Raw genomic sequence first — 272,710 nt, 5'->3', positions numbered from 1 at the left:
ATACAACTGTAAATAGTATTCTAGTATGTCTTATAACAGCCATTCTCAAGCTGGGAGTCATGATACTTCAATATTACATGGGGTACCGCAAGCTGTCAGCCACCACCCCAAATCTTGCTTTGCCTCCAACATTTATAATAGTGTTTATAAGTTAAAAAAAAATTACATTTAAAGGCATCACACTCAGACTTGCTGTGTAAAGGGGTCATCAATACAAAAGTTTGAAAAACACTGCTTTATAGGATGATGGTATTTTGAGATGGCTTTTGTACAGGTACTCCTTTAGTTTTATTAACTTTAGTATAATTAGTAAGTCCTTTTTATATAGTTGTTTAATTGTGAGTTTTCATAAATCCTAATGTCCGTATAGTTAATCTGTGTACTATAGTTCATATACAGTTTCTCACAGGTTTAGATAATCCCATGATAAATGTTAACTCTAACATTTTAGTTAGAACCCCAGTGTTGGAAACTACTGGGTTCTATATTTCATAATTAAATTTAGAATCTTGCTTTTCCACCAATTGAAAATTAACCTCATAAACTGAACCTGTTAGTTGTGCAGGTAGTGATTCCTTTAAAGCTACAAAGCTGCTTTCTCTCTACCCACTCCCATCCCACCATTCATCTGACATTACTCATTGATATATTTTCAGCTAAAATTTTACCTCTCTGGTTTCTGCCAGAAATTGGGTGTTTTTGGAAAGTTTGAGTAAAATCCTTTCACCAGCTAGAACAGTCTCATACAAGTGAGAAGCAAAAAAATAAAATAAAATAAATAAAAGCCCGTCCCTGGCTTGCCCATCAAATGAGAATCAGAAAAGACACACCTCAATCATGCAATTCTGGATGCCAGGGTTCCCCTTGCCCTCCTGCCCCACAGACGGGGAGCTGCCAAGTTTCAGGATTTCCCATCAGGGTCTGGGGAGGGGCTCTGGATGGGAGGTAGGTTGCAAGAATGGGTGGGAGATAGGGTGCAGGAGTGGGCTGGGCAGGAGGAAGGAAACAGGTGCGTGGGCTGGTCAGGAAGGAGGGTTCAGGAGTAGAGTGGGGGGTGGGAAGAGAGGGAGGGGACAAGGGATTGGAAAACTTACTTGACATACTTGGGGTGGGGGGAGGACAGATAAATAGCTCCATCTGGCCCTGCACTTTCAGGCTCCACCACCCCTTGCCATTCCCATTGACTGTGGTTCCCAACCAATACGAGTACAAGGGTGGAGCCTACAGGCTCCTCTGCTGGCTTCCTTGCGCTGCCATTCTCCCAGCCAGGGTGGGGGGAATGGCAGTGCGCAGAGCCAGACACACGGGCTTTAGTGCCAGCTCCCCACTGCTTCCCTCCTGCAGCAGGGGGAGGAGCCCTAGCAAATCAAGGGAAGCCAGGGTCAGACCCTGCCCATGGGCCATAGGTTCCCTATCCCTGAGCTAGAAGTTTTGAATGAAGTACGTCTCATATCTTTAAAAAAAAAAATTGTGTGCGCTAAGCTAGAGAGCGAAGGGAGATAATACCTGAACTTCTAAAATGTAAATAAGGCCTTAAATGATCTAGAAGTGCTTTGCTAAGCTGGGGGAGGGAGGGAAGATATGAATATTTGAAACTTCACAACTAAATATTTGCAGAAGAAATATGTATAAAGATGCTAACATGGCATTTAATGATTGAATCACTGCATTTGTATGTAGCTTAAGGGTTCAGTTACTGGTCACAAAATACATATGCTTTGCCGTCAGTCTTTAGTGTTGTAAGCTGCACAAGGAGATTCCTTCCCCCCCCCCCTGGAAAAAGAAACCAGTATTTGTGGGCCATTGAGTTTGGAGCGTCAGACACTCAGTTGCAAAAATCTGTTGCTATTGTTAGTTGTACAAATGTTTAACACAGTTCTATTTTCTATTTGTTCCCTTGTACGTTGCAACCCCGTAGAGATATTATTTTAAGGCATGCCCCCTTTCTACCCATCCCCTTTAATTAACTGGTAAAACAATATATTTAACCAGTTAGTCAATTAAATGATATTTTACATCCCAAATATAAATTCCCTGTAGGGGCCTGAGGAGCTCATGTGGTCCACTACTGTGTGCATATGGGGCCACAAGCAGCTGCTGGGCTGAGTACCACTGCATTAATGGGATTTTTCAATCAAAAAGGAAGCAGGTGAAGTATGTGCATGGATATTGTATGAGGATTTGACTTTTTGGAGGCGGTCTGACCATATGTGCCTGTGTGAAGATTATTTAGCAAGTCTGGGTAGAGAGGTTAAGCACTTAGTCATCTGTGTTCTAATGTGCAGTCCAACTTGTGGGATTGTTACTGTTGTACACTGTGAACATTAATATAGTTGAGGAGACAAGGTGTGAAGTATTTCTGTGTACCTTGGCAGTATGTAGTTGTAGAAAGTGCATATAAATGTGGCATCTGTATACTTGTGACTAGGTGTGAGTTTCTGTGGTGCTTTGTGTGTTTGTGTGGGTTTCCTCTGAGCAGCAGATGCCAGTCCTTTGCTTACTATTGATGAGGGTGTAGAATCCTTTACCCAGTGTTGGCTTCAATGGCAAGACATATCAATTATCTTCTTGGATTTTTCCATATACAGTTGAATATTCAAATGCTTATAACTTCACATTGTATAAACTTAAAAATGATGACTGGTCCAATTAGGAGTCGTCATACATTTGAAAACTGAAATTTAAACTGGATTGTGCCTGAAAAAAATGGTGGGCTTGAATAACTCCACTAGCCAAGCTCATTCTTGAACTTCCCCAATATACACTTTGTATCTAAAAAAGTAACCTTTCTGAAGTGTTTGAGAGTTGCAAACCGGAGGAAATAGGGGTTTACATTGACTCATTCTTAGCCTCATTCCTAGCTGTGCCACAAAACAGTGAAATCATTAGATGTTTGTACTAGTTAAGTCTAAATGTATATCCCAGAAAGATAGCTTATGTGAATACAGTTTTGTCTTCAGATTAGTAGCTTACTTGAAACACAACTGAGTCATTTTCACTTTAACTTAATTGTGCACAATTTGTTCAACTATTGTATGTGCTTAGAATGTCACTTTCAACACTCATAATTGAAAGATTTTTTTTTTTAATTTAACAAAGGTCCAGTCCCTCATTTAAGAACCAAGTTTAATTGGCTTAGGTTTTTGGAGACGGTAGAAAATGAATGGGAAATTGGCATATTTGTTGTACAAGGGTTTTTGCAACAAAAAATTATCTTTGGGCAGAGGTGGAGCATAAAATGTTTTTCCTAAATGGGAATCATAAATAAAAGTTTTGAACATCTAAAAATAGGTCTATAATGGGAGCTCCTGCAAACTTTATATAGCTTCCACTGGCAGTGAAAGCAGCAGTCCAAGATTTAAAAAATAGCATGGCTGTAAAAACGAAAGCTGGTAAATTAAACAATTGAAATTTTAGTTCTTATTTAATGGTGGAAAGGGTCTCCAACCTTCTGCTGAAAAGATACCCTGCCATACTGAGGGAAAGGAGTAACTTAAAACTCACTTTCTTCATTCCCTCTTTCTTGTCACTGTCCTACTCCTTCACTGTCTGAATATTGGAATTTTTTATTTGTGATGGAATCTCAACTGTGCACTCTTGAAAGCTGATGCAGGGGATGACACCATTAAAATAACCCTAACTAATCAAAATGTGACTTTGTATGTTCATTGTCCTTAGCCAGATCTAATGTGCAGATCTCTTGAAACTCACTTATAAGATGCCATTTTAGACTCTTCCCTCGTCACATGATTCACTGAACCTGCTTATTATCACTGGCTAACATCAGCTGAAAGATTTAGCAATGATACACTTCTGGTGCACTTGGAAGTCCAGCTAAAGCTTCAGTTGCAGTTCCACAGGAGATTGTGGCTCTTAACAATGGAGTAAGTTACATTGGCTTTTCAGTAGCCCAGAAATGTAATAAAGGTTTAGACCAATTTTTGTTCCTTACGGTGAATTGTGTGTTTACGGTCCAGTATTTGATACCTCTCCAGGATTTCACTTTCCTTTTTCACCAGTGTTCTGGAGCATTCACTTGAAAGAGAGCTTGTCTGTGGAGGGTATGTCTCTTCTGCTGAAACTGCTTGGTCAGCCAGCATTCTAAAGTATAGATGCACTCTTAGGGTACATCTACACAGCAAGACAAAAGTTGAATTAAGATATGCGACTTCAGCTACGTTAATTGCGTAGCTGAAGTCGAAATAGCTTAACATGGCTTTTAGTGCTATCTACAGAGCAGGAAGTCGAAGGAAGAACGCTCTTTCCTTGGACTTCTGTAACCCTCATTTCACGAGGAGTCTGAGTAAGAAATCCTCCATCTTGACATTATTTCAAAATAATGGCTTGCTGTGTAGATGCACATTTTGTTGTTCTGAAATGTCAGTTATTCAGAAATAACACTGCTGTGTAGACGTACCCTTACATAATAAAGAGAGAGAGAGAATGGTGTAGCCCAAGCTCCTTGAAAACTCCTATTAAGGAATAAGCTGGTATGGGACAATGGTACACTCCTGATTGTTAGGGAGAAAGTGTGCAACAAGTGTGGAAATCTCACTGTCGCCTTCCAGTGAATTGTGGGAATGAGGTTTTTTGCTTTGCTGCAGAAAGCTGAGTTCAAAAGGAAAACGTTGCCTAAAGCAATTGTGGAGTGGTGGGGGAGAGGCTGCCAGAAGTACTTAAGCATTTAGCCCTTTCGATACCTGTCATCTTCTGCTATCCTTGCATATACTTAAAATAGATTGAATAGCTCTGAGTTGGAGAGAGAACTGTCTTATCTCTGTAAAAAATGCTCCAAAAGCAGAACTTGCATAAGGAAGAAAACAGTGTACCTTGTCCAGCAGATGTTACATGAGTATGGAGGATTATCTGAGATCATTCAGTTGAGAGAAGTGAAACCCTGAATATCCAAAGCTCTGTCAGCTTTGTTAGCTGCACAGATTTGTTATGAAATGTTTATTGTTCCATGCTAAGCTAACTCCTTCTTTTTGTTGGATGGCATTTTCTTTGCTTAAACTAATATTTAAGGGTTTAATTCAGGGTTGGGGAACTTCAGGACTGGATGTGGCCCCTGGCTTGCCTGGATCTGACCCTTGAGGCTCAGGGCTCCGTTGGGGACCCTGTTGCCCCACTGTGGGGCTGGAGCACACAAAATGTACTAGCTTGGGTTAACATAGGCTCTGGTGTGTGAGGTAAATGTAGGGAATGTCTTTCTCCTTCTCAGTTGGGGACCATGTGAGTGACAAGGTTTCCTTCTTGCTTGTGTGCAGGCCCTGACTGATTTTTCTTTGAGTCAGCAGCCTCCAACCCAAAAAGGGTTCTCCACCCTGGTTTAATGCTTATTGTGATTGAAGTAGAGCTGCTGTGTAATTTAACAAATGAAGTATGTCGACCTGGTTATTGGGATGTTTACTGTAGAAGATTGTAAGAATAAACAAGTGGAAAGAGGAATGGCTCAGGATGGAAGTTGCTTCTCAGCAAACATTTAAGGGTATGGAAAGACCTAGGAACGGGAATAGTAAAACACCAGAGTTTAAAGAAGGGACTCTGTCAGGAGACAAAGATAGGTTTTTTTGGGTAGTTGTCCTGGAGAACTAAAATAAGATGCAGACACTTTCAGGGGTCTTTGAAGTAGGTGGTCACATGCCCAGGTCAGCATCAGGAGATGAGAGGCCTTTGGGTAAAACAAACACAAGTGCAGGCTGTTTGTTTTAAAATCCATTTTTCTGTAAATGCTTTGTTCCTACTGTTAAAATAAACAATCCTCTAGTTTTAATAAGGTCACTATACACAACACTGGTCAGACTCTGGAAGGAAAGAACCATGAGTGCCAAACTCATACAGTCCTGCTTGGTAAACATGTTTGATACACAGGATGCTGTAGTTTAGGATAAGTGAATCTCAAAGCAGAGAAGGCGCACCAGGTGGAGTTGTAATGTCTGCAGCATCTCTAGAGGAAAGATAATAGCCACTTCTAATGTCTTGAGTTGTGTAAGTTAGACAAGAATACAACAATGGCAGAAGGTGCTGCTTTTTCTGTAAGAGTGTTCTCAGATCTATAGACAGATTTATTGCAGAGTTGTAATTATTAGGGATGCATGAATACTGATTTGGAAAAGTTAGCTTCTTCAAAAGAACCACTCTCGTCTACAGAAATGGTTTAGCACTGTGGGGAGAAAAGGTTTAATCCAACAGCATTTCATTGGAATCTCCTCTTTAGGACTGATGAATTGCAGTGAACATCAATGAGTTCACCTGTTAGTAAGCCTGATTGTTTATTGCAGCTGTATCTTGTATGATACAGCTGTGACTTTCACACACATGACTTAGGGTAGTGATTTATGGGGTTTGTAATGGTTTTAAACTGATAGATGCACATAAGTTCAAACAGCTTTGAATGTAAAACAGAATGTTTAACTCAATTTCTTGGTATTCATGAAATATTTGTTTGGACTGTACAGAAGTCAGCTTAACATGGAAAGAACAACACAATTTGCGAGACAAAGATATTAAAGTAGAGTAAACTTTGGAAATGAAAAAAATCAGGAAATGGTTTATTAAATGTTTTACTTTTTAAAAGTGCCATGAAATTGTCACATGTGGTATGTTGGATGTACTTTTTCAAGAGCAGTGGTAAAAGGGTTAATATTTGTGTAGAGGTGGCACTTGATAGAGGAATCTCAAATTATTCCATAATATAGTCAAATGAAGGGACTGATCTGGAAATCAATCAAAATAAGATTATTTTGAATTGAGGCAGAGATAAAGCTGAATAGGGCTACAAACTTTAACATAAACTGTGCAGCAGAGAAATGGGATAGGTCTTGTTCTGAAATTAAAGTTTGCTCAATATATGTAAAACCATAGAAAAATCTTGTTCATTGCTTCACAGTAAGTTATCAGTTCTTCGTACAAACCATCCACACTTTGTACAAACCATCAGGTCTAAGCCCTAGTCCTAACCGCTGACAACAGGGCTTGAAAAATCCACTTGTCGGGGAGAGAGAAACTTTGCCTCATCAGTGGTAGACGTGCTGAGTCATGATTTCTGCAGAATCCAAGTCTTCATCTTTCTAGGAAAACTTTTATTTCTCGTCCATATGTTTGGCGAGGTGGGGATTTTTGAATATAACTCTCTGCAGCTTAGATACAGTCCCACAGAGGGAACCATAGCATTGCTGCTTAAATTCTGAATTCCAGCAGAGTGAAACTACTAACTCTTGTCTGTTTTGCAGTTGCTAGTCCCTACTTCTGGACAGCAGTGAAATGGTCAAGAATCATGTCAGTTTCACAATACTGTTGTTGGCAAGAAAACCTTCAGTAACAGGAGAGGCAAGCACTTGAGCTATTCACTGTGGAGTAGGGATGTTAACAAACGTTTATTTTTGTAACTGCTTAGTGAAATCTGTTTGTTTCATTGCTTTATAATTATAGGAGCGTGAAGGTTAGTTGGGGACAAAGGGCAACAAAGATGACGAAAGATATGGTATGACTTCCATTCAAGAGGAAACTAAAAAGATTAGGACTGTTCAGTTTGAGACCCAACTAATGGCGCATATATTGAGTTAAATATTAAAAGTCTCTAACATCATGAAAAAGTGAATAGAGAGGTGTCTTTTACCCTTTCAGTGTAAAAAAACCACACATCACCCAATGAAATTAATAGGCAGTGGTTTTAATATAACAGGAGGAGGCACTTTTCATACAATGCAGTCTACCTCTAAAACTCATTACGAAAGGGTGTTGTGATGGCCAAAAGTAGAACTAGTTTAAAAAAAGAACTAGATAAGTTCATGGAGAATAGGTCAATCAATAGCTGTTATCCAAAATAGTAAGATACACAAGTGCATGCTTTGTTTGACCCTAAACTTCTGACTGCTGGGAGTGGAAGACAGGTAGCAAAATTTCCCTGAAGGATGACTTCTGTGACCCAGTGGGGCAGTTTATGTTGAGTCCTTTGCATGTGAGCCTTAGCTTGAGAAACGTAATTTCTAAAAACATCAGATTATCTATCTTCTGAGGTACAAGGACCTGGCTTCCAGAGAAAATACATGGGTGAAAAGTGTGATGAAAACTTTGGCAGTTCTGTTTATATGCTGTACCAAGAGTCCTCCTCTTGTGAGGTGAAAGATCTGGCAATGTTATAGTCCGGATTCACGTTCCTCTACCCATTACTGTACATGGGGGTGTAAAGATCTTCATTATTGAATAAGCAATAAACTTGTGGCATTGTGGCCAGCAAAGCGTAGAGCTGAGTTTGTTCATTGTTAACCTAGAGATTGCTTTGGGTGTTTCCTTCATAGATCCCAAAGAAGAGAGGGAGGAGGAAGAGGTTTCCACTGTCCTCACCCAGGGGTCTCCTGTCAGTACAGCCAGGTCCGGCCGAGGCTGGCGCAGCAGCAGGACAGCTGCTGCTGCTCGCCAACGTGACACAGAAAATTCACGCAGCTCCAGGTCCAAGACTGGATCCCTGCAGCTCATTTGCAAGTCAGAACCAAACACGGATCAGCTTGAGTATGGTATGTAGCAATTAGGGCAGTGGGAAATATTGGGATTAAAGTGTAAACAATACCAGCAAGACAGTTTGAGGCTGACAGTTTAGATATAGAAATTTGGTGCCAAAATGCAAACAATGAGCTAAAAACGACTGGCAAAAAACATGCTGGTGCCTCACTATCCTGAATGTATTCTCATCAGCTGCCACACAACCTGGTGGTAAACATTGGCAGAGATACTTCCAGACAAACATGCACATTGCAGTCTGGTCTGTGTCCCTAGCGAACAGTGATTAAAAGCTTAACGGTGGCTTTCCTTTACAGAGGTCACAGAAGAGCATCAGTCTCCAACTGCAATCAGGTAGGAAGCTCTGGTTTGAATTTTTCTCTTTGCTTAGGGCCATGGGAAGAGTTAGTAGCCATTTGAATACTAAGTTAACTCTTCAACTGAAAGGATCCTGAACTTGCCATGGTAAGACCAGTTCAGTTTGCATTGAGGAGATGTCTTATTATGCAGAGGACAAGGCAGTGATGTGAACATGTAAAAAGTACAGGGTGGATTTAATCCAGACTGATTACATAGTAGTGGGGCTCCTTCAGTAGGTCCTGTAACCATGTCGCTTGCTGACTTGTTGACAACACACAGTAAATCTTAAAAATGTAAATCAAGGTCATGTTCCCATCAGGTTATTAGGCAGAGGCTGTTCTGCTGTGCTTAGAGGGTTTCACAGTTCAAGGCAACTGCGTCTGTAGTCCCTCCATGGTCCAGCAAGGGTACCCACTCAGGCTTCTGGTGACCTGCATCTATCTCCCTCCAAACTCTGGGCTATTCCCAGGCTTACAGGCTCCCTGCCTATACTAAATTCCCTAAAAGGCACACTGCCTTAGCAAGCCTGCTTGGCTTTCTCAGACTCTAAACACTGTCATGACCACAAGTAAGCTAACACACCACTCTAAGCAACCACATGCATTCTTCAGATAAAAGTATTACCTAGAACAGTCGTTGGCAACCTGTGGCCCGCCACATGCAGCCCTTTGGGGTTCCGTGTGACCCACAAGACTTTTTTTTACTATTGCCCAGTCACAGGGTTGCCAGATTCTGCTGGTTTTCACCTGCATAGTTTTTTTTCTACCAGTATTCTAAAAGTGACGTGCACTTAAAGCAAAGGCACGTGAATTGAGGTGCATGCTGATTGCACACAACATTGACTGAGAGCTGTGTGCTCCCTCTGCATCCAGTCAAAGCGCTGCTACAGTTCATTGGGCACAGCCTGCAAGTTTTAGGTGGGCAAGGATGGTTTTTCTAAATGCACTATCCTGGAAAACAGTCCTGGTTATGACAATCTTGCAGCCCACTGAAATGAAGTTGGGCCACTCATGCAACCCATTCGTTAGCCTAGATTGCCCCTCACTAACTTAGAGCATTAAAAAATTAAGAGAACCTACATGTATGCTAACAAGCTTACCAGAGATTCTCTCCCCTCCTTCCCTGCCAACCCAAACCCCAACAAGGGGTCTGGCAGGTGAACAGTTCTTCAAACGACACCATGGTTACAAGTTCATAACCACATTGACCCAGAACTAGGGATGTAAAATCCCATTGAATTAGTTAACCGGCTAAATGGTTGCGGGGGCCTGCTCCAGCTGGGCTGGCTCAGCCCCTTCCCACAACAGGCAAGGTGATGCTCCAGCAGGTTAACCTAACTGGTAAGCTTCGCCCAGTAAGAGGTGATGAGTCATTCTCTTATCCACTTGAGGCCTTTATCTGTCCTCAATTAATAACTAGTCGGCAGACAAAAGGCTTCCTCCTCCTCAAGAAGTTTCATAGGCTGAGTTTGTTGCATCCCCAGAGGAGTTTACACTTGCACACACCTTCCCTAGAGACTTCCTGGGAACCCCAGTTTTAAAAATTCATTGTTTCAGATAGTCCTTTGAAGCTCAGAGCCCCTCCCAGACTTTACATTAGCTGGGCTCCTGCCTAGAGATATTCTATACAAGGTGTGCTGGGTTCCACATTTCAGGAAAGATGTGGAGAAATTGGAAAGGGTCCAGAGAAGAGCAACAAAAATAATGAAAGGTCTAGAAAACATGCACTATGAGGGAAGACTAAAATAATTGACCCTATTTAGTTTGGAAAAGAGAAGACTGAGAGGGGACATGATAGCAGTTTTCAAGTACCTAAAAGGGTGTTACAAGGAGGATAGAGAAAAAATGTTCTCCTTGGCCTCTGATAATAGGACAAGCAGCAGTAGGCTTAAACTGCAGCAAGGGAGTTTTAGGTTGGACATTAGGAGAAACTTTCTAAGTGTCAAGGTGGTTAAACACTGGAATAAATTGCCTAGGGAGGTTTGTGGAATCTCCATTATTGGAGATATTTAAGAGCAGTTTAGATAGATGCCATCTAGATCAGTGATGATCTAGATGGGACTTGGTACTGCCATGAGGGCAGGGGGCTGGACCTCTCAAGGGACTGGACCAGTTCTAGTATTCTGTGATTCCGCAATAATGTAGAAACAGATGCATTTTCAATACAGTGAACTTCTAAAATACTTATACTTAATTCCGTAAGGTTTGTCAAGGAGGAAATTGTCATATCTATCATGCATCACTTTCCTCATTTTATATAGGCTGTTCATATTCCCTGAATAGTCTTGGCTGAAGGATATCCTCTGCTATTCTAAGGAGTGTCCTGCTATGATTTATTTCATATGTAAGCAGCCCTACTACCTCTTCTGTTTTGCCTTTCCTCATAGCTGTGATGAAGAGGAGGAGATGCTGATCAGTGAAGAAGAGATTCCCTTCAAAGATGACCCAAGAGATGAAACCTACAAACCCCACTTAGAAAGGTATACTGGATTTATATACATACATAGCTCGCAAGACCAGAGGGGATTATTGTCAGAGTAGATGATCACCTCCCACCAAAACCAAGCTAAAGAATCTCAACCTCTAATACAGTGGCAGGCAACCTGAGGCCCACATCTGCCATCCCCTCTGGAACCATGCACTTAGTGCTCCTCTCCCTCCTTTCCAGAGCTGGAACGCCACAAATCGCTGTTGTAAATAGATCAGCTGATTTGTATGTGCCAAATGTGCTGTCAGGGAAAGGGCGGAGCAGGTAAGTACATGGGGACTGCAGGTGGAATGCCAGTGGGCTGCGGGGCTTCTGTGGCCCACCGAAGTGAAGGAGGGCCACTTGTGGCCCCCCCATTCCTGCCCTAATATCTGCATCAAACCAAGAACTTTATTCAAGCCTAGCATCACTTTTTGAAAGACAGATGGTTCTCTTAGTCCAGATTGGTGAGTCCCATAAGCTGTGCCAGGGTTTCCACTGATTAAAACTAATAGAAAAATTATCTTATCTAAATAGATCAGGTGACTTGGGTTTGAGTGCCAATGACTACCAGCTTATCCCTGAACCTTGGTTTGATGTAAGGATATCCCTGCTTCTGCAGGGAGGTGTATGTAATGGTTGTGTAGGCGTCCAAAGTTGCCTATTGAACGCCCTCCCTTCATCATCCTTAATAAAAAGCATGGGCCAGAAGGAATATGATAGGGGAGATGCGAGGGATGGATCCTAGAGTCCTCAGTTCCCAGGGTTTGCCCCTGTGGGGTGAAATGGAGCGCAGTGGTGTTGCAGTGTAAATGCAGAGGGCGCTGTGACGGCACTACTCCTGCTGAGTGCTTGAGTGTTAGAGTGTATCATATTTGTATCTGTTTAGGGACGCTCCAAAGCCAAGGAGGAAAGTAAGCAAGGGGAAGGAAGAAAAAGAGAAACAGAAGGAGATTAAAGTGGAGGTGGAGGTGAAAGAAGAAAGTGAGTTTCGGGAAGATGAGGAGCCACCCAGGAAGTGAGTAAAAGATTCCAGGGACAGCTGTTCCTGCATGTATGTTTGCATAGGCATTTTGGCCAGTGTTTTATGCTTTCCTTTTAGAGCAGTGGTTCTCGGTGGTCCATGACCATCTTGCAAGTGGGCTTTTCTAAACCCTGCCTTTGTGGGCTCCCTGATATATTCAGTCACTCCAGATCAAACCACCTTAGTTTAAGGAATTACAATTATGCCAATCCTGTGAGCTCATTGTGGATTCTTACTCGCTCACCTATCGTCAACCATCAAGAGTCAGCAAACAGAATGCTAACTAGGAAAGAATCCATTTCTCTCCTATAAATGTGATTGCTGCAGTGTTAACAAAAGTAACAAGTTAATTTAGGCAGATCTGTTATATGAGCAGGTGCCATTTTTAAAGTTAGTTGTGCTCTGAAAAACACACTGTAACCTTTTTGTGTCTGGATGAGCACATGAGCTACAGTGTTTGATATTGGAAGCTAGAGAATCCTGAGAGAAAAGCCACAAATACCATTAGAGTTGAAAAGATTCTTATGACTTGCATTACACCAATCCTTTAATAGCTCTTTGTAAAGAAAGAGCTGTCTTAATCCAAATCTTCTTCTGTCCAAGTTACATCTACTTGCTTTTCTGACACTAGAGGATTTTACTATTTGTCATGCCTGTTAGCTGCACAGAGCAGATAGATAGTGGTAGAATGAGCTGGCTTCTGTTAGCTTGACTCTAAACACTGACTGAGCCCTGACACTCCTCTGCTTATCTGAGCCAAAAGGGACCTAACTGAACTTTTAGATCCCAGCTTGTTTTCTGGACACGGAAAAACACCTCCTATAAACTGAGCACATTTGAGTGTTATTGAGAAGCTTCACTGTCGCATCAGAGAGACCTCTCCTATTAGGTCTTGTAAGCCCCATCCCTCATCTTTTAGTGCAGACTCTGATGTCTGTGATGCCTGTGTTAACAGCTTTCATTTCTTTCACTATATACAATTGCTTTGTGACTACTGGTATGCATTTTAAACATTCACTGGGTGCTCTTTGGTACAGGTACATTCTTCTGTATGTGTTTGTATAATATCCAGTATCCTGATGGACTCTGAGTGCTATGCACAGAATAATTGATCTGTGTGATACGAATACTTTAGCTGCTGGAAAAAACAGTAGATGTAAAAGCACAATTTCCTGAGGGCCATTTTTGATCTTTCAGTTCCTAATTCTGCTTGAGATCCACAGCTGTGGGTACCGGGGCTAGTTATACATGGATTGAGCATGGCTGGATTGGTGGGTTTGGCACCCTCTTGTGGCCTAAGAATACAAAAACCAAAATTACTAGTTTTTAGTGGAAAGAACATCCCTATGAGAATGGCATATTGCCACTGGGGGGAAAACCTGCTATCGCTTGGCAATCCTCTAGTGTTCGGGGGGATGCAACATGTATCTTAGTTTGGATGGCTGCTGATTTTTCTGAAGCCATATATGTTAAATGGCCCTGATATAAAAGCCATGGAGGCAAGTCAAAAGTCTTTCATTGTCATCCATGGGCTTTATATCAGAGCTGTGGGAGCTGTTTCCTGCTCCACTAACTGACTCTCTCAGGCTTTGAAATGGTGGATTTCTCCCATCACACAGAGCCATGCTCTGGATTACTTATGTGCAGAAGGCTTCCCAGTTGTGTCCTTGTGCCTCCCAAAGGAGCATCATTTTAATTCTGTCTCTCTAATCCTATCTCAGAAGGGGAAGGAGGAGAAAAGATGACAAAAGCCCACGGCTGCCTAAAAGAAGGTGAGTGACTTGCCTTTTCTCCACTTCCCTTAGTGTGTGTTTTGTCCTTTCCGTTTCTTGTGTAGAGAGGTTAACCACCTCAATCAGCTATTTCATACATGTTTGTATGGAGCATAGTTCAGAAATAATTGTAGCTCACCCTAAAACCACCATGCGACTTGCTATGAATTCTTGAAAATGACCTGACTTCATTTTGAGTTGGTGGGTAGCATGGCAGAGGCAAGTTAGAGGTGCGCTTTCACTGTCACCTCTTGGGTGATGACCACACGTGAATGGAAACCCACAATCAGTCCGATTGGTGCAGAGCTACAGGGGAGAGCACAAGTTGAAATGAGCTGACTCTCACAAGACAGTTGAACCAGTCAGCTTGTCCCTTGCATATTTTTGGTGAGCTGAACTGGCTTTATCTGATCAAATCCCGCATCTTCATATTTCCCAACTAACCTCCCTGTGCATTCCTGTCCCATGTACTTCGCAGGAAGAAGCCTCCGATACAGTATGTACGCTGTGAGATGGAAGGCTGTGGCACAGTCCTGGCCCACCCTCGTTATTTGCAGGTCAGTCAGGCTCTTTCGTTCACTTGGATCTGAGGTCAGGAAGCTGCTGCTCTTTTGCCTTTCCCTGCTGTGTTCCTTTCTGGTATTGCTTGGTAGAGGAGGTGCTGGGTTAGTGGGTGGTGCACTGGGCTGGGACTCAGGAGTTCTGGGTTCTGTACTCAGCTCTGGCAGAGGCCCACTGGGTAATCTGGAGTGAGTTGTTGTCCTGTGCCTGTTTCCCCATCTGTAATATGGGCATAATGCTGCTCTGCACCTTTTGTAATTCATTGTCAGATCAACTGATGAAAAGTGCTATAGAAAAACCAGATGTTACTAGCTAGTGCCCAGCAATGAAGTTAAGCCCAGCCCTGGTATAACTTCCATGTGTGTTTCTTCACCCATATTTCTGCTTTTTCTCACCAGATCTCAGAGCCTGGTTACTTGTATCCTATTAGTTCTCCTGCAGTGCGCAAGGAGTTTGTAATGTGATTGCTCATGTTATCTTATCACCTCGGATCTGATTTTCAGCAGTTCCTTTAGTCAGTCAGGGAGAAGCTTTGTAACCTTTTTGTTACCTTTCCTAGCATCACATCAAATATCAACATCTGCTGAAGAAGAAATATGTGTGTCCCCATCCCTCTTGTGGACGGCTCTTCCGGCTGCAGAAGCAGCTGCTACGGCATGCCAAACATCACACAGGTACTGGGGGAGGTGGGGAGGCTTGAATCCAACCTATCATCCGGATGGAGGAGGAGAACATAAGCTCTTCTGAGGCAAAGCAAGGAGGAGGCTGACCCAGGTAGCACAGATGACTGGGTGGTGTTCCCTTCCTGCTGCGACTGCTGTCTAACTGCTCACGCATACCCATTAGATGATGCAGAGGTAGAAATAAACCTCTGTACTGCACCATTCTTTTATTTGGCATACAGGTTGCTTTTGGCAACAGTGTCCTCCTGTTTTCTCCATACTTAAGATGCTCTTGTCAAGCATTTGGGATTGGTCAGTGATTCCCTCCTAAACCTATCAGCTCTACCTTTAATCATCCACCAGGCTTGCTGTTGAGCAATCTGAGTTGCTTTCTCTATCATTAGTCCTGGGAGGATCAGGCAGTTCTTAATGCTCAAATTGCTGCTTCACTTTCAAGTAGCTCCACCCGAGAACCTTTGAAATTAAAAGTGGGGACATGGGGCAGTTTTCAGATGAGTGGACTTGCATCTGGGCTAGGCATGTTAAAATGCATTTAAATGTGTAACCACTGAAAATTTCAGCAATTACATATGGCGTGGGAGGCAGCTTCCTGGGAGCTGATAGAGGTAACAGCAGGAGAGGGAGCTACATATAACTGTGCATGTTAGTTACATTTTCACATCCCTAATCTGGATCAGAACCATATTCTTGGGTTGAAAGGACACGTCTGCTGCTTTACAGATCAAAGGGATTATATCTGTGAATACTGTGCCCGGGCATTTAAGAGTTCCCACAACTTGGCAGTGCACCGGATGATCCACACAGGCGAGAAGCCTTTACAGTGAGTATTCCAGCATTGTCTTGCCTCGCCTTTTTGAAACATGCTTCTGCCTCAGTGGTCTTCAGGATTTTTTATACACACAATCTTTCTGAATGTAAGGGCAATTCAAGATCTGCCCCACCCTTTCCCCCAGAGCCCTGCCCTGCTCACTCCATTTGCACCACATACACGTGCATGCATACATTCTATCTCTCATTGGGCTGGGGCAGGGGCTTGGGGTGCAGGAAGCGGTATGGAGTGCTGGCTCTGGGAGGAGACTCAGGGCTTCAGTACAAGGTGCAGGAGGAGGTCTGGATGCTGGTTAAAGGAGGGGCCTGTGAGGGTTGGAGTGCAGCCTCTCATCAGGCGGCACTTTCTGCGGGCAGCTCCCAGTTGGCAGTGCAGCAAGGCTGAGGCAGACTCCCTGCCTGACCTGGCCCCCTGTTGCTCATAGAAAGAGCCAACACACTCCTCTGTTCCCAGAGGTAGAGGGACAGGGACATGTGGCTGCCATATGCCCCCTCAGTTCCATTGGCCGCAGTTCCCTGTTCCTGGGCAGTGCTTGTAAACAGGAGCAATGTGCCAAGAATCCTGTCCTCTCTTAATCCCCCACCTCTTCTCCACACATACGGGCCCATGCTGGCTGCTCCTGGCAACAGGCCAGCAGTGTGGGGCCAGTACAGACAGGGAGCCCATCTTAGTTGCAGCCTTGCTCCATCACCAGAAATTGCAATCGCCTGGGAGACCACCCCCACCCCCCTGGATCGGTCAGTCGATCATGATCCAACATTTGGTGACCACTGCTCTACCTCCTTCAACAGGCCACATTCCCCCAGCCACAGCTGCCTGCCTCCCACACCTGCCTGCAATTCTGCAGCTGTCTTCTGGTCTGGGCTTTGGATGTCTGCATTTGCTTGCATCCCCTCGTGTCCATGTTCCTACACAAACCTCTTTTTCCTTCTTACTGCCCAGGTGTGAGATCTGCGGTTTCACCTGCCGGCAGAAGGCCTCCCTGAACTGGCACATGAAAAAGCATGATGCAGACTCTTTCTACCAGTTCTCCTGCAACATTTGTGGCAAGAAGTTTGAGAAGAAGGACAGCGTGGTAGCACATAAGGCCAAGAGCCACCCAGAGGTGCTTATCGCCGAAGCACTAGCTGCCAATGCAGGTGCCCTAATCACCAGCACCGACATCCTGGGCACTAGTCCAGAGGCCATTGCCCCAACTACCGATGGCCAGGGCCTGCCCCTCCTTCCTGACCCCTTGGGAAGCACTGCCCCTGGTGAGTGCCTACTGCTGAACCCCGATGGGATGCCAAAGGCATACTGCAGTGGGGCTGAGCGCATGAGCCTGATGGCTGACGGCAAGATCTTCGTTGGCAGCGGGAGCAGCGGGAGCACAGAAGGGCTGGTCATGAACACGGAGATTCTGGGAGCCACCACAGAGGTTCTGATAGAAGATTCTGACTCTACCGGGCCTTAGCAGGCAGGACGCACGCGGTAGCTGGGACAGCTCGGACTTTGTATTTAAAAGAAAAACGGAGAAACTTGTTAAAGAAGTAAAACAAAGTTAAAATACCAGTAAATAAGCGAAGGGCCTGCTCCCCTCCAGTGTGGATCACAGCACCCCCCGCTTCCTATCCCCTTCTCTGTCCTCCTATCCCTTCTCAGGAAAGGGCTGCCGCCATTACTGGAGCAGGACAGAGCAAAGGAATGTGCTGAGTGAAGGGAAGCAGTCAGAGGCCCTCGCTCACCCCACGCCCAGGCACCTTCCCTGCTCCTCAACAAATCTGTTTGCAAACTTGAAGGAGTTTGGGCTCCGGACCAGCTTCTCGTTCCTCGGACTCCCTCTGCCCAACTTCTATGCATTGCTGCATTCTGGTCCTTGCAGTCTTGTCTTCTTCCTCCTGGGGCTGGGAGTTTGGCTTGGCACTTTAGGGCCCCTCAGCTGGGTGAGCTGTAAAACAGCACCTGTCCCCCCTCTGGTACCCCTCCTCTCTGGCTCTGACGTGAAGCAGAGAGAACACCCTGGCACTCAGATGGTGCTCGCTTGCTGAGATGCTGGGGCTTGGCTCTGGACGAGAGCCCTGTGCGGGAGAGGCAGTGAGAAGTCTCCAATTGGTGACAGTCATTTGCACTTTGAACATGTTTCGTTTTTGTGTGGTGGTAACAAAAGTCCTTATTTATTGATCAGAGGGTCTGGTATTTTTAATTACATTGGGGCGGATTGGCCTATTCCAAGGTGGGCTCCTTTTCATCAGTGGAACTCGTGGGGTAAGCCATGTTGGAGCAGCAGCTGCTAGGGCACAAAGAATCAGGGTGGTGAAAGCACTACGAAGGGAAGTCCAGTAGCTGTTTGTTCACAGGGCAGTGTGAGACCCCAAGGGAGGAACTCCACTTGCATTGTAGAGTTTTGGGGCAATTGTTTGCTTGGGGGTGGGGTAGGCAGTGGGGATGAATAGCTTAGTATAGGGCTCTGAACTGCAGAAATAACTTATATTGTGGTCTCTTGCCCTCCCCAATTTATTGCAAGCTCCCTGCATTAACCCTTTTTTCTCACTGATTTATCCTCACTCCTGCTGTTGGAAGGGTTAGCACTATTAGCCAAGGAACTTGTTCTGGTCTTGTGACAGATGTGTAACTAAGTAGTGCAGGATCTCACATTTCCCATGCAATTCTGCCTCTCCTTTCCTGAAAGACATGGCTATGGGGAAGATATTGGGCATAGCTTGCACTTGATTTCAATAGAGGCAGACCCCATCTCATTATGGGAATGATAACTTCTCTCCCTGCATGGACACCCTTAGGGGAGAGAGCATGGGGTGGGTTCCCCCTACCCATGCTCCTTACAAGGCCGGTTTTTGCACTTGGATGCAGATGTTCCTCTTTTCTGTGAAACAGGATTCCATTTTGCCTAAGAGCAGGAGATGGGAATGCATAGCCTGGCAGTTAAGACAGCTGTTGTCCCTCAAAAAGGTTTAAGACATCATGTGTATTGAATGTGAATCTTTTGCTCTGTCCCTTGTCAGAAACATCATGCGGTGACTTTGCCACTGTTTGCTTTTTTGGAAGAAGTGAGGAATATGTCAGTGTGGCTCAGAAGAAAGTTATAATGCCCTGTTCAAACACTGAGCCAGCAAAACATGCTTATAGTAGAGTTGGTTGGAAAATGTAGTTTTGCTGCAGAAAATTTTGACAAACCAGAAAAACGTTTAATTGGAATTGTGTAAACACTGACAACAGGCTGACAACCAAACATTTCTGGGAAAATCCTAGCAAAATGTCTTGTTGCCAGTCAGGTCAACCTACATTGAAATATGCTGGTCCGACATTGTGGAACATTTCACTTCACTTCCGTTTGGGTCAGTTAAACATTAAATTATGTTTACCTGAGCAGCTGCAAGTCACCCCATGTGCAGGGCTCTGTGTTCAAACTGCATCTCCCTTGATTCTGAAATGAGAGAGAACTAATGTCATTTGGAGGGTTGAAATTTTCATTTTAGTCAAAAAAAAAAACACAACCCAGTGGTGTTTGAACACTTGACAATTGAAGATTTTGGTTTTTGGGTGGGAAGCTTAACATTTTCTGCAGACAATTAAATACAATTCACTCAAAACTCAGTTTTGATGGAAAGCTTTCAGCTAGCCCTAAACATGTTTCGCTGACTAGAATGGCTGTGGCTAACTCGTGAACCCACGTGTTAGATCCTGAATTTGCTTGGTTTGCATTCTGATGCGGTGCAGATTACCTTTAGCAGCCAGACACTGCCACCAACAAGCTCTGCAGAAGCTGTGTGAAACCCTTGGTTTGAAGTCTGGTGTAGCCCAAGCCTTCCATGGAACGCTAAAAGGAGAACTTAGCCTTATCAATTTCCTTTTCTTTCTAAGGATGGCCCAAAAATGCCATATTGGGCGGAAAACGCACTTGGGTGGTGCAACAGCCAGCAGCCTGCTGTGGAGATTGCCCCGTGACTTACCCGTAGAGTGACGCAGCCCACTCACTCTCAATGGGGAAATAAGATGGGTATTTTTCCAGAATAGGGGAAGTGTCTCCTGTTTCCAGGAGGCAGCAATAAGTGGGTGATTTGGCTCTGAAGTCCTTCATGCTTGTCACTTCCTTGCCCCCTTGTCTCCCACACTTTTTCTAGTTCTAGCCTTCCTCCCTCCCTCGCCTTTGGTCTCATCCTATTGTTTCTATCTTTAAACATCCTTCTCACCTCAGGGCAGGAGAGACCTGTGTCCCTTCCAGCCCCGGGTTTAAAAAACAAAAACTGACACTCACTGCCTTCCTACTGCTTCTCCCCCACTGGGTCTCTCCCACCACTCGCATGCAGTTGGCTTCAATAAATTATTGTAGTAGTTTGCAATAAACATTTTTGTATTTTTTCCCATGTATTTATTTTTTTTTTCCAGCGGCGGGAGCACACTGGGGAGCTGTGCGTAGGCTGCTTCCTTTTCCCCTTTCATGTAGGCTGGTTTGTGGTGACTGACTTAACATCCCTCCCCCCACCCCTTAATGTTCAGTGGGGGTGCTCCCCATGTAAGCTGTACCCTGCACAGTGGGGGTTGCCTCTTTCCTGTGAGCTTCACCTTCATGGCAGGGTGCTGAATTTTGCAGAGGGGCTGTTGCTTTGTGCATGGGGCATTGGCCACCCGCTGTTTGTCACTGCTGCCGCTCTACGTGGCATTGATGCTTTCTGAAAGAGCTGGCTGGGCATCCTTCAACTCCTGGGACAGGGTGGGGAGACAGGGGACGCAACCTGGATTAGCATGAAACCTACCTTGGGGATGGGGGTTAAGCTTTATACTGCTTAGCAGCACTACCTGCAGTAGCCACCAGGTGGCAACACAGCTGTTGCATTGGCACACCCCTCTAGTATGGAACGAAAGCTGGGGAGAGGAAATGCATAAGCTGACAAACCTTTGCTAGAAGTCTTGTCCCACAGCGAGAGGGGGAGCCCAGGTAGCTACCTGAACCCAAGTTGGCCTTGGGGAAAGGGTAATGTAAAATGTAATAAAGGGATACTCTGCTTTTCAACTTGTTTTCTCTGAATCTGGGTAAGACATAACCAAAATAAATGTATAAAGGAAAACGCAATAAAAGTTGTTTGTCTTGGTGCATGCAGCTTGTCTGCAGTGGTTTTAGTGGATTATGCTGGGATCAGAGGGGTGTAGGGCATGGATTTGTAAGCAGTGTCGGCGCCATTAGTTTTTCAGTTACATTTGAGCAGAGTAAATACCCCCAGGAAATTCCCAGGGGACTGTGGGTAAGCAGGAATGTGGGTGGTAAGGATGTGGGGTCCACTTGTTCCATGCCAGCTGGGTGGGGCTTTCTCCTTTGCCTCACCCGTTTGAATCCTGGTCAAGAATATCTGGAAATGAAGCTGAGCTGTATGCAGGGGCTGTTTTCTGGCTAGGATGATGCCCTACCATCACCAAAAGCATCAGGCTCCAGCAAGGCTCAGGGCAGGTGTGCAGAAATGGGGAAGGCTGCATATGCCCTCAGCAATGGGCTACAGGCCTGCGGTGCCCAGGAGTGGTGCTGTCCTGTCCCAGCACAAGAGAAAGGGGAGAGTAGTGGCCCATGAGCATAGAAAACATCCTCTGACTCTTTGCCAAGATTTTAAAATCAACGTAAAAGAGGGTGACTTGATTTTTCAGCACCAGTGAGCTGCCACTAGCTCCTGGGGACCACAGTGGGGAGCAGCAAAGGGCTCAACATCTTGGAAAATCAAGCCACTTATTTTTAGACACCTATTTTTAATACCCTTGACCCCTGTGTAATGCTTTGCAGGCTCTGGCTTCTGATCAGACCACTTTTGCTGGACAAGAAATATCAAGTGGAGGTGGGGAATGCACTCTTATTTTCTCTTACATTCATTTATCTGGCTGAGATTTGTCTGTCTTTGATTAACAGCTAGAAATGCCTGCAGGTCTAGAAAGAGGGTTATGGGTGCTAGACATGGGTCAGTATAATGGGAAAGACAACTTCCCAGGCGGGACAGAGTGGATGGGGGAAATAATGAATTGTCAACTGTTGTCTCTAATCGCAGGCTATGTCTAGACTGCAGAGTTTCGTCCAGAGAACGCATCCACTTTTTCAGAACAGTTTCTGAAAAAGCCGGCACGTTCTTTTGGCATCCCCGTATTCCTCGTTTTATGAGGAATAAGGGATCTTCAGAAAGAGGAGGTTTTTTCCCCCGACAGCTGGCCCCATGTAGATGGGCAGAAGTGGAAAAATTTACGCAAATTGCTGTTTGAAAGCCACAGTGTAGATATAGCTGCAATGGGGGATTAGCAGGAGACTCATTTGACAACCATGTATGACAGTTAGTGACTGGGCAGACAACAGGCCGAATCCAGACTGCCCAATGCTTTTGAACAGACCTCAGAATCTTACTGACTTACAATTGCTTTTTGTTTTCTCTGGAGTCTGGACCTTGACTCTACCTTGACCAGAAATGTGGATGTTGACAAAATGAAATAGACTACCCTGGTATACAAGTTGAGGGACAGATGCAGAGTTGTGGAGAGGAGGGAGCTGTAGGGGAGGCTGGACGGACAGATGGAATGGGGGACTGATTCTGGGCCAGGCAGCTTGACACAGCATGGAAGAGAGACATGGTAAGAAATGAAAAATCCGCCTTTGTTGACCTTTAGCGCAGACACATTCGTGCTCTCCCCAGGCCATGGAGGCAGAAAGGGTGGGGGTGGGGAGAGGCACGTGAGTGGCTAATGCTCTCAAGAGCTGGAATGTGCGAGCTAAACAAGGGATTTTTCTGGCTTGGCCGTGGTGCAAACAGCCCTATATGATCCCTTCAGCTCAGCTGCTGTCAACATCTAGGACGGCTGGCTGGTGTTATGGCTTCAGCTGAGCAAAACCCTGTGACCCTCCACCACCACAAACTCTACAACCGCACCATCCTCCTGGCCAGGAAGATCCACGGTGACGTGGCCAGCCTCCTGGAGTCCTACGTGAGTCTCCCCCTCTTGCGCCAATCCCTTGGCTGCTAGAACTGACATTTCGCCTGGCGGCCATGTAAGGTGGCACCTTTTGCACCAACGCTGCCTTTGATGAGCAGGAAGGAGTGGGAGGGAATCTGGTCAGCCAGCAGACTGAACCCCGGGGGTGAGTAAAGGGGCTGGAGCCTCTAGAATGCAGGGTATAGACCGAATTCGTCCTGTGTTTTCCCCCTCTCCCTGCTGCTAGGGAGATGAGTAATTAACGCCCCCTCCATCCGCTTCGGGCGATCCAGGGTCCTCTCCTTCCTTCTGCCCCTTTAGGGCAGGTTCTGTTCTATCCCTTTGAAGCAGAAACCGAGCACCTCCTAAGGTAGAACATGGCTGGTGCTTAAGAGCATGTGTCTCGTGCCCCCTTGCGGGGATCGAACTAACAAGCTGAAAGCTGCTCTGGCCTCACCTGGATCAGGGTCCGAGGACATGGACCATGCTCCCTGTGCTCAGCATTTGAGAGGGCCTCCGTTGGCCTATGGCCACAGGCTGTTGTGTGCAGTGTGGAAATTGAGGCAGGGTCTGGGTCTAAGCTCCAGGGAAGGACCTCGGGTTTGTCTCAACCAAGCTTGGCTGGGGAAGATGAATATTAATATTCAAGGTACCTCTGGTATGGGGCCACCTTGTGGGTCCTGCTAGAAGGAAGCAGCCCGGATGGCTCATGAGTCTGAATCCCTTTCTCCCCGGTGCTGTAGGCTGGGGCTATCACACAAGCCCGGGGCCACTGGGTGCTGAGTCTGGCAAAGCCTTGGGGTACATTCCCCCCAGTCCTCACACCTTCCTTGAATACTCCTGACTGGTTTTCTAGCCAGCTCTAGGGCAACTCCTGCAGGATCTTTGCCGTTTTGCTTTTGCATTGATTTGATGCTTGCTCAGGCAAGGAGTAAATTCAATTCATAAGATTCCAACCGGTGAAGGAACCACTGTGAACTAGTCTGCAAAACACAGGCCAGGGACCTGCCCCAAACTATTCTTAGAGCAGAGCTTGGAACAAAGCATCTGTCAGTGCTTGGAGCATCCACTGCACCCTAAATTGTTCCAGTGGCTGATCGTACAGGATTCTAGCCTCACCTTGCAGCTCTTGGAGGGGGTTAGAACTTTCTCGGTTAGCCCATAATAAATATCTGTTCCCAGTCCAAAGACTTGTGGACCCAAATAAATTCTCTTCTCCTTCTCTGCTCAGCTAAATGATTTTTCCTCCTGGAGACTGGTCACATGAAGCCAGGTTTTCCAAACCCTTAATTATTCTCCCAGCTCTTCTGTGACCCCTCTCCAATGGATCAGCATCCTTCTGGAGTTGTGGGCTATCGATCCAGACCCTGTGATTCTACCAGTGCCAAATAGAGGCAATGTTACCTCTCCTTGAAATTCCCATCCAGGCATCCTGGGATGGCCTGACCAGCCAAGGGTGATGCTGTGGCCAGGGGAGATGTGCAAAAATTATCCAGTTCCACCTCCCCAAATGTGTGCGTCTCCCCTGTCCAGGATGTTTGACCAGTACCACTATGGGCAGCTCCTAGAGCAGTGCTGGGCACCCTCTGGTCCGCAGGCTGCTGAGTGTGGCCCATGAGATGTTTGGTTTTCCGTTGCCCATGAGTAAGGTTGCCCGATTCCCCTGGCTTCCATCAATGTAGCTTTTTCCACCAGTGTGATTACTAAAGTGACACCCAGTTAAAGCAAGGTTGTGTGAAGTGCCTGCTGATTGTTCACGACACGGACTGTAAGAGCCATGCGCGCTCTCTGCATCCAATCACAGCACTGCTGGGCTTTGTCTACACTGGCGCGATCTTGCGCCAGAAATAGGCAACTGAGGCTAAGCATGGAATACCGCTGAGCCTCATTTGCATATCTAATGAGCCGCCATTTTTGCGGAAGAGGCTCTTGTGCAAGGAGTGTCTACACTGCCCCTTCTTGCGCAAGAAAAACCCTCTTGCACAATGCCGTTATTCCTGAAAATAATCAGCGTGGCGGCATTGCGCAAGAGGGGGCAGTGCAGATCCTCCTTCTTGTGCAAGAGCCTCTTCTGCAAAAATGGTGGCTCATTAGCTATGCAAATGAGGCTTGGCGATATTCCACGCTTAGCCTCATTTGCATATTTGTGGCGCAAGATCGCACCAGTGTAGACATAGCCCGGGGTCAATCAGCACTGCCCATAAGTTCTAGGCACACAAGCACAGTGAACAAAACTGCCCTGTCCCAGGAGCCCATCTTGGTTATGACAATCTTGCAGTCTGGTGAGAGGAAGGGCCGCTCATGTGCCCCCCAGTCATCAGCCTAGGTTGGGCATCAACCTAGGGGCTGGCTGCTGTTTTGACAGACCAGGGCTTGAATCAGCGACTTCTAGGGCTAAAAGCAGGGCCTGCTCCATCTTAAGCTAAAGAACCAGCCTCTGTCAGAGGATACTAAAGCAGATCCAGCTCGTGGCTCAGGGACACAGGTTGGCCAGTGGCTACCCACTAGTGGTCCCAGCTAAGGGCTATCTGGGGCAAACTGGAGAGAACAGGGCTGGGTGAGGGGCAGGCTGCTTTGTCTTTTGTAAACTGTCTCCTTCCTCATGTCTCTATTCTCCAGTGTGGAGCAGCCAAGGCCCAGGGCTTTGATTGTAGCAACCAAGTTCTGGTTCCTAATAAAGTTCCCCCTTCCTTCCTAAGCCCTGCCCTGCTCTGGCACAGGGCATGAGGGATGGGTTATTGACCTGCCCCAGGGTACAATCTGGACAGCTGCGTCCTCTCACTGCGCCAACTTGGAGTGCCTTGTGTACTGCTCTGTTGTGCAAACAATCGCTCCTGGTCCGTTCACATGCAGCCTCTAGCTTGCTTAGCGCCATCCCCCCACTGTGTTACACCAGCGCTCTGGCCAGTCACGTGTGAAGTACATACAGGAGCACACCAGCCTAGTCCCTGTCCTTACCCAGAAATGAATGTCTTGGACTGCCCACGGCGTGGGACCAGCTCCTAGGTGGCCATTCCATCAATGGGAAATGACATGCACTGGCCCTGTCCTCTCAAAGGGTGGTTCCCAACACTTCAGTCCAAACACTGGTTTACATAAAGCTAGTGTATTAACTGCAGAGAGATTTCCAGTGATTACAAGTAATGAGGCATAAAAGTCCGAACTGGTTACAAGGGAAACAACAGTGAAACACCAATTACCGTATTTTAGCGAATATACCCCGCACCCAAATATACCCTGCGGTTTTTACAAATTGAGTAAAAAAAAAAAAATCTGGTATCCCCTGTGTATGAGTATAACCTACAGGGTATACAAGACTTTTCTTTCAAACTGTGCCAGGGTATATTAGCTAATTTACAGTGCCGGGGTGGGGGGCAGCGGGAATTAGCCAGCCTAAACGCCCTGGTTCCTGCGGGTACTCACCACCCAGTGCCTGCGTAGCCTCCGGGTGGGGGAATGCTCATCCCCCTGGTTCCTGCGGCTGTGCGGGAACCGGGGGATGAGCGCTCCGCTGCCCGGAGGCTGGCGGCTGCACAGGAACTCACCAGGTGAGTAAAACAAAATTGTATACCCCGCAGGGGGAGGGGTTTGTAAAAATGCATATAACCTGTGGGTTATATGTGCTAAAATACGGTAATACTTCATTTAACAAGCTGGGGCAACTTAAAACCAAAAGATTATTTTTCTCACTCTAAGCTTCCAGCTGAAAAGCCTCCCAGCCAGGACCCATCCCCCAGTTCAAAGATGTTTCCTGTGTCTTCCAAGTGTTGTAGCTGTCCTGAGTAGAGATAGGGAGAGAGTGGTGATTTGTGTTGTGTGCAATGTGCCCTTTAATCTTTTCTATCCAGGTGCAGAATAATGTTTTCGATGTGCACTGAGGCATGTGCAAATGTGCACCACCCGTAGAAACCAAAACCTAGCAGCGGATGCTCTGCTCAGCGGGTGGGCAGCAGTTGAACCTCTCCTGAGCACCTGCACAAGTGCACAGCTTAGAGGGAACACTGGTTGTGTGTCCCCTCCCTTCTCCCCTCTTTGAGAACGACCTCTGGCTGGCATTGAGGCAGGAGGCAATCTAGTTACACAGAAGCTCCCAGTTTTCCTATTGTCCCTCTTTCTCCCCTCTGTCTCCCTGCCACAGAAGGGTTGTTTCACTAGCTGGGCTCCACGTTTCAGGAAAGATGTGGAGAAACTGGACAGGCTCCAGAGAAGAGCAACAAAAATAATGAAAGGTCTAGAAAACATGCACTATGAAGGAAGACTAAAATAATTGGAATAAGAGAAGACTGAGAGGGACACAATAGAAGTTTTCAAGTACCTAAAAGGGTGTTACAAGGAGGAGGGAGAAAAATTGTTTTCCTTGGCCTCTGCGGATAGGACAAGAAGCAATGGGCTTAAACTGCAGCAAGGGAGGTTTAGGTTGGACATTAGGAAAAACTTGAACTGTCAGGGTGGTGAAACACTGGAATAAATTGCCCAGGGAGGTTGTGGAATCTCCATCTCTGGAGATATTTAAGAGCAGGTTAGATAAATGCCTATCAGGAATGGTCTAGACAGTGCTGGGTCCTGCCATGAGGGCAGGGGACTGGACTTGATGACCTCACAAGATCCCTGTTGCCACACTTCTTACCCAGACAATAAATGGGCAGCAAAGGGAGTTTTTAAGTGATGCCACACCAGGCGTATTTTGTACAAGATACATCAGAGCCTTGTGAAAACGCTGACCAAGAGGTGCCTAAAAAGTCTGTTGCCGCGCCGCTGGGATTTCCCTTTGCCCTGAGATGGATTCTGGTTAACTGGAGAGGAGCGAGAGGGTGGGGTGGGAAGGGGAAGTGACCGTGTTGGGCCGGGGAAGGGCGATAGGGTGTACAGGGCAGGTGGGGCTGACGGGGGAAAGTGGGGGACTGATTGTTCTCTAACTGAACCTCCCCCCCAGGTGGAGAAGCAGGGGCTGGACAGGAGCATCTGCCTGGACTCGGTGGACGGGGTGCCGAGTGCTGCCACGCAGCCAGAGGGCGAGATGACAGCAGCGGAGCGGCTGGGTGCCGGCCTGCAGGCCTACCGGGCATTCCAGGCGCTGCTGGGCGAGGTCCTGGAGGAACAGAGGACTCACCTGACCCCCCTGGACACAGACTTCCACGCTTCCATCCACTCCGTCCTGCTGCAGGTGCAGGCCCTGGCCCGCCAGCTGGAGGAGCTGCTGGGGTGCGACAGGTTGGCCTGGGAGGCGGCCGGCCCGCCGGCCCTGGGTGGTCTCAGCTTGTTCCAGATGAAGCTGCGGGGGCTGAAGGTGCTGCAGGAGCTGGCCCACTGGGCGGTGCGGACCGTGCGGGACCTGCACCAGGTGGCCACGCGCAGCCCAGGGTCTGGCCCTGCCCGTGGGTGCCAGGCCCAGGCAGAATGAAGAACCTGCCCTGAGGCAGATGGGGCCTTCCCCTTCCCTTTACAAAGCCCAGGAGTGGGGTGGGGGGCTGTGCCCTTGGCTCTGGCACAGATGGGGAGTCTGGGCAGGATACCCCAGATACGGCAGCCAGGGGCTGTAGGAGGAACCTATTCCCAGCCACCCCTGTTGGCTCTGTCAGGGGAGGGAGGGGCAGTCACTGTCCAAGATAGGGCTAGGGGGGACTCAAACCTCTGAGCTCCCTGCCCCCTCCCCTTTCCTTTGGCTCGGAAGATGGGGAGGGTCAGCAAAGTGTTCAGAGAAGTGGGGGGAGGGGAGACGGGAGGTGCTCCCCGTCTGGCAGCCTGGGAGGCCATGGCCCCGTTTGCTTGCCGTTGGGAGGGGGCAAGATGCAGTTGAGCTGTGGAGCAGCTTCTGGGGAGGAGAGGCCCAGATGCTACAGTGAGGGGCAGCAGGCTAAACCCCAGGGGTGGATGCTGCCAGGGTGTGAAGGTCAAGTGAGCGGCAGATCCATGCTGCAGGGCAGGTGGCTGGAGGAGCTGCCCCTTGCGAACCATCTGGCTAGGACCTTACGCCCTTTCCCCACCCGATCCCCATCGCCCAGGTGCTGAGCCCAAGGCCTGGCAGTGGGACCGGCCCCATGAGACGCTTGCATCAGTCACAGGAGAATGGAGATCCCCCTGGTCCCAGCTGTGAGACCCCCCCCCCCAAGTCTGTACTGATTGTTGTGGCTGTTTTGGGGTGACTCTCCCTCCCCGGAGCTCTGAACAGGGAGGAGCAGTTGCCAGGAGAGCCCTGCTGTGGCTGTTCTGTGCAGCCTCAGTTAGTTCCACCAGTTCCCAGGAAGAGTGTTCTCAGCCTCCCCCTCACCTCCTTCTGCAGCCGCCCCAGAGACGAGGCAAGAGCAGCATCCCAAAGGCTCGAAAAGCGTATTCTGTTTCATGTGCGCTGCTTTTCCTGGCTGTCTCCCTGAATGGATGGAGAGCAGGGGTGGGGTCTGATGTGTGAGATCCAGATTAGTCATGGAAAGAAGTGTGTGTGTGGGTTTTGGTTTGGCTTTTTAAAAAGCATGTATTTAACTCAAGCACTTTGCAAACAAGTAGGAGAGAAGAGCTCTGAGTTAAAATAAATAAATCCATCTGAGAGCTGCAAATCCAGACCTGGACCTTTCTTCCAGCTGTTCTGCACAACCAGGCCCCCAACTTTGAGCCTGATATTTTTAAGGTAAAGCGCAAGCAGAAAAAAAATAGCCCTCTGAGGCTGGAACTTTTCAGCTTAGAAAAGAGGAGCCTAAGGGGGAAATATGATGGAAATCTATAAAATCATGAGTGGTGTGGAGAAAGTGAATAAGGAAAAGTTATGTACTTGTTTCCATAACATAAGAACTAGGGGTCACCAAATGAAATTAACAGGCAGCAGGTTTAAAACAAACAAAAAGGTGCTTCTTCGTGCTGTGCAGTCAACCTGTGGAACTCCTTGCCACAGGATGTTGTGAAGACCAGGGTTTTAACAGGGTTCCAAAAAAACTAGATAGATTCATGGAGGATAGGTCCGTCAATGGCTATTAGCCAGGATGGGCAGGAAGGGTGTCTCTAGCCTCTGTTAGAAGAGGGGAATGGGTGATGGGGGGAGGGCGGATCACTTGAGGATTTCCTGTTCTGTTCATTCCCTTTAGGGCACCTGGCATCAGCCACTGTGGGAAGACAGGACACTGGGCTAGATGGACCTTTGGTCTCACCATTCTTATGTCCTTAAACAGGTGCTATCCATGTGTGTTTCTATAAAGAGGTAAGACGGCCCCAGCCACACACGGGCCTTGTCTCCCCTTTAGACTCTATTCGTCTCCCCGGGCTGGTGTTGCGCTGTGTGGTCCACCTGTTCTAGTGCCTATTTTGGCGCACGTGAGGTGGCAGGCGACTGATTTTTTTTTTCCTTTTTGAAAAAAAAAAAGTGGCCGGAATTATGTAATCTCTGTGCTGACGGAATGACCAATGGAGCTATTTTAATAGTGACCTGAAAAGCTTGGGGGTCTGCAGGGGAGCTGCCAGCTGTGCCAGTCCTCTTGGCAAGATGGGTGGGGCCCGGCTCCATGCTCCTGGAAGGGGCAGGGCACAGCCAGCCCTCAGTGCTGCGCAGAGTAACTGGCAATCTCATCCCATCTCTGCTTCTTAGAGGGGAACCTTGGAGTGATTTGCCTTGGCCAGGAGGAGGTTTTCTCATTTTTGTCCCTGACTGTAACGCCACTTTTCAAAACACTTTACGAGCCTCAGGAGTGAATCGCCCTCCCAGCCCTGCCCAAGTGTCAGTCCATGGGTAATGGGGGAAACTGAGGCACGGGAATGGGCGTCGAGGCTACTGGGTAGCTCAGCGCTGGGAGTAGTGGCAAACGCCTGCTTCCCAGCTCTCTCCACCCTAACCACTAGCCCATGCTGCCTGCTGGAGGGACACACACCATTTATTAGTTTAGTGAAAACCCAACCGGGCCTGACCAGGGGGTGGGTGGAGACAGGCCCATGCTCAGCTCTGTTGGGAAGAGATGTAAGGGCAGCTGTGTGGCAATGCAATTGGCTCTGAGCTGGGCCCTCCCTGCCCCAAATTACAGCCCGTTGGTCCCGGCCGCCCACACATCAGAAAGACCCAGCGAACCGAAAAGGAAGCGAGAAAAAATCGAACTGAAAGTCCCTAAGCTGCTGGGTTGGGTTTTGTTAACCCAAAAGTCTGGAATGTTAACCCTTCGCACACTGCCGTCCGGGCTAATTCTACCCCCCCCCCCCCCCCCCCCCGCCAGCCTGTGCCTCCCATTATCCCCTTTCAAACTCCGGCCCCTCGCCGTTTCCCCACCAGCCCCCACAGCTGGCTCCCACCTCCCCAAACTGATGTCAACTGAAAGTCCATCTGATCCTCAACATCCCCTTCCCCCCTCCCCCAGACCCCTCCACTCCCCAGCACTGCCCCGACCTTCCTGCAAACTGACAAGTAACCTGGGCCCTGCCCCGAACCTACCACAATCTCCCCCCACTCCCCCACTGTCAGATCCCCCGGTTTTACTCTGTCTGGAAGAGCAGCATTGCTGGAAAGGGGCTCCCACCTCAGGCCTGCCCCCCCCCCCCCCCCAGCAATGGCTTGTGGGTGGCTGCAGGGCAGGAGGACAGGCCCCAAGAGAGAGGTGGGACTGTTTTGAGTTGGGGAGGGCTCTGGCTAGGCTCAGAATCTGCTTGAGGCTGCTCGGGGCGGGTGGGGCAGGGGGATCCCTGCATGGCCGAACCTGGCTGGTTTCGTTGCACTGGTGAGTGCGTTCCTCAAGACCCAGCTCTTGGGGTCCCAAGAGTCCCCAGATTCTCAGCTTTCCTTCTTTTCATAAAGCTGCCAGCCCTGGGGGCTGGGGAAACGCTCAGAGCCTTGACCCCACCACACCCAGGAAGCTGAAACACACACAACTTCCCCCACACACTATTTTAATCACTCTCAGGCTTTTTGTACCTGGGGTCCTTACGTACCCAGAGCCCCCTCCCCTTTAAGAGGTTGATTTTTTTTTTTTTCCTACTGCCTGGCACCTACTTTCCTTTGTCCCGGTTGGTGGGGGAACGGTGCCCCCTGCTGGCCAAACATAGGAGCCCCCTTCCAATGGCTAGTGGAGTCCCGGTTCTGGTCCAGCGCCAGGGGGCTCCTTCCCTAGAAAGGTGCCTGAACCAGCCTGCAACGCTAATGCACTCGTGATTGAAAGCCACTACCTTGCTACCCCCCGCGGGGTGCAGGCCACTCAGCTATGGCCCAGTCCAGGGGTCCTCAGGCTGAGCCGGGCCCCAGAGACGTCGCGGTGGTGCCGTAGCTCCCTTGCTCTTCTGCTAGGCAGCCATGCTGCACCTCCTGGTACCCCCTGTTCTTGTACCGCCGGGCGCCATAGACAGCCACCGCGATAGCCACTGCCAACACAAGCGTCACGGCCACGGAGATGCCAGCCACGGCGCCCCCTGTGGGCCCCCTGCGGGGCTGAGCCTGGAAGAGCTGGGCCATCTCTTGCTCATCGGTGGCGTTGGCTGGCCGCCAATGCTCGCTGCCCTGCAGCTTCACCCAGGCCTGGCTGCCCTCCCCTCGCACCAGGATGGTCTCGGCTGCACTGGCGTTGGGGGCAGGCCGGCGGCAGAAAGGGGGGAGCTTGATGGGAGCCAGCTGCTGGGCGAAGAGGGTCCCCGCCTGGAGGCAGTAGAGGACCTGGCAGCCGTCGCTCAGATAGGCCTTGTGCTGGCTGTACCCCTGGGGGCACTTCATGGGGTAGGCAGTGGCAGAGTCCTGGTAGAAGAAATCCTGCAGGAGCCCGGGGCTCTGTCCCTTCAGCGGCCCGGCCAAAGGGTTGCCGGCCTGGCAGCTGAAGAAGCCGCCGAAGGGGAGGCCGAAGCGGGCGCCCATCTCGTAGTCATCGCTCACGCACACCTTCAGCCCGTCGAAGAGCGAGAGCGGGTAGAAGTAGGAGGGGCAGGCGTGGGCCTGGGTGAGCGGGTTCTCCTCCCCGGCGCTGTACAGCCCCCCGAAGAGGAAGCCGGAGCCCTGGGGCACAGAGCCGGGGGCAGCGCACCAGTAGGCCGTGAAGTGCACTGTGGTGGAGTAGTAGCGGACGCCGCACTCCTGATGGCAGCAGCTGAAGAAGAGCCAGCAGGAGTGGCATTGGTTGTGGCACTCGGCGCGGGGCTTGCTGGCCGTGCGCTCCTCGCCGTGCAGGGGGACGGGCGTGTAGCCGGTCGGGCAGGAGAAGTCGCCCGTCAGCGGGTTCCGGGTGCGGTACGGCTGGCACATCTCCTCCCCGTCCGCGCCCGACACGATGCCGCACTCCTGGAAGACGCCCCCGAAGGTGAAGTTGGTGTTGGCCGCCTGGCACGAGCCGTCGTCCACGTTGGCCTGGAAGTTGAAGTTGCTGGCGTCGGCCTTGACGCAGCCCGGGTGGGTGTTGATGGCGTAGTAAAGGTGGATGGCCTTGTCCACCAGGCCGGCCACTCTCTTGGCCGTGGGTGCCGGCAGCTCCGGCAGGGCCTCCGGGGTGATGAAGAAGGGCAGGGGCAGGCCGGCCTTGCCGATGGCCACGAGGTGGTTGGGGATCCCTTCCTGCCACTTCTGGAGCGTGATGCCTGGGTAGAAGGGCACACTGCCCCGGCTCTCGATGCGTGAGGACACTGTGTTCTCCAGATAGCTCTTGGTCAGCTCGTCCTGCACCTGCGTGGCAGCCCCAATCCCCACATTGACCTTGCTGAAGAAGGTGACGGAGGCCGAGGCGGTGATGCCAGCCTTCTCGGCCAACTTGTCCAGCAGGAAGGTCTGTTTGACCTGGTCCTCCTGGATCAGGCTGGCTCCGGCCTCCAGGCTGGTCAGGACGTGGGTGCCATAGTTCAGCACCAGCACCTCAGCCAGGAACCTGGCTGCCCGGCTCTGGTTGTTCTCCAGCTGGTTGCCGATGGCCAGGAGCTGGTGCCGGAAGTTGGGGTGGAGGGTGAAGGCCGGCTGGGCCTTCACCGAGTAGATGTGGTGCCGGACTTGCACCCGGGTAGTGACCGTCTGGTCGTAGACGTTGTGGGTCTTGGTCTCCTGGCATGCCCAAGAGAACTTGCCGTTGAGGACGCCCAGGAAGGAGGCCTCGGCGTTGACGGAGCGGGCAAAGGCGTCGGTGTAGGAGAGCCAGTCCTCGATCAGCTCGGCGTGCACCTGCACCCGGCTCTCCCGGAGCGGCACCACCTCCACCTCGTCCGGCAGCAGGTACTCGCCGTCCTCCGTGGTGCGGCACTGCGAGTAGTTGAGGCTCATGACGCGCCCCACCTCCACGTTGCGCAGGTTGTCCCAGCCGCCGCCGGGCAGCACTTCCAGCACGCTCACGTTCAGGGCCTGTTTGCAGGCTTGGAACCCAGGGTCCGCAGCGCCCGCGCCCGCGGCCATCAGCAGCGCCCAGACCCACAGCCCCATGGCTGTGCCACGCCGGAGCTGGGCTCCCTGCGGGGGAATGCGGCGGCTGCTGGGCTTTGTGTCCGCGCCCGGCGCCTCTCTCTCCCCCACGCCGCCTGGGCTTGTTCCCCAGCCAGGTTCCTCGTACAGGAAGCCTCTGATTTTTAAATGTGCAGATAAATAAATAGAGAGAGAGAGAGAGAGAGGAACTCTTCGATTGACCAATGGCCATCGTGGAGGTGAGGCCTCGGGGCGGACCCTGAACTAAGTCACTGGAGTTGTCATCTGATTTACCCTCCCTGCAAAAAAGGAAGAGAAACCGACCAGTGAAAAGTTCCTCAGCCAAACCACACCCACATCTGCACCCCCCAAGCACCCCCGCACGCATACCCACGCCCCCCTGTCTGTCCAGCCCCACCCCCGCTCCTTTTGGAAAGTTCCCCGGGAAACCCCCCCCCCAGGGAGCAGATGCAAACAGGCTGGGTCAGCCCTGGGAATTTCCAGTCCCGTGCACCGCCCACTCACAACCTGCCTGCTGCACTCTTCCAGCCACGGCATTTCCCTAGGCGGATGGGCCCCGGGCCAGGGCACAAGGGGAAGAGTGACGCAGTGTGGAGCAGCCAAGCAGGGGAAGCCCTGGACCTGGGGGGCTGCGGAGGGGAAGATGGGGGGGAGGGAGGGAGGAGGAAGCTCCTAGGGGAGGCGGGAGGCAGGTGGGAACCTGAGCTGTGGTATTTGTCTCTGTTCTCCATGGCCTTGCTCTGAGCCACCGAGTCACCCACCTGGTGCGTCCTGCGCCCTGCCTGGGGAGGGGTACAGCCCCCAGGGGGCAGGGGTAGCAACATTCTACCCTTCTTCTGCGCTGAGCGGTGGGAGGAGCTGCCCCCCGCTCGGTAACGTGCCCCAGGGCTGCCCGAAGTGAGGCCCACACCCCTTTCCATCCTCTCCTCCCCCCACCTGCTGCCTTGTGTTGGCAGCCGACCAAGGCCTGGCCTGGAGGAGGCCCTGGAGTGAAACAGCAGCTGGGCTTCCTGGTGCAGGGCTGCACGGGGCCACGAGGGAGAGGCGCTGGGCCAGAGAGGGGACCACAGGGCAGAGGATGACTGGGGAGGTGGGCAAGGTGGAAGGGGCGCTTTGCAGGCCACGCTCAGAGCAACCACTGGTAGGGGATTTCCCCTGCCTCACTGCTCCACCTGAGGGGCTGCGTGTGCCTGTGAGCCTGGGACGGAAACCCCCAAGCGCTAGGGCAGGGGGAGGGGGGACCTTTTCTGTGTCAGGGCCTTTGACCCACAGAAAAATCATTTGGGGACTGCACACAAGCGAGATTTTGTGTGCTCCACCTCTGTGGTGGCATGGCGGTGGGGAGAGCCCTGAGCCTCAGGGGCAATATCTGGCCCCCGGGCCTGAGCTGCCTCACCCCTGCACTAGGGGAAGGACCAGCAGCTGCAGAGACATGGGAGCGGGTGGAGGGAGGGGGCTAAGGACGGTGGTGCTGAGTGTCCCCCAGAATTTGAGAGAGCTGCCCTCAGCCCTCCATGGGTACAGGCACAGCTGGCTGAAAACCCAACACAACCCAGCGAGGCGTTTTTAAAACTGCAAGAGGAGGCCAGGCAGCCACCTGTTGGCAGTTTTGCTCTCAGAATGGAAACTTGGGACAGGAAGTGACAGGCCCATAAAGCCAGAAGAGCTGTTCCATGGGCGGCCGTGCCGTGCCTCGGACAAGCGCGTTTTATTATTGGTATGACTGAAGGATACCGCATTCGTGGCTGTTGCTAGGGCCGTTGCTAGTTTCTCGGGGCGTTTACCGGTGATGTGCTCTGTCTGAAAACAAACACGTCTCGAGTTTAATTCAGCTTTTGCTGGGAGCAGGCTGAGCGCGCTGGCTTTGGGCAGCCCTTACGTGCCCCAGCAGCCCCACGGAAGGAGAGGGCCCCTGGGAGTCTGGCTGTTCCTTCCTCAAAACCGCTTCAGACTTTGACAAAAACTTTAAGTGATTAAAGTACCCCCACCCTGCTGCTACAGGGGGTGGGCGCTTACGTGGTGTTAAGTACAGGAACGCTGGCGTGTGCTGATCACTCAGCAGGTGGAAAAGCCAGGCCCCCTTTAAATTACTCTTGGCATCTCCTGGAGAAAAAGAGTAAAGGTACCACTGCTTTGGCTCTGAAAACGGGGAGCGGTGGGGAGTAACAGCCCCTCCTGCAGGAGCAGCTGGCTGCATTTGGGCAGGGCTAGTGGGGTCATGGGGAATCAGGGTGGGGTCACTGAGTCGCTGCCAGTACTCCGTGGGGCTGCAGCGCTCAGATGCAGAATGGGGCTCTTTCTGGCTCTGGCAGCCCTGAGCTCCCTTGTCCCCAGCTCTGCCCTCTCCCCGCAATCCCAACCACGCAGCCCCTTGCTATACCAGCCCTGAACGCCTCCCACCACCTGCTCTGCTGGTGGCCCCTAATCCAGCCCTGCAGACCCCTGCTGTCCCAGCCCCGGGGTCCCTGCCCCCAGCAGTGTCAGTGCCTCCTCCATCCCAGCCCACGCTGCCTGCGGGTCCAGCCCTTGGCCTTCTCCCTCCCCTCCCCCAGCAGTGTGGGTGCCCCTCAGTGCATCCCACGGCCATTCTCCCCTCTTGCATAGTCAGGGAGACAGCCCCAAAACAACCCCTGCTAGCTCCCAGCCAGCTCTTTGCTGTAATGTCTCAGCCCAGCCAACAATGTGTGTTCCACAGTGACCTGAACAGAGCGGGGTCTCATCCTGCAGCCTTCCCCCAACCCAGTCCTGCGGGCACATCATCAGCTCCGAGGACAGTAGCCTGGGCCGTCGGCTTTGCCAGCCCTGCTCTGGCTCCGCCTGCCTGCAGAGTCTCATGGGAGGGAGCAGGAAGAAGTTGTCGGGGGGTGCAGCCCTGAACCCCCGGGCTGATAAAACCCTTTGGAGCCCCTTGTGTTAGCCACATCCGCAGCCGGAGCTGAGCAGTGGGCTGCATGGCCCAGACCTGCTACAAGAATGTCCAAACACTAACGAGCAACTAGAGTCTCTGAGCCGTGTCGCTGGACCCGACCCCTTGCAGCTTTGGGTAAAAGACACCAGAGGGAAAATCAGCAGAGTCCCACTGCATGAATCCAACCGACTGACACCAGCTGGAACCTGGTCTACTGACCCAGTTGAGATCTGGTCCATTGACCCAGCTGGGACCTGGCCCATTGACTCCAGTGGAGCCACGGCTCATTGACCCAGCTGGGACCTGGCCCATTGACACCAGTGGAGCTACGGCTCATTGACCCTGCTGGGACCTGGTCCATTGACACCAGTGGAGCTACGGCTCATTGACCCAGCTGGGACTTGGCCCATTGACACCAGTGGAGCTACGGCTCATTGACCCAGCTGGGACCTGGCCCATTGATACCAGCTAGAGATCACTTATAACTATCCAATTGACCAATTTGTGACAGCAAATTTTGACTGGGGGGGGGGGTGAAAGTTCTTTCAGTGTCCCAGCCCAGCCGGAGCCTGAAGGTGGCTGGGGGTTGATCATTGTGGCATGGCTAACTCAGATCTGCTCAGAGCCCCCCCCCACACACACACACCGTGGGGACTTGCCCACCCTCCCTCCTTCCTGCCCGTGTTCCTTCTCTTCAAGGCCTCCCTGACCTCACTACATTTCAAGGGCTTCCCACGAGCCTGCAGAACAATCAAGCTACTGTCCGTGATGCAGCTGGAAGAAAACAATCCCCCCCCCATACACACACACACACTTTGATTCAGAGCCGTGTGTGTATGTGTGCAGCTGGGAATCGCTGCTCTGCACAGAGGGAGCCATCCCCCAGTGCAAAGAGCACAGCAGCCTGATCAGCCACCGCCACTGGGGCTTTCCTGCATGGTCAGATCATAGATCCCCCTCCTTCGGTGGGGTTGGATGGAGCGGGGCGAGCTCCAGGCACAGCCCGTTATGCAGCCCTGGAAAGGGGTTTCCTGCTGGGTCCGGGTGCCAGAGGGGTGCTGTACTGACCCGCAGGGAGCTGGCGTGGCAGCCCTTGGCAGCACTACCCGGCAAGACCACAGCGTCGCTTCGCCGGCAACGGCCCTTGTCCACGTTCATGGCCGATGGAGCACGGTGTTAGTGCCCCACAGACTCTGTATCCGTGGCCTCCAGCCTTTTTAAGCACAAGATCCATTGTTTAGAATTTAAGTCACTCTAGCTAATACCTCACACCCCAATACCCTGGCCCCGCCTCCTGCCCCACCCTTTCCCCCAGGCCCCTGCTCACTCTATGGGGATGGGGCACGGGGAGAGGGACACCTTAACATCAGCACCCCCTTTTTATGCCCCCACACCTTGCACAGCAGGCAGGAGGCTCCCGGGGGCAGCCCGGCAGTGGGGGCAGCTGAAGCACCAGCCTTTGATGGCCTTGTGGTCAGTGCAATCAGGCTCACCTGTCAGAGGCTCCAGGATCTACTGGGTGGTGACCACAGCTCTCCATGTAGGCTCAGGACCATGGACTCAGCTGTCAGCAATGGGACTCTCTGCTGCTCCCTAGATCCAGCCAAGGTCCACCCCCCCAATGTCTCTTTTATACGTGGAGACAAGTTCTGTATTGGCATATTACCAACCCTACGGCTGGATCCAACCAAACATCTCTCATGACTTACGAGGAGAGGCTGAGGGATTTGGGCTTATTTAGTTTACAGAAGAGAAGAGTGAGGGGGGATTTGAGAGCAGCCCTCAACTTCCTGAAGGGAGGTTCCAAAGAGGATGGAGAGAGGCTGTTCTCAGTGGTGACAGATGATGGAACGAGGAGCAATGGGCTCAAGTTGCAGTGGGAGAAGTCTAGGTTGGATATTAGAAAAAACTATTTCCCTAGGAGGGTGGGGAAGCACTGGGATGGGTTCTCTAGGGAGGGGGTGGAGTCTCCATCCCTAGAGGTTTTTAAGTCTTGGCTTGACAAAGCCCTGGCTGGGTTGATTGAGTTGGGGTTGGTCCTGCTTTGGGCAGGGGGTTGGACTCAGTGACTCCTGAGGTCTCTTCCAGCCCTCGGATTCTGTGATTCTATCTCCATGATCCATCATTCTGTGCCCCCACCTTGGTCATTACCCAGCATTGGTATGTTCTGTACCCTCTCCCAGTGGTTGATGCCGTAACTCTGTGTTGGGCTGTACTGAGCCTTCTGGAAGGTGTTCACCGGAATACCCAGGACAGGAGTACCTGTGTTTTAGCGATGCTCGCTGTGCCTTTGCCACATTAGAATAGCCAGAGCCACTCCCATCTGATAGAGGGACTTAATTTCTACTTGAACCATAACCCCAGCTCCAGGCAGAGAGCTGTGGGGAAAAGTCTTGCCATAAGGAAGGAATCCATCAGGACACTTGGGATGAGCAGTTGGGTAGCAAACTTGTAAGCGAGCGTCTGCCTGCTGACAGGGCCTGACTTCTCCTCCTAGCCTGGCTTTTTGCAGCCTTTGGTTCAGACCTCAGATCTTGCCCCAGGGCCTGTGCGCCGGACTGTCGCGCTCTGTGGCAGCTGGAGGGTGTGGGATTTCCTGGGAAGCCCATCCTGTGTGGCTCACCGGCCCCCATCCTGTGTGGCCCAAAGAGACTTGGAGGAACCTGTGCTATTGAGGACTGTGCCTTTAAGGGCCGAGCGTCCCAGGCGGAACGTCTGGGCAGGGTGTCAGGAAGCGATTGTTCCGCAGCCGGTTGGAACGGGACAGCGTGAAATCGAGCTCTGTAGCCTGGATCCTCAAATACACGTAGGTACCTAACTCCCAGCCAGAATAAGGGGCCTATATCAGAATACTAGGTCCAGTCCCCTGCCCCCATATACCGCATTGAGGCGCTGCACCTAAATGAACAGCACAGGACTGACCCCGGAGCCTTCCCCATGGCTCCTTCTGCCAGCCGTGGGCAAGGCTGGGATATTTAGTCCAGGGGCTGAGTCTCTCTGTGGAGGCGGTGGAGGTTCCTGTTCCAGTTCCTGCTCTGACAGCTTCCCCTTTTCCCGGGGGAGTGGAGGCTCCCCCATGCCTAGCAGGACCCAGGGGAACATCCCAGACCACTTTTCATCCCCCTGGGTGCTCCCCATCTTTGTTACAGCTCCTGGGGTGTCCTGCTCCAGAAATGCTATTGCTCCACGGGGGCTTCCCTGTCTCAGGGGGAGCCTTCTTCAGGTTTCACCCTGCCCCCAAATCACTGAGTTATTTGTACGCGTTTGTTATCAGAGAGGTTCTCACAAGTGCTGGCTTGCACATAGTGACTTGCACAGCTCACTGGAGCGAGGGGGCATGGTTTCCTGCCCTGCCGGACAGGGAGAGAGCTGAGATTGCCTCCTGCTGGGTAGATCCAGGATACCCACGAGCACCCAGCCAGAAGCAGAGGAGTGGGGTAGGAACGGGAGCTATAAAAAGCTGGCCTTTTTGCTCAGCAGGAGCAGAGCTGCTGGAAGAGCAGGGTGTCTCTTTCCCGTTGCTGGAGGCCAGACCAGATGGGAAGGCTGGCGCTCGGTAGGGAATGCAGGAGTCCCTCCACATCACAGAACTATAGGAGATGAAGGTTGGAAGAGACCTCAGGAGGCCACGGAGCCCCCTTCAGACCCCATGGTGCTGCCGCACAAGATGTGTCTCAGGCTTCCGCTGCTGGTGAAGCTCTTGAACCCAAAACTGATCTGACCTGGAATGAAATGATCAACTCCCATAGAACAGGGTAACTATTGCAGTGACTGTTCCCGCCATCTACAAAAACAAGTGGTCATTGCTAATACCCTAGAGCAGTTTCCCAAATAGTGAAAGTACGAGTTCTGCAAGAACCCAATCACTCCCCCGATACCCCAGAGCCGGTCTTAGGGCAGGTGAGCTGGGTGGTCGCCCGGGGCCGCCATGGTCTTAGCAGTGGGCTGGATTTTTTTTGGTAGACCAGTTTCCCTGGGCCATTTTTTAAAAGGGTTCTCTGGCTAAATAAAATTGGGAAAAACTGTCCTAGAGGCTGGGTTGATTCAGTTATTTTATATATCCACTATGGCTGTGTCTAGACTGGCAAGTTTTTCCGCTGCCTACACTGGCCGCTTTGAATTTGCGCAAGAACAGTGACGATCTAATGTAAGATTGTCAGTGTTCTTCTGCAAATACAATGATTCTCCTGTTCAGGAAAAAGCCCTCTTGCGCAAAAGCATTTGCGCAAGAGGGCCAGTGTAGACAACTGAGAACCATTTTGCGCAAAAAAGCCCCGATGGCGAAAATGGCGATCGGGGCTTTCTTGTGCAAAAGCGCGTCTAGCTTGGCACGGACGCTTTTCCGCAAAAAGTGCTTTTGCGCAAAAGCGTCCGTGCCAATCTAGATGCTCTTTTCCACAAATGCTTTTAACGGAAAAACTTTTCTGTCAAAAGCATTTGCGGAAAATCATGCCAGTCTAGACGTAGCCTATCAGATGTGCCTGGCGTTGCTCGGGTCCTTAGCTCAATTCTTTTTTAAAATTAAATGAAAATATCCATGCTTCATTTAACTCATTGCTCTAGGATGGGGCTGAGGATGAGGGGGTTCAGGATGCAGACTGTGCTAGGGAGAGAGGACAACCCCAAACCTCTCTCATCACAGTAGCCTGGGGCCAAGAGAAGCGCCCCACCATGGCGGCTGTAGCTTCAGTGGGCACAGCCAGGAGTACGTGTCCCCCCAGCTTGGGCAGGTTCAAGTTCATCTGTCCCCTGTGCTCCCCAGACAGAGTGAGGAATGCAGCAAGCTGGGCACTTTCCCCTTGCAGCATGACACCAGCATGTGGGATTTAATTACAATCATCCTTGTTTCATTTTGATTATGATGGTCCACATTGATTTAGCCACCTCTTCCATAACACCAGGAGCAACTGCATTGTGGCCAGCCTGTCAGATTTCCCTGGAAGGAGCTTTGATCTCTGCAACCCTTAAATGAAACATTGATGGATATTAGAGGCCTGCTCTGGGCAGGATACTGGTGATACACTCCAGTGTCCAAAGGTTTCTGTAGCGATGGAGTTCTTCTGGGAGATATTCTGCTTTGATTTCATGCCCTATCTTTTTCCAGAATAACTTTCAGGTGTACAATAAGATCTTATTTGCACTAATCAGGAAAAAAGATCACGTGATCAACTTTCTGCCAGTACCCATCAGCAAGGACATGGAAAATCACAGTTGACTCACAGCTGGGGAAAGCTAGCTTAGTCACATGGTTTCTGGGAAGGGGAAGTGCAGGTTGGGACAGCTGCTGTATTGACAGAGCAGCGTGTGTGGGGGTGGGGAGGCCAGGGCTAAGCTAGCAGGAGGCTGCAGGGCAAAACTGAGGGGCACTGGCAGAGCTGGGCCATGGGAAGCCCAGGGCTGGGCTAGTAGGGGCTGTGGGTTGGGATTGAGGGGCGCTGGCAGAGCTGTGTGAGTGGGGAGCTCATGGCTGGGCTAGCTGGGCAGTGAGTCGGGACTGAGGGGCACCACCCCACGCTCTCCCCCCAGACAACGTCAAGGCCTATTTCAAGCGGGGGAAGGCGCATGCATCCGTGTGGAATATAGCGGAGGCCCAGGCCGATTTCGCCAAGGTGCTGGTGCTGGACCCGTCGCTGGGCCCCATGGTGGCCAAGGAGCTGCACAACCTGGAGGCAAGGGCATCTTCTCCCAATAGTGGCCGTGCCAGGGAGCAGCTGGGGGCTGCCAGAGGGGGCTGTGCAGGTTGAGGGGCTCTGCTGATCCCCAGCACCATCGTGCCCCCCAGCAGAGCCCAGGCTACAGCAAGCAAGCAGCTCTGTCCCTCCCTCTGTGCTTGGCCTGACTCCCGCTCAGTAGCCAGAAAAGTGATATTTATTCCTGGACTCTCTACATGAGGCCTCCTCAGAACCATGAGCAACCCAGCGGCCCCCTCCGCGTCTCTCGCGCAGGGGGGCCATGCCCCGCTTCATAGCTGGAACAGCTGTTCGCAGCATTCCAGCTCCAGGAGGCAGCGCAGGCACTGGGGCTCCATTGCTCCGCCCCCTCCTGTGACGCACGCCGAGCTCCGCCCTTTTCCTCTCTTCCCGCGCGCTCTCTCCTTCGCCAACGAGAACAGCCGCGGCCTCGCGCCCCCCAGCCAATCAGCGCCCGCACTCGCCTGACACTCATAGACTCATAGACTCATAGACTTTAAGGTCAGAAGGGACCATTATGATCATCTAGTCTGACCCCCTGCACCGTGCAGGCCACAGAATCTCGCCCACCCCTCTTAGAATAATCCTCTCACCTATGTCTCAGATATTGAAGCCTTCCAATACTTTGAAGGCCCCAACATGCAGAGAGTCCTTCAGCTGTGATCTGTGCCCAATGCTACAGAGGAAGGCGAAAAACCTCCAGGGCCTCTGCCAATCTACCCTGGAGGAAAATTCCTTCCTGACCCCAAATATGGCGATCAGCTAAACCCTGAGCATGTGGGCAAGACTCACCAGCCAGACACCCAGAAAGTTCCCTATAGCAACTCCTATCATCCCTCCATTGACCTATTTCCAACTGGAAATGAATGGTCAATTAGTTACCAAGATCATGTTATTTCATCCAACCATCCCCTTATCATAGAATCAGAACTGGAAGAGACCTCAGAAGGTCGTCAAGTCCAGCCCTCCGCTCTAGGCAGGACCAATCCCATCTAAATCAACCCGGCCAGGGCTTTGTCAAGCCGAGACTTAAACACCTCTAGGGATGGAGACTCCACTACTTCCCTAGGTAACCCATTCCAATGCTTCACTACCCTCCTAGTAAAATAGTTTTTCCTAATATCCAATCTGGACCTCTCCCACCACAACTTGAGACCATTGCTCCTTGTTCTGCCATCTGTCACTACTGAGAACAGCCTCTCTCCATCCTCTTTGGAACCTCCCTTCAGGAAGTTGAAGGCTGCTATCAAGTCCCCCCTCACTCTTCGCTTCTGCAGACTAAACAGACCCAAGTCCCTCAGCCTCTCCTCGTAGGTCATATGCTCCAGACCCCTAATCATTTTGGTTGCCCTCCGCTGGACCCTCTCCAATGCGTCCGCATCCTTTTTGTAGTGGGGGGCCCAGAACTGGACACAGTACTCCAGATGTGGCCTCACCAAAGCCGAATAAAGGGGAATAATGACATCTCTGGATCTGCTGGCAATGCTCCTCTTAATGCATCCTAATATGCCATTAGCTTTCTTGTCTACAAGGGCCCACTGTTGACTCATATCTAGCTTCTCATCCACTGTAACCCCCAGGTCCTTTTCTGCAGAACTACTACTTAACTGGTTGGTCCCCAGCCTGTAACTATGCTTGGGATTCTTCCGTCCCAAGTGCAGGACTCTACACTTGTCTTTGTTGAATCTCATGAGATTTCTAGTGGCCCAATCCTCCAATTTGTCCAAGTCACTCTGGACCCTATCTCTGCCCTTAAGCGTATCTACCTCTCCCCCTAGCTTAGTGTCACTCCCGCCCCCCCCATTGGCGGGTAAAAGCGCGGGAGGTTTGAGTTCGATTCGAATCGAGCCACGCGCCGCTCTCTGAGGGGACTTGGCCGCTTCAGAGCGAGAGACACATAAACACGCTCCGCCCCCTCCGCCCCCCCCATCCAAGCGGGCTGGGGGACGGAGCAGAGAGGAGATGGAGCCGTTGAGGATGGGGGAGGGGAGAAGAGCCGTTAGGAGGGGGGGGCGTGGGACTGTCTATGTAGCGTGACGGTTTGTCATGCTGACCACAAGCTGGGCGGGGTGGGGGGGAGCAGGCGATGCCAGGTTGCCTGCCCCTGTGTGAGGGGACGCTGGAGCCTGGCCTGGTTACCTGTGCCTGGAGGGTGCAGAAGATCCCTCTCCAGCCCTGAAACATCAAGGGGTGTGGGTTTGTGTTTTTCATAGGCAAAATGAATGCTATATTTTATGGAGCCAACTGCTCTAAATGAAAGAAACAAGCTTCCGAGCTTGCACACAGCTCTTCAAGTCTTTTTTTAAAATTATATATATTTAATACGCTTTGCAAGCCGCTTCAGCATCCCTTCCCCTTCTTTACCTAGGCTGTGTCTAGACTGGCATGATTTTCCGCAAATGCTTTTAACGGAAAAGTTGTCCGTTAAAAGCATTTGCGGAAAAGAACGTCTAGATTGGCATGGACGCTTTTCCGCAAAAACACATTTTGCGGAAAAGCGTCTGTGGCCAATCTAGATGCGCTTTTGCGCAAAAAAGCCCCAATCTTGAGGCTCCCAAATCTTGAGAGTGGCTTGAAAATCAAGAAGTTAAAAACTTCCCAATTTTTTTAGTTTTCTTTTTAAGGGTTATGAGCCTTTGGGGTTATTTTCATGCTTTCAGTATCAAAAAAGTAAAGGCTAGTCTACGCTGGCAGCTTCTTGCGGAAGAACAGCCGTACTTCCACATAAAGTTGCCGGCTGTCTACACTGCATGAGCCTTCTTCCAGAAGTAAATTTACAGTATAGCATTGTAAAACAGGGTTTCTTCCAGAAGAGTTATTCCTCTCCTCGCGAGGAATAAGCCCACTTGCGCAAGACCTCTTCCAGAAGAGGGCAGTATAGACAGGCAACATGAATTTCTTGTGCAAGAAGCCCCAATGGTCAAAATGGCCGTTAGAGCTTTCTTGCGGAAGAGATTGTCTACACTGTCACCGATGCTCTTGTGCAAAAGCACATCTCTTGTGCAAAAGCACATGGCAGAGTGGATGCTCTCTTGTGGAACTCTTCTGCAAAAGTTCTTGTGCAAGAAGCTGCCAGTGTAGACATAGCCAGATAGTGTGAGTTGCCAACACAAGAGAGAGACTTGTTGCTTTGAGAAGATGAGTGTAAGTAGGTATGGGATGGGTAATGTAATCTGCTTCCTTTTATAGTGTGCCTTCTCACTCTGCTGTCTCCAGACCCTGAAAACTGCCTTTTACGTGTTCTCAATTACATCTGCTTTGAGTCAACATGGGACCCAAGAAGCAATCTTGTGGGAAGAAGTTCTCGCAGGTTGAGAAATCGGGCAGAGATGGAAATATCAAGGATTATTTTATGGTATGTTAATGTTGGTTTATATTCTCAGCAGTGTTGCCCCATCTCAATCTCCAGTAACTATACGCAGCGGTGGCAGGTTTGTATAATTTTTGGTGGTGCCCCATTAGCCACACACCCTAGCCCCCGTTAACCAGGCCTCTGGAGGTAACACGCTCAGGGCAAGATGGACACATGACCAGAAGTAAAAGGTGTCATGTCACCCCTCTCGAGGGACTTTTCCCACCATCCTCCTACCAACAGGGATTAGTTTGGCCCTCACCAAACCCCCCCTCATGCAACTATCCTGCAATTGCATTAACCCAACGTGTGTGACATTAACTCGGGGGCAGAGAGACTGGGGGAAGTGTTCCCTCTAAGGCTATGTCTATACTCATGGTTTCTTGCGCAAGTATAGCTGTTCTTGCACAAGAACCCACAGAGTATCCACACTGCCCACCTGCTCTTGCGCAAGGAAATTTACAGTATGGCGTGGTAAGAGAGGGTGTCTTCCATAAGACCTATGCTCTTTTCTAACAAGTGTAAGCTCTCTTGCTCAAGAGTGCAGTGTGAATGCTCGGCAGGGATTTCTTGCACAAGAAACCCCTATGGCTAAAATGGCCATCGGAGCTTTCTTGTGCAAGAGAGTGTCCACACTGCCATGGATGCTCTTGCACAAAAGCACAGCTTGCACATGACAGTGTGGATGTGTTCTTGTGCAAGACTTCTTGCACAAGAACCTTTGCGCAAGATGTTCTTGTGCAAGAAGCCACCATGGTTGCATGTCATTTTGCTTGCTGGCCCTATCCACTAAACAATGCTCTTATTTTACTTGGGGTAAGATAGTCCTGGGCATGGTTTAGTTAATGGGTACAACACAGGTTTACTGGATTTGCAGCATAACTATATTAGTAAATTCTCCCAGAGGAACCATGCCAGATTTTAAATGTTCTTCTTATGTGGCAAAACATGGGTGTCGTGTGTGAACATGCACACTGTGCGAACGTGACCAGTAAAGCCTGCCTCCATACTGAGTCTTGGTTTAACATAACAGAGCTACAAAAGGGAAACTGCAACTGATAATCACACTGTGGATTATTTGTTATTTTTCAGCCGAAGAATGGGCAAGATTCAAACCCCCCACCACCAAAAAGGAGGAGATCCAGCTCCAGGGCCAATGCTCTGAAGGATATTAGTAAGACCTCAATGTCTATTGAGAATCCTGGAATCAAGACCCTCAATCTAACGACAGTGAGGATAAAGTATTCACTATTAGCTTAGATAAAAATGGAGGGAAGCATGTTGTGAAAGGCAAAGCCAGTGACACTATTTATACTGCCCTGATGCGTCTGAAAGATGTCCAGATGGACGTCAACAAGCAAAAGGGCAAGAAACTGTATCTGCAAGAGAAAAAGAAGATGAAGGCATTTGTGAACTTAGGAATGCCCATCAAGTGTCTGCCTAAGAAGTCTCACTTTGAAATGAAGTTTTATAAAGTGGAGAGAGACCAGGAAGGTAGTGAGCTGGGATACCGTCAGCTTGACATCAGAGAAACTCCATGCGTTGTATTTTATATTTTACCCATTGGCAAGAAAGGGCCTGGCGGGAAACGGCTTCAAAGAATAATGTGGTGCCAGGAGCTTGAAGAACAGCGCTGCAGGATATGTGTCTTTGCCCTGAAAGGAGAAACCATCAAGGAAGCTGTGTGCAAGGATGGACGGTTTCATTCCATTTTGGGGGAAAAGGAGTGGAAAATAGTGGAGAACTGTGAAACAATACACAATAGTCACTATTCTGTTGATGATTTGGACAATCGAATATTTGAGGTGGAGGTCGAAATTGAGCATGCCGGTAGGGCAAAGAAAGAGCAGCATGATGCAGCCACTCGGGCAGAACAGGGGGAAGCATTCTATCAGTTTAAACCAGCAGTTCTGGATCAGTATCCTGAATTAAAGAATCAAGGTGAATTGATCAAAGAGTTCTTTAAAGAGGAAATTTCACGGTCACGGAAGGGCATCAAGGCTCTGCTGGAACTGCATAGAAAAAATTTTAGTAAGGAGACGAAGAATTCTACTGCAGTTTGGGTGCATAAACTGCTTGCTGGACTGAGCAACTCAGTAGGGTATCTAGAATGGGACTACAATGGAAACAGTGGCAGTGCCACTTGCTTTATGTTATGTGATGGGTACATTCTCACCTGTCGTCATGTGGTGAGCAATGCAACAGGGGCAGGAGTTGAGGAGCAGCACTGGGCAGAAATTAGTCAGTCTGTCAAGGTTACCTTCTCTTATGAATTCAAACACCCTAAGGAAGATGATTGGTTCTACTTAGAGCCATGGTTAGAAATATCAGACCAGGCTCTTGATTATGTCGTCTTGAAACTGAAGGGAAGGAGCACTAAGTTCCCAGATGGATTGGCAAAACATATATCTTCGCCACCATTTAGTGGCCTGATTTATATCATTGGCCACCCTGATGGAAAGGAGAAGTCCACAGATGGCTGCTCTATAGTAACCCGATATGAGTGTGGTTGGAGGTGCTCTGAACGCATCCAGAGAGGGAAGGTGGAAGACCACAGCTTCACCAATTGCGGTACCATCCCTGAGAACAGAACCAGCGGGTGCATTCACATGTTCACTCAGAGGAGTTTCCAGGAAGTGAATTATAATCCTCACATAGTCACCTATGACACCAACTTCTTCGGTGGCTCCTCTGGCTCACCTGTGTTTGATGCATCTGGCCACCTGATTGCCATGCACACCGCTGGCTTCTTGTACAAGTACCGGAACCAGGACCGCAGCATTATTGAGTGGGGCTACTCCATAGAGGCCATTTTATTTGATATCAAAAGAAAGAATCCAGAATGGTATGAATCTGTGCTAGGTGAGCTTGTGAAGGGTACTGAGGATTCCTTTGGTCACTCTGAGGACATTTCAAAGGTTCCTTATAATAATTGTGAAGGAGCCACCAGAGTGGAGACCAATGATGTAACAATGGAAAGTGACCATGAGTAGGAAAGTGGCAGAGACTTGGAAAGGGATGATTTAGTGGAGGATTTAATTCCTTCTCGAAGACCCACTGTCTGAATTCTTACAATGCTTTTCTGATGTCACTTCCCAGTCGCCTGTTTGTTGGAACAATTTTATCTATGGACTCCACAACCTTTGCCATTCAACAAGTGATCCAACCCTAGCTTCTGATAAACAGAGGCTAGAGATGCCATTCCCACCCATCCTGACTAATAGCCATTGATGAACCTATACTCTCTGGCTGCGTCTACACCAGCATGTGCTTTTGCGCAAAAGAAGTGCTTTTGTGCAAAAGCATCCGTGCCAGAGTAGACGCTCTCTTGCTCAAGAAAGCTCCGATGGCCATTTTAGCCATTGGGCTTTCTTGAGCAAGAAATTGATGTTAGCTGTCTACACTGGCCGCTTGCGCAAGAGGACTTATCCCTGAGCGGGAGGGTGAGAATATTTGCGCAAGAAGCACGGATTTCAGACAGTAAAATGTCAGTGTTCTTGCGCAAATACTCGCAGCCAGTGTAGACAGGCGGCAAGATTTTGCACAAAATCTTGCCAATGTAGACACAGCCTCTAAGTTTATCTAGCTCTTTTTAAAATCCTGTTAAAGTTCTGGCTTTCACAACATCCTCTGGCAATGAGTTCCACAGCTTAACCATGTGTTCATCCATATGAATGATCACTTGGTAGTAATGAGATCCATATTTTTAGGGATCCTGTTCCCTCATTTGGCTGTGTAACATGCATCTTCACTGCCAAGAGTGGCAACTAATTAGAGAGTTCTAAAAGGGATTCTGTAATTTAGCAACCTGTTAAAATCCCATGTTCTATGTCCAACAGGAAGAACCTCACTCTGAAGCCTTTGTTTCTGATGCTAAAGCAACAGGGTCAGAGTTTCAAATTAGGAAAGTGTTAAATTTGAAATCTAATCCAAAAATAGAACATTTTTAAAAATTCTGGCCCCTTTTTTTTTTAACTGTCATGAAAATAAATCTTATTCAATTAATTTTGTAAAGCCATAACCGAATCCATAGCCTCTCAGGGAGGGATTAAATCCTATGCTATGGGTATTTTTTGTTTCATGCAGAGGTCTTGTTTACACGACATATTTGCTCTAGTTTAAAGGTGTGAAATTAAACTGATTAGTTAACGCAAAAATCTGCACCAGTTAAACTAAATCATGTTCATTTAATATCTTTATTTAAACTGATCTAACTCTCTCACGTAGACAAGGCCTCAAAATCAGCTGAGTCCTTTTGTAGAGCTGTTCCATCTGACGTACAAGTTTTATGGAGGGTAGAAACTTTGGGGTAAAAGGATGCAACTAATAAAATGGGTGATGGTATTTTAATGGTAGGCAAGTGATCCCTATATTTACAATATATATATATTTGGAATCCTTTGTTTGAGGGGAGAGGGGGAAGCATATAGCTAGGGGCTTTATAGTTATGTCACTTTAACCTTTTCTCCTGCCTGAGGTGCTCACTACTAATGGATCTCAGGAATAAGGGGGTAATTCCACTTTGCTTTCTTTTATAATCTATCATTTGGCTAATGGCATTTTCACTTTCCCACTCTATTGGAAATAAGAATTAGGCATCATGAGAGAGGAAGTCACTGCACTTTTTACTAATACCACCAGCACATATCTGACTCCACTTCTGATCACGAATCTGGAATCATCTAGTTCACCCTCCATAAGCTCAGAGGCATAACGCAGGCATCAGCAGCATTATTTCCACACTTACACTACAATGTCATCAGTGTAAGCAATAATTTGTGATGTCATTAGCATATTTTCTGCTGATACTTTTTGCACAAGGGGTTTCGCGACTCATGCTAATGAGTCCATCATTAGCATACTCTCTACTGCAAAAACTTGTAGTATAGACATAGCCAAAGTGTAGAGCACACATTTATAACTGAAATATTGTCTTTAAACTGGGCCAGATCCTTCTTTGGTTTAACCTGACATTCCTTTTTATAGCACTGCCTAGGGACAGTGGGAAAAGGGGGAAGTTTCCTGCTCTTTTTTATCTTGCTAATATGAATAGATTCAAAGTTAAACAGCGCCCAAACTGCAGGGCACCCACAAGTTGCAGGCTTATATGAACTACATTGTGAAATTAATTAGTTTCACTGAGGGTATGTCTACACTACTACCCTAGTTTGAACTAGGGTGGTAAGGTTGGCAACCGGAGTTGCAAATGAAGCCCGGGATTTGAATTTCCCGGGCTTCATTTGCATAAAGCCAGGCGCCGCCATTTTTAATGTCTGCTAGTGCGGACTCCGTGCCGCGCGGCTACACGCGGCACGGAGTCCGCACTAGCGGACATTTAAAAATAGCGGCGCCCGGCTTTATGCAAATGAAGCCCGGGAAATTCAAATCCCGGGCTTCATTTGCAACTCCGGTTGCCTACATTACCACCTTAGTTCGAACTAGGGTGGTAGTGTAGACATACCCTGAGCAAATTGAGGCTAGCACAGAGTACATTAAGGTCATAAGTAAATTAGATGAATGATTTGGGTTTTTTAAAATCTAAAACAAAGTTAGTCACCAGATAAAGAGAATAAATGCTATTGAATCTGAAAATATTTCTCAAATGGGATAAAATGTATTCATATCTGCATTGATACTCATGTTGATTATAAGCATACTTATTTGACATGTATCTTCTTTAAGTCCTTATGTATCAAATAGCCGTGCAATCTATGAATCTTTAAATACATTTTTAAAATATTTCTCATTTTGATGCATTCATTGAATTTTTATCAAGCCAGTAAGAAACCTTTCCCATTTTGTATGTATAGTGAGAGCGGCAAGCAGGCAGTAGTGGAGTTCAGTGGATTGTCAGAAGTTGCAGAGTCAAAAAAGCCTCCAATGGTATCACTGTGGGCTGGGAGCAGCTCAGATCCAACACAGCCAGCAGCTCCCATGCTGCCAGCCCACTGCATGAATAGGTAGTCTCCAGAGAAAATCACTGTGCTGTAGGAAACGTCACATCGGTAGGTGGTGCTCTTCCCTCTCTGTACTCAACCACTCTTGAAAGTAACACAACTGGAGGGAGCTGTAAAACATAGCCTTGCCCCTTAGAGCCTAAGACACTGTAGCCCTGCAGGGCAGTCTCCCTTTGAAGCCTGGGTCTGTAAAGCTCTGGATGAAAAGCCTTTGCCAGTGAAAACTCACCTATGAACACACTGAATCTTCCTTGCTGGCTGGAGAGCTCATAGCTCCACAAGTTCCCTTCAGTGATTGTTGATATTCCACCGTGCTGTGCTGGGTATTACTGTCATAGCCAGTGCCAGGAGCTCTCTAGCATAACGACTAGGACACTGTTGGCTAGTCCTTAGTCACACAAACCCTCCATACAAAGTGTGATGGGATTCTCAGGTGCAGTTTGGGATTACAGAACTGTTGTGCCTATTTAACTCTCCAGCCTGCTCTCTCTCTCAGTGCTCTGCTAGTGCCAAACAGCACACCCCTCCAAACACTGTGATCACTCTGCACAAGCACATGTGGAGCTCTAGCCAACTAGATTGCATGAATGTGTCCAGCACCACTCATGAGTTGCGCAGAGAATGGCATCAGCCAAATCCCCACCCAAATCCTAGCCTTGGACCTCAGGATTAGAGTGACTTGCACTTCTCAAGGTGAGCAGTGTGAATTTATTAATTGGTTCACCATTTTAACAGTGTAAAATGGATCTATACCAGCCTTTGCAAACGTGAGCAGATTAACCCCATCTTTCAGGCAAACTCACTGGCAAAGATAAACAGGAAAACAAATGTATTGACTACGAAGGAGATTTCAAGTGATTATAAATGATAAGGAAAAGAAAATAGAAGCATGCAGTCTAAACTTTCAATCCTATTACACTGAGGAACAGCTAGATTATTCAGTTTTTCTCACCCTATGGGGTATTGTCATTCATGATGATACTCCTATAAGCAGATTTCCATAAAGCACATGGAATATTGTGTCACAGCCAGGTCTCCGCACTCAACCTTGGGGGGAGCAGGCAGCTGTTCTCCTATCACTGTCGTTTTGGGGGCTTGCCTTTGCCAGGAGTGCAGGGAGAGATTGACCAGAAGAGGGAGATCCCAGCTCACTCCTGAAACTTCAAGGCACTTGGGCATCATAAGAACAGCCACACTGGGTCAGACCAAAGGTCCATCTAGGCCAGTGTCCTGTCTTCCGACAGTAGCCAATGCCAGGTGCCCCAGAGAGAGTGAACAGAACAGACAATCATCCAGTGGTCCATCCCGTCACCCATTCCCAGCCTCTGACAGAGGCTAGGGACACCATTCCTGCTCATCCAAGCTAATAAGTATTGATGGACCTAACTTCCATGAATTTATCTAGTTCTTTTTTAAACCCTGTGAAATTCTGATCTTCACCACATCCTCTGGCAAAGAGTTCCACAGGTTGACTGTATGTTGTGTGAAGAAATACTTCCTTTTGCTTGCTTTAAACCCACAACCTATTAATTTCATTTGGTGACTCCTTAGTACTTATATTATGGGAACAAGTACATAACTTTTCCTTATTCACTTTCTCCACACCAGTCATGATTTTATAGATCTCTGTCATATCCCCTCTAAGTATGCAGTATTCAAGATGTGGGCATCCCATGCATTTATAGACTTTTCACTGGGTGACTTACTTGTGTCCCCTTCAACTTGGGCACCGGGCTGGATTCCTTGTGTTTGAAACCAGAATCGACCTGACAGCTCAACATAAGAGGTCTCCATTGCTATGCTGGGGTAGGGATGATGCTAACCTTGCAGTCCTGGCCAAACTATAGAACAGAGTGGGTCGTAAACCCCATCCCCTGTAGCTTCTGTTCACTATGGGGCCACTTCTTGATTCCTGTGCTAAACACCATGCATTTGCCATGTTCGTCCCCAGAAGTGGCTGCATCTTGGCACTAGACTGTCATTTATATCAGTCTGGGTCATTCAGGAAACATAAGGTCTTTGCTATGAGACTGGCTTTCCCGCCACAGAGCTCTGGTTTGGGTCTGGGAAGGGCTGTGCAGCACTGGAACGACCACTCAAGGGAGCTGAATGAAGCTTGGGTGGTAGCCGTGTGGAACCACCTGGCAGCTCGTCACCCTGATCATGAGCCCCCGAACCCTGCAGAAACCATTCCACAAATGCATTCCACAAACCCATCACATCCACCCACAGGCCCTGGGCAGAGGGCCCCAAGCCATGCAGGGGCCTGGCCCACTGTGTTCCTCACAAGTCAGCACTTCCCTGCTATCAATCCCTACTCTAAAAAGGTGTCTAGTGTCCCCTGTCAGCCATGCTAAGGCTGTTGCTCCCTGCTAGACATAGCATTTCCAGCTCCCTTAGCCAATCGCCCCCACCCCTGGCTCCTCTCCACAGGGCAACCTCCCCCCGCCCCCCGAGCCTAGCCCATCTCCTTCCTCAGCTTCCTTATCCAATCCTCCACACTTGGCATGTCCCATTCCCTTCAGCTTTCCTTCCCCAGAGCTCCCCCCTAGCTCTCTTCCCCAGAGCTCCCCAACCTGGCCTGCTCCCTTCCTACCTCAGCTCCCCTTCCCATGGTCCCTCACACCTGGTCTAACCCATCTCCCCAGCTCTCTTAGCCAATCTTCCCTACCTAACATGTCCCTTTCCATTAAGCTCCCAGACCTCTTCCCCCCATCAGCTTTCTGTCTGAGGGTTTCCCCCAGCATGACTGCCCCTATGTCCACCCCCAGAGGCAGATGATGTGTGCATGGATCTCATGGGCTCTCCTCTCCTAGCTGTTGGACGGGGTGCTCTTCACAGCACAGCTGGCCATGAAGGGTTCTCCTGAGCTCCCCTAGAGAAGGAAGAAGGCTGCCAATAGCTCAATTATCTAGCCACAGCTCAGCTGGACTGAGATTCCGTGCTAGACGGACCGGTGCTCTGAGCTCTACAGGAAATCTGTCCCTTGTTGCTGTTTGTGCTTTCTCCCAAAACCACAAGTGATCATGGCTTATCCAGCAGAACCTCAGCGTTACAAACACCATTGGAATGAGGGCTGTTCATAACTCTGAAATGTTCCCAGCTCTGATTAAAACACTTTGGCTGTTCCTTCAAATGTTTACAGCTGAACATTGACTTAATAGCGCTTTGAAATTTTACTGTGCAGAAGAAAAATGCTGCTTTCCTGGGGGGGGGCGGGGGGTTAGCGGTTTACAGGGCGGTACTGTATTTGCTTTTGGTTGGTTGGTTTTTTGTTCTTTGCTGCTGCCTGGTTACATATTTCTGGGTTCAAATGAGGTGTGTGGTTCATCGGTCAGTTTGTAATTCTGGTGTCTGTAACTCTGAGGTTCTGCTGTAATTGGATTTAATTTTAGATCTTAATGACCCGTTGTGGCGGGGGGCGAGGGGGAGCAGCTAAGGAAGACATATTTCTGGTCCATAGCCAGGTAGTTTCTGCACCAATTAAAATTTCATGCAAAGGGCGCAACACTCACATGTATAACTGGAAAGTTGTCTTTAAGATGGGCCACCGAATGAGGCATCCTTCTTCAGTTTAACCCAACAGATTCCTTTTGATCTCTGTTCCTGGGGGATAGTGGGAGAAGGAGGCAGTTTCCTAATCTTTTGTTCTTGGCCAGTGAATTTTTTAAAAGTAAACAGTGCCCTACACTCCAGGCAATGCAGAGGTTGTAGCCAAGGTAGCCAGCAGACTTGCCAGGACTCTGGGGGAAAGTGTGTGGGAGTGGGAGGTGTCAGCTCTGGGTTCCCCTGGAAGGGGGTCTCAGGTGGAAGGGATGGGGTAGGGAGCTAGCTTCCCACAGGGAGCCTTTCAGCACCCCCCAGTGTGGGGCTCGGGTGGTGATTTAAAGAGCCCAGGATTCAACTGCTGTTGCGGAAGCAGCTGGAAGCCCTGGGCCCTTTTAAATTGCCAGACCCCAGGGTAGCTGCTCCCTTTGTTCCTCTCCCGCCATCCTGGGCCCTGGTTGCAGCCTTACCTTACTGCATGGGAACCTCAAAGTGAAACCAACTCATTGGTTTCACTGAGCGAGTTGAGACGAACAGATAGAGTACATAAGTAAACTAGAAGGCTGATTTGTTTGTTTAAATCTTTCAGATGAAATTAGTCACCAGATAAAGGAAATAAAGGCTGTTGAATCTGACGCTGTCCCTTAAACATTCTGAATGCGAGAAAATAAACATGTTCATATTAGGGATGTGAAGGTGTAGCTGGTTAACTGATGAGGATTACTAGTTAAGGTTGACTAGTGGGGCTGGAGTGGGCTGCTCCTGCCCCACGGGAGGCCTGCTGCAGACAGGTTACATTTAACCGGTTAGCCAATTTAATGGGATTTTACATCCCTAGTTCATATATGTATGGATGCTCATGTGCGGATTCTGTACATATTTAGTCATGTATCTGTCCTGTTAACTCCTTAGGGATCAAACAGCTGTGCACCCTGTCAATATTTACATGTGTTTTTAAAAAACCTCTCATTTAGATGCATTCGTGGAGTTTTCATGAAGCTAGGAAGACACCTCTGCCATTTCGTAGGTGTAGGGGGCGAGGTGCGGTCGAGAGTACAGTACTATGTCAGAAGCTGCAGAGTTCAGAAGCCTCCAGCTGCCCCCATCCCACCCCCAGCCAGCCCAGCGCCAGGCTCAAAAGTCTCCAGAAAAAATCACTTCAGTAGGCGGTGCTCTTCCCCCTCCGTACGCAGCCAGCCGAGCGCCTATGGCACACTAACCCTGTTGTCCCAGCCAGATCCCCCATCCCGCTTGGATCATTGGTCTGTAACAATGGCGTAGCCACAGGTGGGCCTGAGTAGGCTATGGCCCACTCAAAATCAGGGCCCACCCAAATGGTCCTTCTGGTTACACCACTGGTCTGTAAAGCTCTGGATGAGAAGGCTTGGCCAGTGGAATCTCACCCCACAGTGCTGAATTTTCCCTGGTCCTTGCTGGCTGGAGATCTCATTGCTGCACCAGTCCCCAGCAGTGACTAGGATCACACCCAGTGCGGTGTTGGGTGTTACTGGGCTGGACCATGCCAGGAGCTGCCTAGCATGATGGCCAGGACACTGCTGGCTAGTCCTTATCCACCTGTGACCTTCTGGGGAAAGATTGACATCAAAGAGTCCAAGGTCAGCCCTAGTTCTCCTCTCCCTGCTCTGTCCTGACTCCCAGGCCTGGCCTCTGCCTCAGCCTCCTTGCTGGTATCCTGTGACTTCTCAGCACACAGCTGCAATGTGTCACTCAGGGTCAGTCCAGAGTAATGGGCCAGGTAGCTGGGAACTTTTTCAGCTCCCCTTGCCCGCTGGCTTCCTCTGCTCCTGCCCACCTGCCTATCTGGGGTGAGGTCTCGGGTCCTCTGTCACTCCACGCTGCCCTAACCACGCCCCAGCTGTCCTTACCTTGCTGACCTCTGCCAGCTGCTCTCCATTCACCTCTCTGCCCTGTTATTTTTTAATCACAGAATCGAATCATAGAATTGAATCATAGAATCAATCACTGAATCATAGAACACTAGAACTAGATGGGGCCTTCAGTGGTCACTGAGTACAGTCCCTTGTCCTCATGGCAGCACCAGGCACCATCTAGATCAGGAACAGAAGAGAATTAAGGGATCTTTTTTTAAAATCGGCCTGTCCTTTAGTTACTTTTTGCCTAGTCTGGAAAGCCCTGGCAGCAGTGAGCTAAGCACACGCTCCCTGACAGTGGGCTTGCTGCAAGAGCACACAAGCACCCTTCCTATTTCTGCAGGACACAGTTTTCTGGCTCCTGGCCCATTGGGAACAAACGGAGCTGTGGTGTGTCCATTGGAAGCCCACGGGTTTGACAAAGCGAAGGAGCCTTGGGATATCTGCTCATTTTCAGCCATTTTCCATTCCTTCCTCTCTGCTGGCTTCTCCCAGCATGGAGGAGTAATTCAAGGGTTGTGTCTGTACGAGAGCTTTTAACTGAGTTCGTAGCTAGCTGCTCTGAGTGTAGTTTGTGCCCACCCGACTCTCCCAGCTGTGCCCCAGTCTGCGAATCTGCTAAGCTAGTGGTTCTGCAGTGTGTCCCAGCATGCATTGCTTGCCAGTGCTCCATCTGCGTATCCTGTGCAAACTCTATCCCCTCCCAAAGCAGGCTGGGAAAATGGCCTAGGTATTCCCCACACTGCAGTGGTTCAAAACGCAGTGTGGACGATGCTGGTACCCAATGCAGTTGGTGGCACGGTGTGCCTCGGGGCAAGCTTTGCTGTGCAGCTGCAGGCTGGTTGTGTTGACAGGCAGGGCAAAGGAGGGCGTCCCAAACTACTTACAAAACGGAGCTGGGTCTGGTAGGCTAAAAAGTGAGTGACAAGTCATTTTTTTTGGGGGGGGGGGACAGGCTTAATCTCAGGGATGCCCAGGAAGAGAGGCGGCCCACAAAGGCCTGACTTCTAGCGAGCTAGTATCCCCAACTGACAATTCTACCCCCCCCCCCAGGAAACTGAAACCTCCCCCCAAATTGCTAGTGTAGATGGAGGTGGAACCAGCTGGTGAGCCCTATACAACATGCACTAGCTCAGAGCCTCGAGAGTGCCTAACTCCTCTTGAAACCAGTAGGAATTAGATCCTTAAATCCTTTTGAGGCTCAGGGTCATGCTCTTCACTCTCAGGCTTCTCATTGCTTCCAGTGGGCTTTGGATCAGGCTCCGGCAGGGGAGCCCTGCAGGCTGGAGTGTTAGCCATGGGCTATGTCTCCCCTTCAGAGCTACAGGGCTTGCTTGCCTGCAGACTTGTGTCTTGGACACAGCAGAGTCATGGTTCTAGGCGTTTCCTTACAACTAGAAGAGCCAACGACCGAACCCCCAGTGTAGACGCAGCAAAGTTGACGGAGGATTCATCTTCCCCATTAATTCTTGGTGACGCAGATTAACGACACTGATGGGGAAATCCCTTCTGTCCATGATGGACAAGTCTACACCGTGAGTGGCACTGGCACAGCTGCGGTGCTCGCTTGGCTGCCGCCACAGCTGTCGAGTAGACCAGTGTTTCTCAACCAGTGGTACGAGTACCCTTGGGGTACTTGAAAAGTCTGGGGGGTATGTCAACACAACTGAAATTTGGAGAAAACTGAGTTTTTGTTTTAAGTTTTACAGTGTTTTATTATTTTTGCACTTTTTATAGCCAAAAATTTCATCCCCCACCTGGCTATGATTAAGTTGTTTAAACAAATGTGTTGCAATGGTAGAAAAAATTTTGTGTGTCTGAAAACTGTAGGTACTTTATATATACATATAAATAAATAAAGGGGTACTTTATAAAAAAAAAACCAGGACTATGTAGCACTTTAAAGACTAACAAGATGGTTTATTAGATGATGAGCTTTCGTGGGCCAGACCCACTTCCTCCTATAGACAACCACCTAACCTCAAGATGATTCTTACCAACAACCACAGGACATACCACACTAATACCAACCCTGGTACTTTCCCTTGCAACAAACCCCGCTGCCAGCTTTGTCCACATATTCACTCTGCTGACACCATTATTGGGCCTAACCAAGTGAGTTATAAGATCAAGAACACATATTCCTGCGCATCTAGAAATATAATCTATGCTATCATGTGCCGAAAGTGTCTGTCTGCTTTGTACATTGGACAAACGTCTCAGACACTTCGCCAAAGAATCAATGCCCACAAAACAGACATTAGACAGGATCACAAAGAAAAAAGTTTCTTGCCATTTCAACCAGAAAGGACACTGTCTCAATGACCTAATCACATGCATCCTACTTCAGAAGACAGTCAAATCTGCACTTGAAAGGGAATCCTCTGAACTGGCATTCATGCTAAAATTCGACACTCTCCGCAGGGGGCTGAACAAAGACCCCAACTACCTTACCCATTACAAAGATAGCTTCCCCAATTATCACCTCTAATACCATTAACTCACAGACATCTCCCCTTCCCCACCTCTAATATCATTAACTCACAGGCATTTACCTTCCTCCCCCCCCCCCCCCCCCGCATCCTCCCTCTGTTCTGAAATGTGATTTGTCCTTTTCATATGTGTTCATTTTCTTTAATTGTATCCTTTGGTATATATAGTTGTGACTATTTTCTTCCACTATTTGATCTGAGGAAGTGGGTCTGGCCCACGAAAGCTCATCATCTAATAAACCATCTTGTTAGTCTTTAAAGTGCTACATAGTCCTGTATTTTATTTCAGCTACACCAGACTAACACGGCTACAGTTAAATGGTAACTGGTGGGGGCAGGAACAGCTCCCTCTTGCCATAGGCAGAAGGTTGTTTTCATCCTGGTGTCCCATAGGCAGGGGCTGCTCCGATACTCAGAACAGCTTCTGTCCAGAGGGAGCCTGTAGACTGGGGCTGGGAGCCAACATCCAGCCCCAGCACGGGACTGGGGGTAGGAGCCCTGTGGGCTAAGGGCCACTCTAGCCCAGCTCAGATCCCATTTTAGTCAGTTAACCGTTAGGGACACCTAATGTTTAACCGGTTAACTGATTAACTGGGATATTACATCCCTGGTACATATCTGGTACAGGAGCCTGACCTATTAGTGACAGCCTGGCAACCGGCTATGAACAGTAAGAAGTCCTGTGGCACCTTATAGACTCACAGATGTATTGGAGCATGAGCTTTCGTGGACAAAGACCCACTTCGTCAGATGCATGTGGGGAGAATATCTCCCTGAGAGCTATAAAGAACATGGAACTAGCATGCATCTGATGAAGTGGGTCTTTGCCCACGAAAGCTTATGCTCCAATACATCCGTGAGTCTATAAGGTGCCATAGGACTCCTCGTTGTTCTTGCAGATTCAGACCAACACGGCTACCGCTCTGATACTTGTCACTATGAACAATGCGTGCATGACTGGCCCAGCTCCTCCGAGGTATTTAGCTTCCTGCTCTGACTCACTCTAAAGTCCCTGGATCTGGGCCTGAGTCACCCAAAGCCAGGAAACGCTCATTGCACAGCTGGGAAGCACACCCAACTCTGGCTCCCAGGCATGGAGCCTTCTGGAAGGGTGCTGTGTCTTAGCACTACAGCTATGGTACTCACTCACGTCATGTTTGGGGCACCACAGAGCAAGTGCACAGGCTAGTTGGTTTGTCAACAGGGGTGCCATTTCAGATGGGGGGGAAGCCTGTGCATGCCATGGTGGAGGGGGGGGAGGAGTGAAAGCATGGGGGGGCAAACTGAGGACAGAGGCTTCAGCAGTGTTACTGACCATGCTCAATGCAAGCCAAGCACCAAATGTGGAGGGGGAAACCAACCCGATCCGCCCTCCCCTCCACACAAATCAGTTCTATCCAGGGCCTAATGAGGCACTGGAGAACTCTTTTTTGGCAGACAGCTTAGCAGTTCGCTGGCAGGAGCACTGCATCTAAATCCTATAGAAAAAAAAGAAAATTAAATAAATATTGGACCCACTCAGTTCTAACACTAACATATTCTGACATCTTGCGGCAAGTCACTTAAGGGACACTGGTCAGCCTTGAAATTCTAATATCTATTCTTACTGTGTTATCAACTCTGTGGAGAGAGACAGACTCCATCAGGACTCCTGCAGGGCTATGTCTACACTGGCAGCTTCTTGCGCAAGAACATCTTGGGCAAGGGTTCTTGTGCAAGAGCACGTCCACACTGCCATGTGCGAGCTGTGCTTTTGTGCAAGAGCGCCCATGGCAGTGTGGATGCTCTCTTGCGCAAGAAAGCTCTGATGGCCATTTTAGCCATAGGGCTTTCTTGCGCAAGAAATCCCTGCCGAGCGTCCACACTGCCCCCTTGCGCAAGAGCTGTTGCGAAAGAGAGTTTACACCTGTTAGAAAAGAGCATAGGTCTTGCACAAGAAGCCCTCTCTTACCACACTTTACCGTAAATCTTCTTGCGCAAGAGCAGGTGGGCAGCATGGACGCTCTACAGAAAAACGGCCGTTCTTGCGCAATAACCGGCCAGTGTAGACATAGCCCTGGGCTCTATCTCAGTTTGGAAGGGGATTGAAGTCTAACAGGTTACAGCAGGGGTCAGATACGTTTCAGCTCTATATAAGAACATCAGAATGACATAGTGGGTCAGACCAAAGGTCTTTCTAGCCCAGTTGTCCTCTGACAGTGGCCAATGCCAGGTGCTTCAGAAGGAATAAACAGAAGAGGCAATCATCATGCTCCATTCCCTGTCACCCATTCCCAGTTTCTGGCAAACTTCTGCCCATTCGGGCTAGTAGCCATTGATGGATCCATCCTCTTGAACTTATTTTGTTCTTATTGGAACCCTGTTGCAGTTTGGGCCTTTTCACCATCTCTTGGCAAAGAGTTCCACAAGTTGTGAAAACATAATTGGCTGCGTCTAGACTGGCAAGATTTTCTGCAAAAGCAGCTGCCTACACTGGCCGCTTGAATTTGCGCAAGAACACTGACGATCTCATGTAAGATTGTCAGTGTTCTTGCGGAAATGCTATGCTGCTCCCATTTGGGCAAAAGCCCTCTTGCGCAAATGCTTTTGCGCAAGAGGGCCAGTGTAGACAACGTGGTATTGTTTTGCGCAAAAAAGCCCCGATGGCGAAAATGGTGATTGGCGCTTTCTTGTACAAAACCATGTCTAGATTGGCATGGACGCTTTTCTGCAAAAAGTGCTTTTACGGAAAAGCATCCATGCCAATCTAGACACTCTTTTCCGCAAATGCTTTTAACGGAAAAACTTTTCCGTTAAAAGCATTTGCAGAAAATCATGCCAGTCTAGACGTAGCCAATTTAGTTTGTTTGTTTGTTTTAAATCTGCTGCCCATATATTTAATTGGGTCAGCTCCTTGCGTTATGTTGGTGAAGGAATAAATAACATTTCCTTCTTCTATTTTTCACACCATTTGTGATTTTCTAGACATCTAATATATCTTCCCTCCACACTTTAGTCATTTATTTTCCAAGCTGTAAAGTCCCAGTCTTATTAGTCCCTGTTCCTTACCCCTAATCCTTTCTGTTGTCCTTTCTGTGCCTTTTCCAAATACAATACATCTTTTTTTAGAGGGGATGACCATATCTACATACGGTATTCAAGATGTGGATGTACAATGACTTTATATAGAGGCAATATGGTATTTTGTTTTATCTATTCCTTTCCTAATGATTCCCAATATTCTGTTAGCTTTTTAGTTTTTAGACTCTACTGCACACTGAACAGATGTTTTCAGGGAACTATCCATAGTGGTTCCAAGATCTCTTTCTGGAATGGTAACAGCTATTTTAGACCCTGTCATTTTTGTATGCTAGGGTTGTATTTTTCCATATGCATTACTTTGAACTTATCAACACTGAATTCCATCTGCCTTTGTGTTGCCCAATCACCCAGTTTTGTGAGATCCCTTTGTAGCTCTTTGCAGTCGTGGTTGGATTAGTCACTGTTTACCCCTTTTCCAAGAACATTTGTAAGTTTAACCACAGTGATCCAAATGCAAATCCCAGCAGCACAACACTCATTCTTACTCCTCCTCCCTCCCCCCATCTTTTAAGTGGAGTACCCAGCAATGTTTTCATGATGATCTAATGATCCTTCAGTTACTGGGAATGCCCAGCCTGTTGTTATTCTTAATCACCTCCCTCCCTCTTTTTATAACAAACTCCCTGCCCCCAAAGGTAAAGCTGCAAGCAGCTCAAACTCTGTTGCATTTAAGAACTGCCTCTGGATCCAGGGCATAGGCTTAAAGCAGACCTCAAGTATGAAATTCAGGGGTGCCAATTTCAGCTACTGCCCCCCTAGTTCCCCATAAATGGCACCCTTCTAAGGGTGAAGCTGAGATCTCAGCTGACTCCAGACTACTTTTTCAGACCTTGTGGCTAGTGTCACAATAACAGTTTCTTTTTCTAGGTGAAAGTGCTGTGGTTCAATCCCAGCAGAGGTGCCAACTCAGATGTCACTGCAATGGATGCTGCAAGGGAGAGGTGCTGGCATCGTGGCTTTTACCAGGTGTGACAGGCCAAGGGGAGAGATATGGGTGATTGCTGGTGGGTGACTGCTGCATTTGAGCCTACTTCCAAATTTTTAGGAAACCAGCTCCCACAGGATGACTTAGTAACACACTGGGTTGATACTCAAGTCACTGCTCAGTAAAAGCCAGTCTCAAAAGCTCTGGCTATGAGGATCCTATTCCTTTGAAAGGCTTTGCAGCTTGGCTAAGCTCAGGTCATATAGACCCAGGCACCTGGCTAGGAACTGCCTGTTTATCAGGGTTTGCAGCTGTTCAAACAGGTTCTGGCTGCAAACACCATCAGATTTTATTGACGAACCCTGCGGGATGACTAGGAAAGGGTGTGCTGGCTGTCAGGAGGCCAACCAGCCCCTAGAGCTCCTCCAAGGGAGATTCTGAAAGGGATACCTCAAGGCGGCAAAAGCCACAGGTCTGATTTCAGAAGGAGGTGGGTGCAGCGCTGCCTGGGGAAGGCTGGGGTTGGGATAGCAGGGGGTTGCAACTTGTGAGTCAGGATCAAGGGGCACTAGCCAAGCTGGGGTGGGGGGAGGGCTGCAGATTGAGGGGCAGAGCTGGAGGTGCAGGGCCAGGACAGTAGGGGATTGCAATTTGCAAGTCAGGATCAAGGGGTGCCAGCAGAACAGGGGGTGCTGGGCTGGGACATTGGGGGACTGCAGGTGGGGGGCATGAGCAGCCTCTGGGGCAGGGCTTGATTAGTGGGAGGGCTGCAAGTTGGGGTTGGGGGCAGGACTGGGGGCACAGGGCTGGAATAGCAGAGGGCGAGGGGAGGGGGGCACTGACCTAGCTGGGGGGGAGACTTTTCTAGATGGAATCACACACCCCCTCCTTACACTAAAGTGCTGCTGATAAATGGTTTAACACCCCCCCACCCCTCCCAGGTGAAAGTCCCCCTGTTCTGGGGTGAGATGGTTCAGCCCAATCCTGCAGCTGCGGCTACGTGGCCAGCAGGCGGCGCCCTGGCGCGGGCATGAGGTAATGTGGAGAGAGAGGGAGGGGGCAGGAGCGAGGGTGCTCGAGACGCGGCGCTCCTGGGAGCTCGCGCTGCTGCGGTGGCTTCTGCTCCACGGCTGCAAACCCCGAGGCCACGCAGGGAAGTTGTTGGGGGAGACGGTGCAATAGGCAGGAGAGAAGCGGCCGGACCGTGCACTGGGGCGTTGCTTCCCGGCGTTGGAAAGGGGGCCTCGCGCTGGGTGACGGCTTGCATTGCCCTGCCTGCGTGCGGGGAAGCCCGGCCACCCGCATTCCTCTCTCAAAGCAGGAGAGCAACAGGGAGGTGGAGCTGCTCATCCCGTGCAAAGGGGGGAGAAGGGGGGAGGGGAAAAAAACTAGAGCATGAAATTTCGAGAAGGGCTGGTTGCAGAGAGGCGCAGCAGCAGGGGAGCGGGGAGCTGCAAGTGGTGTAACTAAGCCCTCCCCTCAAATAACTCCCCCCCCCCCTCCCCCCAGCTGCTGATCGCCCTCCCGGGCGCCCCATTGCAGAGCAGCGCCCCGGGAGTGCAATGGCTGGGCGCTGCACGGGGCAGCCGGGGGGGCCCGTGGCAGGGAGGGGCAAGTGAAGAGGAGCTGCAGCCCCCCCCCCCTAAAAAAAAAAAGCAGCCCGGAGATTGCAGCCCCCCTCGATTTATTGCAAAGGTCGCGGGCCGATGCGGCGCTGAGCCGGCCGGCGGAGCCATGCTGCTGGCCTCGGCCGTGGTGGTCTGGGAATGGCTGAACGAGCACGGCCGCTGGAGACCCTACAGCCCGGCCGTCAGCCACCACATCGAGGCGGTGATCCGGGCCGGGCCGCGGGCGGGCAGCGTGGTGCTGGGCCAGGCGGACCGGCGGCTGGCGCCCTACCTGCTGGACCTGCACTCCATGCACCAGTTCCGCCAGGACACCGGTGAGTGCGCCGGGCCGGGCCTAACCTGGGTCGCCCTGGGCTGGAGGAGCCCGGCCCGGATTGTCCTGCCCCGTCGCGGGGCGTTCTGCTGCCCTGTAGCGCCCTGGGCCGTATCCGGCTGTATTGCCCGGAGCGAGGGGCACTGGGAGAGCTGCCAGGAGGGGAGGGAGCCCAGGGCTGGGATAGCAGGGACTGGGGGGTTAGGGTTGAGGGGTATGGGCAGAGCTGGGATAGTAGGATTGGGGGGACTGAGGCTGGGGGACAGAGCTGAGGGGAGTTCTGGGCTGGGATAGCAGGGACTGGGGGGGGTGGGATTATGGGGTACTGATAGAGCTGGGGGGATTCCTGAAGTATGGCAGGTGGGTTAGTGTCACTTTCAGGCCTTGGGGGCTGGTGTTCCCAGCCCAGCTGCACTTGGGCTCCCTGCGGGGAGACAGTCCCTGTCTGGCAAGGGGAAGGATGGGGGTGCGTGGGTGTCTGAGAACAGGAATATACCCAAGGGCTTGCCTGGGAATCCCTGGGCATCTGTGAGCTCACAGGGAGCTGGGGAATACCTAGTGCATCCCTAAAGGAGCAGTGGGGAAGAGGTTGCAGGTGGGGCAGTTACCCCAGGATGCAGGGTGTGGGGCAGTGTGAGCCTAGCCTGGCACACTTCTGTGGGTGGCCAGTGCACCTGGGGAGGATGTGGTGGAGCCTGGGTCAGAAGGGACTAGAACTGGAAGGGGGGGAGATGGCAGCATGGGGGGAGTTGGGAGCCCAGGATGGGGAATAGCTGGGGGAAGTTGGGGTGCCAGTAGACCCGAGCTGGGGTCGGGAGACTCTGGCCAGCAGAGGGGCTCCCCGCTTTGTAATGAAGGGGGGGGGGGTGCTGCCTCTTGGCTGAAGCTGCTGCAAGGAGAGGGTGGTGCAGAATGAGGCTGTTAGCATGTGGGGAGGGCATACGCAGCCCCAGCTGGCGACTGTGGGGCTGAGATGGTCCCCTTCCCAGCTAGCCACTCTGCTTGGTGCAGTGCCGGAGACCTCAGTGGCCCTGGCCATGCGTGGCCGGACATGATGCTGGGGAAGATGGGCACTGTGCCCCCAGCGCTGGGTGTTCCCATGTGGGATCGATTGTGGTCTGTGGCCGCTCCCGCTCTGGGTTCCTCTTCCCTGATGGTGCGACCCTCCCTGTCCCCCAGCCTTCCCACTGGCCCTGCTTGGTCTGGGCCTTCTCTGAAATAACCCACTCAGTGGGCTAGTCGCCATGGAGACCAGGGCAAGTTGTTGGTCCAGGTTCATTGGGGCCAGATTGCCCTGTGGAGACCGGCTAGAATACCCCCCCCCCGCGCGCGCACACACACACACTCTCCCCCCCCCCTCCAATGGTATAACAGCCAGGGATCCGTTGTCCCCACCTGACCAGAAAGGTGACAGAGGAGCTGAGAGGGGAGTGATCCCGAGGGGGATGCCTGGGGCTCTGGAGGGTGTGTGACCCAGCATTTCTGGATAGGCGGGCTGGTTTTGCTCTTAGCGTGATGCCCCTCCAGAAGCTACAGGTGCCCAGTGCTGGGGCCCGATGGCGGTTGTGCCTGTCCTTGGATCCATTTTCATTTCCCTTGTGGCTAGGGAGGGGGCCGCAGCCCTCCCGGTGAACCGCCCCAGAGAGTTACACCCACCCCAGTCTCAGCTCTGAGATTTCTCCCCCCCCCCCCCCCCCGTGATGGGGGAGGGGCTCGCCATTTTTGTACAGGCCTGAGATTTGCAGCTTCTATGAAACGGGGAGTCGGTCTCCAATGGAGGGGGCCCTATGTACACGGTGCTCCCAGTGGGGACCCCCAGTTTCCTGAGGAAGCTGAGAGGACGGTGGGGAGAAATGGTGAGACAGGCTCTGATGAGGGGTGGGGTGGCTAGCCCCCTTCTCCCCCCAGCCCTGCTCCTGGGCTGAATGGGCAATTGTTCTGCCTCTGGCTGGCTTGCTCTGTGAATGTTGTTGTTTTGGGTCATTAAGGGGCTCTGATGTGGGGGGGGTCACGACCCCAGCTGGGCCTTGAATAGCTATTGTCCCTTTTCTTCCCTTCTTGAATGGGAAGCCAGCCGCACGGCTCTGGGGAGGGGAGGGGAGGGCGGGTACTTTCCCACAGGAGTGCTGCAAGGCGCTGGACCAGCCAGATGCTGAATGCCAGCACTGGCTCCGTCCCCGTCTCATCTGGGATTATAATAAATTACGGAGCTGGGGGTTGTACCTCACTTTCTGCCATTCGGAGCCTGGTTTCTCTTCCCCACACAGAGCCCCCTCAGCAAACCTCCTTTGTCCCCCACGCATCTCATTGGGTGGCCTTTCCCCGTGGGGGAGAGTTGAGCTTAATTTTTTTTACTGAAAACTCAAGAGTAATTGGCTGAGGAATTCTGTCACGATGGGATTTTGCTATCAGGTGAGAGCAGTGGAACTCCCCTCCTCCGCCTCGTTAATGTGCACAATTAATAATCCTAGCATGACCTCTCCTGGAGATTAATAAAGTGCTGGAGCTGACAAAATGTGGGGAGGGCTATACCCCCCCCCCCCCCAAATCACAGCACTTTAACTGTAAACCAGTGCTTGTACTGTGATAGCTGTTCCATTTGAGAAGAGGCAAAAGCTATACCGATATGTATAAACCATGCAAGGGTTTGTACTGGTTTAAACGTGTAGCTAGAATAACTACAGTGGTATCAAAGTGGTGTGTGGACCAGCCCTGAGACATCTGTGTGCTTTACAGCACACTTACGTGCGTGTTATGAAGTTCGGTAGGTAATTCAACTCCAGTTGTCAGAATAAACAGTCCGGTTTTATCCTTTCTTTGCTCACATACTGAGATGCAGAATTCAGTCTTTTATTATATTCCACTACAGCAATGTCTAAGCGCTTCACAATCTCTAATATTTATCCACGCACACTCATGTATCTCTCCTCTTTGCTGATGCAAAGCTGAGGCCCATGGAGACTAATGGACATGCCCAAGAACACACGGGCAATCAGTGCCATAGCAGGGAATTGATCTTGGTCATCCTAAATCCCAGGTTAAATCCTAACCACTTGGCTGTCTTTCCAGAATAGGATTTCTAATGAGCATCTGCCATTAGTACTGATGGGTGAGGGTCCACGCTGGGTTGTTTGATGTGGTTGGTTTTTTGTTGTTGTTGTTTTTTGGCGTGTTTTTGAGTGTCTAGAAACTTTTATGTTGTGGAATGCTATATCTCACAAAGAGCTAGGTCTGGAACACTCCCCTTCTCCCCCCCTGCCCCTCCATTGTTGGGCACAATAGTCACTGGACACGGTGCAGCCCTTAGGGGTAAAGGTTAGCTTTTTCATGAGCCGTTTGATCCTGCCATGTCGAAGTCAATGGGAATTGTGCTGCTGACCTTGGTAGCAGCAGGACTGGGCCCAAGAGGGGAAACACAATGGAGTTATTTATGTGCTGTGGAAATGTCTCTCCCTGAGATTTCATGCTATCAGAATAAGCCCAGTAGGGCTTTAAAACTTGGCGCTGTCAGAGTTTGTGATATCCATCAAGCTGGGACGGAGATGGTCCAGACAGCACCCATAAAGTATTGGATCTGCACAGTGTCATCTTGTATTCCGTTGCCTGTTGTGGTCTGGTTTTGCAGGTCTGTTGTCGCAGGTCTGCGGTCTCTTTTGTTGCCTGTAACCCACTTTTTTAAGGGCTGTCAAACAATTAAAAAAAAAAATTGCACTGGTAAACAATAACAGGGCAGCCGCATCTTCCAAAAAAAGTAAACAAGCGTGTTTCTCTGAGGGTCCATCTACACAGCAGAGCAAAACTCGACTTAAGTTACACCACTTCAGCTACATTCATTGTGTAGCTGAAGTCAAAGTCGCTTAATTTGGCTTTTGGCGCTGTCTACCTTGCAGGAAGTCGAAGGAAGAACACTCTTCCTTCGACTTCCCTTCCCCTCGTGAAATGAGGGTTACAGGAGCTGGAGTGTAAACTCCTCCAGCGCGACATTATTTCGAAATAACGGCTTGGAGTGTAGACGCGCACTGTAACACTGCTGTGTAGACGTACCCTAAGGCAGTGGTTCCCAACCGCCGGGTCACGGCCCACTGCCGCGTCACGGACTTCGGGCTGCGGCGGCTCTGAGGGCTGGGGTTGGGGTACACCATTCTCGCCATGGCTCTTGTTCCCACTCAGGGAAGTGCTTTTCCATGGCTGGAGAAGATTCCGCCCCAGCCCAGCGCTGGCTGGCTGAGAGGCGGGACAGGATGTGCCTCTCCCAGCAGCCATAGCAGGAGGAGAGGCGTGGGGCAGCGTACTCCAGCCCTGGCCCCCAGAGTCGTGGCAACGTGGGCAGCAGAGCAGGGCTAGGTGAGGGGGTGGGGCAGGCACTGGGGGGGCTTCAAGGGCAGGGCTAGTGCTGGGGAGCTTGGGATGGGGCTAATATTGGGGGAGGCTCTGGGAGGGTGGGTGCAGTGGGGCTCTGGAAACAGGAAGCTGGTACTGGGGGGGTCTGGTGGTGAGGAGCTGCAGGCGGCTGGCAGTGGGGTGGGCTTAGGGCAGGAGGCTGGCACGGGGATTGGATACAGGGGACTCGGGTCAGTGGTTGGCACTGGGGAAGTGGCGGGGGGCTCTAGTGGTTCTGGCTGGCACTGGGGGCTCTGAGGACTGGGCTTTTGGTGGACCGGTAATGTTTTATTTGCATGTTCATTTGCATAATGAATATGCAAATAATATGTTACTGGGCCACCAAAAGTTTGCAAATGGGTTTGCCAGTCCCTGATATCAAAAAGGTTGGGAACCGCTGCCCTACGTGATTGCCTGAACAAGAAATAGGACTGAGTGGACTTGTAGGCTCTTGAATTGTTTTGATTTTTTTGAGGACAGTTATATAACCAACAAAAATCTACATTGGTGCTTTCATGGTAAAAAAGATTGCACTACACTATTTGTGTGAGTTGACTTGAAAAATACCATTTTTGGTTTGTCACTTTTACAGTGCCAATATTTGTAATGAGCACTGTACACTTTGTATTCCGTTGTAACTGAAATCAACAGATTTGAAAATGTAGAAAAATATCTAAAAATATTTAACACATTTCATTTGATAGTCTATTTTTAACAGAGAGATTAAAACGGCAATTAATCACATGACTTAGCAGCGCTTAATCAACACTTTCATTTTTTTTTTTGTATGAGTGGTGTGAAATGTTTCCTTGAAACGCTAAGGAAATTCCCTTGTGCACAATTGTGTAGTAGCTGTAACTGGGGGTTGGGTTATTAAAATAGGAAGAGAAATTTTGTGGGAATTTTAACATAATGTCTGAATTTCAGACAGCTCATAAATAAGGCTCCACAAACTAGCTGGCGTCTGTGCTTTAACCAAAGCCTGTCCTATACCCGTCCCCAGCTCTTACACCCCCCACACTTCATGCACGTTCTTTATTGGCACTGCAAATCTTGAATTATCAAAAATACACAATACAGCATGGCACTGGGATTAAACTAGTTGGGGGGGGGTGTCAGAGCCCACTTCTGGGGTGTGTGTACCCACAAACCTGGAGCCCTGAACCTTTTAGGACTCCCCTCAAGACTGCAGCCACATTAATTTTGGGCTCTGGATCATGGTAGGGATACTAGCAGCTATTTTAATTTGGATACACTTCTCTTTCTCCAGCAGTTCACACAGAGGCTCCTTCCATTCAGCCACCTGTCCACAGAGTGCATCTCTGTCCTTACCCCTCCAATGCTGCTGCTCTGGATACGTGTGGCTTGACTCTGCTGCAAAATGTAGCCACTCCTGCCTGCAGGCTGCTTAACTGGGCTGGGGCAGAGAGTGCTGTTGACAGTCAAGCTGCATTCAAATCCGATTCAACCTACGTTGTTGCTGCAAACAGTATTTGGAGATGTTTTATGTTTGAGAAAAGTAAAACCAAGAGTACAGGAAGATCAGACTGCACTTTCTACCCTGTTGATTGCGATATGCCTTGTATCTGTAACCGCCGCAGCAGCAGTGGGGTCAGAGTTAAGGCTGTTTGTGGAACCATGAGTGTAAACTTCCTGACTTTGGCAGAGTTTATGGGCTACCAATAATGATTTTTTTAAAGGCCTCGGCTCCAGTTGGGCCCCATGGTGGTGTGTGCTGCAGAAGCTCTCAGCTTGCCTGCACTTCTGTGTTCCATCCGTCTAATTTAAATCGGTTTAGTCCAACGAGGACTACATTTGAGTGGACTCGTGCACCAGCTTAGCACTGACTGTATCTGATTAGTTTGCGAATCTGAGGGAGAAACGTTGCTACTAGCTGGATGAAGACTTGGTGTACACTTAAAATATTTGCAGGCCTGTTAGTGAGCAGTGTGTGCGTTTGGGAAAGGGGACTTGCACCTTGAATCAACAGAACTGTGCTGGTAAAAGCCCCAATGTAGATTGTTACACTGGCAAAAAAAGTCTTTTTTGCTGTGTGTGGTTTGTGTTTTGTTGTTTGTTTTTAGTTGGCTTTTTGCTTGCTTGCTTGCTTTGCTCAAAGCACAGGTGTAAACTACACCTGCAGACCCTTTCCTTTCGACCAGTGAGGATAACAAACCATTGAAACAGTTGAGCGAGACGCAGGAGGGATTCTCCAACACTGGTCCATTTTTTAAATGGAGATGGGATGTGTTTATTAAAAGTTCTGCTCTGGGAATTGTTTCCGGGCAGGTCTCTGGCCTGTGAGACAGGAGGTCAGACGAGATGATTGCAGCAGGTCCCGTCTGGCCTTGGCGTGTGTGAATCTAGCGTGGATGAGGCCTGACAGACAAGAGGCCCCATGCGCCGTTGTGCTGATCAGTAAAGTGGTGTCAATTCAGCCCTTTTCCTTAAGCTGATGTGACTTTATCTAGCTCCTTGATCTTAGCTCTGCATTGCTCTCACCCCTTGGCGCACACGGTGTGAGAAATGCGACCATACGTGTCCCAGTTCTTACGGGTGGATTATAGCTCTGATTGCACTGAACTTCACCCCACACACTGGTTAGCTCTAAAAGCTCTGCATTGCTCCAAGCAGGGAAGCATTTGGCTCTAGAACTGCCACCCCTGGTTCCTTGAGAAGATGCCATGAGGACCATCACCCAGTACGCCAGGCACACAGGAAATGGGTTTAAATTTCCTGGGGTTTGCGAGTGGGAAGGGAGCATCTCTACCTGTAAACCTTACATGTCTGAAGGGCAGCCAAGTTCAAGTTGATGTCTAGAGTGGCTAAACAGGGCATTGTGGGATACATGCCGGAGCCCCACACACTCGCCTGGTACGTACTGCGTGATTGTCGAGGGCGTACTGGCAAAAGTCCCTTGCGGAGGTGAACATCTGTCATGAAAAACGGCCGCGTGTCGCGACATTTGCCGCGTTGGAATGAGGGTGCTCAGAAGTTTGTGTCGTCCAAAGGCAGGTTTTTCTCGACAGAATGTGCCAGAGGAGACAGAGCCTTTGTTTGTAGTGCAAGTAACAGTCTTTGCCCGTAAGAGCTAAAGCCCAGTTCTAGATGGTGCTTGGTCCTGCCGTGAGGGCAGGGGACTGGACTTGATGTCCTCTCGAGGTCCCTTCTGTTCCAGTGCTCTGAGTCTATGAAAGGTATTTAGCTGCTTCGTTCCCATCGATTTCTACTGCAGACTAAGTGTCTGGCGTCTTGCTTAGGGTTGGGTGTGTCTGGTATCCGCCGGTTTGTACGTTCCATCCCATGGAGGCTGTGGGTGCCCAGTTTGTACCCCTGCCCCGTCCCATGGAGGCTCATGAGGAGTGTTTGGAGGCGGGGAGGTGTTGTACGTAGCCTGGTCTGCACAGACTTACCATCTCTGTTTCTCCAGGCACCATCCGCCCGGTGCGGCGCAGTTACTATGACCCTTCCTCGGCGCCGGGCCAGGGCGTGGTGTGGGAGTGGGAGAACGACAGCGGCTCGTGGACGCCCTACGACATGGAGGTGGGGATCACCATCCAGCACGCCTACGAGAAGCAGCACCCCTGGATCGACCTCACCTCCATCGGCTTCTGCTACGTCATCGACTTCAGCACCATGGGCCAGATCAACCGGCAGACCCAGCGCAAGCGCCGTATCCGCCGCCGTCTCGACCTGGTCTACCCGCTGGTCACCGGCACCCTGCCCAAGTCCCAGTCGTGGCCGGCCAGCCCGGGCGTGGCCAGCTCCCCGCCTGCCCCGCCCTGCACCTGCCCCCAGTGCCTTCTGGTCATGAGCGTCAAGGCAGCGGTGGCGGCAGGGGCCAACAGTGGGACCACCGCCACGCCCCAGCCGCAGCAGCAGCGTAAAGCCTCCGCCCCATCTGGCGGCCCCAAGCCTCCCATCCCAGCGCCGGGGCTCAAGCCCCCAGATGGCTCGGCCACCACACGCGGTTCGCTGAAGACCCTGGCCTCCCAGGTGAGCCGGAGGCAGGCAGCCAGCACACCGGCCCTGAGCTCGGCCACTAGCCCGCCAGCCGCCAACGGGAAGGTCACGCGCGCCAGCCTCGGCACCCTCAACCGCACCCACCTGCAGCGCCTGGCCATCGCCCAGTCCCGCGTGCTGATCGCCTCCGGGTGAGTGAGCGCACGAGCGATTCTTAATGAATCTGGGGAGGGAGGGGAGCTTGGGTCCCCGGGGGCCCACCAGTGTTCCCTGTAAGCTGAGTGCTTGGGCAGCCATCCAGGATTAAAGTTCCGCCCAGCTGATTAGCAAAGCACCCACAGCTGGCAGCATGTGGTGCACATCCGTGGTGCACAGAACAATGTTTATTCTGCACATAGATGGAGGGGGAAAAAATGACTGGAACACTGGTACCCACGTCACGCAGTGCCAGGCTTCCAGTAGCTCGTGCTAAGCGTCCTCATTAGCCAAGGATCAGTCAAGTAGGCTACGGAGCCAAACTCCCTGTCAGCAGGACTGAGGGGAGGAACTTGCCCTGAAGTAACCTACCTTGCACCCATTCTGGGGACAGGCTCAAAGGGCATCCTAGCCAATCCTTTCAGCTGGGTTCAATTAACAGCCACTGAAACAAGAGGTTGCATCAGAGATCTGCTGTTTGCTTTCCACCCTCAGCCTTGTCCCCAGGCCTGCGTGCTGCCACTGTAACACGGGTCCGTCCCTCCTGGCTGGCCATCTGGGACAGTGCATCCGCTGCTTTGATCTCACGCAGTGTCTGGCTTTCGTTTTGGTTTTGCTGCTGTTTTGCATTAAAAGCTTTCGGCAATCTCTGCAGAAGAGGCCAGGCTGTCATGGGATTGGATTGTGGATCAAAATCCTGTGTAGGAGTCGGCAGGCTAATAGCAAGAACCCATGGTCCATTCTCATCACGACAGGAGGTGAACAGAGGGGTGTAGTTTCCCTATTAGATCTATGGTGTGTGTTGGATTTATTAGTAGTCTGGAAGGAAGGGTGAGCAGCAAAATGTGCAGAAGACCCAAAGATAGTTTGGTTAGTTAGGACCAGAGAGTGCTCCCAGGAAACTGAGACCCGGACAAGCCAGGGGAAAGGGCAACATAAATGAAAAGTTTCAGAGGGGTAGCTGTTAGTCTAACTGGAAAAAAAAAAAAAAAAGTTTAAAAAACCAGCAAATAGTCCTGCAGCACCTTAGAGACGAACAAGAAATGTAGATGGTACCATGAGCTTTCGTGGGCACAGCCTACTACTTTCTAATGAAGTGGGTTGTGCCCACAAAAGCTCATGGTACCATCTACATTTCTTGTTTGTCTCTAAAGTGCTGCACGACCATTTGCAGGGTTGTAAAAGTTTTTTCATGATAAATGAATTTGAGTGCGCATTAAGTTGCTTTTATTGACACGGGGGGGGGGGGATATAAACCACTCCTGCTGATGCAGTAGCCTTGACTGCATCAGCTCAGGAATAGGTTGACATTGTAGCTAGCTCAGTGGAGACCTGTGCAGCTGTGGGCAGAGAAGCACACAGGGTGCTAGGAGGCATAGGGAATGGGATGGAGAATAACACAATACCTTGGTCAGTGGAGATGACCTTAGATGCCAGGACAGCACAGATCACCCCTTCTCCGGAGCAATGCTGTAAGCTTGAAGGAGTTCGGAGAAGGGTGGTGAGACTGGCTAGGGTCTGGAAAAACTCTCCTTTGAAGAGAGATTGGAAAAGATTGGGATTGTTACCTTAAAGAGGAGATGGGTGAGAGGGCGTGTGATGGAAATCTGTAAAATCCCGATTAGTCTAGAGACAAGTTGCAGTTCTCACTGTCTCATAACCAAAGAACAAGGGAGAGTCAGTGAAATGGAGGGGAGGGAGGGAATTAAAAAATAATGGCAGGAAATACTTTTTCCATTCACGTTGCCATTAGCCGGCGGAACTCCCTGCCACAGGATGTTGTGGAGGCCAGTGACCTAGCAGGGTTCAAAAAGGGACTGGACATTTCCACTGTTAGCTCTGGATATTCTTGCTATAACAGTCAGTGCTAACAAAGGTAGCAGGGCTATTAAACCTGCCGCTCCGCTGCAGGGGTTAGGTCAGTCGTCAGTAGAGACCAGGGTAAGATCTGGTGCCAACCGCTGTTGGAGACAGGAGACTGGGCTAGGTGGACCTGGGTCTGATCCAGGTTGGTAGGTCCCTTGTGAAGGAGTCCCTGCCTAGGGGTCAGGGTGCATTTGCACCACGTCAGTCACAGCGTCCAGCCCTTCAGACCTGGGAGTTCCATTAATGACCGGCCTGGGGATTCCACGAGGGAGGTAAATACCCGTCAAAATGGTGAACGGGCTAAATGACCACCGTTGTATCGGTTAACGGTTGGTGGGCAGCCAGGGCTGGGATCATAACCAGGGCTGTGGTCCTGCTGGGTCTGTGGGATAGGTGTGGTGGGAGTCGGCTTACCCGGCTATCCAGTAAGCATTCTGGCACGCCTGCTGCTAACCGGGTAATCGTTTATCTCCCTAGACGCCACGGTGTCTGTGTTCTAGCTTCCATCAGCGAAGGAAACACCAAGGTCCAGACCCCAGCTGGTGTAAATCCACTCTCGGCTCCAGGGGAGTCAGTCAGATTCCCCAACTGGGCTGAGCAGCCTGTGACCCCACTGACTTCTGATTTATACCTATTGAGGGTCAGACCCAGAGTCTGTGGGGTGGCTGTTTGTCATCTCCAACTCGGTGTGGCACAGGATGGAGGAGAGGCCCTAGGGAAGAAAGAAAGCCCCCTTGTGACTGTAGCCCCCTCTTCCCGCCATGGTCCCTCTCTTTTCCCCCCTCAGCAAATACCAGAGAGCCCTTTAACCGTAAAATTGGGGAGGCCTGCGATCCCCTTTTGAATCTTAATGAGGCTGTGGGACATTCTTTCACTCAGCCCTGCAGTAGGGTGAGGGGGCCTCTATCAAAAGGCCTATAGAAAATTTTTCATGCTCCTGACGGAGGAGGAAAACATCTCGCCTCCTCCCCAGAAATCCCTTTCTTGGCCATTTAATTAGCGTGGCTCCCTCCTTTGTCTGGCTTTGCCATCGGCCTTCTGTCGCCGTTCGCCCGTGCCTGTGACCCCGCCAGGAAACTTTCCCATGGAAGAGAGCGGGAGGAAAGGGCCGCGGGAACAAAAGGGGCTGTGAATAGTTCAGAGACTCGGGCAGGGTTTCTAAAGATCGAGAGAAAAGAGGAGGGGGGCACGTCTCTAGATTAGAGGATTTTCTGGCTAGGCCTCGGTCTGTCACTACGGCAACTGTTGTCCGTCGAGGAAGGTGCCCGGTTCTGGCTAGCCGTCCTCTGTTGCTGTGGTGCTGCCCCCAGGAATGAAATGGATCCCCCCCCCCGCCCTAAACCACGTTAAAAGTCCAGCCGAGGAATGGCACGTTCTGACTCGGCATGGTGCCCCGGTGTCCTGGCATTTGGCCACCCGACCCCTGTCTCACCCGGGGACTGTCTCTTCCGCAGCCCCACACGACCGTTCGTCCCTTCCAGGGCCACCGAATGGGGCACAGGCACCCCAGTGCAAAATACTAGCACCCCCATCTCTTCCCCGGCCCCCAACCCTGCGTAGCCCTTCAGAGGCATAAGTATTGATAAAGTGGACAAAGTAAGAATGGATGAGACAGACACTAGTAAGAAGCTGGGTGTGGGGGGGGGGGGACACCCACTGAGGGCTTTGCTCTCCCCCCCGCCCCATCAAGGAGAGGTCCATGCCTAGCCAGCGGGCTGCGATGGCCCCAAATCTGCAATCGCGTGGGCTCAGCATGGTTGGCAGAAAACAGCAGACCCCAAAATGGGATGTATAGTGCCGCCTCTGCCTCCCGGGCTCTACCAGCCCTAGAAACGAGCTCTCGGAGGAGCAGTTGATGGGCGTATAAAAATCCCATTGTCCTAATTACTGTTGTTCTCCTGAGGCGTCAGTCCTTGCTCGGCTGCCGCCGCCACGGCCAGCCCCAGTAAACAGGGCTGTGCACCCTCTGGGCGTACCTAGAGCTTTCCGCTGCTGTCAGAAGCAGGTGGGTAGGGGGAGCAGTGACCGGTGGGGTCTTTTAGGCCAGGCACACAGGTTAGAAATAAGCTGGAAGGTCAGGGCATTTGTCAGCAACTCCTTGGGGCAAAGCCTTCTGGGAAAGAGATCTCCTTCCTGTTCCTTTTGGCCTGTTGTTGTTTCTGGTGGCCATAGTTCCCTGTCAGCAGAGCGCCCACAGCCAGCACCATGTGTTCTTACTAGTGGTGCACATGCCTTGGTGCACGTAACAAAATGTATTCCACACATGGATGGAAAAATGATTAGAGGGAACATTGCTGATGGCTGTATTTCCAGGTCATGTAACAAGTGTCTCCTCTACCCATCCTCACCCCTCCCGCTCTGTGTTCCCACCTAGGCCCCTGGGTGTATGCCAGCCCCTCCTTGACTGGGTTGTCCCAGGGGGTGCGTGAACTGCAGGATGTTAGCCGGAGGTAAAACCTGCTGGTCTGGTTGGGTCAGGGAGGAGCAGCCTGGAGAGGAGAGGACAGGTAGCTGGGGCCACCTGGTGGGGGCTGTGTGCAAGGCATCCTGAGACGAGGAACGTGCCCTCCTGTACCCCTGCTGTTCCAGCCCCCTTCTCAAGCTGGGGATCTCGTGTGAACTTGCTACCCAGCTGCATTCGCTCCCTGGTGTGCCGAGCCCCTTGTGCAGAGCTGTCCTGGCCGGCGGCTGCTGGATCGCTCTGCCTGCCCCAGCCCTGGATCGTGTCCCCTGCCTTTGGGGTCCATTGACGTTTCTGCACCCTCTCTGTTTTGGGGGCTCCTCTCCAGCCCCCTGCACTCTAGCCAGGAATCAGCTAGGGTATGGTGGCGCCTTGGACTTGGTGGGTCCATGCATTGGGTTAATCAGTGGGGCAGGGGCTGGATTCTGACCTTCCTCCTCCCTTTCCCTCAGGGTCCCTACTGTCCCGGTGAAGAACCTCAATGGCTCGAGCCCCGTCAACCCCGCACTGGCAGGTGAGGGAGCCGACCGGTGGGCCAGCCTAGCATGACTGAGCAATAATCCCATGGGGCGGGGAGGGGGGAGACCTCTGGGGCTGGTGTAGGGAAGGGCTGTGGCAGCACCTGTCGTAGGAGAATGGGGAGGCTTCTGGAGGAGCCGGTCTCCCAAGGAATGGGGACAGAGTGAGATATTGGCCCCTCTGCTGTAAGGGATCTTGGGGGAGGTCCCTGTTATAGGTGGGGGTGGAAGGCAGGACGGGGGTTCACATTGCTTCACGTGGCGGCAGGGGAGGGGATTCGTAGGCAGTGTTTTAGGGACAGGTAAGATTGGGGTGTCCCTTCTGTAAGGGTGGTGAGTTGGGGGCACAGCTGGCTTTTATGGGGGATCCAGAGCTGGGACAAGGGATTCACAGGCTGAGTGTGGGTCTGTTACAGGCGGAGGGGGGCTTGTGATGGCTGGCCAGCAGGGTTTGTGGGGGGCGGTGCCTGGCTTTCCTCAGAACTCACTTTTCAGCGCCGTTCCCCATCTCTCTCCACCAGGGATCACAGGGATCCTCATGAGCGCAGCGGGGCTGCCTGTCTGCCTCACCCGCCCCCCCAAGCTGGTGCTGCACCCTCCGCCTGTCAGCAAGAGCGAGATCAAATCCATCCCGGGCGTGGCCAACACCTGCCGCAAGACCACTAAAAAGCAGGCCAAGAAAGGTGAGCACAAGGCCTTACCACGCCCCTCTGGACATGCTGTGTCCCCCCTGCGGGCTGCTAGGGGAGCCCCTCACAATCCCCTTGTCCTGCCAGTCTCCTCTGTGGGGGAAGCCCCTTCCCATTTGGTGCCCCAGCTTCACCTCCTCACTTCCCTTCCCCGTGGTGCCTCGTATCTCCCCAGGCACCTGCAGGGCAGGGTAACTCTTGCTGGTCTCTTCCTCCCTGCCCCAGGTAAAACCCCTGAGGAAGTGCTGAAGAAATACTTGCAGAAGGTGCGTCATCCTCCGGACGAGGTGAGAACCAGGGTGCAGTAGGGTGGGTCTGTCTGTGTCTGTCTTGGGCCATGTCTTTGCTGCCGGAAACTGTATTTCTGCAGCGCGTTAGGTTGCACAATCTTGGAGGAGACATGGTGCAGGTAGATCGGACCTGGGTGCAGGTGCCCCAGGTCAGCGGTCTACTGCGCACCCCCATCCCTTCCACCTGGGTGCCCTCCACTAGCTACAGTGAGGTCAGAGCCATGTCGTCACCAGGATTGCACAGTGATTACTGTGCTGTGCAAACACCCCCTTTCGGGGGACTGGCGAGGAGCGGTTGCTCGTGCTGTCTGGGTGGGTGTCTGCACATGGTGGGGTTGTGGGTGGGGTGTTGCGAAGCTGCTTCTGGCTGTCCACGTATCTTTGGGAAGGGCTGGCAAATGGCACTCGGGCCGATGCCACTGGTGCTCGCATCTGCTTGACCTTCTGCACAGCAGGATCAGCTCTGGCTTCTCCATGCTGAGGAGCCCTGACCCTGGCCTGGTGGCAGGGCTGTGATCCTTGGTTAGCCTTGCTTCCCAGGCCCCACTGAACCTGCCACCGGGGGGCGCGGGCGGCAGCCGTTCCTGCCTGGTGGGACCGGGGCAGAGGCATGACTCCACCCTCTACACCTTGGCTCGTTCCCGTTGGCCTGCTGGGGTCTGACTCTTACCTTCTCCCCAAGGACTGCACCATCTGCATGGAGCGCCTCTCCACCCCGTCTGGCTACAAGGGGCCCCAGCCAGCCATCAAGCCCGACCTAGTGGGGAAGCTGTCCAAGTGCGGCCACGTCTACCACCTCCACTGCCTGGTCGCCATGTACAACAACGGCAACAAGGTGCATGGAGTCGGGGGTGTGCTCGGCCAGCTGCCACGAGGGGCCCTGGCAAGATCTAGGCCTGGCGTAGATCGTTCCCTGGCGTGGGGCGCTGAGCCAGTCATTCCGCTGGCCTGGGGCTGAACCCTCCTCTTGATGGGCTGTAAGATCCCAGCGTTCTCTCCGCCCTTTCTCCTGCCGTCTCCTATTGGCTCTGTGGGACGCAGAGGGGCTTTGCGTCCTCACTGCAGCGAGCAGCCTCCCCGGATGCTTGGCTGTCCCTGTAAACATCAGCGAGTCAAGTTGAAACCATTCTCCGATTGGCTCTTCCTCATGTCAGGCCGTCCCTGCTCCAGAAGGCCCCTCTCCCATTGCAGACGTGTCCTCTCTCTGTCTTTCTAAAAACAATCCGTGCAGCTGAGCGTTAATCAGTGCACGTTGGGAAGACGGTGCAGTTAATATATGCTAGGGAAAGTTGAAGTTTCTCCGATGGAAAAAGAGCTCTTCCAACCAAACACACACTTTTTTTTTTTGTTTGGAATTTTCTGAGGAACCCAACACTTTTGCTTTGTTTCGCTTTTCGGTTTTGAGGTTTGCCCCCCCCCCCCCCCCCCCCCGATAAAAAGTACGGGAAAGGCATGAGAGGAGATCACAAAATTTAAACTGAAACTTTTCTGACTTCCTTTAAATAGGGGCAGGGAGGAGGGGCAAAATTGCTTTGTCAAAAAACTGAGACGATTTTTAGAAGAAGCAAAGAACATTTCATTTTAGGAGGGGTGTATTTTTTTTCTTTCATATTATTTCCCAGTCATGGTGTGCGGGGAAGTCTGTCTGTTGAGTTGCGGGGTGTGTTGGGTGGTTGGAGGAATGTCAGTCTGCCAACAGTACAAGTGGAGGGGGGAGGGGAAGCTCTCTTCATCTGATTTGATTTCCTTCTCTCCTTTTTTCCTTCCTTGCTGTCAGGACGGGAGCTTGCAGTGCCCGACCTGCAAAACCATCTATGGGGTGAAGACTGGGACCCAGCCCCCCGGGAAGATGGAATATCACCTCATCCCCCACTCGCTGCCTGGGCACCCAGACTGTAAAACCATTCGGATCATCTACAACATCCCACCAGGAGTCCAGGTGTGACCCTAGCGCTGTGGGAGGCAAGGGCGTGTGTGACGTTTCCCAGGGTTACCCGGGGTTGGGAGGCATCTCGCTACCACTGGCCCTTAGTGTGAGGGACTTGTGCCCATCAGGGAGCTGACCCCTGCCTCCACTGGCAACACTGGGCCTTGCTGGTCCCTGTCTCTCACCAGTGTCGTGATAGGCACACTCCAGCCCTCGGAGCATCCATCTGGAACATCTGGCCTGTGCTCAGTGGGACACACACAGTTTAGTTTGGCTGCTCCCAGAGAAGCAGTACGGCCCAGCCTGTAAGTCACAGCTCGGTGAAACTCACAGCACTGAGACAAGGGTGTAATGAAAATAAGCCAAGGTTTATTTAACAAGGCAAAAGAACAGCCATACTGGGTGAGACCAAAGGTCTCTCTAACCTTTAGTCCAGTGTCCTGTCTTCCCGGTGCCAGATGCCCCAGAGGAAACGAACAGAACAGGGGCTCAAGTGAAACCTCCTCTGCCACCCATTCCCAGCTTCTGATGAACAGAAGCTAGGGACACCATTCCTGCCCGCCCCGGCTAACAGCCATGGATGGAGCTATCTTCCATGAATGTATGTAGTTCTTGAATCCTGTTGTTGTCCTGGCCTTCTCCGCATCCACTGGAAAGGAGTTCCACAGGTTGACTGGTTGTGTAAAACAAGAGTACTTCCTCTTGTGGTGGTTTTTTTTTAAAAATCTGCTGCCTATTAATTTCATTTGGTGACTCCCTAGTTCTTGAGTTGTGGGAAGAGGTAAATGATGATTTCTTGTTTGTTCTCTCCCCAGTCATGATTTTATAGACCTCTAACATATCCCTCCCCCCATAGTCATCTCTTTTTTCCAAGCTGAAAAGTCCCAGCCTTATTAAACTCTCCTCATGTGGCAGCTGTTCCATGCCCTTACTCATATTTGTTGCCTCTTTCTGTTCCAGTTCCCATATAGGCACAGAGATTCAAATGATAGCAAGTAGGAATTTTTGGAGACGAGAGGTTACATAGAAAGTAAAGTCATAACACAGGTTCACAAGCCTTGGCTCACTCAGCCACCCCTCAAAGCCCTTCCAGTGTTTGTCACCCAAGCCTAGCCATGACTCTTTTTTCCATGAGGTAAGTCATGCTTTTGGAAAGAACACAGGGGCTAGGTCTGCTCCCACAGCTATACCCTGACAGTCTGCCCTCAGTGCTTGCAAACAGGATCCCTGCTCAGGGATGATAAAATTGTGTGTAACCAGCTAATCGAGTAATCGATGGAATTTCCATCGACTGCTTGATTAGTGGATAAGGGTGGAAATGATAGAGCCGCAGCAGGGTTAGCTCCCAGCACCGGGAGCTAACCCCGTTGCAGTTCTGCCTTTTACATGTATTAAGAGCCGCCCGGTGTGTAGCCCTGCTGCCGGGGGCTCTGCGATGACTCAGGATTAGACCGACCTTACGCACCTGCTCAAGATCTCAAACGATGCCATTTCCCTCTGTGCAGGGCCCAGAGCACCCAAACCCCGGGAAAAGCTTCACGGCCCGCGGCTTCCCTCGGCACTGTTACCTCCCGGACAGCGAGAAGGGCCGAAAGGTGAGAGGCGTCCTGGCCCGGGCCAGACTCCCAAACCCAGGACACATGGGCGGGGGGGGTGGGTTCTGCCTCCAGTCGATGGTTTGTTAGGGCAGCGTAGGGTGAGGGGAGCTCTACCCAAGGGAGTGGCTGCCTCTGGCAACAGCGGTAGCCAAAGGAAGAGCCAGGCACCCCTCATGTCCCAAATGGGAAGTGTTCTCCAGACCCCCTGAGGAGTGGGTTGAGAGGCGGGGCTGTCGGAGGGCAGGCTGCAGCCTCCTTGCTGAAGGTACCGGTGAGGGAGGGCAGTCAGAGATACAGGACTGCTGCTGGTCTAGTCTGGGTGTCTTTGGATGATGATGGGGATTCCAAGAGGAGCTGACAAGATTGCTGGGCCCCAGGCAATGGGGAGGAGGGATGGGAAGAGAACACAAGTGGAAGGGGTGGGGCTGGAGCCATGGGCCCTTTAGAATCGCCAGGCCATGGGACAACTGCCCCCTTTGCTCAGCTCCTGTCAGCGGGCCTGGGGGTTCATGTGGGATCTTCGGCTGACACGGCCTCCTCTTAGGGGTGAGCTTTAGCCATGGGATGCATCAGCTTCATTCATTTGGCCTCCTGCAAAAGGCCTGAGATGGCAGGAGCCTCCCATCTCGGTGGCTCTAATAGCCTCTGAAAAGGCGTCAGGTTTATGCCAAAGTCCCTGTATCCTCACCAGGGAGCAAGGCCTAATTCAGCAGCGCTCTGTGTGTGAGACCACATGCGGCGACCGCTCCAGAACACGCTTTTAAAAAAAACCCAAAATCGAATCATGGTGAGGTTATTGAATTCTGATATGAAAACACGCTGATGATTGTGTTCTGCTGGTCATAACATTGCAGCATTTTGTCTGTCTGAAATTCTTGCTGCCTGGCAGAAGCTGTCCTGGGAGACAGCTGGATGATTTAGTTAAGAAGCTAGGTTGGTCATGCTAGAGAAGAGCATATCAGCTGGGTGATTGGCCATGAAATAGTGAACAGCATTTTAATTTCATCTGCCATCATTAAGTTTCAGAGTTAACACCACACTTAGGGTGATCTGTGCCACTGATGTTTGTTTGGGAGAGGCTATGTGCAGGCTCCTGAGCAGCTTACGTTTTAACTCTTTCCCTCCTGTGCTGCTCCAGGTGCTGAAGCTGCTGCTGGTGGCCTGGGACCGGCGCCTGATTTTTGCCATCGGTACCTCCAGCACCACAGGCGAGTCGGACACAGTGATCTGGAATGAGATCCACCACAAGACGGAGTTCGGCTCTAACCTCACAGGCCACGGCTACCCCGACACCAACTACCTGGACAATGTGCTGGCCGAGCTGGCGGTGCAGGGCATCACGGAGGAGAGCGCGGCCCAGGAGAAGGACTGAGAGTTGGGGGGGAGGGGAGGAGATGGCATTCCATTGTGGTAGGAGCAGAGCTTTGCTATGGGGCGATGCCCCCACACTCGCCTCCTCCCTGCCCCAGTGCCTGCATCCTCCCCCACCTCCTCCTGCCACTGTGCTGCTCCAAGGGGGCCAGTCACCCCACTGAGATGTGTGGCTTGGGGCTAGAGTGGAGAGAGGGGCCCACGGTGCCGCCTCATTGGGCATTTCTGTGGGGCTGGTCAGCCGGCAACGGGGCCACCCCTCACCCACGGTTACATTCATCTCGTTGCACTTGGCTGGGAAGTGGGGGATTGAACCGCTAAACGCTGTGAACATGAACTGCCTCTTCGGGCCCTGCCCAGTGGGGAGCGCCCCATCCCACAAGGCAGCTCCGGGACCACGTGGGAGCCGTGGCACAGGCCTGTGGGAATGCCAAGGATTCAGACCAGTCCGAGTTGTCTTGCCCGGGTAGGAGACTGGTTGTGTGTTGTCATGTCACTGCTGCTTTCATGTCGTGGGCTCCATGTGAGTTGGAAATGTGGTGTGTGCAGGTCTGGTACCCCTTCCTCCCTCATCCCACCTCCACATCTGGTCAGAACCAGGCCTGCTGCCTGCTCAGATCTGAGCCATGGGGAAATGAGAGAAATCCCCTCTCCTTGATACCTTGGGTCAGGACCACAATGAGCTGGGGGCACGTTTCCATCCTGGGCTACAGCAGAATTGGTTCCTTAACGATCCAGTCTGAACAGTAGTGAACGGGCTGGGAATGCTTGGCTGGATGGCTTGTTCTTCTCCTGGTCCCTTTCCCTCCTCCCACTCTTCCCAATCCGGTCCCACCTGGGTCAGCACTAGTTCAGCTGGCTCAGTTTTCTTCTAGCAGGGTGGGGAAGAGCAATCCCTCGCTCCCTGATGCAGCTGCATTGTCCTGGCTCGAAGCCACGTCCGGTGCGCCCTGTTTCAGTAAGCGCAGTTCACTCCGGCCTGCTCCAGATCTGTGTGCTGGTCCCGTATCTATGAAGAAACCATGCCCCAGGGCAGTGTCCAGTCAGAACTGGGATGGGAGGGGGGGAGGCAAGGTCTGATTCCTCTGCCCCACCCCTCCCAAAAATGGGTTCATTGAACTGTTTGTATGGGGGAGTTCCCCAGGATACGGCTCTGAATTTATATACCTCATGTTTGGGGGCTTTGTCGTATATATGTATGTATATCTACCACGTCACCCTTGAAGACAGCGTTGGCGCGGGGATGCTGAAGGGAAAATGGTACTTAAGTTAGAACTGGAGGCCAAGTCAGCTGGTGTTCGCTGGTTACCATGACGCAAGCTGGACAGCCATCTTGAAATGATGGCGCCACGTCAGGCTTGGCCACGTTTCAAAATGGCTACTGTGCACCCCTAGGGCAGTGGGAAAAGGCCCGCGCACGGGGCCTCCGTGCCACTCCGGGCTGTTCCAGGGGGGTATGGATCTCGGGAGGAAACAGTCACCTGCTGCCACATTAGAACTTGGGGAAACTTTTCAGCCAAATCATTTTTCAGTGAAAAATGCAGCAATAGAAATGTTTTGTGTCCATTTGCGGTGGCTTGTTTCTGGCAAAAGAAGAAAAGGAATGATTTTCCCCCCCCAAGGTAAACAAGGCTTTTCCCATCAAAATTGCTTGGTGTGTTTTTTTTTTTTAAATGTTCAAAACTTGAAACAATCTTTCTTTTTGGTTTGCCAAATTTTTTGGCTTCTAATTTTTTTTTAAAACCACCAGCAAACTGAAAAACTCGTTTAATTACATGACCCTGCTCCTGCCCTTGAAATTCCCTGCTCTGGGTATTAGTTTCCTGTCCTAACCCTGCCCATCCTCAAACATCACAACTGTAGATCTGCTCCCCAGCCCCATATTCCACTGCCTAGCCAGGGAGAGTCTCCCATGTTACCCACCCCTTAGGAGAAGCAACATTCTCTTGGGAACCCCTATTCCACTCATGCCTCCTACCCCTGCTGTGCTGGCAACAAGCGGCCTCCAGTCTGACTTGGCTTCCAGGGTAGGGGAAGAGGGTTGGAAGGGGTCTCCTACAGGTCCCTCTGACTGTTCCTCCCAGGGAGGGGCAGGGTGTTAATTCCCCACCCCCGAGTTGCTTTAGTTTTAATTTCTAACAGTGGTTTTATACTTTCTCCAGAAGGACCCGGGTGGGGTGAGGTGGCCAGGTCGTGGAAAGGGTCACCCCTCTCATTGTGTGTCTTCATGGTGTTGGATGCAGGTGTGCGGTGGCGGCTGGGGGTGGGGCAGTCCTGCTGTATATTGTGTTCTGTTTGTGAACGGTGCACTGTGCCCGTCTCTCTGGTGTGTGGCCATGTGATGGTGCCGCCCGCCAGGGGGGGCTGTATGTGCCAGTTTAATAAATGGAGAGCTCTCCCGCCAGGCTGGGGGGGCGTTTGCTGTCTGCGTCTCTCAGGCCTGTCCGTGTGTCTTTTGTTATCTGTTTGTGGCAAGTGGGTAGGCCAGAACCCCTCCTCTCTAGGGGATTGGGGACGGACGGATGGACAGTCAACCCAGCGCGTTGTAAGCGCCAAAGATTCTCTCATTCACCAGCAGAAGTCAGTTGGGTAAGAGAGACTCCCTCGCCTGCCTGGTCTCGCTAATGACCTGGAACCAGCACGGCTGCAACAGCTCCACCGGCAATCTGTGGGTATCAGTGAGCTGAGTTGAAACAGTTCTCTGTATTGGTCTGTCCAGCTGGGTTCTGCCTCCTCCTGCGATGACTTCTGAGTTCCCTCTCATTCAAAGCATCTGCCTTTCTCCCCTCCCCATCTGTCTTAATGCCCATTTTGTGCACCCTCAGCCAATCCTCACACCGTGCCCCATACAAACCTGGGCCTGGTTCAAGTCCAAGCTATGCAAAACTCTCTCGCTCTCGGCATCTGCCCTCCTCCCCAATCACATGTTGGATTTCATCAGCCGCAGCACCTTGTCCATATAAATACATTTCTTTCTTGGACAATTTTTTTAATGCATTGTTGCCTATGCAGTGAACGGCAGCTGAAATAAAAGAGAGACGCTGCATCTTTCTCTGGTGTGTTCTCATCCCCGGCCAGAAGTTACGGAGAGAAGTGGCCACCTCAAAATACCGGGCTCTGTTGCTGGAGGCTGCGTGTCCTCAATAGCTTAGAAGCTGGCCCTGAGCACTCAGGGCTGTTGTGGGGGAGGCCTGGGCTCTTTTCAATAGAATATAGGCTACAACCATTTCTATTTTTGTGGATGTCTCTGGGGAGCTTGCTGGAAAACTTCCTGTGGCTGACAGGGCGGCTCCCTCTTGACTTATGATTATTGCACAAGAGGGAGGCTCTGCTAGTGAGGTCTGTCCCATCTGCTAGCACCACCTCCCCTCTCCACCCCTCTGTGGGGTGAATGCTGCCCTGGCTTCCAGCTGGGGGAACTGACACACAGCTGTGGCCGAGCTCTGGCTTCTGCCAGTCTGCTGCTGTATCCCAACCAGTGCTGTGGCGGGCAGCTCTGCCCCGGGGCAGGCTAGGGGCGGTCCTGGGCTGTAGCCTGTGAGGAGGGGGGAGTAGATACGAGCTACTGAGGAGTTCCCTTGCTGAGGGGCATTGAGCCGGTGGGGCTGGGCAGTGGGTTTCAGGGCTTAGAGAGGCAGGACACAGCCTGCGGGTTCCCCGGAGGAGCTGGGGGCTCTATTCTCTCTCCCTCCCCCCTTCCATCCCTCCATGCTGGCTCCTGCTACTGCTGCAGAGGGTGGGTATCTCTGTGGCTACCAGCCAAGGTGGCATTGAGCTGCCTTCTCCCCTCTGGATCCACGACACCCTCTGTTCAGACATCTCTGCTGGCTTAAAACCTGCCCTGCCAGCGAGGCCCACGGAGACTGGCTCCTTACCCCAGGAGATGGGGGGGGTCTTGTGATTTGGGGGGGCCCAAAGTGACCCCAAAAGAACTGGGTGCCAGGATAATCTCATTTCAGTGGGGAGCATTGGTAGGAGATGTGGGGGGAAGGGGGGGTCTCAGTTGGCCGGGGGGCCATTTAGAACTGGCCCCCTCCCACAGCGCTGTACGGGAGCCCCAGCCTGATGACAACTGACCCCATGTCACCTGTTTCTTGTTCCCCTCACCCTGCTGGCTTCATCCCACCCCCACATTGGCTCGGGGGGGCTGGCGGGGAGTGACCCCACACCAGCCTCTGCGGGGCAGCCGGGTCCCATGTGCACAGCTGCAGCTCCAGGGGGCTGGCCGGGGCAGGGTGCCTTGCAGCAGCTAGAGCTAATAAAACCAGGGAGGGGGCGGTTAGCTACAGCCTTGTGGGAAGGGAGGGTAGCTCATGTGGCAGCCCAGCAAAGCGGGGCAGCATGTGGCTGGGGGGGTAAAATGGGGAGGGGGGCAGAGGGGAGCGCACCGCTCTGCCCAGCGGGAAGCTGGCTGCTGTGCCCAGGGATGGAAGGGGCTTTTCCCAGTAGCAACTGGGGCAGAGGGTTTACCTGCCTGGCTCTTGGGAATGGGGGGGTTAACCTATCTGGCTCTCTGGGTCTGGCTGGCAGCTCTCCCCCAGCTCAGCCGCAGTGCCGTACGCAGCACTGCCCGGAATCAGGCTCTGCCCCTCCTCCACCCTGCGGTACCCCCTGGCCTTGAGCCGCCGGGAGCTGTAGATAGCCAGGGCAATGAGGAAGGCCAGGCCCGTGGTGACTCCTACCGTCACACCGGCCGTCTCCCCGCCCGACAGGCCGCCTCCACCGCCCAGCCCCGCCGCCCGGCGCGTCTCAGCCGGCCCCCCCAGCCGCCACAGCTGGGTCTGGGCGTCTTTGACCCAGGAGCGCGCTCCGTCGACGCTGGTCACCAGGACGGTGTCGGTGCCCACCGAGGCGATGGCAGGTGGGCGGGTGTAGGGGGGGAGCCGTGCCGGGGGCAAGGCCCCTCCGGTGAAGATGCCGGACTGGACACAGTAATCCACTTGGCAGCCGTCGCTGATCAGAGCCAGGTGCTGGCTGAATCCTGCCGGGCAGCGCTTCAGGTAGGGGTCGTTCGCAGTCCCCTGGTGGGCCCCTGCCAGGGGGTTCCCCATCTCGCAGCTAAAGAGCCCCCCAAAGGGCACTGAGTGCCTGAACCCCGTCTCGTAGTCCCTGCTGACGCACAGCTGGAGCTGGTCGAAGAGCTTCAGCTGAAAGAAACTGGAGGGGCAGGACTGGGCGTTGGTCATGGGGTTGACACTCCGAGAGCTGAAGAGGCCCCCGAAGAGGTACCCCGAGTTCTCGGGGACCTGGCTCCTGGCCATGCACCAGAAGGCGCTGAACTGGACCTTGGACAGCCAGAACACGTCCTTGCAGACTCTCTTGCAGAACAACCCCAGCACGCAGGAGTTTCTGCATTCCAGATGGCTGTACCCTTCCTCCCGCTCCTGGGTGCTCAGCCGCACCGGGATGTAGCCCGCAGGGCAGGAGAAGGCCCCGGTGAGTGGGTTCCTCTGTTCTAGCCCTTGGCAGAGAACCGGGGCGTCCGGGCCCATCAGCGGGGCACACTCCTGGTAGGCGCCCCCGAAAGTGAAGTTGGTCCCGGCCCCGGTGCAGGAGCCGTCGTCGGTGTTGGCGTGGAAGTTGAAGTTGGGCGAGGCGGCGTCGGTGCAGCCGGGGTAGGTGTTGAAGATGTAGTAGCGGCGGGTGGCCAGCTCCACCCGCCGGGCGAGCTTCCTCACCGTGGGGCTGGGGAGCTCCGGCAGGCTGCTGGGCGTGATGAAGAAATGCAAGGGCAAGCCGGAGCGGTCAATCGCCACCAGCTGGTTGGCGGTGCCCTCTTGCCAGGCCTTGAGGGTGATCCCCGGGTAGAAGGGCACCCCGCCGATGCTCTCCACCCGGGAGTTGGTGCGGTTGGCCAGGTACTGCTTGGTGAAGGCGTCCTGTGTGCTGAGTGAGCCGCCGATGTTGAAGTCGATGATGCTGTGGAAGGAGGCCCCGGCCGAGGCGGTGATGGCGCTCCGCGTGGACATGCTGTCCTGCACGAAGGCCGATTTGATCTGATCCTCTTGCACCAGGCTGGCCCCAGCGTCCACCGAGGTGACAACGTGGGTGCCGTAGTTCAGCACCAGCATCTCCGCCAGGTAGTCCGCCATGCGGCTCTGGTTGTTCTCCAGGTGCCCAGCGATGGCCACCAGCTGCTGATGGAAGCCTTTGTCCAGGGCTGCCGCGGGGTCGAACTTGGCCGTGTAGACCAGGTTCCGCACCTGGACCCGGGTGGTCACCGCCTGGTCCTTCACCTGGTGGGTCTTCATCTTGTGGAAGTCACTGGAGAACTTGCCGTTGAGCGAGGAGAAGAGGGAGACCTCCCCGTTGACGGAGGCGGCGGTGGCGCTCTGGTAGTCCCTCCAAGACTCAATGAGCTCCGAGTTGATCTCTATGTTGCTCTGCTTGCGGGGGATGGTGAAGACCTCGTCCGGGATGAGGTAGGACCCGTCCTCAGTGGTTTTGCACTGCGAATAGCCCAGGCTGATCACTCTCCCCATATCCAGGTTCCTGAGATTGTCCCAGCCGCCGCCGGGCAGCACCTCCAGTCCCGAGAGCTTCAGGGCTTTCTTACACTCCTGCAACCCCATCACAGCGGGTGGCCCTGGCGGCTTCTCGGCTCCTTTCACCCAGGCCACCAGGCCCCAGGACAGAAGAGCCCCCAGCAACATCTTCATGGCTGGGGCGCCGCGCGGGAGGTGCAGCCGTCGGCGCGAAAAGGAGGGAGCTGCCGATACGTGCCGGTGGCTTAGCAGCTCCGAGCTCAGCTGTCTGCAAGTTCCTCCTTTCCATGCTCCAATTAACGTTCAGAAAGAGGGAAGTGATGGTGGATCCCAGTGCAAACTAGATAGTGGGCGGGGGGTAGTCAGAGGGAGGGCTGAGCCCTCTTCCTCATTCCTCGTCGGGCCAGGAGATGGCTTTATCCAGTGTGGCGCACTGGGCACCGTTACCAGGGCTGCCCAGCTGCTGAGGCCTTCCACGGCCCGGAGACATGGGAATCCACCCAGCCTCGGCGGGGAGTGTCACTTGCTTTCGTTTACAGACTAGGAGGTTTCTCTGGCGTTGCTCGGGTCCTTCACTCCGTTGTTTTTCTTCCTTTAAGTCGCTGCTCTGGGGCTGGGCTGGGGAGGGGGGCTCAGGACGCAGGCTGGCCGAGGGAACGAGGACGTCCCCAGCCCTCTCTTACCAGCATTTTGGGGCCAGGTGAGAAGCGCCTCTCCCTGGCCGCTGCAGCTCCAGCGGGCACAGTCGGGGGAGGGGTGCATGTCCCCTGGCTGGGGCAGGTCCAAGTTTGTCTGCCCCCTGCGCTCCCCAGCCAGAGCGAGGAACGCAGCAAACTGGGCACTTTCCTCTCGCTGCCTAATGGATGGGAACAGCCAGCAGTGTCCCCCTACAAATTGTGGGGGGGAGCTTCAGCCCCTCCTGTCCTGGGTGCCTGGGGGGTGGGAGGCTCGGGGCTGAGGTAGTCGTAGGTGGAACGGGCTGCGGGGGGTGACCCCAGCCAGCCCCTTTCACCTGCCTGGTGCTTGTCTCTTTTCTGTGTGTTTTACAAGCAGCAACCCCATTCCAGGCACACCCCCTTGTCCTGGCACAGTCAAGCCCTGCCCTTGCTTGGCGTTACGCTGAGGAGACGCTGCCTTCCCAGGTGCGTGGTTCCAGCTCTGACTGTTTCAGAGCAGACAGTTTCACAATTACACACCAGACAGGCACGGGGCCTGGAAGTGGGGGCAGGTCATAAACACCCCTGGGCCCGGCCGCTGTGCGGCACCCGCTCCTCGCCGCCGGCTGCGCTCAGCACGTTGGTGCAGTCACATGCCGGGAGGTTGTTCCCTGCCCGTGTGTCAGCTGCAGTTTCGTTTCAGCAGCCAGCTCGACGCACGTGAGGGCAGAGAGGCCGTGGCAGGCAGAGCCGGCTCGTGGGAGCAGCAGGAAGCCTGGGTGGGTGCCGGGGGTCTGCCCTGGCGGTGCCGGCTGGTTCCGGTTGCCCAACTATTTAGCCAACCAGGGTGGTTCCCCCTCCTTCCAAGAGATACTAATTCTACGGCCACCAATGGGAGGAGCAGGCGCGCGGCCCCATCAGCCAAGCAGGCCCCACTAATCAAATTGCTGGCAGGGCCTCGCTCTGAGCCTTGCAACACGGCACACGGGCCCCTGCGGTGCTGTGAGCGTGGCTGCTGTGACAACGCCGGCCACTCAGCTTTGCCCCGCTCCCTCCTGCCCCCTGACAGCGGGCCAGCGCCCTGCAGCACTGCCAGCCTCTGCCCTCCGCTGCAATGCCCAGAGGGAGACCCCAGACTCTAATCTCAGCCCAGTGCAGCCCTCCCCATCAGGCCCACCCCTTCGCATTGGGCTGGGGTGCTGTGATGCTGGGACAGGGTGGGCAGCAGGTGCGCTACGGGGGGCTCACGCACAAGCACCCTAAGTCCAATTTTAGCCAAGCACTTGGGCGGCTGCCCAGGAGAAATTCAGATGCCACCCAGCTGATTAGCAGAGCGCCCACAACCCAGCAGCCGGTGTTCCTATTGGTGGTGCACATCCACACGTGTCTTGGTGCGCAGAACAAAATGTATTCTGCACAGGGATGGAAAAAAGAGCGGGACCATTAGTAGTAATGTGAAAAGAGCCAGCCATGGGTCTAACTGGAGGTGGCACCCCCCACACAGGCAGGGGCATGCAGCAAAGACTCCAAAGTGCTCAGATATTGCATGGGGGGGGGGGGGCTGTGAACAATGACAGACCTCACTTCCTCAGAACCCCCCCTCCCCACCCCCACCCCAAACCCACCTGCAGGGAAGCAGAGCAGCGCTCGCCCCGGATCCGGACCCCCAATGGTTAACGCTGCCTCGTGCTGCTCCAGAGTATGTTTAAACAGGAATAAATCTCTCCCCTGCTGCCCCGTTACTTCCTCTTTCCCAGCCAGTGGCTTCCCCTTGCAGGACGGTTTCAGCAGAAGAGGTGCCTGGGCTGGGTTTCTAAAGGGGATGGGGGTGCAGGGGTATCCACTCCCAGCAGCCCTGCTTCCCGGGGAAAGTCCTGGCCACAGACAGGTTGGCAGGACTGCAACCGGGGGAGGAGGCGCTGGGGCATGCTGAGCCCAGGAGGTGGGGGCTGGGTGTCTGCATGGGCCTTCTCCCTGCACGCCCTGTGCTGTGTCCTGCAGGCGGGCACCAGGAGAAGGTGAAGAGTTGACTGGATCAGGCTCTATAGGTGCCTATATGGGAAGATGATTTCTTTTGTGTGATTTTTTTTTTTTTAAGTCCTAAAGAAGCAAACCCCCTATGACATGCAGAATGTCGCATGACGTCCAGCTCGGAGAGGCTACAAGCCCCCCCCTCCTTTCACAGGGGAGCCAATCAAAGTGATGCAGACCGGACAATGCGCACCTGGACGATGAGCCGCAGGCGCGATAAGCCCCATCAGTACGTCAGTCACGGAATTGGATTCAGTTCGCCGGTGTGCGCAGCGCGGCCCTGCCAAAGGGGAAGGAAACTTGGCATCCAACGTAAGAGTGAAAGTTCGCCGGGCCTTCTGCTTCCCACGACTTTCGGAACAGGTGCGCTTCCTCATCTGCATCAACATGCAACTTGGCTCAAGCCCTGGTGCAGGATTGGAGCTCTCGCTGCTTGGATGGTCTGGAGGCTGAGCTGGGTTCGACCACATCTCGTGCACAGTCTAGCTCATCCTGTGCCCTCCCCAGCCGCAGCGCTCCTCCCCCCTACAGGAACAAGCTGCGCTGGTTTTTGTCTTTTGCAATAAAGCTGATAAATACGACCGTCCGTCCCACCTCAGCGCAGGGGCCTGGACCCAATGGCTTCCCTCCCATTCTCCATTTCTGCAAGGCTGTAGCTTGGAAGCATTTGACAGTCCTGAGTCTATAGCCTGCCACTATCCAGCAAAACAAGTAAGCGCACACTTACATTGGAGGGGCACCCTTACTAGCAAGATTAACCATAGAATCCTACAACAGTAGCCCAGGAAAGGACCTCGAATGGTCACCCAGTCCTGTCCCTGGGGTGTTTGCAGCATCTCTGGGCTGTCCGTCACTCACCTGTCTGTATGCCTTACAATTGGTTTAGGAATTGTTTTAATAAAATATTCACGTAAAAGAAACTGTCTTCCCAATTCGGCACCTACAGAGCCTGACTGAGTCAACGCTTACCCTTCTCCGGCATAAACAAGCTTGACTGTGCTACTTGTCTACACAGCCCCCGACAGTGAACCCTTCGAGCCCAGGCTGATGGACTTAGGTTTGCAGGACTCACGTGATGGTGCTGAAAACAGCTGGGTGGATGTCACTTCGACTGGAGCTTGGACTCAGAAAGGTAGGGATTGGAGTGAGCTGCCCCTGCAACAGCTGAAGGCTGCTGTCTGCAGAGATTTTTATCACACCATCATGCAATTCTGGTGGGCTCGGGGGCTCACTGCTGGCTGGGTGGACACAAGCACATGCAAAGTGATGGAAACCACCACAAACAGGGCGGAAGGGTTGTGTTTCGTGGGGAGGGCTCTAGAATCCCTGGGGTTTGCAGCTGTTCTCCAGTGTGACGTTCTCAGCCACTTTCAGCTTTTTTTTTTTTTTTTTTTACCCGCATCTTTACAAATCAAACCCACAAGCAGAGCACAGGCCTGCAGCTAGTTTGAAAGAGTTTCACAATATCTTGGGCAATGTATTTTGCTTTACAACTTAATCCCAGGGAGAGAGAGAAAGCCCCTGAATTTTCCCAGCTACTTCCGCGAGTGACTCGTTTAACCAGTTCTGCGGCGGGTCTGGATCAGACTTCAGGCCCTGCTCAAACTCTGCAAAAAACCAAATCCAAACCCAGCCCACGTTGGTGTAATTATGTTAGTCAAAACCCCAGGCTTTTTAAATAGAGCCTTGCAGAGAAGTCTAGGGTCCAGTCATGCTAGCTGGGCGGGCAGGCAGACAGAGTAGAGTTGGTGAAAAGAAACTCATGACTGGGACACCCAAAATCTTGCAGCAAACCTGTTTAGAGGGCTCATTCCTTTAACCTCCCACTTCCCTGGTCCTTCTCATGTGAACAGAGACCAGCAACACCCGAAGTCTGGAGACGCAAACAATTCAATGTGTACTGGGGTTAGCTCCAGCCAGCATGAATCCAGATCCCTTGTTTTTTCCCTTGCTTTCCCACCCCCTTCCAGTTTGTTTGTAATACCGACAGTAATTTGTTAGGTCTACTTTATACTGCAATTTAATTAATCAATCCTACATGGTTAGCTAACCACTTCTATCCCACCCACTTCAATTGGTTTACATCCAGCAAAAGTAGATAGACAGGAGACAAACACAGCCCCAACTTTTGAGAAATGGGTCCTTGCCAGACAGAAAGCTCCCAATCTTTACATTTTCTAGAAATCTCCTAAACGCTTCCCTTTAGCTGGAGGTGTTAGATTGGATCCCTTTTCCATCAGCCACAAATTGCCTTATTTTGGTGTGGCTGGGTTGGAATGGGCCTCATTTCAATGTGACTGGTTTGGAATGGGCCGTATGACAATGTGACTGCAAAGAATAGATCAGGCAAATGCACCAAACTCACCGGGGTCCTTGAGGACTAAATTTGTAGAAGGCCCTTTAATCTTGCTGATACTGAATTTCAGAAGCTGCCAGTAGCTTTTAGAGCTCCCCCCGCTGAGGGTATGTCTATTCTGCAGTTTTTCTGGTAAAACGGCCATTTGCCCAGAAAATCTACACTTACGTCCACACTGCTATTGCGTTCTTTCGACAGAAAGTCGAAAGAACAGAGGGGGTTTTCCGACAGCAGTGAACTTCTTTCTACAAGGAAGAAGCCTTTTTCTGAAAAAGCTTTTTCGGAAAAAGGCGTGTGTGGACGTGGAAGAGCTTGTTTTTTTCGAAAGAAGAGGCCTCCAGGAAAAACCACAGGTGCGCCCTGGTGGCCACTCCATGCACAGTAATCACAACTGAAATGCGAGATAGCGCCCAATCAATGTGGACGTTATCTTTCGAAAAAGCAGATCGCTTTTTTGTAGTGTAGACGCTCTGTTTCGAAAAAAGATTTTCCAGAAGATCCGGAAAAGCGACTTCCGAAAGAAGCCTGCAGTCTAGACGTAGCCTTAGATCGTTCCACAGACAAGTTCTGCCATCTTCTTTTCTAGAGGCCCGTGTCAAGCGGCGGCCTGTTCCTCGCCTGCTCTTTACAACATCCCGAAGGGGAGGCCAATGGTAGTAGAGCTCACCTGACTGGGGACAGGCTGGGAGCTGGGCCTCTGTGTGTTGCCGAGGGAGTGACGTTTGGCTAAGCGATGCTTCTCTGAGCTCTTCAGGCAGGCTCGGTCACAGGCACAGAAAGGAGAGAGAGCAGCACAGTCACGCTTGACTCACCACGCAGTCCCCAACTGGGCCTTTTTTTAGGGCAGGTTTTACGTACAGCGCCTGTCTGGCCTTTCCCTGGATAGTTCAATGTGGTTACCTCAGAAATGGCCTCACTTTGGCCCTTCACGTGACTCCTTAGCCCGCTTGGGGGGCAGCAGGTAGACAAATGTCACGTGTTGACAGAAGCTGCCTCATGTCCATCTGCCCCCTCCAAGTTGTTCTCCTTGTTAGAAGCAGGCTGGGGAGGAGCTCGTCCCAAGGAGCATGCAACCCTGGCACTTTAAGACCGGAATTTTCCATTGCCGTCTTCCTGAGGTTTTCTCTTCTTCCCAGCTGTGCGGCCATACTGCCCTCCGCTCATGGCAAAGAAAGGGACGGCAGGGCATGGCTTGGCCGTTCCTCGGGTCCCAGGGAGATTTCCTTCTGCCTTCTCCCCCAACTCCCTGTCTGAAGACAGCCAGTACATTTGGCCAAGCACCATAAAGTGAGCAGCTCAAGGGCTTCCTTCACTGGTCTCTGTGAGGATGTGGGGAGTGGAGGGGAGGTTCAAAGGGGTCGCATGCAGAGGGGAGGCGCTTAGTGTCCCTGAGTGTCCCAGGTTTAACGAGGGGAGAGAGGGAGTTTGTGGTTACAGGGAAAGCCCAGGACTGGAGACTCCAGCGACTGGGGACCCGATGACCCGGAGACCCAACTCGGATGCCACAACTCGGTCTGGCCAGCGGACAACAGGCTGTGGAGAGAGGCCCTAGTGACCTGCCCAGCTGGTTCCAGACAGGGACGACCAAAGGACGGAGGAGAGGGGAGGCGGAGAAGAGAGGGGCCCAGCCGACCCTGTTACCTCGGCAGAAGACAAAGGACAGGGGAGGGGATATTGGAGGCTCAGGGGGCTTCTGAACTGGACAGGGAGAGTAGGCAGAGCCCACCCGGACTCCCCAAGGGGGCCCACAGCAGAGACAAGTGTGCTGAAGGCCCTGAGAGGCGCTGGCCTGGACCCCCAGAAGAGAGCAGCCTCCCCGGGGAAGGGGCTGCGGCAGAGGAGGGGATTCTGCCTGGGGACCGATGGGGAGTGTGGGCCGGACCTGGGAGCCGTGCCGGCCGCCCTGCAGAGAAGGGGTTAAGGCAGGGCTGCTGGAGCCAGCAGGGGGGCTGAGCTGAGCACAACACACCTCTCAGTCCGGGCAGCGGTGGGATGAGTCACTCAGGTGCTATATAAAGGTCTGACCCAAGACGTTCCTGCATCCGCCTGTGCCAGGTGTTAGGAGTCCAGCCCCAGAGCCTGCCCTGCAAGGTGCCTCTGCTCAGCAGCGGTGCTGCCGGTCTGTTCTCGCTGGCCCCGTCGTCCCCAGCGATGGATCCCAGGACAGCCCTCTGCCTCCTGCTCATGTGCATTGCCCCGGGTGAGTCGGCTGGAGCGTCCCTGCTGCTGATCCCCGTGTTCCCTGGGCGCCGACAGAGGGGCCTCCGGGAACCAGCGGGGAGGCTGGCCCTGGAGAGGCGTCTTCACCCTCGTCGTCGCTGCCCTGGCCTGGGGGGTGCCCAAGAGCCCGGGAACCCAGAGGCTGAGCTCTGCTCGCCCCAAGCTTGAGAGGTGGGAGGTGAAGCAGAGAGTGGTCGGCTCTCGTCTTCGCCCTTCCTCCCGCCCCAGCCTTGCGCCGGAGGGGAGACCTGGGGGGTGCGTCTGGGGCCACACACTGCCCCCAAGGTGGGAGGGGCCAGCCAACACCTTCCTCACCACTGCTGCCTGTGAGTGCGGGGTGGGGGGGTGGCCTCCTACTGTTGGCACACCCCACTGATCCCCCCGGCCGCCTGGGCTGGGGAAAGGGGCCGGGAAGGGCGGGGGTGGAGCAAGGGCATGGAGAGCTCGAATTGTTCTGGCTCTTCCTCAGGCTGAGGGGAGGGGGGACACATGGCCCCCCGCCCCCATTCCCCTGTCTCCAGTCACCTTTGCTTGCTGCTTCCTTTGTCACATGATCCCACTTGTGCCCTTTTCCGGGCATCCCTGCCTGGAATGATCTCCCTCTCCTGCACTAGGGATGTAAGAGTGTCGTCGATTAACCAATTCACCGGTAAGCAAAAGCATTTGCGGAAAACCATGCCAGTCTAGACGTAGCCACGCAGTTCCAATGCTATTACCCTTACGATTGTCAGACTGTCAGAGGTCTTGTCAGGGCCTCTTGCTTTCCCCACAGACAGGCGTTTACAATGCATCGGGTAGTAGGAACAGGTTGACCCCTTACTCAATCCGTCCCACGGATTAGATCTTCTACCCCCATATTTATACGAGACTTGGTCATTCTAATAATCTCTACCAATTAATTACATCTTGCGTAAGATACCTGTTATGCCAATATCTAGGATACATTTTGCTATGCCAAAAAATTGCAAACGCGCTTAATTAATAGCTTTTCGACTGTCTCTGGAATTTTTCTCTTATCAAAAATGGGATGTACTAGTACCAGGTTGTTTCTGGTCGTCTTGGCCTGATCTCGCTGTCCTGTACAAGTTAGGCATATTTGGGCAAGCACTCCTGACTCTCCCCCACCCTTTTTGGCCCCATCTGTGTGCGTGCACCAGACATGTATCGGGCCTAAGGTGGCTTTGTTAGAGATCCATACTTTGGACAAGGCCAGGACGAGGCCTAGCACAGCAGACGTTGTTGTTCTGGTCAAGGGAGGGCCGTCCAGGCTCCCCTACAGCCCCAGCTGGGGGGATAGACACCCAAAGAGACAAGCTTTCTGAAATAGATAGCGGAGAGCTTTTCCTTTCTTCACCCTTCTCCCCGCTGGCCCAATAGGATTATAGATCTACTGGTCCCCATCTCTGGCCCCTAGCTGCCCCCTGTGGTCATTCTGCAGTATAACTGTCCTTCCTGCAAGACCCTCCCTTTCCATTTTATGAGAAACAGTCAAATTCCAGGCACATCCCATTTTCCTGACACAACCAACCACAGACCTTGCTTTAAGTTAGGATAAGAAGACGCCGCCTACAAAACTGGTGTTCCTGGCACTTACCATGTAGGTGGAGCTCTGGAACAAGTAGACTCAGAGACAGATGGACAGACAGACAGAAGCACATTGCTAAAATATTTAGTAAGATGAAAAAAAAAACAAGTGGCAAACGAAGCAACCAGTGAAAATCATTAACAATCCCAGCGTCCACTCGCTCTTCTCCCCGCGTCAGGGTATTGATCCTGGTATGGTGGAGTCACCAGGTGATGCTGTTCCACATGGTCTTAGCGTATGAGCCAATGTACAGTCTTGGCAAATATGCCTTGTTCGATTTGTGATGCAATTACTTTTTTGGGGGGACAGGGGAAGGGGCTGTTGCAAAGGGCAGGAGGTTTTGTTGCTCCCTGGGAACCTAGCACTGGGAGGAGCAGGGGGATGAGCTGAGCACCCTGACAGAGGGACTTAGAAGTGTGCTGTTTGTGACCACCTCTGTTCCAAGACTGGTGCACAAAATGTAAACAAACAAGGTGTGTGTACTAAGAAACTGCTCAGATTAGGAGTCACTGATTTCTCCTGCAATGAGCAATTGGTGTAACACTTCCCTGCTTGTGGGATCAATGGGTGGGATAGGCTGCACGGATGTTTTATGCTCTTGCACACTCATTTCACTTTCCTTTTCTTGATGCTAGGTGCGTACTCTCAGGGGAACTGTCTCTGCGCTCGTGGCTTTTGTGACGAAGGCTGGGTGCAGTATAAAGACTCCTGCTATAAAGCTGTGATGACACCGAGAAAATGGGCCGAAGCTGAGGCAAGTCTGACAGCAGGGCCTAGCGGAAAGAGCTTGGGAGACAGGAGAGCTGGCTTCTATTCCCAGCACTGGTTTGCTGGGTGAGCTAGGGCCAGCCACTCCTCCTTTCTGGGCCTCAGTTTTCCCATCTGTAAAATGGGGATAAAGCTATTGATTTCCTTTGCAAAGTGCTGGGAGATGTTTAAGAGCACTCCGCCTCTGCTCCCACCTTTCTCCTAGTGCACAGAGTGCTTGGAGTCCCCTGGCTTGGGATCATCATGGATAGTTTGATTTACAGTGGCCTCTCACACATCTTTTCAGCATCACGAAGCACCTTATCTGCGCTAGCACATAATCCTCAGCCCCTCAGAGTGAGGCCTGGAGAGGGAGCAGCCCTCTCTCACAGAGATGCCCCCTAGGACTGATGCTGAGGGTGTGTCTACACTGCGGTTAATAGACACCTCCCACCCCAGCTCTGACTCTCTAAGCTGGGCTCAGCAGACATGGGCTCGCAAGATTAAAAATAGCTTTGTGTCTGTTGGGGCTTGGGCTGGCATCTGGGCTCTGAAACTTGGGATGCCACGCCGTGGACGCTGATTGATGTCTAAGTGCTTTGGTGATAGAAATGTAGCCGTGTTAGTCTGGGGTAGCTGAAGCAAAATGCAGGACAATGTAGCACTTTAAAGACTAACAAGATGGTTTATTAGATGATGAGCTTTCGTGGGCCAGACCCACTTCCTCAGATCTACTTGATCTGAGGAAGTGGGTCTGGCCCACGAAAGCTCATCATCTAATAAACCATCTTGTTAGTCTTTAAAGTGCTACATTGTCCTGCATTTTGCTTCTTCTAAGTACTTTGGGGCAGGGGTGCCGGTTGCAGCCACATGTGAGTTTTTTCCCTTGTGGTGCCTTTTCAGGTGGCATGTCAGAACCAGGGCAAGCACGCCCACCTGGCCTCCATCCACAGCGCGGAGGAGAATGACTTCATCTTTCATCTGATGGGCAAGCTGCAGGATTACACCAAAGGGCAGGCGTACTGGATCGGCGGACATGACACGTTCAAGGTACCTGCCTGTCTCCTGCATCGGGCACAGCCCCGAGAGTAGCCTCAGAGCAACCGCCAGAGAAGGGGGGGATCTGACTGGCATTGCTGCTTACACTGGGGTCACAGCTGTGGGGCTGAGGGTCTTCTTATGTGGGGGGCTTGTGATTGCAATCTGAAGAAGATTAGCCACAGAGGGCCCCCATTCTATTCCTGACTCTGCTGCTGGGATGGAAAGAACATAAGAGCGGCCACACTGGGTCAAACCAAAGATCCATCTACCCCAGTGTCCTGTCTGCCGACAGTGGCCAATGCCAGATGCCCCAAAGGGAGGGAACACAACAGGAAATCCTTATGATCCCTCCCCTGTCATCCGTTTCCAGCGAAACAGAGGCTAAGGACACCACTCCTACCCATCCTGGCTAATAGCCATTGATGGACCTAACCTCCATGAATCTAGCTAGCTCTTTTTTGAATCCTATTAAAGCCTGGTCTTCACCATAGCCTCTGGCAAGGAGTTCCACAGGTTAACTGTGCGCTGAGTGAAGAAAAACTTCCGTTTGTTTGTTTTAAACCTGCTGCCTATTCATTTCATTTGGTGACCCCTAGTTCTTACATTGTGGGAATAAATAAATAACTTTTCCTTATTCATTTTTTCCACACCAGTCATGATTTTATAGACCTCTATCAGATCCCTCCTTCATCTTCTTTTTTCTAAGCTGAAAAATTCTCTTCAATTCTCTTTAATTTCTCTTCTTATGGGAACCGTTCCAAACCCCTAATCACAAGCCTCTCTTTGGGCCTCAGTTTCCCCATGTGTAAAATTAGGGCCACTGACCTGCCTTGTAGAGTGTTCTGAGCTCTCATAACAAAAAGCTTAGAGAAAAGGTGTTACTCTCCCTGAGCTGCAAAGCATGCTGGGATACAGGTGGTAGAACAGTGTATTTCCACCTTCGCACGTCTGGCAGAGGGTACTTCCTGCTCTAAGTATCAGGCCCCACCTGCTGAGCTTGTGGGAGAGCTAGGGCTGGGCTGCATGCGGGGAAGGCGTGTTCGGATCAGGTGGAGGTGACACTGGCTATCAGAGCTGGTTCCAAGCCAGGTTGGCACTGCTCCTTCTGCCAGCCCGACAGTCCGAAGGAAGGCCCGGCACCTAGAGCCCTGCAGTGGGAATGGAGCATCCTGGGTCCTGGTCCTGTATCTGCCACTGCTCCCATGTCACCTTGGTGCAGTCACTTAATCTAGCCTGTGCTTAGTTTTCCTATCTGTAAAATGGGGAGGGCTCTTCCCCACAGCCTAGGGGTGGTGTGCGGCTGACTCTGGCGTTGCTGGAGGGGCTGCAATGAGGAAGGACATAGAGAATCGTACAGAAGAGCCTCTGCAGCTGGAGTCGTAGGGGCAGCTGAGGCGCTAGAGACAATGCTGATGCCTTAGCTGTGGCTGCTGCTCCATCTCCTCTCCCCCCAGCGCTCCTGGCCATTGGGTCCGTCACTAACCCCTTGCTCTCTCCCCAGGAGGGATCCTTCATGTGGACAGATGGTTCCGAATATGATTTCCAGAACTATGGTTCAGGCCAGCCCGATGGCCTCCCGGGAGAAAACTACCTGGGATCCTGGAGAGTGCAAAACGGTGCGAGTGTCGTCCTGGGGCGGGGCTGGTGCTTGGGGGCTCTATGTGGGCAGGGCTGGCTCCGTAGATCAACCCCCAGACTCTCGCCAGAAGGTCCTGTCCAGATTCAGTGCCCGCGAATGGCTGGAACAGTCGATCCAACCATTGGCTGTCTGGCCCCCAAGCCGAGCATAAGCCCTTGCTGATGGCTGGCCAGTTACTGGAGCCCTCCCCAATATGCCAGGATCAGAGATCGGCACATGCACATAGGCTGGAGGAGCGACAACCCTCAAGCACTGCGACCCACTTACAAAGCAAAGGTCACAAATGGAGCAGTGAGTGGTCCCCTCGGTCTCTACCTGGCCCTGTGTGTGATCGGGGACACGTGAGCTATAAGGGCGCTAGGGGAGCGTTACACCCAGTCTGCACCAGAGAAACTGGCAGTGTGAGAAGCCCGGCTGTCCTTAAGAGCCCTACTCAGTGCTATTAAGCTGGTGCCTCTCTGCCCAGATGCAGACTGGAGAGGGGGGAGTGACCATTTTTAGGGAAACTTCAAAAACAACAAATAGTCTGGTAGCTCTCTCATGCCAAGGACTTTCCAGTGCCCATTCCTGCCACTGGTTGCTTTGTTCCTGGGCTGATTGCTCCTGGCCGTGTCTCTTTCAGGCCTCGTCACCTGGAATGACTATGGCACCTCGTGGTCCTTCCCGTTCGTTTGCAAATACCCCCTGCGGCACAGGTACCCTCCAGCCCCACCCCTGGGCGGGCAATTCCTCCCACAGGGGAACTCTAGCAGTGGTTGAAGGTGTCCCGGGGATGGTTCAGCCCCCACCCTCCCGGGCCCTGTTGCTATTTACATGGCAGCTGTGCTCCGACTGTGCCAGGCGCTGTACAAACGCGTAGGAAGACACAGTCTCTGTCCCAGCCTGCTCCACATCCTGCCTGCCCGCCCTAGAGAGCTGCATCTCCAGGCTCCTTTTCCCATGGGTGGGTAACTCCTGCAAGTCGGGCATCTTCTTCCCAGGCTGAGATCCACCCGCTCAGGTGGGAGCCGTTACTGAAACTGGCCACACCGCAACTGGGAAAGACCCCGTAGCCAATGCCCAGCCCCCCTAAACCAGCCAGGGCGGCTGCCCTGGGGCCAGGTTGGGGTAGCACCTACCCCCTGAGCCAACCAGATCAGACCCTGGGGCCAGATCAGAACTGGAGCATCCTAGAGGGGAAAAGTCTCATGGGACCTGCTGGCACCAGAGCAGAGCCAGCCCCACCCCCTCCCCGCGAGGGGAAACATCTCCTCCACATCTGGGCACCACAACCAACAGCTGTTTCTCTTCCTCTTTTGCACGCAGCTGCCGGGAGTTCTGATAACAGGAAGTGGGGGACGACGCAGCCTGTATCGTGTGGCGGAGGCTGCGTCCCCTTCCTGCCCTGGAGCTGCACATCTGGAACCATTTACTGCTGTGCCCGGATCCCAGCTGGTGTCCTGGACAAAGAACGGGGCTCGGGGCTTGCTGGGAGTTTGGAACAACTGGGGGAAATGATTCATTTGCGAGTGAGCAGAAACAAGGGTTTAGAAAAGGGTCCCCTGCTCACGGAGTCACAATGGGCCCAGGGAACGTTCTGCTTTGCTTTTGGCCGTTTGCGAAGTCGGCCGGTCGGCTTGTTTTCCGTCCCAGGAAGGGCCCTTTCGGCAGGGCAGGTGGGGCCAGGCCAAACATTCCACCCCTTCCTGTTCCTTTCTTCCCTGGATTTGCTGAGTGTTGTGACCGATGCGATGTAGTGAGGCCAAACCAACGTGCCGCATGTTGTGGCTTCCCCACGCTTGCATTTAGGGCTGGCCTGAAAACTGTCCCCCAAATGCATTTCCCCCCTCCGGCCCAGCAGGCGGGCACCTGGAGGAGCCGCTGTCCACGGGGAGCCCACAGGGGAAAAAAGGAGGCCACGGCCCCTTTGGACTCGACAGCCTCCCAGCTGCATATGGTGGCATGTGTCCGTAGGGCAGCTGAGTGGATGTAAACCCGCTTAGAGGCGCATGGCTCTGAACCCGGCTAGTCTTTCTCCCTCCCCTTCTCCCCCCCACATCCTCCCTGGCAGCAGTGGGGGGAGGCAGAAAGAGGTGGCCCCTGCTCGCTGTGCTCCCCCAGCTGTGTCACTCTGTTCCTGCCAGGGAGTGCGGGGCCCAGTGCAACAGCGTTCGGGCGAGCAGAGCGAGCTGCCGCCATGTTGCTCTACTTCCCCCACCGCTGCCGAGGAGTACGGGGGAGGGAGGGCAGACTCCTGCTGCAGGCGCCAGGGCCCTCCCCTCTCTTGCTCCCGCCTGTGGCATTTGGGGCACATAGCCCCGGTGTCCCCCGCCCCGTGTCTCCCCCGTGGATCAGTAAGAAAGCTGCGCGCCCAGAGAGGGGATGTAGCTGTCACTGCCTGGCACCTGGCACGTGGGGGACCGGTCCGTGTCCCGGGTGCTACCGTAATACACCTAAGAAATAATAAGTTCCGTGGCAACGTGGCACCGTTCCACTGCCGAACAGTTGATGTTTGTAACCCCCCAAGTGAGGGGCCCCCCCGACTCCCCCTCATCGCCAGTGACCTTTGGCTAAACAGCAGGGACAGTTGGGGAACATCCCATCACCTGCTCACCCGGCCCAACCCGGCCGTATCCACATCAGGCAGGTCGGGGCGGGTGGAAAGGGGGAGCCAGGCCATCGCCCCTGGTAACAGGAAAAGCCTTGACTGTTTAAAGACTTCGGCGGAGCGCTCTCCGTCTGGCAAGGCCCCACTGACCAATGGCTGGGGTTGTGAAAGCCTCGTTTCTGCATTCGTTCATCTTTACGGCCCCTACTGCTCTGTGGCGCATCTGTCTGGTCTCTGGTTCCTGGATTCTTTCTTTCTGCTGGCTAATTAATGTTGCTGGGTGTAAACCAACAAAGGTGGCGGGGTATAATTGGTTAGCTAATCTTGTTACAGTACGTTAGGGCTGGTTAATTAAATGGCAGTAAATGATGGTTAAGGGGTAGCTGGGCATGTTACTATATAAACAAGAAGGAGGTTGGGGGGAAAAGGAAAAAGAAAATTGGATCCATGCTGGCTGGAGCTGACCCCAATACACACTGAATTGTTTGCATCTCCGGTGTGGCTGGTCTCTGTTCGCAGGAGAAGGAGCAGGGCGGTGGGAGGGGAAGGATAAACCCTCTAACATCTCTGCGCCCCGGCTCTGTCCCGGGGTTGGGGCACCAGGGCGGCTGTTTTCTTTCTCTTTACCAGCTGTTAGAAGCCCCGGGGGTCTCAGCCGCCACTAGAAGGTGCTTTTGTGCCTGCCGGGTGCTGCTAATGCCAGACCCGTTTCCTTGCGCAGCCGGAGGGTAGAGGAAGGGCTGAAGCTGGGCCGGGGAGGGGAGCTGAGTGCGCTCTGGCTGGGCAGCTCTTGACAACCAGGACGTGGTTCCTGCTGCCTCGTTGCCTGGCCGGGCCCCGCTTCCTGTGTCCCTCGCTTCCAGGCCCTGCCCAAGGCAGCCGCAGTTTGCCCTGGCCCAGCCAGGAGCCCTGGAGGGACGCGCTGTCTGTACAGGCGCCAGCTGGGAATTCCCTCCCAGGACTGCAAGGAACTTTCAGGCTCTAGCGGCTGAAGCGCCACGGAGCCAGGTCCAAAGAGATTTCGGTGCCCAACTCCCATGGGTTGCAATGTGAGTTAGGTGCCCACGCACCTCTGACAATCTAGGCCTTAGAACAGCCGCCCCATAGGCCTGGAAGTAGCGGGGATCTTTGCTGAGGGGCTCCAGAGGGTTTTCTTGTTGCATTTGACCTGGTTGCAGCCAGGAGAGCCGACAGCCACGCTGGGACCCTGGGCCAGGTGGAGGGGGCCCATCTTTATGTTCTTGAAAGGGGTGGGACCTCAGGCAGAAGGGGCAGAGCCTCAGGCAGAAGGGGCGGGGTCCAGGTAGAGGGGGTGGGGCTGAGGGTACCTGTCCTCCCCCTCATACAGTCTGCAGCATGCCACAAAGCAACCTCGTCTCCACAGGCAGCCCTAAGAGCAGTCTGGGAACAGAGATGCTAACGCTGCAGCCTTCAGGCCTGGTTTTCAATGGCTGGTGGAGTCTGCTACTGCCCACCCCTCTTCTCCGCCACCTCGCCTCTCAGAGGTACTTTCCCCGTGGAGAGCGAGGGGGGAGCGTGGCCTAGGAGTCGGAGCATGAGACAGGTCTGGAGAGACCTGCACCTCTGCCACTGGCTTCCTGGCCTGGGGCACCTCACCCCACTGATTGTACCTCCATTGTCCTCGTACAGAGCGGGCCGGGGTGCCTTAGGGCTGCTGCTTCAGGGACCCTGGCCTGTGCCACCACCATGTGGCCACTGCCTGTACTGCCCTGACCCCTCAGGCCACCTGCACCCTGGGTTCCTTGGGGAGCCCCAGGCCTGCGGTTTGGGGCCTGGTGTCTCCTCACGGCAATGGGGTGGCTGCCCAACCCCTCCCCCTGCCTCACACTTCTCAGAGGGGGGTTAGTTCCCCCTTGATCCCGAACAGGCTGGGCCGGGGCGACAGGCGAGATGTGACACTGCCGTGTCTCTCCAAGATCTGTGGGCCTGCCCTCCCCAGCCCAGGGGCCACATTTCAGCCGTGCGCGGAGCAGTGAAGGTCAGCGGGGAGCAACCCCCGCCCGAAACTCACAGAGCGATGATGTCACTCTGTTGTCCCACAGGACAATTTTTGTACATATATAAAGAGAGAGAGAAAACAAGAACACGGATCACAAATCACATTTTAAGAAAAAGCAAATGATTCTATTTTGTATTCGATTATAATATTGATTTTAAAACGAAAAGCAAAATTATAACCCTAACATTGACCTTCCGAGGTCTCTTCCAGTTCTATGATTCTATTTTTATAATAGTTTTAAATGAAACAATTTAAATTATTTTATAATAATAACGATAAACATTTACATCGATTTTGATCTCTCTCTTTATATATATAAAAAAATTGTCCTCTGGGCCGACAGAGTGACATCATCACGTCACTCTGCATCCACAGGAGCCACGTCCCACCCACTCCCAGCATGGCCCTTCCCAAGGCCCACTTGAAGGGCAGGGGCTGCCTACAGCCCGGCCTGCCCCTCCCCTTCCCAGTGGCGGAGGGAGATCCAAGCCTGGCAGGGCTTGAGTCCAGCCCGTCCTGGCCCCACCCTGCAAGTGGGATGGCAAAGAGCCAGGACTGAGGGAGGACAGGGCAAGAGGTGGGGCGGCTGTGAGGCCAGGCCCTCGCTGGCCAAAAGGGGGGTTGGTGAATGTAGCAAACAGGGGGTGCAGCCCCCTAGGGTATGTCTACACTACAAAGTTAATTCGAACTAACAGCCATTAGTTCGAATTAACTTTGATAGGCGCTACACAGGCAAACCGCTAGTTTGAACTTAATTCAAACTAGCGGAGCGCTTAATTCGAACTAGGTAAACCTCATTCCACGAGGACTAACGCCTAGTTCGAATTAACTAGTTCGAATTAAGGGCTGTGTGGCCACTTAATTCGAACTAGTGGGAGGCTAGCCCTCCCCAGCTTGCCCTGGTGGCCACTCTGGCCAACACCAGGGAAACCTGTCTGCTACCCTCCTGGCCCCGGAGCCCTTAAAGGGGCACGGGCTGGCTACGGTGCCCGTGCCGGGTGCAAGCCTGCCAGCACCCAGCCAGCAGACCCTGCACCTGGCACGGCACGAGCCAGCCACCCGCTGCCACCCAGCCCTCCCCCTCTTCCCGGGACCAGGCTGGCGGCTCCCAGGAGCCTGCCCTGGGCTGCAAGAGGCGGGTGCCTGCCTGGTCTAGTGCAGAGATCCCGGACCTCATCTAGGTTTGGGGGGAGGCCTCCAACGTCCATGACCTCTGTGGCAAGGAGTTCCACAGGTTGACTATTTGCTTTGTGAAGAAGAACTTTCTGTTATTCGTTTGAAGCCTGCTACCCGTTCATTTCATTTGGTGTCCTCTAGTCCTTCTATTATGGGAACTAATGACGAACTTTTCTTGATGCACCCTCTCCACCCCACTCATGCTTTTATAGACCTCTATCATATCCCCCTACAGTCTCCTCTTTTCCAAACTGAAAAGTCCCAGTCGCTTTAGCCTCTCCTTATATGGGACCCGTTCCAAACCCCTAATCATTTTAGTTTCCCTTTTCAGAACCCTTTCCAAGGCCAAAATATCTTTTCTGGGGTGAGGAGCTCACATCTGTACACAGTACTGAAGATATGGTACTGTAAGTACTGTAGTGCATAGTTTTACACTTCCCCTCCTCCTCCTTCCCCTGGCTTACCCCTTCCAGCTCCCTCCTCCTAGGTTTCCCCCTCCCCTCTCCCACCCTCTCTCTTCCCCTCTCCCACCTCCTTTTCCCAGTCTCCCCAGAGATTAATCCCCTCCCCAACCCCAGTTTTGTTAAATAAAGAGAGTTTCTATTTTTGAACACACATGCCCTTTATTTTGTACATCAGCAAGGGGAGCTAGGGAGGGGTAAGTGGAAGGAGGTGAGGGAGGAATGGGGTACGAGCCCCCGATGGGGAGGACTGGGGTGGCTCTGCGGGCTCCTTGGGGTGGAAGCCCCAAACCCCCGAATTCCCCTCCTGCACCCCCTACTCCCGCCACCCCTCCTGCGCCCACCCGGGGAAACTGACCCGCATGCAAGGAGCATCTGGGGTGGCTCATTCCCCAGCCCCTTGGGGGACCCAGAGGAGTGTTTGGGGGGCAGCACTGCCAGGCGCTTTGGGCTTCGCTGCTCCTCCCCCCAATGGCCTTCCCCATGGGGAGGAGCAGGGAAAATTCTGGGTGTTGCCCCCAGGCGTCGCCCCTGTGAGTTTTGGGTGGAGGTCGCTCCCCGCTGTCCCTCACTGCTCCGGACATGGCCGAAATGTGGCCCCTGGGCTGGGGCGGGCAGGCCCACAGATCTTGGAGAGACACGTCAGTGTCACATCTCGCCTGTCGGCCTGGCCCAGCCTGTTCGGGATCAAGGGGGAACTAACCCCTCTCTGAGAAGTGTGAGGCTGGAGGAGGGGTTGGGCAGCCACCCCATGGCCGTGAGGCGGAGAGGATACGCCAGGCCCCAAACCACAGGCCTGGGGCTCCCCAAGGAACCCAGGGTGCAGGTGGCCTGAGGGGTCAGGGCAGGACAGGCAGTGGCCACATGGTGGCGGCACAGGCCAGGGTCCCTGAAGCAGCAGCCCTAAGGCACCTTGCAGAGCAGGCCAGCCTCGCCCGGCCGGCTCTGTACAGGGGATGCAGACAAACAAAGTGGTGGCGTGAGGTGCCCCAGGCCAGGAAGCCAATGGCCCAGTCTCGTGCTCCGACTCTTAGGCCACGCTCCCCCCTCGCTCTCCACAGGAAATGTGCCTGCAAGAGGCGAGATGGCGGAGAAGAGGGGTGGGCGGCAGCAGGCTCCCCCAGCCATTGAAAACCAGGCCTGAAGGCTGCAGCGTTAGTGTCTCAGCTCCGGCCTGAGGGCTCTGCTGGTCCCATGGGGCTGGGACCCAGGCCCCTCTGTTCGTACAAACGGCTGCACGTCCGGACGGCTTTTAGGGCTGCCTCTGGAGGTGAGGTTGCCGTGCAGCATGCTCCAGACATTGCCCGTGGGGTGGAGGGGAAACAGCTGCCGTCAGCCCCACCCCCTTTGCCTGGGCCCCTCCCCTTTTACCTGAGGCCCCGCCCCTTCCAAGAACGCAAAGACGGGCCCCCTCCACCTGGCCCAGGGACCTGGCGTGGCTGTTGGCTCCCCTGGCTGCAGCCGGGTCAAATGCCACAAGAAAACCCTCTGCTAGAGTTGCCAGGTGTCTGGTTTTCTACCGGGCAGTCCAGTTTTTGCACCCTCTGTCTGGTAAAAAAATTCAGAAAATACTGGACATATGTGCAGTGTCTGGTATTTTCTATTTTTCAGGCTGGGCACTGGACGGAAGCCAGGCGGGAGCTGGGGGAGTGCCTGGGAGGAGGGCCACGATCGGCGCTGGGAGCCTGTGGTTGCATGCAGAAGCTGGGCGAGGGCGGGGGGAGTGGAGTGGCTGGGAGGCAGGGCGCGATCCGTGCTGGGAGCCCTCAGCTGATTGCATCCAAGGAGGAGAGTCGCCGTGGGGAGGGGGAGAAGCCCCGTCCCTGCTCCTGAGCGCTGTTCCAGCGCGCTGTGGCGCCGTAGTCCAGGAGAGTCGCCGTGGGGAGGGGGAGAAGCCCCGTCCCTGCTCCTGAGCGCTGTTCCAGCGCGCTGTGGCGCCGTAGTCCAGGAGAGAAGCCCGCAGGTGCTGGTGCGTTGCGTTTAGGCGCCTTCCATGGGCGCTCAGCCAAAACCGACAGGGGTGGAATTTCTGCTTCTTCCCACGGGGACACCCAAAGACCTGACTAGGGGGGAGTCATAGTGCAGACGTGGCCCCGTGTGAGCCAATGGCCGTCCAGAGGCAAGGACACAAATTTCGACACCGGGCTGAAGGCGACAGCCGCTTGGCCCTCAGTTGGCAGCAGCTGCGCCTGTCCCACCGGTCGGGCCCGGCTCCGAGCCTTGCAACACGGCGCACGGGCCCCTGCGGTGCTGTGAGCGTGGCTGCTGGGACAACGCCGGCCACTCAGCTTTGCCCCGCTCCCTCCTGTCCCCTGACAGCGGGCCAGCGCCCTGCAGCACTGCCAGCCTCTGCCCTCCGCTGCAATGCCCAGAGGGAGACCCCAGACTCTAATCTCAGCCCGGCGCAGCCCCCCCCCCATCAGGCCCACCCCTTCGCACTGGGCTGGGGTTAGAGTTGTGATGCTGGGACAGGGTGGGCCGCAGGCGCGCTACCGGGATCCAGGCACAAGCCTCCTAAGTCCAATTTCAGCCAAGCACTTGGGCAGCTGCCCAGGAGAGATTCAAAGGCCACCCAGCTGATTAGCAGAGCACCCACTGCCCAGCAGCCTGTGTTCCTACTGGTGGTGCACATCCACACGTGTCTTGGTGCGCAGAACAAAATGTATTCTGCACAGGGATGGAAAAATGAGAGGGACCAGGAGAAGGTGAAGAGCTGACTCGATCAGACTCTATAGGTGCTCCATCAGGCTCTATACGTGCCTATATGGGAAGGAGATTTCTTTTCCGTGATGTTTTCTTTTTAATTCATAAAGAAGCAAACTCTCTGACGTGCCGAATGTCGAATGACGTCCAGCTCAGAGAAGCTACCAAACCCCCCCCTCATTTCACAGGGGAGCCAATCAAAATGATGCAACTCCTCCTCTTGGAACTGAAGACTGGGCAAGGCGCACACGCACGATGAGCCACAGAAGCAATAAGCCCCATCAGTACGTCAATCACAGAATCGGATTCAGTTCGCCGGTGCATGCAATGTGGCCCCGCCAAAGGGGAAGGAAACTTGGCATCCAACGGAAGAGTGAAAGTTCACCAGGCCTTCTGCTTCCCACGACTTTCGGAACAGGTGCGCTTCCTCATCGGCGTCAACGTGCATTTCGGCTCAAGCCCGTGTGCAGTATCGGAGCTCTCGCTGCTTGGATGGTCTGGAGGCTGAGCTGGGTTCGACCACATCTCGTGCACAATCTAGCTTACTCTGTGTCTTCCCCAACCACAGCGCTCCTTCCCCCCTCCCCCCCCCCCCCCCCCCCCCCCCCCCCCCCCCCGGAACAAGCTGCACTGGTTTTTGAATTTTGCAGTAATGCTGAGAAATACGATCGTCAGTCCCACCTCAGCACAGGGGTCTGGACCCAATGGCGTCCCTCCCAGTTCTCCATTTCTACAAGGCTGTAGCTTGGAAGCATTTGACGGCCCTGAGTCAATAGCCTGCCCCTGTCCGGCAAACTAGTAAGCGCACACTTACATTGGAGGGGCTCCCTTAGTAGAAAGATTAACCATAGAATCCTATGTCAAAGTCAGACACACGACTCACAGATTTGTCAGACCACTCTGTTTATTAGCAACGCCGCTCTGCTAATACACCCAGAAAATGTGAGCCCCATGCAAGGCTCAAACCCCTTGATTTATACAGACAAAAGCAAGCCAACTTAACAAGATTAAATGGGGCAAAACTTCACATGATCAGTATGAGTCTAGTCAAGTATCTTCATTTCCACATGAAGCACACAGCAATCTCCTGTCCATATCTCTCTGGCTACCTCAATTACTTTCTACCTAACACCTAATATTCCTTTTCCTGTTATCCCAGGCACACCTGGCTTCATTCTAATCTGCATACCTACAAACATAATCATCTCGTTCCTGTTCAGAGACAAACAGTATTCCTTCAACTTATGCAGTTATTACAGTATATTTCATCTTTCTTTTACAGTATAATTCTTTCTACTTTCACGCCTAGAACACTAGCACTGGAAAGGACCTCGAGAGGCCACCAAGTCGAATCACTGTGGTGTTCGGAGCATCTCTGTGCCATACGTCACTCAACTGTCTCTATGCCTCAGAATTGGTTTATGAATTGTTTTAATAAAATATTCACGTAAAAGAAATTGTCTTCCCATGTAGGCACCTACAGAGCAGGGGGCAGGAGAATGGGGGTGTCAGGGCCTGGGAGGGGGGAGAAGCCAGGGCCAGGACCTGAGTGTTTGTAGTGTTGCCAGGTGTCGGGTATTTTCACCTCCTGCCAGGGAAAAAACCCCAGAAAATACTGGACATTTTACGTGTCCTGTATTTTCTGATTTTTTTTACCGGACTGTCCGGGTCAATACCGGACACCTGGCAACCCTGTCTATCAGGGTTTGGGTGCAGAAGGTCACTGGCGTCGAGGTCTGGGGTGCAAGGGAGGGCGTGGGGTCTGAGAGGGAGTATGAGTGGAAGAGGAAGTTGTGATCTGGGCAGTGGGTTGGGTGCAGGAGCGGGGAGGGGGTGTGGGTGCAGGAGAGGATTCTGACCTGGGGGAGGAGTGTAGCAGAGGGTACAGAGTCTGGGAGGGAATTGTGACCGGGGGCAGGGGGTGCAGAGGGTTTGGGTGGTGCCCTGGGACAGGAGAGGCTGGTGACCTGAGGCAGGGAGCTGGGGTGTGGGAGGTGGGATGCCAGATGCAGGCTCTGGCTGGGAGGTCTTTATGGAGGTAGCTCCCAGCCAGCAGCCCCAGCACTCAAAGCAGCTGGCTGCTCCATGTGGCTCTCTGCGCTGTGTGCAGGGTGGGGTGAGGTGGAGGCTTTGCACACTGCCCCTGCCCCAGCACAACCTCTCAACCCTACCTGGTGTCTCCTCTCTGCCTCACAGCCATGGGATGGCTGCCCAACCCCTCCCCCTGCCTCACACTTCTCAGAGAGGGGTTAGTTCCCCCTTTATCCCCACCTGGGGCCGACAGGCGAGATGTGACACTGACGTGTCTCTCCAAGATCTGTGGTCCTGCCCTCCCCAGCCCAGGGGCCACATTTCAGCCATGCCCGGAGCAGTGAGGGACAGCGGGGAGCGACCCCTGCCCGAAACTCACAGAGGCGACGCCTGGGGGCGACACTCAGAATATTCCCTGCTCCTCCCTGTCGGGGGCCTTTGTGGGGAGGAGCAGTGATGCCCGGAGCACCTGGCATAGGTACCCCCCAAACACTCCTCCGGGCCCCCCAAGGGGCTGGGGAATGAGCCACCCCAGGTGCTCCTTGCATGCAAATCAGTTTCCCCATGTGGGTGCAGGAAGGGAATTCAGGGGTTGAGGGCGTAGTGATTTGTATAGGGCAAAAGGCAACACGCCGCGTTCATTGGGAATACATTGGCAAAGCAGTTAGCAGACGCTTACCCAGACAGACAGACAGACACGCTGTTCCGCTAACCGATGGTCTATTGGCCAGTTTACGGTCTGGGGATTGATTATGGGCAGAGGAGCGGGGGTTTCTCAATCTGGGACGATGCTTTAGTTTGGGCAGGACATTTTTAAAGTTGTATGGTAGATTTTTTATTGGGATTAGCAAGATTTGTATTATTATGGTGTTTATTTGATGGATGTTTGTTGGTTTTACTTGGTTTGGTTTGGTTTTGGTTTTGGTTTGTTTTGCTATGCAAAGTTGTTTTTTATTATCAATATTTTATTTTAATTGATAAATGCTTGGGGGTTTTTACTGTTTGGGGTTGTTAATTTGCTCTTTTGGTTATGCTTTTTATTTTTCTGGTGCTTAGTATTGTTGGTTTAATGGTGCTTTTTATTTATAATTTTATATATTTCATATTTATATATAATAATTACGGGGCTGCACCCCCTGCTTGCTACACTCACCAACCTCCCTCCCGGCCGGGTAGGGCCTGGCACCCGAGGCCGCCCCACCTCTTGCCCCGCCCCTCCTCGATCCTGGATCTTTGGCAGCCCAGTCGCTGGGTGGGGCTCGCAGCTCTCCGCCTCCCAGGGAAGGGGAGGGGTGGGCCAGAGGTAGCCCCACCCCTTCATGTGGGCCTGGGAAGTGCCATGTTGGGAGTGAGTGGGACTTGGCTCCTGTAGACGCAGCGTGACGTGAAAATGTCACTCTGGCATCCCACAGGAATATTTTTTTATAAATAAATATATATATACAGAGAGAGAGAGAGAACAAGAACAAGGATTACAAATAAAATGATTATAATTTGTATTCTATTATAATATTTATTTTAAAACTAAAAACAAAATAATAAACATCACGTTAACATTTATTTTTATAATAATTGTAACTGAAATTATTTAAATTATTGGTCATAATAACGATAAACAGTTACATCTATTTTTATTTTTAAATACTTTGGTAAAGAATACAACATCACATCTTACTAAAACAGGAAACAGGACTAGTTTTATTACCACAGGATGGGCTGGGGAGTAAGGCCTGCAGTAGAGAGCAGGCGTTAAGGGTGAAAGGAGCCCAGAGGAGGAGTAGGGGTGCAGAGGGGTTGGGGGACACTGGAGGGGTGCAGGGGCAAGGGGAGTAGGGCACAGAGGAAGGGTTGGGGGACCCCACCCATTGCAGGGGATGGAGAAGACCTTGTCCGGGATGAAGTAGGACCCGTCCTCGGTGGTTTTGCACTGCGAATAGCCCAGGCTGATCACTCTCCCCATATCCCAGTTCCTGGGGCTGTCCCAGCCCCCACCGGGCAGCACCTCCAGCCCCAAAAGCTTCAGGTCTTTCTTACACTCCTGCAGCCCCGCCACAGTGGGTGGCCCTGGCAGCTTCTCGGCTCCTTTCACCCAGGCTACCCCCAGCCCCGGCCCTCAGGGCTGCCCAGGGCACGCTGTGTGGTGCTCCAGCAGTGACTGCAAAGGCCTGGGGTCCAGGCGCAGCTGGGAGCCCCTTGTGTTGCCACGGGCCCCTGGCATCCCCTGTCAGCAGGCCTGGGTGCTGCGGTGAGGTCAGGGACCCCGTGTGGCAAGAACCCGCCGGCTGGTTGCCAGGCGCTGAGCTCGTGCCAGTCGGACGGCAGCCAGAGGACGGCTCCAGGGCGGCGCTAGTGGGGGCAGAGGGCGGCTGTTTAGTGCAGACGTGGCCCCGTGTGAGCCAATGGCCGTCCAGAGGCAAGGACACAAATTTCGACACCGGGCTGAAGGCGACAGCCGCTCGGCCCTCAGTTGGCAGCAGCTGCGCCTGTCCCACCGGCCGGGCCCGGCTCCGAGCCTTGCAACACGGTGCACGGGCCCCTGCGGTGCTGTGAGCGTGGCTGCTGTCGCAACGCCGGCCACTCAGCTTTGCCCCGCTCCCTCCTGCCCCCTGACAGCGGGCCAGCTGGGCCAGCGCCCTGCAGCACTGCCAGCCCCTGCCCTCCGCTGCAATGCCCAGAGGGAGACCCCAGACTCTAATCTCAGCCCGGTGCAGCTCCCCCCCCATCAGGCCCACCCCTTTGCACTGGGATGGGGTTAGAGTTGTGATGCTTGGACAGGGTGGGCAGCAGGTGCGGATCCATGCACAAGCCTCCTAAGTCCAATTTCAGCCGAGCACTTGGGCGGCTGCCCAGGAGAGATTCAAAGGCCACAAGCTGCACTGGAAAGGACCTCGAGTGGTCACCCAGTCCTGTCCCTGGGGTGTTTGGAGCATCTCTGAGCCGTACGTCACTCAACCATCTCTATGCCTCAGAATTGGTTTATTAAGCGTTTTAATAAAATAGTCACGTAAAAGAAATCGTCGTCCCATGTAGGGAGTGTTGCCAGGTGTCCGGTATTCCCCACAGCTGCCTGCACAGAATGGCTTCCGGACAAAAGACGTAGGCTGGGGAAGCAATGCTTCCCCTGGGTCTTAGTGCTCAACGCCTCCCCTGTTCCTATCCCTGCACTCACTCTTAAAGGGGACGTGCTGTTTTAATAACTTTTTTTTTTTTACTTAAGTCCTTGGAGTCTTTTTTGTTGTTGTTGTTGTTGCTCAAAAACTTTGGTCTCCCCATCCCTTTTTTTCCCCTTCAACAGAATTTTTTCCCTTTTTTTTTTTTTTTTGCGGGGGAGGGTGTTATTCAGTATTTTTGTTTCAGCCATCTGGCAACCCTACATGTAGGTACCTTCAGAGCCTCACTGAGTCAACTCTTACCCTTCTCCGGCATAAACAAGCTCGACTGTGCTACTTGTCTACACAGCCCCTGACAGTGAACCCTTCAAGGCCAGGCTCACAGACTTAGGTTTGCAGGGCTTGTGTTATAGCGCTGAAAACAGCTGGGTGGATGTCACTGCGACTGGAGCTTGGACTCGGAAAGGTAGGGATTGGGGACTGTGCTGGGCTGCCCCCACTACAACTGAAGGCTGCTGTCTGCAGAGATTTATCACACCCGTCGTGCATGTCTGATGGGCTTGGGGGCTCACTACTGGCTGGATAGACACAAGCCCGTGCACAGCAATGGAAACCAACACAAACAGGGCGGAGGAGTTGTGTTTTGTGGGGAGGGCTTCAGAATCCCTGGGGTTTGCAGCTGTTCCCCAGTGTGAAGTTCACAGCCATTTTCAGCTTTTTTTTCCCCATCAGCTCCAAGTTGCTTTATTTCACTGTGACTGGTTCAGAATGGGCCTGATTTCAATTTCGCTGGTTTGGAATAGGCCTTATTTCACTGTGACTGGTTGGGAATGAGCCTTATTTCATTGTGACTATTTTGGAATGGGTCTTATTTTGGTGTGGCTAGTTTGGAATAGGCCTTATTTCGGTGTGAGTGGTTTGGACAATGGGCCTTATATTGTTGTGACAATTTTGGAATGGGCCTTATTTTTGTGTGACTGGTTTGCAATGGGCCTTTTTTCAATGTGACTGGTTTGGAATGGGCCTTTTTTCAATGTGACTGGTTTGCAATGGGCCTTTTTTCAATGTGACTGGTTTGGAATGGGCCAGCATGACTGTGCTGCTGGCAATTACCAGCCTAACGCAATTAAGGTGCAAATAGCTCTAAGTGTAGATTCATATGTTAGTACCCCCCTATCTATTGACCTTGAACCTTCTCTGCTTCGTTTTAACTACCCCATCTTCAGGTACTTACTGATTGCCTAGTCTGCCTTCCTGTTTTTCCCTTGGATTTTTTCCATAACCTCTGCTTCTTGTTTCCCGACCCCCACTCCCTTCTTTTTTTTCCCTTCCCCCTTCTCCCCTATTTATTTTGGGTCTGCACATCCCAAACTCAAAACTCCAGATATCTGAAGCAGTGGGCTGTGCCACAGAAGCTCATGATCCCATCTGCATATTTTGTTCGTCTATAAAGTGCAACCAGACCAGTTTGGAGGGGGGGGGGGTTAACTTCATCCTGTACAGCAGGCATGTCAAACTGGCATTTGGGGGGGCCGCTTGGGGCCTGGCTGAAATTTTTTGCAACCTTCCAGAACATTTTTATAAAAGAATGAAACGAGACCCGTTGGCCACTTGCAGCACGTGGCCAAGCGCTTGCTCACGGCCAGCCAGGCTGCTGCGTGCACTTGCTCACGGTCGGCTGGGTGTGACTCCGGGACCCAGGTATTAGGTTGGAAATGGGAGAGCCTGGCTCTGGGGCAGGGGAGAGGCATTAGGTTGGGCAGGCTGGGAGTGCCTGGCTCTGGGGGAGGAGGGGAGGCATTAGGTTGGGGGGGCTGGCTCTGGTGGAGAAGGGGAGGCATTAGGTTGGGGGGCCTGGCTCTGAGGAAACAGAGGGGGATTGGGTGAGAACGGGGGTATGGGAATACCTGGCCCTGTGGGAGAGGATTATTAATATTTTGGTTTTTATTTATTTAGTCCCAAATAAAATCTGTTCTACATTGTGGATTCCGTCATTTCCACTCCAGCCTATCTGAGGAAGTGGACTTTCCCCACGGATGCTCGCAATTCTCTCTGGGTATGTCTACACTACAAAGTTAATTCAAACTAACAGCCGTTAGTTCGAATTAACTTTGATAGGCGCTACACAGGCAAACCGCTAGTTCAAACTTAATTCGAACTAGGTAAACCTCACTGCACGAGGACTAAGCCTAGTTCGAACTAACTAGTTCGAATTAAGGGCTGTGTAGCCACTTAATTCGAACTAGTGGGAGGCTAGCCCTCCCCAGCTTGCCCTGGTGGCCACTCTGGGCACCACCAGGGAAACTCTTCTGACCCCCTTCCGGCCCCGGAGCCCTTAAAGGGGCACGGGCTGGCTACGGTGCCCGTGCCAGGTGCAAGCCTGCCAGCACCCAGCCAGCAGACCCTGCACCTGGGACGGCTCAAGCCAGCCACCCGCTGCCACCCAGCCCTCCGCCTCTTCCCGGGACCAGGCTGGCGGCTCCCAGGAGCCTGCCGGGGACCGCAAGAGGCGGGTGCCTGCCTGGTCTAGTGCAGACATCGTGGACCTCATCCACGACCTCCGCACTAGACACAGGAAAGTGGCCATCTAGGGCAGGAGAGCTGCCAGCCTGGCCACCCAGAAGCAGGTGTGCATGAAAATCAAGGTGGTCCAGTGAGACCCCCGACCCTGAGCCCTGAGCTTAGAACGGCCGTACTGGGTCAGACCAAAGGTCCATCTAGCCCAGTAGCCTGTTTGCCGACAGCAGCCAATGCTAGGTACCCAGGAGGGGATGGACCGAAGACAATGACCAAGCCATTTGTCTCGTGCCATCCATCTCCAGCCTACCACAAACAGAGGCAAGGGACACCATTTCTACCCCCTGGCTAATAGCACTCCATGGACCCAACCTCCATGACTTTATCTAACTTCTCTTTAAACTCTGTTGTAGTTCTAGCCTTCACAGCCTCCTGCAGCAAGGAGTTCCACAGGTTGACTATTTGCTTTGTGAAGAAGAACTTTCTGTTATTATTTGAAGCCTGCTACCCGTTCATTTAATTTGGTGTCCTCTAGTCCTTCTATTATGGGAACTAATGAAGAACTTTTCTTTATGCACCCTCTCCACACCACTCATGCTTTTATAGACCTCTATCATATCCCCCTACAGTCTCCTCTTTTCTAAGCTGAGAAGTCCCAGTCTCTTTAGCCTCTCTTCATGTGGGACCTGTTCCAAACCCCTGATCATTTTAGTTGCCCTCCCCTCTCCCACCCTCTCTCTTCCCCTCTCCCACCTCCTTTTCCCAGTCTCCCCGAGTTTTGTTCAGTAAAGAGAGTTTCTATTTTTGAACACACATGTCCTTTATTTTGTACATCAGGAAGGGGGGCTAGGGAGGGATAAGTAGAAGGAGGTGAGGGAGGAATGAGGTACGAGCCCCCGATGGGGAGGACTGGGGTGGCTCTGCGGGCTCCTCGGGGTGGAGACTCTCCTGCAGCCCCCCAATTGACCCTCCCCCCCCAGATGGCAGCCTGTGGCAAGTGCAGCCGGTCTGATGGCCGAGTGCTGTGATGTGCCGAGTGTGGGCACTCAGGGCACTCCAAGCCAGGACTGCTTTGCAAGTGGGGAACCCCTGAGAACTGTCTGTCCGGGGTGGGGGTCGGGTCCCTTTAAGCACAGCCCTTGGCTAGCCTGAGACAGCAGCTCCACGCTCTAAGTCCTAACCTGATGCCCTGCCGGCGCTGCTTCTGGCCATCCTTAACCCCGGTACAGGGTCCACTCTGTGTGGACATGCTAGTTCGAATTAGCAAAATGCTAATTCAAACTAGTTTTTAGGTCTAGATGCACTAGTTCGAATTAGCTTAGTTCGAATTAACTAATTCGAATTAAGTTAGTTCGAATTAGTGCTGTAGTGTAGACAAACCCTCTCTCTCTCTCTCTCTCTCTCTCTATTTTCCTGTTAGTCTCTGAGGTGCCGTGGGACTACTCGTTTTTCAAGTTATAGGCTAACATGGCACCCCCTCTGAGACCGCTCTGTTTACGCAGCTGTTCAAGTCAGGTGTTTGCCCATCAGAAACGATGGGGAGAAACTAGTGGGGGCAGAAAAGAGTACCAAGAATGAGTCAAAGTTTGGAAAGTCTGCCTAAGCTGACCCAGTGACCTGCCCAGCTGGTTCCAGACAGGGGTGACCAAAGGACGGTGGAGAGGGGAGGCGGAGAAGAGAGGGGCCCAGCCGACCCTGTTACTTGGGCAGAAGACAAAGGACAGGGGACGGGATATTGGAGCTTCAGGGGGCTTCTGAACCGGACAGAGAGAGCAGGCAGAGCCCAACCTGCTGCAGGGGAGACTCAGAGGGCCTGGGCTGGGCTGGGCTGGGCTGGTTGAGCTGCGTTCAACACTCAGCAAACCCTCCTGTTTGGTGCAGGCCCAGACCCCCAGGAGAGAGCGGCCTCCCCTGGGAAGGGGCTGCGGCAGGGGAGGGGATTCTGCCTGGGGACCGACAGAGGGAGTGTGGGCCTGACCTGGGAGCCGTGCCAGCCGCCCTGCGGAGAAGGGGTTAAGGCAGCGCTGCTGGAGCCAGCAGCGGGGCCGTGTAGAACACACGGCTCAGTCCGGGCGGCGCGATGAGTCACTCAGGTGCTATATAAAGGTCTGACTCAAGAAGTTCTTTGCATCCGCCTGTGCCAGGTGTTTGGAGTCCAGCCCCAGAGCCCGCCCTGCAAGGTGCCTCTGCTCATCAGCGGTGCTGCCGGTCTGTTCTCGCTGGCCCCGTCGTCCCCAGCGATGGATCCCAGGACAGCCCTCTGCCTCCTGCTCATGTGCATTGCCCCGGGTGAGTCGGCCGGAGCGTCCCTGTTGCTGATCCCCATGTTCCCTGGGCGCTGACAGAGGGGGCCTCCGGGAACCAGCGGGGAGGCTGGCCCTGGGAGAGGTGTCTTCACCCTCGTCATCGCTGCCCTGGCCTGGGGGGTGCCCAGGAGCCTGGGGACCCAGAGGCTGAGCTCTGCTTGAGAGGTGGGAGGTGAAGTAGAGAGTGGTCGGCTCTCGCCTTCGCCCTTCCTCCCGCCCCAGCCTTGCGCCGGAGGGGAGACCTGGGGGGTGCGTCTGGGGCTACACGCTGCCCCCAAGGTGGGAGGAGCCAGCCAACACCTTCCTCACCACTGCTGCCTGTGAGTGCGGGGTGGGGGGCGGCCTCCTGCTGTTGGCACACCCCACTGATCCCCCCAGCTGCCTACAGTCCCAGCTGGGGGACAGACACACAAACTCTCTGAAATAGACAGTAGAGAGCTGTTCCTTTCTCCTCCCTGCTGGCCCAATGGGGTTATAGCTGTCCCAGTCCCCATCTCTGGCCCCTTGCTGCCCCCTGTGGTCATTCTGCAGTATAACTGTCCTTCCTGCAAGACCCTCCCTTTCCATTTTATGAGAAACAGTCAAATTCCAGGCCCATCCCATTTCCCTGGAGCAACCAACCCCTGACCTTGCTTTAAGTGAGGATAAGAACAAGCTGTCTACCAAACTGGTGTTCCTGGCACTTACCATGTAGGTGGAGCTCTGGAACTAGTAGACTCAAAGACAGATGGACAGACAGACAGAAGCACATTTCTAAAATATTTAGCAAGATGAAAAAATACAAGTGGCAAACGAAGCAATCAGTGAAAATCATTAACAATCCCAGCGTCCACTCGCTCTTCTCCCCGCGTCAGGGAGTTGATCCTGCTATGGTGGAGTCATCAGGTGACGCTGTTCCACACTGTCTTAGCATATGAGCCAGTGTACAGTCTTGGCAGATATGCCTTGTTCGATTTGTGATGCAATTACTTTTATTGGGGGGGGGGGCAGAGGCTGTTGCAAAGGGCAGGAAGTTTTGTCGCTCTCTGGGAAGTGGCACAAGGGAGAGGGTGAACCTGAGCACCCTGACAGAGGGGCTTAGAAGTGTGCTGTTTGTGACCACCTCTGTTCCCAGACTGCTGCACAAAATGTAGCCAAACAAGGTGTGGGTAGTAAGATTTCACTGATTTCTCTTGCAATGAGCAATTGGTGTAACACTTCCCTGCCTGTGGGATCAATGGGTGGGATAGGCTGCACTGATGTTTTATGCTCTTGCACACTCATTTCTCTTTCCTTTTCTTGATGCTAGGTGCGTACTCCCAGGGGAACTGTCTCTGCGCTCGTGGCTTTTGTGACGAAGGCTGGGTGCAGTATAAAGACTCCTGCTATAAGGCTGTGATGAAAGGGGCAAAATGGACAGACGCTGAGGCAAGTCTGACAGTAGGGCCTAGTGGAAAGAGCTTGGGAGACAGGAGAGCTGGCTTCTATTCCCAGCACTGGTTTGCTGGATGAGCTAGGGCCAGTCACTCCCCGTTTCTGGGCCTCAGTTTTCCCATCTGTAAAATGGGGATAAAGCTATTGATTTCCTTCACAAAGTGTTGGGAGACCTTTCAGAGCACTCCGCCTCTGCTCCCACCTTTTCCCCAGTGCACAGAGCGCTTGGCGGCCCCTGGCTTGGGATCATCATGGATAGTTTGATTGACAGTCACCTCCCCCCCTCCCCACACACACACACCTTTTTAGCATCACAGAGCAGCTTCTCTGCACTAGCACATACTCCTCAGCTCCTTAGAGTGAGGCCTGGAGAGGGAGCAGCCCTCTCTCACAGAGATGTCCCTTGGGACTTATGCTTAGGGAGTGTCTACACTGCCGTTAATAGACGCCCCCTCTCCCCCCAGCTCAGAAGACCAGGGCTCACGAGATGAAAAATAGCTTTGTGTCTGCTGGGGCCTGGGCTGGCATCTGGGCTCTGAAACCTTCCCCCCACTGGGAACTTGAACATCCGTGCTGCGTCCTCAACCGGCCCCTTGGACACGGCTTCGCTCCTCGGGGGCCTCTCTCCGTGTCCAGCAGCCAGGCTGCTGGAATTGCTGCTGTGGGTTGCCAGCTCGCTGGCCCTGACCTGCTGATGAGAAACAGCGGGCAGGAGTGTGACCAGCTGGGTATATTCGCTGAGCGGAGAGAGGCGGGGGTTAGGACGTGCTCCTGAGGGCGCGTTGCTAAGGGCTGGATTCTGGCCAGCTGTGGGAGTCGCCGTACGTTTTTAGATCCAGGGCCACGTGAGGGGGAATCTACCCCTAGAGAAGCAGCTTTGACCAGGGCTCCCTGTAAGCTGGGCATTTTTGCCTCCGCTCAGGAGAGACTCCAATGCTGCCCAGCGGATTAGCAGAGGGCCCACTGCTGAGTTTGGGTTTCTATTGGTGGTGCACATCCACCCACGCCTCAGTGCACATACACATTATTCTGCACATGGATGGAAAAGAATAGAGGGAATATCGAACCTGCAAACAACTCTGGGGGAATTTCCCAGCCTTTCCTATGGCCTCTGTCTGCTCTCCGCCTTGAAACACTCCTCTGAGGGCTGTTATTTCCCTCCTCCCAATAGCTCGGTATGTGCTCGGCTCAGGGGCATTTCTCTGTGGGTCTGTCTACAACACGACATGCCGTCTGTCCCCACGTGTCCAGGAATGTGCTGGGGACTGATAGCCAGTGTCCCCCTGCCCTGGGGATGGGGAAACCCAGTGAAAGTGGGGGCGGAGGGCTGGAGGACACGCATAAGGGGTCTTTGCCATCTGGTTGGTAGAGCTCGTAGTGGCCCCCCCCCAGTAAGTTGTGGCGGATGGCAGCAATTAACGGCTCCCCACCCATCAGCTCAGCTCCACCCATCTTCCCAAGAGGCTCTGCACAGGCTGATATTCTGAAGCTGGACTCTTAAAGTGGGGGTGGCACAGATGCCCAAGTCATGGCCCTGCCCCTGTGTCCCCTCCTTTCCCACGCCCCAATGTTGCCTCTTCCCTCAAAGTCCGCTTCCTACCCCTCACCCCAGCCCCCTTCCCGGCACCTTGACCTACCCTGGAAATGCTAGAATGGCGTCATGCAGCCGCGCTGCGGTAGCAGAGATATTGTTTATGGCCCTAGGAGAGATGCCTCTGACCAGTCCCCTCCCTGTGGGGGAAACCGAGCTAAGAAACGTGCCCAAGGCTACCTGGTGAGCCTGTGGCAGAGCTGGAAATTCAGCCCTTCTCTCTTCAAGGCTAGCCCTCTGCCTCAACAACAAGCCACCCCCCCCTCTGTCTAGGGCCCTGCCCCATGGACGGTGATTGCTTTCTGAGCGCTTTTGGAAGGGGTGCCGGTTGTAGCCAAATGTGAGTTTTTTCCCTTGTGGTGCCTTTTCAGATGGAATGTCAGAGCCAGGGCAAGTTTGCCCACCTGGCCTCCATCCACAGCGCGGAGGAGAATGACTTCATCTTTCTTCTGATGGGCAAGCTGCAGGATTACACCAAAGGGCAGGCGTACTGGATCGGCGGACACGACACGTTCAAGGTACCTGCCTGCCTCCTGCATCGGGCGCAACCCGGATTGCAGCCTCAGAGCAACCGCCAGGGAACTGGGGAAGGGGTGGGGGATCTGACTGGTATTGCTGTTTACACCAGGGTGTCATGGGCTTGCGATTGCAATCTGAAGCAGAGCAATGAGATTTTGCCAGGATTAGCCCCAGAGGGCCCCCATTCTACTCTTGGCTCTGCTGCTGGGATAGATAAGAACATAAGCACGGCCACACTGGGTCAGGCCAAAGATCCATCTACCCCAGTGTCCTGTCTGCCAACAGTGGCCAATACCAGATGCCCCCGAGAGAGGGAACACAACAGGTAATCCTCATGTGATCCCTCCCCTGTCGCCCATTTCCAGACAAACAGAGGCTAGGAACACCATTTCTGCCCATCCTGGCTAATAGCCATTGATGGACCTAACCTCCATGAATCTATCTAGCTCTTTTTTGATCCCTGTTAAAGCCTGGTCTTCACCACATCCTCTGGCAAGGAGTTCCACAGGTTAACTGTGCGCTGAGTGAAGAAAAATTTTCTTTTGTTTGTTTGTTTTAAACTTGCTGCCTATTCATTTCATTTGGTGACCCCTAGTTCTTCTATTGTGGGAATAAGTAAATAACTTTTCCTTATTCACTTTTTCCGCACCAGTCATGATTTTATAGACCTCTACCATATCCACCCTTAGTCTTCTCTTTTCGAAGATCAAAAAGTCTAAGTATTTTTAATCTCTCTTCATACGGGACCCGTTCTAAACCCCTAATCATGGAGGCAAATCACCAGTCTCGCCTTGTGCCTCAGTTTCCCCATTGTAAAATTAGGACAGTGCCACTGACCTGCTTTGTAGCTCATTCTGAGCTCTACTAACAAAAAGCATTAGGGAAGAGGTAAGTGTTACTCTCCCTGAGCTGCAAAGCATGCTGGGATACAGGGGGTAGAACTTTTTATTTCCACCTCCACACATCTGGCAGAGGGGACCTTCCACTGTAAGTACCAGGCCCTGCCGGCTGAGCTTGTGGGAGAGCTGGGGCTGGGCTGCGTGCGGGGAAGGCGTGTTCGGATCAGGTGCAGGTGACACTGGCTATCAGAGCTGGTTCCAAGCCAGGTTGTCACTGCTCCTTCTGCCAGCCTGACAGTCAGAAGGAAGGCCCGGCAGCTAGAGCCGTGCAGTGGGAATGGAGCATCCTGGGTCCTGGTCCTGTTTCTGCCACTGCTCCCATGTCACCTTGGTGCAGTCACTTAATCTAGCCTGTGCTTGGTTTTCCTATCTGTAGAATGGGGAGGGCCCTTCCCCACAGCCTAGGGGTGGTGTGCGGCTGACTCTGGCATTGCTGGAGGGGCTGCAATGAGGAAGGACATAGAGAATCGTACAGAAGAGCCTCTGCAGCTGGAGTTGTAGGGGCAGCTGAGGCGCTAGAGACAATGCTGATGCCTTAGCCGTGGCTGCTGCTCCATCTCCTCTCCCCCCAGCGCTCCTGGCCATTGGGTCCATCACTAACCCCTTGCTCTCTCCCCAGGAGGGATCCTTCGTGTGGACGGATGGTTCCGAATTCGATTTCCAGAATTATGGTCCAAGCCAGCCCTCGGGAGAAAACTACCTGGGCTCTTGGAGTGTGCAAAAAGGTGCGAGTGTTGTCCTGGGGCGGGGCTGGTGCCTGGGGGCTCTGTGTGGTCAGGACTGGCTCCGTAGCTCAACCCTCAGACTCTTGCCAGAAGGTCCTGTCCAGATTCAGTGCCTGAGAGTGGCTGGAACAGCCGATCCAACCATTGGGCCGTCTGGCACCCAAGCCGAGCATAAGCCCTCCTGGGTGGCTGACCGGTTTCTGGAGTTCCCCTCACCCGCTCAATATGCCAGGATCAGAGATCGGCACATGCACATAGGCTGGAGGAGCGACAACCTTCAAGCACTGCGACCCACTTACAAAGCAAAGGTCGCAAAGGGAGCAGTGAGTGGTCCCCTCGGGCTCCGATGGCCCCACATGTGGCCAGGGACACCCAAGCTATATGGGCGCTAGGGGAGCGTTTCACTCAGTCTGCACCAAAGAATCTGGCACTGTGAGAGGCAGGGCCGTCCTTAGGGTTAGGGGCCCTAGTCCGTGCTACTGAACTGGTCCCTCTCTGCCCAGCCCCAGACTGGAGAGGGGGGACGCCCCCTTATCTACCCAATGTCCCCTTTCCCTCCCCCTTACAATCCCCCTCCTACTTCCCTGATTTAGTTCTGGTTCTGGACTCCCAGCACTCCGGTCATCTGAAGAAGTGGGCTGTGCCCACGGAAGCTCATGATCCCATCGACATGTTTCGTTAGGCTAGAAAGTGCTACCAGACCCTTTGTTGGTTTTTAAGTTTTTTCATTTTTTAAGAAGGTGATTAAATGGCTTCGTTACCACCTGCATGGCTCTTTCACGGGTTCCGTGTTCTGCTAATTGGGCAGGCAGACCTTTATGCACATAAACGGCCACACTGGGTCAGACCAAAGGTCCATCTAGCCCACGGCCCTGTTTGACCACAGTGGGCAATGCCAGATGCCGCAGAGGGAGGGAACGCAACAGGGAATTGTCAGGTGAGAAACAGAGGCCAGGGAACCATTCCTACCCATCCTGGCAAATAGAGACTGATGGACCCAACCTCCATGAATCTAGCTAGCTCTTTTTTTGAACCCTGCTGAAGTCCTAGTCCCATCTTTTGGCAAGGAGTTCCACAGGTTAACTGTGCGCTGAGTGAAGAAAAACTCCCTTTTGTTTTACAAAAGTGGCTTCTCCACATGTAAGTTAACTTAAAGGAGGAGGCAGAGCCACAGAACAGGGATAAGAAGAGGCAGGTGGGTGAACATTAAGACACAGCCGTGCCCCAAATTTTCGGGTGCCCTACGTAGCTGTGTATTCTGCATGTGGGTAAGGATGGCTCTGGTGAGTCTTTCTATCTATCTATCTATCCCCATACACCCCATCTATCTATCTATCTATCTATCTATCTATCTATCTATCTATCTATCTATCTATCTATCTATCTATCTATCCCCATAAACACTCTCTGTCTCTGTCTCTCTCTCTCTGTCTCCCTCTCTCTGGCACCCCTGTGGTCCCTGCCCAGGAGAGGGCTCACATCACATGCCAATGACTTTCCAGTGTCCATTCCTGCCATTGGTAGGTTTGATCCTGGGCTGATTGCTCCTGGCTGTGTCTCTTGCAGGCCACATCACCTGGAATGATTTTGTCAACGATGCGTCCTTCCCGTTCGTTTGCAAATACCCCCTGCGGCACAGGTACCCTCCAGCCCCACCCCTGGGCGGGCAATTCCTCCCACGGGGGAACTGTAGCAGTAGTTGAAGGTGTCCCGGGGATGGTTCAGCCCCCACCCTCCCGGGCCCTGTTGCTATTTATATGGCAGCTGTGCTCCGACTGCGCCAGGCGCTGTACAAACGCGTAAGAAGATACGGTCTCTGTCCCAGCCTGCTCCATGTCCTGCCTGTGTCCTGCCTGCCCGCCCTAGAGAGCTTCATCTCCAGGCTCCTTTTCCCATGGGTGGGTAACTCCTGCAAGTCGGGCATCTTCTTCCCAGGCTGAGATCCACCACTCAGGCAGGAGCCGTTACCGACACTGGCTGCACTGCAACTGGGAAAGACCCCGTATCCCATTCCCAGCCCCCCTAAACCAGCCAGGTGGCTGCTCGGGGGCCAGGTTGGGATAGCACCTCTTACAGGGCAAAGGCCCCATGTCCTACCCCCGAAGCAACCAGGACCACACCCTGGGACCAGATCAGAACTGGAGCATCCTAGAGGGGAAAAGTCTCATGGGACCTGCTGGCACCAGAGCAGAGCCACAAGGGGAAAGGTCCCCTCCGCATCTGGGCACCATAACCAACAGCTGTTTCTCTTCCTCTTCTGCAGCGCTTCTGCCGGCAGCTGCCGGGAGTTGTGATAGCAGGAAGTGGGGGACGACGCAGCCTGTATCGTGTGGCGGAGGCTGCGTCCCCTTCCTGCCCCGGAGCTGCACATCTGGAACCATTTACTGCTGTGCCTGGATCCCAGCTGCTGTCCTGGGCAAAGGATGAGGCTCGGGGCTTGATGGGAATTAGGGGGGGAAACGATTCCTTTTCGAGCGAGCAGAAACAAGGTTTTAAACAGGATCCGGTGTGAATGGCGCCGTGGGGGGCAGGGCAGAGTCATGATGCGCCCAGAGAACGTTCTGCTTTGATTTTGGCCTGCCCCTTTCCTCCAGCCCCCTCCTCCAGGGATGCTGCCCAGGGGACTAGTAGGAATCTGGCACCTGCAGCAGGACCCCCCCCCCTGCTCTGCATTCACTGGCAGTGGTGGGGAGAAGCAGTGAGTATGGGGGGGGAGGGGAAGAACCCCTGTAAGCACCGGGCCTCCCAGCTAGTGCCCCAAGCCTCTCTCAGGCTCTGGCCCCTAGTCCCTCCCACTCACAGCATTGGGGGGGGCACATGGCCCCTCACACACACACCCATCACCAGTGACCTTTGGCTAAACAGCAGGGGCAGCTGGGGAACATCCCGTCACCTGCTCACCCAACCCAACCCGGCCGTATCGCCATCAGGCAGGAGGGGGCGGGTGGAAAGGGGGAGCCAGGCCATCGCCCCCAGGTAGAGGCGGAGCCTCGCCTGTTTAAAGACGACTTCGGGGGAGCGCTCTCTGTCTGGCAAGGCCCCACTGATCAATGGCTGGGGTTGTGAAAGCCTCGTTTCTGCATTTGTTCGTCTTTACGGCCCCCGCTGCTCCGTGGCGCATCTGTCTGGTCTCTGGCTCCTGGATTGTTTCTGCCTGCTCTAGAATTAATGTTGCTGGGCGTAAACCAGTGAAGGTGGCGGGGTATAATAGGTTCGCTAATCTCGTTAGGGCTGGTTAATTAAATGGCAGTAAATGATGGTTAAGGGGTAGCTGGGCATGTTACTATATAAACAAGAAGGAGGTTGGGGGGAAAAGGAAAAAGAAAATTGGATCCATGCTGGCTGGAGCTGACCCCAATACACACTGAATTGTTTGCATCTCCGGTGTGGCTGGTCTCTGTTCGCAGGAGCAGGGTGGTGGGAGGGGGACGGATAATCCCTCTAACATCTCGGCGCCCCGGCTCTGTCCCGGGGTTGGGGCACCAGGGCGGCTGTTTTCTTTCTCTTTACCAGCGGTTAGAAGCCCCGGGGGTCTCAGCCGCCACTAGAAGGTGCTTTTGTGCCTGCCGGGTGCTGCTAATGCCAGACCCGTTTCCTTGCGCAGCCGGAGGGTAGAGGAAGGGCTGCAGCTGGGCCGGGGAGGGGAGCTGAGTGCGCTCTGGCTGGGCAGCTCTTGACAACCAGGACGTGGTTCCTGCTGCCTCGTTGCCTGGCCAGGCCCCGTTTCCTGTGTCCCTCGCTTCCAGGCTCTGCCCAAGGCAGCTGCAGTTTGCCCTGGCCCAGCCAGGAGCCCTGGAGGGACGCGCTGTCTGTACAGGCGCCAGCTGGGAATTCCCTCCCAGGACTACAAGGAACTTTCAGGCTCTAGCGGCTGAAGCGCTACGGAGCCAGGTCCAAAGAGATTTTAGTGCCCAACTCCCATGGGTTGCAATGTGAGTTAGGTGCCCAGCCACCTCTGATGATCTAGGCCTTAGAACAGCCGCCCCATAGGCCTTGAAGTAGCGGGGACCTTTGCTGTGGGGCTCCAGGGGGGTTTCTTGTTGCATTTGACCTGGTTGCAGCCAGGGGAGCCGACAGCCACGCTGGGATCCTGGGCCAGGTGGAGGGGGCCCATCCTTACGTTCTTGGAAAGGGTGGGACCTCAGGCAGAAGGGGCGGGGCCCAGGCAGAGGGGGTGGGGCTGAGGGTATCTGTCCCCCGTCCCCCCCGCACTGTGTGCAGCATGCCCCTTGGCAAGCTCGCCTCCAGAGGCAGCCCTAAAAGCCGTCCGGACGTGCAGCCGTTTGTGCAAACAGAAGGGCCTGGATCCCAGCCCCGTGGGACCAGTGGAGCTCTCAGGCCGGAGCTGAGACACTAACGCTGCAGCCTTCAGGCCTGGTTTTCAATGGCTGGGGGAGCCTGCTGCCGCCCACCCCTCTTCTCCGCCACCTCGCCTCTCGGAGGCACTTTCCCTGTGGAGAGCGAGGGGGGAGCGTGGCCTAAGAGTCGGAGCACGATACGGAGCCATTGGCTTCCTGGCCTGGGGCACCTCACCCCACCGCTTTGTTCCTCCGATTCCCCCGTACAGAGCCGGCCGGGCGAGGCTGGCCTGCTCTGCAAGGTGCCTTAGGGCTGCTGCTTCAGGGACCCTGGCCTGTGCCGCCACCATGTGGCCACTGCCTGTCCTGCCCTGACCCCTCAGGCCACCTGCACCCTGGGTTCCTTGGGGAGCCCCAGGCCTGCGGTTTGGGGCCTGGTGTATCCTCTCCACCTCATGGCCATGGGGTGGCTGCCCAGCCCCTCCCCCAGCCTCACACTTCTCAGAGAGGGGTTAGTTCCCCCTTGATCCCGAACAGGCTGGGCCGGGCCGACAGGTGAGATGTGACACTGACGTGTCTCTCCAAGATCTGTGGTCCCGCCCGCCCCAGCCCAGGGGCCACATTTCGGCACTTCCCAGAGCTCATGCCTGCCTGAAACTCACAGAAATTTTCCCTGTTCCTCCCCATGGGGAAGGCCCTTGGGGGGAGGAGCAGCGAAGCCCAAAGCGCCTGGCAGTGCTTCCCCCCAAACACTCCTCTGGGTCCCCCAAGGCGCTGGGGAATGAGCCACCCCAGGTGCTCTTTGCATGTGGGTCAGTTTCCCCGGGTGGGCGCAGGAGGGGTGGCGGGAGTAGGGGGCGCAGGAGGGGAATTCGGGGGTTGGGGTGTAGGGCACCCGGTGTCATGCTGATAAGAAGCACATGGGATTTGTATAGGGGAAAAGGCAACACGCCGCGTTCATTGGGAACACATTGGCAAAGCAGTTAGCAGACGCTTACCCAGACAGACAGACAGACACGCTGCTCCGCTAAACCAGTGGTCCCCAACCTTTTGGGGCTGCCGGGAGCCCAGGGACGGGGCCACTCACGTGCCAGGCACCCGGGGGCAGGGCCACCCATACGCTGCGTGCCCAGGGCTGACACCGCCCATGCACCACATGCCAGGGGGCGGGGCTGGCCCCGATCACTCGGCGGGCGCACAGAAATGGCCTGGCGGGTGCCACGGCGCCCGCGGGCACCGCGTTGGGGACCACTGCGCTAAACGATGTTCTTTTGGCCAGTTGATAGTCCGGGGGTTGATTATGGGCGGAGGAGCGGGGGTTTCTCAGGCGGGGCCGATGCTTTAGTTTGGGATTAGGAAGATTTGCGTCATGATGTTGTTCATTTGAATGATGTTTGGTTTGTTTTGCTCTGCTAAGTTGGTCTTCGTTATAAATAGTTTGTTTTAATTGATAAATGCTTGGGGGGGGTTAGTGTTTGGGGTTGTTTATTTGCTTTTTTTGTTATCTTCTCCCCCCAGCAAACGGGAGGGGCTGGGCCCAAGACACACCAGGCCCAGCTCTCGCTGTGGCCGCCGGTGCGGGGTGTCGGGGTGTGAGCCGCAGCTGCACTGGGCCTGGCTCTGCCCCTGATGCCAGGAGGGGCTGGATCCAAGCTGCAGGCAGCCCCAGCCCTGCACGTGGAACCGGAGAAGGGCTAGGCTGGGAGTGGGTGGGGCGTGGCTCTTGGGGACACAGGGTGACGTGATGAGAGAGCGAGCACAAGACCAAGGGCTACAAATACAATGTTAAGAAAAAGCAAATCATTATTTATCAGATTTATTTTAAAACTAAAAAGGAAGCCTTTGTCGACCGCTCCTGTAAACCTCATTTCACGAGGCGCAAGGGAGCGGTCAACAAAGGCTTCCCCGTCGACCGATTCCCGTCTTGACTGCCACTTTTTGCCAACAAGCAGCTGATTCGGCAGCACACGGCCGCCATTTTTATTCTAATGAAGCGGGGGATATTTAAATCCCCGCTTCATGGACTATGTCGGTATGTCTCATTTACATCCCTCTGTCGGCAGAAGGATGTAGTCTACACGTACCCCTGGGGTGACTGCCACCAAGACACGGCCACGCCCCCTCTGCTGGGACACAGCACCTGGGGGTGCCCGACATCGAGACGGGAGTGAGGCCTGTGCCCCCATTTCCAGACATCCCCAGCACTGAGACCCATATGTGATTCATACCCCCCCAGATCTTCTGCCTCTGCCCCTGCCATGCTCCTTTGCAGTCTCTCCTCCTGCAGCTCACTGGGGATTGAAAGGGCCCATGGCCCCGGGCCCCTGCTTGTCTGCCCTGCGGGGGGGGCACTGGGGCAGGAGAACCCCTCCCCATGCCAGGCCCCTGGCTGCCTGGCCAGGCCAGGCCTCGGCTCCCCTCGCCCCAGCCCCCCCATCACTGCACGCGCAGCCTCCCCCGCCCGGCTCAGCCGCCCTGTCCCCTGCAGCGCCGGCTCCGCAGCCCATTCATCTCCCTCTGTCGCCAGCTGCAATCAGTGCCCGGCAGGGCCGGCGCCTATCGAGCGCCGAGATGAGCAGGTGTGAGAGGAAGCGCCGCGGCGCTGACAGCAGCTTGGCAGGGGAAGATGGATGAGGGCCGAGGAGATCCTGAGCCCTGGGGGGCTGAGCACATCTGGGGGGGGGCATTCATGAGGGGGGCTTATGGCTGTTGCTGGTGCTGCTCAGCGAGGGATCGGGGGGGTGCCACTGGAGCTGTCTGTGCGATGACTGGGCCTGTGGGGTGGAGGGGCATTGAGATTTGCTATTGAGCCCTCCATGCCCCCCAGCACGTGAGCAGTGCCCACAGACCATCCCCTCTGCGCCGCCCACCAGCCCCCTCCGGCCGCCAGCCCCTCAGCCTCCATGTCTGACTGGGCCCCGGGAGCCATGAGGGGCCGGGGCGGGGTGGGGAAGTCCCGCTGCCAGGCCACTGGGCTGTGGCACACCAGCAACTCCAGGCCCTGGCCCTGCCACGGCCAAACCAGGCCAGGGACACCAGGGAGCCTCCAGCAGGCCCAGGACCCCAGCCTGGCTCCATAGCCACGTCTGCAATGGCCAGTCGCCGGCTGGGGATGGGGCGGGCTCCAGCCAGTCCGTGTGGGGCGATTCCCCCAAAGCCTGGCCTTGTCCCACGTGGAGGGGGAGCTGGGCCACGGACGGCTCCCTCAGCGTCTGCCACGGCACCACCAGGGATCGCTGCCCACGGCCTGTGGACAGGATCCTCTGCTGTGCCCGTCCACGGCACCCGGCCCCGCAGTGCGGCACCGGCCAGCGCCCGCGGACCCAGCGTCGCTCCACTCCCGGCCAGCACAGGGGCCATTCAGCCGGCCGCCGGCAGGTCCCCCCCACGTCCTTGCAGCCCCTCGCTGCTGGGGGGTGCCCATCTGCTGGGCGAGTGGAGGGGGGGGTGTCCTGGCAGGGTGCCCAGGGCCTGTGCGCTGCCTCCTCCAAAGGGCACCTCAGCCCAGACAGACTGGGCCCAAGGCGCCTGTGGCACGCGGTGACGGCTGCGGGGTACAGTCGTGGATTGTCGCGACGACCAGCTGGCAATGGGCGGGGCGGTGATGCTGGAATTGCTGAGACCTGTTTTGTGAGGCGAGACCCCCCCCCCACGTGGATCTGGGGGTCCCTCCGTGGGACAAGGGCTGTGCGGCCACAAAGGAGCGAGCGTCTCCTGGATCCGGGACCCCACTGGGCCTCCTGACCAACCCAGACAGCGTGACCGTGGTGACACCACCTCCTCCCTGGCTCCAGCTACCCCCTGACCAGGCTGGGAGCCAGGGTGCTGCTCTCAGCTCCCCTTTTCTCTGCCCACGTGATTCCCTTTGGCCTCTGCACTGTCCCTGGCCCTGCCAGCCGAGCCAGCGCCCAGGGCTGTGACCCCGGGAACAGAGAGGCAGGGAAAGCAGCGGCCTGGCAGAGTACCCCCGGCCTTCGCCCTTGCTGGGCCCTGGCACCCCCACCCTCAGCTCAGCCCTGGGGGAGGCAGAGAAGAGCGCGGGGGGGGGGGTCCGGCTCAGACCAGCCTGCAGAGAGCAGAGCCCCCACAGCGACAGCCCGCAGCGCAGGTCGGCGCATCCGCCTCGTTCTGCAGGTGGGGAAACCGAGTCACGGAGCGGGAACGTGACCGTGGCTGGCCACAGAGCCCATTCTGGGCTCTCCTGCAGTCAGGCCACAGTCTTCTAAAGGCCCCCAGTGATCTGGGTGAGGTTTGTGCTTCCAAGTGGGAGGGAGGCTGCGGATGTGAGCGGGGCCGGTGGAGGACTCGTGGCAGGGGTTCAGTGTTGTGTAGGGTGTGACACAAAGAGGGACGTCCTGGGGTTTTAATGGCTGGGAGGGGGTGGGAGTAACTGACTCACCTTGCTACACACAGGCGCGTTTGCAAGGGAGTTTTGTTGCTTTGTAGCGCACTGCACTGAGCCGCCCCGGGGATCCATACAGACACGGCTCGTTTGGCTTTATTTCTCTTCGGCTACGGCTACACGGTGGAGCTATTTCAGGATACCGCTGGAATCCCAAAATAGCTATTCTGCGTCTTAAGAGTGAGCCCATTATATCGAAATATAACAGGCTCGCTATTCCAACATCCCTGTAAACCTCACTGAATGAGGGTTAAGGGACGGTTCGGAATAGCGCCTTATTTCGAAACCCTGTAGGGTGCATCTACACAGCACGGCTTACCTCGAAATAGGCTACGCAGATTGAGCCACGGCAATTGTGTAGCGTATTTCGAAATTGGGAGTGTCTACATCGTGCTTATTCCAAAATCGAGCACTCTCCTGCCGACTTCCCCTACTCCTCGGACAATGAGGGTTATAGGAGCTGGAGTGAGAAGTCCTCCAGCTTGGCAGCATTTCGACGTTATTTCGAAATACCCACCTGCTGTGTAGATGCGGCCTCCGTTATTTTGAAATAATGTTGCTGTGTAGACGCGCCCTTATTGCATTGGCTTTAGGAACTGAGATTGGCCCGTGTAACTTCAAAGGCTGCGGGACAAGCCGGTCGCTGTTGAAGGGTCCCGTGTCAGAAAACAGTGACCAAAAACAGCTGATTGTCAAACAGCTTTTAGGAAAAAGCCAGACAGAGCGGGGCGGGGCTGTCTACACAGCACCCTGACCTCAAAATAAGCTACGCAATTGATGCCACACAAATTGCGTAGCTTATTTCCATGTTATTTTGAAATTTGAAATGTCGCACTGTCTACCAAGCACCGAATTTTGAAATAAGGCGCTGGACTGAAACGTCCCTTGGCCCTCATGCAAGGAGGTCTTACAGGGCCGTCGGAATAGCAGGCCCGTTACATGTCTACACAACAGGCTTGCTCTTAGGACGCGGACCAGCTATTTCGGGATACCAGAGGTATCCGGAAATAGCTCTGCTGTGTAGACGTAGCCAGGCAGGGCAAACATCCCGGGGGGGGGGGGGTAATTCATGTTTGGGCTGGTGGGAGCTCAGAGAGGGGTGGGCAGAGCCAGGAGAGGAGCAGGCAGAGCTGGGATTGAGGGAGGCAGCAGGCCGGGATGGAGGGGCAGGGGCTGAGCTGTGGGATGGGAGGCCAGGATAGCAGGGGAGTGGATTACAGCAGAGAAGGTTTAATATGTTCCCTCCGCTTCTTCCACTGGGCCTGATTCTGCTGCCAGGGATGCCGGCTCAGCACAGCCCCTGACGTGGCTACCCTGGGCCCTCTTGCCTTGTGAGGCTAGGGGACAGGCAGCCCCTCTCTGTCCCTCCCACTGCAGGCCAGGGAGCCCTCTGGTCCCCTCCTGGCCGGGCTCTGGAGCGGTGCAAAGGAAACATTCATTAAGGCCTGAGGGGCAAAGCTAAACCCTCCGAGGGAGGTCAGCGCCTCTCCGGCTCGGGGCTACGGGCGGGTCCAGCCGGTGCGCCAGGGCAGCTGTCCCCCGTGTCCCGCTCGCCGCACGCTCATCAATAGTTGATGGCGGAGCTGCTGCCAAGGCGGGAGGGGGGGGTTCTCGGCTCGCCCCGAGCCAGCCAGTGCCCCCCAAGGAGCTGCTCAGCTCCGCGCCGGGCAGGGCGAATCTCCGCCCCCCGAGCAGGAGAATAAAATCGCCAGGGCCAACCCGGAGGCTCCAGAAAGCAAGTCGCAGCCACACCGGGCCGGGGAGACGGGCTCTGGAGCCCAGAGTGACGCCCGCTGCACCGATGGCAGGTAAATCCGGCCGGGGGCTCCCCCGCTCTGAACCCTTTGCTGGTGTTTCCCCTGTTTACCTCCAGCCCCACGCCTCCGCCTCGCCCAGCTCCCTGCCCCAGGCCATGGCACTTCACCCCTGGCCAGCCTGCAGTGAGCTACGGGCAAGCGAGGGACTCAGCCACACCAGCGGAGGGGGACCGGGGTGCAGTGCTGTGTGGGGCAAGGGGGGCAGCGTGGCTGGGGTCAGGATCAGGCCCCTCCATTGCTGGCTGAGCTCTGGCGCCTGCTGATCACAAGCGAGCCAAGTACCTAACCCCTGTGACCACGCTCAGCGCCTGGCACGGCGTTTGGGGGTCGCTGGGCAGGGGGCCGCGCCCAGGGTCACGCGCAGGGCGTGGGGGTCCCTCCCCACAGGCGGACGGGGCGCGGGAATTGTTACCGTTCATGGAATTTACTGCCAGCAACAGGTTATGGGCCTGTCCAAAGCGTGGGCACGCCAGGGGGGAGGGGGGCGGGGACAGAGGGAACTGGTTGGTTAGAGCAGAGGGGTGGGGCTGGGAGCCAGGACTTGTGGGTTCCAGGCCTGGCTATGGGAGGGCAGTAGGGTCTAGTGGTCAGAGTCAAGGAGCTGGGAACCAGGACTTGTGGGTTCCAGGCCTGGCTATGGGAGGGCAGTAGGGTCTAGTGGTCAGAGTCAAGGAGCTGGGAACCAGGACTTGTGGGTTCCAGGCCTGGCAATGGGAGAGCAGTAGGGTCTAGTGGTCAGAGTCACGGAGCTGGGAACCAGGACTTGTGGGTTCCAGGCCTGGCAATGGGAGGGCAGTAGGGTCTAGTGGTCAGAGTCAAGGAGCTGGGAACCAGGACTTGTGGGTTCCAGGCCTGGCTATGGGAGGGCAGTAGGGTCTAGTGGTCAGAGTCAAGGAGCTGGGAACCAGGACTTGTGGGTTCCAGGCCTGGCAATGGGAGGGCAGTAGGATCTAGTGGTCAGAGTCAAGGAGCTGGGAACCAGGACTTGTGGGTTCCAGGCCTGGCAATGGGAGAGCAGTAGGGTCTAGTGGTCAGAGTCACGGAGCTGGGAACCAGGACTTGTGGGTTCCAGGCCTGGCAATGGGAGGGCAGTAGGGTCTAGTGGTCAGAGTCACGGGGCTGGGAACCAGGACTTGTGGGTTCCAGGCCTGGCTATGGGAGGGTAGTAGGGTCTAGTGGTCAGAGCTGAGGGGCTGGGAGCCAGGACTTGTGGGTTCTGCGCCCCTGATGACAGGGTCTGGCCTGTCTCTGGCCTGGCTGAGCCGCGTCGGGGAAGGTGTGGCGGGCGGGCTCTGATGCCAGCTGGGTGTGAGCAAGAGGCCAAGCTGCCAGGATCCTGGTCGGAGGGGGGGCGGGAACCCCAGCGGCCTGGCTTGGAGCCCGTGGGGAGCGGCCCTGCCGCACGCGGCTCCAGGATGTGAAAGCCACCCGCAGAGCAGGGGCCCTGGCTCCGGGCCCAGCAGCCCGGTTGCCAGTTACTGGAGAGGCCACGGGCCGGGCTGGTGTCTCAGGAAGGAGCAAGGGGCCCGGGACAGGGGATTTCACTGCAGAGGGTGGGGGTGGGGGGGGCGGGTGAGGGAGCTCAGGGCTGCGCTATCAGGGGATGCAGGCTGGGATTAGGGGCACTGGTAGGAGTGGGGTAGAGGAGAACCCAGAATAGCAGGGGGCTGCAGGTCAGAGCCCAGGGCTGGGATAGGAGGAGGCAGGGAGTTTGGGGCCGGGCTAGCAGGGGGCTGGGAATCGAGGGTGGGGGAGCCTAGGGCCGGGATAGCCGGGGGCTGCGGTCAGAGCTGGGGAACCTGGGGGCTAGGAGTCAAGGAGGGAGGCCATGGCCAGGGAGCCCGGGGGAGCCCGGGGCTGGGATATCAAGGGGTTGGGGTCGGAGCTGGGGGCCTGGGGCCAGGATTACAGGGTCTGTGGGACCAGCACAGGGGGTGTCAAGGGCACAGCCCTTCGCTTTGGGGCCTCATCCGGTTTCTGCGACCCCCATCCCAGCGCCCCATCCCCACAGGAGCGTGGCCCCACCCTCTCCCCTCCTTTGCCAGCTTTCCTCACAGCCAGCCTGAGCATCCTGACGTCGGACGTGGGCCCCTTCGCCTCTGGCCCCGAGTGGGGCGGCCCCGTAGGGGCTCCCTGCCTGCTGGGGCCCCCGCCGGCCTGCAGCAGGTTGGGTGCCGGGGCCGGGGAGGGGGCCGGGGGGCTCGGGGCCGGCGTCCCGCCGCCCAGGAAGAACCAGCGCGTGTCCAATGTGGCCGTGCAGCTGGAGATGCGGAGCCTGTGGGAGGAATTCAACAGCCTGGGCACCGAGATGATTGTCACCAAGGCGGGGAGGTAGGTGGGCGGCGCCGGGCAGGGCCGCGCCGGGACGGGACAGCCCAGGGCAGGGGCCAGGCCACCCCCACCGCTCCCCTCTGTGCCCCATGCCCCTGCCTGGTGTCCCCCAGGCAAGAGGGGCTGATCTGGGCGATGCCCCTCACCCCGAGCTGCAGGCTGGCAGCTGGTGCCACACGTCACGGCCCCCACTCAGCCCTTGGAGGCACCGGGGTGGGACAGGCCCGGCCTGGATTGGCTGGGCACTAGTGACAGTGATGGGGAGGGTGGCTGGGCACAGAGGGGGCCCATGGGGCTGGGTGGGCGCTGGGCCTATTGCAAGGGGCTGTGGGGATGGCATTGCCAGCGGTGGCGCCTGTCCCCCCCCCCCAGCCGCTCCGTCCCTGTTACAGGGGTCACAGGCCACTGCTGCAGTGTGATATTCGGGGGGGGGGGTGCTGGCGTCCAGCAGCGCTGCCCCTCCCGCTGAGTGCTTCCAATGCACCTCCCCCCATTCCAGCACCTTGCCCCCCACTACCCTCCAGTCTCCCACCACCCCCCTGGCCCCAGCTCTCCCCACTGGCCCCCGCCCCCTCTGCCTGTGCACCCTTGCGCTCACATTGCCCCACACTCATGCTCAGGCCCACCTTGGCCAGGGTGCTACATACCCCATTCTGTGCCCATCTGTCCTGCCCCCAGGCCTGGCAGCCCGGCGCCCTTACACCTCCCCCATGTGCACCCCTGGAGGGGGAAGGAGGCGAGGACTGAGACAGGGCAACCCAGTGCCCCGTGTGGCCGACACTCCCAGCCCCTCCTCTGTGACTGGCCACCAATGGTTCCCCTGGTCTGGCCCATCCTCCTGTGTGGAATGAATTTTGTTATGTGCACATGTGCACCACCTGTAGAAACAAAACCCTGACTGTGGGCTCTCTGCTAATCAGCTGGGAAGCATTTGACTCTCCACCCAAGCGCCCAGCTTACAGGGAACACTGCTGCCCCCCCCCACTCCCCCACATGCAACAGCTCAACCCCCCTCCCTTTGTGTGACCAAGGACCCCCGGCGCCCCTTCCCCATGTGATGGGGAGACACCAATGTCCCTGCCCCGTGGGACCCCTGCAACCCACTCCCCGTGCCCCATCCCCCAGCGCCGTGTGACGGGCGACGCCAGCAGCCGGTGTCCTCCGCGCTCCTCTCTTGCAGGCGGATGTTCCCCACCTTCCAGGTGAAGCTCTCGGGGCTGGACCCGCTGGCCGACTACGTGCTGCTCATGGACTTCGTGCCCCTGGATGATAAGCGATACAGGTGGGGGGACACAACGGGGGGGGAGCGCCTGCTTAGCCCCCCAAGCAGGGCCTTGAGCAGAGCAGCCCGTTGGGTGGGGGGCACCCCCCTGTCAGCTCCCTCCCTCTGCCCCCCCCGCTCTCCACTCAACTCCTGCAGCCTCCCCCACCCCCCTTCGCACGCCCCCCGTCAGTGCCTGCACCCCAGGATCCCAGCCCCCATGGAAATGTCCTGGAGCCCAGAACAGGAATTGGGTCCCCCTGCTACAGGGGGCGGGAGGAACCTCCGGGGCCCAGACAGCCCTAGTCAGTGCCATAAGGCCTCCATATGCGGGGGTGTGGGAGGTCCCCAGGAGCTGATGCCCTCTCCCTCCCCCCCCCCCGTGCTCAGGCCCTGCCTCTCCCTGCAGATACGCCTTCCACAGCTCCTCGTGGCTGGTGGCGGGTAGGGCAGACCCAGCCGCGCCCGGCCGCGTCCACTTCCACCCCGACTCGCCTGCCAAGGGGGGCCAGTGGATGAGGCAGATCGTCTCCTTCGACAAGCTCAAACTCACCAACAACCTGCTGGACGACAACGGCCACGTGAGCCACCGGGCCACAGCGGGGCAGCCGGGGAGACCATGGGGGTGGGGACAGGGGGATAGCCCCTTGGGCCACAGACTGTCCAGCTGCAGCATCCCCCCTCCCCGCAACTCCCACATACACACACCAGGTCCCAGTCACCGAATGGAAACGGTTAAGCCGTGGCTGGATGAATGGGGCATGGGGCCGTTCCCCTCTGGGAGGGGGGGGCTCTGGCAGTGGCAGGGGGAGCCAAGGCAGGGGGTGAGGCTGTGGCAGTGACGAGTGGACTTGGGGACCTTAGCACCAGCTCCAATTGGTGTTGGGGGCGCTGCCTGGCTCAGGGATATGGCACCACAGGCAGGAGCAGGCGGTTGCTGAGGGACCGTCTATGGGACACGGCCCTACAAGGTGGAGGATGGGGGCAGGGTGCTGGGCCAGGGCTGTGGGACTGGAGGGGATGCAGAAACACAAGACACTCTGCCACAGGGCGGTGGGACAGGGCAGTGGCTGTCCCGGGCCCGTCCCAGCCTGGCTCTTCCCTGGCACCCCCAGATCATCCTGAACTCCATGCACCGGTACCAGCCCCGCTTCCACGTGGTGTACGTGGACCCACGCCGGGACAGCGAGCGCTTCGCCCACGAGAACTTCAAATCCTTCACCTTCGCAGAGACCCAGTTCATGGCGGTGACGGCCTACCAGAACCACCGGGTGCGCACGCAGCCCCGGGACCGGCACTGCCCCACGGGGCACAGAGCCAGCCTTCCCCAGCCCCGGTCTGGATCCCCTTCCCTGCCACACCAGCTAAGGGCCATGGCACCCCCTGCTGGAGCGGGCAGGGCTGGGCAATCCAGGCTCCTCCCACTCCCTGGTGTCACAGCACCCCCTGCTGGAGAGGGCAGGGCTGGGCAATCCAGGCTCCTCCCACTCCCTGGAGTCTGAGGGCCCCTTCTGGAGAGGGCAGGGGTAGGCTGTACAGGCTCCTCCCACTCCCTGGAGTCACAGCGCCCCCTGCTGGAGAGGGCAGGGGTAGGCTGTACAGGCTCTTCCCACTCGCTGGTGTCACAGCCCCCCCTGCTGGGGAGAGCAGAGCTGGGCAAGGCAAGCTCCATCTCCCTTACTGGTGTCACAGAGCCCCCTGCTGGAGAGAGCAGGTTCCTCCCACTCCCTGGTGACACAGCACCCCCTGCTGGGGAGCACAGAGCAGGGCAAGGCAAGCTCCAGCTCCCTTACTGGTGCCACAGCGCCTCCTGCTGGATGATGGCTTCCTGGCCTTTTTTGATTTCATGCAAAGGGTTTGGGGGTCCCTTCCCAGGATTCCTGCCCTGCTTTGCCTGGGGAGCCGCTGAGCTGGGCTGCTCCCTTCACCCCCCACCTCTCTCTCTGCAGATCACCCAGCTGAAAATCGCCAGTAACCCCTTCGCCAAAGGGTTCCGGGACTGCGAGCCAGACGACTGGTAACTGCCCCCCTCAATCCCTCCCCCCCATGGGAGCTGGGCACCCTAGTAACTCCCCTTCTCCCCGGGGCCCCACTGTCCTAACCACCTACCCCTCCCCTGCCGTGCACCCCAGCATCTGCTCCTGCCCAGCTCTCACCAGCCCAGAACCAAACGAGGCAGGATGGGTTGCACATATGCAAATTAGCTCATTACAGAGTGTGCACCCAGGATCTCGCATGGGAGCTGGGTGCGAGTTGGGGGGAGGGGCACCTCTGCCCATCCTCCTGCTCCCCCCTCCAAAGTCTCACCCCAGCTGGGGCCCCGCTGTTCTCACCCTCCCCCTTCCCTCCTGCAGGCCTGGAGCATCAGGGCCCCTGCTGGACACGCTGGCCCGCATTCGGGGGACGGGCCCCGCCTCCCAGCTGAAGGACACGCAGGAGAAAGGTAACTCCCACCCCCAGGCTCTTAGCTCCGGCACCGGGACACCCCCAGCCCAGCCGAACAGCATGTGGGGGCAGGGCTGTGACATGCAGCTGGCTGGGCGCACCCCACTGGGAGGTGTCGGGGGGGGGGGAGCCCCACCCAGCAGCTCTTGGTCATGCCCTGCAGTGCCGGCCATGTGGGGCAGGGAGGGCTCTCGGAGCCACAGGCCAGGGATGGGGCTTGTGGGCTTTTAATACTGGCTGAGGGAAGGGGCAGGGGATGGAGGTGGAGGGCGGGGCTCCGGCAGCGGCAGAGCAAGGCAGGGGGCGGGGTTCTGGCAGGGGGCGGAGCCAAGAAGGGGCGGGGCTCTGGCTGTGACAAGGGGGCTTGGGGACCTTAGCACAGCAACCCTGCCATGGCTGTCAGTGGCCCTTGTTCTCTGCTCTCTCCCCAGGGCTGCCGGGCCGGCGCCGTGTCAGGGGGGAGCTGCCCCCCACCCTGCTGCAGGAGGCCGCCCCACTCCAGCACTCCCCTCTCGCGCCCCTTGCGGGAGCCCGTGGCTTCCAGGACAGCTTGGCTGCGCAGCGCCCCCTCCCCCCGGAGCTGGGGGGCCCCGTGTACAAACCCCTCTCCTACCACAGCGTGTACATCGGGGCCAAGCCACGGGTGGCACCGTACCTGCTGCCCGCCAGCCTCCACCCATTTGACGTCTACGGCGCCAGCCCCCCGGCCCTCAACTACGGGCCACAGTGACAGGTAGCCAGGCCCTGCCACGGGCTGCTTGGGGGGTGCACAGACCCATTGTGACCCCCCAATACTCACAGCTGCCCCAGGCACAGTTCGACAGGGGGATGGGGGAAGACTCAGAGACTCTCTCCTGCCACCCATGTTCCCCCAGCTCACGGCCCTCAACCCCCGCCCCGCCCGCCCCCTCCAGGCCTGGCCCAGAGTCTGCTTGTCCCGAGCCCGGAGCCGGTGGGGAGGATGCAGCTCAGTGGGGAGCAGCAGCAGGTAGCCCGGCGTGGAACAGCCCCCATGCACGGTCCCCACCCCAGTCAACTGACCAGGGTGCAGCCACCGGAGCCTTGGCCACAGCTAGCCTGGCACATGGTCCTCGCCTGGGAGTGCGGGGGGGCTGAGCCAGTTCAGCAAGGGGGACACATCGCCACCTGGTGGCAGGGTGAGGTAACCACAGCGCCACACCGGCTGGGGCCATGCAAGGCGCCCCTTCCACGTCCGCTTCTTCAACGTGATCTGCTGGGGAGGGGCCCAGGCTGCTCAGGTTCACACTCCAGAGCTCAGCGACCGGGGGCCCAGCGGTTTCCCCTCACACACCGACAGGAGACGGGGCCGTTTCAATCTTTAATCGTACAAAAGTCGGGACAGAAGCCATCTGCCAAGGCAGGCCCCGGCGGGCAGGGCAGGTAGCTGGGAGGGAGAGGAGAGGTAGGGCGGGGGGGGGGAGGGGAACAGAGCCAGGCTCCGGAGGGGGGCAGCAGGAGGCCAATGTTGAAGGTACAAATCCAAAAGCAGCCCCCTGCCCAGGACGGGATGCGAGGGGGCGGCCTCCCTTTGAGACAGGGACGGTAGGAGGCAAAGGGCACCTAGTGCGGAAGGGCTGGGCCGGGCCTACTCCCAGCTGTCGGGGGGGAAGGTGAAGGGGGTCAGCTTGTACCCGGCACCTACGTAGAACTTGTTCTGGAATTCCACCCTGCAAACAACAGAGAAGGGGGGTCAGTGCACTCAGCTGCTCCCAAAACCGCCCGAAGGCTTCCCCCACCCAAGGGGGTGCTGGGCACGAAAGCCAGGTAAACCCAGCGGCTGGCTCATCGCCTGCTCCCCCCACGCCCCAAGTCCAAAGCGCTGCCCCGCACCAGGTGCTGGGGGGGCGGTTGCTCACCAGTGCAGACGCAGGGCGTGCAGGAAAGCCGACAGCCCCTCCATCACCAGCAGGATGGCCACCGTCAGCAGGGCGAAGAAGGCGAAGACAGGCACCAGCAGCACCCCACCCACATAGTGGTATGGCAGGAACCCGTTCCGCATCACCATGGTCCACAACACCTCCGACAGCTCTGGGGGGCACCGAGGGGGGTCAGAGTCAGGCACGTCGCCCTTTCCCCCCCCTGGGGACCCAGCCCGGCCTCTGTCGGCACCCAGCCCCACCTCCCTCCCCTGCCATGCCACCCACCCTGCCTTGGCACCCAGCCCCACCTCCCTCCCCTGCCATGCCACCCACACTGCCTCGGCACCCAGCCCCTCCTCCCTCTCCTACCATGCCACCCACCCTGCCTCAGCACCCAGCCCCTCCTCCCTCTCCTACCATGCCACCCACCCTGCCTCGGCACCCAGCCCCTCCTCCCTCTCCTACCATGCCACCCACCCTGCCTTGGCACCCAGCCCAACCTCTCTCCCCTGCCATGTCACCCACCCTGCCTTGGCACCCAGCCCTGCCTCCCTCAGCACCCAGTCCCCTGCCACCTCCCTGCCTCCAAACCCTGGCCCTACCCCCACTGGCTCCCCCCACCCCCTACAGCCACCAGGAGTCTGCAGGAGGGGTCCCAGGGCATGTGGGGGCCAGGCTGGGGCTGTGAGGCCCCCCCCAGACTCACGTGCATGGGCCAGGCTGAGCGCCCACAGGCGGAGGTAGGAGGCCGTGTTGGAGATGCAGCCCAGGCAGTACTCGATGGTGTGGATGGCCTGGTGCATGAAGACTTCCGAGAATTCAAAGTGCTGGAGACACCAAGGCAGCAGGACGGGGTGAATGGCCGTGGGGCAGCAGCATGTGTGGGGAGCGGGGTGCTACCCCCAAACACCCCCTCCAGCTTTGGTCCCTGAGCCGTGCCAGGGCCCACCCACAAGCTCTCCCTGCCCCCCGCCTGCGCAGACACCTGCCATCTGGAGCTGCCCTGGAGAGCCACCCAGCCCCGGTTCTGCCATGCTGGAGGGGGAAGCGCCCAGATCACAGCCCAGCTGCCATGCTCAGCTCGCCACACACCGAGCACTGGCCAGGGCGCCGCTGAGGGACACAAGGCTGGCGTGGGGGGGTGGGGACTCATCCCATCCCTGACGCTCACAGCCTCGGGGTCTCCTGCCCACGCCTGGCCCTGGCCTTCCACTCCAGGGCTACTCTGTGCTAGGGGATGGGCTTGTCAAGCCCCGCCCCTCTGCAAGGCCCCGCCCCCCAACTTTCCCACGGGATGGAACATGGCTGGGCCCTGTCCTGCTGGGGGCGCCCCCTGCTGCCTGGGACTGGCGAAGCCACAACCGTGGCATCAGGAGACATTAAAGCAGGTCCCTGCCCCCTCTGTCCCAGTGCCACAGGCTCTCACCTCCGGCTCGGGGCCGTGCCCGTCGTGCTCCACGTCGGCCTCCGTCACGTTCACTGAGTTCTCCGGCTCCTGCGAGAGCAGCGGCTGGCGCTCCCCGGACGGGTCCAGCTGTGCAGAGGCCAGACCCACGTGTCAGATGGGGCGGGGGGTGCCCCACCCTTACCCCTCACAGCTCTGTCCCTCCCCGGGGTCCTGCAGCTCCCCTGCTGCACTTGCAAAGGCGCCGGAGCCAGGCAGCCCAGCCCAGCCCAGCCCCCTGGGGTGCCCGCCCAGCCCCTTACCCCGAGACGAGGGCGCTGCCGGTGGCGGTGCTGGCACCACAGGTACACGGGCGTGCCCAGGAGCAGGACAGGCACTGACGCCAGAGCCAGGACGACCAGCACAGTCTGCACCGTCACCTGCAGTGGGGAGAGGGGGGTCGTGAGCAGCCTTCCCGCCTCCAATGTAGGCTGAGCCAGCATGCAGGGGGTACCAGGTTAAAGGGGCCATTGTCCGACCCAGCATGGGGATGGTGCCATGGGGACGGGAAACCAGGTTGGATGGTCCCATTAGTGTGAGCTGAGCTGGCAGTGCTGGGGGGGCACTGGTGTGAGCTGGGCTGGGGGGGCTGGATGGGTCCATTGGTGTGAGCTGGGCTGGGGGGGGCTGGATGGGTCCATTGGTGTGAGTTGGGCTTGGGGGGAGCTGGATGGGTCCATTGGTGTGAGCTGGGCTGGGGGGGGCTGGATGGGTCCATTGGTGTGAGTTGGGCTTGGGGGGAGCTGGATGGGTCCATTGGTGTGAGCTGGGCTTGGGGGGAGCTGGATGGGTCCATTGGTGTGAGTTGGGCTTGGGGGGAGCTGGATGGGTCCATTGGTGTGAGCTGGGCTGGGGGGGGCTGGATGGGTCCATTGGTGTGAGCTGGGCTTGGGGGGAGCTGGATGGGTCCATTGGTGTGAGCTGGGCTGGGGGGGCTGGATGGGTCCATTGGTGTGAGCTGGGCTGGGGGGGCTGGATGGGTCCATTGGTGTGAGCTGGGCTTGGGGGGAGCTGGATGGGTCCATTGGTGTGAGCTGGGCTGGGGAGGAGCTGGATGGGTCCATTGGTGTGAGCTGGGCTTGGGGGGAGCTGGATGGGTCCATTGGTGTGAGCTGGGCTGGGGAGAAGCTGGATGGGTCCATTGGTGTGAGCTGGGATGGGGGGAGCTGGATGGGTCCATTGGTGTGAGCTGGGCTGGGGAGGAGCTGGATGGGTCCATTGGTGTGAGCTGGGCTGGGGAGGAGCTGGATGGGTCCATTGGTGTGAGCTGGGCTGGGGGAGCTGGGGGGGCACTGATTTGAGCTGGGCTGGGGGGGCTGGATGGGTCCATTGGTGTGAGCTGGGCTGGGGGGGAGCTGGATGGGTCCATTGGTGTGAGCTGGGATGGGGAGGAGCTGGATAGGTCCATTGGTGTGAGCTGGGCTGGGGGAGCTGGATGAGTCCATTGATGTGAGCTGGGCTGGGGGGAGCTGGATGGGTCCACTGGTGTGAGCTGGGCTGAGGGAGCTGGATGGGTCCACTGGTGTGAGCAGGGCTGGGGGGGAGCTGGATGGGTCCATTGGTGTGAGCTGGGCTGGGGGAGCTGGATGGGTCCATTCGTGTGAGCTGGGCTGGGGGGGAGCTGGATGGGTCCATTGGTGTGAGCTGGGCTGGGGGAGCTGGATGGGTCCATTCGTGTGAGCTGGGATGGGGGGGCTGGATGGGTCCTGTGACTGGCAGGGGAACTGGCTGCATCAGGCAGTGAACCCCATGTTGTTCCAGGGGACCCCCTTTGTGTTGTGATCCCTCTGCCCCAGTGCACTTCCCTCCCTAAGGGGATGAGCGCAGCCCCAGGGGCAGGGAGCAGCATGGGGGATCTGGAGGTTGGGTCCTTCCCCCCAGACCAGCTATGGGTCTGGGGCAGGTTGTGATGGGCCCACTGGTCAGATTTGGGAGGACAAGGGGGAACTAGGCTGGGCGGGGGAAGGGGAAAGTGACTGCAGATGCTAGCCTGGTAGGGGTTCGCATCCCAGGCAGAGCAGGGACTGCCTGTCAGGGTCCCCATCCCAGGGGCAGAGGGTGCCTGTCCTGGGTACAGCAGGCAGTTGCTGGGGGTGTTAATTGTCCCCGACACGGCCGGTGGTTGCTGGGGAGAGTTACCTGTCCCGGGTACAGCGGGTGGTTTTCGGGGTTCTCGGTGAAGAGGAACATGTCGATGAAGTGGATGAGGATGCTGGGTGCCAGCAGGGAGTTAACGGCGCTGAACGTGAACCACTTGTAGAAGATCATGAAGACGAGGTAGCCGAAGAGCGCCAGCAGGAAGACCACCTCGGGCAGGAAGACCAGCACCACCTTGTACGGCTGCTTGAAGTGCCTGCGTGCCAGCAAGAGGGGGATCGGCCCAGGCCCTGCATGCGCAGGGACTGCACCACTGCCCTGACTGGAGAGCAGCAACCCCGACTGGCAGGCTCCCAGTGCTGAGGGCTGCTTTGGGCTGCCAGGGGTCAGGACATGCCCTGGGGGAGCCATGCAGTTTTGCAGAGCTGGGGGGACAGCCCTTCCTGGCAGGTTTCCTCGCCAGCCTGGCAGCATGGCCTGCTCACACCTTGCAACGCCCTGGGCCAACGGGCGAGCACGCCCCATCTGTGCTGGGCGCCAGTCCCAAGGCCACCCCAGGGTGCCGTGTGGTGCTGGTGCCCCCAGTCGCACAAGGGCCACGCCCTGGGGCAGGGAAGGCTTGAGGGCAAGAGGGGTACATCCAGGGTCTGTCAGCCAGCAGGGCCCCAGACTCAGGCGCCAGTCCTGGCAGACAGTTCCCATCCAGGGCCTGCATTTCCCACAGACACAGATCCCTGGGCACAGGGAGAGGCTGGGGGGATATGCCAGGCTTTGGGGCCCTCTCCTCTAGATCATGTGGTCTGCAGGGCCAGGATGCAACAGGCAGGCCCAAACAAAGGGCATGGGGGATGGCATGCATGGGTGACGTGAGCAGGTGTGGGTAGCACAGGTGGGAGCACGGACGTGGGCAAGTGGGCAGTGCACTTGGGTGTGAGCGGTGTGGGCACCACAAGTGGGCAGTGCAGTTGGACACAGGCATCATGACCAGGCGTAGGCAGTGTGGCAGGGTACGGGTGGCGTGGCTGTGTGCAGGGGATGTGGAAGGCACGGCAAGGTGTGAGTGGTATGGTTGGGCATGGGTGGGTGGCCGGCTGCAGGTGGCTTGGCTGGGTGTGGGGTGTGTGGGTGGAGTGACCAGGTGTGAGCAGGGTGGCTGGGTGTGGCTGGCGCAAGTGGGCAGCGTGGGTGAGCGCAGGCAGCGTGGCCAGATGTGGGCGGTGTGGCTGGGCACAGGCGGCATGGCCAGGTGCAGGCATTGTGGCTGGGCACAGGCGGCATGGCCGGGTGCAGGCACCGTGGCTGGGCACAGCTGCCATGGCCAGGCGTGGGCGGTGTGGCCGGGCGCAGGCGTCGTGACTGGGTGCGGGCGGTGTGGCTGGGCGCAGGCAGCATTGCCGGGTGCGGGCGTCGTGACTGGGCGCGGGTGGCGTGGCTGGGCACAGGCAGCATTGCCGGGTGCGGGCTGTGTGGCTGGGCGCAGGCGGTGTGGGTGGCCAGGTGCGGGCAGCATAAGTGGTCAGAATGGGTGGGCGTGGGTGGCGTGGCCAGGTGGGGGCAGCGTAAGTGGTCAGAATGGGTGGGCGTGGGTGGCGTGGCCAGGTGGGGACAGCGTAAGTGGTCAGAATGGGTGGGCGTGGGTGGCGTGGCCGGGTGGGGGGAGCGTAAGTGGTGAGAATGGGTGGGCGTGGGTGGCGTGGCCAGGTGGGGACAGCATAAGTGGTCAGAATGGGTGGGCGTGGGTGGCGTGGCCAGGTGGGGGCAGCGTAAGTGGTCAGAATGGGTGGGTGTGGGTGGCGTGGCCAGGTGGGGACAGCGTAAGTGGTCAGAATGGGTGGGCGTGGGTGGCGTGGCCGGGTGGGGACAGCGTAAGTGGTCAGAATGGGTGGGCGTGGGTGGCGTGGCTGGGTGGGGGGAGTGTAAGTGGTGAGAATGGGTGGGCGTGGGTGGCGTGGCCGGGTGGGGGCAGCGTAAGTGGTCAGAATGGGTGGGCGTGGGTGGCGTGGCCGGGTGGGGGGAGCGTAAGTGGTGAGAATGGGTGGGCGTGGGTGGCGTGGCCAGGTGGGGACAGCATAAGTGGTCAGAATGGGTGGGCGTGGGTGGCGTGGCCGGGTGGGGGCAGCGTAAGTGGTCAGAATGGGTGGGCGTGGGCGGCGTGGCCGGGTGGGGGGAGCAGTGACTCACACGTGGTTGAAGACGCCGAGCAGCACCCCGAAGCTCATGTGGACGATGCCCAGAATCACCGACATCTTCATCTTGAAGGAGTTGAGGAAGTTGAGGTGGTTGTTGGCCATGCTCCAGATCTGCAGCCAGGTGAGAAGCGGCACCTGAGCCAGGGTGGGCACACGGTGCCCGGTGGGGGGAGCAAGGCGAGGGTCGGGGGGAGCCAGCCAGCATGTCCTCCCATCCCCCCCTACTCACCGGGTCAATCCCAAAGGGGTAGGGTCCCCTGAAGACTCCCGTGACGTTGGGGTTCAGGCTGAGGAAGGCGTTTCTTGCTAAGTACTCTGATCTGGGGGAACAGGGGGGTCAGTGTCAGAAGGACACGGGGTGCTGGGTGGAGTGGGAGTCGCAGGACGTGGGGAGGCAGCGCTGGGGCAGGGATATGCAGGGGCAGGTGGCGGGGAGGGAGCACACGCGGTGGGGAGCTGGGAATGGGATGGAATTCCAGTGGAGGGGAGGGGGAGGGGGGAGATCCCACAAGTGGGTACGGGGGTAGGGGACCAGGATGATGTGTGAGAAGAGGGACCCTGTGGGGGAAGCAGGCAGAGGTCCCAAAGGGGGGCACCAAGGTACCAGACGGGGACAGACAACAAAGTACCAGGTGGGGGAGCAGGGAGGGGTGCGAAGGGAGGGACCCCATGGGGGATAGGAGATGGGGTCAGGGTAGCAGGAGGGAATCCACTGGGGGTAGCAAGCAGGCTGGGGTCCTGCAGGGAGAGCAGGATACCAGGCAGGGGAGCAGGCAGGGCCCCGTGGGGGGAGGGTACCAGGCAGGGGGGCGGGCAGGGCCCCGTGGGGGGAGGGTACCAGGCGGGGGGGCGGGCAGGGCCCCGTGGGGGGAGGGTACCAGGCGGGGGGGGCGGGCAGGGCCCCGTGGGGGAGGGTACCAGGAGGGGGGAGCGGGCAGGGCCCCGTGGGGGGAGGGTACCAGGCAGGGGGGGCGGGCAGGGCCCCGTGGGGGGAGGGTACCAGGCGGGGGGGCGGGCAGGGCCCCGTGGGGGGAGGGTACCAGGCGGGGGGGCGGGCAGGGCCCCGTGGGGGGAGGGTACCAGGCGGGGGGGGCGGGCAGGGCCCCGTGGGGGGAGGGTACCAGGAGGGGGGGGGGGGCAGGGCCCCGTGGGGGGAGGGTACCAGGCAGGGGGGGCGGGCAGGGCCCCGTGGGGGAGGGTACCAGGAGGGGGGAGCGGGCAGGGCCCCGTGGGGGGAGGGTACCAGGCAGGGGGGCGGGCAGGGCCCCGTGGGGGGAGGGTACCAGGCGGGGGGGCGGGCAGGGCCCCGTGGGGGGAGGGTACCAGGCGGGGGGGCGGGCAGGGCCCCGTGGGGGGAGGGTACCAGGCGGGGGGGCGGGCAGAGCCCCGGGGGGGCAGGCGAGGGGCGGTGCCCACCTCCAGTTGGACTGGTTGACCATGGTGGCCACGCTCCAGGCAGAGGGGAAGATGGCGGTGGCCTTGCTGAAGCACTCGTTGTAGATGAGGCCGGTGTAGATGGAGAAGGCCCCCATGAGCAGGATCAGGTAGCGCCCCTCGAAGAACGTCTTCCAGATCTGGGGGCAGACAGACCCATGGAGGTGCCGCTCCCTCACAGCCCCAGCCCCCCAGCCGGGCCCCCCTCACCTCGTTGCGCGCCTCCCTCAGGCGGGGGCTGCGCTCGGCCAGCACCATCCAGAGGGCGAAGAGGAACATCAGCAGCCCGTGGCCCACGTCCCCAAACATGACGGCAAACAGGAAGGGGAAGGTGATGATGGTGTAGGGCGCTGGGGGGGGGGGCAGGAAACACGTCAGACAGGCCCCCCCAGCCCCATGCAGGCCCAGACCACCCCACAGTCCAGACACGGGCCGTGTGCTGGCTCCGATCCACATCCAGGGGAGGGGACTGGCTGGCTCAGGGGGGCAGGGAGTAGCCCCAGAAGCCCCTTACCCGGGTTCACCTCCTGGTAACTGGCCACCCCATAGGCGTCGACGATGCTCTGGAAGCCGGTGGTGAACTTGTTGGTGCGGATGAGGGTGGGGGGGCTCTCGGCGCTGGGGATCCGGTGCACGAAGGACTCCACCCCCGAGCCGCTCTTGTGCTGCAAGGAAAGGAGATCTGGGACCAGGCAGAGACACACACTGGTCTGTGGCGCAGGAGTGGGGGGGCGACAGGAGGCGGCGACGGCATGTAACAATGCACGGCATGGAAGAGAGGGCAGGGGAGACATATACTGATTGCGGGGGGGGGGGAGGGAGGGCGTGTATCACTCCATGGGGGGGGGGGGGCAGCAGAAAAACGTATTTGGGTATGTACTGATCTGTGACCTGGAGGCCGTGGGGGGTAGGTACGATCCATCAGAGTGGGGGAGGCTGATGTTGGCATGGACCAAACTGTGGCACAGTGGCATGTACCAGTCTGTGGGGGGGATGTACTAATTCTTGGGGGGGGGGAGATGTTGGCATGTAGCAGTTGGGGGGGAGGGGGGCAGCACTTACAGATCCATGGCCTGGAGGGGGTGGGCAGTGGCATGTATTAATTCGAGGTGTGGGGGGGACACAAATACTGATATGGGAGGGCACATACCAATGTGGACGGGGGGGCAGGTGGTGGCACTTACCAATCCGTGGCCTGGAGGGGGCATGTACTAATTGGAGGTGCGGAGGGGAGGGAGCACGTACCAATGCCGGCGGGGGGCGGATAGGTGGTGGCACTTACCAATCCGTGGCCTGGAGGGGGCATGTACTAATTGGAGGTGCGGAGGGGAGGGAGCACGTACCAATGCCGGCGGGGGGCGGATAGGTGGTGGCACTTACCAATCCGTGGCCTGGAGGGGGCGGGCAGCGGCATGTACTAATTGGAGAAGCAGGGGGAGGGGGCACGTACCAATGCCGGGGGGAGGGGGGACAGGTGGCAGCACTTACTGATCCGTGGCCTGGAGGGGGCATGTACTAATTGGAGGTGCGGAGGGGAGGGAGCACGTACCAATGCCGGCGGGGGGCGGATAGGTGGTGGCACTTACCAATCCGTGGCCTGGAGGGGGCGGGCAGCGGCATGTACTAATTGGAGAAGCAGGGGGAGGGGGCACGTACCAATGCCGGGGGGAGGGGGGACAGGTGGCAGCACTTACTGATCCGTGGCCTGGAGGGGGCATGTACTAATTGGAGGTGCGGGGGGGGGAGGGGGCACGTACCAATGCCGGGGGGGGGGGGGGCAGGTGGCAGCACTTACCAATCCATGGCCTGGAGGGGGCGGGCAGCGGCATGTACTAATTGGAGAAGCAGGGGGAGGGGGCACATACCAATACCGGGGGCGGGGGGGGGGCAGGTGGCAGCACTTACTGATCCGTGGCGCAGGGCCTCCTGCACCTGCGGCAGGTCGCGCACGGGGCACCACACCTCGGCGATGAGGCACTTCTCGATGACGTTGAAGCTGCACTGGTTGAGGATGAGGTAGATGGCCTTCATCTTCTGCACCTTCACGCGCCAGGCCGGCAGCGTCAGCACCACCTTCTGCAGCACCTGGGACAGATACTGCTCCGTCTCCCCCAGCACCTGCCGGCAGAGGGGGGGGGTCACAGGGGCAAAGTCCAACCCCCAATATCCCACACAGCTGGCACCACACGGCCCCCGCCCCAATATACCCCCTCTGCTGCCCGCCTCACTGCAGCCTGGGACCCTTAAGGCTGGAGGGGGTGGATCAGGGAGTGTCCCTGCCTCCCCCCCCAGCTCCCCCCATCAGGGAGCATCCCCAGCGCGCCCCTCCCGCCCCATCTCACCACGGTGAGGTCGTTTATCTGGGTGAGCAGCCCGCTCAGCGTCTCCAGCCGGTCGGCCTCCCTGTCGGCGTAGGGGTACGTGTGGCAGTGGAAGCTGGGGAGATGAGAGGGGTGAATGGGGGGGTGTCCTGGAGGGGGCGTACTTGGGGGGAGGGGGAAGGGGTTGTGTAGGGTGGAGACAAAATGACTGCCCTCAGTTCTGCACCTCCTATGGCCAGCCGACCACAAGGGGCTCCCACTTCCCTCTGGGAGCAGCCATGCCAAGGCACAAGGGAGGGGAAGGGCTGCCCCCAAGAAACACCCCCCCACCGACAGGAAGGAGGGCGGCTCCAGCCTGGCACCGAGACCCCTCGCATGGCAGCGGGAGGCAGAGGGAGCGTCGGAGCTTGGGGCAGGAGTGGCTGGGGGTGGACAGACAGATAGACGGCTGCATGGACGGCGAGGGACGGGGCGGGCAGCACTCACCAGTCTGCGATCTTGCGGATTTTCTGTCCGATCTGCTCTCCCCAGTAGGAAATGAGGAAGATAACCCAGGTGATGCTCTCGCCCTGCGGAGCGGGGGGGAGACCTTACCCATGAGCCTCAGCACAGCAGAGGGGCGACTGCAACTCCCCCGATACTCCCAGCCCCCACCTCACTCAGATTCACCCCCTGCAGCTCCCCGCCCCCCACTTACCGTGGCCGGGTCCTCCATGGGCTCCGCCATCTCCACGAAGTTGGCGATGAGGTACCCGCGGCAGGCGCGCCACAGCAGCCGCTCGAAGGAGGTCACCCGCCACGGGTGGATCACGCCCGCCACAAAGCTGGGGGAGGGGAGAGAAGAGAGAACCAATGGGGGGGAGCTGGCACCCCAGGGTGGAACAGCCCCACGGCGCCCAAGGCAGGCATGGCACCACCACACCCCCAGGCATGGCTCTGCTCTGCCTTCCACCCCCACAGCATCCCAGGAGGGGCCTGCCCCACAGCTGCTGCCCCCACTGCAACTCATCCCGCGGACTCACTTGATTTTGACGTCAAGTCGCTGCGCCATGGCCGGGTGGAGCAGGGGCTCCTGGTCCGAGAGGGCACGGGGCCGAGCGGGGGAGCCCATGGACACCTGCCACATGGAGAGAGAGACTGTCAGGGGAGCCACCCAGCCCCACTGGGTCCTTCCTCCTCCCTCCCACAGGCAACCGGCACCACGGTGTCTCCTCCAACCAGTGCCACGGTACCCCCTCCTTCCCTGGCAACCAGTGCCACGGTACCCCCTCCTTCCCTGGCAACCAGTGCCACGGTACCCCCTCCTTCCCTGGCAACCGGTGCCGTGGTACCCCCTCCTTCCCTGGCAACCAGTGCCATGGTACCCCTCTCCTTCCCTGGCAACCAGTGCCGTGGTACTCCTCTCCTTCCCTGGCAACCAGTGCCACGGTACCCCCTCCTTCCCTGGCAACCAGTGCCGTGGTACTCCCCTCCTTCCCTGGCAACCAGTGCCATGGTACCCCCTCCTTCCCTGGCAACTAGTGCCATGGTACCTTCCTCCTTCCCTGGCAACCAGTGCCATGGTACCCCTCTCCTTCCCTGGCAACCAGTGCCACGGTACCCTCTCCTTCCCTGGCAACCAGTGCCATGGTACCTTCCTCCTTCCCTGGCAACTAGTGCCATGGTACCTTCCTCCTTCCCTGGCAACCAGTGCCATGGTACCTTCCTCCTTCCCTGGCAACCAGTGCCACGGTACCCCCTCCTTCCCTGGCAACCAGTGCCACGGTACCCTCTCCTTCCCTAGCAACCAGTGCCACAGTACCTTCCTCCTTCCCTGGCAACCAGTGCCGTGGTACTCCTCTCCTTCCCTGGCAACCAGTGCCATGGTACCCCTCTCCTTCCCTGGCAACCAGTGCCGTGGTACTCCTCTCCTTCCCTGGCAACCAGTGCCGTGGTACTCTTCTCCTTCCCTGGCAACCAGTGCCATAGTACCCTCCCTCCTTCCCTGGCAACCAGTGCCGTGGTACCCCTCTCCTTCCCTGGCAACCAGTGCCACGGTACCCCTCTCCTTCCCTGGCAACCAGCTCCTTGCCCTCCTTCTCCTTTTGCCAGGCACCCAGTACCACGGTATCCCCCCTCCTCCTTCCCTTCTCTGCCAGCAATCCACCCTTGGCCCCCACACACATCACTGCCCAGCCCTGGGGGTAATCCACTCCACCCTTCTCTGCCCCCCACTCCTGAGACACCCCCTCTCCTCCCATCCCCTCTCTGCCTCCCACCTTTCCTTCCATTCTGCCCCCTCAAAGCAGCCCCCTGAAACAACCAACTTCTCCACGGTCACAGAATTAGGGTACGTGTTGTGCATAGCGTGTCTTGTGAGGGGTCACAGTGGGAGTTGTGCTCTGTGGGACCTGACTGTCCCGTGGGGTTGCGTGTGCTGTCGCCGCATGCCGAGTTAAGCAACGCTACACGGGTTACCGATACTCTGTGAGGTCGGGCGAGGCCCCCGCCAACCTTCAACGGCAGCCAAGGACCAGCCAGACGTGCGGGTGACCCACTGGACCGAATCCACGCTCTCGGCAGCCATCACAGACGCTTCTCGGACAGAACGTGTATGCAGTGGGGATGGCCTGACCCACGGGGGCTGCCTGATCCCCACAGCAAAGGGTTTTCCAGCAAGCGGAGAGAAGCTACACAAGAGAAGCGACCTCCTGTCTCAGCTTGGCCTCTCTCCCTTCCCAACTCAACAGCTGGGAGCAACACCTGGAGGACAAAGCCTTAGAACTGGGGAAGGGGGTGCAGGCTGGAAAAGGGAGTCCAGTTGGTGTATTGGGGATCGGTAACCCGCTTGTAGCCCTCAGCCAGGGCGAGCTTCGAACCCTGTTTCGTCGGTAGAACTTAAGACGGTGAACGGGTTGGTTTTTTTTTTTTTCATTTTATGTCTGAAATAACCAGCTTTTGAGCACCGCGCCTGCCACTGATCCTCACTTCAGATCGGGTCTTTCTGTAGCGACTAAATCGGTTTTGTATTCGACCTCGGCTCGCGTGCGCTTTGGCTGGATGCTTGGGAAATCCCAGCTCGATCGGCAACGTCCTCTCCGCACGGAGGGAGCGTTTGGCGGACCCTCCCGCGTGCGGGCTCCCGAGGGGCTGGGCGAGCGTTCACGTAACCGCGGGGCGGCCCCTGCCTGTGGACGGCTGTGGGAGCGCCGGGCCGATCCCAGGGTTGTAGCTCGACATCAGCATCACAGCAAGAGAGGAATTCCAGGTTGGAGGGACAGAGGGCAGCCCCGAGCTCCTGTCACACCCTCTTCTCCATCTATCCCCTTCCAGCCCCCCCAGGTCCCTGCTCTGCCCCCGCATGAGGACTCACCAGCTGGCCGGTGAAACGCTGCCCCTCGCGCAGGACTTGCACATACTCCCGCAGCTCCCGCAGGCGCCCGCTCAGCGACTCCCGGTTGCGGCTCACTTCCCGCAGCTCCTGCGCCAGCTGCTCCGACTGGTCCTGGATGTGCAGGGCATCCCGGGGCAGCGGGGCCCGGGGGCTTTCGGGGCAGGGGTCCAGTGCCAGCCCGGCCTTCCGCAGCTCCTGGTGCAGGAACGCTGCACGGCAGGGACATGGGGCCCATCAGCCCTGCCCATGCCTAGCCTGCCCTCACCCCCCACTGCCACCAGCAGGCACCCAGCTGGAGACCCCCCCACACACACTATAACCATCAGATAGGTAAGAACATGAGAATGGCCACTTTGGGGCAGCCCAATGGTCCAGCTCACCCAGTATCCTGATGGGCCGGTGGCAGGTACTTCACAGGGAATGAACAGAACAGGGCAATTATTGAGTGGTCCATACCTTGGCATCCAGTCCCAGCTTCTGGCATCCCCAGCCCATGGGAGTGTGTCCCTAGCTAATAGCCATTTATGGGCCTATTCTCCATGAAATTAGCTCACTCTCATTCCCTGGTATAGTTTTGGCCTTCACAATATCCCCCAGCAAGGAGTTCTGCAGGTTAACAGAGCCTTATGTGAAGAATTACTTCCTTTTGTTCGTTTGGAATCTTCTGGCCTGTTAATTTCATTAGGTGACCCCTAGTCCTTGTGTCATGTAAGGAGTAAATAACACTTCCGTATTCACTTTTGCTGCATCAGTCACAATTTTATAGACTCCTGTCACATCTCCCCCTTGCTCATCTCCTGTCTGAGATGAATAGTCTGAGTCTTTTTAATCTGTCCTCACATGGAAGCTGTTCTATACCCTCGTCATGTTTGTGGCCCTTCTCTGTACCTTTTCCATTTTGAACATCTCTTTCTAGAGATGAGGTGCCCGGAACTGCATGCAGTATTCGAGGTGAGGGCATATCATAGACGTAAACAGCAGCGTTGTGGTATGTTTTGTCTTATTATCTATCCCTCTAAGGTTCCTAACATGGTTAGCTTTTTTTTTTTGGCGTGTGTGACTGCCACTGCACACTGAACAGATGTTTGTAGAGAACTATCCACGAGGACTCCAAGATCTCTTCCTTGTGTGGTAACAGCTAATTTACATCCTATTAATGTTTACGTGTAGTTGGGATCACACGGTGCATCACTCTGCAGTAATCAACAGTGAATTCCACCTGCCACTGAGTTGCCCGCTCACCTAGTTTGGAGAGATCTTTTGCTACCTCTTCGCACGCTGCTTTGGACTTAGCTATCTTCATCTGCAAACTTTGCCACCTCGCTGTTTGCCCCCTTTTTCCAGACCATTTATGAATCTTGCAGGTTGACCAGCCCCGATCCCAGAACAGACCCCTGGGAGACACTGCTCTTTACCTCTCTCCTGTGCGAAAACTGACCATTGACTCCTACCCCCTTGCCTTCTATCTTCTAACCAGTTCCTGACCCATGAGAGGCCCTTCCCTCTTATCCCAGGACAGCTTCCCTTGCTTACCAGCCTTTGGCGAGAGACCTTGTCAAGGGCTCTCTGAAAGGCCTGGTACATGAGATCCATGGGGTCTGTGTTTGTGAGAGACACTTCCTCCAGCAACATCAGGTACCCACTCAGAGAGATGCCCCCACACGGTTGGGTATCTGCCACCACAGACAGACCCCTCCATCCCCCACCCCAGGCTCCCAGCCCCACATCCCGTCCCTGACACCCCAGAGAGACGTCCCCCCCGCAAGAGACATGCTTCCCTCCCCACAGGGTCTCTACCACTCCAGAGAATATCCTCCCTTCCCCTGACCCCACGGGGCCCCCAAAGTCCTAGAGATGCCCCACGTGTGATCCTGCCCCCCAGCAGACGCCTCCCCACCCAGGGGGGGCAGGCACTCACTGAAAGTTTTCTCCATGTCCTCACAGCGCCGCACCTCGCCCACAAAGCGCCGCTGGAAGGCGTTGACATTGGGGTTGAGCTGGGGGGCGGGGCAGAGACAACACATAAGAACCCAATTTCAGCCTGCCCTGTGGGAGGCCCTGACTCTAGGGGGCCACCCTGGGACCTGCCACCCCAACAGCCCCTTGGTCAGGAACCCCCAACTCCTGCCCACACTGGGACCAGCCGTTTGGACACATTGGTCAGGGACCCCAATTCCTCCGGCCCACCACACCAGGGATCAGCGGCCCCATCAGCCCCTCAGTCAGGGACCCTGCACCTATGGGAGCCACCCACCCCTACCTCTCCCCAGTCAGGGACCCCGGCTCCTCCTGTCTCCCCACAGAGACCAGCCACCCCCACACTCCCCTGGGTCAAAGACCCCTCCCCCACCTCCTAGCACCCCAGGTAGGGACCAGCTGCCCCGAACCCCACAACACCCGAGCAAGGGCCCAGATCCCCCCGCTTTGGCAGATGAGATGCCCACGGCCACCTTCCCCCACCCCCACACGTACGTCTCTGAACTCCACGAGCCCCCTCTCTCCCAGCTCGCTGACGCAGGCGTAGGCCGAGGCCGACTGCAGGAAGAGCTGGGCCAGGCACACCTCCTCGCTGCGGAACATGGAGCCCATGGCGATGCTGGGGGACAGGGAGAGTCGGTCACGTGGGGGGCACGGAGACCCAGCCCTCCACCAGGATCGAGACCCACGAGGAGGGGTGCGGGTGCAGGAGGCGCCAGAAGCCGCATGGCAGCAGCCGGGGAGCGCGTGGGGACGGGTTCCTCTCCAGGCAGGGAGGAGAGGAAGTGGTTGGTGCCGGGAGCAGGAGCCGGCAGGGTCAAACAGGGCAGCTCCCAGGGTCACCCCAATGCTGGCAGCTCAGGGGGAGGCGTGGGCACGGCCAGGAGCCCCCACTCCCGCTAGGCTCACACTCCGGGTTACAAAGCGTCCCTGCCCATCCCCGGTTGCTTGACCCCCGGACAACCTCCCACCCCCCGCCCCAGCCCCGGGTCCAGCCGGCACCTCAGCAGCCGTGCCAGCCAGCGGCTCACCTCGGGGACGGCCTCGCGGCTGACGGGGGGTGCACGGCGTAAGGGACCCTCCCGGGGACACGGCTCCACCGCTCAGCTCACCAGACGCCAGCAGCAGCTCAGCTGAGTCACCCGGGACTTTTCTGATCCGGGAGGTTGCAAAATAGTTTCCAGTAGCACGGCCCCCCTCCCCCCACCCAGCTCAGCCTCAGCCGGGCCTGAGTCAGGGCTAGCAACACGCTCTCCTCCGGGGGGGGCACAGCCGAGCCCCCACGGGGCAGAGACGAGGCACGTGATGCCCTTGCTGCCAGGCAAGCATTTTGGGGAGAAGGTCAAATGGGGTCACTAGGGGATCCTGAGTGTGCACCGCACCCCACTGCTGAGGCCCCATAGCAGCTCTCGGGGCGGAGGAGGGGGTGATCCAGGACCCAAGCTGGGCCCCAGCCAAAAGCATAGAAATGTGGGGGGGGGGGTCCCACTCCCTGTGCAGGGTCCAAGCGGCACTGGGGTCGGGCAGCCTCCCTGGCGCTGAACCACACCAAGGCGTCGCCGGCTCCTGCCCGCTGCAAACAGTTTCTGAAGCTGCCCCCAGCATGGGGGGCCAGGCAGAGGCATTGGGGCCGGCTCTCCCTGCCCGCTCCCCCGTGCAGAACTTGGCTCCAGGGCTCCCCCGCACCACCCCCACTCAGGGAAGCCCTCTCCTCTCTCCTGCCACTGGGGCGCCACGCCCCGCCATGCACACAATGGGAGAGGTGAGTGTGCCCAGGCCAACACCTGTCCCTTTAGAACTGGGCCCAGCTGGAGTGGAGCTCTCTGGGGGCACATCTGCACCGCAGCTGGAGATGTCACCCATGGGTAGCTATATGCACAAGAACAGGCACCTCTGATCTGAGCCAGGAACAACCCCTCCACCTGCAGGGATGCCCCAAAGTAGGAATTTTCCAGACTATTTTTATGCCACCTGTGCGTGCCTCAGTTTCCCCTAGAGTTCATTTTGCTACCCACCGGGCGGGGGAAGGACTTTTTGCTCCCAGGACAGGCTAAGAGACTGGCCTATGCTACAGAATAAGGCTGAAGTAGGCCACCTTGCATCCACCTAACACGGTCCGGCCTTCGGAGCAGCATGGCTGGGCTCAGGCTGACCTGAACAGCCAACGCACTAACCTCCAGTTCTCTCTGCTGAGCAGGGGGCCACCCCAGGCTGGGGAACAGGTGACTAATACACCCGCCTGGTTTATCAAGGCTGCGTGTGTCCCTGCAAACGCTGGCTGAGGTGCATTAGTTTCGGAAGCCCAGCCCCACTCCCCCGGGAGTCTGGACCCAGGCAGAAACATGAACGCCGGAATTCCAGAGGCTCAATGGAAGGAGGCAGCGAGGCCCACCCCATGGGGTAACACTGAGACCCCTTGGGGGCAGGGCAAACTGAATTTCTCCTTCTAGAGTTAGTTCCAAAAGGGGAGGGGCATGTGGGTTGTCCCCTCCCAGACTGGCCGGGAGGCTCCTAGAATCAGAATCCATCTCCCGGCTAGGGATGTGCAATTTCGATTCATTGGCTAATCGAATAGTCGATGCAATCTGCATCGACTATTTGATTAATCGATAAGGGCTCCTCCACCTTTGAAGTGCAGCAACCCGGGGCCAGCGAGGGACTCGAGCAGTCCCACACTGACCCCGTGCTCCCTGCGGTGTTTCAAAGTGGCAGCGCCACATGGAACCCAAGGTCAGTGGGGGAGTCCCCAGCTGGCCCTGGCTCCACACCGCCACTTTGAAGCACCCCCTCTTCCTATTCCCCTTTACTGCCTTTTTCTGATGGAGGCAGCAAGAGGGGAGAGCAACAAGTCAACTAACATGTCGACTATCCGATAAGCATTTGCTTATCGGATAGTCGACCAGTGGTTCACATCCCTGCTCCCGGCAGCTACTGAAACCAACCCAGACTTAATAGCCTGCTAAGAGTCTGGGGTAAGGCAGCCTCCCGACCTGCCCTGGCACCACCCAGATGCCGGAAGCAACCTGCAGTCTGGCTCCCAGGCCATCCCTACGCACTAGAACCAACTCTGCAGCTCCCATTGGCCGCGGAGCGTGGCCAATGGGAGCTGCTGGGGTGGCGTCTGCAGCTAGGGGCAGCGTAGGCCACTTGGCCACGTGTAGAAGACAGAGGGGACGTACTGGTCACTTCCTGGGGCTGCCCAAATGTTCTGGGTGCTGCCGAGCATCCACGCCCCCTCCCCCCATCCCAGGGGCACAGCCCTGCCCCGCCCCAGCGGGGGGCACGCAGAGGAACGTCCGACCCCCCGTGGGGCGTGCGGCTGTGACGGGGACGGGGCATACGTGGGCCCCACAGTGATGTGCCATCCCAGCACGCTGTGCGCCATGCCCAGCCCAGTGCAGCCCCGGGGGCCTGGACACTGGCGGTGCCGCCCCAGAGAGGGAGGGGGGCAAGGCAGCTCGGACCCACCAGTGGCTACAGCAGACCCCAGGCTGGGCCAGGGCTGGGGGGGCGCAGGGCGGAGGCGCTGGAAGGAGGGGTGCTGCATCCGCCCCCCCCCCCCTTGGTTTGCATGATACGGGGGGGTCCTAAGCCCGGGGGGGGGGGAGATCCCAGGGCTCAGCCCAGCCCCGCAGCGGGGGGACCCTGCCTGGGATCCCGCCCCGCTGCTGCGGAGGGAGCGGGGGGGGGGGGAAGCGCCGGCACGGGATGCGGAAGAGGCGGCGGCGGCAGCACGTGGGGCCGGGCCCCGCCAGGCTGCCCCACACGCCCCCCCGCGGCTCCGGGTCCTACCTCCTCATGCAGCGGCGGCTCCGCGGGGCTGGGGCAGGAGCAGCCCGGGACTTCCTCTTCCCCGGGCCGGGTCAGACCCTCCCCCGGCCGGGAACCTCCCCCGCGGCCCGCCCGGCGCCCTGCCCCAGCCAAGGGGGGGCACCGTGCGGGGAGCTTCCCTCCCCCGCCCAGACTCAGCCCAGAGGCACCGTCTGCTCGGGCCCCCCGCCCGGACCCCCCCCCGCCGAACCTCACCCCCCAATCCCCGTCTGACCAGCCCCCCTGTCTGCTCAGCTTCCCCCCAATCCCCGTCTGACCAGCCCCCAGTCTGCTCAGCTTCCCCCCAAATCCCCCTCTGACCAGCCCCCCTGTCTGCTCAGCTTCCCCCCAAATCCCCCTCTGACCAGCCCCCCTGTCTGCTCAGCTTCCCCCCAATCCCCGTCTGACCAGCCCCCCTGTCTGCTCAGCTTCCCCCCAAATCCCCCTCTGACCAGCCCCCCTGTCTGCTCAGCTTCCCCCCAAATCCCCCTCTGACCAGCCCCCCTGTCTGCTCAGCTTCCCCCCAATCCCCGTCTGACCAGCCCCCCTGTCTGCTCAGCTTCCCCCCAATCCCCGTCTGACCAGCCCCCCTGTCTGCTCAGCTTCCCCCAAATCCCCGTCTGACCAGCCCCCCTGTCTGCTCAGCTTCCCCCAAATCCCCCTCTGACCAGCCCCCCTGTCTGCTCAGCTTCCCCCCAATCCCCGTCTGACCAGCCCCCAGTCTGCTCAGCTTCCCCCAAATCCCCGTCTGACCAGCCCCCCTGTCTGCTCAGCTTCCCCCAAATCCCCCTCTGACCAGCCCCCCTGTCTGCTCAGCTTCCCCCCAAATCCCCGTCTGACCAGCCCCCCTGTCTGCTCAGCTTCCCCCAAATCCCCGTCTGACCAGCCCCCCTGTCTGCTCAGCTTCCCCCAAATCCCCCTCTGACCAGCCCCCCTGTCTGCTCAGCTTCCCCCCAAATCCCCCTCTGACCAGCCCCCCTGTCTGCTCAGCTTCCCCCCAAATCCCCATCTGACCAGCCCCCTGTCTGCTCAGCTTCCCCCAAATCCCCCTCTGACCAGCCCCCCGTCTGCTCAGCTTCCCCCCAAATCCCCCTCTGACCAGCCCCCCTGTCTGCTCAGCTTCCCCCCAAATCCCCATCTGACCAGCCCCCTGTCTGCTCAGCTTCCCCCAAATCCCCCTCTGACCAGCCCCCGTCTGCTCAGCTTCCCCCCAAATCCCCCTCTGACCAGCCCCCCTGTCTGCTCAGCTTCCCCCCAAATCCCCATCTGACCAGCCCCCTGTCTGCTCTGCTTCCCCCAAATCCCCGTCTGACCAGCCCCCCTGTCTGCTCAGCTTCCCCCAAATCCCCGTCTGACCAGCCCCCAGTCTGCTCAGCTTTCCCCCAAATCCCCCTCTGACCAGCCCCCCTGTCTGCTCAGCTTCCCCCAAAACCCCGTCTGACCAGCCCCCTGTCTGCTCAGCTTCCCCCCAAATCCCCGTCTGACCTGCCCCCCAGTCTGCTCAGCTTCCCCCCAATCCCCGTCTGACCAGCCCCCCGTCTGCTCAGCTTCCCCCCAAATCCCCATCTGACCAGCCCCCGCACGGACCCCTCCATGAGTTTCTCCCCCAATCTCCCATCTGTCCAGCCCTCCCCCAGCCTCCTCCAGTGCCTTCTGCCCTCCCCCCTCCATCCACCCAGCCCCCTTCCTCCACACCTGGATCCCCCCAGCAAGCCTCACCTCCCGGACACCCAGACCCCACCTCCCTGCTGAGCATCAACCCCTCCCAGCCAAGCCCCCTGCATCTGGACCCCCACCCATGCCCAGATCAGCCACTGAGCCCCCTACACTCCGAACCCCACCCAACCGAGCCAGGCCCCCCCTTCTTGACCCCATCCCCCCACACATGGAACCTTTGCTGAGCCTCAGTCCCATTCTGCCTGCACCCAGACCCCCCCCCCCCCCCCGGGCTGAGCTGCCTGTACCCAGCCTGCCCCACACAGAACCTTCTCACCCCACCCTGGATCCCCACACATTGTATCCGTCCACCCCCTGAATCTGGATCACTCCTGTGTCCATCAGAGGCACAGTGTCACCCCCCCCCCCCCCGCCAGATCACCCCATCCAGGAACCCCTGACCACACAGCCAAATCCCTGGGACTGTGCCCTGAGATTTGTGTAGCACCCCCCCCCCCAAATGCCAGGGTGGGATTCCTGCCCCTGGGTGCAGCATCACGGCTTCTCACCCCAGCGGGGTCCGTGTGAGGGCATTTCCATAGCAGGTATGGAAACTGCTGCTTCAACATGCTCCCCCCCCCCCCCCCCCAGGCCCATTTCCCCAGGGCCCTGAGTCACCACCCCCAGCAGCAGACACCAGATCCTATGATCCCGGCCAAGGGGCCTGCATGGCAGCTTCCATGCCCTGCCTTGCTCTGGCTCCGGCCCCCTCTTCCTGGTTCATCTGCTTGCTCCAGTGGGTCTTTCTCTCTGCAGGGCGGCCCTGTCTGGCCTTCCTCTCCAGAAATGCGCCACTCCGCCCTCCTGAGTCCCTGGTATCCACCCCCGGCCCATTGCTCCTGGCAGGCCAGAGCAAACAGCCTGCTCTGTGCCCTCCCGAGCTCGGGCACCGGGCTTCTGCAGGGCAGTGCCCATGTTGACTGGGATCCCAGGAGCAATAGCAGGGCAGCAGCCCCTTCTCTCAGTGCCACTAGCACCGCAGTCTAGGCCCCATCCTGCGTGGTAAGCATCATGCCCTGCCGCCGCTGCAGCCCCCATTCCACGCCGGGGGCCCGAGAAGAAGGGAGGTGGGATGCCCTGGTGGGAGAGGGCCTTGGGCAGGCCTGGCGATTGGCACCCAGAGAGGGGAGACGCTGGGCGTCACAGCCTTGTCTCTGAAAACAAGCCGGATCTGGGCTCACGCCCCAGGGTTGTGAGAGCCTGGAGGGGCCTTCAGGGAGAGGAGCTCAGAGGAAGTTGGGCTTATGGGACATGAACCGTGCTGGGGAAGTGTGTGGGGGGGTGGAGGTGGCTTTTCCGACTGTTCTCAAGGGCAGCTGAAGCCTCACATGGCACCTCCCCCTTTCCACAGCACAATCACAGCTGCTGAAACATCCCCCCCCCCCCAAAAAAAAAATCCCTGGGCAGGGATCGAACCTGGGACTCTAGAATCAAGGGATGTCAGTGGTTAACCAGTAAGCATCACCCTTATGAGGTGACAAGTTAATGGCAGCCTGGCTGGGCTAGAATACCTCCCTCCCTCCCCACTTTTAAGTGGCTAACCAGTTAAATGTAATATTTAATTCAATACTTCTGCTTATCAGATAGTCGACTAGTCACTTACATTCCTAAATTGAACCTCTCTAAGCCAGCACCCTTGAGACCTGACTGGTGCTGAACCAGAGAATTTGCCAGACCACAGGAAGTCAGTATTATCTAGCAGCATCACCAACACCTCCACTGCTGTCTTTGAAGACAGTGAGGGGTAAATCAGAGCTAAATAACAGCACAGAACACATAGCCAGGGCTGGTGCCTGTATATGGGACCACAGGAAACTTGGCCACACCTATGCTAAGAGGACATGGGCTAACTAAAATCCTGCCAGACCACAGCTGTTGCTGGGCCAGAGAGGTTCAACTTGTAGTAAGTGGGGTTACAAAAGGGTTTACTTAGACATTGTAGAACGCTTGTGGATTGCTACACCCTGTAATCTCACACAAGGTCTCTCCCCTGCACACCATGGGGTAACACTGAACTGCTGGCTCTGTAAATGGAAACTGTACTCCCAGTGTGAGGCACTGGTCTGCCACAGGAGGGCATGTCTCCAGCCTAACAAAAGGCCCCACTGTGGAACAGAAGACAAAATGCTTTGTCTTCTCCCCATGAGAAAGTGACTGCAATTGAATTCCTCTCAGCTGCTGAACTTGCAGCGGGAGAAGGAATATTGGATTTAGAAGAGCAAAGATTACCAAGCATAAGCAAAAGATCCCCACTGGTTGTCCTAAGTAAGGCCTAAAGGACATGTAGCGTTTGTATACGAGAAGCTTCTATTACCTTTTGAAACTTGAGGCTGTCGCTTGTGTGTAAGGCCCTGCTTTAACTTCGTAAATAACGGTTTCCTTTTCCTAGTTAGTAAATCTTTAGACATTTCCCCCAAAAGGATTAGCTGCAAGTGTTGTGTGTGGTGTGAGAGACGAGGTGCTGGTGACCTCTGCTAAGTAACTTGTCCTTTGGAACTGGGAGAAACCAGCATATTGTTGTGCTCTTTCCGGTTTGGGAGCCGCTCTCACAAAGGCCAGCATACCTCGGGGCCACGGCACAGCGGAGGACACGAGGACTGTCTGGGACTCCACAGTTCGGCTCTTAGTGTCTGTGTTTACACTCATGTTGGTCGGTGAAATCTGAGGCCAGGCCTCAGCCAGTGTGGGTGTATGCGCCCTGCCTCGTACCCATCTGCCCACAGGTCAGTACTCACGCTCCCCTCAGGACACCTTGACATCCTGGGGGCTAGTCGTAAGCCACGCCGGGCGCTGCGAAAGGGGACTGGACCTCATCTCTGTTTGGCAGCGATGGTCACTCATGTGCCCTGGTGGCATTAGCCATGCAGTGGGAGTGTTTTGCTGGTCACCACTCACCCATGTGCAGAAGCCAGCAGGGGCTGAGAGAAGCTGCCTGCCCCACCCCGTCTCAGGGAAAAAGGGCCCAGCTGAGCCAGGGTCCTGCTCTATTTCCATAGTGCTCAGGGCCTGGTGGCAGCAGCACAAGGCAGAGCCAGGACATCACACAGCCTGGCTTGGCATCCAACAGAGCTCCCCCAACCCACGCACCTGGCCCCCCCTCTCCCCAGCCCACTGTTGCCAACCCTGACCTCGTCACGGGCTCCTCTCCAAGGAGCAGGGAAGAGGGGTTTCCCCCCCCCCCATGGGCCACAGAGCTAACTGGAGGGACTGGCCCATTGCTCCCTTGAACTGCTTTCCCCCTGTGAACACGGGGCAAGGCCACTGGGAATTCACAGCCCCACTGATACGTAGCACATGGACAGCAGCAGGGAGGGGTCATGAAATGGGAGGGGGCACAATTCCAAAGCAGAGTCCTAGCCCCCACACCTGCTGAGGGCTGTCAGTCCTGAACAAGGGGTACTTGGCCCAGCTGTTCACTCCCTGCCCTCAAGCCCTTTTCTCCCCCAAGACAGGCGCACGAGAGCCCTGACAACCGGGTGTAGGCCCTTTATTGCAGGGGTGGGTTCAGAAAGCAGGCTGGGCGGCGCCGTCACCGGTACAGGTAGTCGGCCTCGATGTTGGCCGCGATCTCGGCCTCCCACTTGTCCCCGTTGTTGAGCAGTTTCTCCTTGTTGTACAGCAGCTCCTCGTGCGTCTCCGTGGAGAACTCAAAGTTGGGGCCCTGCAGAAGTCAGGAGAGCAGAGCGTTTCCCCCAAGACCTCACCCCCTCATGGCCAGACTCCGCTCCTCCCTCGCCCAGCGCAGGGACCTGCCAGGACCTCCCTCCCCACTAGGGATGTTAAATATCGGTTAGCTGAATAGTCGAGTAACCTCGTGAATTCTTATCAGTTACTCGACTACTCTATAGTCCCCGAGGCCAGGGCCGGGGCCAGGGCCAGCAGCATTGGAGGCAGCAGTGTGAGGTGCCAGGCGGGAGCTGGTTTGCGAGTGGAGTCAGTTTAAAAACCAGCTCTCATGGACTGGCTACCTGTCGCTGCTGCCTCCGATACAGAGGCAGTAATGCAGCGTGGCAGCAGTCTCTATCCAGGGCTGGGGTGGGGGGGGGGGGGGAGGGCGGCTGTCCTCCTGGACCCAGCAAGAGCCAGAACTGAGCCAGGCTGCCTGCCAGCCTAGCTCCAAATACATTTTAAGTGCAGACTCTCCACAGAGGTAGGTCCCAGTGTGGATAAATCTCTAACATATTTTGTATTAAGATCTTGTCCTTTTAGATACATCTTTGTTAAGTGTTCTTATAGAATCTCTAACATTTCTCCTATAACTTTGTATTAAGATATATAGATCTTGTAAGAAAAAAATGTCTTTTGAGCTCTCCCCTTTCCTTGATTGCCCTGTTGAAATGAATGAGGTGTGAATGGAGAATGAAAGGTGAGCACCTCCAGCAGCAGTTGCAAGGGTGGAGAAGGTCTGGGAGCCGGAGCCAGATCTAAGGCAATACCTGCAAAGTGAGCTCATTAAGAAGACTGGACATACAGATGCCTTGGGAGTCAAGCAGCAAGTGCCTGCCCTTGGAAGAACTCTTTGAAGCAGCATTAAGAAAGGCCAGTTGATGACTAATTGGCTGCATGAGAGGGATAAATAAGAGGCATCTTGCAGAGGGATCCCGGGTTTTCGTCTTGTTAACATGGGAGCATCGATCAGGATCGGCAGAAGCCCGGCTCACCTGGCCAGTGCAGTTAGGGGGAGCAACTTTTGGTAACAACAAGACGGAGTGAGGGAGAGAGAGAGTGACATATGCAGATGATAAGTATTGATTGATCTATGTATGTTCAATAAAAGTGGCGTGTTGCCTTATCCCCCCCTGAAAAAGATCCCAGGTGCTTCTTTTAAGCACAACACCGGACCCATCACAAGCTAGGACTGAACCTGGTTGCTCACCAGCCTGCTAAAAAAAATGTACTGGGGAAGGGTGGGCGAGGGGGGGGGGCGCGAGGGGAAAATGCATGTAGTCTATAGCATTCTCCTATAAGCTTTTGCTTACCGGTTAAATCGACTACCCTATAACATCCCTACTCCACACCACACAGAGACCCACAGACGCCAAGAGGCATGGGGGTGAGTCTGTGGAGAGATCACACGCCCGGCCCCTCATCCCACACGCAGCCGGCTGCATTCACCTCCACAATGGCGTCCACAGGGCAGGCCTCCTGGCAGAACCCGCAGTAAATGCACTTGGTCATGTCGATATCGTAGCGAGTGGTTCGTCGGCTGCCGTCGGCTCGGGGCTCAGCCTCGATGGTGATCGCCTGGGGGGAGGGGAGAAGAAGGGGCGGTCATTCCCCACCCCAGCACCGCCGCTCCAATACACTGGGGAAAAGCAGGGGTGCTGCCTACTGAGGGTCACACCAGGCCGCACAGGGGGCTGGAGAGTCTCAGCTGTGCAATGGAGCGACTGGCTAAGAGTAGTCCAGCAGAAAAGGACCTAGAGATTACACTGGATGAGAAGCTGGATATGAGTCAACAGTGTGCCCTGTATTGGGTGCATTACGAGGAGCATTTCCAGCAGATCTAAAAGTGATTCTTCCCCTTTATTCGGCACTAGTGAGGCCACATCTGGAGTATTGCATCCAGTTCTACACACACACCCATTACAGAAAGGATGTGGATGCCTTGGAGATGGTCCAGTGGAAGGCAACCAAAATGATTAGGGGGCTGGAGCATATGACCTACAAGAAGAGGCAGAGGGATTTGGGCTTATTTAGTCTGCAAAAGAGAAGAGCGAGGGGGGATTTGATAACAGCTTTCGATTTCCTGAAGGGAGGTTTCCAGAGAAGATGGAGAGAGGCTGTTCTCAGTGGTGGCAGATGGCAGAACAAGGAGCAATGGTCTCAAGTTGCAGCGGGGGAGGTTTGGGTTGGATATTAGGAAAAACTATTTCACTAGGAGGGTGGTGAAGCACTGGGCGGGGTTCCCTAGGGAGGTGATGAAATCCCCCTCGCTAGAGGTTTTTAAGTCCTGACTTGACAGAGCCCTGGCTGGGTTGATTTAGTTGGGTGGTCCTGATTCAGGCAGGGGGCTGGACTCAATGACTCCTGAGGCCTCTTCCAGCCCTAGGAGTCTATGAGGGGAGGGGGAGATACACACAGATCTTTTGCCAGCGAGACTGGAGAAAGGGCTGGAGCCACTGCCCAGACCGTCAGGAGCCAGCTGTGTCAGTGCCTGAGCCTACCAGGGCCAACGCAGCTCACACCCCCATCCCCACCACAAAAGGGCTTCTTGCAGGGAGGTACAGGCATCCAAGCTGGGCAACCGGCCCCTACCAGGGACCAAACCAAGGTCCCCTGGAGAGATCTTAGGGAGGGAAGGGAAGCAGGGACCTTCCTGCACAAGAGTCACTTACTCAGGATGCACCATGCCAGAGACAAGCATCCAAGTGGAGCTGTGAGGTGCAACCCCACACGGACAAGCCCCGCAGCGAGGGAGAAGGCTCACCTGGGCAGGGCAGACGGCCTCGCAGAGCTTGCAGGCGATGCACCGCTCCTCTCCAGACGGGTAGCGGCGCAGGGCGTGCTCGCCCCGAAAACGCGGGCTCAGGGGGCCCTTCTCAAAGGGGTAGTTGATGGTGGCAGGTTCCCGGAAAAGGTAACTCAGGGTAATACCCAGGCCTGTAGGAGGAGCCAGGGGAGGTTAGAACCTGCCCAAGGAAGTGAGAACCCACTAATCATCATCCAGACCTTACACGATCTGCATGCGGGAACCCCCTACTGCTTTCCCATTGGCACTGATGCCTGTCGGACCCTCACAGCCTCTCTAATCTCAATCCCAAGACCCCATCCCAGGTCCTGTCCAACCCTCCCACCCCAGGTCCTGCTATCACAACCCACCCCAACAGAGCCCAGGGCTCACCTCGTAAAAGCTCTGTCCACAAAAGGGTTTGAGCAGCCCGGTCAGTGATGGATTTCATGTCCATTTCCTTTTCCTGTACATTCACATACTCTGTAAGGGAGACATACATCATCACCCCCCTGAGCAAAGCAACATGGAGGGGCTGGGACAGGCATCCATCCGCTGGGTACAGTGCCCAGACAGAACCCACAAGGGGTTCGGTAGCAGCTTGGGGGATGGAAGAGACCTAACTTGGATTGCTTGCCCCTTGGGGGACAAGACACTGGGCGATGCAAGAACCAGGCTAGACTCCATGCCCTCCAGAATGGGCTCTGGATGCTGTGCCCCGAGGGAGCCAGAGGGAGGGCCGGAGCCAATACTCACTATAGGACTCTCTCGGGGCTGTAACACTGAGCAGCCGGGTGAAACTTAGGCAGGGCGATGTCCCTGGGGAATCAAGGTGAAAGGTTAGTGAGTTGCACGGTGCTCCCAGCGCCATGGGGCAGCAGAGGGGGAGGGGGCTCAGCCCACAATCCTACAGCATGGAGTCTCCCCTACAGCCACTATCCTTACCTGTGCGGGAAGCTCGGCATATCATCCGCAGGGCCGCCATGCTGAGCCCGGGGCAATCTGCAACATGGGGAGCAGACAGCATCAGCTCAAGCCATCAGCACCACACTGGGACCAGAGCACAGCACCCAGCAGCTGCTGCCACCAGCACAACACACCCTGCCGCAGGGCACTGTCCCACCGGGGTCCTGCAGCTCCAGGAACGGGAGCCTGCACCCAGGGATGGCAGCATGGGGGTGCACATGAGCCCTGCAGCGCCCTGCCCCGGGATGGGAGCCTGCACCCAGGGAGAGCAGCATGGGGGTGCACACGAGCCCTGCAGCACCCTGCCCCGGGACGGGAGCCTGCACCCAGGGAGAGCAGCATGGGGGTGCACATGAGCCCTGCAGCACCCTACCCCAGGGACGGGAGCCTGCACCCAGGGATGGCAGCATGGGGGTGCACACGAGCCCTGCAGCACCCTGCCCCGGGACGGGAGCCTGCACCCAGGACGGCGGCATGGGGGTGCATATGAGCCCTGCAGCACCCTGCCCCAGGGAAGGGAGCCTGCACCCAGGACGGCGGCATGGGGGTGCACATGAGCCCTGCAGCACCCTGCCCCAGGGAAGGGAGCCTGCACCCAGGGATGGCAGCATGGGGGTGCATATGAGCCCTGCAGCGCCCTGCCCCAGGGATGGGAGCCTGCACCCAGGGATGGCAGCATGGGGGTGCACATGAGCCCTGCAGCACCCTGCCCCAGGGAAGGGAGCCTGCACCCAGGGATGGCAGCATGGGGGTGCACATGAGCCCTGCAGCACCCTGCCCCAGGGACGGGAGCCTGCACCCAGGGATGGCAGCATGGGGGTGCACACGAGCCCTGCAGTGCCCTGCCCCAGGGACGGGAGCCAGGATCCCACAGTGCCGGGCACCCCAAGGGGGTCTGCAGCACCTTGCTGTGGGGCAAGGACTCATTCTGGCGGGGAGGGGGACCTAGGTCCCATCCCAGCAGTACCTGGGTCTGGCGAGATGAAGGAACCCAGGCGTCCTGCCCCGCCCAGCAATGCAAGGGGCGGGGCTTACCTGGCTCCGCCCATGGGAGGAGCCCCCGGCGGCTGCAGTGCGCATGCGCACCCCCTGAAGGTCCCAGTGACCCGAGGCCGAGTGCACCGAGCCCCGGGGAGCGGCTACCGGGTAGGGGGGGGGTGGGCGGGGCCGAGGCCCTGCGCGAGGCCGGGGGGCGGGACTCACCCCCGCGGGGACAGCACCGGGGAGGGGGGCGCCTGCTCCGCTCCGACTCTGCGGCGAGCTAGCCAGGCCTGCCGAAGGGCCGGCAAGAGCGAGGGCCAATCACCGAGCTGCTCGCGTCCCATTGGCTAAGGGGCCGGAAAAGAGCCGGGGCACGTGTCCTGATTGGGCAGCGCGGCCGTGACGTAGAGTCTGAGCGGTTGAAAGGATTGGCAAAGCAGTGAGATTTAGGGCGGGGTCACTAAGTAGCGGCCCCGGTTGATTGGTGGATGGGGAAAGGGTGGGGCGGGGTCACCTTCGGCTCAGCCAGGCGGATTGGTGGGGCGGAGTGTGGGCGGAGCTACATCCGGATCAGCCAGGCGCATTGGTGGAGCGGCGTGGAGGCGGGGTTACACACACAACGGCCACGCGGATTGGTGAAGAGACATAGGGGCCGGGCATTCGCAGCTCCTTGTGACGCAGCGTGGGGCTTTTTGGCGCATGCGTGTCCGTGAGGTCTGGGCGTACGAGGGCCCCGCGTGACGCCAATCCGGAGTGGCAGAGCCTTGTGTGAACGGGCCCATCCGGAGTTAACGTGGCTTCACTCCGGTTTAGCTGCGTCCCTCTGCAGGGGGAATCTGCGCGGCGGCTCTTTGGCTGACCCGGTTTATCTGCTCGCTCGCAGTTAATCCGGATTAATCTGCCCGTGTAGACAAGCCCTGCGTGCCCTGAGCCGTGGGTCCCCCTGCAGCACATCGCCCCGGGGGGCCAGGCTGCGCTGGAGGCTGGTGCCCTGGCAGTGCCCCAGAGAGGGACTATGGGAAATGGCACATACAGACTGGGGTGGGTGGGAGACCCCCTTGTACCCGCAGCACCCGCCTCCATCTGATCAATGTAATCACCCGCTGGCCGGTGGGCCCTGCTGGATGTGGGACCCCACCAGGACAATGGTGCCGCTGGGCCCTTTGTCCAGCCAGTGGGGCCCGGAGGGGCTGCATTTGCTTCCTGTTGCTGTAGCCATGTGGCTGGAGCTCTCCTGCTGGATGGCGCAAGCGGGAAGAGCTGGGGATGGGGTGCCACCTGGGGTGGGCTGAGAGCCTGGCTGGTTTCACAAAGAGCCTGGCTGCGGGAGGGGGTGGCACTCAATGGAGAGGACTGGGAGGACAGCACAAAGGCCAGGAGCCAAGGGCTGTGTCTAGACTGGCCAGTTTTTCTGCAAAATCAGCTGCTTTGGCGGAAAAACTTGCCAGCTGTCTACACTGGCCGCTTGAATTTCAGCAAGAACACTGACGATCTCATGTAAGAAATCAGTGCTTCTTGCGGAAATATTATGCTGCTCCCGTTCGGGCAAAAGCCCTCTTGCGCAAATCATTTGCGCAAGAGGGCCAGTGTAGATAGCACAGTACTGTTTTCTGCAAAAAAGCCCCGATGGCTAAGATGGCGATCGGGGCTTTTTTGCGCAAAAGCGTGTCTAGATTGGCAAAGTGCAGAAAAGCGTCTGTGCCAATCTAGACGCTCTTTTCCGCAAATGCTTTTAACGGAAAACTTTTCCGTTAAAAGCATTTGCGGAAAATCATGCCAGTCTAGATGTAGCCAAGATGTGAGCAGGAGGGAACCTGCCCTGATGTAGTTGACACCTTGGGGATCGTTACATGCCCCAGCGTGGGGCAGGTGACAGAGCTCTGCTAATGCGAGAGAGTACAAAGGTCTGGACCAGCCAGCACCAGGGGGCAACATGACCCGGGGTAGGGGATTCCCTACCTGGCTGGGAGCAGTCATGCCACTGTTAGAAAGCATGGGTTGGCTGGTGGCTGCCCAGGACAGCTGTGCTGGCTTTGCCATGTTCTGATCCTCAGGCAGACAGGGCAGTGGTGCTTTCAGGCCCTGCCAGCTGGCCAAAGTGGATGCCAGGTTCCCACTAGAGGAAGGTGGAGAGTCCTGTTCTGACCCTAAGAGAGGGGCTGGTCAGCACTTTTCCCATCCTTGCAGACTAGTTCAAGGGACCTTGCCCCAGAGCCAAGCCCTGGAGACTTTGGTATCGCCACGCAGATAAACCTCTAACCCTTGAACCAGCCTCAGGCTTGTCACAGCAGGGCGGTGCGCCTGGAGTGCCAGGCAGCCGGATGCCCTCAGCAGGGAGCAAGCTGGGTGCTGCGCAGAGGAGAGGTGACACCACCAGCAGGACGGGGCATTCCTGTGCCCCCTCAGAAGCCTGAGCGTGATCCTGGGGGGAGAGGGCCCCACTGGGGCATTGCCAGTTGCTGAGCTCCTTGAGGTGAGCCCCCACAAAGAGACACCGGCACGTCAGAGGGCAGCAGGATGAAGGGATTGCCTGGCCTTTGCACCCCTGAGCCCTGAATAAATGCTTCCGCTAACGTGGGCCTGGGACAAGCTCTTGTATCAGCTGGGAAGCTCGGACAGGCCCTGGCATCACCTCCCTGTGCCCAGCAGCTCCCTGGTCTGGGGTCTTTCCTGTCAAAGCCAGGGTTGGACACTGGGGTGCTCTCATTTTTGAATGGTCCAGGCACAAACCCTCCCTTACCGCACAGGTGAGGTCCGTGGGCCCAGCCCAGCCCAGCCCTTTGGGGAGGATTTCAGGTGGACAGAGAACCCTGATCGTGGCAGCCCTGTGAGGTCTTCCAAGCTGTGGCTAGCCTGACCTTGCTCAGTGCCCCCCGCCACCGCCAGCCCACCCCCACTCGGTGCCTTCCTGTTCCCTGGCCAGCCTGGCTCAGGTTAGCGCCCCCGTCCCCATCCTTGGCCAGCCCCTCCCTGCTCAGCATGTGTTAACCCCTCACACCCTCAGCCCTGGTAGGGTGCCCCTCTCGTGCCAGGTGCAGCATTTGTGGGGCGTTTCCTCTTCCCTTTGCAGCTGGAAACACTGTCGCCCCTCTGGCCCCAGCAGTTCATTCAAGGCCTTGCTTGGCGGTTTCCATTAGAAGCATCAGGGCTGTTCCTGGGTGCTATCCTGGTTCTCCCACAAAGAACGCAGGCGGAGTCCTGTCCCCTGTGCCCAAAGGGGGACAAGCAGGAGGCAGGTCCCTTACCCTGAAATCCATGTCTGCACCTCCAGTGAACTCCCTGCCCAAAGGCAGCCTGGTCTCTGCTTCCTCCTGGGTGCTTAGTTGCAATATTCACAGATACATCCAACCCATTCCCCCTCTTGCCCCCATATTTGCCATCAATCCCAGGGAAGCCCCGTAGCGTGTGATTAACTTTGCTGTGAGATTCATTGCCTTGGGCAGCGGCTTCCTATGATTCCCAGATATCACCGCACAGAGGGATATTTAATTGCTCCATCCCTTTGACCTGAATGCAGGTTCTTAGCACAGCCCTTGGCTTTAACCAGGCCTATGATTGTAGAGCAAGGACACCTTTGATGGAATCCACCAACACCTCCCCGGGTAACAACATGGAACCAAAAAGGGATACCCCAGGGGAGGCCTTCACGGGTAGCGACAAAGGCAAGATGGACTCCAAGGCTGCCAGGTAAGGGCCAAGTGCCTAGAGACGCCAACAGGCCAAGCTCTGCAGATACCAGAGCTTCCAGGGAAGGGTGAGCAGAGCCAAAGCTGGGGGGCTGGGCTAGGGAGGTCAGGGCACAGTACAGCAGAGCCCAGGCTAAGCCCGGCTGAATTCAGGAGCCTGCCTGGCAGGAGGGAGGAGCGGCAGTGATAGGGGCTGAGCCGAGTCTGAGCCAAAGGGAACGTATGGCTGGCAGGGCTGAGCCGCCGGCCCTGCTCCTCAGAGCATCTCCCTGGGCAGAGCACCCAAGGGCCAGGCATCAAGCTTGAGGACCGGGCTTCTCTTGGGGTGTGTGGGGGAAGGGGTTAAACCTGGGGCTGCAGGTGAGGAGACATGACATCAGGGACCTGAAAACCTGCAGGAGTGGCTGCAACCCAGGAGTCCCAGCTCCCAGCCCCCCCTCCTTTAACCTGCCAGGACCCACTACCCTCCTGGAGCCACTGCCCTGCCAGGACCCACTGCCCTCCTGGAGCCATTGCCCTGCCAGGACCCACTGCCCTCCTGGAGCCAGGGCTCATAGACTCATAGACTTTAAGGTCAGAAGGGACCATTATGATCATCTAGTCTGACCCCCTGCACAGTGCAGGCCACAGAATCTCACCCACCCCTCCTAGAATAATCCTCTCACCTATATCTCAGATATTGAAGCCTTCAAATACTTTGAAGGCCCCAACATGCAGAGAGTCCTTCAGCTGTGATCTGTGCCCAATGCTACAGAGGAAGGCGAAAAACCTCCAGGGCCTCTGCCAATCTACCCTGGAGGAAAATTCCTTCCCCACCCCAAATATGGCGATCAGCTAAACCCTGAGCATGTGGGCAAGACTCACCAGCCAGACACCCAGAAAGTTCCCTATAGCCTGGGGTAGAGTCCTGGGTCCTACCACAACAGCAAGGGGCCAGCCTGGGCTGTGCAAACCACAACAGGGCAGCCACACCCAGCTGGCACAGAGGCTACGTCTGCACTGGTGGGTTCTTGCACAAGAACACGTCCACACTCCCATGTGCTTTTGCACAAGAGCATCCATGGCAGTGTGGACGTTCTCTTGCACAAGAAAGCTCTGACGGTCATTTTAGGCAAAGGGCGTTCTTGTGCAAGAAACCCCTCCGCGTCCACGCTGCCCTCTTGCGCAAGAGAGCTTACACGTGTTAGAAAAGAGCGTAGCTCTTGCGCAAGACGCCCTCTCTTCCCACGCTTTCCTGTAAATCTTGCGCAAGAGCGGATGGGCCGTGTGGCTAGCCTGACCTTGTGTGGACGTTCTTGGGTTCTTGCGCAAGAACCCGCCAGTGTAGACATAGCCAGAGGGAAGCAGGTATGGGGAAGGAGCTTGCTTCAGGGGGCGGGGCAAAGAGGTGTTTAGCCACGCCTTGCTCCAGGGGTGCGGTCATCAATCAGAGGGGCACAGTGGCCATGGGGATGGGCAGAGGATGCAGGGAGAAGCTTTAGGGGTACAGCAGCTAAGGGAGGGTTGAGGCCAGCACAGGGAGAGGGGCTAGGGGCTCAGAGGCCACGGGGATGGGCAGGAACAGCAGTGGGAGGGAGTTAGGGGCTCAGAGGCCATGGGGATGGGCAGGGAAAAGGATCCGTGGCTATGGTGCTGGTGAGGGTCAGCGGCTGTGTGGATGGGGCTGGCGAGCCAGGGATGGGGCAGAGGCTCTGGGTCCCCCAGCACAGGCTGACCTGCCCCCTCCCCCAGCATGAACCCCTACGTGGGCTTGGTGAGCGGCCTGCGTGCTGCCTGGCTGGCGGGGAAGACTCGCGGCGCTGAGCACCGGGTCTCCCAGCTGGAGGCGCTGGGCCGCTTCCTGGATGACAAGAAGCAGCCCATCCTGGACGCCATGGCCTCGGACATGCGCAAGGTGAGCCGGACGGGTCCTGCCCAGAGCCCAGCATGGGGAGGGCGGGGGCAGGTCTCCCTGCAGGACAGGGGAGGCACCTGGTGTTCCCACAGCACAGAGAGCAGGACGTGCACAGGGGTCCCTGTTCCTGCCTCCCCTTCATCCCGCCAAGAGCTAGGGGCTGAGTCGTGCGCTGAGCAAGGTGACTCTCCTGTGCTGGGGGCAGGGCTGTGTCTGCAGACGGGTGTTTTGGTAGGGTCTGCTTAAATAGCTTTGATGCTCTGGGTTGTCAGTGAAGGCCGGTGACAGCAGCTCTCGCCCGTGGAAGGGGAGGCGCGGACGCCCGCTAGCTCCCAGCAGACCCTTCCCCGGGCTGGGAGTGCTCCCACAGGATGTTCTGTCTCTGGCCCAGACCGGCTGTGCCCTGGTGGCAGGGAGTCCCCCTGGCCCGAGGAGCGGGGCTGTTGACCCCGGCCCAGCTCAGAGGCTCCCTGGCCGGGCCAGTCGTGTGCTGGGCGCAGTGCAGAGGTGACGAGCTGAGGGGATCCGAGGCCGGGGATCGCCCGCGGGGATGGGTCGGTGTCTCCCGGCCGCCTGGAGCTGGGAAAAGGCCCCACGTGCCCAATCAGCTCTGTGGGAGCCTGGCGCGGGAGAGGAGCCCAGAACCCTCTGGCCCAGGGACTGCGCTGCCCCTGGGGGTCCCTCAGATGGGGGGTGTCACCCCTCTGCCCCCACCTCAGAGAGTTTCTCCCGGCTGGCCCCATCCCCGGGCTGGCCGTGCCCCGCCCCTCGCCGCCCTCCCCGGGGGGTGTGGTGCTGGATGGGCCGAACTGTGTGTCGGAGAGGGGGGGGGTGAAGCTGACGCTGCTCCTGCCCCCAGCCTCCCCTGGAGGCGGAGCTCTCTGAGATCCTGCTGGTCAAGAACGAGGTCAACTACGCGCTCAACAGCCTGGCCAGCTGGATGAAGGACGAGTTCGTGGAGAAGAACCTGGTAATGGGGAGACGGGCCTGGGGCTGAGCAGGGAGGGGTGCTGGGGGGCTGAGCAGGGAGGGGACCCTGGGGGGCTGAGCAGGGAGGGGCGCTGGGGGGCTGAGCGGGGAGGGGTGCTGGGGGGCTGAGCAGGGAGGGGCGCTGGGGGGCTGAGCAGGGAGGGACCCTGGGGGGGCGAGGGGCGGGGAGGGGCGCTGGGGAGCTGAGCAGGGAGGAGCGCTGGGGGGCTGAGCAGGGAGGGACCCTGGGGAGCTGAGCAGGGAGGAGCGCTGGGGGGCTGAGCAGGGAGGGGCTCTAGGGGGCTGAGCGGGGAGGGGACCCTGGGGGGCTGAGCAGGGAGGGGCGCTGGGGGGCTGAGCGGGGTGGGGATCCTGGGGGCTGGGCGGGGAGGGGGAGGAAACACCCCCCCAGCCTGAGTCTGGGCTGGATGGGAACAAGCACCCAGTGCAGAGCTGGGACGTCGCCCCACGGCTGAGCCAGGGCTCCCATCCCCCGGCCCGGCTCCTTCCCCTCCCCCAGCCTGGGACCCGCTGCCCCAGCCCCTGATGAGAGGCTCCCCTGCAGGTGACTCAGCTGGACACGGCCTTCATCCGGAAGGATCCCTACGGGGTGGTGCTGATCATCGGGCCCTGGAACTACCCCTTGCACCTCATCCTGGTGCCCCTGGTCGGGGCCATCGCGGCCGGTGAGTGAGGGACCCCGGGCACCGACCCCCCACCCCGGCCAGAGCCTGCCCCAGGCAGAGCCCAGCCCCAGCACGGTGCCTGTGTGCTCTGGGGCAGAGTTCCCCCTTCCCCCCGAGCCTTCCCACAGCCCCAGACGAGGCTCCTGGGGTGTCCCAAGGGACCCCTCCCGGCAAAGCCCCGGGGGCAGGTCAGGTGCTGCAGAGAAGCCCTGGGGGGAATGTGCTGCCCCGCGGGGGGGGGGGGGGGGAGGTTGTCCATGCTGCCCAGTGATGTCCTGCCTGCCCCCAGGGAACTGTGTCATCGTCAAGCCCTCCGAGATCAGCAGCTGCACTGAGAAGCTGGTGGCGGAGACGCTGCCCAGCTACCTGGACAAGGTAAGGAGCCGCTGGCAGCACCAAGGCCCGGCAGTGCACAGCTCCCCCGCGGCCACGGCCGGCAGCTCCCAGCCCCTCCGGGCTTTGCCAGTGCAGTTATGAAAGTCAGAGCAGGGCTTGAACGCTGGCGCCTTCCACTACAGTGAACCCCGGCCCCACGGCCCCTCTCACTCCTCAACCCCTGGCAATGAGCCCCTTCGGCCGGCCTAGCACCACCCCGACCCTGTGTCGAGCTGGGTCCCAGCCACACCCCGCACCTCCTTAGTAACTCAACCTCCCCCAGAGCTGCTCCCTGCACCCCTCCCCCAGGGACCAGCCAGCGCTGGAAGCCAGAGAGATGGGGGCAGAACAGGGATTAGCGGGGCTGGGCAGAGCCAAGGGGGCAGGACGGGGTCACCCCACACTCCCCCCATTGCAGGACTGCTTTGCCGTGGTGACCGGGGGCCCCGCGGAGACCACCCAGCTGCTGGAGAACAAGTTCGACTACATCTTCTACACTGGTACGTCCCCAGCCCCCAGGGACCCCCCCCCCCACCACTCCAGGGAGCATCTCCACCCCCCAAAGTGCTCTGGCTCCGCTCCCTCAGGGGCTGCCCCGGAGCCCAGTGCCAGGACACACACTCAGCCCCTTGGGCGTCCCCTGACTGGGCCAGGAGGGGTGTCGGGGGCTGAGGGACACTGAGCCCTGAGGCCCCTGAACGTGGGGCTGGGGGTGACTGGAGCCGCGGCCAGAGGCCGGGTCCGTCCCCCTCCTGGGCGAGGCCGTGGCTGCCTGTGTCCCAAGGCCCCTGATACGTCCGGTCCCCCCACCTACGCAGGCGGCCCCCAGGTGGGCAGGATCGTGATGACGGCGGCGGCCAAGCACCTGACGCCGCTGACGCTGGAGCTGGGGGGCAAGAACCCCTGCTACGTGGCCGAGGGGGGCGACCTGCAGAGCGTGGCCAACCGGCTGGTGTGGGGGCGCTGCTTCAACGCGGGCCAGACCTGCGTCGCCCCCGACTACGTGCTGTGCAGCCCGGAGACGCAGGAGAAGCTGCTGCCCGCCCTGGGCCGCGCCATCGCCCAGTTCTACGGCCCCGACCCCCGGGCCTCGCCCGACTTCGCCCGCCTCGTCAGCGACCGGCAGTTCCAGCGCGTCCGGGCCCTGCTGGGCAGCGGGCGCGTGGCCCTCGGGGGGCAGACGGACGAGCAGGAGCGCTACATTGGTGAGGGCCCCGGCGCCAGGGCGCGGGGCTCTGGGGTCTCACACGCCAGGGCGCGGGCCTCTGGGGTCTCACACACCAGGGCGCGGGGCTCTGGGGTCTCACACGCCAGGGTGCGGGCCTCTGGGGTCTCACACACCAGGGCGCAGGGCTCCGGGGTCTGACACGCCAGGGCGCGGGCCTCTGGGGTCTCACACGCTAGGGCGCGGGGCTCCGGGATCTCACACGCCAGGGCACGGGGCTCCGGGATCTCACACACCAGGACGCGGGGCTCCGGGGTCTCACACGCCAGGGCGCGGGGCTCCGGGATCTCACACGCCAGGGCACGGGGCTCCGGGATCTCACACGCCAGGGCGCGGGGCTCCAGAGTCTCACACGCCAGGGCGCGGGGCTCCGGGGTCTCACACGCCAGGGCGCGGGGCTCTGGGGTCTCACACGCCAGGGCGCGGGGCTCACACCAGGGTGCGGGGCTGAGGCTCCAGGCAGGGTGGGGAGCCCGGATGGTGCAAAGTGAGTCTGGAAGCTCGGGGGCAGGGCAGGGCCTCTGGGGTACTCAGGGCCGTGCAGAGCCGTGGTGGAGGAGGGGAGCCATGTGCCCCTGTGCAGGGAGTGATTTACCTCCCTGGCAGCCCCCACGGTGCTGGCGGACGTGCAGCCGTCGGAGCCGGCCATGCAAGAGGAGATCTTCGGGCCCGTCCTGCCCATCGTCACGGTGCCCGGCGTGGACGAAGCCATCGCCTTCATCAACAGCCGGGAGCGGCCGCTGGCCGTGTACGTCTTCGCCGCCGACAGCAAGGTGGGGGCCCAGCCCGAGGTCAAGGCCTGGGGCTCCCTGCTGGGACCGGTTCCTGGGCGAGGAGGGGGCAGCGTTTGCAGGTGCCCCCCGGCCAGTCTCCGGGGACGGTGGCTCTGCTTTATCCCGCGTCTCTCTCCTGTGCCCCCCAGGTGGTGCACCGGGTGCTGGAGCAGACGAGCAGCGGCGGGTTTGGTGCCAATGACCCCATGATGCACATGACGCTGCCCTCGCTGCCCTTCGGAGGGATTGGTACGTCTGGGCCCCCAGCCTGAGGCCGAGCCCCTGGGGGCGCTGGGTCCTGGGCCTGGGGAAGGGGCCTGCCTGCCATGGAGCCCCAGGCTGGGCCGTAGCACGTCAGGGCCTGGCTCTAAGCCGCCGTCGCTGCCCTGCGCAGCCCTGGCCAGTGCGCGGCCTCCCCCTGAGATAGCTGCCTGCAGGGACACAGCATGGGCAGGGCCCAGCATCTCTGCCCAGGGCACGGTGCACACGCTGGGCTACAGCTGGGGGCTGCAGCCGCGCCCCAGGAACCCGCCTCTCCTCTGTGCCTCCTCCGGTGGGACTAGGGCCTGCGCCTGAGCGTGTCTGAGCCAGGCGGGGGGCAGGGCCGTGGGCTGGGGTCGTACCCGGAGGGCGGGGGTGGGGGTGCTGGGCCCTGCCCTGTGTCCGAGCCGTGCTCTCTTTGTAGGGAACAGCGGGCTGGGCTCGTACCACGGCAAGTTCGGCTTCGACACCTTCACTCACCAGCGCGCCTGCATCCTGCGCAGCTCGGGCCTGGAGGCCTTGAACTCCCCGCGCTACCCCCCCTACAGCCAGCGCAAACTGGGGCTGCTGGCGGCTGCCTCCCAGATCCAGCGCAAGGGCACCTGCACCCTGCAGTGAGGGGTGGTGCCTCCCCGCCCCACACACCCACGGGATGAGGGACTGCCCTGGCGGGGGCGGGGGGGGACAGCTGGCTCGGGTTCCAGCTGACCTGGGAAGTGAGAGCCCCTCCCCAGGGGTTACGGACGCTCCCCAGTCCCGGCCCCACCCCCCACCCCTGCCAACGCTGGAAGAAAGTGATCGGGACGGTTTGTGGCTCAATGACTCAATCGATAAAGCAGGAGACGGGGTATTAGTTGGCGTCTGCTACAGCCACCAAATCACACCAGGGCCAGCCCCCAGACCTCTTTGTCTGAGGCCCCACCCCCACTCACTGCTAGGAGCTCCCCCCACTGTGACTCCAGGGCTAGCCGGGGGGGAGGATCCAGAGCCCCCAGTCCACACTGTCCGCCCACGGCCCCAGCCCTTTCCACCACTCCGCCATGACCCTGCTCTCTTTCTGCCCCCAGCCTCGCCCCCATGCCACCTCTTCCCCCTAACACTCCACCCCTCGCTTGGATCTCCCCTGCTGCAATCCCGAGACCAGAAAAGCTTGATGCCGGCATGCGTTGTGCCCAGACAGCTGAACGCTTGGGGGGCCTCCCAGGGGAGATTCACATGCTGCCCAGCTGATTAGCAGAGCGCCCCCAGCCAGGAGCATGTGTTTCTACTGGTGGTGCACATCCGCCCATGCACTGGTGCGCAGAACAAAATTTATTCCACACATGGCATGGAAAAAATGAAAGAGAACGCTGCCTCCATGGCCGTTTCAGGTGAGAGCCCCTCCAGCCCCAGGGCCATGACAGGGGAGATTTTTCTAGTGACCCCAAATTGGTCAGGACCCTGGGCAGTCCTGTGAGTCTGTATGGTAACTCACCACCGCCCCCTCCCTTGCAGCACAAGGTTTGGGAAGACTTAGCATCTACGATGCGCTGCCAGTAGATTAGGGAATAGGATGACCAGGCCCTTATGCTCCTTGATAGGTAGGGGGAAAGCTGGGGGCTCGTGTGGCCGTTCACCCAGAGGCTGCCACGCAGTCCGTGCTGAAAGTCCCTACACGGCGTAGACGACAGTTTCCGGACTCGCAAAGCGTTGCTGCTGGCGTGGGGTGGGGGAGGGATGCTTTAGGAGCTCTCATCCCAGCTGGCGAAGAGGAATTGATAACAGAACTGAAAACTAACACGGTTTAGGTACAGAAGCACCTGCTTTCTCATTTCCCCAGCGGGGGGGTGCCTGGCCCCTGCTCCCTGCCTCGCTCCATCCCTTCCCTCCTGCCCCCCCAGCATGCTCTGCCAATGCCTCCTGCGCACCGGACAGCAGATCTGTGGCGGGCGGGAGGGATGGGAACGGGCTGATCTCGAGGACTGCTGGCGGGTGCTTGCACCCACTCATTCCCTGTGGGTGCTCCAGCCCCAGGGTGTGGGCTCCTGTGTTGCGATGTGACCGCCTCCCCTGCGTGCAAAGAGAATAAAGTCTTGGACCAGCCGTACGGAACGGTGCTATAAAAGGGTCAGGTCACAGGCGGTCTCTCAGGCTGGCCTGGAGTCTCGTTTCCATGGAAGTGTGTGTCCCATCAGGGGTCTCTCACGGACCCCTCCCTTTTACCCCGGAAGGACACACGGACGTGTGCTTGCCCTCTGCGCTGCTGCCTCCCAAAGTGCTGCTCAAAATCAATGAAGACCGTACTTGCGCGTGATCCTGATCGACTATCTTGGCCTCATCTGCGGTGATTCTCTACTCCACGGACTGTGTCGGCCAGCCTGCCTGGATGCTACCTCCAGAACCGGACCTGGTCTCAGAGGACCGTGGTCCTCTACTGCAGCCCAGCCTGGGGGCTCTTCGTTGCATGGCAGGGATGCTCTACGGCAAACTCCGCAGTAGGCCGACTGCCAGAGAACACGTAAAACGCCCTTCTGAACAGCAGAAAGCCTTCGGCCTAGCTATGTGGCCCCGTGGCAGGGCACGTGGTTCTCTGGGGCTTGGAGTGAAAACGTGCTGTGGTCTGTGCATTGTACCTGGACATAGCCTGGCTGCTAGTTCCGGCAGGGCCAGCTAGCAGCTGTCGCCACTTTCCAGCCGCTAAGCGCAGGCCGCTCGGGATCCTCCAGTCACACACCAGGGTCTGGCTAGACGCTCTCCCCGGCTGGCGGATTCCTTCATTGGGATTTAATTGGACTGTCATCGGGGTTGAGGGGCTCCACCCTTTGAACCACTGGCTGCCTGCTCCTTCATCTATCCACAAAAGGGGGGTCTGGGATAGCAGTGAGGGCTGAGACGAGCCTGGATTGCTGACCCTCTTCTGGTACCATTTAGGCCAAGAGGAGAGCCCCTAATTGAGGGATGCTCACCTGTGATGGAACAGGAAGGACGTTGATAAAGCCAAGCAGCTGGTGGCAGAAAGAGGCTGCAGAGAGGAGGGCTGCAGCCACTCCCTGGGATAAGGGAGAGAAGGGGGCATTGCCCCCAAGAGGTAGGGTCTGTCTAGCAAGCCAGGACATAGGGCTGGACAATGCAAGCTTGGGGTAGGAGAGGTAAGGAGTAGTCTAGGAGTGAGGCAGGAAGGTTTAGTGCAACATGGACTTTGGCTGCTGGAGACAGGGCCCCTGGACTGGAACCCAGAGTGGAAGGTGGCCCTGGGTCCTCCTACAGCCCCTGAACAAGCGACTGTCTGGGACTGTCTACACAGCAGGGCTAAAACCGGAAACAAGCCTCGTAACTTGAGCTTAGCTGAAGTCGAAACAGCTTATTTCAGCTTTTGGTGCTGTTGCCAGAACAGGGAGTTGTCCTTTGCTCCTCGTGAAACGAGGGTTAGAGGAACCGGAGTAAGAAATCCTCCAGCTCAACATCATTTTGAAATAAAGGCTTGTCGTGTAGACACGCAATATCGCCAGTTACTCTGAAATAACACTGCTGTGTAGACGTAGCCTTAGTCCCAATCTCTGGGGGGACTAAATTAGCTGTTGTCATCTGAGAGGGATCTTGGAGTCATTGTGGCTAGTTCTCTGGAAACATCCACTCCGTGTGCAGCAGCAGTCAAAAAAGCAAACAATGTGAAGAATCATTAAAAAAGGGATAGAGAATAAGACAGAAAATACGTTATTGTCTCTATATAAATCCATGGTACGTTCACATCTTGAATACGGCATGCACATGTGGTTGCCTCATCTCAAAAACTATATTGAAAAAAAGTTCAGAAAAGGGCAACAAAAATGGTTAGGGGTTTGGAATGGGTCCCATATAAACAGAGATTAAAAAGACTGGGACTTTTCAGCTTAGAAGAGAGGACACTAAATGGGGAATATGATAGAGGTCTATAGAATCATGACTGGTGTGAAGAAAGTGAATAAGAAAGTTATTTACTTGTTCCCATAACACAAGAATTAGGAGTCACTAAATGAAATTAATAGGTAGCAGATTTTAAACAAACAGAAATTTTTCTGTGCCAACACAGTTAACCTGTGGAACTCTTTGCCAGAGGATATTGCTAAGACCAGGACTTTAATAGGGTCCAAAAAAAAAAAAAAGCTAGATAAATGCATGGAGGTTAGATCCCTCAATGGCTATTAGCTAGGATGGGTAGGAATGGTGTCCCTCGCCTGTTTGTCAGAGGCTGGGAATGGGTGATAGGATGGAATCACTTTACCTCAGGAGAGGACCATTGTGACTTGGCTGGAGGGTGAGCTGTGATGAGGTGCTGCAACTCCTGAAGACTAGGACCGCAGGCCAAGAAATGTCAAGAAGAGGTTGTCAGGCTGAAAGCTGAGCCCCATAGTGGCCAGGAGGAGGGGCTTCTATCAAGTGGTGAATCTCATGATGACAGGATCTAGTCTCTGTAAACCCAAGTTGAGTGGCAGGTAGTAATTACAAGGCCCTCTCTATATTCTTTAGTAATAGATTCCTGAATATGCTGCTTAATTATTTTGCCTATGATTTATGTCAGGCTGGCAGGCCTATAATTACTCAGGTTATACAGTTTAATTACTGGAAGCACATTAGCTTTCTCCCAGTCTTTGGGACAGCCCCAATTTTCTGAGATGTAGTGAACATCAGTAATAGTTCAGCAAGGTCCCCAGCCAGGACTTTTAAAAGTCTTGGATGGAAGTTATCCAGGTCTGGTGACTTAAAAATATCTAACATTGGTAACTACTGTTATCATCTTAGGACTCTCTGAAAAATATATTAGGAGCAAAAATGTGTTATCGTCCTTAACTCTGCTGACAATAGAGTTCACCTTGAGTCCTTTGGCTTCTCTTATCAATTTTCTACAGACTTAGCTTCTGGTTTCTATTCCTTACTATCCACCTTCCTTTTCTTCTTTTTCTAATACATACAATTTCTATTACTGACTTCACTTCCCTTTAAGTTAGATTGGTAGTTTAGCTAGTGTGGTCTTTCTCCTTGATTGTGACTTCATTGGGTATCTAGTGAAATGTTCTTAAACGATTCCCAATTCTCTTCAAAGACCAGAGTGGGGTTGTGGCTAGACAAGGGACGCTGGATGAGGTGATGAGGGTTATCTTACGGGGGGGAGGGAGGTAAGATGGGAACATTTGTGACTGGGTGAGAGGGGGTGGAAGGAGCAATGTTTTTAGCTGAGTTGGGAGGACGGGTGAGGCACTTTGTGTCTTCATCTACAGAGCAGAGTCCCAGCCCCAGTGACCACCAGTACTGCGCAAGGGGACATGTGCCCTTGCCCAGCGGCTGTAGGAGCAGTTCCTGGCAGCTCAGTCCCTGGCTGTTCCACAGGCGAGATGAAAAGGAAACTGAAAGAACACACCCTCCTGCATGTGCAATAACAAGGAAGGGCAGGGAGGTGTCCTCAGCAGTCACTGAACCTGTGCCCAGGAGCTCCAGTGACAGGGAACAGCCACAGGAGGAGGGGGCCCCCTCAATCCTGACCCACAGGCTCCCCCTTCAGGCTGCTGCTCCCTGTTTTCTGTTCTCCCAGGAGCAGCTCCTTGGCAGCAGGGAGGAGACCAGGGCAGACCCTGGCTGCCGCACCCATCCCTGCTCCAGGGCCCTCCCCATCCCCACAGCTCCACCTGTGGAGCCGGGGCCACGGAGGGCAAATTGAAAGAAGTGTTTTTACTAAACCAAAATCGACACGGGGCCGAGCAGAGAGCAGGGGCAAAGGCAGCGATGGCCAGAGGGCATGCTGGGAGAATGAGGCCTAAGGCAGTGGGGGGAAGGAGGGGAAGGGGAAACTGAGGCAGGAGTGAATCCCGCAGAGAGTGGGGTTTCCAGCTGCCCTTTCTGCTCAGGGACAGGGGGGCGACGGCCAGGCAAGGGGAAGGGGCGGGGCTGGAGCACCAAGTGCACTACCCCTGCCTCCTGACAGACCTCAGCGCTGCCCAGAGCCTGCCACCCCAGCAGCTAGTTAAACAGCCTGGCCCATCAGGTGCTGCTGCAGCTTTGGCGGGACCAGGAGCTCTGGGGCCTTTAGCATCGCTGGGCCCCAGGGCCCCCCTTGTTGGCGGGTCTGCTCAGGGCTACCCCCCAGCGAGAGATGGCGCTGCACCTCCCGGGCAATGCACCACAGCCGAGGTAGGCACCGATGTGGGAGGCCACAACTGGACTCCCTGGGGGAGCAGATAGCTGGGTTGGGGGGGTCTTTCCATGGCATTCCCCACCACCACCAAGCCATCTCCTTAGGAGACACGCAGGGGGGCAGCTCAGAGAAATGGCCGAGGCTCCCTCCCCAACAGCCCAGCACCCGGAGAGGGGGCAGCCAGAGCTGGGCTCCGAGGGGCAGGAGCCCCCAGGGGTGGGATGAAGGGAGAAAACCCCGCTCCCAGGTAGACAGAGACGAAGGAAGCGTCTTCAACCTCTGCAGAGGGGCCAGAGGCCTAAGAGCAGCCAGGCCTCCTCCCGCAGGTCGTCAGGCACCCTGGGAGCTGCATGGGGCTGGGGGGCTGGGCCAGGCCGGCCTGACCTGCCCCTCACTGCAGGGTGCAGGTGCCCTTGCGCTGGATCTGGGAGGCAGCCGCCAGCAGCCCCAGTTTGCGCTGGCTGTAGGGGGGGTAGCGCGGGGAGTTCAAGGCCTCCAGGCCCGAGCTGCGCAGGACGCAGGCGCGCTGGTGAGTGAAGGTGTCGAAGCCGAACTTGCCGTGGTACGAGCCCAGCCCGCTGTTCCCTACAAAGAGAGCACGGCTCGGACACAGGGCAGGGCCCAGCGCCCCCCCCCCCCCCCCCGGGTACGAGCCCAGCCCGCTGTTCCCTACAAAGAGAGCACGGCTCGGACACAGGGCAGGGCCCAGCGCCCCCTCCCCCCCCGCCCGGGTACGACCCCAGCCCGCTGTTCCCTACAAAGAGAGCACGGCTCGGACACAGGGCAGGGCCCAGCGCCCCCTCCCCCCCCCCGGGTACGACCCCAGCCCACGGCCCTGCCCCCCGCCTGGCTCAGACACGCTCAGGCGCAGGCCCTAGTCCCACCGGAGGAGGCACAGAGGAGAGGCGGGTTCCTGGGGCGCGGCTGCAGCCCCCAGCTGTAGCCCAGCGTGTGCACCGTGCCCTGGGCAGAGATGCTGGGCCCTGCCCCATGCTGTGTCCCTGCAGGCAGCTATCTCAGGGGGAGGCCGCGCACTGGCCAGGGCTGCGCAGGGCAGCGACGGCGGCTTAGAGCCAGGCCCTGACGTGCTACGGCCCAGCCTGGGGCTCCATGGCAGGCAGGCCCCTTCCCCAGGCCCAGGACCCAGCGCCCCCAGGGGCTCGGCCTCAGGCTGGGGGCCCGGACGTACCAATCCCTCCGAAGGGCAGCGAGGGCAGCGTCATGTGCATCATGGGGTCATTGGCACCAAACCCGCCGCTGCTCGTCTGCTCCAGCACCCGGTGCACCACCTGGGGGGCATAGGAGAGAGACGCGGGATAAAGCAGAGCCACCGTCCCCGGAGACTGGCCGGGGGGCACCTGCAAACGCTGCCCCCTCCTCGCCCAGGAGCCGGTCCCAGCAGGGAGCCCCAGGCCTCGACCTCGGGCTGGGCCCCCACCTTGCTGTCGGCAGCGAAGACGTACACGGCCAGCGGCCGCTCCCGGCTGTTGATGAAGGCGATGGCTTCGTCCACGCCGGGCACCGTGACGATGGGCAGGACGGGCCCGAAGATCTCCTCCTGCATGGCCGGCTCCGACGGCTGCACGTCCGCCAGCACCGTGGGGGCTACGAGGGGGGGGGGGAGGGGAATCACTCCACACACAGGGGCATGTAGCTCCCTTCCTCCACCACGGCTCTGCCCCCTCCAGCCCTGCCCCGCCCCAGAGCTCCCCACAGGCCCTGCCCTGCCCCCTCCCTACCTCCCAGACTCACTTCTGCACCATCTGGACTCCACACCCTGCCTGGAGCCTCAGCCCAGCGCCCTGGCGTGTGAGACCCCGGAGCCCCGCGCCCTGGCGTGTGAGACCCCAGAGCCCCGCGCCCTGGCGTGTGAGACCCCAGAGCCCCGCGCCCTGGCGTGTGAGACCCCAGAGCCCCGCACCCTGGCGTGTGAGACCCCAGAGCCCCGCACCCTGGCGTGTGAGACCCCGGAGCCCCGCGCCCTGGCGTGTGAGACCCTGGAGCCCCGCGCCCTGGCGTGTGAGACCCCGGAGCCCCGCGCCCCGGCGTGTGAGACCCCGGAGCCCCGCGCCCTGGCGTGAGACCCCAGAGCCCCGCGCCCCGGCGTGTTGAGACCCCAGAGCCCCGCGCCCTGGCGTGAGACCCCAGAGCCCCGCGCCCCGGCGTGTTGAGACCCCAGAGCCCCGCGCCCCGGCGTGTTGAGACCCCAGAGCCCCGCGCCCTGGCGTGAGACCCCGGAGCCCCGCGCCCCGGCGTGTTGAGACCCCAGAGCCCCGCGCCCTGGCGTGAGACCCCAGAGCCCCGCGCCCTGGTGTGTTGAGACCCCGGAGCCCCGCGCCCTGGTGTGTTGAGACCCCGGAGCCCCGCGCCCCGGCGTGAGAGACCCCGGAGCCCCGCGCCCCGGCGTGAGAGACCCCGGAGCCCCGCGCCCTGGCGTGTGAGACCCCGGAGCCCCGCGCCCTAGCGTGGTGAGACCCCGGAGCCCCGCGCCCTGGCGTGGTGAGACCCCGGAGCCCCGCGCCCTGGCGTGGTGAGACCCCGGAGCCCCGCGCCCTGGCGTGTGAGACCCCGGAGCCCCGCGCCCTGGCGTGTGAGACTCCGGAGCCCCGCGCCCTGGCGTGTGAGACTCCGGAGCCCCGCGCCCTGGCGTGTGAGACTCCGGAGCCCCGCGCCCTGGCGTGTGAGACTCCGGAGCCCCGCCCCCTGGCGTGTGAGATCCCGGAACCCCGCGCCCTGGCGTGTGAGACCCCGGAGCCCCGCGCCCTGGCGTGTTGAGACCCCGGAGCCCCGCGCCCTGGCGTGTGAGACCCCGGAGCCCCGCGCCCTGGCGTGTGAGACCCCGGAGCCCCGCGCCCTGGCGTGTGAGACTCCGGAGCCCCGCGCCCTGGCGTGTGAGACTCCGGAGCCCCGCCCCCTGGCGTGTGAGACCCCGGAGCCCCGCGCCCTGGTGTGTGAGACCCCGGAGCCCCGCGCCCTGGCGTGTTGAGACCCCGGAGCCCCGCGCCCTGGCGTGTGAGACCCCGGAGCCCCGCGCTCTGGCGTGTGAGACCCCGGAGCCCCACGCCCTGGCGCCGGGGCCCTCACCGATGTAGCGCTCCTGCTCGTCCGTCTGCCCCCCGAGGGCCACGCGCCCGCTGCCCAGCAGGGCCCGGACGCGCTGGAACTGCCGGTCGCTGACGAGGCGGGCGAAGTCGGGCGAGGCCCGGGGGTCGGGGCCGTAGAACTGGGCGATGGCGCGGCCCAGGGCGGGCAGCAGCTTCTCCTGCGTCTCCGGGCTGCACAGCACGTAGTCGGGGGCGATGCAGGTCTGGCCCGCGTTGAAGCAGCGCCCCCACACCAGCCGGTTGGCCACGCTCTGCAGGTCGCCCCCCTCGGCCACGTAGCAGGGGTTCTTGCCCCCCAGCTCCAGCGTCAGCGGCGTCAGGTGCTTGGCCGCCGCCGTCATCACAATCCTGCCCACCTGGGGGCCGCCTGCGTAGGTGGGGGGACCGGACGTATCAGGGGCCTTGGGACACAGGCAGCCACGGCCTCACCCAGGAGGGGGACAGACCCGGCCTCTGGCCACGGCTCCAGTCACCCCCAGCCCCACGTTCAGGGGCCTCAGGGCTCAGTGTCCCTCAGCCCCCGACACCCCTCCTGGCCCAGTCAGGGGACGCCCAAGGGGCTGAGTGTGTGTCCTGGCACTGGGCTCCGGGGCAGCCCCTGAGGGAGCGGAGCCAGAGCACTCTGGGGGGTGGAGATGCCCCCTGGAGTGGCGGGGGGGGGTCCCTGGGGGCTGGGGACGTACCAGTGTAGAAGATGTAGTCGAACTTGTTCTCCAGCAGCTGGGTGGTCTCCGCAGGGCCGCCGGTCACCACGGCAAAGCAGTCCTGCAATGGGGGGAGTGTGGGGTGACCCCGTCCTGCCCCCTTGGCTCTGCCCAGCCCCGCTAATCCCTGTTCTGCCCCCATCTCTCTGGCTTCCAGCACTGGCTGGTCCCTGGGGGAGGGGTGCAGGGGGCAGCTCTGGTTGGGGGAGGGTTACTGGGGAGGCGACACGGAGGTGGGGTGGTCGCCTGGGCTGAGGGGTGAGAGGGGCCGTGGGGCCGGGGTTCACTGTAGTGGAAGGCGCCAGCGTTCAAGCCCTGCTCTGACTTTCATAACTGCACTGGCAAAGCCCGGAGGGGCTGGGAGCTGCCGGCCGTGGCCGCGGGGGAGCTGTGCACTGCCGGGCCCTGGTGCCGCCGGCGGCTCCTTACCTTGTCCAGGTAGCTGGGCAGCATCTCCGCCACCAGCTTCTCGGTGCAGCTGCTGATCTCGGAGGGCTTGATGATGACACAGTTCCCTGGGGGCAGGCAGGACGTCACCCTGCAGCACAGACCCACCCCCCGCCCCCATGCAGCACATTCCCCCCAGGGCCTCTCTGCAGCACCTGACCCGCCTCTGGGGCTCTGCAGGGAGGGGTTCCTGGGGACACCCCAGGAGCCTCATCTGGGGCTGGGGAAAGCTCTGGGGGGTATGTGCTGCCTGGGGGGGCCCTGCCCCAGAGCACACAGGCACCGTGCTGGGGGTGGGCTCTGCCTGGGGCAGGCTCTGGCCGGGGTGGGGGGTCGGTGCCCGGGGTCCCTCACTCACCAGACGCGATGGCCCCGACCAGGGGCACCAGGATGAGGTGCAAGGGGTAGTTCCAGGGCCCGATGATCAGCACCACCCCATAGGGATCCTTCCGGATGAAGGCCGTGTCCAGCCGAGTCACCTGCAGGGGAGCCTCTCGTCAGGGGCTGGGGCAGTGGGTCCCAGGCTGGGGGAGGGGAAGGAGCCGGGCCGGGGGATGGGAGCCCTGGCTCGGCCGTGGGGCGACGTCCCAGCTCTGCACTGGGTGCTTGTTCCCGTCCAGCCCAGACTCAGGCTGGGGGGGTGTTTCCTCCCCCTCCCCACTCAGCCCCCCAGGGTCCCCTCCCCGCTCAATCCCCCAGGGTCCCCTGCCCGCTCAGCCCCCCAGCACCCCTCCCTGCTCAGTCCCCCTGGGTCCCCTCCCCGCTCAGCTCCCCAGGGTCCCCTCCCTGCTCAGCCCCGGGCCCGTCTCCCCATTACCAGGTTCTTCTCCACGAACTCGTCCTTCATCCAGCTGGCCAGGCTGTTGAGCGCGTAGTTGACCTCGTTCTTGACCAGCAGGATCTCGGAGAGCTCCGCCTCCAGGGGGGGCTGGGGGAGGAGCAGCATCAGCTTCACCCCCCCCCCCAGACACACAGTTCGGCCCGTCCAGCACCACACCCCCCGGGGAGGGCGGTGGGGGGCGGGGCACGGCCAGCCCGGGGATGGGGCCAGCCGGGAGAAACTCTCTGAGGTGGGGGCAGAGGGGTGACACCCCTCATCTGAGGGACCCCCAGGGGCAGCGCAGTCCCTGGGCCAGAGGGCTCTGGGCTCCTGTCCCGCGACAGGCTCCCACAGAGCTGATTGGGCACGTGGGGCCTTTTCCCAGCTCCAGGCGGCCGGGAGACACCGACCCATCCCCGCGGGCGATCCCCGGCCTCGGATCCCCTCAGCTCGTCACCTCTGCACTGCGCCCAGCACACGACTGGCCCGGCCAGGGAGCCTCTGAGCTGGGCCGGGGTCAACAGCCCCGCTCCTCGGGCCAGGGGGACTCCCTGCCACCAGGGCACAGCCGGTCTGGGCCAGAGACAGAATGTCCTGCGGGAGCACTCCCAGCCCGGGGAAGGGACTGCTGGGAGCTAGCGGGCGTCCGCGCCTCCCCTTCCACGGGCGAGAGCTGCTGTCACCGGCCTTCACTGACAACCCAGAGCATCAAAGCTATTTAAGCAGACCCTACCAAAACACCCGTCTGCAGACACAGCCCTGCCCCCAGCACAGGAGAGTCACCTTGCTCAGATCACGGCTCAGCCCCTAGCTCTTGGCGGGATGAAGGGGAGGCAGGAACAGGGACCCCTGTGCACGTCCTGCTCTCTGTGCTGTGGGAACACCAGGTGCCTCCCCTGTCCTGCAGGGAGACCTGCCCCCGCCCTCCCCATGCTGGGCTCGGGGCAGGACCCGCCCGGCTCACCTTGCGCATGTCCGAGGCCATGGCGTCCAGGATGGGCTGCTTCTTGTCATCCAGGAAGCGGCCCAGCGCCTCCAGCTGGGAGACCCGGTGCTCAGCGCCGCGAGTCTTCCCCGCGAGCCAGGCAGCGCGCAGGCCGCTCACCAAGCCCGCGTAGGGGTTCATGCTGGGGGAGGGGGCAGGTCAGCCTGTGCTGGGGGACCCAGAGCCTCTGCCCCATCCCCGGCTCGCCAGCCCCATCCACACAGCCGCTGACCCTCACCAGCACCATAGCCACGGATCCTTTTCCCTGCCCATCCTCATGGCCTTGGAGCCCAAGCCCCCTCCCTCTGCTGCCTCTGCCCATGCCCACAACCTCTGAGCCCCTAATCCCCCCTTCTGCCCCTGCTGATCCTCATGGCCTCTGAGCCCCTAGTCCCCCTCCCCATCCCCACAGTCTCTGAGCCTCTAATTCCTCCAGGTGCCTCTGCCCATCCCTGCAGCCTCTGAGCCCATAATCCCCCACCCCCCACTGCCCCTGCCCATCCCTGCAGCCTCTGAGCCCCTTGATCCCATCCTTCTTCAGAGCCACCAGCCCTGCACCTGGGGTTAGGATGGGGCACAGGCGGGGGGGGGGGCTGCCCCATACCTCTTGTGGGTGCAGAAGGGGAGGGGCGTGGTCCAGTACAGTGAAATCAGGCCCTGGGGGCAGCCCTGACTTGCACACCGTCCCACAACCCTCTTCTGCCCCCTGCCGCCCCATGGAGCAAGCGAGCCCCGCCCCCAGTGTCTGATCGCCCCGCCCCTGCCCGAAGCCCCGCCCCTCTACCTGCGCGCCCCGCCCCCTGCCGATCCCCTCCTAGCCAGGTCGTACCTGGGGCTGATGTTTTGCGAGTGGCGCGGCTTTGCCCTTTTCCTCTTAGGCTGCCGATGATTGGGCGGCGGCCCTGGAGCGGAGGGCGGTGGTTGGCTGGGCTGTGGCCCAGCTGAGCCAGGGGCGGGGCCATGTGGCCTTTCGCTCGCTGGGATTTCCTGCCCCGTGATGCGGCCCCGGCGCCTCCTCCCACCCAGGGGAGAGCCCGGCGGCCGGCAGTGCTGGGGGGGAGGGGCAGGGGGAGGGCAGGGGCAGGGGGGGCGGGGAGCCAGGACTCCTGGGTTCTATCTCTGCTGGGGGGCAGTGGGGTCTAGTGGTTAGAGCAAGGGGGCAGTGGGGAGCCAGGACTCCTGGATTCTATCTCTGCTGGGGGGCAGTGGGGTCTAGTGGTTAGAGCAAGGGGGGGCAGTGGGGAGCCAGGACTCCTGGGTTCTATCTCTGCTGGGGGGCAGTGGGGTCTAGTGGTTAGAGCAAGGGGGGCAGTGGGGAGCCAGGACTCCTAGGTTCTCTCTCTGCTGGGGGGCAGTGGGGTCTAGTGGTTAGAGCAAGGGGGTAGTGGGGAGCCAGGACTCCTGGGTTCTATCTCTGCTGGGGGGCAGTGGGGTCTAGTGGTTAGAGCAAGGGGGGGCAGCGGGGAGCCAGGACTCCTGGGTTCTATCCCCGCTCTGCCCTGCGGATGTTGAGTGCACCGATTTATCATCCCATTGGTGTCCCCATCAAGTGTGACCCTGTGGCCACTGAGTCCCGGCTGTCAGGGGGAGGGCCCCTATATGGACCCGCCTGGCCTGTGCCGTGTGTTGGTTTGGCTGGGAGGAGATGCTGCCAGTGGGTGCTCTCCCCAGTGCCATGCTCGGAAGTGCTACCACTCCCCTCCTACCCCACCCCTAATCCTGCTGGGGACCCAGCTGCAGCCAACAGGGCTTGGCCTGGGCCCCCTTTGTGTGTGGAGGGGAGAGATCTGGCTGCCCCAAGCCTTAAACCTGCTAGTCCAACCATTTGGCTCCCTGACCGCTGCGGTGACCCACAGAGCTTGGTGTCTCTAGGCGCTCGGTCGCTCACCCAGCAGCTTTAGAATCCATCTTTCCTGTGTCGCTGCCCACGGGCACTTTCCCTGGGGTGTCTTGGTGTGTGGTCATGTTGTTACCCTGGGAAGTGTTGGTGGCATCCATCAAGTGTGTCTTTGATCTACAATCATAGACCTGGTTAAAGCCAAGGGCTGTGCTAAGCACCTGCCATTCAGGCCAAAGGGATGGAGCAATTAAATATCCCTTTGAGTCGTGATAGCTGGAAGCACCAGGAAGTTGCTGCCCAAGGCAATGGAGCTCACAGCAACGCTAATCACAAGCTAAGGGGTTTCCCTAGGATTGAGTGCCTCATGCCCTGCATTTGCAAGGGGGAATTGATTGGTTGTGAGCAAAAAGAGCAGCCAGACAGTGGGAGGCGCAGTGGAGGAAGCAGAGACCAGGCTGCCTCTGGCCAGGGTGTTGGCTGCAGGGCCAGATGTTGATTGCTGAGCAAGGGACCTGCCTCCTGTTTGTTGGGCACAGGGGACTCCAGCTGTGTTCTTTGGGGGGGGGGGGAACAGGATTGCAGCGAGGAGCAACCCTGACGCACAGGGTCCATTTCTGCTTCTAATGGAAACAGCCTGGCTCTGAACGAACTGCTGCAGCCAAAGGGGCGACACTGTTTCCAGCTGCAAAGGGAAGAGGGAATGTCCCCCGCGTGCTGCACCAGGCAATGGGGAGGGGTGCCTTGCCAGGGTTCAGCATGTGAAGGGTTAACCGTGGGTCCCATAGCTGGGCAGAGCAGAGGCCGTGCATGCTGGGAGTTCCCTTGGGCTAGAAACCTTGGCACAGCCCACCTGGACGGAGAGGCCAGGTGGAGGCTCTGCCCAGGGGTTACCCGCTGGAGGCGAAAGGGGTCCCTTGTATGTGCACTGCCAGGGGTGCAGACCCTGCCCCACCCACCCCTGGGAGACTGGAGCTACTGCTCGGTTCCGAGAAGTTTTGCAGGGAGCCAGGCCTATCCTGATTTCCCCAGCTGTTCAGGGGGTCACTTCCTTCCCCATCCCAGAGGAAAGGGCACCCCAGGCCGCAGCCACACTGGTGACACTGCACCCTGGGCATCCTCGGCTACTGCCCCACACCCCCCTGCTCCTCCCCGGCGTTTGCCAGCCAGAAGGAGAGCAGCTGCCTCCAGCTGCCTGGCTCCTGCCATGACTCCATCGATTGCTCCAGCCTCCATCAGGAGCGGGGAATTAGCCAGGCCTCAGAGCGGAGCATACGGGACCTCGGGCACCCTACGGTAGAGAAGGAGGTGACTGGCCGTGCTCAGGGGAGGGCGGCGGTGGGCATGGAGGAGCACAGAGAAACACTCGGCCTCTGGTGCTCACCAAGCTCAGGAGGGAGATCGGGGCCCTATGCGGGTGCAGTAGCAGCCCTGCAGCGATGGGGTTTGGTCTCAGGATTAGCATACTATACCCAGCACCCTGCCCACTCACGTTCCCAGGCACGGGGAACTGGCCCAACCTGTTGGAGCTGCCAGCCAGCCTCTCTGCCTGGGGCTAGGGGTGCTGCACACACCCCAAGGAAGGGATGAGCCCAACAGCTTCTCCCAGACAGATCTGAGCAGCGAGAGGGGACGTGTAGACCCAGGAGTCCCCAAGCAACCACCTCTGGTTTCCCCATCCAGTTCAGGTGACTGGAAGCTCACCCCCAAGGAGAGCAGCTGGGAACCACAGTCATCTGTCAGCTCCCTCCCTGTCCTGTGCCTCTCCCCTGTCCCAGGGCTGGTCCTCACAGGCCCCAATCCTGAGTCTGAGAAGATTTGCACTGAGGTAAGTGTCTCCCGCCCCCTCCCCGTACCACCCACCGTGGTACGTCCCCAGAATTTAAATCCGCTTCTGTGCCAGATGACAGGAGAGTAGGTGGCATGACACCAATTTTTAAAAAGGCTCCAGAGGAGATCCTGGCAATTGTGGGTCAGCCTGATGTCAGCACCTGGCAAACTGGTTGAATTATAGCAAAGAAGAGAATGATCAGACACATAGATGAACGCGATTTGTTGGGGAACAGCCGGCATGCGTTCTGTAAAGGGCAATGATGGCTCACTAATCTACCAAGATTCTCTGAGGAGGTCAACAAGCGTATGGATAAGGGGCTATCGTGCACTTAGATTTCCAGAAAGCCTTTGATAAGATCCCTCACCAAAAGCCCTTAAGCGAAGTGGCCATGGGGTAAGAGGGAAGGTCTTCTCCAGGATCAAGAACTGGTTAAAAGACAGGAAACAAAGGGCAGGGATAAAAGATCAGTTTTCAAAATGGGGAGCAGGGAAGAGTGGTGTCCCTCAAGGATCTGTCGTGGGACCAGGACAGGTCAACATATTCATTGATGATCTGGAAAAAGGCGTAAGCAGCGAGATGTCAAACTGTGGAAATGATAGAAAACTACTGCGGATCGTTAAGTCCAAAGGGTTGCAAGAGGACAGTACAAAACTGGGTGAGTGAGCAACAAAATGGCCGATGAAATTCAGTGGTGATAAGTGCAAAGTAATGCACATTGGAAACCATAATCCCAACTATACATAGAAAATGGTGGGGTCGAAATTAACTGCGACCCCTCTAGAAAGAGACCTTGGAGTCATCATGGAGAGATCTCTGAAAATACGTGCTGCATCAGTCATAAAAGCTAAAGAAACGTCGGGGATTATTGAGGACGGGATAGAAAATAAAACAGAAAATATCACATTACCGCTATATAAATTCCTGGCACACCCACATCTTCAGCACTGCGTGCAGATGCGGTTGCTTCATCTCAAAACAAAACAAAAAACAAACCGGGCAATTGGTAAAGGTCCAGAAAAGGGCAACAAAAATTATTAGGGGTTTGGAACAGTTTCTGTATGAGGAGAGATTAACAATTAATAACACTGGAACTTTGCAGCCTGGAAAAGATACAACTAAGGGAGATACGATAGAGGTCTATAAAATCATGACTGACGTGGAGAAAGTAAATAAGGAAGTATTATTCCTTTATATAACAAAAGAACTAGGAGTCACCCAATGAAATTAATAGGTAGCAGGTTTAAAACAAACAGAAGGAAGTGTTTCTGCACACAACACAAGGTCGACCTGTGGAACTCCTTGCCAGAGGATGTTGTGAAGACCAGGACTTTAACAGAGTTCAAAAACTAGACGAATTCATGGAGGTTAGGATCATCAATGGCTACTAGCCAGGATGGGTAGGAATGGTGTCCCTGGCCTCTGTTTGTTGGGGCTGTGAGTGGGTAACAACCAGGAGGGATCACTTGATTGTCTGTGCTGCATCCCCTGCAGAGCAGCCAGGGTGGGGAGGAGCCACAGCCCTCTGGGCACCCTGCCTCTCTTATGCCTCTTGAGACTCTGAGGGGGTGTTGGCAGCACAGCCCGACATCCCTGCGTGGGTCTATGACCCTTGCATCCTGAGTGGATCCAGCCTGACGGCCACCCTAGCAGGAGGAGCAGGGCCAGTGTTGCCCTTTCCATGGGGGAAACTGAGGCACGGAGCCAGGAAGGGGCTGGCCTGTTATTCAGGCACAGGGATGGGACTCAAGGCCTGGGCTCTCTTCTGGAACCTCTGCCAGCCCTGGCTTTCTGTGGGCACCGCTTCTCATCCAGCGGGGAGGGGGGAGGTAGCCCTGCCCCACATGCGTGCCTGTGGCCATGGGGAAGGGGCACAGCCCAGCTCAGGGACAGGGCCTTAGCTAGTCCTCAGGTCACCATCCCAGGGATGGGTCCAGTGCCCAAGGCTTAATCACAACCCCTCCTGGGACCTCTTCTGGGATCTCTGCCAGTCCTGGATTTCTGTGGGACCGGAGGCAGGGGGGCAGGAGGCTGCCCAGGGCCCAGCCACACCAGGACCTCCCCAGAGTATTGCCGGACCCCATCTATAGGCCCTGACGCCCCCCACACGGGACCACCAGGAGATTCAGTGACTCCAACTCAGGGCTGGATCAGAGCAGGCACCCGCTAGAAGGGAAAAGCCCCTTATCTCATTCCCCGCCCCTGAACCCAGCCAGCCCCCTGCCCCGGGGCTGGATCAGAGCTGGGCCCCATAGAGGGCTGTTCCCGGCTGGGTACCCCGCTGTGCACTCAGCGAGGGGCCTGTACCTGAGGTGCTGTCTGTGCACTCCAGGGCGGGGGGCGGTCGAGGAGGGCGCTCAGCGCGTCGCTGGCTTCTCTCAGGGGTTGCCTCCGACTCAGCAGCGTTGTTTGCTCGGTGCTGCACCCCTGCCAGTGCCTGTGGGCGGCTGGCAGCCAGCTGGGGCTGAGCAGGCAGGGCGGGACGGCTCCCCGCCTCCATGGAAACACACAGTGGGGGGGGGGGAAGTGTGCAGCTGGGCAGGGCCTTGGAGATGGGGGGGGGACTGCCGGGGGGGGCGGTGAGCACTCCAGAGAGCTGGGCCCAGCTGCACCGAGCTGCCTCACTGACACCCACCACAGCCACGCAGGAACCTGGGGAACACTGCCCCCCCAGAACCCAAGAGCCCCCTCTCCCATGCCCCCCAGGACCCTGCCTTGGGAGCACCCTTAGAACCCTGCACTGGGAACCCCCCTCCCCACACTCTGCCCCCTCGGGATTCTACCTTGGGAACCCCCCTCACACAAGCCCCAGGACCCGACCCTAGGAACCCCCCCTCACGCTGCCCCCCCAAACCTCCCTCCCCTCACACACCCTCCATGGAACCTGCCCAATGGGTTGACTCTCCAGGCCTCAGGCAGATTCCCACCCATCAGCCAGGGCCAGATTCCCACAACCCCACACCCTAATAATCTCATCGAATCCCGTGTGGGAGGTGGCGTGGCCGGCGCTGGGGGGGGGGAGGGGGAGCAGGCTCTCGAAGCACAGGGCTGAGCTTTGCTCATTTTCTCCTTTGAAATACACAGAGAGGGGCTCTGGGCTGTCCCCGTCTCCCCCACCAGAGGGGTCCTTGGGGGTCCCTGTTCCCCAAGGTGCAAGAGGGCAGGACCGATGGCTGGGGGCAGCAGGGGGCAGGTTAGTGCCCCAAGGTCAGAATAGGAGCAGGGCAGCTGGAGGGAACTTGAATTTTGTTATGGACTGAGCCCGGCTCTTGCTGCTGCCCCAGGCACCTGGCAGATGGGGTCACACAAACACATGCACACACGTGCACACCCCCACGCAGCCAAGCATCCCCCACGCCTGTCCCCCAGACACACACTTGTGCATGCCCTCACTTCTGGCCCCACATCCAATCAGGCATCCCCCACGCCTGGGCACGCCCCCACACCTGTCCCCACCACACATACCTAGGCACACTGCCCCACCTCTGTGCCCACAAAACCACACACGCACTTCAGACACATACCTGCGGCCATACCCCCAAGTTCTCCCAACACCAGGGGCGTCCAGCCCTTTTGTGTCTAATGCAGAGGGTGGAAGGGGCTGGCTGGGCACGGGGAAGCCAGCCAGGCAGGCAAGCTGTGTGCTGTCCCTCGCTGGGCTGCCAGCCCAGGTTTGTCAGGCTCAGTAGCTGGGCCCAGCCCCTCTGCTCGGCTGGCTGGCTGGCCAGACTGCCGGCGAGCTGCCCACGCCGGTGCCCTCCTGCGCAGCGGGAACGGGCAGCGCCTGCCAGGAGAGCCGCGTGGCAGGAAGCTGTGGGAACCGCAGGGCACATCCCCGACAGTGGGAACAAAGTGGGAGCGATCGAGTTACCGAGGGGCCTCTAGTGCATCCCGGCCCCCTGCCACTCATCGCCTGGGCACAGGGCCCACGCTGGCTGCATGGCCACCCTAGCACTGCCCCCGCCAACCTCCCCCGCCCAGCCGAGGCGTCGCTGCAGAGGTTTTCCCTGGTGGGGTCCCCCCATCGCGGCATCCGCCCGTCTCCTCCTTGGCACCGTCCCGGCAGCAAGCTCCCACTCCTCCTGCTGGGGGAGCAGAGACTCCGCCACCAGCTCCGGCGCCGGGGAAGTCTGGGCGCCGGCCCCTTGGCCCCCTGCCCCTTACCTCCTCGCCGCTGAGCCCACAGGGAGGCCCCGCTTCCTGCTGAGCTGGCCCAGGACCAGCCACCTGCTTCACCTGCCGGCCTGGCTACCGGTTGGATGGCTGCCTGAAACCCACGGAGCTGATTGGCCGTGCCATGGCAGGGGGCGGGAAGCAGCACTCAAGTCCCAGGTGCCCATCTAGCCCAGTGCCCCAGGTGGCTGCTTCAAGATGCTTGCAGGTAAGTGCCAGTGGCCCATGCCCTGCTAAGCCCCTGTCCTTGGTGCCATCTAGTGGCAGGGAGTTCCAGAGGTTATCCCCCCCCCCGCAAGTGTGAAACCCTCTGGATCTGTTTGGCTGCTCCAAGGTGACAATGGCTGAATTTTCTGCCCCTCCTTTGAGTGCTCCCTGCACTGAAGTTATCTAAACACCCCTAATGTTAACCCTCTAGTGCTCCACCGCCACAGCCACCGCCAGCCTCCCCCCCCACCACACCCACCCTCAGAGTCCCAGCAAAAGCGCACCCCAGCCCCACCCCATCACTGCCACCTCAAGAACTCCTCGCTGTGCTCACCCGCTGGGTGACACCGAGCACGGGGCCTCGCCACCTCTGGGGCCATGCAGGGTGCCCCCCCCCCACCAGGAGTGGAAGGCTGGCTGCTCCTCGCCCCATGTGCGTACCTGCCTCGGGGTGGGGGGGGGAGGGATCCAGCCCTGGAAGCTGCTGTCTCACCCAGACTGTAGAGGGCTCCGCACCCCTAGAGCGTAACGTTCGGAGGTGGGGGAAAAGAAGCCAGCTGGGGGAGAAGCTGGCTGTCAACACTTTTGGGAGCAGGGGCAGGAAGACTCTGGGCATGGCCTGCGGTAGGGGGGGCAGAAATGCTTTGAGATGCCCCCCCCTTGCATTGTGCTGCCCCTAAGGGCTGGACTGGGAACAGCAGGGTCACTGGGTGCAGGACGGTCACGGTCCAGGGCCTGGGGAGCAGACGAAGCCACAACACCGGCCAACGGCTGGGAGCGGGAGCTAGACAAACGCAGGCTGCAAATAAGCTGCATATTTTTAAGGGGGAGGGTCATTCGCTGGTGGAACAGTTTCCCCAGGGCTGTGGTGGAATCCCTATCACGGGCCAGGCCATGTGTCAATCAAAGTGGGATGTTACCCTCCAAGTGATTGGGGGCAGGGCTAGCCGGACTAGCTGGTCACAGTGAACCCTTCTGGCCTTGGAAGTATGAATCTGCCAGCCTATTGTGTGGCTCCCTGCTAATGGCTGGGTCACAAAGGGTAACAGCCCGCTACTGCAGTCAGCTAGTGCCGCTCCTCTGGGAGCGCAGGTGCCGGGGTCCGTGCCGCAGGCTCTGGGCTCACACCCCGGCTGCCAGGCCACGTGGTGGTAGGGCCGAGGAGTTGCTGCAGGCACTGGGCTGTGCAGCTGCGGTAGAGGTTGGTGCAGCTACCTCTGGTGGAATTTCTCCCCTGAATGTTGCTTTTAGGAAACGCCACATGGACAGGACATGGCAGAGATGGCCCCAGGCTGCACACGGGCATCAGGAGATGGCAGCAGGCCAGGCATTCCCCTTGTGCAATTGCACGTTGGTAGTGTGTAATCACAGGGTTCCCGGCCCGGGCAAATTCATTCGGTGCAAAGCAAGGCCAGGAAGGGGGCTGCTGGTAGAACGCGCTGGAGGCACGGACCGCTGGGTGGGTCTCTGGATGGTCCCTCCGGCGCGGAACACCTGTGGGTCTGTGCAGCATCCCTGCAGTGCATGGGGCCCTGCCTCGCTCCCTGCACCAGCCAGAGCCTGCCCCGGAGGGGAAGTGAGAATGAAACCCGGGGGCTCTTCTGCCAGATGCAGCCCCGGAACAGGAATTTGACTCACTTCAGAGAGGGAAGTTGGGACACGTGAAAGCTGCCGAAGCCGCGCGGTGTCAGGCGGGAGAGCTGCTCCCGCCCGCTGCGAATGGCTGGCCTTTGGGCCCTGCTGAATGCACCTGCAGCTGCCCTGGAGGCAGCGTGGCAGGAATTTCCCACTGTCCTTTGGAGCTGCTCCCCTCCCAGCAGGCCATGGGGCAGCAGCACAGACCCTTGAAGTGGCCAGCAAGGGCTGCCTGGAGCAGCTGGGATGTGTCGGAGGGAGGGGTGCCAAGGCCCTGCCCCTAGTTTTAGCTTCTAGGGCCAGCCCCAGAACAGGTTCCTCCAGGGGCTAGGCTGGGGAGTGCAGGGGCAGGGGGAGGGCTGGGGTGTGGGCAGACAGAAGGGGCGGGAGGCTGGGGGAAGAGACACTGAGCAAGGGGAGATTCGGCGCACGAGGGGGGCAGTGCTGGGGCTAGGGGCGCTGCCAGGGCCAGAGGGGTTGGCATGGCTGTGGGAGGGGAGACAATGAACATGCCAAGCAGAGATGGAGCCTGTGCAATGCAGCTCCCTGCACCAGGCCACTGGGTTTGGGGGAGCTGAGTGGGGGGCGGGGGCCCTCGGTCAGCTGTGGGTTTCTAAGCCCCCTGCCTCAGGGCCTGCAGACCTGCTGGGTGCGCTCTCCTGTGCCAGCCGGTCTGCTCGTCATCTCCAGGCTGGAGTAAGGGTCCCTGTGACGGGCGCTGGCTGGACACCCGCTCCGTGAATCTGGCTCCACAGCCCAAGTGGACGCAAGCCTGTAGGGGGCGCTCTCCCCTGCAGGCAGGGCTGGCCCAGTGCCCGAGGTCAGCGCCAGGGGGCACTGTGAGAAGGGGATCAGTAGGGGGCGCTCTCCCCTGCAGGCAGGGCTGGCCCAGTGCCCGAGGTCAGCGCCAGGGGGCACTGTGACAAGGGGATCAGTAGGGGGCGCTCTCCCCTGCAGGCAGGGCTGGCCCAGTGCCCGAGGTCAGCGCCAGGGGGCACTGTGACAAGGGGATCAGTAGGGGGCGCTCTCCCCTGCAGGCAGGGCTGGCCCAGTGCCCGAGGTCAGCGCCAGGGGGCACTGTGAGAAGGGGTTCAGTAGGGGGCGCTCTCCCCTGCAGGCAGGGCTGGCCCAGTGCCCGAGGTCAGCGCCAGGGGGCACTGTGAGAAGGGGATCAGTAGGGGGCGCTCTCCCCTGGCTGTCAATGCCAAACCAATGCCCCTAGGGGGCGCTGTGCTGCAGGGAGCAGGGACTCAGTAGGGGGCGCTCTCCTCTGCTGCCAGTTTTGCCCCAGGTCAGCTCACGGGGGTGCTGTGCTGAGAACTCTTGGGGGCTCCAGGCTCCAAACGTGGCGAGCTGGTGAGAGGGTCGGGGCTTGCCATGCCCATGCTTTCGAGAAGGGGGAGCTGCAAGCGTCCATGCTGCCCCGGCCCCAGACCTAGGCTGCTCCGGCTCCTTCCCCCTGAGTCAGCCCCACCTTGCTGCCAGAGGATCAGAGTCCCTTTCGCTCCCAGCCCTGATCCCAAATTGACGCCAACACGCTGGGGAGCCAGCAACACCCAGCGCAGGTGCCTCCTTAGCTCTGCCCTGCTGGGTGCCCACCTCAAAGGCCAGGGGGTATTTGCTGGGTGAGTCCTCACTGCTGCCCCTGGGAGGGGGGGAGTTAAGGAGATGTGGGCAGAGTTAAGGTGATGGGGAGGAAGCGCCAGAGCTGAGTCCCCGCACCAGTGGCAAGTGCCCTTGTGCCATCCCAGTATTCTGGGGCAGGGGCGGTACCTGGATGTCCCTCCCCAGCCAGGCCCTGGGGGCAGGGAAGGAGGGGCGGATCGTATCCCTCTAGCTTCACCCCAAGGGGCAGCCTTGATGGGACCAACAGCGTGGAGGCCCCCTGGGCACGTCCTGCCACTTTAAGAGCTGCCCCCCCCCCCCACTTCCTCATGGCCGAAAGGGGAAGTGTTGCCCGCATCCACCCTCCCCCCCTCCCCGCCTGGCCGGCCCGGAGGCTGCAGGACTCGGCAGCACCATGGAGCCAGGTACCGGGGCTGCCCCTGCCCCCCCCCCTCCCCGCTGCCCGGCCGGGACCCCGCACCCCCGGCCTCAGCCCCACGTGCGCCCGAAGTTGGAGCCTCCGCTTGGGACAGAATCTGCAGCTTCTCGGGACTTTGTGTCCTCGGAGCTTCCTGACCCCCCCGGCCCGCTCCCGTCGCGGGGGCTGCAGATCGGGACCGAGGGGCACCGGCGGGGCTGGCGGGGGAGAGGGGGGCACTGGTGGGACTGAGGGGGGCAGGGCTGGGCTGGCAAGGGGGCTGTTGAGAGAGAGGGGGCACTAGGGAGTGTGGGGCCCAGGGCTGGACCAGTGGGAGGGAGGGGCACTCGGGGACTGGGGGGGGGGGGCCAGGGCTGGGCAGATGGGAGGGGCACTGGCAGGGCTGTGGGGGGTCAGGGCCGGGCTGGCGGGAGGGAGGGGCACGGGGGGGGGGGTCGGGGCTGGGCTGGTGGGAGGGAGGGAGGGAGGGGCTGGGGGGGGGGTTGGGGCTGGGCTGGCGGGAGGGAAGGAGGGAGGGAAAGGGAGGGAGGGACACTGGGGGGGTCAGGGCTGGGCTGGGATAGCGGGAGGAAAGGAGGGGCACTGAGGGGGTTGGGGCTGGGCTGGCGGGAGGGAGGGAAGGGGGGAGGGGGGCTGGGGGGGGCGGGGCTGGGCTGGTGGGAGGAAGGGAGGGGCACTGGGGGGGTCCGGGCTGGGCTGGTGGGAGGAAGGGAGGGGCACTGGGGGGGTCCGGGCTGGGATAGCGGGAGGAAAGGAGGGGCACTGAGGGGGTTGGGGCTGGGCTGGCGAGAGGGAAGAAGGGAAGGGCACTGGGGGGGTCGGGGCTGGGCTGGTGGGAGGAAGGGAGGGGCACTGGGGGGGTCCGGGCTGGGCTGGTGGGAGGAAGGGAGGGGCACTGAGGGGGTCGGGGCTGTGGTCTGCTCTTGGTGGCTCTTTCCCCATTCCCCTCTCTGTCCCACGTCTGTCCCTGCAGGTGGCATTGGCAACGCGGCGATGGCGAAGGACCCCGATCTCTACCAGGAGGCTCTGGGCAATGGGGTGGCTGGTGATGTGGCTGGCCTGGATGTGGGGGAGGCTCAGGTGAGCCCGAGGTCCCTGCAGACCCAGGCCGGCTGTGGGCCAAGGGCACCGTCAGTGCTCGCAGCCCCAGGGGCCCCGCCAGGCTTGAGGGTCGCTGGCCGGTTGGAGGGGGAGGGATGGAGATAAGTGTGCCGGCCCCACCGGGGAACAGCCTGCCAGCCAGGCCGGGTTAGGGGCTGACCCTGAGTCTGGGCCTGCCTCCCTCATGGCCCCCTGGTTCTCCTCAGCTGGATGACTTTGTGGGCGCCCACCCCGACTATAACGAGGAGGAGGAGGAGCGCAAGTACTTCCGCCGCAAGCGCCTCGCCGTCATCAAAAACGTGCTGGCCGCCAGCCTGGGCGGGATGCTGACCTACGGCGTCTACCTGGGTATGGCCGCCCGCTGCCCCACACCGGCCCTGCCCCCAAGCATCTACCTGGGCATGGCCCTGCCCGCTGCCCCACACCAGCCCTGCCCACTGCCCCACACCGGCCCTGCCCCCAAGCATCTACCTGGGCATGGCCCTGCCCACTGCCCCACACCGGCCCTGCCCACTGCCCCACACCGGCCCTGCCCCCAAGCATCTACCTGGGCATGGCCCTGCCCGCTGCCCCACACCAGCCCTGCCCACTGCCCCACACCGGCCCTGCCCCCAAGCATCTACCTGGGTATGGCCCTGCCCGCTGCCCCACACCAGCCCTGCCTGCTGCCCCCAAGCATCTAACTGGGCATGGCCCTGCCTGCTGCCCCACACCAGCCCTGCCTGCTGCCCCCAAGCATCTAACTGGGCATGGCCCTGCCTGCTGCCCCACACCAGCCCTGCCTGCTGCCCCCAAGCATCTAACTGGGCATGGCCCTGCCTGCTGCCCCACACCAGCCCTGCCTGCTGCCCCCAAGCATCTAACTGGGCATGGCCCTGCCTGCTGCCCCACACCGGCCCTGCCTGCTGCCCCCAAGCATCTAACCGGGCATGGCCCTGCCTGCTGCCCCACACCGGCCCTGCCCGCTGCCCCCAAGCATCTAACTGGGCATGGCCCTGCCTGCTGCCCCACACCGGCCCTGCCTGCTGCCCCCAAGCATCTATCTGGGTATGGCCCTGCCCGCTGCCCCACACCGGCCCTGCCCGCTGCCCCCAAGCATCTACATGGGTATGGCCCTGCCCGCTGCCCCACACCGGCCCTGCCCGCTGCCCCCAAGCATCTACATGGGTATGGCCCTGCCCACTGCCTCACCCCCTCCTGGCCCCATTTTCTGCTCTTCAGCCTAGCTGAGAAGCTGACTTACAGCATCTACGTGGGTCTGGTTTCCCCCCACCAGTTCTTCCCTTTTAGTCCTACCCAGTGTCCCCTTGCCTGGGCGTGATGCTGAGATATGGTGTCTATCTGCGTACAGATCTCTGTTCTGGGGCCCTCTCCCACTTCCCTCTTGCTGCTGGGTGTCACCCACAGCTTTTCCTCTGTCCCCTCTCCCCTCCCTTCGCAGGTACCTGCTGGAGGGGACTGCCTCTCCACTGCCCCTCCAATCTCAGGGGAGTGTGGGGTGGATGGGGGGCAGATTCTAAGCATCCAAAGCCCTTGGGTAGCAGCCCCCACCCCTTGCCCCTGGTAACTTCCCCCGTCCTTTCCCAGCCGCCCCATCCTGCAGGGGAGGGGCCCCGTGCCTCTGGGTCCAGCCCCCGCAGGTGCTTGTGGGCGCAGGGCAGGATTCACCCTGGCGCGTCCCGTCCCCCCAGGCCTGTTGCAGATGCAGCTGATCCTGCACTATGACGAGACGTACCGGGAGGTGAAATACAGCAACATGGGGCTGCAGGACGTCGACAGCAAGATGCTGATGGGCATCAACGTCACCCCCATCGTGGCCCTGCTCTACACGCCCGTCCTCATCCGGTACCACAGCCCCCCGAGTCCGAGAGCCCAGCCCCCGAGCCAGCCCCCACCCCGGGGCCAGACAGGAGCCAGCGTCCCCTAGAGGGGGAAGGCCCTGTGTCCCATTCCATGTCCCCCTGAGCCACCCCTCCACCGTCCTAGAGCCTGATCGGAGCTGGTGCCCACTAGAAGGGAGGGGCCCCGCTTCCCATTCCCCGCCCCTCGAGCCAGCGCCCCTGTGATGAAGAGACCCAGTCCCGTCCCGCGAGGCAGACGGAGCCGCCTGGGGGGGCCGGGGCGTAGGGTGCTGCCGCTGACCCGACTCCCCCTCCCCACGGCTGTGCAGGTTCTTTGGCACCAAGTGGACCATGTTCCTGGCCGTGGGGATCTACGCCCTCTTCGTCTCCACCAACTACTGGGAGCGCTACTACACGCTGGTGCCCTCGGCCGTGGCCATCGGGGTGGCCATCGTGCCCTTCTGGGCCTCCATGGGCAACTACATCACCCGGTGAGCTGCCCCGGGGCAGAGCCCCGCCGGCGGGGAGTGGGAATGGGGGATGGAGCTGGGGGCCCGGGTGTTGGCGTTCCTAGGGAGGGTGGGGGGGTGCTGCTGCTTCCGCCCCTCCCCCCCGCCCGCCGCACGCTCACGACTGCCCCCCGCAGGATGGCACAGAAGTACTACGAGTACGTGAACTACAAGGAGGAGCATGTGCAGGAGCAGAAGCGCGCCCCTCGCGGTGCCTACAACGCCTACATCATTGCCTTCCAGAGCCTCTTCTACGGCTGCTTCAATGTGAGGGGGGCCGGGCACGGGGGAGCCGGGAGGAGGGCTGGATACGGGGGGCACTGGGGGAGAAGGGAGGGGGGCTGGGCACAGGAGGGGCACTAGGAGAGCAGGGCTGGGGGCTGGGCACAGGAGGGGCACTAGGAGAGCAGGGCTGGGGGCTGGGCACAGGAGGGGCACTAAGAGAGCAGGGCTGGGGGCTGGGCACAGGAGGGGCACTAGGAGAGCAAGGCTGGGGGCTGGGCACAGGAGGGGCACTAGGAGAGCAGGGCTGGGGGCTGGGCACAGGAGGGGCACTAGGAGAGCAGGGAGGGGGGCTGGGCACAGGAGGGGCACTAGGAGAGCAGGGAGGGGGGCTGGGCACAGGAGGGGCACTAAGAGAGCAGGGCTGGGGGCTGGGCACAGGAGGGGCACTAAGAGAGCAGGGCTGGGGGCTGGGCACAGGAGGGGCACTAGGAGAGCAAGGCTGGGGGCTGGGCACAGGAGGGGCACTAGGAGAGCAGGGCTGGGGGCTGGGCACAGGAGGGGCACTAGGAGAGCAGGGCTGGGGGCTGGGCACAGGAGGGGCACTAGGAGAGCAAGGCTGGGGGCTGGGCACAGGAGGGGCACTAGGAGAGCAGGGCTGGGGGCTGGGCACAGGAGGGGCACTAGGAGAGCAGGGCTGGGGGCTGGGGGCTGGGCACAGGAGGGGCACTAGGAGAGCAGGGAGGGGGGCTGGGCACAGGAGGGGCACTAGGAGAGCAGGGAGGGGGGCTGGGCACAGGAGGGGCACTAGGAGAGCAGGGCTGGGGGCTGGGCACAGGAGGGGCACTAGGAGAGCAGGGCTGGGGGCTGGGCACAGGAGGGGCACTAGGAGAGCAGGGAGGGGGGCTGGGCACAGGAGGGGCACTAGGAGAGCAGGGCTGGGGGCTGGGCACAGGAGGGGCACTAGGAGAGCAGGGAGGGGGGCTGGGCACAGGAGGGGCACTAGGAGAGCAGGGCGGGGGGCTGGGCACAGGAGGGGCACTAGGAGAGCAGGGCTGGGGGCTGGGCACAGGAGGGGCACTAGGAGAGCAGGGCGGGGGGCTGGGCACAGGAGGGGCACTAGGAGAGCAGGGCTGGGGGCTGGGCACAGGAGGGGCACTAGGAGAGCAGGGCTGGGGGCTGGGCACAGGAGGGGCACTAGGAGAGCAGGGCTGGGGGCTGGGCACAGGAGGGGCACTAGGAGAGCAGGGCTGGGGGCTGGGCACAGGAGGGGCACTAGGAGAGCAGGGAGGGGGGCTGGGCACAGGAGGGGCACTAGGAGAGCAGGGAGGGGGGCTGGGCACAGGAGGGGCACTAGGAGAGCAGGGAGGGGGGCTGGGCACAGGAGGGGCACTAGGAGAGCAGGGCTGGGGGCTGGGCACAGGAGGGGCACTAGGAGAGCAGGGCTGGGGGCTGGGCACAGGAGGGGCACTAGGAGAGCAGGGCTGGGGGCTGGGCACAGGAGGGGCACTAGGAGGAACGGGGAGACACCCCTCCTGCACACACTGACAGGCCGGCCTCCCCTGCTGCCCGTTGCTGTGTTCCAGCTGAGCTTCGTCTGCGCCCAGATGCCCACCCTCTTCTTCCTGAATTCCTACCTGTACGACCTGAACCACACGCTCTACAATGTGAAGAACTGCGGTGAGTGGGCGCCTCCTGCTGGCCGAGGGGCAGCGACCCAGCCAGCGCCTGCTGCCTCCTCCCGCCCCCACGACTGGCCTGGCGCCAGCCTGGCCGCTTCCACTCCCCCTCACCCCAGCACCCCTGGCTTGTCCCCTGCCGGCTGTGACGCGTGTTTGCTCCCCAGGCACGCTGAGCAAAGGCATTCTGCTCGGCTTCAACGCCACCGTGCTGCAGAGCCTGCCACGCAGCATGAACCTCATCATCGTCGAGAGCGTGCTCATGGGCACAGCCTTCCTCTCCATGCTCATGGTATGGCCTGGGGGGCGGGGCCTTCCTCTCCATGCTCATGGTATGGCCTGGGGGGGCGGGGCCTTCCCCTCCATGCTCATGGTATGGCCTGGGGGGGCGGGGCCTTCCCCTCCATGCTCATGGTATGGCCTGGGGGGGCGGGGCCTTCCCCTCCATGCTCATGGTATGGCCGGGGGGGCGGGGCCTTCCTCTCCATGCTCATGGTATGGCCTGGGGGGCGGGGCCTTCCTCTCCATGCTCATGGTATGGCCGGGGGGGGCGGGGCCTTCCTCTCCATGCTCATGGTATGGCCGGGGGGGCGGGGCCTTCCTCTCCATGCTCATGGTATGGCCTGGGGGGGCGGGGCCTTCCTCTCCATGCTCATGGTATGGCCGGGGGGGCGGGGCCTTCCTCTCCATGCTCATGGTATGGCCTGGGGGGGCGGGGCTTCCTCTCCATGCTCTTGGTATGGCCTGGGGGGGCAGGGCCTTCCTCTCCATGCTCATGGTATGGCCTGGGGGGTGGGGCCTTCTTTTCCATGCTCATGGTATGGCCTGGGGGGGGGGGCCTTCCTTTCCATGCTTATGGTATGGCTTGGGGGGGCGGAACCTTCCTCTCCACGCTCATGGTATGGCCTGGGGGGGGCGGGGCCTTCCCCTCCATGTTCATGGTATAGCCTGGGGGGGCGGGGCCTTCCTCTCCATGCTCATGGTATGGCCTGGGGGGGCAGGGCCTTCCCCTCCATGTTCATGGTATTGCCCGGGAGGGTTGGGCCTTCTGCTCCATGCTAACAATGCAGACCAGTAGGGGGAGCTCTCCGGGTGCTGCCCCAGGTGGGTGCAGTGGGGTCAGGCAGCCCATGGTGGGAGCTGGACTGGAGCTGGGGAAAGGGGCAGTTGGTGGAGAGGGGGATTGTTCTCCTCAGGGCTATGCCCCCCCCCACATCAGCCTGACCCACAGCCCTAGCCGGCTGCACCCATGGCGCCGTTGGGGTGGATCCCTGCCGTGCTGGGCTGCAAGGTCTCCCCTACTCGCCCCCCCGCCCCAGGTGCTGATCCTGTGCGGTTCAGCCTATCGCCCCACGGAGGAGATCGACCTGCGCAGCATCGGCTGGGGCAACATCTTCCAGCTGCCCTTCAAGCACATGCGGGACTATCGCCTGCGCCACCTCTTCCCCTTCTTCATCTACAGCGGCTTCGAGGTGCTCTTCGTCTGCACCGGCTTCTCCCTGGTACGCCCGCGCCCCTCTGCGGATTGGGGGGTGTAAGTGAGGCGTAGGCACAGGCAAGGGGGGGTACAGTGATCTGAGGGGGCTGGGCACAGGCAACGGGAGTACGGTGCTCTGGGGGCACTGGGCACAGGCGAGGGGGATACAGTGATCTGAGGGGGCTGGGCACAGGCGAGGGGGATACAGTGATCTGAGGGGGCTGGGCACAGGCGAGGGGGGTACGGTGATCTGAGGGGGCTGGGCACAGGCGAGGGGGGTACGGTGATCTGAGGGGGCTGGGCACAGGCGAGGGGGGTACGGTGATCTGAGGGGGCTGGGCACAGGCGAGGGGGTGGAGCTGTGTATATCAGGAGGGCAGAGGGAAATGGCAGGGTGGGGTGCATTCACCTGAGGACTGGGAGAGCGAGGGGGCTGGGCCGTGCAGGGGAGCAGGGGTTGGGGGGGAGCCCTGCACTGGGGTGGGGCTGAGGGTGGGGGAGGGGAGCCATGCCACGCTAAGCAGCACCTGCGCCTCCCCCCAGAATTACGGCGTCTGCGCCATCGGCCTGGAGAAGCTGGCCTACATCCTCATGGCCTACGGCTTCTCGGCCGCCGCCTGCTCCAGCCTGGCGCTGTCCATGCTGCGCCTGCCCCGCCAGGCCCCGCTGCTGGCCGGCGCTGCCACCCACGCCCTCCTGCTCATCGGCCTCTTCTGCTGGGAGCCCCGGCACGGCGATCCGTCCCAGGCCCCCCTGCTCTACCTGGTGGCCGCCCTCTGGGGACTGGGCAGCGCCCTGAACAAGACCAGTCTCAGCAGTGAGTGTGGGGGGGTCAGGAGTCGTGGGGTGGACTCTGGGCTCTGTCTGTTGCTCTGTGTGTCTCTCTCTCACTCACAAACACACACACGCACACACACACACACACACACCATCACTCCCTGTGAAGCACACACCCCACTGCTCCCTGGGACGGACGGACACACACACACACACACACTCTCTCTCGCTCCCTGGGAGAGACACATACAGCACCTGTCAGGCTATGCCCCCTATAGCCGCTAGGAATGGGCGGGGCAGTGAAAGCTGCGGGTGCCTTCTGGCGTGCGAGGTGCCGGCGACGCTGCCTTGTCCCACTGGCAGCCCAGGTGGCTGGAATGGGGGCAGGTCCCGGCACCACGGGGTGGGCTCTGAAATGGGGCTTTGGAGCCGTCTGTGCAACGGGGAGACCCTCAGCCCCAGGTTAGCTGGGAACGGTGACCCTGTCCTGTAAGGGGGAGGAGCCGCTGGCTGTCTGTCTGTCTGTCCCACCGCAGCGCTCCTGGGGATGCTGTACCAGGACAAGGAGCGCCAGGACTTCATCTTCACCATCTACCACTGGTGGCAGGCGCTGGCTATCTTCGTGGTGTACCTGTGGTCGGGGCTGCCCATGAAGGTAACGGAGGGCTGCTGCCAGCCTGCTCTCGGGTGGGGCAAGGAGGCGCCGGGGGCTGGGTTCCTGGGGGGCACGGGCCGAAGCTGCAGGACTGGTGTGGGACAGGAGCGATTTTCCCCAGCCATAGAGGCAGGGGGCCCTGGAGGCTCAGGGAGATGGGCTGAGTCTGTCCTTCGGCTTTCGATCACGTGGGTCACTGACGGGCCTGTGCCTGGCTCAGTCTGCACAAGCCCTTCCTGGGATTCCCGGGGGGTATGTTGGAACCCCCCTCACCCGCCCAATGCCACATGACCTGCTGACTGCTCCGGAGGCTCACGTGTGTGGGGCGGGGGAGATTCCAGCCCCACCCTTGCTCAACACGCCCTCTCCCCTCCCCCAGGCCAAGCTGTCCATCATGCTGCTGACCCTGCTGGCCTCCGTGGTCTCATACCTGTGGATGGAGCACAAACTGGTGGGGCACGTGATCTACCGTGTGCCCAAGATCCCCAAGCCGCGGCACAAGGTGCGGGGCTACCGCTACTTGGAGGCCGAGAACTCGGACGAGACGGGCTCGGAGGGGGAGGGGGAGTCGGAGCAGGACAGCGACGGCTCCCAGGGGGAGCAGGCCGGGCGCCGGCGGAAGTGCGCTTATGAGCAGACGCTGGGGGAGGAAGAGGAGGAGAAGGTGGACTAGCCGCCCCACCCCCATGCCTGCATCCTTCACTAACTCACTGCAGCTTCCCTCCCATGTCGCTCACTGAGTCTGGTGCTGGATTGTCCCCCCGCTGCCCTGTGCCAGCCTGGTCTGGCGGCGTCCCCTGCCCTCTCGCAGGCCTGGAGGCAGAGCGGGTACCCACGTGCCAAGGCGACCTGCTGACTATTCCAGAGGCACTGGGGTTCTGCCACGACTCCCAGGCCGTGTCCCAGGGCCGGCTGGCAATGCAGCTGTTTAGCATCAGGCCCTCTGGCCTGCCCCCCGGCATGCCTCCTGCACTACTGGGGTCTCCTTTGTGCTGCTGGAGCTGGTCAGGAAACAGGCCTGCTCTCCAGGGGTAGGCACTGGCTTGTCAGCCCCGGCCTGTGCGTGGTGCTGTCGCTAGGGGGCCCGGCCCAGCCCTGGGAAGTGGGCAGCGGGGATGTTCCCATCTGCCAAGAGCAGCCGGCGCTTTTCCCGGCACAGCCAGGGCCCACAGACAGGGACAAGGCCTGGCCCGCATGGCTCTCCTGGCAAAGCGAGAGCGTGGACCAGAGAGCCCTCTGCCAGCCCTCCCTTCCACGAGGGCCTCACCCTGCACTGCAGTGTAGCACCCCTCGGGCAGGTACCCTGTGAGCGGGGAAGCCCACGAGGCCAGGCCAGTGGGGGTGCTGGGGCTGCAGTGCCCTGCCCCACAGCACGGGGGCTGTGAGTTCCTGCTGCAAGCAAGAAGCAAAGCAGGCTGAGGCTTCAGGCCCTTCCCCTGCCCGCACTGTGTGGATCTGGGCTGTGGGGAATGCGGCTTGGGTCCTGTGGGGGCAGGTCACACGCAGGCCAGATGCCCTGGCACCCTGGCCCAGACCAGCAGGTGCACGTTGGGGCCCACAGCTACCTCACCAGGCTGGCTCCCTGGCCTCTCCTGAGGAGCCCCGAGGGCAAGGGGGACCGTGTGAGTGATGGGGAAGGTTCCGTGGTGGCTGTTGGACCGATGTTGGGGGGGACGACAACAGTTGGGGTGATACGGAAGGTTCTATGGTGGCTGTTGGAGCGATGTGGAGGGGGGAACAGCCGTTGGGGTGACGTGGAAGGAGCCGTGGCAGCTGGGACTGAGTGGGTGGAGCTGGGAGGAGACACAGCTGGAACCTCTGGAGGGGGAAGCGTTGGTGACAAACCACCCAGGAGAGTTCTGCTAGGGTCAGACGGTGTGAGGGACCCAGGGCAGCTGCCAGGACAAGGATGAGAGCGGAGAGGGGCAGAGCAAAGGGGGTTGTGCCTGGCCCAGCACTGTGCCCAGGGCGGCTGGGTGGCCCTTGCTGCCTGACTCCTGCCACACTAGTAGGTACAGCTAGTGTGCGGGGTCACACCGCATGGCTCCCGGAACACTCCAACTCATCATGCAGTGACCCCAGCATGCACCCCCACACCGGACCAGGCCCTGCGCTGGCCCCTCCCCCGACACTGGAGGGGGTCCCATGCCAGCATTCTCCCTAAATAGTTTGGGTCCTCCTCCCCCGCATGGCTGGGTCTCACGCCGGTCCCCTCTCTGTACCCAGTCAGATTCCACACTAGCCCTCCCTCCGCCCCCACTGCAGGTCCCTCTCACTTCACACTCCAGCTCCTCCTCTGAGCCCCCTCCCTTTCAACTCCAAGTGTCACCCGCACACACTTGCAGCAGGTCCCTGGCCCATGGGAGCTGGTGCTTCCCCAGGGCTGAATCTCTTTTTCACACCCCTCTGATTTGCTACTTGACTAAGTGCCTCAGGGATTCGGCGCCTCTGCCTTGGCAGAATGAATCAAGAATCAAAGGACATGAAGAGAAGAATGTCATGTGTTGCTTAATCAAACATCTAGCCAGAGGAATTGGAATAAATTTGATCTCGGTGCTACTGAAACCCAATGTTTCCTCTAATTTTTTTTCCATTTGTATGCAGAATAAATTTTGTTCTGTGCACCAAGATATGTGCAGATGTGCACCACCAGAGGACACACACTGCCAGCTGTGGGCACTCTGCTAATCAGCTGGGCAGCACTGGACTCTCTCCTGGGGGCTGCCTAAGTGGGCCGCTGATGGGAACCCTGCTGAGACCCAGAGGGATGAGTCTCACAGCTGGGTGTTAAAATCAATGGTGATAGCCTATTTAGGAAGGATTCAGTGAGCAAAAGGGGGGAGGAGGGACCCTCTGTGTCAAACCTGGCATGTCCTGTTTTCAAGGCACCAATAACATGGAAGAAAAGGACCTTGAATGCTTATGGGTCCTAACTGATAAAGCTCACACGATGGCCATAGGCTGTGAGTTTATGTGAGCCTGTAGTACCTGGGGGCCCAGGTCCAGCAAAGTTCGGGGCTGGGTCTCCCCTGGCCCCACCTACTGCCTCCATGCAATTTAATGCCCCCCCCCCCCCCCCGCCTGGGGATTTCATCTCTCCCCTGGCCCCACAGGGAAGGGGGGCTGCCTCTGTGCACTGCAGAGTCCTGTGGGGGCAGCACATGGAGACCCCACCCTGGGGCTGCAGGGATGCTAGTGCTGGGGGGCCACTGGTGGCCGCAGGACCCCGTGGACCATTTTAAATGGCCCTGGGGGCAGCAGGCAGGGCCAGGGACAAACCGGGGGGTAGGGGGGAGTATGGAGACTCTAACCATCTGGAGCCATTGCCAGAGGGCGGTGCCCCAGGTAAGCCTGGCATCCCAACCCTCTCACATACCCACATTCCCTCCCAGAGCCTGACCCCTCACCCCCCTGCACCCACATTCTCACCCAGAGTCTGCACCCCTGCAGTCCTCACGCACCCCAATAGCCCAACTTCCTCCCAGAGCCTGTACCCCTTCCTGTACCCCAGTGCCTTGCCCTAGCCCAGAGCCTGCACCCAGCACCCAAATTCTCACCCAGAGCCTTAGGCAAGTGGGGGGAGGGAGTTTGAGTGGGGAAGGGGGTGCGGGCTCTGGCCATTTTGGGCACCAACAGATTGAAGACTGGGTATTAGCGTCTGCTACCAAATCACTCTTGAGGACTAGCACGATCAGCTCCTTACACACCTATCAATAATTGTAGGAAAAAAGGTTGCATGATCATACACTGGAAATCTCATGCTGCCAGTACTAAAACATCCTTGAAATGTCTAAATAATATAGATAACAGTTTCCTAACTCACCAAGTGTTGCATCCAACACAGGCCCCTCTACATTATATGTTGTCTTGACAGACACCAGAGGAACTGACAAAAATTAAAATGAATGATAACTTATGATCGTGACCTGCGAACAGAATAAAGTCCATACCATATATATATATATATACAGGGCTCGAGAATTAGGGCAGGACAATTTTAGCTTGGTGCGGCTGCGTAGCACAGTCAGCACACGCGCAGCGCGGTCTGCACATGCGTAGCGTGCGATTCCACATAGCTGGTGAGTAGGGCTCGCTGCCGCTTGGCGAGCCCTGTGTGTGTGTGTGTGTGTGTATATATATATATATATATATATACACACACACACATTAGTTTCCTTAAAAGGGCCAGTTTCACAAACCTGAAAACAATTATAAGTGAAATCAGCTGGGAGGAAGAATTTAATCAGAAAAACATGAATAATTGTTTGACAACATTTTACTAGATGCCCCAAAAGCCAAAATTAAGGAAGAAAACCACATTATTTAAAAATGACCTGATTTAGAAAGGAAATGAAGGCAACTATAAAAATGGTATATAACAGATGGAAGAAAAAAAGTGGATAGTAATGACTACAATCAGAAACTAGGAATTGTAGAAAATGGATAAGGGAAGCCAAGGGACACAAAGAGACCTTTATGGGCGAGAGTTCGGGACAAAAAAAGAAGGAGATTTTAAAAGTACATTAGGAACAAAAAGAATCCTAACAATGGTATTGGTCCATTACTAGATGGAAATGGTAGAATCTTATAAATATTTTAGAAAGTGTTTGTTTGTTTGTTTGTTTGTCCCAAAAGATCTCAGAAACGGTAAGAGCTAGAAATGCAACATTTTGAATGGATACTACTGATTTCCTAACTTAAATAACAGGATTGGTTATATTCCGAAATCCTCGTGGAATGAGGAGTAACGGTAGTTCGGACTAGGAAGCCTAGTCCGAACTACCTAGTTCGTGCCGCGTGTAGCCGCGCTGCACGGGGTTCAAACGAGCAGGGATTTAAAAATGGCGGCACCCAGTTTATGCAAATGAAGCCCGGGAAATTCAAATCCCTGGCTTCATTTTCAAGTGAGGTATGCCTACATTACCCCACTAGTTCGAACTAGCGGGGTAGTGTAGACATACCCTAAGAGAAAAGTATTTCCAATCAAATATGCTATAATTGACGTAGTTCAATGAATTAGTGAACTGGCAAGATTTAGACGGAGCCTGAATCCGTAGAGAGGCCAATATAATTGACGTAGTTCATTCATCACACCTTTTACTATATTTTCCCCGGGCGACATCGGGTATTACTGTTAGTTATAAATAAACTTGCACAAAAGGCAAGTGTTCAATAAATATTTCTTATTGTATTTGGAGGGGAAAAGATGGTGTAGTCATGCTATATATTTTTGGGGGGAGAGAAACAAACTTGGCAAATGTGTTTCATGATGACAGTTGGTTAATAAAGTTGTCCTCTCTCACTGACATTTTCTCAATTTTAACCAAACTGAATGTGACTATACAAGGAGGAGGCAATTATTTATTTTGAAACTGGGAGCAGATACACACATTCCAAAAGACATTAGCACTGGGGCAAACACACCTGAGAAACAATCACCCAAGCTATGACATGTTCCCAGCTCTGTTACGACACACGGAGGAAAACAGCATCAGTGAAGAAAAAGCGAATGAAATGGAAAGTGTCACATCGTGACATCTCACTGTTCTGACAATTTTTGTCACCTGTTTCCCAGCAGAAGGGTTTGAAAATTGAAATGAAACGCGTTGGGTGAAAGATCCTTCTGCTTTTGGAAATCCTGGCTCAGTAACGGAGCTAAATGTGATTCCTGATCAAGAAAAAGTTGCTGCAATGCACCTGTGATCACACACTCAGAATATGCCACCAGACGTTGAAATGTGTCATCATTTTGGATAAGTGTTTTCAAAGACTATCCACTGTTACGTAAGATTAGTGTTCTGTTGTGGTCATGATTCATAACAGCCTACCCATGCACGCTGGGATTTTCAACTTTGACAAGGTTAAAAACAAAAGGAAGAAACTGACTCAACAGCTCACCTGAGGTGCATCTTTTGAGCCAGACTGGGCCAAGATCCTGATCAATAGGTAGGTCCACCCAGCACGTTATGTAAGTGAAAAGCCACTTTCCTGCATTTCTCCTGTATTTAAAAATGTTTTACAAGTAGTGTCACTGTCTACTTCTAAAGCTTCAGAGGGGGAGCCAAGTTAGTCTGTAAATGGAAAGACTTAAACAACAACAAAGAATCTGGCAGCACCTGAAAGACTAACAAAACATGTAGATGAGATCCTGAGCTTTCGTGGGCACAACTTCATCTGAAGAAGTGGGTTGTGCCCACGAAAGCTCATGATCCAATCTACATGTTTTGTTAGTCTTTCAGGTGCTGCAGGACTATTTTGTTGTTTTTTAAGTTTGTCTAATTCTATTGGAACTTGAAGTGATGAGGTTTAAGCTAGCATGTCTTGCTCTTTGTTGTGATTTGATGATATTATTGTTTGGGTTGTGGGAATAAGTATTTTGCTTCCACTGTATCTCTCTCTCTCTCTCTCTCTTACTCACTCTCTCACACACACACACACACACTCTCTCTCTCTCTCTCTCTCACACACACACACACACACACACACACACACACACACACACACACACACACACACACACACACACGACAGGGTTATTGGCAGAGGGTTGCCAGATACTTTCACAAAAAATACCAAACATGGCAGGAAAAAAAATAAAAACCACACAACCTCCCCCCGCCCAGTCACTGCACCTTTAAATCCCCACACTCCCCTGCCCCCACCAAATGCGGCAGGGGAGGAATGTCCGAAGCAGCCTTCCATCCAAGAAAAACAGAAAATACCGGACATTTTACATGTGCAGTATTTTCTGTTTTTTTTTTATCAGACAGAGGCCACAAATACAGGACTGTCTGGGCCAATCCCAGACAACGTGGCAACCCTACGTTTGAAATCCAGTGCACAGCATGGAGGAGTTTGCTCAGCCTCAGTCCTTGAGTCTCCACAGGCTTCCTTGAGTGAGCCTCCCCTACTTCATTTGTGCCTCTCTCATACTTTCCCTCTCCTCCAGTCCTGCTGCTGGGTCCCAGCACTGGCTGTGAATTTGAGGGATGCTCCCGCTTCCATACTTCAAAACAAATGAAGGGGCCTTGAATTCACCATTCAGAGGAGGGCTCCACCCAGCTCCTCTCAAAGGACTCCTCCACAGCTGACCCAGTGCAAATAGATTTGCTGTCCTTATTTGTGTCCTGCCATCAGACCCACCCACAGCACTGCAGTCCTAAATACTAAAGTCACCCACACACTACTGTCCCGCCTGCCTTACGAGCTACTCCTTTTTATCCAAACCAGCACCTGGGCCCATCTTTCCGACACCTTCACATGGAGATCCAGGGATCAACGTGGCCCAAACTGAGCGCCTGACGTCCCCCCAAGCCAACTTCTCTTTTCTCTTTCACTGTGGACACTGCCCCGACAGTCCGGGCTTGGCCTCTCTACGGATTCAGGCTCCGTCTAAATCTTGCTAGTTCACTAATTCATAGATTCCAAGGTTGTGATAATCAATTGTGTCTTCCTGCCTAAAAGGGGAGAAAACTGCCCCCAAATAAATCCTGGGCAGGATCCCCCCCCAGTTCAGTCTTTGGGGACACTGGGCAGAGCCACCCCAGTGTGGGCATTGTGGGGTCTGAAGTCAGGGGCCACTATTCGGGGCATGTCTTTAGTGGGGGGAGAGGCCTTGGCCATTGTCCATCCACGTGGGTTGTGTGAGGGCCCTCCTTATGAAGTTGGTGGGGTCTATGCCCTCTAGGTGCAGAGAGCCTTGGCCACGGCCCTCCCCTCATGTAGATACTGTGCCCCCTAGGTGTGGTAGGGGCCTCTGCTGAGGGTGCAGGCTCTGGGTGTGACGGGATGAGAGGCTCGGGATGCAGGAGGAGGCTCAGGACTTGGACAGAGGATTGTGGTATGGCGGGGGAGTGAGGGTCGTGGGCTCTGGGAAGGAGTTTGGGTACAGGAGGAGACTCCGGGCTGGGATATGGGAGGGAGTCGGGGGTATTTGGACCTGGCAGCATCTGCTGCAGCTCCTAGGAAGTAGCACTCGAAAGTGCTGTCCCTGCAGCTTCCAGTGGTCATGGCTCCTAGCCAATGGGAGCTGCGGAGCCAGCACTCCACACGCTGCCCCCCCCCACCCACTAGTGACAGCTCCGCAGCTCCCATTGGCCAGGAACCGTTGCCAAGTGACAGCTGTGCCGCTCCCATTGGCCGGGAACTGGGACCACTGGGAGCTGCAGAAGCTGTGGACTGCACCTTCCCCTGCCTAGGAGCCGCAGGGGTCTGGGAGCTGGGTGGAGCCAAGGGGGCTGGGCCCCCTCCCTGCTACCCACCCGACTTGTAACCGCCCAGGTGGCTGGGCCTTTCCACCGGCCGCTCCAGCCAAAAACCAGCTGCCTGGCCAGGCCACCCGACCCCTGGTGGGCAGGCGCCTGGGAGACCCCCATTGCTGTGCAGGGTGGGGGGGGCTGGGGCACCCAGCGAGGGCTCCGCGCCCCCTAGGTAGGGCAGCAGCCCTGAGCACCGCCCCTCCCCCCCCCGGGAGGTGCTGAGCAGGGTGGGGAGCCGCGCAGTCCCCGCCTCCCATCCACGTGTCCTCTTCCCCGCCGAGTCCCTTCCTCCTCGCCCGAGACTACAACTCCCGGCGTGCGCCGCGCCGCCGCCTCTGCGCCGGCGCCGGGGGCTGCGGGGCCGCGCGCGGGGCCCGCCGGGGGCTGTAGTGCGCGGCGCCGGCCCCCCGCCCGGCGGCCGCGGCGCGGCGGACTCCAGCCCCCAGCAGGCCCCGCGGCGGGAGGCGGCGCTGGCGGTCACGTGGCCGGGGAAGGGGGGGGAGGGCGGCGCACGGTGGAGCAGGCAGCGGCGGCGGCGGCGCGGCTGGGGCTGCGGGAGGCGGCTGCGCGGTGCGGGCTGTTGTTGTGGCGCCCCGCCCGGCTCGGCTCGGCTCGGCGCGCCCGGAGGCCCGGCAGCATGAGCGACAACGATGACATCGAGGTGGAGAGCGACGTGAGTGGCGCCCCTGCCCCCCCCGGCCCGCCGGCCGCCCGCCAGTAACGCGAGTGTCTCTGTCTCTCTCTTATTGCAGGACGAGCAGCCGAGGTTTCAGTCTGCGGTACGTGCTGCCTTCGCGCCCCGCCCGGCCCAGAGCGCCAGCGCCGGGGGGGCAGGCCGAGTGCGCCGCGGGCGGGCCGGGGAGCGGACCCAGCTGGCGCTGGGCTCATGTGATCCCGGGCGGACGGGGCTGAGCGGCCGGGGCTGGCGTCCAGGCAGGGAGATGTGCAGGGGGGTCCGGGACCCAGGCGAGCCGGTATCAGGCGATGTGCAGGGGGATCTGGGATCCAGGGCGAGCCGGTATCAGGCGATGTGTAGGGGGATCCGGGACCCAGGAGAGCCGGTATCAGGCGATGTGTAGGGGGATCCGGGACCCAGGAGAGCCGGTATCAGGCGATGTGTAGGGGGGTCCGGGACCCAGGAGAGCCGGTATCAGGCGATGTGTAGGGGGGTCCGGGACCCAGGCGAGCCGGTATCAGGCGATGTGCAGGGGGATCCGGGACCCAGGAGAGCCGGTATCAGGCGATGTGCAGGGGGGTCCGGGACCCAGGAGAGCCGGTATCAGGCGATGTGCAGGGGGGTCCGGGACCCAGGCGAGCCGGTATCAGGCGATGTGCAGGGGGGTCCGGGACCCAGGAGAGCCGGTATCAGGCGATGTGCAGGGGGATCCGGGACCCAGGAGAGCCGGTATCAGGCGATGTGCAGGGGGGTCCGGGACCCAGGCGAGCCGGTATCAGGCGATGTGCAGGGGGATCCGGGACCCAGGAGAGCCGGTATCAGGCGATGTGTAGGGGGGTCCGGGACCCAGGAGAGCCGGTATCAGGCGATGTGCAGGGGGGTCCGGGACCCAGGCGAGCCGGTATCAGGCGATGTGCAGGGGGGTCCGGGACCCAGGCGAGCCGGTATCAGGCGATGTGCAGGGGGGTCCGGGACCCAGGAGAGCCGGTATCAGGCGATGTGCAGGGGGGTCCGGGACCCAGGAGAGCCGGTATCAGGCGATGTGCAGGGGGGTCCGGGACCCAGGCGAGCCGGTATCAGGCGATGTGCAGGGGGATCCGGGACCCAGGAGAGCCGGTATCAGGCGATGTGTAGGGGGGTCCGGGACCCAGGAGAGCCGGTATCAGGCGATGTGTAGGGGGGTCCGGGACCCAGGCGAGCCGGTATCAGGCGATGTGTAGGGGGGTCCGGGACCCAGGCGAGCCGGTATCAGGCGATGTGCAGGGGGGTCCGGGACCCAGGAGAGCCGGTATCAGGCGATGTGTAGGGGGATCCGGGACCCAGGAGAGCCGGTATCAGGCGATGTGCAGGGGATCCGGGACCCAGGAGAGCCGGTATCAGGCGATGTGTAGGGGGATCCGGGACCCAGGAGAGCCGGTATCAGGCGATGTGCAGGGGATCCGGGACCCAGCAGAGCCGGTATCAGGCGATGTGTAGGGGGATCTGGGACCCAGGAGAGCCGGTATCAGGCGATGTGTAGGGGGATCCGGGACCCAGGAGAGCCGGTATCAGGCGATGTGTAGGGGGATCTGGGACCCAGGAGAGCCGGTATCAGGCGATGTGTAGGGGGATCTGGGACCCAGGAGAGCCGGTATCAGGCGATGTGTAGGGGGGTCCGGGACCCAGGAGAGCCGGTATCAGGCGATGTGCAGGGGGGTCCGGGACCCAGGAGAGCCGGTATCAGGCGATGTGTAGGGGGTCCGGGACCCAGGCGAGCCGGTATCAGGCGATGAGTAGGGGGATCCGGGACCCAGGCGAGCCGGTATCAGGCGATGTGTAGGGGGTCCGGGACCCAGGCGAGCCGGTATCAGGCGATGTGTAGGGGGGTCCGGGACCCAGGAGAGCCGGTATCAGGCGATGTGTAGGGGGGTCCGGGACCCAGGCGAGCCGGTATCAGGCGATGTGTAGGGGGATCTGGGACCCAGGAGAGCCGGTATCAGGCGATGTGTAGGGGGGTCCGGGACCCAGGAGAGCCGGTATCAGGCGATGTGTAGGGGGATCTGGGACCCAGGCGAGCCGGTATCAGGCGATGTGTAGGGGGATCCGGGACCCAGGAGAGCCGGTATCAGGCGATGTGTAGGGGGATCCGGGACCCAGGAGAGCCGGTATCAGGCGATGTGCAGGGGGATCCGGGACCCAGGAGAGCCGGTATCAGGCGATGTGTAGGGGGGTCCGGGACCCAGGAGAGCCGGTATCAGGCGATGTGCAGGGGGGTCCGGGACCCAGGAGAGCCGGTATCAGGCGATGTGCAGGGGGGTCCGGGACCCAGGAGAGCCGGTATCAGGCGATGTGCAGGGGGGTCCGGGACCCAGGCGAGCCGGTATCAGGCGATGTGCAGGGGGATCCGGGACCCAGGAGAGCCGGTATCAGGCGATGTGTAGGGGGGTCCGGGACCCAGGAGAGCCGGTATCAGGCGATGTGTAGGGGGGTCCGGGACCCAGGCGAGCCGGTATCAGGCGATGTGTAGGGGGATCTGAGATCCAGGAGAGCCGGTATCAGGCGATGTGTAGGGGGATCTGAGATCCAGGAGAGCCGGTATCAGGCGATGTGCAGGGGATCCGGGACCCAGGAGAGCCGGTATCAGGCGATGTGCAGGGGGATCCGGGACCCAGGCGAGCCGGTATCAGGCGATGTGTAGGGGGGTCCGGGACCCAGGAGAGCCGGTATCAGGCGATGTGCAGGGGGTCCGGGACCCAGGAGAGCCGGTATCAGGCGATGTGTAGGGGGTCCGGGACCCAGGCGAGCCGGTATCAGGCGATGTGCAGGGGGATCCGGGACCCAGGAGAGCCGGTATCAGGCGATGTGTAGGGGGGTCCGGGACCCAGGAGAGCCGGTATCAGGCGATGTGTAGGGGGGTCCGGGACCCAGGCGAGCCGGTATCAGGCGATGTGTAGGGGGATCTGAGATCCAGGAGAGCCGGTATCAGGCGATGTGTAGGGGGGTCCGGGACCCAGGAGAGCCGGTATCAGGCGATGTGTAGGGGGGTCCGGGACCCAGGCGAGCCGGTATCAGGCGATGTGCAGGGGGATCCGGGACCCAGGCGAGCCGGTATCAGGCGATGTGTAGGGGGATCTGGGACCCAGGGCGAGCCGGTATCAGGCGATGTGTAGGGGGATCTGGGACCCAGGAGAGCCGGTATCAGGCGATGTGTAGGGGGGTCCGGGACCCAGGAGAGCCGGTATCAGGCGATGTGTAGGGGGATCTGGGACCCAGGAGAGCCGGTATCAGGCGATGTGTAGGGGGGTCCGGGACCAGGGCGAGCTGGTATCAGGTGTTGCAGGCAGGGAGATGTGTAGGGGGGATCTGGGATCCCGGGTGAGCCAGTATCAGGCGATGCAGGCAGGGAGATGTGTAGGGGGGATCTGGGATCCAGGGCGAGCTAAGCTGGGGTGATGCAGGCAGGGAAGTGTGTAGGGGGGATCAGGGGCTGGGGTCCAGGCCATGGGAGGACCTGTGAGGCTCATGTGTTAGAGGTGTGGAGTGGGATTCGGAAGGGGCACGTGAGGTAGGATGGGACTGTAGGTCAGGCATGGTGGGATTGGGAAGGGGGGTTTTCTAGATCCGGGAGATGTGGGGTGGTGACAGGCGGGGGAGGTGGAAAAGCGCATCTGTAGCAGACACAGGTGAAGTGGGGATTCAAGATATTGTGGGAAGGAGGGTTTAGGCCCAGTGTGTTTGGGTTGGTGGTGTGTGAGATTGGGGCAGGCAGAGGAGACTTTCTGGGGGGAGAAAGTGTGTGAGATCCAGGGGATAAGTGGGGGTTTGTGGAGAGGACTGTTAGCCTGCTGTGCTAGGTTGGGGGGTGAACAGAGGGGGATGTAAGCTGGGTGTGCATGAAGGAGGATTTGGAGGGGAATCTGACCCCACCCCTACTGTACACACTCATTCCAAAGTGTGTAGGGAATCTACACTGTGTATGTGGAAGAGATCTTGGCTAGACATAGCCGTGATAGAAGAGGGGATCTAGGCTGGGCTTGTGGGCAGGGGGAGTGAGGGATCTAGGACAGCCAGGCATGCGGGAGGGGGATCTAGGCCAGCTGAAGGTGCTTGTGGTATGTGGGGGCTGGCTGAGTGTGTACACGTGGGGCGGGTCTCGGCTGGACGTGTGTGGGGGAAATTAGGGAGGATCTAGGCTGGGCACGTGGAGAGGTTCTAGCTTGGGCATGTGCAGGATCTAGACCAGGGTATGAGGAATTGGAGGGGGGCCCTAGTCTGGATGTGTGGGGAGGATTGTGCTGCAAGCCCTGTGTGTGGGGCTCGGCCCTGCCTGGGGACGACTGGGCAGCGCAGGTTGGCTGCGGAGGAGTGACGGGGGGGTCTCGCACACCAGGAGCTGTGTGGGTTTGGGGGAGAGACCCCTTTCTCTGGGGAGAGTAGCATGGAGTGTGCAGGAATTACTGGGCTGAGATCTTCTGGGACAGTAAATATGAATGGGTGACGCTGGCTCTGTCTTGGGGGCCTGGCTGGCTTTTTGATAAATGCATTTAGCTGGGCTGGTTTTTGGCCTCCCGAGCTGCGTTGCTGTCTGAGGTGTCCCTGGTCGGGTTTTCTGTGGGGTCTAGTCTGTAAAGCCTGCTCTGCAAGAAGCAACTCGTGGGACTTAGCTCGGCTTGCCAGGTTGTAGATCGCTGGGCCTTGTGGCTACCCGTCCGATTCCTTGGCTCGCCTTGAGTGTCGTTGTCTGCCTAGACGGTTAGATAGTTTGAGATCCCCTATTGATGCTTATCCCTGTACCAGGCCTTGCCTAGGCCTGTGAGATTGTAATAAATCGCTTGCTCCTTGAATCCTTTGGGGAATGGTGCAGGTTGGCCAAACACGTCTACCCTGTGTAAAAAGACCGTCCTCGGCTGCTCTTCGAATAGGTCTGGGCTGTTTCTGTTCACCCCTGGATGATCGAATTGAATCTTGCTGGCTGGCTTGAAATTGTGTGTGCTCTCCTCTCCAGGAGGCCTACGTCTAGGCAAGTCCTAGCTGTGTGATCGGCTTGGAAGGCCCTTGCTGATAGATATGGTTTCGTAAATACTCTCCCCCTGGCTGTGTGAACGACTCACACAAGCAGCAGGAACAGTGAAAGTGGCTACGTACACGCAGCTGTCAGGTACTGGAAGAAAAGAAACTGAAAGTCCTGGACACTTTTTCAAACCTTTCGGTTTCCGTGATCTTGGGTGTTTCTGGTAAGAACCGTAAGTAAACATGGCTCAGACGGAAGTGGTGGCTGCTTTTTTTTAAGAATCAGGAAGGATTTCAGGTCTCCGCCAGAGGGTGGCAGTGGAGAGGAAGCGACTACTTGAAGCCACGAATTTGCGTGGCCATGTTTATGAATCGCTCGGAATTGCAGTGAAAATGTCTCTTGTTGCAAATCTTCCTCCGCGGCGGTTGAACCCTAAACCCGTTGGCCTCCTGCTAGTGGGGGAGAAGCAGGCCGTGAAATGCTCTGTTTGCACTGCCCAGCTGGACTGAAATGCCCCCAGTAAATTAGCTTTCGCCGCTTGGAGCGAGTTGGAGCATCTACAAAACTCGGTGCTTGCTCCAGACAACTTGCTCAGAGTGGCTGGTGTGGGAAGTGCGGGGTGGCTGCTTTATTTATTTATTTATTTTTTAAGACAAAGGCTTCCTTAGAGAAGTCTTGGGAGCCAATGACTTTGGAAGTCCCTTTGTCTTCCCTTTGCCAGCTGGTGGAAAAGCCCCCCGTGAGCATTGGCTTGGGTTGTTGGCCTGGAGAAGAGCGATCCCCCCGCCGAGCGGTGCGTGGTTCCTTCCGCTCCCTTGTGAATTGATCTGTGTGTGGAACATGCACCTTGCCCAGAGGGGGGGATGGGGCGCCGTGATACCCCGAGATTCAAGCTGCCGGAAAAGAGCTGCCTTGGTCAGCATTGATGGCCTAGCGCACGTGCCCCCCGATGCACCGTGCCGAGGGGCGCAGTCGCCGAGAGACGGTCCCTTGAAAGCACCCGCGCGGTTTGGGGGGGACCATTTCAAGGGAGATTTTTAAAAGCCGCCTTGTGGCAGCTGCCCCTCCTGGGATCAGGCCCTGGCTTGCCCTGCTCCGATTGGGGCAGGGTGTCTCCTGGCTGCCTCTGGTGGGTTTGCAGAGCAGCCGTGTCCGGGGCGCCGAGCGGGCAGCAGGAGAGCTCTCGGTGCGTGTTCCTCTGGAGCTGGGGCGTGGGCACTAGCGGCTCGTCGCACGTAGTCCAGATTGCTGCCTGCGTGTTCGGCCCGGCGCTGGCCCGCGGGAGACCTGGAAGGGGGCAGCTTTGTGCCTATCCCCCATGTGTCATTAGATGACCTGACGCGGGGTTAGGGTTCAGCTGCTTCCTAGGTAGGCCGGCCCCCCCCGCCTGGGCTGTGTTGGGCCGTGCCTTCTGCTGCTGGTGGGGGCGATGGGAGCGCTCCATCTGTCCCAATGCGGGGGGGTGGAGAGACCAGGTGGGCAGTGCACAGACTCCACGGAGGGGCGCGTTGCAAGGGACGGCTCGTCCGGTGACCGCGACTCTTAAAGGCCAAGCAGAGCCCAGGCCAGCCAGCCTCACGTCTGAGCCAGGGTTTGGCTGGTGGGTGCCAGGCACCGGGGTTGGGAGGTTTCCTTCCTCTCTGGCTGTGCCCGGCTGGCAGCCCCTGCAAGGCAGCGCGGGGCTGGCTGAAGCGGAGCCCCTCCGCAGCGCTAACGAGCCTCACATGGCCGCAGGCCGTGCCGGCCCATGAATGGGGCACTGTTGTCACGCAGGCCTCGCTTGGCACCGGGCACGGCTTAAGCCACGGGCGCTGTCGGGGGGGGGGGCAGGCAACCCCTCCAGAGCGGGGCATGGGAGGGCCCAGGGCTGTCGCCTTTGCTCCTGGCTGGCTTAGGGCTCGCTGCTCCCTGGCTGGGGGCTGCTGTCTGCTAGGCCGTCCCGTGTCTCGTTGCTGCAGGTGGCAGCCCTTGTGCTCTGGGTCTGCGCCCGTCAGCCCTGGCCCTGCCTGCGTTGTCAAGCCAGCTCGCAGGGTGGCCGGGAACGGCGCCAGGTGGAAAACCAAAGCCTCTGCTGAATGTCAATGGCCGTATTCTTCTCCTGCCGTTTGCTCTGGGGGCTGCTCGGCCGCTGGGCCTGAGTGCGCGGCAGCCACTGCTGGCGGCTTTGTGCCTGCTGAGCTCCCCTGGCGCTGCCTTCGAAAGGCCCCGCCGGGAAGGGGGCAGCCCTGGCTCCCAGGACAGGTGCGTCCGGCCGGGCCGTGCTCTCTTGGGGACGGCCCGGGGCTCTGGTCGGGCTGGGGAGCAGCACCCAGAGCAACTGCCCCTTTGGCTGGAGCCAGGGTGGGGAGGGCTGAACTGGGCAGTTGTCCGGCAAGGGGGGGAATCCAGGGCGACTACATTTGGCCTGTCGTGGGCAGCTACTGCTTGCCCGCCCCAGAGCGGCTTGGGGGAAGGGATCTGCGTACCGATAGGGCCGCCGGGGGGCAGCACTTGGAGCCCATGCAGAGCCGGCTCTGGCGACAGTCGAGGGACCTTTTGGGGTGGGCCCTGCTAAGGCAGAAGGGGGTAGCCGGGAACAGAGAGGGCGGCTTCCATTCCTGACGGGCTGCGTCGGGGGCTGGCTCCGTGCAAGCGTGTGGCTGTAGTGAACCCCCCTGTTGGCCGGGGGCAGCTGGCACCCCCGTGGTAACAGCCCAGGGTCGGTGTGGCCTGGCGCTCCTCTGGGAACAGGCCCGCGGGGCGCCGGTGGCAGGGACCTGCCTTTGCTGGGAGGAGGAGGGAAGGTGGATTTCAGGCCCCAGGCCTGAGAGCTCAGCGCTTTGCGAAGCGGAGCCAGCGCACGGCTGGAGCTGAGAGCGTGGGCATCGCCCCGCCGGTAGGTGGGGCACGCCGGGTCCCAGTAGGGCCTGGCAGCTAGCGCACTGCGCGGTGGTGCCAGTGCCCGGGCAGGCTGCCTTGCAGTGCAGCAGCCAGGTGGGCCCGGTGGGAGCGCAGCGTTCTCGTCTCCTAACCCGCCCGTTGGCCTCCAGGCGTCGCTCCCCCAAGCCAGTGCCGCCCGCTCCGTGCCCTGCCCCGAGTCTGCCAGCACAGGAAGGCGGCTGGGATCTGTGGGCACGTGAGGCTGCCAGAGAAGGAGACGCTGGAAAACCATTGCCCGTGCCAGCGTGGCACCTGGCGTCCCATTTGGAGGCCGGACAGGATGATCTCAAGGTGCCATCTGGCTCTGGGATGCAGGGGACCTGCCATGTCCCTTGTGCGCAGGCTGGGAGGAGAGGTGGGGGTCAGAGGCAACGGAGGACGATGGGAGTGAGCCCCGATCCTCCCCAGCCCCACCAGCATGGACAGACGGGGGCTCCCAGCTGAGCCTGACTTCCCCCGCGGCTCCTCAGGAGTGCAGGAGGGGACACGTTGCTGGGGCTGACGTTTCCGCCGGCACCTGGACCACCCCAGGGGATGCCACCCCGGTGGCTGATCTGCACCAGCTGTTCGCTTCCGTCGCGAGTGTTTCTGGTTGGCTGTGAGCGTGGAGGCGGGGCCGGCCGGAGCGTGAGGGCGGGGCCTCCTCCTGCCCCGATGCCAACTCTTTCTCCGTGCACCTGCCTCGAGCTGCCCTGGCTGCCGCTGCCCTTTCTCCTCCCCCTCTTTCTTTGCCTCCAGCAGGGCCGTACCGCAGAGACCGCTGCCCCCGAGCGCAGGGCCGCCGGCGCCCTCCCCGCCAGGCCAGGCCAGGCTGCAGGGCCCTAACCCCCGTCTCTGTCCCTCTCTCGCAGGCTGACAAGAGGGCGCATCACAACGCGCTGGAGCGCAAGCGCAGGGACCACATCAAAGACAGCTTCCACAGCCTGCGGGACTCCGTCCCCTCCCTCCAGGGAGAGAAGGTGAGTTTACTGAGAGACCTGGTGCCCGGCCTGGCTTGGCTGCCTCCCACATGCGTTGCCGGCCGTTCAGAACCGCCCTGCAGCCCAGGCTGAGACACGCGGCCAGGAGCGACCCAAGAGACCCACCCGCCGCTGGGGGCCTGAGGTCCGGAGCCCACGGTCAGTGCTGGGCGGGGTGCCTCAGTGTCAGAGCCGGGGGGCATATGAGGAGATGGCAGCCGCTGACACACCGGGGATCGAACCGGGGCCCTCCTGAGCTGCTCTAGCTTGAGCTGGCAGCTGGTGTCTTCAATGGATGGGCATGGAAGGGCCAGGCCTGAGCGTGGGGGCGGGGCCAGGCCTGAGCGTGGGGGCGGGGCCAGGCCTGAGCGTGGGGGCGGGGCCAGGCCTGAGCGTGGGGGCGGGGCTTGCAGGGGGCGGAAACTAGCCCTCGTCCTCCTGGCCACACGGGGTCTGCGGGGGCTTGGCCTGGCCCCACACCTGGCCTGGCACAGCTCGATTTCCAAACGCTCCAAGTTGCCTGGCTGGTTGGCACGTCAGCCTGCCCTCCCCTGGCAGGGATCCGCGCAGCCGCAGCCCACTTGCTGCAAGCCTTGGGTGCTGCCCACGTGCCTGGGCCACTGCGCTGGGGTAGATGGGCATCCCCTGGCCTGCTGTGGGCAGGGCCCTGTCTCCCCTGAGACCCTTAGTGCCAGGGCATGATCGTGGGGCTTCCCGGAGGCCGGCTGGGCAGTTCTCCGGCCTCGTGCTGGCCGCTGGCCGACCTGGGTTGGAGCAGGCAGGGTCCCGGTGAGGCTCCGTTCCTGGTTCTCGTGGCCTCCCGTCGCACTGGGCCGGCTGGCAGGGCAGGGCTCCCGGGAGGCCCGTGGGATGGAGCAGCCGTGCCTGTGACTGCAGAGCCTGCCTTTGGCCCTGCGTTGTTTCAGAGGGAGTCGGCGCTGACGCCGGCTCTGAGCTCGGAGGCCGAGTAGGACCCCGGTCCCGGCAGACTGCGGGCGGAGCTCTGGAAAGCACGAGGGAGTGCAGCCCCGGCTCCTGGGGTAGCCCAGAGAGCCGTGTGGAGGCTCCAGGCTGGGCGCTTCCTGCTAGGCAGCATTCCTGGGGAAGCAGTCGGGTCTGTGACGCTGTATCGCAGCCGGGATGGACCCACCCTTCCTCAGTCAGGCTGACGGGGCCCTATAGCTGGCTCCCGAGTCCTAGCCTGGGCTCTTCACGGCCCTGCTGGCTGCTTAGCCCGGCTGCACGGCCGGCCGCCCACTGAGCTGCGGAAAGCCGGAGGCGGGAGGCCAGGCCCCCGCGTTTGGAAATGGCAGTGGGGGAGGTGCCGGGGTGATGCTGTCGGAGCCGGTCTCCCCCTGGGGGGAGCTTTTGCTGCACAGTTCCCTGCTGCCTTGGAGAGATCCGGCCGAAGAAGCCCAGCCCATGTAATATCCGCTCCTGGGACCATCCTGTCCACAGCCCAGAGGAGAAACTCCACCCGCTGCTCTGGGTAGGAGACTGTTATCCCCACGGCGGCCCCTAGGCGGCGAGGCCCGTGGGTCCGGCTGGGGCCGAGGCAGAGTTAGGACTCGGGGGTGCGGTTTGAGAGGAGGCATTGAAAGGACACGGGGCTCTTTCGTGTGGGGCCCTCACCGTACTTCACAGGAGCATTCCCGGCCGGAAACCTGGCCCAAGCACCTGGGTTTGGAGCCGCACTGAGACCAGACTTCTCTGCACAGATCCGCCTGTCCCGTGCGGAGGGCCCCGCCCCCCGCCTAAAACAAGGCCCTTGCACAGCTAAGGCCCGGAATGAACCCCAGTCAGATCGTGAAGGGATCGTGACTCCTGGCTCCCAGTCCCTGGCATCTTCATCTAGGCCCTGGGCTATTGGAGAGGAGCTGGAGGGTCGGGATGTGTTTGGCTTTAACTGCGGCTGCAGTACAGCAGGGCTGGGCGCGGGAGACACAGAGCGAGCATCTGAGGGGGAGGCTCAAGCTGCTTGGCCGAACCGAACACGCTTTCCCAGGACGGCCCAAGTAGCTGGCTCCTATGCCAGGCGGGAGGGATGCCCGTGGTCAGCTGGAAGAAACAGTTCAGCACCGTTTTGCTCAGACTTTCCGAAACCGTTCAGCTGGAACCGGAGGCCGGACCTGGGAAATTTCAGCCTGAGCACTCGAAACGGGGGAGAGGGCGGATCGTAAGGGGAAAGGTCGGGCAAGCTGACCGCAGGGGTTTCAACTGCTCCCCCCAAGCAGAGTAATTGGGTCACGTGCGGTGCTGCAGCGGGAAGCGCGGCGCACTACGCCCCCGGGGGGATTCGCCCCTCTTCCCGCACAGCACTGGTCCCCCGCAGATTTGTTTGCTTCCCCGCAGAAAAATGACTTTGCTGGGGAGGCAAAGGGAAGCCGCAAGAGTGGTCACGGGACCCTCCCCCCACTACGTTTTGGGTACCCTGCTGAATCAATGCGGGACAGAGGAAGACCCAGCGGGTGGCTCTTGCCCTTCGCTGGACTCAGCTGCTAGTCCCGGCTGGGCTGGGGCGGACGGACCCGCCTCTTTCCCTGCAGGGCAGCCCGGCCGTGTCAGACGCAGCCCCTCTTGCGCTGCAGGGGAGGGGTCACTGTCCAGGGAGCTGCTCCCCCATCCACCCAACCCTCCTGCTGGGTCTCACCCCCATCACACGCACACCTGGAGCCCCGCCCCTCATGTTCCACTCCCCCTGTACTTGAACCTCCCTGACCCAGATCCCCAACCAGCTGCACGTGGATCTGAGCCCTGCTCCCAGAGCTCTAGACCCTCTGCTGAACCCCAGCCACCTTCTCCTGGGACCACCCACTGCCCAGGCTGCCCCACACAGAACCCTCCGCCCACACCTGGATCCTGCCTGCCCACACCTGTGCCTGGCATAGAGGGGCAGGGCCCTGGAGTGTTTGTGGGGCAGGCCAGGTCCTGCTGAGTCCGTGTTCTGGATGGGGAACGCCCAGCACTGGGCAGCCAGTGGCCTGTGCACCCCGCTGCGGCCTCCCCTTTGATTTGGAGAAAACGCACAAAGGGCGAATGTCTTGGAGCAGTGCACCCTGGGAGCAGGCTGGACTGCCAGGCAGGGGTGCTGGCAGGCCCCTTGCTCAGTGCAAAATGCCAGGGACAGTGGCCTCTGTCCAGCCTGGTCTCTGCAAACTCCTCCCCACTGCTGTCCTCACTTGGCCCCCCTTCCAACGGGCTCAGGACAGCCTGGCTGGTCTCCCATCCAAGGGCTGCCCTAGTCGGCTCCTGCTGTGCTTCAGAGCAGAACTGCCCTTGGGCTGGGACACCCACGAGCTGCCTGTGCACCTGGGTCTCACTCTCCAGGCTGCTCCTTGGGCCTAGTCCCCACCACCCCCTCCTCCCTGCAGCAGCAGTGGGTGGGGCTGTGCTTTGGGCGGTTGGTCAGCCCTAGCAAAGCTGGTTCTAGTCTCAGGTAGCCTGGGTGCCCCCATGCAGGCTGCATTGTCTGTGCCTCAGTTTGCCAGATGTCAAAGGGGCTGTTGGCCCCAGGCACATGGTTCAGTGTTGGCCGATACTCTGCCGTGCCTGTAACATGCGGGTTTGGTGCAGTTTGTGGTGACTAAGGCCAGGGGGCTGCCCCGGGACAGGGATCACTGTCTCCCCTTGCTGAGCACTGAGCAAGGCTGTCTGTGCGATGAACGACTGCTTTGCAGGATGTGCCAGAAGGGCAGAGTTAAGATGATGCTGGCAACCTTGACCCCATCAAAGGCTGGCTGGTGCTGCAGCTCTGCCATTCCTCTAACGGTGCCTTTGGGGGGAGCACCTTAGGGGGTTTGGAAAGCAAAAGGAAGAAACAAGCATTGCCACCCCCTTTCCCTTGCTCTGGTCCAATTCGGCCACAGCAGTGCTCTGTTCCGGCCTGCATTCCCCGCAGTCGTGGCTGTTCTGTATGCACAAGCCCCCTCCCATGCTTCCTGAGCCGTGCCAGCCAACCGGCTTCCTGCGTCTCACCAGGGCGGGCACACGGAGCACCCCTCCTGCCTGCGGCCAGGGTCCCGGCAAGGGCAAACTGAGGCAGCGTCACTGTCCTGCACCCCCCGCCATGGGCTCAGGCTCTCCCCAGCCTCAGGCAGCGTCGCTGTTGTGCACACGGGGCGGCTCCCCCCCACCCCCAATGGGCCCGGTATTGCTGCAGGCTCCAGCCGAGCCCCTCGGCCCCCCTCTCAGTGCCTAGGCCTGCCCGGCTGCAGGGCCTGCGCCCGGCCTGGGAGCGCCCCACGGGACTGAGGTCTTTATTTTGTTATGTTTTTCCCACTATTGCAACAGGCATCCCGGGCCCAAATCCTGGACAAAGCCACCGAGTACATCCAGTACATGCGCCGGAAAAACCACACGCACCAGCAGGACATCGACGACCTCAAGCGCCAGAACGCACTGCTGGAGCAGCAAGGTGAGGGGCAGCGCCCGCCAGGCCGGGGCCTGGACACTCCTCAGTGGCTCTCGTGCTGCCTTCCCCCAGCTGGACAGCAGTGAGCTGAGCATGTGGGCGGCCACCCAGCTGGCAGCCTGTGTGTCTGCTGGTGGTGCACAGCCGCACGTCTCAGAGCACAGAATATTTATTCCACACATGGATACAAAATTAGAGGGAACCTTGCCTGGGGTGCTTGTCCTGGCACTGGCTTGCCCCAAGCACCTGCCAGCGGGGCTCCGGGGAGGCAGAGGGGGACTGGGCAGGGCGTTGAGTTGCTGAGAGTTGGGCCTGTCCAATGGAGACTGGCAGGGGCCTTCGTTGCAGTGACTGGGGCTCACCCCAGGGTGCCTGGCTCCATGGCAGTGCCCCTGGGAGCTGGGTGCCCATGCGGCCGCTCAGGAGAGATTCCAGCGCTGTCCAGCAATTAGCAGAGCGTCCCTGGCTCAGATCGGTTTCTCTGGGTGGTGCACACCCGCACATGCCTCACATTAACATTTATTCTGCACATAGACACCCTCTTGCCAGGGGGGAGGGAAGCTGTCCCTTGCTCTGCCATGGCCAGCTGGCTCTGTGCTGGCTCCCATCTGGGTACCCGCCAGCGTCGGGAGGTGGGTCGCGGCCCCTGGCGCGCCCTGGAGAGGAGCAGGCTGTAGGGCTTTCTGGCCTCAGGCCCACTGCAGGGGGTCAGGGCTGGCCCAGCGTTGGGAGCGTGCCCGCCGGCAGCAGTGCGAGCTATCCCCTCTCCCCACAGTGCGGGCGCTGGAAAAGGCGCGGTCGAGTGCCCAGCTGCAGGCCAACTACTCGTCGGACAGCAGCCTCTACACCAACCCCAAGGGCAGCGCCATCTCCGCCTTCGACGGCGGCTCCGACTCCAGCTCTGAGTCCGAGCCGGACGAGCCTCAGAGCCGAAAGAAGCTGCGCATGGAGGCCAGCTAGACGCCTGGCAGCGCCCCGGCGCCGTTAGCCCCCTGCCCGCCCGCTCCGTAAGGACTCTCCCTTCTCTCGTAGAGGCTCTCGGACTGCCGCTTTCTGCCCCTCCCGCCCCGGCAGCGTGTCCCCTGGGGGCAGCAGGAGCGCCTGGCCCTCGGCTGGACTCTGGGAGCACTCGGCTCAGGAGACGCGCCCCGTCCCGATTTGACGAGTGTTTCTATTTATACTCGCGCCCGTGAGTCGGGGCTGCTGGGGGAAGGGGCAGAGAGCAGCCTTGCCCGGCGGACATGCCCGGAGCCAGCCTCTCCTCGCCCGGCGGGACAGGCCCCAGGGCAGCCAGCCCTCTGGGCTCCCCCGGGGCTGCGGAGGTGTTTTTTATCTAGGGTGAATGGTGATGAATTGCTATTTATTTCCCGCTCTCGTGCGATCCGGCCAGACTCTGCCGCGGCCCCCAGGGCTCAGGCAACAGATTCGCAAAGTAACGATCAAATTTCCTTGCGGGCGGGCGTCCCTCGGCTGCCTGCCCGCCTTTCGGATGTAAATACCCCCCACATTGGCGCTGGTACTAAGCGCGGCTGCGTTGGGCCGGCCTCGTCCTGGGCGGCTGGGCTCTGTTCCAGCAGGACGTGAAAGGGCGCCCGGGCCAGGCGACGGCCGACACATGCGTGTCTGTACCGGTCTCTCCGTCCTGTCTTCTCCTGCTCCCCCTCCCCAGGTTGTGGCATCCCCCCTCTCTAGTGCGCAGCGTGTAGCAGGCCCCCGGGCCTGGGCCTGGCTCCCTCGGGGGAGCTGAAGTATGTTGTACATACAGCCCCAGAAGTGTCTTGCAAGTTAAGGCTTCCCCTTTACTATGAGACTATAAATAAAAATCTTATTTTATCCTTCCTGCGGGTGGCGGCGTTTTCTTACCAGCGTCCCTGCCAGGCCGCCCTCCCCACCCCGAGCAGGCAACGGCCCCCCGGCGGGCAGCGCTGTTGGCAGCAGAATTTGAGGGCACTGGACGTCCCCGGCCCATTGCCTCGGGGCAGAACTGGAGAGTGAACCCAACGCTTTTCCTCCACCCATCTCAAGGCAAGGCAGGATCCCCCACCCCATTTCACCGCTGGGGAAACTGAGGCACAAGGGACTAGCCTGCCTGCGTTCAGACTGAGCCCATCTCCAGGGCCCTGCCCCCAATGCCACAAGCTGGCTTGGCTCCTCCCCTGGGCAGAGAAGGGCAGGAATTGAGCTCCCCTTGGCAGCTCCGCCCCAGGAGGCAGAGGGCCAATCCCGGCATGGGCACACCTGGTTGGCACCTTGTGCCCTCCCCCAGGCTCACTTGGCCTCTCCAATCCCATTAAATACCAGCCCCCCCCCCCCCCCGGGCAGGGGAGCCAATGGGCAGCTGCTCTGCTCACCACCCTGCTTTATGCCTCAGTTTCTCCTCTACTTTCTGCTTGTTCTAAGCTGCTGGAGGGAGGTAGGGAGGGAGTGTGCAAGGACTCTCTGGGCCGGCCCAAGCCCAGATCTCAGGCCTGGTGGCACCCAGAACTGGGCCGTGCTGGCAGGTGAGACAGCTGCGTACCACCCCCCTCCACTCAACACTCAGTGCACCGGCCCCCCCACTACCACCGGAACTGGGGTCTTGTTCAGGCCCCATCTTCCCGCCACGGGACACCTGCCCATCTCGCTTCCTTAGGAGCCCCCCCGCTGACCTCCCCCACGACAGAGCTGTGGCTGGTTAGCCAGGGAAACGGGGCTCTGGTACCAGCTGTGCCCCAGTGCCAGCACCCAGCCTGCAACACCAGCTGGCACCGGAGCCAGGAACCCCGGGGGGAATTCAGGGCCCAGCATCCCCCTTGAGGCACAAACCAACCCCCCTGCCCCCAAGGCCAACGCTGCCCCTTAGCACCTACCTTTCTGCCCTCAGCTGGGGGCCACGCTGAGCCCCAGGGCTGCCCCCTCTGGGTGTTGGCCCAGCATGCTAACCCCCAAAGCCCGACCCAGGGGGTGTCCCATGGGCACACGCCCCCTGCTCCAGGCAGCCATGGGTGATGGCAGGTGTCTGGGGGAGGGGAGGATGCCGGGGGCACTGCCCGTCCCTGGGGAAGTCTCTGCTCTGGGTCCCAGCCCCACAGCTTGAGCCCAGCGCTGCCCCCTGCAGGAGCAGGCCCTGCCCTGGGGGAGGGTAGCTTTGGCCCCCCAGCTCAGCACAGCTCTAGCCCGGTAGCCAGGTGGCTCTGAGCAACCCTGCGAGCAGGCTGGGGCGGCCCTGCCCTGGCAAAGCAGAGCCAAGGGACGACCTTGCCAGGACCTGCTGGGGATGGAGAGAGAGGCAGGGCTGCCCCATGGCCATTGCTCCTCTCCTCAGCAGGGCCAGGGCCTGGGCAGCTGGGGCTAGTGTGGGCCTAATGGAGCTTGGCCCTTGGTGTCCGGCTCCCCCGGCCAAGGGGAGAACAGAGCCTGGCTGGACGGGGAAGCTGTACACACACACCCCGAACATGCTGAGCAGCTCCCTCTGCAGAGCAGAGCTCACAGCCCCACACCTGCTCCCGGGGCAGGCTGGGGGCCAAGGAAAGGCGGGGGGGTCAGTTCCGGTTTATTGACACTAGAACGGTCACAGGCCGTTATTCCCAACGAGAATTGCTCCAGGCAGGTTAGTGGGGCCCGCAGCCCTCGGGTGCCCACGGCGGGGGCCTGGCCTGGCCAGCGGTGACCAGAGGGGTTATTTTTGGTCTGGCCAGTGCCCTGGGCTTGCCCCGGCCTAGGGGGAGCACTCTTTGCACCCCCCCTCCTGCCCCAGCGGGGGCCATGCTGCGCTCCGACTGCAGGGAGAGCCCGGCTGGACAGCGTCCGCGAAGGGAGCAGCTGTGTCTAGTCTCCGGCAGGCACTGGCGCCGCCTCCGCCGCGGGCACGCTGGGGACAGGCTGCCGCAGGAAGTGCACGACGGCCCGCACCACGCGGGCGGGGCAGATGTTGTACACAGGGTGCGTGGGCTGCTGCGGGGGGAAAGAGGCGTTAGCGGCGCTGGCGGGGGGCAGCCTGGTGAGGATGCGCTGGCCAGGGATGGGGGAGGAAGCGTGGGGCGGAGGCACCAGGGGATCCTGCAGCCGAGACATTCTGGCCTGCACCCTGCCGCTGAGAGGAGAGGTCACCATGGGCCCTTCTCACGTGGCAACGGGCCTAGCACAGGGCCACAGCCAGGAGGAGCAGCAGGAGGGAGGCTGCAGCCCAGAGTCCACGGGAACCGCCTGAGGGAGGCCTGCGGGGACCTAGCCTCAGGGCTGTGCTCTGAGAAGGACCCAGGGCCGTGGGTGGCTCCTGCTGCCACACTTCCCCCCCCCCCCCGATCCCAAGGCCAGGAACACAGCGCACCTCTCGCTAGGCTGTGCCTGCCGGGGGGCCGTAGCGCACGGGCCGTTCAGAGGCCAGGCCACCGTTGATGCGGGAGCTGCAGGGCGCGCAGCAATTCGCGCCGGTCACGGAGACTGATCTGGAGAAGGCCCCCCGCCCCCTCCCCGCTTACCAGGCGGTTCTCCGGCACTCCCAGCACCAGCTCGTGGAGCAGGTCTCCGCTGCCGAAGTGCTGGGCTATCGAGAGCCCGCTCAGGCAGTAGCACGTGTGGTAAAAATCCCGTGACCTGCAGGGACAGCTGGGTCAGACACACCCCGGCCCACCCCACGGAGCCGCAGCCTTCTCCTGAGCCCTTCGGCGCTGCCCTGGGCCCATGGAGCTCCAGGCAGCCCCCGCCCCGGGTACTCACTTGCCCGGCTTGTCCAGCAGCCCCCCGGCAGGGCACTGGCAGCAGAGGAGGATGTACTCCTGCAGCGCCTCCTGGTGGAACATCCAGTGTGTCATGCTGAGGGCCGGGTCGCCTGGGGAGGGAGCACAGGCCGTGGGGGCCTTAGGGAAAGCGGAGGCAAAGTCCCCCCCACCCTGTGAGGTCACAGCTAACTCAGCGCCCGGGAGGAGGCCCCCCAGGCACAGGAAGCCAGGAGAGTGTCTGGCTGCAGGGATGTGGGAGGTGCAGCCCCCAGTGGGGGCGGGGGAGCATGAACAACGGCTACTCTGACCTCCCCTCTGTCCTACCCGGCACAACCTCACACTCCCGCCGCGTCGGCATGAGGGCATCTCTGCCGGCTCCGCTAGGGCAGGAAACGCCCCAGGCGGTGTGACGCAGAGCGCCTCCCGCTCACCACCCCCCCCCAGGGTCCTGCACAAGGGGCGGGGGAAGGGGTCCGGTGTCACCCAGGAAGTCAGTGACAGCTGCGGCCCTGGCTTCCCCAGCCCCGACCAGCAGATCGGCCACCCGCAGCGGGGCAGAAATATCTGCAAACAGAGCAAGCGCCCTGGAGCCAGGCGCACGGGAGCACGGAGCCCCGGCAGCCGCCAGGAACAACGGCGCTTCCTGCCAACTGCCGATGGCTCCCAACTGCCTGCCAGCCGCAGGCGTGAGCAGCACGCGCCCTCGGGTCGGGCCCAGTGACAGAGACGGGTCCCAGCACGGAGCCCTGCGGAACTCCACGGTCCCCTCCTCCCACAGCAGACAGCACCCTTCACGAGAGCCGCCGGGACCAGCTGGGCGTAGCTAGCGTCCCACGTGGAACGGAAGCCAGGCGGGAAACCTGCATTTCCTCCCGCCGCGCCACCAGGCCTCTTCGCGCAAAGAGCACGCTGGCCGGCACCATCGGCCTTCTGCACAGTCTCCTTGGATTTTACCCCAAGTATCCTTCACCTGCGTCCTTAACTACTGCGAAGGATGGGTCCGTCGACGGCGATTAGCCAGGATGGGCAGGGGCGGTGCCCCTAGACTCTGCCTGCCAGACGCTGGGAACGGGCGACAGGGAGAGAAATCACTTGATTCCCTGTTCTGTTCACTCCCTCTGGCGCACCTGGCATGGGCCACTATTGCAAGGCAGGATCCTGGGCTAGATGGGACCGGTTGGACCCCGCGTGGGTATCCCCACGTTCTCGTGCCTTCAACATCTGTCCTAAGAGCTCACCCCGGGGCAGGCCTGTCATTCCAAGATCACTTTCTTTCCTTCAATCCCAGGACTAGCGCAGCAATTCTCCAATCCCAGGCGATGGCCTCGGAGTTTGCAGCGTAATGAAACCCCCTTGCTACTGGGCTTGTAATGGCACCAGCCAGGCCCTTTACAATTCTTGGCTGGCAATTATCCATGCCCCGCACTTCAATCCTATGAAACTGCCTGACTTCCACCATGCTGTGGCCTGTCCCCACTCCCATCAGCCAACCTGCCACTGCCCCGGCTCTTCATTACCCCCATTACAAACTGCAGCCAAGCGCTCATTTAAGTACGGTGCCGGGCTGAGCTTAGCTCCAATCCCGCCACCCTACCCCTCGGTGCTTCGCAGTCCCGCTATTCCTGGTTTGCTTACTTACACCACTCAAGCACCTTTCCCGACTGGTTTTAATTCCCCTGCCAGCTCCAGCTCTGTTTGATTTGGCCAGTTCTCGCTCGATCCCTCCACTCTCCGACCCCCCAGAGGTCACTTCCCTTGCTCCGTCTCCTCCATTCCCTGTAGGCTGCTTTCTATTCATCCCAAATCTCAACTATTTTGACTCTGAAATGCGCAGGGGCAGCAGTTTGGGTGCCTCATTCTCCTCTACAGGCCAGACTGCCCAGGCAGGACTACATTTCCCAGGACGCACTATGGTGACCCCCTTCAAGAGGGGAGGCAGTGCATCATGGGAGATGTAGTCCAATCGGGGAGTGCACTGAGAGAGGAAAACAGTCGCAGGCCACCAGGACTACAAGTCCCATGTCCAAATCAAAATATTCCAGTTTAGCTGAATACCCAATTGATAATGTTCAGGGGCGGATGATAATTTTGCGGGGCCCAGGGCTGCGCCGCAGGGCCCGGGGAGGCACAATTTTGCGCATGCGCCTCGGCAGCAGCCGACCAGAAGTAGCATGCGCAGGGTGCGTGCGTGGGGCCTATTGAAGCGCAGGGCCCGGGGCAGCTGCCCCGCTCGCCCTGCCCTATATCCGCCGCTGACAATGTTTCCAGCCCAATACATGACCCCTCTGGTACAGAGGCAGCCCAGCCACCAATGCAGATGACCCAGTAGCCCAGGTCATCCCTGCCTGACTTCACTGTGGCACCAGGACTCACCTTGGGCGTGCAGAGCTCGGTGGAGGAGGGGCAGCAAGCCGGCCTGCCAGAAGGAGTAGCAGCCGTCCACCAGTTTGTTACAGCGGCCCTGGAACCCCCCCTCAAAGCGCATCTGCCGACTGGTGACCCAGTGCTGGGAGGGACAGATGGGGACACGCGTCAGGGCTCTGACAGTCTCAGGCACCACGGGACAGCCAGCTGTGTGGCACCGGCCGTTCCCCTCCCTCTCACCAACAGGAGCAGCCATCAGCATCTTGCCAGCTCCCCTCACTCCCATGGCCAGGACTCGGAGGAGGCGCTGCCTGCCCTCCCCGGGTGTGGGGCACTGTGGGAGATGTAGTCCAGCAGGGAGCCCATCTACAGCGGAACAGCAGCAGGATGCCCCGTGGCCACATTCCCAAACCCAGTTTCTGGATGGGGTTTGGCGGGTTCCATTGCTGGAGGGCGGGGAATCGCCGTTTTGCACGGAAAGGGCTGTTGGTGAAAACCTGATGTAGGCCCCAGTTATACATCCAAATCAGAGCTGGCTGTAGCTGTGCCGTTCCTAGCACTGTGTTATCCTGCCCTGCAGAGCAACGCCACGGCAGGACCTTGGTGAAACCCCCCTGCAGCGGGCTTCCAGGAGCCCTCAGCCCGGCCAGAGGCTTTCGAAGGGCCAAGCCCCTGGCAGCGTGTTGGCCTGACAGGTCAGTGCCAGCCAGTGCCCAGGGCGTGGAGTCTGTGCAGCCGAGGGGGAATGCTGCCCCGCCAGCAGCATGGGGGTCTCCAGCCCAGCACTGAACACGGTGCCCCCGTAACCACGCTGGCAGGAATGGGGTGGCGTCGGCCTCCTCGGCCGTGTGGGCCCAGCCCCACAAAGGGCCAGGGAAGAGCGGCCCGGAAGAGTCCACTTACTAACAAGCATTTCAGATTCAGCAAGTGCTCCTGCTTCAGGATGACCAACGCCGCCAGGCCACAGAACGTGTATCCTCCGTGGGCCTCCATGCCCGGGACGCCGCCAATGCCGCCCTCCCAGTTCTGGCACCTAGTTCAGAGAGGGGCAGGCAGGGAGAACGTGACGCCAACGCCCGCCTGCAAAGGGAGCCCAGTGTGGGGCGCCCCTGTGGGATCTCGCACGGCCCCGCCCTCTCAGAGGGGAGCCTCATTTCTCCCCGGGGCAGCTCCGCACACCGCTCACCTCGCGATCCACTCGGCCGTGCCCGCGAAGAGCGTGGGGGTGAGGATGTTGGTCAGTGAAGCCACTGAGGCGGCGCAGTAGGCGCTCCTGTGGTGGAAGGACGGATCAGAGAGTCAACGCCTGCCGTTCGCCACAGACGGAGCAACGGCGCCACGAGCACCCAGCCCCCCCTTCCTCCTGTGTGGCTTCCAGTAGCACACCTACGAGATCTGCTCCAGTGCAGGGCCCTTATCCCCAGGAGAGTGTCACCCAGGGCCCCAGGATAACCCCAGGCTCCTACCGGGCGCTTTTCCCGCTGGAGACCTCACAGCGCTTTACAAAGCAGCTGGTGTCGTATCCTCCTCTGGCAGATGGGGACACTGAGGCCTAAGGGATGGGGAACTTTGCCGAGGATAACAAGCTGCGGAGGAGGGGGCTGCGAGTGCTTCGGAGGATAGGGGCATAGTTAAAAATGATCTGGACACACTGGAGAAGTGGTCTGAGGTAAATAGGATGAAATTTAATAAGGACAAATGCAAAATACTCCACTTAGGAAGGAATAATCAGTTTCACACACACAGAATGGGAAGGGACGGTCTAGGAAGGAGTACGGCAGAAAGATCTGGGGGTCATATTGGACTGTGAGCTAAATAGGAGTCAACAGTGTGATGCTGTTGCAAAAAAAGCACCAACATGATTCTGGGAGGCATTAACAGGTGTGTTGTAAGCAAGACAGGAGAAGTCATTCTTCTGCTCTACTCTGCGCTGGTTAGGCCTCAGGTGGAGTATTGTGTCCAGTTCTGGGCACCGCATTTCAGGAAAGATGTGGAGAAATTGGAGAAGGTCCAGAGAAGAGCAACAAAAATGATGGAAAACAGGAACTATGAGGGAAGACTGAAAGAACTGGGCTTGTTTAGTTTAGAAAAGAGAAGACTGAGGAGGGACATACTAGCAGCTTTCAAGTAGCTAAAAGGGTGTTACAAGGAGGAGGGAGAAAAATTGTTCTCCTGGGCCTCTGAGGCTAGGACAAGCAGCAAGGGGCTTACATTGTAGCAAGGGAGGTTTAGGTTGGACATTAGGAAACACTTCTGAACTGTCAGGGTGGTCAAACACTGGAATAAGTTGCCCGGGGAGGTTGTGGAATCTCCATCATTGGAAATATTTAAGAGCAGGTTGGACAGACACCTGTCCGGGATGATCATGGTGCTGGGTCCTGCCATGAGGGCAGGGGACTGGACTTGATGATCTCTCGAGATCCTTTCCAGTTCTAGGATTCTAAGTGATTTGCCCAAGGAGGCCCAGCAGGCCAGTGGCAGGGCTGGGAATAGAATCTCATTCTCCTACGTCCCCATCCAATTCTTTGCCCACTAGGTTACACTGCCTCCCTAACAAAGCCCTGCCTTGCAGCGGGAGGCAAGCCAGGAGACAGCTCCCCGGGAAGTGCCTTGGACCGACGCTGCCCCAGAGACACGACGCTGAAGGCCCACTGCAAAAATTCCCCCAGGCCACCACCCCGCTGGAAACCCGGGCCTAGAGCATCTCACTGGCAGTGGTTTGCTTGCCGGCAGAATTAAGGGTCCATCTCCACGGGGAAATGTACCAGCCTAGTCACAGCGCTGCAGTTACACCCGGATAACTCCCCTGTACACACAGGGACTCCACAAAGTGGCCTTTTCTGGTGCAGTGTCTATGGGAGGTACCAGCAGAACCACCCTGGCACGGCCCTGGTAAGAAAGTGCCCCTCAGACATCCCTGACTGAGGTAGCCTCCCGCTGCCTACAATGGCATGTGACCATGCCACATTGTCCTGGAATCCATCTTGAACCTGGTATTTTTCCATGGGGCGCGGGGGGAGGGGGGGGGGGGGGGGGGGGGAGTGCTGAACAAAGGGTTCCCGCCTTGGGGGAAAATCTATTTAAGCCCTTTGTCTTCAGCTGGCCCACCCCAAGAGGATACAAAGAACTCGGAAGAAGCTGTAGATCCAGACAGAGGAAAGATCAGCTCTGACTTGGGGGAGCTTTGCCTGCCATAAGAACAGCAGTTTCGGGTAAGAATTTGCATGTCACAAGATTCTTTGTGGATTAGAACTAGCTAAGCGGTTTCTGTTCTTTTTAACTAAGTAACTTCCTTTGATCGGTCTGCTTTCACTTGCACCCTCTTAAATCCCACTTTGTGTCCTTCTGTTTATCATCAAGCCCAGTGTAAATGTGTGTTACCGGAGGGGGGAAGCAACCACTGTGCATCTCTCTCTTTCATTGACCAAGGGGGCGGACCTTCTTATAGGACGTCAGACTAAGACATTTCTCTGGGGTTTTGGTCCCATTTATGGGGAGCGGTTTCCTTGGAGCTGAGCCCAGAGCTGAAGTGGTTCAGTGTCTGTGTTGCTCTGCAGGGCGGGGGGTGGGGGGGAGGTAACCCCAATTCTGTGCCTGGTCTGGGGGAGACCAGAGAATGAGGCCCAGCAGGACAGGTGGTGGGAGCCCCAGAGAGCAGGAAGGTGTGTGTCAGTGGCACAAAAGCATGCTGGGGGACTTCTGTGATTCAACCCGTCACAGGGACGACTTCCCACAGCTCCACACCGGCTTGGCCACAAGCGACCAGGCCGGAGGGAGGGGTGAGGTGGGAGTGTCTGAGCTTCCACCGGGAAAGCTGACAAAAGCGATTCCTGCTGCAAGTCCAGGGGCTGGTGGCGACAGCCCATTTCCCCCCTGCAGAGCGCACAGGAGGGGCGCTGGGGACGGTGCCCCACGCCTGCCGCTCCGTCTCACACTGTTCTGGCTTTGTCCCGCACGCACCTGACGTCCACTTCGCCCCCCACGTGCATGATGAAGGAGCCGTCGGGCTGCTTCAGCGAGTACAAATACTCCAAGAGCTTCTCCCTGAAAAGCAGCAAGGGCATCGTTGGGGACGGGCAGAGGCCTGCTGACTCTCACCCGCGGTGCAGGAGCCTGGCCAGAGGGGCCGTTCCTGCCTGACCCTGATGTGTAGTGACTGGCTCGCGCCCTGACGCAGGAGGGTTCCCGAGCTCTTAGTAAGGAGATGGTGGATGTTCCCACTGCAGGGTCAGCTCCAGCCTCTTTCACCAAGGAGTTCACAATTGGTTCAAGGCAGTCACACCCCCTGGCCAAACAAACGGCCACATCCCCTCCCAGGCCAGGGGCCAACCCCTAGGGATGGCAGGAGGGGGCTGCCTCCCTGGCAGAGATGTGGGCCTGGCCTGGGTGTTTGGGGGCGGATGGCTCTAGCCTAGGCCTCCCTCCACCGCTGAGAACTCCAATAACCCCCACGGGAGCCGCTTGCGTGTAGCGGGCACCCCAGCGCCCCGGGCACTTTCCTCGCCAGCCTTCCTCCTGCGTACACACCCGGGCGAGAGCTGTACCAGGCCCTCAGAGCCGGCACGGCCACTGCAGGGGAGGCTGGCTGGGGTTGGGTCACCTGTTGATGACGTTGAAGGCCTCTTCGGTGCCGATGATGCAGAGCGCGCTGACGGCGGCGTAGGTGGGAGCGAGATGGGGGTGCTGGCTGGGCCCTCCTCCAAACCCACCACTGGGGCTCTGGCAGCAGCTCAGGAACTGGCAGACGCTGGAGGGAGAGAGGGGGTGGGGTCTATAAAACCTGGGCACAGCTCACGCACACCCGCATTTCAGGTCTCCAGCAGAGCCCCGGCCTGGCTGCTGAGGGCAAGAACTAGCCGGCTCCGCGGTGCTCCCACACCCCAGCCGGCGGCCGCAGCGACGCCCGGCAGCCTGTTCAGAACAGAGTTTATTAGTCACCCCGAGCGCAGCAGGTTAGTGGAGGAAAATAAAGGGTCCGAGCCGGCCCAGGGCACACAGCAAAGCTACGCTGGGTTGATCAGAGCCCAGCGTGGGGACGGGTCCAGGGCACAGCACACAGCAAACCCCCTCCTTTATGTACCTTTGCACTAGGGATGGGACTGTTTAACTGCTTAACCGGTTAGGTTAACGAGTAAAACTGACCGGTTAAGATTACCCAATGGGGACGGGAGCAGCTCCTTGCTTGCCTCGGGCAGGGGGTTGCTCCAGCCCCGCGGGGGCCCTGCCGTGCACCCCCCGCAGGCAGAGGCTGCTCTGATGTCTGCAGCAGCCCCTCCATCCCCCTCCCTTTAATTGGTTAACCAATTCCACGGGAGTTTACCCCCTACTTTGCCCATCTCATGGCATCGACTATGTGTCGCATCATACGTCCGGCCCCGCACAGCTTATCCGACCTCACGTTCCCCACGTCTCTCGTCCGTCGCCAGCTTCTCTGCAAGCGTGCGCTGAGCGAGCCCTCGCCGGCCCACAGGGCGCCCGGCCACGGTCCCTCTCGGCTCACTGACGAATGTCACGAACGTTCCCATATGGGCCTGCTGCTCCTTTTACCTCCCATGACCCGCCTCCCGGGCAACGGGGCCTCCTTCCGGGCCAATCACTCCCGTCAAGCCGGCCTACCTGCTCTGTCTCCATAGATCAACACTTTCCCAAGCAGGCCCGTGGCAGGGACTTGCCCAGGGCGGACAGATCTCCCCAAAATCAGGAGCGCCGGTGACAGCTAATGACATCACTCTGCCCCCTGAGAGAGCGCCGAGTAACGTCCTTGCGGAGGGCAGTGGCCTGACGGGCCCAGATGTGAGTCCTGCAGCTGCCAGGGGTCTTGAGGAGTTTGCGGGGCCCAGCGGGGGACACCCCTCTCACAAACCACTGAGCCCTCAGATTGAAAACTCAATGAGGGAAGAGTGCCCCTCCCCTGATCTCTCTCTGCTGGTAACTGGGCTCCTCCTTACACGGCCGGGAAAGGGCTCCAGTCCAGCCCCTTTCCACAGCCAACGCTGTCTCCTGCCCAACGCGATGGAGAAGAAATGGGCGGAGGCCTTGCAGCCTGCAACGGGCCGTGACTGTTACTAATAATCCCTAGCGCTTACCAAGGGTGGTCTTAAAGCAGGACAGTATCTCTGTCCCCATGTCACAGGTGGGGAAACTGAGGCACGGGAGGGGCCTTTCGCCCACACTGGCCCAGCTGGCCAGTGGCAGATCCGGGAACAGAACCCGGGTCTCCTGAGTCTCGGCCCAGAGCCCTTTCCACCCAGCTCCCCTCATGCAGCAGCTCCTGCCTGTACGCTCCACCAACGAACTGAGCCTGGAAGCACCGGAGTCCCCTCCCGCCCTCCCCACTCGGATGCTCCCGTCCGAATCGGTGAGCTGCCGGCCCCGAGTCACACAGAGCAGTCGGCTCTTGGCGCCGCTCCCTGCCTGCAAGAGCAGGGGGCGGCTGGAGTCCTTACCACCACCATGGACAGCTGTCACAAGGTGCCCCCGGGCGCGTGACAATGGGGGGCTATTGTTGGAGCAGGATGAATGGGACAATGTGCTTTTGTGCTGCAGCGGCACCCGTACAGGGCCAGAGTGGGGGCCGGGCTGAGCACCCGGACAGAAGCAGCCCCAGGTGCTCCCCATGGCACACTGAGGGGAGGATGGGTGGTGCCCCGGCACGGCACCCCTGAGCTTGCCAGGACAGGGAGCGCTGGTAGCCCACCCGCAAGGGCGTGGAGGCCTCGGGTCGGCTGGGCAGGTGCTGCTGCAGGACGGGGCGGGGCAGCCCGGGGTTACAACAGGGAGGGGTGCGTGGAGTGGGCACTTCTGGTGCAGCGTTAACCGGCTCCATGCCTGGTTGCACGGCTCCCCTTGCCACTCACACCCACCAGAGACCGGAAGGCCCAGGACACCCAGCTATGAACTACCCTGGAGCACAGGACAGATTCAGCCCCGTCTCTGGCTGCCGGTCCCTTTTCTACAGCACTTCCCCTTCCGCTGCCGTGCACCCCCCTCCTCCGCCATATCTCCGGCCTCTTCCTGCCCTCCAGCGCCAGCCCCCCACTTTCCCTGGGACTCCTCCTTCGAGCTCTGGATCCCACGGTTCCAACCTGACCCAAACAGGCCACGGCCTCCTGCACCCTCAGGCCCGCACCCAACGTGCCAACAGCCTCTCAGGCTCTCAGCGGCACCTGGCCCTTGCAGCCCGGCGGAGGATGCTCCTTCTTGCAGTTGCTCTCTGCGAGCGCCGCTACCCGGAGGGAGAGCGAGGTCTTCGGAGGCGCCAGCCTGCACCCGGACAACACGCCAGCTGGGCTTCTATGCCCATGCTCCGTTGCTCCCAGCCCTGGGAAAGCTGCTGCTGAACCCAGAGGTGAGCCAGGCCAGCTCCCGGCAGGATGCGGGACCCACTCCAGCATTGGCACTAGGAGATGCTGCCAACTCCGTCCGCTCTCCCTGCCTCCCCTCCCTCAGCCCCGTTGTCCTTCCTCTGTCTGCCACATGCTGGGCAGCTCTCCCTCTGCAGGGCTTGGGGCCGCCGGGCTCCCGTACCTGCTGACAGTCCTGGGACGCTGGCTGTGACCCAAATCAACGCTCGTGAGCTAAGCCACCCAACAGCCCCATTTGTGGGTCAGGACAGTTATTTCTATGGCAGACACAGAGGCTCCAAGCCTGACCGCCAGCAAGCGAATGCCCAGGCCCACACGCTCCCAGGCAGGTAACCCAACGGCACTGCCATGCTGGGAGCTGGAGCACTCCCATGGCACCTGGCTCTGTTTGTGGGCACGGAGCCTGGCCTCCACAGGCGAGGCCAGCACATGGGTACAGAGAGGCCTCCGATCGCGGCTGTCTGAGACATCAGGCCCTATGGGATGCAACCACAGCCACACAATGAATCAGTGGCAGAGAACAAGACTTAGCTAGAAGCCGTGGCCCGGACACATGGATGAAGTCTGAGCCCTCTGCCTAGCAACGAGACCTAGCCCCCAACACCGGTTTTATTAGCCGTTGGCCAGAGCAGAAAGGGCCGGTGATACCAAGTCCAGGTCCTTGCCTGTGCAGCTCTCTCCTACTTCCCTCCCATCATCCGGGTTTGATCCTACAGTCAGCAGATGGGAGCCCCTTACACGGTGCTGGGATTGACAAAGAACAGGCCACGTTCTTCCCGAGGGCGAGTCTGCTGCCCCGGGGACGAATTCATCCCGACACACCAAAGCCAGCTGGCTCCGTTCCCCTGCGGCTAAGTCGGAGCCAGCTGCTGCCCCGATTCCCAGAGCTGCCTCCGGCTTTCCAGCAGGGCTGCTCCCGGCCCAGTGCGAGTCAGACTGGGGCCCTTCACACAGGCTGCAAGTGGCTTCTCCATCGCCTCTTAAGACGCAGGGTCTTTCCAAAAGACACCGTCTAGGCCACACGTTGCTGGACTCCAAGATTCCCTGGCTGGTGCTAAACAGAAAGTCTTACTAGGGGGTGGTCATAACGGGTTAAAAGCCGGCCTGATGAGAAGGTGGGATCCCCCATTTTGCCCACTAGACCACACTCCCCCTTTGCAAATATCAGAGACACCAAGACGAGGGCGCTAGGAGCTTGTCTCCAAACGCCCGGCCTCGCTGTCTGCAAACCGCCTCCACTCAGCACCCGGAGCCCTCGCTGAACAAGACTTACTCTGAAGCCACGGACTCCGGGATGGGCTCGTCGAGCAGCTCCAGGCTGTGCAGGATCCAGTAGCACAGCCAGGGGCGGCTGGCATCCAGACACTGCAAGAGGAGAAAGGGGAAAGCGGTCAGGCCCCGGACTGGCGCTGCCGACAGCACAATGCGGTTACCCAGCTGCAGGGAGATGGAGATGGGGCCACGCTGAGGACAACCCCAATGAGGCCTAGTCACTCGCCCTGCTCTGGGGTGGGTAAGCGAGAGACTGAAGCGGTGCAAAGGAAGAGAAGGAGAACAGCCGCAATGCACGGCATTGGGAGCAAGTAGGGCGTGGAACTCCCAACACACCCACGCTCCAGAAAGAACGTAGGCAGGAAATAACCCCCAAACAGTAACAAAGGCTTTCATCCTGAGGGGTCCCAGACCACAGAGCCAGCACAGAGATCACTTCACCCACTGCTGGAATGCAGCCACCTCTGGGGAAGGCCCATTTAACGGCACACAGCAACAGCAGGGAAGCAAAGGGAGACGCCTCACAGATTAAACCTGTCACCTAGAAAGCGGGGTTACCTCGTAGGCATCCGTCAGTTGCCTCAGGCCTCTCTTCAAGTAGTGGTAATGCTTCTCGCGCTGCAGGACAAATCTGAAAGGCAAACGGGAGGTGAAGAGCATTCGGAGGCTTCACCCAGCATTTATCAGCCTGCTTGCGTCTTCCATCCCAGGGACACCTGCCATAGGCAGCAAACGGGCAGAGCAGCAAAGCTGTTGGGTTTGAAGACTCAGCAAATCACCCTAATGCTTAGCCGGGAGGTGACGACGGGGCCCTCGTTTTAGGGACGTTCGGCTATTCCTCCTGCCTCCCAACATGCAGCCCGACAGCTGGGGCCAAAGTGGAGCAATGCATGATGGGACCTGTAGTTTCTGAATGAATATGAAAGGCAACATTAGGCTGTGCCAGTAGCTCCGCTAGGCCCCACGTCCAGCCAGAGCACGCTGCAAGCAAACATGGAGTTGAAAAGCAGAGACAGGGATGTCTCGCTCCGGGGCTCGTTCGATGGGCAAAAGGAGAGCGCCCGGTTCAATTGAGTCCACTTAATACACCAGACAATCCGCAGCAAGCCCAGGTAGAGCATTCGAGGCCCTGCTGCGACTTCGGCTAAACCACGAGCGGCGGACATGACAGACAAACGCACCATGCTGCAAAGCTCACCCAAGAATTCCAGGTCAAACCCTCCCTGGGCTTTCACTGCGTCTGCCAGGGACTTACTGTGAGACGTGGTGGTTCGTCGTGTAAGCACTGAAGACCTCCTGCACCAAGTCCTCCACTTTGGTCTGCAGCGAGTGAGGAGAAGAGAAAGAAAAAGAGCCTTAGTTTTGAAAAGCAACTCACCACATTTACCCAGCAAGCAGCATTTGCGACCCCAGCCCATCCAGCTCAGCTCAGCGCAGGGCGTGCCCAGACAGCAGAGTCCCCGACAGAGTAACAGGATTCCAACATAAGCAAAGACTATGCGGGGTCAGAGCCACACACGGCTCCTGTCGCTCTGATCCCCCGGCCGGCGAAAAGGCCTGTAGCGTGGCTGCACGGCAGCAGCCTGAACATCACCAGCGGCTTCTCACGAGTGCGTAAGTTCACGCTCACTGAGGGAACGGCGAGAGAAACGCAGGGCTCAGTATCGACATGTGCTCCCAATCCGCAGGGTGGTCTGGTCCCGGGGCAATAGGTCGGGAACGCTTCTGTTCTCAGCCTGGCTCTACCCCCTGGTGGGGCTGTCACTCACCCGCTCTGCCTCGCTTTCCCAGTGCACAGGGGGCTTTGGAGAGGATCACTCCGGGAGGCGTAGCTGAGTGCTTCGGCCTTGCCAGCCACACGCTGAACAGCCTACGCCGTGCGGACTAGGGAAAGTGGGATCCCCTCTCCCTGGTGCAGCTGCAGTTCCGTCAGCGGCCCGGTCCCTCTACTCTACTGGTCCCATAAGGAAAGGGGAAAGAACTACACCCTGTAACTGTCCCAACGAGGGGTTGGAGCGGTACGCCGAAACGGGTCAAACACCGCCCTCACTGAAATAGTCATGTGGGTACAAACCCCCGCGCAGGCGTGTTATCCCTGGCGAGAGAAAGCAACACTGGGGGATGTTCTCCCTGTCAACACACACGCACCTAGGCACTGCCACTAGCGCACGCAGAGGACCTACGAGGCACACCAGTCAACGTGCAGGTCACAGGTAGCTCCCAGCCACCACGGGACAGCGGTGTGTCATGACGACCAACCTTCACCAGTCAACAAGAAAGAGCAACAAGGAAACAAACCTTTGAAGGGAGCAGTAACACCCAGCCGGCAATTACACACTCGCCTGGCAACACCTGGCCATGAATTACACACTCACCCATGAATTACACACTTGCCCAGTAACACGAGCTGTTAAAAACCTTCCTCAGGGTGAGTGAGTGAGTGAGTGAGTGAGTGTGTAAGAGGAAGCGGGACACAAGCCTGCAAAGGATGGGCTACGTTGACTTGGCTCTGCCCCAGCCCAGGGCTGGACTAGGGATGTACGAGATTACAAAAATGCCAGTTCCACCCAGCACTGTCTCCACGGGGGGCAGGGGACGTAGAGGCGCTGCGGGAAACGGCGCAAGCGGGGACCGAAGCAGTCTCTGCTCGCGCTGCTTCTGCGGCGATTCTCCCGGGAGCCGACACAGTCACATGGTGAGCAGTGTGCTGGAACAGGGCCTTGGCCATGCAGAAGACGCGGTCCAGGGCCGGGCTCTTTGCTAGAACATCCCAGCTAGTCGGTTTTCAGGCTGGTGCGTCCGTCTCTTCCAATTGGCTGCGATGCGACAGCTGCTCCGTTTCCGAGACACGAGAGCAGAGATGTCTCAGAGCACGCTAAGAACCACCCAAATGCCCCCCCACAACTGGCCTATGGCCCAAGAGCATCACCGTGTGCCCTCGGTTGCTAACGTACAAAGCTGGATCCGGCAGCAAGGAGCGACGTGTTCTGTAAATTTCACTGCTCCCCGAAGGAATCAATTGACGCCAATAACTCTCAAGAGCTTTTCCTCTCTCCTGTCAGAGTCCCTGCCTGATCCAGCAAGGTTTATTTAGCGACGTGTATTATTAGCATTGCCTCGCTGGCGGCACCTTTTCAAGGAATCAAAACCCACCCGTAAGCCATCAGTCAATCTCTGATCTGTCTTTCGTTTGTTCAGGGAGAATTCCTCTCTCCCCAACAGAGAAGCAGCGTATGAGGAAGCTCGAAAAGAAAACCACTCCACAGCCAGGGTCCAGTCCAACCAGCCATGAGGGGGAAACAGTCGTTAAAAACCTGTTCGCTTCACTCTGGGACCCTCCCCTCCGCTCCAAAACGTACTGTCCTCTGTAGCGGAACCTCACTGGCACGGAGGTGGCTGTCACTCTGAAACGTTCATCACACTGAACACTCATGGAGGTCTTTCAAAAGTTGACAACAGCACCTGCCTTAATTCAGCTTTGACACTTTCCTGTGCAGAAGAAAAATGCTGCCCCCTCTCCCTTTCATTTGAGTAGTTTATGTTTTTTGGTGTCTGGACACAAAAATACGCAATCAGGCAGCAGCAAACAAGGTGTGTGACTGGCCGGTCAGTTCCTGAGGTTCTGTTTAGGGATGTTAAGAGGCGGGTAATCGACTGATCATGTAGTCGATACAATTCGTATTGACCACACGATTAATATCGATTAGGGGAGACGCTCAGTCCCAGCTCACACCGGTCCCGGAGCTACCTCGCTGCGGCTCTGCAGTTTAAATGTAGTAAGTGCTGCCCAGCTCTTACTGCCTTTAAAATGCAGAGCCGCAGCAGGTATAGCTCACGGACCCAGCACGAATCGGGACTGAGCAGTCCTGGCTCGTGCCAGTTCGGGACCACTGCACCTCTGCTAGGCAGCTATTACTACATTTAAAATGCAGAGGTCCCAGACCACTGCTCAGTCCCGGCTCACACCAGGTCCATCAACTGCTATTCATGGCAGCCAGGGCTGGCCGTGGACAGGGGCTGCTGCCCGAACAACTTTGGCCCACCACGGGCAGAGGTTGCTTTGTAGCAGCCTTCCCTAACTCCCCACTCCCAATACAGGCAGCAGCGGAGAGGAGGGGCAGACAGCACCATGGAGACAGTGCTTGGGGGAAAACCAGCTTTTAAGCCAGCTCCTCCCAGCACTGGTTCCTGTTTCCTCCCCTCTTGCTGCCTCTGATGAGGGGGAGCAAGTAGTTGAGAACTTGACTCGATTGCTCAAGCAGCCTAGGCTTATCAGATAGCTGAGCAGCCTAGGCTTATCAGATAGCTGAGCAGTCAACTTCTCACTTACATCCCTAGCTCTACTGCAATTAGCGTGTTGTTATATGGCATCTCCTCCAGCTTGAGTTAAGGCTGGGGGGGTGCTCTACCTCTCCAGACCTTCAAGTGTCATGAATGCCAAGGCCAGAAGACACGACTGTGACCACCCAGTCTGACCTCCTGGATAGCACAGGCCGTAGTAGAACCTCTCTGAATTAATCCCTGGATGAACTCGAGTAGAACTTTCACAGGAACATCCCATCAACCCACCAAAGCCGCACGCAAGTCGTTCCGACGGTTACGAACCCTTGCTGCGCCTTCTTTCTAGTCTGAATTTCTCTCTCCTCCCCGTCCAGCCACTGGGTTGCATTCGACCTTGGGATTTCTTTAAAATGGATTCAATTTTCCCGGGTGCGTGGTGCTCGTTTGGGGAGAGAATCACAGCATCTCTGGGATGCCGCTGACTCTTCAGTTACTCCGTTTTAACTATTTGTTGGGTAGGAATCCAAGAGATTAAGACATTTTCACATGACGATGATCTAGCAACAGATTTTGGTCCCTCCTGGCCTTATTGTGAATCACCGGCAGAATCTCACCCGCTGGCCCCCGCATCCATCCCAGACCAGGGAGAGCACAGAGTCTGAATTTAAACACCAACTCGGTGTGTTAGTATGACCCACCAGCCTGGCTTGGAAGCACACACACTGCGTGGCAGCCAAAGCCCATGGCAATATCTTTTCATCATGTAACGATCTGGATGTGGCTTGAGTATTCTTTGGATCCGGAAACCAATCCAGGTTTTTCTAGTGTTGCCGTTGACAAAAGGAGGTTTTATTCCATGGGGAGAGCTGGGAAACTATAAACACAGCTCGTCACGCTGCTCCCTGGAGATGCAAATTAGAGGCCAGGCCTTGTGTGAGTCAGAAATACTGAGCTCCCCTCGCTGCTGTAGGGAATCTCTCCAGGACAGGAGTGAAGCAGCTCGGCGCTTACAAAGCCACAGTGAGAACAGAGGCTACCAGTCTCCAAGGACCTTAAGCCAACACCTTTCATTAGCACTAGAAATTATTTAGTGTTTCTCTCACAGGAGCACTCCCAGGCCCCTACTGGGATCAGGGCCTCTCTGCAGTAGGGGCTGGGCATGAAGAAGATCACAAGCCCTTTCCCCTAAGCGCTTCCATGCTAACTAGACAAGCCAAATAAACCAGAACTAGACAGTACGCCCCTTGGAGCAGGGACTGTCGTCATCTTGTGCCTGTACAGCACCTAGCACCACAATGGGGGCGCCCAGGTGCTATCATCATATGTACGATCACAAGCAGGACGTCAGAAGAGATTTTTCTTCTCCTCAAGTCTCCCCCGTGTTCACTCTGTGTCCATCTGCTTCCACCACTGCTGACCCAGTGGGGCCCCCACTTTCCACCTCGCAGGCCTCAAAGAAAGCAAGCCAGGCTCAGCCTGGGGAGGGCAGAAGAGCAGCCAACACATGCTGATTAAAGCAACACCCAACAAAACAATCCTCTGTTTCTAGGAAAATGCTCACGCGAGACGCATCTCAAAAAGCACCACTCGGAGCGGAGGCGTTGGGTAAACTCTTCCTAACAAAGGAGGGGAAAGAAACACCACTCAGCTGAATCAGGCCCCACAAAACTCTAAGAAAAGGGTCACAACGGGCGCATGCTTGGGCCACGTGCGTGCTTCACCAACAGCGTGAACACAATCACGAGATGCGCTCTCTCTCAAGAGCACCGGCTTTGCCCAGCGTAGGAAGCATTTGCACTCAACTACCCCAAACCAGGCACATAAATAGTTGTTTACCTGCTCTATGATACTGGAAACTCTCCAAGAAACACGGTGCTTTTCTTTTGTAAATACCTGATTAACATGCTCCCCATGGCTGCCTGGTTCATCTGTCACGTCCACCTGCTGTTGCTCATGTTACACATAGGCCACAAGCTCTTTAGGACAGTGCCACCTGTGTTCTCCCCAGCTAGCACCTACCAGGGAGAGGTCTCGGTCCACGATTGGGGTCTCGGCTGCTCAGCAACCCAGATAATGAACAAGAGCAGCTTCAGGTGCGCAGGACTCGGGAACTCTTCCAGAACCAGAGCGCCTTCCTTCTTCCCCTAAGCCAGCGTGTCCTGGGGAGCAGGCGAGCTCTCTGCGCTACAGCAGGGGAAAGCCCCACCTATTCAAATCCTTGCTTTGGGAAACGGCTCTCTCGCCGCCTTCACAAAATCCAGCTCCTATTGGTGCTGAACCTAGACAGCCCTTCACAAGTCCTAGTTCCACCCATCACCTCATGTTTATATGAAACCAAGAGCACGTTAGCCACTGTGAGAACATAAGAACAGCAATACTGAGTCAGAGCAAATGGCCATCTAGCCCAGAATCCTTCTGACAGTGGCCAATGCAAGGTGTCCCAGAGAAAGTTAACAGAATGGGGAACCATTAAGTGATTCCCATCCCTGTCATCCATTCCCAGCCTCTGACAAACAGAGGCTAGGGACACCATTCCTACCCATCCTGGCTAATAGCCACTGATAGGCCTAACCTCCATGAATTTATCTAGCTCTTTTTTGAACCCTGTTCAAGTCCTGGTCTTCACAACATCCTCTAGCAAGGAGTTCCACAGGTTGACTGTGCGTTGTGTGAAGAAAAACCTCCTTTTGTTTGTTTTAAACCTGCTGCCGATTAATTTCATTTGGTGACTCCTAGTACTTAAGTTATGGGAACAAGTAAATAACTTTTCCTTGTTCATTTTCTCTAAACTGGTCGTGATTTTATAGACCTCTATTATATCTCACCCTTCTCTTTTTTCCAAACTGAAAAGTCCCAGTCTTATTCTTCTGTCCTCCTAGAGAAACTTGGGGGTAGGCAAGAGAAATCAGAGTCCTAAAGGGGTACGGAACCTGGAAAGGTTGAAAGTTGCTGGTTTAAACAAGGCACTGTTGACTGCTAATATTTAAAGACAACATTTTGCAGGTGTGCCCCAAACCAGGGTTAGACGGCCCAGTGGCAGCCTGAGGCTTGCACATACGGCGTTTGGGCACAAACTACAGGCAAGGCTACATACGCCAGCACCTGTCTCCCAACTCACTACAAAGCTGGAGTGTGGGCAGGGTATTCATAGGAACACCTCACTGTGATTCGGCCCAGGAAGAGTGCACAGACACTAGTGCAGAACACTTCCAGTACACACAACCTGGGCAAGCAACCCCTTAATAATGAGTCAAAAGACTTACACTGTGGAAAGGGGATGTAGCACTAACTGAACAGGTCTCTCTCTGAGAATCACCCAGGATTAGGGATGTTAAGTATCAGTTAATTGAACAGTCAAGTAACCTCGTGAATTCTTATCAGTTACTCGATTATTCCATAGTCCCCAGGAGTTGGGCCAGCAGCCAGTGCGCTCTGGCCCCACACTTGAGCTGCCAGGCGGGAGCTGCTCCGTGAGGAGGGCCAGTTTATAAACCAGCTCCCCTTGTGGACTGACTGCCTGTCACCCCACACTGCTGCATCTGATACAGAGGTAGCAGCATGGGGTGACAGCAGCCCGTCTGGAGGATGAGGCTGAGCTCCCAGGCCCAGCGTGAGCTAGAACTGAGCCAGACTGCCCACCCACCTGCCTCCTAATACACTTTAAATGCAGAGCCACAGTGGGGGTAGGTCCCCGGCCTGGCACAAGCCAGGACTGAGGTGGGCTGCTGGCCAGCCTGCTAAAAAATGTACTGGAGCGGGGCAGAAATGCATGTAGTCTACAGCATTAACCTATAAGCTTTTGCTTATTGGTTAATCGACTCGCCTATTACATCCCAACCCAGAATCCAAAAGCATTTTCCTGCACGCTGCCCTGCCCTGGGGGGTGAACTCCAGAAATCAAAGGCAGAGCATGAGCCAGTGGCTGGAAGCTAGAGCAATTCAGGCTGGAAGGAAGGTGTAAATGTTTAACAGGGCAGGGAATTAACTACTAGAAGAACTTATCAAAGGTCACGGTGGATTCTCCATTACTGGCAAAGGTTAAAGTAAGACTGGATGCTTTTCCAACAGCTCTAGGGAGCGTTAGAGGGCAGGGCTCAGGCCCGTGGGAGTCAGACTGCGATGGCGCCTTCTGGCCTTGGAATCCATGAACATCCGGATCAGCACCAATGCTGAGGTATCAACAGGCCCTGCCATGAGTCTGAGCTGTAACAGAGTCCCCAAGGGCCCTGCCGATTTCCAAAACTAAGCAAAGGGGAATTTAAGTGGCTGCCATGGGACGTTCAGAGGGGGGCCATTTCTTTTTGCAGACACTAATCAGTGAGAAGCGGGTAACATTTGCTTATCAGGCTGGACTCCACAGACCGGGAGTGTGGCCGTGTGGCCCAAACCCATGGCTACTGGAAACAACTCCGACGTGCAGCACCGAATGGCCAGCACGCCCAGCTGCTCAATGCTGAGAGGAAGCCTCCAACAAGACTCGCTGCTGAAATCTACAAGGCCTCAGTACTTTGTGGAGCTGGGGAACATTTCCTGCAGCCGGAAGAAAGACTATACACGGTTATGCTGGCGCAAGCAACGTTTTCTGACATCAAAGTGGAAGTGTTCTAATTGCAAGCATGTTGTTCCACAGTGAGAATTAAGCATCAAGCCAGAGGGCTGACGAGACAGACATCCAGGGAAGACAATCAGTGCGCAAAACTCTGGGTGGGTTAAGTATTGGTTCTGTATCCTACACTTCAGAATGCCAAGGCCATACTGACCTATTCTCAGCATGCATCTCCATTTCTTAGTGTTTTCTCCTTGTTAAACACACTTGGATATTTCTCCCTCCCCATCAGGCCTCTGACCTGACAGAGGTGACACATACAGAAAGAGAGAAGGAAGAAACATGCTCATCTTTGTTACCACCAGAGAGAACGTACCATTTTCAACACAGATGCATCAGGTTTGAGTCAGACAATTAACGCAGAGCTCTCAATAAATACCACCCCGGTGACTAAGTGCGCACACATGCACCACACAGCCAGCCAGCAGAGGCACCCAAATCTCTCAAGAGAAGGGATCAGGAACCAACAGCCTGTAGGTTAGATCTGGCCCCCAGCTTACTTGGATCTGGCCTGCAGTGAGGCTTCAGATTTAAGTTGATCAGTGAGGGTTTTTTTGCTTGTTGGGAGCCAGGTCACTGAGTTTTCGGGGGTGGTGAGGGGTTGTTTTTGCTTCTCACTTGTGTGTGATCCCTGATTAATTTTTCTGTGGGTCACTAGCTCCGGACTGAAAAGAGGGTCCCTGCCCCCCATCTCAATCCTAATCAGCTACCCTCTGTGTGAAGAACCGTGCCCCTTTATATAAAGAGACAGCAGCCAACTGGTCCTGATTATGAAAGCTATTAATGGATCAAAGCCCAGCTGCATTAGAGACTGCATCTCCCCCTCTGGAGCCATGCAGAGCCTATAGCCCAGGGCAAAGCGGGCGAGAACCTGTAAGAAACTGAGATAAGGGACACAGGGGATTTGGCTGCAGAACTAGCTCTTTCACAGGAAATTAAACTAAACCAAAGCCTGAGCAGCTTTAGGAAATGTCACCCCATCTCCTTTAACACAGCTTCTCTGCCAGAAACAGAACAACTCCGAGTACAACAAACCTACCCCCAAAAAGAGCTTCCCAAGGCCAGAGAAAGGAGAAGAGCCGGAAGACTCCATGTCCTCGTGATGCCTATCTGGTGAACGTGGAGGGGGCCCAGATCCTAGAGTGATGGGCACCAGTACAAAACCCTAAAGCGGATGGATCTTTTTTGAGATCTTTCCACCGCTCTGAGCCAATGCTAGTAGCTGCTTCTGAAATTGCCACTGGGCATAGAGATGAGGACAGAGATTATCACCCCCCCCCCCAGATAAAAAAACCCACAGCCACATCCCCCTTTCCCACGCCTGGGAAGAGCCAGCCAAGCACCTCGCCACAGCAGCCGGTGTCCAGAGATGCTTAAACTAAGGCGCGAGTCTGCGGGGAGCGGGGCGCGGCACCAGCGCTGGGCGGCAGGGGAAACTGAGGCACAGGGCAAGGAAGGGATTTGCCCAGCGTCTCCCAGCAGGGCAGTGGCAGGGAGGGGGGGGGCAGCTCCCGGGCCGCTCAGGCCCCAGCCCAGGGCGCCGCTGGTTCGGCTACGCGGGCTCCTCGTTATAACCCCCCCCCGCACCCCAGCCAGCGGCAGGGCAGGTACCCGCCCGAGCTAGAGCCAGAATGGCCCCTCCCCCCCTACACCCCCCGGCCCCCCTTTTGTCCCCCCCGCCGAGCCCCTCCCCCCTTTGCACCCCCCTACCCCCCTTTTAACCCCTCCCCTGCCGAGCCCCTGCCCCCCTTTCCCCCGCCACCCCCCTGCCCCCCTTTTAACCCCTCCCCCGCCGAGCCCCTCCCCCCCCTTTGCACCCCCCTGCCCCCCTTTTAACCCCTCCCCCGCCGAGCCCCTCCCCCCTTTGCACCCCCCTGCCCCCCTTTTAACCCCTCCCCCGCCGAGCCCCTCCCCCCTTTGCACCCCCCTGCCCCCCTTTTAACCCCTCCCCCGCCGAGCCCGACCCCGCGCGGGGCACGCCGGGAGCCGGAGCGGCCCGGGCCCCCACCTGCTCGGCCGAGGTGAGGCTGCGCACGCCGTCGTCCCGCAGGCGCTCCCGGCCGGGCCCGGAGCCGGGTGGGGGCCGGGCGGCGGCCGCCATGCTCCGCAGCGGAGGGAGCCGGACGGTGGCGCAGCGAGGACAGAAAAGCTCCGGCGCGAGCCGCTCGCCCGCGCCGCCTCCGGACGTGGAGCGGCCCCCGCCCGCGGCCTGCGCGGCGCCCGCTGCCTCCCCCTGCCGGCCCTGGCCGGGACTGCAGCGCTGCTGCCTCCTCCCCTTCCTCTGCCTGCCTCTGCATGGCCCACACATGGCCTCTGCATTGCCCCTAGCATGTCTCCTTCCTCTGCCTGCCCCAGCATGGCCCACACATGGCCTCTGCATTGCCCCTAGCATGTCTCCTTCCTCTGCCTGCCCCAGCATGGCCCACACATGGCCTCTGCATTGCCCCTAGCATGTCTCCTTCCTCTGCCTGCCCCAGCATGGCCCACACATGGCCTCTGCATTGCCCCTAGCATGTCTCCTTCCTCTGCCTGCCCCTCGCCGCTCCCCTTCCTCTGCCTGCCCCTCGCCGCTCCCCTTCCTCTGCCTGCCCCAGCATGGCCCACACATGGCCTCTGCATTGCCCCTAGCATGTCTCCTTCCTCTGCGTGCCCTTAGGGTTTTGCCTGCCTGCCTGCCCCAGCATGTCCCACACCCAGCTCCTGCTGGGACCCTCCCAGGATGCGGTGGCTGCCTGCCCCCACCCTCACTGGAGCATAAGAACTGCCAGACTGGGTCAGACCAAGGCTGTATCTAGACTACAAGCCTCTTTCGAAAGAGAGCATCTAGACGGCAACCCCTTCTTTCGAAAAAGCGAGCCGCTTTTTGGAAAGAGCGCACCCAGGACGTCTGCACGTTCTCTTTTGGAAAAGCCCTGTTTGCCTTCAAGAACGCCTTTTTTCGAAAAAGCACTTTGGAAAAAAAGGCATTCTTCCTCGTAAAATGAGGTTTACCGCAGTCGAAAAACTGCCACGTTCTTTTGATTTAATTTCAAAAGAACACGGAGGCAGCCTAGATGCAGGGGAAGTTTTTTTGGAAAAACCCTGTAGTCTAGATACACCTCAAAGCTCCATCTAGCCCAGTGTCCTGTATTCCAACAGTGGCCAATGCCAAGTGCCCCAGAGGGAGTGAACAGGACAGGGAATCATCAAGTGATCCCTCTCCTGTCATCCATTTCCAGCCCCTGACAGAGGCTACGGATGCCCTTCCCACCCATCCTGGCTAAGAGCCATTGATGGACCCATCCTTCAGCACTGTGGCGGGGGACAGAACCTGCCCACAAGGAATGGCAGGCAGCAGGCACCGGCTGGTCCTATTGAGGACACAGGAGTGGAAGTCCCAGCCCCAGCTCCCCCTTCCATCCATGCTCGTTCTCTCCCTCGCAGGGTGGGGTTGAGAGCAGGCAGAGGTGGCTGAAGCTCCGACTGGGCTTGGCGAGAGGGCTGTCAGATACTTGTTCTGCACTGGAAGCAAGAGGCACGAAACCAGAAAGAGTCCCTCTTCCTCCATCCAGAGGGGGGTCCCCACGGGGGCCTTAGCCCAGTGCCAGGCAGATGGTAACCTGCTGCAGCTGGCACACGGGGGCAGAGAAAGCTGCCTGGCAAGCGAGATGCCCGCAGTGGGCAGGGGCTGGAAATCTGCTTGAAGGGGAAAGCGGCTGGAGACTGAGACAGCACTGGGGGAGAGGAGATTTACTGAGGAAGCTGGACCACTGAGGGCCATGTGCCAGGAGCCCCACCACGAGGACACAGCGCATGTGATCGGCGCAGGTAGCCCTGGGACACCGATGCCCATGGGATAGTGTTGGCCCTGTGGATTAGAAGCTGCCAGAAAGAGCTGCTGTGTGATGAGCCAGGGGAAGCAAAGACAGGCTGGCAGGGGTGAAACTGAACTTAGCAACCAGAGGAGGGAGAGTTGAGTCCCGCTTGGGGTGACAAGGCAGCATGGGGTGGAAAAACTCCTTTTGCAGGGATGGTATTTTACAGTTTTGTCTTTTCTTCAGCAGGCATCTGATGTTGCTTCTGATTCTTTCTGGTCTATTATTGTTTGGTTATTTCTTTTCTATTAGTCGGCCCGCTGCATTTCTGGGGATTTCTTCTAGACAGTTTAATGTAAGGGTCTCTCCAGTGGGTTGCTTTGCTCCAGCCTCTCCTCCCAGTAGGCAGAACCTAGCCAAGGCATGGATCACCGGTCAATTTCCTCCAACAGCCAAGCCCCGAGGGAGAATCCTGCAGTCTGTGCACATAGAAAGGTGTCTTTTTGCAAGTGAACGTGGGCCAAATCCGTATGCAGTTGGCAAAGGCAACATAATCCAGGAGGCAAAAGGTGCTGATGCCTACATGGAGTGCGCATGTCTGCCTCTTGTCAGTGAGCTCCCCTTTTCCTAGTGCCTAGCCCTGGCGCTGGGAGCTTGCACGGTGTTTGTGTGTGTGCTCGCTCTGCCTCCCCTTGGTTGCTATGGCAGATCTCCGCAGTGGTGCCCTCACATCCTGTGGGAACGGGGAGCTTGTTCGAGAGGCCTGAGCTCACACGCAGCACGGACTCTGCTCCAATCCATGCTGAGGGCGACACGATGGTTTGACTGTGTTTCCTGCTGCCTCCTTGCAGCCAGCCACAGCTGCCTCCAGCAGAGGAGGGAACAAGACGATTGGTGTCTCCTCACACAAGGACCAGAGGGTGATTAATAGAGAAAAAAAGGAAGAAATGGAAAACAGAGAGAAGGAAATCCCTTCTCGACCGGTCGGGCGATTGGCCTGTGGAACTCATTGCCACAGGAAGACATGAGGAGGGCCAAAAGCGGAGCAAGATTCCAAAAGGGACCAGACACTTCTGTGCAGGCCAAGACTATCCAGAGCTGGCACATGTTCTGGCAGACACAGGAGTTCATCGCTGTGGGAGACCAGGATGTCTAACCCACCTGGTTCTAGCCACTCTCAGGGCCAGGATCCTGAGTAGATGGGCCTGGGGTCTGATTCAGGCAGTGTTTATGCTCCTGAAAAGAGGAGTGACTTTATTCCGTGTTACACAGCAGCACCTGATCCACATTGTGCCAGGCATGACATACCCACAGAACAGACAGGCCCTGCCAGCCTGGAGTTTGATGGAACAAACTGCCCACCATTCAAATAACAACACAGAACTTTTCAAATAAACCTAGGGGCTACGTCTAGACTGGTATGATTTTGCGGAAATACTTTTCACGGAAAAGTTTTTCCATTAAAAGTATTTCCGCAAAAGCGCGTCTAGATTGGCAGGATGCTTTTGCGCAAAAAGTGCTTTTGCGCAAAAGCATCCTGCCAATCTAGACGTGCTTTTGTGCAAGAAAGCTCTGATGGCCATTTTAGCCATCGGGTTTTCTTGCGCAAAAAATTAAGGTGCCTGTCTACATTGGCCCTCTTGCGCAAGTATTCTTGCACAAGAGGGCTTATCCCTGAGCGGGAGCATGAAAGTATTTGCGCAAGAAGCACTGATTTTGTACATTACAAAGTCAGTGCTCTTGCGCAAATTCAAGCGGCCAGTGTAGACAGCTGGCAAGTTTTTGCACAAAAGCAGCTGCTTTTACGGAAAAGCTTGCCAGTCTAGATGCAGCCAGGGAGTTCAGTACAAGTAAATATGTTAAAAAAAACAACAACAACCCACATGCAAGTTGCAATGTCCAGCACTCAAAAGGCAGAAAACATTCCAAAACCAGGGGTTGCTTTTGCAGCCTGAACACAGCAGTCTGCAGCATCAGGCAGCCCATAACAACACGATCAGAGAGTTCTTTTTCCCATAGGCCCACTGCAGCGTTCAGCACGCAAACTGCCCTTCTTAGTTTGTTTGGTCTTTGTTTTCGTCTCAGCTAAAATGCTTCCACTGCTTCCTAGAAAAGGAGGAGGGGACGATCCATTAATTTGCCCCCCGGGCATCATTTCAGAAGAATTCTGGGGCAGGCAAATTGTGCCAGCACAGAGGAAAATATATATGATATAGACTGTGAAGTCGGGAGCAGGGGGATCAGAAAGGAGAGCAGGTAGACTTAGGAAGAGCAATGGAGCGGGCCAAATGCCCCATGTATAGGGCCCTACCAAATTCATGGCCATGAAAAACCCATCACAAACTATAACATCTGATCATCCCGCCATGAAATCTGGTCCTCTCTGTGCTTTTACTCTATATGGATTTCATGGGGGAGATCAGCATTTCTCAAATGGGGGTTCTCACTCAAAAGGGAGTTGCATGGGATTGCAAGATTATTATGTATGGGGGGGGCGGGGGTTACCGTACTGCCACCCTTACTTTTTTGCTGTTTTAAGAGCTGGGTGGCCAGAGAATGGCAGGTGTTGGTTGGATGCCCAGCTATGAAGGCAGAACCTTGCCAGCAATACCATTCCATGCCACCTTACTTCTGCACTGCTACCCCTCTGCTGCCAGAGTCAGGTTTCTGGCTAGCAGCCGCTGTTCTCCAGCCACCTACCTCTGAAGGCTGTGCTACCATCGGCAGCAGTGCAGAAGTAAGGTAGCAATACTATAACCCCTTCCCCTGCCCACAGCTCCTTTTTGGGTCAGGACCCCTACAATTACAACACTGTGAAATTTCAGATTCCAATATCAGAAATAATGACATTTATGCTATTTAAAATCCTATGCCGATGAAATTGACCAAAAGGGACCATGATTTTGCTAGCAAAAGGACAGCCCTGTTTTGCCCCTGTTACAAAATTCTTGGAACTGTTTCACTGAGAAGCACTAGCTTTTCCTTGCTTTGCAAGCAGGGGCTTATTACAGTGAAAATCCAACTAAATCTGGCAAAATGACCAACCTTTTTAAAATGTCAGTTTGCACATGCTCAGAAGAGACTTGCTAGAGCTGGGCAGCTAAAATCTCAGTAGAGTTCATCCACCGGCCATGTTCCAGCCAAAGGCCACAGCACTTGTCCCTGCAATTGCAGCAGGGGAGAGGAATTGCAGACTGCAAGGGGGCCAAGGGCAGGAGCAGAAAGGGGTGGGAGAGAGGATAGAAGAGGGGAAAAGGTAAAGGGGAAAGGAGTGGGAGCAGGGAGGCAGTAGCAGGAGCTAGAGAGTGGAGATTGGGACAGAGAGAGGCAGGGACAGAAGAGTCTGTAAACCACTAGACACTCCCCTCCAGACTCTTGGCAAGGGCAGCCTTCATCTCTCTGTGCCTCAGTTTCCCACGTGTGTAAGGGATATAAAGTCTTCCACCATGAGTGCTGTGAAGATCATTCATTCATGTTTGAGATGTTCCCAGCCATAATGCCTCAGGGAATGCCCTGGAGGAAATGGACTGCTCTGTTTGGATGCTGCAGTGAATAACGCAGGGGATGTGCACTGACTCGGGAAGATAACAGGCCGTATTGAACAACTGCCCATGCCCAGAAGGAGACAGGGCTCTATGGAAACAATAGCAGACCGGGCATCTCCTAATTTTTAAGGGCTCTACATTGCAACTTAAATGTTCTTTCAGTGGAGGGCTTTCTAACGTTGTTATTCCTGTAGATTATGTCTGCAGTGCGAGGTGTAGCTCCCTATCTCTTAGGGAGAGCTGCAGGTGGGATTTCACACCCTGTCAAACGGGCAATCACCGGCAGATGTCTCGGAGAAGGAAAACCCACTACAAGCATTGGCTTCCCGAGAGGTCTCTGCTGGGCCTGCATGATGGCCAGAGAGGAAGGAGAAAGAGCGACTGTTGCCTGTAAAGAGGCAGGAACATTAGCTGTGCTTTAAGCAATAGGAGTTGCAGCTGGCCAGACTCAAAGCAGACTGAGGGGAAAGCAATTAGTCCGAATTCCCAGCACTATTGCAATGGCTGAAGGCAGAGAAATGAAGCCAGGGTACAGGTGTGTTGTGACAGCACTGGGAGCACCCTGTGGTGCCAGGTGCTGCCCAGACACACAGTGACAGACAGGCCCTGTCCCGGCTGAGATCAGGGCCCTGTGGGGCAGGGTGCTGCCCAGACACACAGCAAGAGACGGGCCCTGTTCCAGGGTACGCACTTCTGAGCCCCAGACACAGTGAGACAGGCTCTGCCCGGAACAGCTAACAGTCTAAATGCACAAGGGATGAGAGGGGAAGGCAGGTGCCCCTCTCCCCTCACCCCCAGGACCCTTTGGGTTAATCTGGTCTGTTCAGAGACCCATGGCTAGTAAATGTCATTCCACAGCCTCATTCCTCACAGCCTCTCCAGGCCAAGGAGGCATTTGAAAGCTGATGCCACCAAGCTCTCTGCAGCACGGTTCCATACCCAACAGGGTGCCCCTTTGCCTGGCAGCTCCCACAGAGCCAGGCAC

At 57.6% G+C, this 272,710-nt stretch overlaps 16 protein-coding genes across 33 annotated transcripts in view; 10 read left to right on the top strand and 6 right to left on the bottom strand.

Moving 5' to 3' along the window:
• ZFP91 (ZFP91 zinc finger protein, atypical E3 ubiquitin ligase) overlaps positions 1-19,655 on the top strand; it is a 24,776-nt gene extending 5,121 nt beyond the window's left edge. The window contains exons 3-11 of one of the 2 annotated variants that reach the window (XM_075928998.2): positions 8,301-8,516; positions 8,817-8,853; positions 11,246-11,338; positions 12,215-12,343; positions 14,074-14,121; positions 14,600-14,678; positions 15,242-15,356; positions 16,086-16,185; positions 17,137-19,655. In XM_075928998.2, the coding sequence (XP_075785113.2) occupies positions 8,301-8,516; positions 8,817-8,853; positions 11,246-11,338; positions 12,215-12,343; positions 14,074-14,121; positions 14,600-14,678; positions 15,242-15,356; positions 16,086-16,185; positions 17,137-17,647 (1,328 nt within the window). In that variant the 3' untranslated portion in view covers positions 17,648-19,655. Of the gene's footprint in view, positions 1-8,300; positions 8,517-8,816; positions 8,854-11,245; positions 11,339-12,214; positions 12,344-14,070; positions 14,122-14,599; positions 14,679-15,241; positions 15,357-16,085; positions 16,186-17,136 lie in introns of both variants that reach the window. The other variant, XM_075928997.2, reaches the window with a different exon arrangement.
• Positions 19,656-19,799: 144 nt separating this feature from the next.
• CNTF (ciliary neurotrophic factor) lies at positions 19,800-31,209 on the top strand. Its single transcript, XM_075929113.2, has 3 exons — positions 19,800-22,010; positions 22,987-23,139; positions 28,061-31,209. The coding sequence occupies exons 1-3, from the start codon at positions 21,948-21,950 to the stop codon at positions 28,526-28,528; spliced, it is 684 nt and encodes a 227-aa protein (XP_075785228.2). The 5' UTR covers positions 19,800-21,947; the 3' UTR covers positions 28,529-31,209.
• A 754-nt stretch (positions 31,210-31,963) lies between these two features.
• Positions 31,964-34,740, bottom strand: LOC112545434 (macrophage-expressed gene 1 protein-like). Its single transcript, XM_025183537.3, has one exon. It carries the CDS (start codon positions 34,469-34,471, stop codon positions 32,312-32,314), a length of 2,160 nt encoding a protein of 719 aa, XP_025039322.3. The 5' UTR covers positions 34,472-34,740; the 3' UTR covers positions 31,964-32,311.
• Positions 34,741-46,322: 11,582 nt separating this feature from the next.
• On the top strand, positions 46,323-51,668 carry FAM111A (FAM111 trypsin like peptidase A). The gene is given in 3 exon segments (XM_075928958.2): positions 46,323-46,424; positions 47,514-47,625; positions 47,628-51,668. Coding segments are annotated over 3 exon segments (1,986 nt in total). The 5' UTR covers positions 46,323-46,337; the 3' UTR covers positions 49,415-51,668.
• Positions 51,669-64,690: 13,022 nt separating this feature from the next.
• DTX4 (deltex E3 ubiquitin ligase 4) lies at positions 64,691-87,945 on the top strand. Of its 3 annotated transcripts, none has more exons than XM_075928972.2 (9): positions 64,691-64,804; positions 74,066-74,789; positions 79,573-79,634; positions 80,160-80,321; positions 80,553-80,614; positions 81,300-81,452; positions 82,395-82,556; positions 84,050-84,139; positions 85,281-87,945. In XM_075928972.2, the coding sequence occupies exons 2-9, from the start codon at positions 74,173-74,175 to the stop codon at positions 85,512-85,514; spliced, it is 1,542 nt and encodes a 513-aa protein (XP_075785087.2). In that variant the 5' UTR covers positions 64,691-64,804; positions 74,066-74,172; the 3' UTR covers positions 85,515-87,945. The 3 variants fall into 3 exon arrangements, with proteins under 3 accessions (XP_075785087.2, XP_075785086.2, XP_014427903.3); XM_075928971.2 differs by lacking the exon at positions 64,691-64,804 and adding an exon at positions 65,256-65,349; XM_014572417.4 differs by lacking the exon at positions 64,691-64,804 and adding an exon at positions 65,358-66,256.
• A 1,457-nt stretch (positions 87,946-89,402) lies between these two features.
• Positions 89,403-92,319, bottom strand: MPEG1 (macrophage expressed 1). The gene has a single exon (XM_075928952.2). The coding sequence runs from the start codon at positions 92,170-92,172 to the stop codon at positions 90,010-90,012; it is 2,163 nt and encodes a 720-aa protein (XP_075785067.2). The 5' UTR covers positions 92,173-92,319; the 3' UTR covers positions 89,403-90,009.
• A 6,754-nt stretch (positions 92,320-99,073) lies between these two features.
• LOC102447917 (lectin-like) lies at positions 99,074-107,350 on the top strand. Its single transcript, XM_075929125.2, has 6 exons — positions 99,074-99,241; positions 101,482-101,600; positions 102,497-102,643; positions 104,136-104,250; positions 104,896-104,968; positions 105,579-107,350. The coding sequence occupies exons 1-6, from the start codon at positions 99,193-99,195 to the stop codon at positions 105,592-105,594; spliced, it is 519 nt and encodes a 172-aa protein (XP_075785240.2). The 5' UTR covers positions 99,074-99,192; the 3' UTR covers positions 105,595-107,350.
• Positions 107,351-122,990: 15,640 nt separating this feature from the next.
• LOC102448171 (lectin-like) lies at positions 122,991-131,709 on the top strand. Of its 2 annotated transcripts, none has more exons than XM_075929123.2 (6): positions 122,991-123,167; positions 124,473-124,591; positions 126,560-126,706; positions 128,226-128,331; positions 129,898-129,970; positions 130,610-131,709. In XM_075929123.2, exons 1-6 carry the CDS (start codon positions 123,119-123,121, stop codon positions 130,623-130,625), a joined length of 510 nt encoding a protein of 169 aa, XP_075785238.1. In that variant the 5' UTR covers positions 122,991-123,118; the 3' UTR covers positions 130,626-131,709. The 2 variants fall into 2 exon arrangements, with proteins under 2 accessions (XP_075785238.1, XP_075785236.1); XM_075929121.2 differs by having other exon boundaries at positions 130,595-131,709.
• A 9,369-nt stretch (positions 131,710-141,078) lies between these two features.
• Positions 141,079-145,798, top strand: TBX10 (T-box transcription factor 10). The gene is made up of 7 exons (XM_075928812.2): positions 141,079-141,179; positions 142,360-142,461; positions 142,850-143,021; positions 143,556-143,711; positions 144,390-144,457; positions 144,795-144,883; positions 145,317-145,798. Exons 1-7 carry the CDS (start codon positions 141,115-141,117, stop codon positions 145,613-145,615), a joined length of 951 nt encoding a protein of 316 aa, XP_075784927.2. The 5' UTR covers positions 141,079-141,114; the 3' UTR covers positions 145,616-145,798.
• A 414-nt stretch (positions 145,799-146,212) lies between these two features.
• Positions 146,213-165,542, bottom strand: TCIRG1 (T cell immune regulator 1, ATPase H+ transporting V0 subunit a3). 3 transcript variants are annotated; one of them, XM_075928933.2, is made up of 21 exons: positions 165,393-165,536; positions 162,632-162,753; positions 162,096-162,219; positions 161,542-161,620; positions 159,603-159,832; positions 157,273-157,367; positions 156,948-157,074; positions 156,737-156,819; positions 156,272-156,365; positions 155,835-156,047; positions 154,444-154,594; positions 154,140-154,279; positions 153,912-154,069; positions 152,725-152,815; positions 152,488-152,606; positions 150,349-150,562; positions 148,473-148,589; positions 148,192-148,299; positions 147,472-147,592; positions 146,763-146,934; positions 146,213-146,573 (listed from the first exon to the last, which is right to left on the bottom strand). In XM_075928933.2, exons 3-21 carry the CDS (start codon positions 162,210-162,212, stop codon positions 146,492-146,494), a joined length of 2,511 nt encoding a protein of 836 aa, XP_075785048.1. In that variant the 5' UTR covers positions 162,213-162,219; positions 162,632-162,753; positions 165,393-165,536; the 3' UTR covers positions 146,213-146,491. The 3 variants fall into 3 exon arrangements, with proteins under 3 accessions (XP_075785048.1, XP_075785049.2, XP_075785047.1); XM_075928934.2 differs by lacking the exon at positions 162,632-162,753 and having other exon boundaries at positions 165,393-165,542; XM_075928932.2 differs by lacking the exon at positions 165,393-165,536 and having other exon boundaries at positions 162,632-165,362.
• Positions 165,543-170,597: 5,055 nt separating this feature from the next.
• On the bottom strand, positions 170,598-175,884 carry NDUFS8 (NADH:ubiquinone oxidoreductase core subunit S8). 2 transcript variants are annotated; one of them, XM_075929118.2, is made up of 7 exons: positions 175,747-175,884; positions 174,523-174,579; positions 174,334-174,396; positions 173,971-174,060; positions 173,557-173,729; positions 172,242-172,370; positions 170,598-170,787 (listed from the first exon to the last, which is right to left on the bottom strand). In XM_075929118.2, the coding sequence occupies exons 2-7, from the start codon at positions 174,560-174,562 to the stop codon at positions 170,656-170,658; spliced, it is 627 nt and encodes a 208-aa protein (XP_075785233.1). In that variant the 5' UTR covers positions 174,563-174,579; positions 175,747-175,884; the 3' UTR covers positions 170,598-170,655. The 2 variants fall into 2 exon arrangements, with proteins under 2 accessions (XP_075785233.1, XP_075785234.1); XM_075929119.2 differs by lacking the exon at positions 175,747-175,884 and adding an exon at positions 175,511-175,607.
• A 4,945-nt stretch (positions 175,885-180,829) lies between these two features.
• Positions 180,830-187,895, top strand: LOC102458356 (aldehyde dehydrogenase family 3 member B1). Its single transcript, XM_089778944.1, has 9 exons — positions 180,830-181,104; positions 181,964-182,074; positions 182,639-182,759; positions 183,049-183,134; positions 183,553-183,634; positions 183,953-184,339; positions 184,966-185,132; positions 185,282-185,381; positions 185,818-187,895. Exons 1-9 carry the CDS (start codon positions 180,943-180,945, stop codon positions 186,009-186,011), a joined length of 1,410 nt encoding a protein of 469 aa, XP_089635070.1. The 5' UTR covers positions 180,830-180,942; the 3' UTR covers positions 186,012-187,895.
• A 1,438-nt stretch (positions 187,896-189,333) lies between these two features.
• Positions 189,334-203,770, bottom strand: LOC106731890 (aldehyde dehydrogenase family 3 member B1). 8 transcript variants are annotated; one of them, XM_089778929.1, is made up of 12 exons: positions 203,574-203,770; positions 202,177-202,238; positions 199,487-201,821; positions 197,578-197,740; positions 196,611-196,742; positions 196,152-196,272; positions 195,776-195,861; positions 195,326-195,407; positions 194,623-195,009; positions 192,977-193,143; positions 192,728-192,827; positions 189,334-192,123 (listed from the first exon to the last, which is right to left on the bottom strand). In XM_089778929.1, exons 3-12 carry the CDS (start codon positions 199,594-199,596, stop codon positions 191,930-191,932), a joined length of 1,542 nt encoding a protein of 513 aa, XP_089635055.1. In that variant the 5' UTR covers positions 199,597-201,821; positions 202,177-202,238; positions 203,574-203,770; the 3' UTR covers positions 189,334-191,929. The 8 variants fall into 8 exon arrangements, with proteins under 8 accessions (XP_089635055.1, XP_089635054.1, XP_089635057.1 ...); XM_089778928.1 differs by having other exon boundaries at positions 199,487-199,612; XM_089778931.1 differs by having other exon boundaries at positions 196,611-196,721; positions 199,487-199,612; positions 203,574-203,764.
• Positions 203,771-209,182: 5,412 nt separating this feature from the next.
• On the top strand, positions 209,183-219,610 carry UNC93B1 (unc-93B1 regulator of TLR signaling). The gene is made up of 12 exons (XM_075928976.2): positions 209,183-209,311; positions 210,299-210,405; positions 210,633-210,774; positions 212,118-212,271; positions 212,597-212,758; positions 212,914-213,043; positions 214,585-214,678; positions 214,845-214,969; positions 215,997-216,179; positions 216,698-216,971; positions 217,468-217,586; positions 217,966-219,610. Exons 1-12 carry the CDS (start codon positions 209,302-209,304, stop codon positions 218,257-218,259), a joined length of 1,794 nt encoding a protein of 597 aa, XP_075785091.1. The 5' UTR covers positions 209,183-209,301; the 3' UTR covers positions 218,260-219,610.
• Positions 219,611-226,326: 6,716 nt separating this feature from the next.
• On the top strand, positions 226,327-241,637 carry MAX (MYC associated transcriptional regulator X). 4 transcript variants are annotated; one of them, XM_075929127.2, is made up of 5 exons: positions 226,327-226,517; positions 226,597-226,623; positions 235,281-235,388; positions 239,679-239,802; positions 240,575-241,637. In XM_075929127.2, exons 1-5 carry the CDS (start codon positions 226,482-226,484, stop codon positions 240,757-240,759), a joined length of 480 nt encoding a protein of 159 aa, XP_075785242.1. In that variant the 5' UTR covers positions 226,327-226,481; the 3' UTR covers positions 240,760-241,637. The 4 variants fall into 4 exon arrangements, with proteins under 4 accessions (XP_075785242.1, XP_075785241.1, XP_075785243.1 ...); XM_075929126.2 differs by having other exon boundaries at positions 239,673-239,802; XM_075929128.2 differs by lacking the exon at positions 226,597-226,623 and having other exon boundaries at positions 226,328-226,517; positions 239,673-239,802.
• Positions 241,638-243,319: 1,682 nt separating this feature from the next.
• On the bottom strand, positions 243,320-266,586 carry FNTB (farnesyltransferase, CAAX box, subunit beta). The gene is made up of 12 exons (XM_075929069.2): positions 266,395-266,586; positions 256,755-256,819; positions 256,058-256,130; positions 255,501-255,592; positions 251,464-251,610; positions 250,824-250,907; positions 248,050-248,136; positions 247,767-247,896; positions 246,873-247,005; positions 244,498-244,609; positions 244,260-244,374; positions 243,320-243,732 (listed from the first exon to the last, which is right to left on the bottom strand). Exons 1-12 carry the CDS (start codon positions 266,485-266,487, stop codon positions 243,607-243,609), a joined length of 1,257 nt encoding a protein of 418 aa, XP_075785184.2. The 5' UTR covers positions 266,488-266,586; the 3' UTR covers positions 243,320-243,606.
• Positions 266,587-272,710: the final 6,124 nt, after the last annotated feature.

The sequence above is a fragment of the Pelodiscus sinensis genome, chromosome 5 (genome assembly GCF_052426305.1).
Source record: "Pelodiscus sinensis isolate ZL-2025 chromosome 5, ASM5242630v1, whole genome shotgun sequence".
Taxonomy (NCBI): domain Eukaryota; kingdom Metazoa; phylum Chordata; order Testudines; family Trionychidae; genus Pelodiscus; species Pelodiscus sinensis.
This window is presented reverse-complemented; position numbering and strand designations above follow the sequence as displayed.

Excerpts from the sequence above, each read along its gene's own strand:
- CNTF (XM_075929113.2), top strand. The coding sequence starts at position 21,948 with ATGCTTTGCAGGCTCTGGCTTCTGATCAGACCACTTTTGCTGGACAAG. Across the intron at positions 22,011-22,986 it reads ACAAGAAATATCAAGTGGAG|CTCAGCTGCTGTCAACATCT; the intron begins GTGGGGAATGCA and ends TGATCCCTTCAG. Across the intron at positions 23,140-28,060 it reads CCAGCCTCCTGGAGTCCTAC|GTGGAGAAGCAGGGGCTGGA; the intron begins GTGAGTCTCCCC and ends CCTCCCCCCCAG.
- LOC112545434 (XM_025183537.3), bottom strand. The coding sequence starts at position 34,471 with ATGGGGCTGTGGGTCTGGGCGCTGCTGATGGCCGCGGGCGCGGGCGCT.
- DTX4 (XM_014572417.4), top strand. The coding sequence starts at position 66,049 with ATGCTGCTGGCCTCGGCCGTGGTGGTCTGGGAATGGCTGAACGAGCAC. Across the intron at positions 79,635-80,159 it reads CGTCAACCCCGCACTGGCAG|GGATCACAGGGATCCTCATG; the intron begins GTGAGGGAGCCG and ends TCTCTCCACCAG. Across the intron at positions 81,453-82,394 it reads TGTACAACAACGGCAACAAG|GACGGGAGCTTGCAGTGCCC; the intron begins GTGCATGGAGTC and ends CCTTGCTGTCAG.
- MPEG1 (XM_075928952.2), bottom strand. The coding sequence starts at position 92,172 with ATGAAGATGTTGCTGGGGGCTCTTCTGTCCTGGGGCCTGGTGGCCTGG.
- LOC102447917 (XM_075929125.2), top strand. The coding sequence starts at position 99,193 with ATGGATCCCAGGACAGCCCTCTGCCTCCTGCTCATGTGCATTGCCCCG. Across the intron at positions 99,242-101,481 it reads GCTCATGTGCATTGCCCCGG|GTGCGTACTCTCAGGGGAAC; the intron begins GTGAGTCGGCTG and ends TCTTGATGCTAG. Across the intron at positions 104,251-104,895 it reads ATCCTGGAGAGTGCAAAACG|GCCTCGTCACCTGGAATGAC; the intron begins GTGCGAGTGTCG and ends TGTCTCTTTCAG.
- LOC102448171 (XM_075929121.2), top strand. The coding sequence starts at position 123,119 with ATGGATCCCAGGACAGCCCTCTGCCTCCTGCTCATGTGCATTGCCCCG. Across the intron at positions 126,707-128,225 it reads GCGGACACGACACGTTCAAG|GAGGGATCCTTCGTGTGGAC; the intron begins GTACCTGCCTGC and ends CTCTCTCCCCAG. Across the intron at positions 128,332-129,897 it reads CTCTTGGAGTGTGCAAAAAG|GCCACATCACCTGGAATGAT; the intron begins GTGCGAGTGTTG and ends TGTCTCTTGCAG.
- TBX10 (XM_075928812.2), top strand. The coding sequence starts at position 141,115 with ATGCGGAGCCTGTGGGAGGAATTCAACAGCCTGGGCACCGAGATGATT. Across the intron at positions 143,712-144,389 it reads CGGCCTACCAGAACCACCGG|ATCACCCAGCTGAAAATCGC; the intron begins GTGCGCACGCAG and ends CTCTCTCTGCAG. Across the intron at positions 144,884-145,316 it reads GAAGGACACGCAGGAGAAAG|GGCTGCCGGGCCGGCGCCGT; the intron begins GTAACTCCCACC and ends CTCTCTCCCCAG.
- TCIRG1 (XM_075928934.2), bottom strand. Across the intron at positions 157,075-157,272 it reads CGACTTGACGTCAAAATCAA|CTTTGTGGCGGGCGTGATCC; the intron begins GTGAGTCCGCGG and ends CCCCTCCCCCAG. Across the intron at positions 156,048-156,271 it reads AGATAAACGACCTCACCGTG|GTGCTGGGGGAGACGGAGCA; the intron begins GTGAGATGGGGC and ends CTCTGCCGGCAG.
- NDUFS8 (XM_075929118.2), bottom strand. The coding sequence starts at position 174,562 with ATGGCGGCCCTGCGGATGATATGCCGAGCTTCCCGCACAG. Across the intron at positions 174,397-174,522 it reads ATGCCGAGCTTCCCGCACAG|GGACATCGCCCTGCCTAAGT; the intron begins GTAAGGATAGTG and ends TTGATTCCCCAG. Across the intron at positions 173,730-173,970 it reads GTGGACAGAGCTTTTACGAG|GCCTGGGTATTACCCTGAGT; the intron begins GTGAGCCCTGGG and ends CTCCTCCTACAG.
- LOC102458356 (XM_089778944.1), top strand. The coding sequence starts at position 180,943 with ATGAACCCCTACGTGGGCTTGGTGAGCGGCCTGCGTGCTGCCTGGCTG. Across the intron at positions 181,105-181,963 it reads TGGCCTCGGACATGCGCAAG|CCTCCCCTGGAGGCGGAGCT; the intron begins GTGAGCCGGACG and ends TCCTGCCCCCAG. Across the intron at positions 182,075-182,638 it reads AGTTCGTGGAGAAGAACCTG|GTGACTCAGCTGGACACGGC; the intron begins GTAATGGGGAGA and ends GCTCCCCTGCAG.
- LOC106731890 (XM_089778929.1), bottom strand. The coding sequence starts at position 199,596 with ATGGATGCCACCAACACTTCCCAGGGTAACAACATGACCACACACCAA. Across the intron at positions 195,408-195,775 it reads TGCCCAGCTACCTGGACAAG|GACTGCTTTGCCGTGGTGAC; the intron begins GTAAGGAGCCGC and ends CCCCCATTGCAG. Across the intron at positions 192,124-192,727 it reads GCTGCCCTTCGGAGGGATTG|GGAACAGCGGGCTGGGCTCG; the intron begins GTACGTCCGGGC and ends CTCTCTTTGTAG.
- UNC93B1 (XM_075928976.2), top strand. Across the intron at positions 210,775-212,117 it reads GACCTACGGCGTCTACCTGG|GCCTGTTGCAGATGCAGCTG; the intron begins GTATGGCCGCCC and ends CCGTCCCCCCAG. Across the intron at positions 213,044-214,584 it reads TCTTCTACGGCTGCTTCAAT|CTGAGCTTCGTCTGCGCCCA; the intron begins GTGAGGGGGGCC and ends GCTGTGTTCCAG.
- MAX (XM_075929126.2), top strand. The coding sequence starts at position 226,482 with ATGAGCGACAACGATGACATCGAGGTGGAGAGCGAC. Across the intron at positions 235,389-239,672 it reads CCTCCCTCCAGGGAGAGAAG|CAACAGGCATCCCGGGCCCA; the intron begins GTGAGTTTACTG and ends TTCCCACTATTG. Across the intron at positions 239,803-240,574 it reads CGCACTGCTGGAGCAGCAAG|TGCGGGCGCTGGAAAAGGCG; the intron begins GTGAGGGGCAGC and ends CTCTCCCCACAG.
- FNTB (XM_075929069.2), bottom strand. The coding sequence starts at position 266,487 with ATGGCGGCCGCCGCCCGGCCCCCACCCGGCTCCGGGCCCGGCCGGGAG. Across the intron at positions 255,593-256,057 it reads AACTGACGGATGCCTACGAG|TGTCTGGATGCCAGCCGCCC; the intron begins GTAACCCCGCTT and ends CTCCTCTTGCAG. Across the intron at positions 243,733-244,259 it reads GAGTGCCGGAGAACCGCCTG|CAGCCCACGCACCCTGTGTA; the intron begins GTAAGCGGGGAG and ends TTCCCCCCGCAG.